Consider the following 288,358-nt stretch of genomic DNA (forward strand, 5'->3'; position numbering starts at 1 on the left):
CAATTGGAAAAAACTCTGGAAGAAAAAAGATGTGATTGTAATCATCATTGGTCATAGGATAGACCACATTAAGATCGATCATTAGTAACTAGTATATAAAAAGGCTTTAAGAGAGGCAAATGTGACTTGAGAAGTAGGACAACATATTTTCAGAGAGACAGCAGTGGCACAGTCCCACATAGGGCCATATCTGTAACATAATGGAACACCTCTGTTCAGGAATTCTGAACTCCTGCTAGAATAGGTGCAGAAAAGGGCAACTAGACACGGTAAATGAAGAAACTCAAAATCCTCGCTTGGTTCCATCCAAAAGAGAAAAGATTAAGCTGAGATATGATTTCCCTGAAGATATACTTGAGAACAAGAGTGACAGAGAGAAGCAGCTTTTGGGGCAATGCAGGCAAAATAAGCCTTGATCAGAAGTTGCCAAGTGTAAGTTCTGGCTAGTTAAATCAGAGTTTCTCCAAAGGAATGAGTTTCAAAAGCAGGCTTGAGAAAGAAGAATGGCAAAATTCCTAAGTCATTTTAATGCATATATAAGCAGGATATTATGATGTGGCTGCCTCCAGGAGTGGAGGGCAGCACTTGATGACTCAGTCCTATGTTTCTGTCTGTCTTCTATTATTCCTTGGCCTTAAAAAAGCAACAGCAAGAAAATACTGTAGCTAGAAGATGATCTGAAGCTAAATTTTTTTCTGCATCAATTATGTGAGCTATAAATGTAACAACAAAATAGCAAAAGGTTATGCTTGGCCAGGCTAAAAATGTATTTCACAGTAAAAGCAAACAGTTACTCAGTGGAAGCCATACTGTGATAATTACCAGTTTTTAATGCCCATGGGAAAAAAGAAAAGCAAGACCTGGGATACCTGTCAGCACTTCAAGACACTCCCATGTATTTTTACATGGCTGCCATCTCCACCTTTGCCACTCAAAGTGAAATTGTTTTCAGTTAGGTAATGCTAATTTCATCTTGCTTCTGAGACAAGAATTGTAGAATCAGGAGGCCATAGCAAGACATAAAGTTTTTGTTTGCTTTGGGTTTTATAAATACTATTATTCAAGTTTTCTGAATACACTAAATATATGAATAAATATAAAAATAAATATAAAGATAAATATATAACACTGAATATAAAAAATATCTGTCTGGATTGCAGTGAATGGGCTCAGCTTTAGGGGAAAGGCTGAGCACCACCAAAGGGGTTAATGCAGGCACCTCAGGCTGCAGCTGTACAAGCTGCTCAGGTGAGCAGTTCTGCATTGAGATGGCCAAAGCTGAAGCTTTTCTGTGGCTAAAGCAGCATGGTCTGCTCAGGCAGGGAGGAATGATCTACCAGAGCCCTTTTTTAGCAAGCGGCTGCCGGAGATAAACATTACTGCACCATGACAGCTCCACATCAGAAGAGAGGCTTGTCTGGAAGCTTCAGGAGAAATCTGCCTGGACACTTGCCAAAGACCTCAGCCCCATACTCTCTGATCCAGCAGAGACACTCAAGAACACGCCTAACTCTAAGCATATGAGTGGCCCTACGGACATCAGTGGGGTTGCTAATGTGCCTAAAGTTCAATATGTATCGACTGCTGTGCTGGAATGGGACCAAGGACTCAGAAACTTGCAGGATCAAGGTTTGGCCAAAGAACAGAGAGTATAACAGGAGACAAAAGCTGAGAGATACTGCGTTGCTCTCATGCCCTCTTGCGTCAGTCCTTCAAGGAAGTGAGCCCTGGAATAAATCCCTTAATATGGTAAGAGGAATACCTGCACAGAAAGCTGAAATGCTGAAAGATCCTGTAAACACTCATTTTGCAGCACACAGTGTCTTTCCTTTTTAGATGGCATTACATTTTAAAGCAGATATAGTGATGTCACTGCAGGAAAACATTGCAAAAACATTGCAACAAGAGGATTTCTTTCAACAGAGGCCTGGTTGACTCACTCTCACAGCTGCAGCAAAGTAGTCCAATGTGTTTCTGGAGAGCATTCTTGCTTGTGAAGTCTTTATTGGGACACTCTGACTGCAGGGAAATGCAGCCGCTTTTCATTTCTTGTGGCAGTCAGAAAGTTTCATTGAATATTTCTGAGCTCTCAATCTCTTCCAAAACACATGCTGAATTTCCTGGCTCTCTTCCTTAAAATCTGGTCTGGGTTTCTACCCCTGTCACCTCTCAAATTACTTTATGAGCACATATATTAAAATAATAATAACAAATTAAAGCATTCTGATTTTTTCAAAATTGATTTTTAATTATTTTTTTCAAACTTTGTGAATTTTTTTATGTGCAGACGTTTTTATATTTGAATTATCTGTATTCTGAATTTATCACTGGAATACAGCAAAGTTGAAGTAGAAAGATTTGTCCATTTGCTATTAGTAATGCAACACTGCCAACTAGAGGCACTGGTAATGATCAAATTTTTGTCATGTGGACCACATGGATAAACTTAAATGGATTGCATACCTATAAATATTAAAAGATCATATTTACACTAGAGAAATCCCACCCGAGTCCTTCAACTACAGTCATACTTACATACCATTTCCTTCAGTATGTCATTTACTGAATCCAAGCACCACATCACATCATCCAGAAACTCAAATAAAGTCAGGTCAAATAGCAAATTACTTTGGGTTCCTCAAAGAGTTATGGAGGAACTCTTTAACCCCATTTAAACAGCTTTTGGAAATACACCTCCACAAGACAGGGTGAGTATCAAAGAAAAAAATAAAATAAATAAAAAATTATAATTGTGACTTTCACAGCAAAATAAATTCTAGATATTTTCTCAACTCATGATTTCAATAAGGCTTCTTAGTTTATTATTTCTAAAGATATCATAGTCTATTCAGGTAGTCCTCAAACACAATTTTTGTATAGGTTTTAAGCTCTGTAAAGTGGCATACACTTTGAGGACAGTGTTTGTTCACAGCTGAAGGAGCAATATTGAAAATAGAGAAACGTGTCCCTGACCAGAAAGCTCAGCTACCACGGTCCAGCGTGGTTCCCTGACGTGTGTGTGGTTGTTAATTCGCTGTCTGAGAGCGGCCAGTGCGGAGCTGTCAGTGTTTGTGCCCCAACACAGCACAGGGATGCCTGTGCCCAGCAGTGCTGCCCCCCTGTTCCCTGCCATGCCTGAGATGCTCAGGCACAGCAGCCCAGAGCTGCCCAGAGCGCAGCAAGAAGGAGCTGGAAGGGAGCAGGACAGGGACCTTCTGCAGGTCCTCATGCCAGCCCAGGTCCAGCAAAGCCTTGGGGAAGACCCACGGGCACGGAGTGCGCCGTACCCCTGTTCTGGGCTGGCAGTGTGTGCTCTGGGGTGTGCCAGCAGCTTGGGAGGCCAGAGCACCTTCCCAGGCATCCTCTGGCATGGTTAGAACCACACTGTGAGAGAAAGATCTGCTGGTAGAAGGGCAGGTCCTGCCTGCCAGGGCTCTCGCAGCATTAAATAAACAGCCCAGCACAGTTTGTACTTTTGGAGTGAAGGAAGGAGCCAACAACATCTAGTGCTGGTTTCCTTTTATTTACCAAAACACATTTATTCCGTAAATCTCAGCAAAATTCATGAAAAATAATAAATTACTTTTTTCCCCCTACAGTCTTCAAAGCTTTGTATCTATAAAAAGTTCTGGGAAATCTGAGAAGCCTAGAGGGCAGGAAAATAATCTTGTTGAGAAGTGGGAGCCAATAGACGGTAGTGACTCATGGAGGCACAGAGCTGCAGAGCAGCGGAGAGTGAGGTGTCAATGAAGCCTGGAACCAAGTTTTCCAGGGGCTGCAGCACAGGGCAATTTAAGGATGGAGGGACCTGTTTCCAAAAAATGCAGAGAAAACCTTGGAGGGGTTGGAGGTGGCAGTACTGGAAGAAGTTGGAGGCATGGAAGTGAAAACATGGACATTGGCCTGAGAAGCAGAGAACACTGTTTGCAGCCAGTACAAACCACTGTAGAAACTAATTCAATAAATCCTTTTCCAGTTATATTATTGTCCTTATGTTCCATAACAATTTCTTTACAGGAATACAAAGCTAAAAAGGTGCAATGGTCAAGCAAAAGCAAACAACTGGCATGCAGATAACACTGGAGTAGTTTGTTCACTGGAGCAGTACCTAGAGCTCTGCTTTTAGGGGAGGGGGTGGGGAGAAAAGTACATCTGCTGTGAATCAGCTTGTAATACCAGTAAGAATTATTTCCACAATTATGACTGTTTCGAAAGACACACACACAGAAACAAACCACCATGTCATATCTAGATTTCCTTAAATTACTTTATTGAAATTATCCAGAAATTAATTTTTGGCTGTCAGTCAAGACCTAAGCCAAATGGATATTTGCAGGGTTTTTCCACTTATTTCTTTTACTGTTTGGCAGTGAAAGCTAATGATCAGCACCCTAAGAGTAGTTCTCTTCTCTGTTACTGTGTGCTGTGTGAATGTGCACTGAGGTCCAGACTCAGTCCACACCAAATACCTGTGTTAGGAACCAGAATTACCTCCCACCCATGAAAATACGTGTTCTGCAAAGTTTTCTCATATTGTTTAATGTAAAATTTGTTTTGGCATTTGTGGTGGTGCATCTTCCCCCTCCAGGCCACACACTGACCTCTCTTTGTGATCTCCTAATTAGTTGTGCATTGATTTGCAGAGGCACACTCATCACATGTAAAAATCTTTGGCAGAATTGCCAATAGAGGTTGCAGGAATGATGCTGAATCGCAGCTGTCACAGGAGCTGTGATCTCATCCCTTGCTCACAGAGAAGCTAAGGCAGAGTTGGAGAGAGTAAGAACTTCATCAGCAACCTCATTAGCGCAGCATTCTGTAAAGCAAAATTTACAAGTCAGTTTCACTTATCATAGATAGGCTACACATATGAATACTTACCTAGATCAGCTGCTGCATGACTCACACAAAAGCAGCAGCTTGGGATTCCGAGTGCCAGTTATACTGAAACATCATTCTCTCTCTAGAAGTCTGTCTTTTTCACAAACTTCAATGCTGCCTTATTCTGCCCTACTTTTAGATGGTTATTACATTTTCTAATTTTGACTTAGATATAACAGTGTATGCACAGTAAACCCATAGTTATATCTCCAAAACTAATCTTTAGAGCAGAGGAGAAAAATGGAAAGACTTTCCACCACCATTACCCTGGAGACTAAGCTGGCCGAGCTCAATGAGTGGGAGCACACACCAGTTCAATGAGTGAGAGCAGAAGTGTGTGCTGTACACTGCAGAGATTGAATATTTGGCTGGTAACTGCTGCTGCACAGGTCAGTGGTTTGACTGCCAGGCAGCACAGATTGTGCCTGGGATGGAGCTCTGGCTTCACACTCCGTTCGTGTGAGGATGCTGAACACATGCAGAAGAAATCAAGGACAGGCAGCTGGTAAGAACCACTTAGCAAGCAGTCACTGAATAGGAATACTGAAGGCATCCAGCTTGGTTTCATAAATTATCACGGTCATTTTCTTTCAGCATTAAACCTTAACAACATCTTTTTGACCAGGGCTGCCAACCCCTCTGGCGAAATTGACAAAGGCTGAAATTCTGACCTTCAAAAATAGAGTCAAATTGCTGAACATGATCCTGCTAAAGGGAACTTGCAGGTAGCTCAGCACTAATTTCAGTCTATTTGATTGAATGTCTACCCCTTTACACCTTACAATAATAAACCTATGCCATGAAAAGCACAATACCTCAGAGCTTCAGAACACGATATCTCAAAATTACTTCCATAACTTTGGAAAAATTCAATATTTCTAAGAAATGTAATCATACAGTCCATATAAACAAATACATGTAAGAAGAAGCAAAAGAGGATTGCTTCTAATTCCCCTGCAAAAACTATTCAAGGAGAAGGAAAAAGGTGATCCAGTTCATTCCTTCTTTGTGCAAAGGTGATGAATAAAGGACTTTGCTTGTATTCATCAAGTTTAGTAAAATTATATCAAGCATCATGTCCAAAAAAGTAGATATTTTTAAACTACAACTCCCAGGAGCAATAATCAGGTAGTTTAAACCATAGTTTTTAAATAAATAATTTTATATCCCTCTAAAAAAAAATAAAGTTTGCTTTATTTGTTAATTACACTTCTCTACACAAAGTAACCCTTGTGTCTTCCTATTAGGTTCATTCCTATCTTCAAGCACCAGTGAACTCTGCCATTCTCTGGGAACAAAAGCACCTCCAGTTCCAGCTTTCATCAGTGGTTTCTTTTTTCACTGGACATAAGCCAGACTCAAACTGTTTGAGGGGGGAAGTAGCAGACACACACAAGCCACTATTTATTTCCATTCCTCATACAAGACACCTGATACAAGCCAAGATGAAGAGAAATGCAAGGATTCAGTGTACAAGCATGGGAACTTGCAAGAGAGAAAGTTGGAGGCATGGCAGAAAAGGAAGGGGGAGGGTGGAAACACATTATTTTGGTTTTCAACTCAAAGGTTCCTCTCATTTTTTCCCAGGTGAATGTGCTGTTGTTGCTACACAGAGACCTGGGCAGCTCAGGTGTTCTGTGCTTAAATCACTGACTTTTAGCTAACAAATTCCAGAAAAAGGACCTTCAATCAGGAGAATTGGCCGCTGCTGGTGAGCATGTATTTCTCATTCTTAACTCTCCTTTAGTAAAGCAATGAGGTTTGGTTCACAAATGCCTTACAAGGCTAGTTATACAAAAAGACAAATGATAGATGCATAGAGATTAGCTAGCAAATGTTTGTTCTGGCAGGGAATTGAAGGCAATATATGTGGTGTTGGCTGTCCTTTTTTCCTCTGAATCAATTAAATAACATTGGATCATGTAGCATCAAAAATACGGAATATTAAATTTAAACTGCCTGCAGCTGCATTTCCAAAGCCCTCTTGATTTTCACTGGAATAATAATGAATTATTAAGCTTCAGATGTTTTACATGTGATTTAAAGAGATTAACACTTTGATTTATTTTTTTATGAATGCACCATGAAAGACTATTTCTTACTATAAAATGACAATTCCTTTTTTTCCTAGCTCTTGCATATTTTAATGTACAACTTTTTCTCCAGCCACCTGAATACGATGAATTTCTGTAATTCAGATTGCCAGTTATTAGAAATGGATTTTAATTTGTTCACAAGAGATTTAACTGCTAACAGTGATTCTGTGATAAGAAAAGATCTATTAAAACAGTACTTCTCATACCTCTCGGTCCTAAAAAGTATGAAGCATTTTCTTTTGCAAGTGCTCAGGGTTGCAATACCATACTAATGTAAATTATAAATACAAGTAGAGATTTTCTTTATCACTATAAATATATATATTTATATAAAATATATAAATATAATTTAATGTATTATATTGTAATAATTTAATTACTATATTAAATTATATTAAGTTATTGTTAAAATATATTATTTAATAAGTTAATTAACTATTATAACTTTAATTAATTAATTAATTCAATGACTGATTTATTTATTATTAAATTGTAATAATCTAATTTTATATTAAATTAACTAAATTATCTTTAAATTAGTAATAATTATAATATGTTGAGCCATTATGTATTAATATATTTATAATAAATATATTATGTAAAATATAAATATTGATATATAAAATATATATCTTGAAGGGTCATTGTTATTACTGTTCCTTTGGTGTGGGGTTTTTTTATTTAAGTTGAAATAATTTCTCAGTGAGGCATCCTGGTAGCTCCTAAAGCTCAGCCTCTGAAAAGTGGAATTTCCAGCAAGATGACTGGGTGGTATCCTGGCCTACATGCATTACATTTTTTAACTCAGTTGAAACTATCTGATATCCACCTGAATATCAGATCTTTAATGCCTAAAAGTGATTGTACTGGCAGCAAGTAGACTTATCAATTAAAAGCAATTTGGTTTTGTAACGCTTTTTCTCAACCCTTGCTTTTGTTCTCTGACTTTTATCAAGGTCAGCAGTTACTGAATTTCTTATAATGATCTTGGTGAGGAAGAGACTACTGAACCAGACAGAAACACAGATGAATTGTTTTATTCACTAAGAGTTGTGTTGAAATTCAGTGTAAAAGATGAAGAATGGGAAAAATTTTAATGGAGACTTAAAAAATTACTGCAATTTCAACATTTTGGATGGATTTGACATTTAAAGAATATTATACTCAGAGCAAATACTTGCCAATCTTTCTACTTAATTAAGTAGCATATTATGAGACATCTTTTGACAAAAAAACTCCAGCATAAAAAGAAGTAAAAACCCCATGCTGTTATGTTTCACTGAAATTAAAAAGCCTGGAGCAGTGTCTTGAAATTGTTGTCATCAAGTATCACAAAACTGTTCATGAGAATCACATGAGAACAGTACCCTGCAGACTAATTTTTACTGCTGAAAGTAGCATTGCACAGTAAAATTAAACACCTCCAGTTTGTATTTTCCTCACAAAGGCAAGCATGTCCAAAAATAACCAAAAGTGTCTCTGAAGTACAGATTGTTAAGATGCCACTAACATATTGATCTACTCTGAACCATGTGACAAATCCATGTGACTAAAGCTTCTGAAGTTTCTTTGTTTTCCAGTTTCCTTGCATTGGAAGGGAAATAATGCTCCATTCTACCTTGGCCTTGTCCCTCCTGCTAATTGCAGTCACTTCCAACCTTGCAATGGCAATTAAAAAGGAAAAAAGAGCACCTCAGACACTATCAAGAGGTATTGTAAGTTCACTAAATGTAGTTGCCTCCTTACCCCACCATATAGACCAGCAAATACTTTTATTTTGAATGTAGATGTATAGAATGTGTATCTGTACATATGCACACACATGTATGTTTATAAAACATACATAGAATGCATATATATACTTACTGAGGTGTGTTTTCTTTAGTGTTAAGTGATGTTCTAATTAATACATGTTCTAATTTCACATCATTTGACTCCATCAGTTTTTTCTTAAGGATACAACTGAGGGCCTCATATAACCTGCATAAATTCATATAACTCACAGTGATCTAACAGAAGCAAATAACCTAACCTGAGTCTCTCAAATCAAGATGTACATGTAGGACTATCAGTGAAAAAATATTCTTTCATTGACTGTTTGAAATCTGTTTTATTATTGCAATCTATCATAACATCAATTGCTATGGAAAAAATTTTCTACAGACTTATTTTTGTACACAGAACGGTTTGAACCACTGGTGGGGTTTTCTGCACTTTTTTTTTGCTTTTCTTCAGATGTCCACTGCAAAGCATGACTGTGTGTAATTCATTTCCCTGTGGTGCATCATTTTCAACTTGTTAAATTGTTAAATAATGTTAGAAATTAAGATCCTGTTTTAATTTATTTATATCTGATCAATCCTTAGAAATACAAGCAGAAAAATAACTTAGCAAGCTTTTTCCCTTCCCCATCTTTCTTCTCCTTTTGGGACTAATCAAGAAAAAAAAAAATAAAAAAATCTCCATTTCCCTTCCTAACCTCTTCTGTAGGCTGTACAAAGCCTGCAGATCCCACAGCTCACCTCTGAATTTTCCCTATCCTGGCAAAGTTGCACATCTCTCAGAGGTTCCATTTAGCCTAATAGCTCAGAGACAACTTGACAAAATCATGGACCACCTGGACTAGCCTAAGAGAAACTTCAGAACACTTTTTGTAAGCAGAAACCCTGGGAAAATATTATTATCAGTTCGGGATTTATTTCCCAGTTTGCCTTGATCAGGATTTATTTTATCCCAGTAAGCCTAAATGGACAAAAAAAAAGATAACAAAATCGTTTATATTATGTCTGTTTTGGGAAAAAAAACAAAACCAAAAGCAAGCTAACTACAAAGCAGTCACAGAAAACAGATGTAGCTTTTCTAATGCTGACTTCAGGCCTATTGGGATGCCAGATCCAGGGCTGGGAAGGCACTGGTCAGCATCAGCCAGACAGACCTGTGTACTGAAAGCAGACATGACCTTGGAGCATCACAAGCAATTGTCCTGTGAGAAGTCCAACAGCAAATCTGGGTTGGTCCAAGCACTGTCCAGACAGCACAGAAGAAACAGAACTATAACCTGGTCCAGGTCCAGAAATTGTTCTACAATTCCCATGAGAGTTCTCATGAATGGAGTAACACTGCCTAGGATGCAGGTTCTGCTGTGCAAGGGTTGCCTCCTTGGGACCTGAAGGCACAAAACCAAGTCAACAATCTGATTTTTGAGGTTTGCATATTCCCAGCTACAGATGAGCTATGCAGCTGATGTTTGTTAGGATTTGTTTCAGTAGAGATTTTTATTTAACAGACATTCCTTTTCTGGATTATTTAATTAAATGAGGGGCCTGCAACTTCAGGGATTGAAGTGATTTTGGAGTTATTTCGATACTCCAAGACTATTTCAATGACATTCATATTCAAGCTGATCTTATCTGAGCTGTCATATTTTATTTTTCTCTCATTATATGCCAGCTTCTCTTTAAGTCCCAGAGTCTACATGAAATACTGAGCAGACAATATGAAAATACAAAGGACTTGGGGGCTGATTTAGGGACCTCTGAGGATTTAGAAAGATAACTAACAAGTCTATCAAAGGACTTGAACTGAATATGCAACCAGCTGTGATTTTTGGGGGCATTAGGTTGTATGGTTGAGGTTTTTTAACATTTTAGTGTACCTATCAGGAGATGTGAAATTAGCATATCCACAATGTTAGAGAACCTTTGACTAAAAACTCCAAATTTATTTGTATACAGAAGCTGATAGATGTAAAGATAAAAGAAAAAAGATAAAAAACTGAATTTGTTATGAGTTTCTTGCCTGGCCAGAAGCTAGTCCTTCTATTTTATTTCTAGGGTGGGGAGATGAAATTACTTGGGTACAGACTTATGAAGAAGGGCTTTATCAGGCAAAGAAAAGGTAAGAGATTAAAAATTAGTATGAAGACAAAGTTGTTATACTGTCTTTCTGGAATATACAATAATGAGACAGAACAGAGAAACACCATGAGAGCTGATCTGCAGGCCACCCAGCTAAATAAAACAGACTCTGTCTATAAACAAAAAGACTTGTAGGACTCTTATGACTCTGAAGAAACATCATGGGCCAATAATGTAATGCTGTCATTTCTTTGCCACAAAAGAGGTGTTGTCATTTTAATTATCAGTCATAAATAGATACCATAATTTTTTTAACTACATCTATTGTGTTTTAATATCATGTACTGCTGATCACTTCCTTGAAATCTGTTACATTTACTTTTGCATGATGATCTACTGCCTTTGATGTTCCCCCCAACACTTTATTAGCTGGAATATGTTCATGGTATATTTTCTCACTATCTTGATAGAAATAGAAGTTCCAAACTCAGTCTTCTCTGAGACTCAGCTGCAAATATATTTGAGAATTCATAACAATACCTATTTAAATATCTTTTACAGGTCATTGTAGATCACAATAGTGTAGCATGAACTATTGAAGGCAAATTATTAAATTGAAGGCAAATTATTTGTAAAACACAAGGCAATTTCATGTACCCTATGTGAAAATGGTTAGAAATCAACTCCTGACATTGAAAGCAGACCAAGCATTAGTAACTGACCTGCTGAACAGTAAATATAGTTTAAAAGAATGTGGGAGAAAATGCACAGAATTTATGTTTTGACATCCAAAATATAAAATTTTAAAACTTTGTCAAACTATTTACAGGAAAGAGGTAATATACTATATACATGTTCAAGAAAGCTTAAAACACAAGTAACTTTTCATGGAAAATATTTGATGTTAAATTCAATCTTATAAAATCTATTTTATTCCAGTTCATATATATTACTTTTATTTTCTTAATCCTGGGCAAATTCACACCTAAGCAACATTAAATACCTACTTTGTCTAATTACTTACTATCTGGAAATGAAATTATGGTGGGTCTGTTGTTTCTTTCTTCTAGAATCTCTTACTATAGACAGCCTATTTAGATGTAGAAACTCTGTTTCTCTATTTCTTCCTTTATGAAGTGTTTATGCTCTTTTCCCTTGCTCAGAAATTTCTGTAATATTTTATAGAATGTCTTTCTGGTTTTACTGTGGGTTAACATAAGATTAAATACAATTTGCCATTTTCAGTCTGCTTGTAAAATCACCCATCTGAATACATGTCAAATGACTTAACTACATCTTTTATTATTATTAATAAAGTAACAAGCCGCTGATGGTAATTCATCATTTGGAAGACTGTCAATACTGCCAAGGTAATTTTGATTTTTTGTGTTAAAATCCTGTGAATATTTTTATAAGAAACTGAACCTATCTATATATTTACATTGCACTTACTGAAAATTTTTCAGAGAAAGAGGTAAATGAAAATGTAGCTGAAAATTGAAAAATTTATTACCATTATTTACAAAAACTCCATTATGAAAATATGCAATAAAGAATATGAAAAATTCTCACTGCTGCTGTACTGCTATTCCAAATGCAGCACTCAGTCTAAATTAAAGGGCACAAATTGGCTACTGACTCATTGAACAAATTTAATATTGTTTAGCCCTCCTGAAATGGTAACTGAAGAAGGAGGCAAAGACAGGACTGCTGAAATTGAACTAACAAGAATTTTCTGAGAATAATGCACTTTTGTCAAGCCAGGACATGGTATCCATTGAGACAACAGGCTTCATAAATAACTGAAGAGAGCTTCCATTTTCATAGCCAGAGGTTGTAGTGCCATAGGCCAAAAAGCCCCCAAAAGCAGTGATAGAGCCCTTAAGTGTCTCCTCAGGAATGTGACTCAGCAGACAGGAACAATGTGGCCCAGTCTCTGGCCAATGTGGTCCCAAGCACAGACAGAAGGGCAGCGTTTGAGATGGATTTCAAAGTGATCCTGTCTTTTCTAGCACTGAAGAAAGCTTTCGCAGAAAATGAAGAAATACAGGAAATGGCCCAAAATAACTTCATTATGCTGAATCTCATGGTATGAAGGGTTTGGGGATATTTTACTGGTATCATTTCATGGTCTGTGTTTTCTCTGTCCTGTTTTTTCATGTTGTTTTCAATAATATATCTGACATTTTAGTTATTTAAGTAGAGGCATTTGTGCATGTGTATTCACACACGAGTAGTACCTTTTTGGTTTTGTCTTCTAGTACCAGGTTATTCATAGGTGGTGTTATTTCAGCAAAATTTACAGAAACGTTTTAACAACTAGCCTTAATTTTTATACCAGCATGAAACCACAGATAAAAACCTGTCACCTGATGGACAATATGTGCCTCGAATCATGTTTGTAGGTATGTAAAATATTTATGTATCGTCAAAGTTGTTATACCTGAATTATGCCACTGTCATCCTGTGGGGACATCAAAAGGATTCATTTTGCCAAAAGAAAATCTCTCTGCCTCAGTTGTATACTTTGACTCTTGTAAACTTCCTCTGGTTACAGATATGTCCTGGAGGGTACTAATTTGGACTTGAAAGCAAGATGTTTAGAAGTCTGTTAATATCTGGGCTTTTGCTCTCAGTGCTAGTGCTGTTACAAGACAAAGTTCACTGAAAATGTCAAATATCTGACTGAATGTAGATGGCTATAAAGTGGACATTATCACAGAATACATCAATAGCCAGTGACATCTAGGGATTTATTCCATTGTAAAGCTGGAATGGCCAAATTAATCATGTCCTAGAGTGTCTGTTCCTTCTGGCTGGCTGTTCAGGGAGCCTGGAGTGGCTAGCTTTGTGGTGGCATTCAAAGTTCAGCCCACACTCAGACAGACAGCAGTGTAGTTACAGCTATCAGTAAATTAATAAAAAACTTGGAAGGGTAACTGAGAGAAGAGAGGTTCACAACAACTTGTTTCCACTCTGGGAACATTAGGAATCAGAAGATTTTCATTCTGAAGGGTCTAGGTAAGTCATGCTATTTATTGCCATAGATAGGCATGACCTGCGCTATGTGTGCATCTGGTCAGATTAACCTCTTCTGATGTAAACTCAGAACCTGTAAAACAGGATATTTTTCTTTAAATAAAATTAAGTTCACGTGTAACCTAGCATTTAAAAACAACTGTGTAATATAAAAATTAGCTTTTGGTGAGGATTTTTCCAAGAAAACTGCAGTTGTTTGGAGCAGAGCATAATGGCCTCATAATTGCTGTGCTGATGAAATCAGAAACAGGGCTGCCAAAGTAATGCCACCACATCACCCTCAGCTCTTGTGGGAATGGAAGGCAGTGTTTAACCCAAATACTTTTTCAGACCCATCTCTCACAGTAAGAGCTGATATCACAGGAAGATACTCCAACCGGCTTTACACTTACGAACCGCAGGACATGATGTTCCGTAAGTGCCCCTTTGCCCTGTTACACTGCATTTCACATTGCAAGCAGCCAGATACCCCCCATCCTGAGCACTTGTGCTGGAGGATCCATTAGGATCTCAAAGTAAAGAATAAATACCGTGTGAGAGCATTTGCAATAAATTATAATGGTCTAACTTGTTCTAGCAAAACAATCACACGCATTGTCCCATTGAATTTATTGGGACTAGTCAAGCAAGAAAAATTGAAAGGTCATGGGTGAGAACCCTCAGGATCATGATCTGAGCAATTTTATGGAGAATGGTGAAAGTCACTATGCTCAAAAGTATCCGACTGTACAATGTAAATAGCCAGTGGTGGGAGGGAATCTGTAAAGAAATGCAGGTGGTTGTGTCCCTACCCCTAACAGCCACATTTCAGAAAGGAATGTGATTTTTCAGGTTGAGCCAGTTCTTACTCTATGCCATCTATTTGACACCAATGCAGTATCTCACCACAAATACACACATCACATCTGATTACCGGGCTTGCTGTTGAGAAATGAGGGAGTTGAAAGGATTCTTTTCAAATCCCTTAAGTTAAACATTTTGATTCATGAAATTTCTTACTTTCTGTTTTAGTATCAATGACATAATTTTCAAAATACAGATCTCTAAAATAAAATGTGTGATAATAAATCAATTTCAGTGTGAATAATTTACTAAATAAAATTAGGTTGCTTATTTTTTTCAGTTGTACAAATGTACTTCTAATCCATTTTCACAGTTCTTATTTCTTTTTCTTTCAGTAATAGAGAACATGAAGAAAGCACTACGCCTCATTCAGACAGAATTGTAACCAGTAACAGTGAAATGACCACAACATCCACGAGGTGAAGCTGCACCTCTCTGTCTCTACTTGCAAACTGAGCTTTTATCAAGCAGATTTTGTATATCAGATTTAAGAAATGTATATGTACAACTTGGAGAACAAAGACAGAAAGACTAAAGCACCCATCTGGAAAACATGAGGAGAAATATATTAAACACTTTGAAATTAATTATCTAAATAACTAAAAATGATGGGTTTAAGTGCAGCAAATTTGAGCTGTATTTTAGCAATCCAACTATGACTCTGTTAGGTCAGCTATGACTTCTGAAGGGGAGTTACAAGCAACTTTTTTTTTTAATGTCTGTTTGCAATTTATTACATGAGTTAATATCTGCATCTTGCCTCTCCATTTTAACTTCTACTGCAAGAAGCTTATTAGTTGTTAATGTACCCCTGCTTTATACAGTCATTTCTTGTTAAAGTAAAGGAAACTTTGCTGTCAAATCAGACTGGAATGCTCATGCTATACATTTTGGAATAGCTTACATAGAAAAAAAAACCAAAAACAAACCACAAACAAACAAAAAAATCACAACAAAAACTAAGCAAAACAAAACAAAAACCATACCCCAGCATTCTGGACTTATCCCTCTTCTGTACACAATCCTTTGACTTTTGTTGTGGTTGCTTAAAACAGAGAGACTGAGCATGCAGTCCCAGTGAGGTGATAATAATCAAAGGGCAGCTGCACATTTTGCTCCAATAAAGATACAGTGAAGCAAGAGAGATGGAAGGAGATAGACCCAGAACTCCAGTCCTGAGGCTAAGTGATGTTTGTAAATTCTGGCATGGGAAAAATGAGAGGGTTATCCTAGCTCTTTGCATTTAAATGGCATTTCAGTCATGGGAAGCTCATCCCAGGTCATTCCCTCCTTTTCTGCAGCATTCCACCATGAAGGTGGCAGCTCACTGAGGGAATCTGGACATACAAAATCTCGGCAAAATTTTCACAGGATTACTGTATGTAAGGGTGGACACCTGCTTTGAATAAAAAGCTGAAGTCAATTGCAATGGTTTATTATCCCAGCAATGTGAGTTTCTGTTAGAGTAAAGTCGTCAGCAATTCACCTCCAGTAGTAGAATGTATTTTATATATAAAGCACCTGTGTCATTTGTTTGTGCCACTGTGCTTGCTGTGATTCTGCCTGTGAACACATAAGAGGTGAGAGAAAGATCTCTGCAGAAAAGCTTTGCTAATTCACAATACCTAGTATTAATATGTCATGAGTGATTTCTATTGCACACATCTGCATTTTAATAATTACATAAAATTTGAATATAAGCATATATTCCAATGGATTGGAGATAAATGACCTGTACACTAAGAGAAAAAAAAATTATTTCAGTCATTAGAAATGTACTGTCTTTACAATCAGCATGATGTTTTTAACCTATGGGGAAAATGCTAGCATTAAAATTAAACAGCAAATCCTATTCCTTTGATTTGTGCTGAACTCTACTCATTTATGTCTTTATCTGTTCCAGATTTGGCAAGATTTCCCTGTCTGGGGTCATACCCTCTTTTGAGCATTCCAGAGATATTCTGGAGAAAGGAATGCAAACTAGCTGCCAGAGATGACCCAGGGTAGTCACAACAGCTATTCATCTTCCTTTTCTCCAGGCTAAACAACCCCAGTACCCCCAGCCACTCCTCATGAAGCATTATGCTCCAGTATCATTGCCCTTCTTTGGACACACACCTGCCTTAGTGATCTTCCCCCAGCTCTTGCCCATGGACACTCAACCCTGTCATCACCATCACCAAGCTCTAGGCAATCAAAACTCCCTAACATACAGGGCCTGCCCTTCCTTGCCGGTCCCTTTTGAAGAGTTCATAGCCATCCAGTGCAGCTGTGCCAGTCATCCCACCATGTTTCCAGGATGGAATCCTACACCAGTTTTCCTGCTTCACAGGGGCTTCCAGTTCTTTTTGTTTGTTGCCCGTGCCATTTGCTCTGTGTAGATGCACTTCAGCTGGGCTCTTGATCCTCACACATTTTTGAGGTGAGATCTCAGTAAAGCTTAACTTCATAACCTGTCTCACCTCAGTGCTGTAAAAGGAAATAAATGGTAGAATTACCACTTATCGAAATTGTGGAAGAAACAAGTAATTCAAACCTTAGTCCTGGAAGGCTACTGTTGTTCTGCTTATTTTTGGCATTTGATATTGAGCCAGCAGACAGGAAACAAACTATGTGAATTAAACAGAAAAAAACCCCAAATTTCCAGAACAACACCATGATCACTGACTTAATTGTCAGACAAAAGCTAGCCTTTAAGTTTACACTGCAGTAAATGTTCTAACATTTGAAGAAAATCTGGATTAATTTCCAAAGGTATTATTGATAATGATTCCATCTGTGACCTTGAAGTATATTTGCTGCTGCAGAAGTTTGTAACAGTTTTAACAAACCACTCAAGGAGAGAGTAGCCACTTGCTAGAGATGTCACAGGCATATGAGTTATGCTGAGTCAGATGAAATATCTTTGCAAAGTAAGTAAAGGGGATTTCACTCTTGTCTTTCATTCTCAAATCCCCATAAGTACCATGCTGAAATCTGTTCCCAGCCATAGGCTTCAGAAATGGGACTAAATCTTTGAGATTCTTAGAGACAGAATGAGTCCTTTTGGTGGAGCTAGATATTCAGGTAAAAGACACCCTGTATGCACATATTTCTTTATTCACAACTTAGTTCAACACTCAGCCCTAATTTTAGAGCTGCTACTACGTTTTTGCCTTCTCTTTGAAGACTCTTTTGCCAGGCAATATTTCTGCTGATGGAACAGAAACTCAGATCTCAGATGAAAGTCTCATTACTCTGAGACAAGATAGGAAGCCTGTAACTTCTTCAATAACAGACATAATATGATTCTTTCCCCTCTTTTTCCATTAAATGAATGGCATGATAATCTGCTCCCTCTTTTATTCCCTGCTTTTCTGTTTACACACCACACAAATTTATTCACAATATTAGTGGGCAGATTTTTATTTATATTCTTTACTTTCCACTTTCTTAAGGAAAGAGTTGGAAACTTCCTTTTGTTCCTTGGTTATCTGGAACTAAACCAACCAGGCTAGAGCTGAAGGAAGAGAATAAAAGACTGAAAATGTCAATGTGAGAGCAGAAGTTGTTTTACACAGAATAAATTCAGTCATAGTATAAGGACCAGCAGATGAGAAAACCTGTCTGTGTAGACTTTGTGCTTTAATAGAATTTATAATCTTTATTCTCTGTGCTTAGACCTTAATATTCACATGGGTATAATGTAGCATCAGCTGTGGAAATCCATGTTTCATACAAAAAGATTTCTCTGAGTTTTGTCTTTGGTATGAACACAACATAATCTGGGAAGCAAAATTACTGCCACCTGTTCACATATCCGTCTCTGCTTTACTGTCTGGACTTATCTGGTGTAATCAGGCCAAGAGCAGACAAACAAACGTGGACTTAACGTCAGTGAGGTGAAGCTCAGGAATCTGAGAACTGACAGAACAGGATCCTCCCCTGTGTATCCGTCCCAGCCCAGAAAGGCGTTCCCTTTTCCAGGCAGATGGCTGATCTATTGGTCTGTGCAGCTAAAACATTTTCCCATGTGCAAATATTTGCGCCTGACCAGAACAAAAGAAAAGGCACCATACCTTTGTGTACCATGGAGGTGAGAGACTGTGGGACACATCAGCACTTAAAATGCAAAAGTAACTTGATCTTGCAGAGTAAGACTGATATAGTTAGGCTTGTTTCATGTACTACACACTTTCTTGCCAAAGGCTGACACAGAGAAATTTCCAGATGCTGAGGTGTCCTCCACAGGATCAGCCAAGTCACTGATCTGCTTCCTTTTGTTTGTTCCTTTTTTCAAATGGATGTAGAGATCTACAGTACAAGTCACAAGGAAATAAATTGTCTCCATGGCAATTAAAAAGTCCAAAACCACCAGATAGAAAGGGAGGAATATTTACTTTTCCACCAGAAAATCTACATAACTTGAAGTCTATCTATTAATTCATTTTCCTTGCTGCTTAACACGTTAATGCAATTCATCACTTCCATCTTCAGTTGCTACCGTGTATTGTAAAGTAACTGTCCCCCTAGTCACTAAAAGTCCATCTATTTCAGCTGACTGTTTTCTCTTTTGAGGTATCAGATATTTGCTGATCCCTTTAGAATCAGAAAAGACATGCAAAAACTCCTGCTTCCCCTATTTTTGTACAATTAGAAAAAAAAATCCAAATAAACAGAATCATCTTTTAGTTCATATTGCCATATCAAGAACTGCAGTTTGAAAATTCCCTATAATGCCAACTCCAGCAGACATTCATCAAGTCACCCTTGGTACAGGTCTGACATGTGAGAAGGAGAAAAGACACCATACACAGTAACTTTTCAGTCTTATAAGACTCAAAAGACAGCACTCTACACAGAGTGTGTTGGTTCTTAGACCGTGTTACTGTTTTAGTAAGAACATAAAACTGTTTCAAAACGACCTGCTGTGTCTTCTGTTACCTTTCTGAGGTATCAGTCGTTATTCCTTAGCACACCCTGGCTACAGGTCCCCAGGTGATTGTTTGTAAAAGGCTGGCACACAAGAACCCACCCTGCTATTTAGCACTCAGCCAGCTGCAGAGAGACAAGTTCACGGATGTATAAAAACCACCAGCCTCATTGCTCATGTTCACACACAGGGAAGAGAACAGTGACTGCTACACCTATGGAGAGGAATATTGCATAGGATGGAAAGAAAAGTAGCCTTGCTCTGCTAAGGGATTTTTTGCTTCAAGCCTATAAGTTGTTGGGGTTGCAATTTTACACAGCTCCTGAGCATTTTTATCAGAACATAAGAGCAGAAGGAGAGCATGCATCCTCCAGACCTCCACTGCTTCACTTGGAAGACAACTCCATAACCGATACATCAAATTATTATGTTATCAAACACTTTTGTATATACATTCCTACTGAGGAGCATTCTTGCCCCAATTGAAAAAATATTCCCTTGTGAACTCAATGACTTAGTTCTCAGTAATTCATATACTCTTGACCTTGACAATAAAAATTAAAAAAAAAAAAAAATTAAAAAAAATAATTCCTAAATCCCATAATAAATTCCCAAAAGGGATTTCAAAGACTCAGAGAAGCAGTTACCTTGGACCTGGAGATTAAACCTTTCCTTCTTTGGAAAAACACCCTTTCTTATTTACCTACCAAACAAATTAATACAGAGGGAGTCATAGTCCAGTAAAAATGTATTATGGGTTGTCCTGCATTCTTGGACTAAAGATATGAGATGCAGAACAACTCCATTAAAGAGAAATAAACCTTTAACATTTGTTTGTTTGGTTGATGCTTATAAAAGCCAAGGAACAGCTTTGTGGACATCTCATGGAGAATTTTAAATGAATAAGCATTATTTAATACATTATTTCTAGAAGGCAACAGTGCAAATGTGAACTTTTCTGAAGCCTTTATGTGGTAGCCACTTTATTAACACCAAGTATGACCACTGGGGATACCTCCAGGCTGCCTTTCCTGACCAAATGTGTTGACTGCACAGATGGTGAGCTGAGCTTGTACAGCCCCAGGTACAGCTGTAGGGCATCTCTGGAGCACAAAGGACCAAACACCTTAAGCACTGGGCAAAGCTGTATCCACAGACACCTGCCTGAAGCATTAAAGAGACTGACAGCTCCTTCGGTAATTTATCCTGAACTGAGTTGCAGGAGCTGAGGATGTTTAGTTTTCCATATATTTATACAGAAGGACCAAAAACACAAGCAGGTTAAGATCATACAAAAAGCATGTAGCAGGTCAAAGAACTGGGGGTGCCTTTATCCAGCTAATGGCAAAAATCACCAACTAATTAGCACTGCCTCTTTCTGACTGTGGAATCTGTTTTATCAGTCATTTGAAATCCTGGAATTAAGGGAGAAAATGCATTGTGCTAAGACAAATGAGAGCATCCACAATTTTGTAACAGACATGTAAACCATAAAACTTTTCCTTCCTGCACCAAAACAAATCAAAGGATACGTGTCCTTTGAGAGGATGACTCACCAAGTTAGCTAAAGAAAAGCCTTCCTGCTCTATAGTTTCATAACATGGTCTTCTGAGCCATAAACCTAGGAGTAACAATGTCTTTGAAAAAGGGTGAATTCCTAAATACTTTTGGTAAACATAATTCCACAGAACATAATCCTTACAGTGCTAGAGCGGTTTTAGTAGCTACCATGTCTCCAGGTAAGGCTGAAATTCATATAAAGAAGAAACTGTGGTTCCAAGTCTGACAATAGCAAGCACTGCCAGTGCCAGAAAACACTTTGGCATTACACTATATGTATATTTTAGTCATGGAGGCTCAATATGTTTGTGGCAGTATGCTGCTAAATGATGGAAATATTCAAACTACCTAGGGACTACAGGGGCAAGTTGCCAAAAAGTTGTCAGACTCACAGCCACATTTTGAAACAGCAAAGTTGAAAGACAAGCAAAACCTCCCATGAAAGTAATTATAATAATTTAACACAGTGCAGAGAAAAATAAAAATCTTGTAATTTTTATGCATAATTTGTGAAGGTATTGGCTATGCTTGCTAAATGGGGAATAAAGAATATACTTCTAGGGGTATTTCAGTTATGAAGCTGTAGATTGCTTTGCATGCTGATACAGGGATGGGGGAAGGACAGGTGGCAGGATTATGGCTCCCATCCCCTTTGTGGGTGACTAATACAACAGGGTGCCTCTCCATACTGCCTGTCCACAGACACACACGGCCTTGGGAACAAATGTGAGGAATTAGAGGTCTACATGCGGCTGCTGAGCTTACTGGGACTATAATGGAAGTGTTCAAGGCCATCTTGGATGGGACCCTGAGTAGCCTGGTCTACTGGAAGGTGTCCCTGACCATGGAAGGGGCTTTGGAAATAGATGGTCTTTAAGGTCCCTCCCAACCCAAACAATTCTCTGATTCCATGGAGTGAGGACAGAACTCAGAGAGCACCCTGACAGCAGCACATGTTGCTGACATGAGCACACTTCCCCTTTTTGGCCATTATGCTCTTCACATGGTACTTGAGGAGAGTGAGTGCTGCACAAGTAAATTGCACTATTCCTACTCAACCATACTGGCTCTGTCTTGATGAAGGGAAAGCTATGGCAGTTGTCAATGTTCTCCTTGGTTTATCAATAATCATAATCCCTTGACTGTTATGAGTTTATCTGAAGTCTAACTAGTAACTAAATGCTAGTAGGCCTTGTACAAATTAAGGGGAGAAGCTTATGTTTCAAGGGCAGAATATACACTGCAGCCTAAGGCCGGTGGCAGGAGAAATAAAGGCTTGGCACTGTATCTACTAAATATGAAGCTGACTTCTATTTGGAGAACAGCAACTGTCTCAGAGCAGAGCCTTGGCCTTCAGTGTGCAGCTCGTTATCAAGTCCTGAAGTTTCCTAACAAGTTCTTTCCTCTTATTTTAGGAGTATTACTTCAAAATCAGATAAGCCATTAGCACAAAGTGCTTTGGTTTGGTTTGCCTGAATTCCCTATTGATTCCTGAAGGGAAGTGTGCACAAGCACATGAGGACCTGTGATTTACCTAAACAAGTGCTTTCATGCAATGCTAATACATATTTGGAACGTGCTGTCTCTCCTGTATTGGGTGGTAGTGTTTTTAGTGGCTGATTTTATTACCTATAAGAAGGATATAAGTTTACTGTATGAAACATCAAACATATTGCCTGTGTGTTTCTGCAGTTAAATTGTGAGTGGTTATAATCTCTTGTTATAAAAAGCTTGCTATAGAAAGGCTGCCTCCTCCTGGCATATGTTGGTTCTAATCACTTCTTTATGCACCTCTTCACGCAACAAAAAACATCTCTAATTATCCTCAAAGGTACCAAGGCATTTACTGTGTGATCATCACAGAAAATTTTCAAACTCTTCTCCTATATAATCTAGACTTTGTGAAACCGAGTAGAACAGCAGATAGAAATTAGCTTGTTTAATAGAGAAAGGACAGCTTTTACACAATTGAAGTGACAATGCTAGGCAAGAGTAGATCCTGAATAAAACACAGATTTCTTTGTTAATTTTAGGTGCAAATTGATGAAGTAAGTGATAACTTATATAAGCAACTTATATAAGTGTAGCCATTCTACGCATTAAACTTGAAAAAAGTATTCTCTCTCTCTCTAGCTGTGTTATTTCCTTTTCATGTTGACAAAACCACTTATACCATATGGACCTAAAATTCATCTTTATGCGTCAAATAATTATTTGGATAAGACAGCAAAAGGGACTATAGGTGGGGATGATAATTCAGCCACCCATGCTACTAAACCATGAGTTAATTTATTGCAAAATGTTGCATACTAGGGAACATAACAGTGATACGCTTCTTTAATTTGTTTTTAAAATGTGTACATGCCTCTCAATTCTTCTGGTCATTGTTACCCTGTCTGAAAGGTAAAATATTTATCCTCCCTTGACTTAAGAGGAAAAACATTAAAAAAGCAATGTCAAGAGTAAGACTGAATTTGGAGGACAGTAGAGAGAGAAAGGATAAGCTTTCACTGAATTCTTTACTGAAAATTTCCTCTGTATATCTTAAATTATATTTTCCTAAACTCTAGCCAGGATTAAGCCAAAAACTAAAGACTTGAGGCTGGCATTCTCTAGGAAAAAAGCAGGAGTCAGCGGTCAGTGACTGCCTGGGAAAAGCAGGGTCATCACTGACAGGTACTTAAGACAAATATTGTAATATATAGTCTTGTCCTACTCAACAGAAGATGCAGTGATACAGGCTGTAAAGAACAACAGTGCAAAATATGCCTTTATAGGTTCTTTTCTCCAGGGAAGAAAAAAAAAAAAAAACCAAAAAAACCAACAAAACTGCGTCAAAGAGAGGTTGGTCTAAGCTACTTTTAACTTCCATTTCCCAGCATGGATTTCCTAGGGAAGGAGCTCTGGAATCTGGCCTCCCCATTTACAGGGATTACGTATTGCTCTCTCTCTCATATCTCCAGGCCATGCAGCTTCCTTGTGGAGGCAGTTTGTGCCTATGTCCTGGTCCTTCCTGGAATGAAGAAGGAAAGAAACTGTGGGCATGACCAAAGGAGGGCCACCTGGACTGATTGAGCTGGTAAATTAATCAAAGAAGTCAAGGATTTAGCTTCCACAACAAGGGGTATAAATTAGGAAATATTTCTCCAGTGGATTTCTCTCATAAGCAATCAGAAACTTACTATATCATCAGGGCATATAACCTAAGCAATATTCCTAAATCAAAGGAATTTTCCCTATCAGAGAAAAACTACTATAATTAAAATACATGTTTTTAGGTAAAACTTAGGTATAATAGGGTTTTCCCAACAAAATAGCATTTTGCACTTTTCTGAAATATAAACTCAATTGCACAATTAAATAGCTCAGAAATGGGCAAGTATCCATGACAGCAAACTTCCAGCTCCTGCATAGAATTTTGATTGTTGCTCAACATTTCTTTGTCATTGGTTTATTATATCACTGATTCTATTTATCTTCATTTAGAGATCCCTCTTTCTGAAACACCTAGGAGAACAGAAGTGAGCCAAGCCCTTCACAATGCAGCTATTCACTGTGGACTTTACTAAGCAGTGGCTATGGGTCAGTCATATCAGGAGTGGTTGCAATCGTTCCTTTTGGATGTGGGATTTTGGGAGGTTTTGTGGGAGACAACAGCATCCTTTCCTACACTACAGGAAGTTCACACCATAAGCATGTGTATCACCACCCTGACTTTTCATTTCCTCCTCCAGCACAAAAGTGCCTCCAGGCAGGAAGAGCTGTCAGTGACCATCACACCCTCCCTTTTTGGCAGTGAAAGCACAGGGCAGCTTTCTTTCCTTTTCACCACATGATGACTCCTGTGTTTCATCGAGGACCCTGTGCATGGCAGGCAAACCAGTCCAAGCTGCTGCCCGCCTTCTCCTCGTCTCCTGCATCCACCCAGCTAGGCAAACAGGGCAAGGCAAAGCTGTGTTCAGCTGCAGCAGCTGCCGGCCTGCACAGCAATGCCACTCCCTCTGCAGAGGCACAGCTTAAGCTTATTTTCCAGAACACATCCATCCTCCCAGGTTGGCTCACACAAAGCACTCTGTGTCCCTTAATTCTTTTCCACAGATACAAAACCTTCACTGAATGCACAGCAGGGCCTCGGCCAGAGCAATGAACTTAATGTGACCAGCTCGGGGATCAAAGGTCTTACTGCATATTTACAACACAAAAAGAGTTGTCAAACAGTATGACAAGAACGATCAAGCATTCAAGAATCATTCCCTATCACTTTATTTGATAGGATAAGCTGTTTCCTATGCTCTGTCAAGACCAGAATATTACAGAGGGCAAGAAGGCAGAATATTAATCTTCAATAATCAGGCAAGAAGGAAACAAATAGCCTGGGTCAGAATGACAGCAACGCCCCAGCGTGGGTATATTTAGGGGCTTTGTTGAGCAGGCTACCATGTGAAAAACCTCCCAATAGTCCTCCCAGCACAGCAGCTTAGTGCACTAGTTTAGCCTCTCATTTCTGAGCTCCTCGCCACGGGAGCACAATTAGAGCCAGCACGGAGGCATTCCTCAGGCTGGGCTGGCAGGGGTGACCTCCTGCCCTCCCCCTCACCAGAGAAGCAGTGATCTCAGTGAGCACCAACCACATCATTGACATCACACTAGGCACTGTAATGAGACAGCGTGTCCTTTGTCAAGGGGCAGATTCATCCAACTTGGCAGTCCCCAGTCCCAGGCATGGCTTACTGGTTCGGAAGAAATTCACACGGAGAGGAGCAGGGTTGTCTGATGACTGCAATGGAAAGACCCTCTGATGGGCAGTCTTGATATCTCTCCTCACAAAAAATCACCAGAAAAGTCCAATTTTGCAACAGTGAGAAGTGGTGTTAATAGATATCAAGTGTTTAAAATGACCACTATGAAAGAAGCTTGTTTCCTGTTCCTGAATATTAACTGAAAAAGAGGCCTTCTGCATCATTGCTCTGGCAAGGCCTTTTGCCTTTGTCCTTTCTGGAGCCTGCATGTGTATAGAGATAGATAGATAGATAGATAGATAGATAGATAGATAGATAGATAGATAGATAGATAGATAGATAGATTAGATAGATAGATAATATTTTTAGAATGTAGATTTGACAGACAGACACGGAAATTTGAAATCTATGGATCAGATTTTAATGATATATAGAGATTTGCATTTATAGAAACAGTAAACAACAGGAATAAAAGGATTAACAATATTAGCAACAGGAATAAAACACAAGATTTGGGACAGGTCTGAGATTTAGGACAAATTATTTAAGGCTAATCAACCTAGAAATAATTGCTTAATACTAAAGGAAGTTCTTTGCAACTTAAATTAGCAGCAGCTTGACAAATTGAAACCATCATTGATAAATATAGCATGGGTATATTTATTCCCTGAAACTCTTCTTGAAAACATCAAGTCAGTCAGGAATAGGCAGGCAGCCACTCATAAGCTGACACATTTTCTCTCCATCAGTAAAAGTGATTTGAAAGGGATTTGCATTACAAGAACACTCAACAGACTTGCTATTGCTTAGCACAACATGCTGCAAATAGAACATTTGCAGCAGACTTATTATCTGACCTAGGTCATCTCCTGATTAAACATATATAGATTGGAAGAGATTAGTCATTAAACAAAGCAGAAGTACAAGCCAAGCTACTGCTTACATGAAGAAACTATATCCAATTAGCTTTGCAAGTGAGCTAAATGCAGGAATTAAGAGGAAGGTAGTTCCAGGACACTTCCGCCAGCACATCCTGTTCAGGATGCCTGAACACACACCTGCTACACCCCTGTATTATATTGAGTTATACTTCCATATTCTGGGCCACAGGGACAGTATTTCAAAGATTATGAAATATTGATATCACTATAACTGGAAAAAAATTAAGGATGAATATAAAAACTTGAATCAGTAACAAAAAGTTGCACTGCCACATTGCTTTCATACCAAGAGTTATAATCACAAACACATACATCATACCCCCAGGTCATTCAGGGAGAGGGCTGAGATCTCACTCTAAGCTGATGCTTCTGTTCCAAGCCAGTCCCCAGGAACTGGACAGGAACCAGGACACAACTGAACACTAACACATGACACACAAGATGTACCTCAGGCAGCTTAACCTTAAAACCATGTCTGGCAGAAGTGAAACTCTTCATATAGATCTGACAAAGGAAGGGCTACTCAGCACTATGGCAAAGCCCAAGAAGAAAGGGAAGTACTTCAGTGACAGAAAAGGAGTTTAGGAATGAAGGCACTCAGCTAAGCACTTAACAGATTACCCGTAATGGTGAGCCCTGTGCATTTCATCTGTCAAAATGACAGTGTGATCACTGTGTCCCAAATAACCGCAGCAGTGCTTAGGCCAAGTTTTGCACATTATTATATCAGATAAGCTAAAATTTACCACTCAAAAGGAGAAGCTTTTCCAAACATTTGTGTGCCTGTGTTGTGACCTGCCAATTACTCCGCTGCTGTGTGTACTTACAACAGTCTGCTCCAGTAATTCTGGCATCAACCTCACAAACACCCTGTGCTCTGACATCTCCATTTCTATAATTTCTCTTTTTGTTATTATAATAGTAACACATTGCCAACACAATTTCATTACTGCATTGATCTATATGAGTAACTTTAGAGCTTGGTTATTTGGTTTCATCTTTGGAGACATAAATGGTAAAGCCCCAAGGAAAACCAGGATTCAAAGTGTAGATGTCATATTAAGATGCCCCACAAGAATTCTGGAATGACCCAGGTTCATGTCCAAAACAAACTCTTTCAGAATGGTAAAAGCTGTAGTCACTGTGCAGTGCTAAACACCTAAACCATATTTAACAAAGTGTTTCTAATCAACAAGAGCATCAGGGTGACTTAGTAGAAAGTCACAAGTAAATTTAGTAACAGTAGGCACAAAATGCAAATCCGGGTTGTAGATCCAAGTGTTGAGTCCAATATTGCTGAGATTTCAGTGGCATTTTGTCCTGAAGTTGCAGGTTGAATGAATATCAATTTCAAAAGTTTGAATCTCTTGCTTTAACAATTTTAAAGCCCCTCTACACTTAAAGGAGCACTTAAATTCTCCATTTTACTCTATGAGGCAAAATTCCACTCTGATTTTCTACCAGGAGTGGGAGACTCTATGGAAAATTACAAATTTCATCTGTCATGCTACATCTTACTGCACCATCTAATTATGATTTAATCAATTTCATCTAACCAATCTCCTACCAGACTGTTCAACTGGTTAAGTCTTTTAAACATAGACTTTTTAACTGACTCATGCTTTCACTTAGAGAATTATTCACACTGTGGATCTCCACAGCTAGAAATAGACAAGCAATTCTCTGTGACAGTCTCATTTTGGGAAGTGAAGCCAAAATAATTACTTTTTCTAAACGAATTTTTACTTTGAGAAATTTTGCAAAAAGTCTTATTTTTCATATCCAAATAGATTTTTTTCTTTTCTTTTGCAAAATGACAATTTGACACAGCAAAAATGCTTGTATTTGATCAAGCACCTTTTTATAAAAGTTACATTTTTTGTTTAAAATATTTAGTTGACAACAAATAAGTCTTTGGATCCCCAGTCACCCTTTATAAAAAGCCTGCCTAAATAATATTTTTCATCCTTCTGCAAAAGCCCTAGGAAAAAATATTTAAAAACAAATGAACTAAAAAAGAGTGGCCTGAATCTGACTCCACTGTTATTTTGAAGTTGCATGGTGCAGAACCTATGAATAGGCCCAAGGACAGGGATAACTTCATGGAAACAAATAACAAGTGTTATTGCTCCAGCCTCCAAATATGCATTTATTTTCCAAAATATCAACTCTGGCACCCGTAGCAAATGGGCAAAGAGATGTTGGTGGGTCTTTCATTAATATCTTTGCTAAATTCATGATTTAGCCTCAACTGGCAAATAACAATCTTAAAAACATAGAATAATATAACAAAACTCCCAAAACTGTAGGATGGAGCTTTTGTTTGCATTTAGTTTTATATCCAATTCATTTCCCCTTAGCAGAATTGCAGCAATATTTTTGGTACAACTTAGCTGCAGGCTGCTGTTCAACCAGAAGTGTAAACCCAGCATTAACTTTCATCCATCTCAGACTTCCTGACCAAGAGCTGCATTCCTGCATTAGGCTGCTGTCTCCAACACATTCAGAATGCAATACCCTCTTGCATAGAACACACAAAGAGAAAGTAAAAGGGTATCTTCCCTCATGGATAGAATAAACTCTTTGTCATTTATCTGCCATAATATTTAAACCTCATTGCTGTTATATGCCACAGGTAGGCTTGCTCTCTCTGTCTCTCTCTCTCCCAACCCCCTCCACTTCCTTAGTCAAACTAAAGGTAGCAAATAGGATATTTTGATTATGAATTAAACAAAGCCACTCCCAAATTGCTATGGTGCCACAGAGCAGAGAACCAACACCCAGGGCTACTGCTATTAGAGATTCCTGCTCGCCAGCTCTGCGAGTCATCCTGGGCGAGACTCATACACAAGGCAGGCTTCAGTGAAACCTAACAAATTGGAGAACTGCACTGTTCTGGAACTGGTTAGAAAGCTTTGCAGAATTCAGCTCCAGCACAATGTATCTTCCACTTGAACCAAAGGATTTCATCTAGTAAGGTTTCTATATAAAGTGGTTTGCAAGGAGAGCAGAATTTATCATACCATCTGATGCAGTCAGGAAAAGCAAAGGGTCTTCAGTTTAAGATTCACTTAAGGGCTGACTTTAATATTAGCATTCCTGTACAAAAAAATTTAAAATGACCTTTTCATGACTGGCCAAGAATAGAGCTTGACTTAAAATTTTTAGAAATAGCAGTAGGACAGATGCATATAGAATTTTTGAGCTAAAGAATTTGGAAGCTCTCTGCTGAGTGTGAACCAGATCACTGAATGAACTCACAAAAGGTTTGTTTGCTCACCAAACAGGCAACAGGAAAGAAACATGGCAACATGGTGCGCTCTCATGAGGGCAAAACTCTTGAGACTTTCTGGAGGGGGCTTTTCTAATAATTTCACCTTGCTAATAGAATCAGGTACCTCAGAGAAAAAGGAGTCCTTTTTCTTTACATGAGCAACGTTAGTGACAGGAAGAAAACTTTATGATTATGCAGTAAGAATAATACCCCTGGAACAATCTTGCTTTTCAATTTAAATTACCTGTAAACACAAAGCACCAGTTTCATTTTCCCCAGACCTTTGTGAATGTAACTCTTCTTCTATTAAATTAACATCTTTATTCTCTTAATCTGACCATAGAAATAAAGAATATGCTGAGTTGCAAGGGACCCACAAAGGTCATCAAAGTTAACTCCTGTCATTGAACAGGATGCCCCCAAGAATCACACCATGTACCCCTTTAAGCATCTTTAGTCTTCCAAGGCATGCATCAGTTATCTGGAAAAGATTTGTTAAATTAAACTTTTTTTTCCTCATTTCCCAAATCCAAAGGAACTAAAAAGCCTGTGAGTAATGTAGACCCAAGCTCTACTAAACAAATGCACATTCAACAACAAATGGCCCCACTACCTTTGCTGGAGTGCCTCACAATGTTAAAGCATCTCCCAGAAACTCTTACAGCCTGTAACTGAAATTGTTAAAAGGTAGAGCTACTCATAACAGGAGTTTTATATTCCTACATTTTCTGTATTTAACAGAAGAAAATGGGGTGATTTTATTTCAAAACCAATCTGACTGACTCAAGGAGACAGTGGAAAATTCTTATTATTACAGTGCATTCATGCTTAAGTTTCATTGACATAGCAGTTTCAATCATCAAAAGGATGGTCTCAAAGTTCAAGATGCAGCTTGCTGCTTCTTAAAGTAATTCCTAGGCTTTTATAATGACTCTATTTTAATTTACAAGCTAGAAGAATTTTATTTTTTGGGCTGAGCCAGGACAGTTAAGACAAAAAAGTAGGACTTGTTTCACATAACAGCTACATGAGAAACAAAGTCAAGCAAGCTAGATGCTGATCTGTTGCACACATCAACCAGGAAGTTGGCGAGGAAATACAGGTGTGACAATCTTATTGGTCAATAGAAAGAAGAAATACAAGTATAAGGAACACCTCTCAAGACTATGAAGGCATCCTTAGTTGAACTGACCATCTGATGGATTCCCTTTCTTCTAAAAGAGGAAGAAAAGAAGAAAGCTTTTATAGAATATCATACCAAAGGTCTCAGCTCCTAACCATAGAGAACAGCTCTGCACATACACAATGTGACATTTGCAATACCCAGGTGTCCACATGACACTCATCCAAAACTGAAACTAATTTTTAGCTTTTTAGGATTTTCAGTTAGAAAGTACAGGCAGCTAGAACAGATAGTGGAGCTTATAAGCTGCTTACAGTTTATTATTTAACCATCATATGAACCAGGTGAAAGTAGCACCTACCTACATATAAACCTGTAATGAAAATGATAGCAATAATTACTGACACATGCCTGTGGTCTTCTGGCATGCTGCAGCCACATGAATATAGTATTGAATAATTGCTTCTCTCCAAATAACTGACATCATTCACATGACTGACATCCATTACCTTCAGTTTGCCTTTTAGCTCTTTGATATTTGACATTTAAAACTTAGGATCACTGGAGGGATCAGCACCGAGTCCTGAACTGGCAGCTTGGATTCAGTCCTGCTAACCAGCCCACCGAAGCAACAAACAGCAGAGCTCCACAATAGCCAAGCAAAGACAGGCATTTCCTCCATTCCTCCTGTGCTGCTGATTTATATCTCCTCCACTCATTCCAGAAAGGAGGTGGGTGCTACCAGCTGGTCCCCGGTTATTTCTGCCCAGCAACACCTGCAGAGTGTAGGAGGCTGCTGGTTGCAGGCAGCTCTCCACCAGCTGCCTGTTTGCTCTGCAGCCCCAGCAGCTGCATGATATGAAATAGGAGGGCAGGAACTGAAATCCCAACCTGCTGGTGTTTGTAATGACTCCATGCATTTAGCTCTGATAACCTAGCTAGCTACAGCAGGATAGCTACAGGTCTCTCAACACAAAACAAGACTGTATTTTTTTCTTCTCATTCAGACATGTCAAAAGCAGAAATGGGTCCTAATAGATAATTGACACAGGAGCTCTAGTACGTGCATTTTTACGTATGTATGGCTCCTCATGAAGTGGTCTCCTTTTGAGTTATCTGCTTTCAGATCACACTCACATCTCCATCTTTTTCCACACAATTTTTTTGGCACACAGAAATTAGACTACCTTTGATTTGACTATGTGGGAAATTCCCTGCCTCCCAGAGAATCTCCAAGTGATACAGCTCGATATGGGGAACAGCAAAAAGACCACACTGCTTAAGCTTGCTGCTATTTCAGTCATTGTCAGCTGCTGGAATGACCTTGTGGAGGGGGAGGGCAAATGAGAGGTGGCTGCTCTGTCCCAACTCCTGTGTGTCTGTGCCAAGCACAGCTGGAACATATATCAGCCCTTTGACCACTAAGTGTTTCATAGGACTTGGGATAGCATTGCTTATGCCACCTCCAGAAAAAAAAAAAAAAATTAAAAAAGAGCAATTTAAATTAATATTTTACATTTGAATACCAAGACAGAGCCACGTTATCATCAAGCCATCAGCTGGAACTGTGCCAGCAGGAGAATGGGAACACCCATCCTCTATCAGCTCCCTGTGACTGATACTGCTTGTTTAGTGTCACCACCCGCGGGGGTGTGCTTACCACTTCCAGGCCATGACGTTTAAAAGAAAATTTAAGTACACGTTGCCTAAAGTCACTCCAATTGTCTTGAACAGCTAGCTGGCTATCCTGATAGGGACATTACAACTGTATTTGTACAGTGTATGACCCACACTGTGGGGAAACATGAGCACCTCATAGGTAAAAGTTAATAACCATTCATTACTGTTCCAGCAACAATATTCTAACCTGTGACCATAGGTTTTTTCCCATTAATTTAGCTTATATTGGGCAGGAGATCAGGCATAGCTGAGAGTAGGATATGTGTGGGTTCAGTTATAAATTCACCTTTGTACTATTTAACCTTTATTTTATACATGCTACATATGTAGATTTACCAAACGACAGAAATGTTGAATTTGGCAGGCACCTCTGGAGGACTGTCATGTTCAAGTCCCCTGCTCAAAGCAGGGTCTCACCTACAGCAGGTTGCTCAGGGCTATACCCAGCTGAGTTTTGAATATGTCCAAGGATGGGGATTCCACAACTTTTCTGGATAGCCTGTTCCCATCTTCCATCATCCTCACATTACAAAAGGATTTTATGAAATAAAATTTATGTTTGCATGCAATTTCCTGAATTTCAATTGACTCTCATCATATCACTTGATGGCAGAGAAGAGTCTGGCTTTTCCTTCTTCACTTAGAGTCAAAGGATCATAAAATGGTTTGGTTTGGAAGGGACCTTAAAGACCTTCTAGTTCCAACCCTCCTGACGTGGGCAGGGACATTCCACTAGATCAGGCTGCTTAAAGCCCCATCCAACCTGGCCTCAAACTCTCCCAGGGATGAGGCATCTACAGCTTCTCTGGACAACATGTCCCATACCTTTTCCACCCATTTAAAGGATTTCTTTCTAATATCTAATCTGAATCTACTCTCATTCAGTTTAGAGACATTATCCCTTGTCCTATTCCTACATGCTCTTGAAAGAAGACCCTGTTCAATTTTTTTGTAGCCCCCCCATTAGGTACTGGAAGATGCTGTAAGGCCTCCCCAGAGCTTTCTCCAGGCTAAAACCCCAAATCAGTCCCTTGAAGACATGGTCCAGCCTTCTGATCATCTCTGTGGCCTTCCTCTGCACAAGGAGGCCCCCACAATCAGGTATTGGTACACACTGATGAGACTGCCCTGAGCCATATCTTCTGCAGCTCAGCAGCCCTAGCTCTCTCAGCCCCTCCTCGAACGACAGATGTTCCATCTTTTCACCACCTTTGAACCTTTTTGGTGGACTTGTTCCAGTGTGTGCATATCTCCTTTACTGGGGAACTCAGAACTGGTACAAGCACTGTGGATGTGCCCTCACCTTCTTTGTCCTCTTGGTAATGCTGTGGTCTGCAACATGTCATTAAAATACTGTATAACAGAAGGATTTCAATTATGTCAATATTTGAAGACAAGGATTGTAGTGAGAAGCTTTCAGAAGTACGTTCAACATTCTGCATTAGGAACCACCTCACAGCATGAAGTAGCTGGAACTGGGTGCTCTGTTATTTCAAAGTTCATGTTACAAATAGTGTAAGGTCAGGCAGGATAAAAGTACTCTTTCCAACCCCGTCCCCATGCATGACCACTGAGTAATGGCATTAATAATCAAACAACAAGTTTGTTGAACAACACTTTGAAACCTGGCAGAAGAGTTATCCCACTACTTCTCTGGGTAACTTGTGCCAGTGGTAAACTATTCTCCTCACAAAGATGAAAAAACAATCCCCACACTCCCCTGACAAAAAAAAAAAAAAAAAATTAAAAAAAATAAAAAAGAGAGAAAAAAAAGTAAAATAGGAAGGTGAAAACATAGAGGATTTGATATCCAGTCTACATTTGGAGAGTTAGTTTTACAACTTTTTGGCTGAGACACAGATAAAAATATAATAATCAGGATCTGGAAAATCCAGCTCAGAAATGAGGCTGCTAAATCCCAGATTTAACCTTGACAAGGCAACTGGAACTGCCCAAAGACCCCCACCCAATTCAGAGTGAGGCAGAGAGAGGAAAATGGTACCATGGCATGGACACAGTGAGGAAGTGGTGGGACATCTAGGACATGGCAGCTGTGAGAGCTGCTGCAGAAAGGACTCAGCACTGGAGTCCATGAAAACTGTGAAGTCTGTGTGGCTGACTAAAACTGCACATTCTGTGATGAATACACAAGCCGAGGCAATGTCAAGAACTTGGGAGAAGATGGAGGGTTCTGTGCAGCACATCACACAGCCCAGAGAGTGTCAACACTACGAGAGCCTGCACAGCTTGGAGAAAAAGACCAACACTACCAAGAAAGAGAGAAACTTGACAGAACAAATGCGTACACCTCATTGCAGAGGTCATGCTGATTGGGATATTGCCCCCAAAGCAAAAGCAGTGTTAAAAAACAGACATTAGCACACAAGCAACAGTGGCACTAAGAAAGCAGTTGTGTCAGTGGATTCAGCTGGAATTTCACTGGGATGTGTTTACTGCTCATTGAAAAAAAAAAAAAAAGTTAAAAAGAACAGGTTGGAATCCTTCATCTTTATCTTTGCAAACTTTCAGCTAAGCTAGCAAGAATAAAGAGAATAAAGAGAATCCCACCTATTATTATTTAAGGACCGTAAATTCTGGGACATCACTGGATGTGATACGCACTGGAAGCCAAAGGTTTCTGATTTTTGAGACAAAGCATTAGGAAATCTAAGAGAATCTGGGTTACAGATAAACAGACATAAATTTGAAAAAAGACTGATGAATACAAAGGAAGCCTACAGAGAGATCACAGCAAGGTGGCAGCTCCGGGAGACTCGCTGAATTATGAACATTGTGGCTCAGCTACTTGCCTGTAATAGAGTTTAGCATCCAAGGACCAAGGCAGGCCAGAAACAGAAGGAGGCTTAATTAACAGAAAGGGGCTAGTTAAAAAATGTTCATGTGATACTAAATATAAAAATAAGCTGTTCAAAACATAACTGTTTTCCCCACTGTTCTCAAATATTACAGTATAACAAAATAGGAGACTCCTGGCTTACAGATTTCAAGTTTTACTGAAAACTGGATATCAGTTAGACAGGGAAGGAGTCATTGGCTTCGGTTTTGTAGTATAGCAAATGTTCTTGCTTTAGACAGAGCTAGTTCTTTTAATTTATTAAAATGCATTTACTTCAGTATAAGAATTTCATACATGAAGCATTGCTGGTCATAACTGACTTGCCCACTTGAGAAGATCAGATAAACAGTCTTCTTCACAAGCTGTGGTGCAACCCCCGTTTCCCAACCCCTCTCATCACAGAATTCCTCTTCACTCATTCACTGCTTCCCTGTGAGATGGAAAAAAATATTTCAAAGTTAAATCTACATTCTACCAAGATCAGGCTTTCTCTTACCAAACATAACTGAGCAATTAAGTTCCACATATGCTGAAAACCTTGAAACTCCTTGGTGTAATAGACCATGACAGTTTCCTTATTGTTCTGAAAAGGGCATTAAAGGATAAAAGAGCAAGTACATTTAATATGGATCTTCAAATGACTAAGTGATTTTGAAACATGTCATTCAACAATGCCTTCCAGACATCTCATCACATCAAGACTCAAAAAAAGTATGGGATGAGAACTGGCTACATGACAAACCCACATCTTCATCTAAAACTATGTAAGGGATGGTCCATGTTTTTCATGACAGCCTGTATCAAGTGGTGGTGATTTGTGTGATAAACATCCACATGTAAGTGGAAAAAAATGCCTCCAGAGATATCAAAATCCTCACAGATTGCTCTTTCGTTTTGCAAGCAGTAATTTAAAGAGTCAGATTATCAAATTTTAAATCCTTAGCATCTCTTCTGCTAGCCAATTTGAAAAATATTACCAATAAACTGTAGGTAGTGAAAGTTAATTGACTAATTTATTCAGCTAAATAGAGGAAAATGTTTGGCTGACATATTTTGAAGAACCATCGACCTTCAGGACAAATAATCAGATTCCTAGCAAAAATTTACCTGAGCTCCAGTTACCAGCTTTAGAGGTTCAGCAATAGAAATCTGCTGAACTTTTGTATTTCCAGCCATATATTGAAATGTGGCTTTGTAATGAAAATAAAGTAGACAAGGGATGGTTGAACCATGGTCTTCCAATTCTTAAGAGAATGACTGGACCACTTATAGGACATTAGTTTCTCCTTTAGTAATGCTTTCCATTTGCAAGTGCTAGCAAATATTTCCTGAGCCAATGAGAGAAAAATCACTTTCTTACCTAACAGATCACAGCTGAACAGGCCAGATTCAGTGCCTGCTCCAGAATAAATGCCTGTAAAACAAATAAACAGTCTTGGCATGGGTGACTGGGGACATTGATCATCATGGCATATCCCAATCCAGACAGCACCTACCTGTCATATCCATGAAAAGGATTTGAACTATTTCAGGGCAAGAAAGAAACAAAGTAGAACCTGCATCTGTCATAGGTGTAAGAAGGTGTCTCAGCTCCTAAATTTTGGAGTAAAGGCTTTCTGGAAAATTTTAGTCAAATTTCATCCAAAGAGCTTTCAGGTGATAAAAAACCTCTACAGGGTTAAAGCACTGACCATAGAAATTTGACCAGTTATAAAATATTTTTTATTTTTATTTTCAACCACTAGGTCTTACAATATACTGCTACTTTAAGAACACTGGAGGATTGATTATTTCCAGATCTGTCTCTGGCTTTGACTCAGAGCGTTGCTGTTGTGGGACTACACATCTCTTTCATTACTTCTCATTCCTCCCATATAAATTTCTGATATTAATCCTAAGCAGTAGATCACAAGACTTGAAAACATATGTTTATTATGAAATGAGGAGAAATGCCTGAATTCTAAAACTTATGTATTATAAAATACAAGAAAAAACAAAGCACACCAGAAAATGTCTTCAGAAGAGATGTAACATCAGCCACCTGAAGCTGTGCAAATTTCTGTATAGCATAATGAACAAAGGCACCTCAGAGCAGGGGAACCAAAATGATATTAAATATTTGATGACTTGCAAAGATGTTAAATATTAACACTGTCTACCAGATCTTTATAGAAAAAGAGGGAAAACATTCTGGAATAGTCCTATTTGAAGCTCTCTGGGGCAGTTCCTGCAGGATTAGTCACTGAGGCAGAGAAAGTAGCCCATTATAAAAGGCCAGAAGAAAACTTAGCAGCTGGGTACTGCTCAGTCTCAGGGCCCAAGCAGGGAGCTGTGGGAAAGACTGAGCTCCCCCCTCTCTTCATTAACAAGGCACAAAGCTGGTTTGGAGACAAGTCTAACTAGCTGCATCAAGGTCACTGGGTTTGAGCTGACAGGGAAGCCCCTGCGAGTAGCTGTATTTGAATTACTGAGACTCTTAAAGGAAACAGTTCTGTCAGAACAAAACAAGGCTATGTGGACACAGGCTAAGATAAATGCATCATCTGAAAACTGGAGAAAGCAAAGGTGCAAATGAAATTGAGATATATCTAAGGCTGGTGCCAGGAGCAGGCAGGGACTCAGCTTTGGGGATGCATTTTTAGACAAAACTCAATTTTTTTATAAGGTGTGTGAGTGAGAACCCACCTGCTTATTATCTCCTCACAGCACCAGAGAGCAATTAGAACTTCTTTTACGGCTTTAAAACTACCAAACGCTCTTAGGTGTGACCTGAGAAGAGAGTCAGCAAGAGCATGTGAAACAACAATTATGAATTGTCTAAGTTGAGACCAAAATGGGTACCCAAGGTTAACTTCTACATCTGCACTAAAGTGGATTTAGAATGTAACCTAAACTGTCCAAAGTGAGTGATCCCATGTCCAAATATGGACTCTGGAGACTTCTTTTGATGTATGTTTTGGAAGAAAAGCTGAGTGGATGTAGTTTGGATATTCAATATAGGAGCAAACAAATTACACCTCTAAATCTTCAGGAACAAGTGCTGGAGGAGACAAATCTATATGCATATTCTTTCAGGAAAACATAGTTATTTCATGAAACATTCAGAAACGGCAGTTAAAATGACTGATATGCCTGGGAGCTTGGGTTTCACCCTCCTAATACTTCGAGCAGCTAGGCAAAGCAGGTTAGAACTCAATAATTTTTTTTTTGCTTGAGCTCACCATCTTGCTTCTGCACTTTGTTTTCCTAATTTCTATTCATGAAAAAAAAAAACCCAAAAAGCAAACCAAATAAACACTAAGATCCAAAGCTCTTAATTCTCTCAAGTATATTTGTAACAAATGGGTGCTTTTAACAGCCATCAGACAGCACTGCGAATTTCAAACAGGAAAATCCATATCTGATGGATTTCATCTACCCAGCTGAATAATTTTAAGCATTCACTGCCCATGAACCTGTGATTTTAATCTCACTGAAATATATGAGGCATGCAGCAAGGAGAACATAGCATAGTTTCAGCACATATTGCTGAGGACAGACTTGCACTGACCTCTGCGGAAGGACCGTGTGCACTCAGTGCAGCAGTGGGAATGATCATCCAAGTCTCATTTTCCTGAGCATTGCACTGTATTACATGTGTATTTGAAACCCAGGATGATTTGGGGTCATGTTGTAGTTAAAAATAAATGTCCACACAACCAATTAATCATGGAATTTGAATTCACTGATGGTTTAGATCTCTGCTTATGAACACAGGTTTTATATTGTAGCTTCCAAATATATTTTTGTGGAGACCTTTACAAACCTTTTTATAAGTCTGATTACAATTCTATGTGCTATTATATGTGCATATGTGCACACATTTTTGTTTAATGTGCACAGTTATTTATCTAATTTACATCCACAGTTCTGAGTCATCAATTTAACTTCTTCTAAGGTCTTAAAGAACAGGAACCCATACTGATTTTCCAACCAATCAAAAAAAGACAAATCACTCTTCAGGCAAATCAGGAGTCTTGACTTAAGCTTACCTGTACTTGGATCTTTGCCAATATTTTAAAATCACCTTTCAAGAAATACCCCAAAAGTCTACAGAAATGTCTCTGAGCTTTAGATACAGTATGTGACAGGTTATTTAATTACAAAATTAACTCTGAATGTTTTGGTGGGGAAAAACTGGAAAGTTTAGCTCTCTGAAAGTAGTATTCAAATTCAAAACTTGTGGGTGGAGTTGGGGTGTGAAGGTGCATAAATAGGCAGTAGGAACAGCAGCATTCACACTGAAACCAGGAACACCTTGGCTTCCTGGCAGACGTCTGGGAGAGTAAACAAGGTAAGGCACTGTACACTCCCTGCTTCAGCAGGTACCCAGGGGAGCTGTGAGCCTGAGCTGGCTGGGGATGGGGAATCTGATCGGTGGAAAGACTGCAGCAAAGCAGGCATAGTCCAGCACAGCTTGTTATGAAGGAAGATGTCTACAGAAGTATTGGCTTTTCAGGTTAAAAAAAAAAGGAGAAGAGGGGTTATTTTGGAAAGCTTTTCAAAAGTGCACCTGGTGTTCCAGAGGCAAAGCTTTTAAGGAGCAGGTCTAAGGTTCCTCTGACTTTACTTTCTGCATGCTGCCCCCACAACAGCCTAGTGTGCCTGATCTTCAATTTCTTGGTTGTCCCATACTTTTTTATTTTATTATTTTTACTTTTAAAGAAGCATTACTTCTGTACCAAGAGTACAATTGAACTTCATGCAATTTTCCACCTTGCCAAAGAGACTTTCCTGGGGCAGAAATGCAGTCTGCTGCAAAAGTTGTATTTCATACTCTTGAAATAGGGAATCTTTTGGCTGATTGAGCTCTATTGGATATCCCAGTAGCAAAGAGCACTCTGCCACTCATGGAAACTCAGCTAATGTCTCCTCCTGCAGTTCCTACCTGGAAAAGCACTTCTGTTTTCCTGGAGTTTGGTTTTCATTGTCTGAACTTTAAGTACAGTCAGCCTGTTGTGGTGGGGGTTGTTTTATAGGCTTGGTTTCTCCTTTTTTTTTTTTCTTTTTATGAATCTTTTCAATGTTCTGTAATTCCTTTAGAACATCTTAAATTTTCTTTTTGTACACATTATATTGGTTCTAGTTTAGGAGGAAATGCAATGAGAAAACATAGGGTCATGTTGCTGAGATGATTTTCCCCTTCAGCTGAAATGCTGAGGAGCTTTCCAGCTTGTCTCATCTCCAAGCCTGGCCTGGCTCAGGAAAAACTCTCTGCTTTGTGCTGTTTCCACCCTCAAATGCCATTTCAGTTTTCACTGAGCCACACATCTTTTTGTTATACATTCTACTGGGTTTAAGGATTAGTTGATACTTTTAAGGGAAAAAACAGGATTGGAAGTTTCAACCACACCATTAAGCTATGTCTATGCTAATGTTCACTGTAAAACCTAGCTTAGACATTCTGACTTCTCATTTGAGTTGCTCCCACATCAAAATGGGGGAAGAGCTGAGACAAATGAACTTTCCAGCACCTGCAGCTGGGTTACTCTAGCACTGGGAGATAAAGGTAGAACTGTGAACTTATTAGGACTTGCAAGGACTTCTGGAATTGCTGTGAATTAGTTATTTTACTGATCATATTCAATATGTGTAAAAAGAAGAGAGAGAAACTGGCAAAGGCAGACATGCACATCCTGACAGGGCCACAGCCCAGCGGCAAGAGCAGGGGAGTGGGAAGCAGCCAGTTCCTTCGGGGCAGTTTGCTGAGCAAACCTCACACATCTGTGCCCCAAGGCTGGGGACCCCCAGCTCCTGCCTGGAGCTGCTCCTTCCAGCCCTGGCTCAACCTGCTGCCCCTTTGAGACCTGTTCCATTGCTTTACCTGTGCTGTCCTTATCTGCTGCGAGCCTCGCTGCCAGCTCTGACCTGGGAGGCACCACAGTGACCCAGAGTTTCTCTCACCTCCTCCAGGAGCAGCCATGGAGAAGGGTTACGTGTCCATGTTCTTGCTGCTCATTGTCATCTCCTGTGCTCTGGCAAAGGATGCAGGCAAGAAGGATTCAAAGGACACTACTGTTAAGCCAAAACTGCCTCAGACACTCTCCAGAGGTAAAACAAACAAACAACTAAAGAAAACCCCTCTACCAATTTTCTTTGAAAGTGCAATCTTGTGAATATTTCAGCTACTTTGCTGTTCTAAAAAATTAATTTTCTTGTAACTGATTCTGCAAAACGTTTTTCTAGTATTTCCTAGCGCCCTCTCCTCCTTCATTCTTGATTTTAAGCCCTCTGGCAGCGGGTTTGCCCCAAGCCCCTCCGGCAGGGGCGGGCAGGGCAGGACTCGCCTGGGGTCCCTGGCCCCACTTGTAGGGCACTGTGTGACCCCTGTGTGTGTGTCCCCTGTCCCTCCCGCAGGCTGGGGAGACCAGCTCATCTGGACACAGACCTACGAGGAGGCGCTGTTCAGGGCCAAGCACAGGTACCCCCGCTCCCCAGAGCCCCCCCTGAGCCCCCTGAGCCTCCCCTGCTCCTAACCACAGCTCTTCTTTTCCAGCCAGAAACCCCTGATGATTATCCACCACTTGGAAGACTGCCCACACAGCCAAGGTAATCCTTTTGCACTCGGGAGGGCGGGAAAAAAAAAATAAATTTTAATTTTCTGGAAAACGCTACTTTGAAGGAAAAAAAAAGAAAAAAAAATCAGCCACCGTTCTCTTTAAACCTTAGGGAAGTGCTAGCTTGAACAAGCATGGGGAGTGTTCTTCAAGTTACTGTACCACAAAGGTGTTCTCCAATGTGTAGAAATAAAATAAAAATGGTGATTCAGTATAGCATGATACAAAATGGATACAGAAATGAGCAAAGGTCAGTAGGGTTTGACCTCTGAAAAATCTGAGTTTGGTTCACAGCACACTCAGCCAAAATCAGTAGCAAGACGAGTAGCAAGAAATAACAATTGTTGGAAAGACCATATTCAGGTCTTGGTATCATCAGTGATTGAGACTGAATCTAGACAGGGACTAAATCGATCCAGGCTGAAACTGAGTTCCTCCAGGGTTTCTGGTAACTGGGACTGCTCTTTTCCCAGTGCCTTTGAATCTATCTGGGGGCCCTGCTTCCTGCAAGTCAATCCACATGGCAAGATCTTTGCATCCACCCATAGCCCCAGTAACTCCAGATGAGTCTATATACAAGTATTTAAACACTTCCAAACATTTTAGTCTGAAGCCCTACATGCTGTGTTATCATCTGCCTTAAGATCTGGGGCCAGAAACCACAATAGTAGAACAGGAGGTTTGAAGAGTCAAATCCTCAAATTCAAACCAAAGCAGACAAATTTGAGAGCCAGCTGTACTCTCTGAAGGAAGGTGGGACATTTTGCACTATTGTAATTACTCTTTAATGCAGAATGTAAATGAATGGATCATGTTCCAATGGAATGAACTGAAAATCGTTGTTTGCTGCAGTTGTAAACTGGAAATTTAAATTTAGTTTCATGTTTGTTTGAATTTCTTTTTGGAGGACAATATTATTTCAATGGCATCTTCTTAATTTTCTTTCCCATTTTTTTCTACTCTAGCCCTCAAGAAGGTCTTTGCTGAACACAAAGATATACAGAAACTGGCTGAAAAATTCATTCTCCTGAACCTTGTGGTAAGTTTCCCAGTTAGACTTAATTTAAGTGAAAGTGACAAAGTTCTGCTTTTAATTATGGCTTCTCTAGCTTGAGTTGATTAGCCATAATTAAAGTTGTGGCCATAGTAAGTATTTTTCATTTATAGTTATCATAAACTCAGAATTTGGGGCAATGTAAAGTTTAATAACAACATGAACTGTTACCAATTTGCAATTCCAGCTGCTAAAAACCTGCATCCCAAACAGTGAAGTTCTTAAACTGCAAAATGTAGTATTTGAGCTGTATTTCATAATACAAAGTATGGTGAAGGAAAAAATATGTAACATACCCTCCTTGACTAGGAACCTTCTCTGTTTTCTTTAAGTATGAAACCACAGACAAGAATCTTGCACCTGATGGCCAGTACGTCCCTCGGGTTTTATTCATAGGTGAGTACCTCAAGCATCAAAGCTGATCTCAGAACAGAGCCTCTGCTGCACTATGCATCTCAAATCCTCAGGCTGATTGACAGGAATTTATTTCCTGAGAAACACAGAGGTTTGAGTTGGTTCTGTGGATCAAATATTGACCCAATACCACCCAGCTTTACAGGTCCAGCATTCCTTCCTCAATGGGTGATGCCACACTCGCTGAAATGGGTAGCTCATCCCCTTCCTAATAAACCTGCAAACACAACACTTAAAACTGAAATGTCAGTAACCCTGATAGAACAATCTCTTAGTCAGCGGAAGCAGACATGTCTCACAGAAACATTTGGGAAGCAAACAGGAGTGCAGTGCAGAAAGCTTTATTTCCTTCTATTTCCTCTGCTTGAAGGTTAACCTCTACAAATTCTCTCAACCCTTCTTTCCCCAGATCCTTCCCTGACTGTGAGAGCAGATATTACTGGAAGATACTCAAACCGTCTCTACGCATATGAGCCCTCTGACATTTCATTGTGTAAGTAGAGTGTTCTGACACATTCTGGAAATATTCTGAAAACAGTCACATTTTTCATGCGACAAGGAATAACACCAGGCATTATAGATTCTCGCCATCAGTACTTGCTGAAAGACATTCAACCAGGATTAAAATTAAACAGGATGCTAGACTTAAATTCAGTGAGATGAAGAAAATGATGGCAGAGCCCTGGAGCCTTAAGCATCCATCTGTTTTAAAAGCAAGCATACGTCAGTAGGAACTTGCATAATTCAGCAGCGTTCACTGCAAGCAACAGTGAGAATTCACACACGAGTCCCAAGAGGCCAGGTCAGGAAACCTTCTGGGAGCAGGGAAAGATGTTTGCTACTGCCATCTTTCACTGCTGCACAGCTCCAGTCTCTGCCCATGTGTTGACGTTAATGAATGTTCTCACCAGTAAAAATTAAACCCATGACGTTCACAAACTGCTTGGAAGAGTAAGAGCATCTGAATCCCTGTAGCAATAGGCATGTGATTAAAAGCTTTAATAATAATGACATTTTCTCTGCAACATTTTTGGTTGCTGGCAGAGGAAGTTGCAGCAAAAATAACATGCATGAATATTTCATTTCTAGTGTATTCAAATATGCAGAAAGCGCTGAAGCTCCTGAAGACTGAACTGTAAGGGGAAGAAGAAAGCCCTTAAATATTATGAAGTCTTATCTTCCATCTCTTCTCCACACCTTGATACTGGTGAAGAGAATATTTAGAGTGAAATTTAGTGATGTGTAGTGATGGTTTCTATACATAAACACTACAGTTTTACATTAGCACTTTTGTACTGGGCAGCATTTTTAAAAGCTGGAGGCTTTTATTTTAAGGCGTACAGAAGAATACTGTATGATTCAACTGTAAAAATGATTTTTTAAAAAATAAATCCATTTCAAGTGTTTACATACAAAACATTGCTCTTTTCAATTTTTTTCCCTTATCTTTATCTACCATTATTAGAAATAGTAAAAGCACCACATTGCTTGAGACCATGGATTGCATTTTACATTCAAGCACTTTGGAATGAAAAAGGCTGTTGTGGATAAATCCCAGCCAGCAGCCCTGCCCCACACAGCCACTTGCTCTCTCACTCCACTCCAGTGAGATGGGAGAGAATCAGGAGATTAAAAGTGAAAAAAGTCATGGGTTCAGATGAAGACAGTTTAATAGGTAAAGCAAAAGCTGTGTGCAAGCAGAGCAGAACACAGAATTCACTGCTTCCCACAGGCAGGCCACCTCCAGGAGAGCAGAGCCCCACCAAATGTTATGGTAACTTGGGAAGAAAAACACCATCACTCCAAATATGCCCCCCTTCTTGCTTCTTCCCCCAGTTTGTATGGTGAGCATGGCACATCCCCTTACTCAGCTGGAGTCAGCTGTCTCAGCTCTGTCCCCTCCCAGGCAGCCCAGGTCTACCTCCTGGCAGGGCAGTGTGAGGGAGCAGCAAACACCTCGACTCTGTGTCAGCACTCACAGAAAACAACCTTGTGTTATCAGCACTGTTGTGACTGCAAATCCAAAGCACAGTACCACACAAGCTACTGTGAAGAGAATCAACTTCATTCAAGCCAAACCCAGCATAGGAAAGCAGCTTTTTATCTCCTGTTTCAGCAGCTAGCTGAGCTATTACTCATCCTACTTTATCTCCAATTATTTTTTTAGTAGCACCAGCTTAGGAGCCGCTTTTGGTATCAGCCCTTTCTTTACAGCTAAGATAGCAAGAAGTGAAAATCTTTTACAGAAAAGTATTTGAGACTAGAGAATGGGATTACTTGCATACAGATCTTGTTTTTCTTTTGAACTGGCTGTATTCTGAAGTGATTAAAGATCTGCTTCCCTTAAACGGTCCTGCTTACATCAGATTTTAGTAAAGCCCTGAGATGATTAATAAAGGGATATCACATTGACTATGTGGTTGGTTTGATGATTGCTTATTTCTAAGCCCAAAAGGGACAAGAGAAGTCAGAAATAAAATAAATACTGCAGATGAACACCATGATAGCACACATTACAGAAGACTTACACAAAAAGGAGACTTTCCAGCCCCAAATATCTGTTATCTCTGAACTCAACAGCAGCATCAGTGAGAACACTTTGGCCAGGACCATGCCTTCCTTATTTTCTCAGCTCTTTGGCAGTAACAGCATTCTTTCCACTTCTATAGCCATTACTGCCAGTCAAGGTGAGAACTACAAGAGGAAAATGCCTGGGAGGGCAGGACAGGTGAGAGAAGCAAGGGTTTCAGCTCAAGGGAATCTCTCAGCAAAATCAGAAGGGAGGTACTTGCTAATAGGTCTTTGGCAAGCAGTGTGAGCCCTGCCTACCAGAAAACCTCAACAGGTACCTGGAAAGGGTCCCAGACATGGAATTCAGCATTCCTTCAGCACTCCAGTAAGGTGTTATTTTCTATTGCAGCATCCAGAAGACAGAAGAAAAAGAGATGCAGTGGGGGACAGAAACAGTCTCTAGAATCATGTATCAGTCAGAAAAAGTAAAAGATGCAGTCATATCACTTAGCAGAGGGAGAGCACAGAGAGAGGCCAGAGCAGCTGGTTATCAGAATCATCGTTACCTACTAAACCCAAAGTACACTTGCTAGAGCTATGTGACATGAAACAAAGGTGGCCTGCACCATCATGTTCTACAAAGCTGTTTTTGTAACACTATGGACGTATCATCATTTTCTCAGGTAGAGGCACTGATGCTAAGAATAACATCCAGTAAATGGACGTAAGGTGCAACTACAAGGGTCTACTAGTGTACATGCCTAGATGCCAATACACAAGCTAGTCCAGCCTGCAAGTATCAAGAAATGTTTCTGAAAATAAAATTTTTCCTTTGTGCACTCAAGGCCATGCTTTTCTCATCTACTTTTCACTGTAACCAAATTCACAAGAATTGTAATAAATAAATGGTCAACTTTTAATCCTTTCCTCTAAATACAGATTTTCTTTTTAGGCTTACAGAAGCACCAAGCCAAGCTGAGATACCTAAAAAAGCCTCTTTCCATTTATTTGGAAAACCTGGGAAATCATTGCTAAAATACATATGATCATTAGATAACCCAAAGTACACAGGATGGATATGGGGGTTTTAAGAATTCCACTAGCATTCAGACAATCTTCTAATTAATTTGGTTTAAAATAATAATGCTAAGAATTAGGTCTAAAATAATAAAGAACACTAACACATTCCTATTCACTTGTCAGCTATAGCTTTTAAGGCAGGTTTTTACAGATATCACTTCAAGTTATATAAGCTTTCCCTTTTGTAACAGTTACTTCCATGGGAAAGGTGGCAAATACTGTGCAGTAGTATCAGGATGTTAGTCAATATCTGGATTCACTTTCTCAGATGGAGAATTAGATTGTTTTATAGCCAATTATTTTTGTATGATAAAATGTGTATGTGTATTGAAAGAAGACATCTTTCTACATTTTCCCAGAATAACCAACTTGAAGAAAGCATTTTAACAAACTAAGGCCAAAAGACTTCTAATGTAAGCAGTAAGAATGCTCCAAGTTAAATCACTCCATTACTTTGACACTGTGCTGCTGTAAATAGCTTCTAGAAAATCTGGTTACAATGAAGTCCAAATCTCAAGCCATGAGGTGAAAATTAAAATACATCTCAAGAAAATAAACAACAACAAAAATTTGTTTGCATGGTGAAAATGTTTTTCAAGAAGAGAAAGCAACAAAGTTCAGTGACAAAACCCACCAATAGGTATAGATAAGTGCTCTACTTTGGCATGTCAGAATAGTACAGCATTTCTTGGATACTCACATGAGTCAGACCTTCTCTGAGAGGCAACACTCTTCACTGTCCAAAAACAAAGTCAGACTTACTGTGTTTTACTGCCCCCTTCAGAACCAGGTTTGGAAAGCAAATCCACACCTTTGATTGGGAATTTCAACATTTGTGTGGGTGGATGGGTTTGTTTAACCACAATCCCAAAGAGATGATATATTTTTGATAGAAAAACTTTAATCATTCCATACAATCCACTGATCTGTCTTTTGACTACTAAAACAAATTCACATTATGAGACATGAGGATTTTGGAAGTGGTAATATTTTCAGTATTTTTGCATTGGTGCACATTTACACTCCATTATAAACTACCATATTTATGAAACCAGATCCACCCAAAATTAAACACTACAAAAACAGGAAAAAAGTCAAAATTGAAGCAGCAATATGCTATTATCTTAAGCTTCATCAACCCTCTCCATATGACAACTCCTTGGATTTATTACTGTAATGCACAAAACACAGAGCCTGTCTAAACCAGAAAAATGAACTGTTCCTAAAGGCAGCCAAGAGATCACCACTGTCCTCTTGACACGTACTGGGAATGGCTAGGGAGCAACTGGGGGAAACAGGACAACAACTGGGAAAAGTGCTGTGTACATTTTATTAGACTTCAGCAGGCATGAAGGCTCTTAAGGTGTTTCAGCACGAGTGGCCTCTTACCCTGGATCTCCAGGTATGTGTGCTTGAGCCAGACACAGCAGCAGGGCAGGCACAGCAGCAGCTCCCAGAGCAGCTCCAGGAGAAGGTGCTAACCATGGATGCTGAAAACTCAGCTACACCTGAAGAGAAGCATCTATAGCAAGTTATTGACACCCCTCTGCTCTCAGTTTCTGTTCTTCCCCTTCAAAACTTCAAGGTAATTCCTTCTTCAGGAACACTCAGCCCATGAAAGTATGAAAGTGCTTTGATTGGCATGTGTTTCTTTTTGCCTCCTCTGCAGGAGTAAGGAGGGATCTCTCCAGTAAAGGGCATCTACTTCTGTCTGCCTCCAGACTTCCTTTCCACCTTGCTCAGGTGCTGTATTCCTTGGCAGACAGCCTTAATACTCTTCCCCTTTTTTTCTAGACTTGTCTTTCAGACTACAGCAACTGCCTACCCTTCCAGCAGCAACAACTGAGTGAAGAAAGAATGAGGAAAAGGTGCAGTGCAGATCTACAATTCAGTATGATTAGAAACAAATGGAACACTGCACACCTTGGGAGTTTAGATGTCTGTTTCAGCTGATGCACCACTTCTTTTACAGGCAGCAAGAGGGACCATGCTTTCCTTCCACTCAGGCAATATTTTTCTATATGGACAACGTACCATTCTAACTTGAATTATTTGTTTTCAGAAAACAAACTACTGGAAACCATTTTTTTTTTGTTGCTGTTTTTCTTTTTTTTTTTACACATCATTCAATCTCTCATGAAATCAAGACTGTTATCTGGATGACACAGAAATATACACTGCCGTGTTATTACAACAATGACTTTACACCATCTGAAAAAAGAGCTGTACAACAACTTTCCAGACATCAAGTTTCTTACATCAGAGATGACAGACATTGATTGTGCAAATACCAAACTTCATTCACTTGTCAAGGGAAAAAAGTTTCAAGTTAATCAGCTGCTGATTACATTCTCCTGGTTTTCTTCATTCATTGTTCTCATAATGACAATATTCATTAACATTGTTTTTATTCTCAACAAAATTCTAAAGCTACCAGAAAACCAAAACAAACAGGGAAGGGGAGGGGGGGTGGGGGTGAAGACTACAGTAGTCATTAACATACACTTATGTGCACTATAGAAAATAACATCTCTAGCTTCTATTTTTACCTTAGCAGGAAAGTGGGAGACAAAAAAGTTTACTAGAGTACATCCTAAAATCTAAGTAAATCATACCCAACCATCCACCATATATTTTTATCATTTTAATGAGAATTCTTCTGAATTTTTGTAATCAACCAATACAGCAGAAAATACCTCTGGGTTTTTTTTTTTACACCAGATAACCCAGTAGTGCTTTAAAACTCATTGTACAGAGCTCACCACAACAATTAACAAAGTCTTAACCAGCAGTTCAGCTCTGCCCAGCTACTGAATGCACCCATCTACTTTAAGATAGAGATTCTTAGAAGAAAAATAGTAAAAATTAAATATGAAAACTACACATTTCTTACAGAACTTGAGTTTTATTTTGGGTACATGTAGAATATCTATTATGGAGAAATACCAAATTATGGAGAATCAGTATTTTTAAGTAGAGGGTGCAGATATAAGATTTAGTCCTTTATAAACTTATCAAATAAATGCACTAGGGTTTGCACGGGGATCCTTTTGGTTCCTGTATCTGTAAGTCAGCCAGACTCCCAGAATCTGAAAATAAAAACCAAAGATATTATTAAACAGAGTGTCTCCATCCCATCCTCTAGTTTTACAAAATTTGTTTTAAACATAAAATCATGACAATGAATTTCCAGTATACAAGTTTAGGATATTTTACTGTTGCTAAATTCCCACCTTTCTTAATTAGAAAAAAGTAATGCACCCTCTCTCTCTGAGAAAAATCATACCCTAGCAACAGAGAGAAAAGCAAAACAAAAACCACAAAACTATAAACAACAAAAGCCAAACCCATGTTCACAATGCAATAAAAAATTTCCCATTGTTATAAGTTAAATTATTTTTCTCCTCTTTCCAAATGATAAATACTCATAAAGCTGCTTTTAGCATAATGATAAAAAAGTCTTCCAAATTGTTTCATTTTACTGTTACCACTTAACTATATGGCTATTCTTGTGCATTTTCAAATCTTGCCATTCTCACAACTACCTTCCCCCATCCCAGCACCTTCACATTTTTAGCTGAGATGGCTGAGGTCAGCATGACTCTGTTTAAAGTTGCCATATCTCTCTTGCTGCCATCATGTGTACAAACCTTCTAAAAACTGCACTAAGCAGCAGGAAGAGCATTTTCACATGCTCTACTCCGGGACTAAAAAAGAACTGCTCTGAGGACTTTTATACTCCAATTAATAAAGCAAGTTATGCATCATCATGGTACTAAAGCAAAGAGCCAAAAGGCCTTTTTAATTTTAACCTACTGTTTAAAATACAGTTCACTCCTCATGGAACTCTAGCTTTGCACTACAGGTGGCACCAAAAAAAGAAACAAACCTCAAACACCGTGTGCTAGAGTGGGGAATAGGTGGGAAGAAGAGGGAACAAGGTAAAGCAACAGCACTTTCTATTACTGTTGGAGAATGGTTTATTCTGAAAAGCTTAAACTTTACAGCACCACATTTTAATGCTGACAAAGTTGCAAGAAAAAGCCTTCCTTTTTACAGACTTAAGCAAGCTCATAGCTTTGAAAAATTTGGCCTAATTAATTGACTCCTGAGACAAGACTGTGGTTTCCTATAATAAACCTGTAAAATTGTGTTTCACAAAACAAAGCTTTAGAAGTGGAAAAAAAGCACTCAATTTTCCAAACACTCACTGACCTCTGTGAAACTGAAGAAGAGCCCTATCCCTCCGACAAATCTCAGTACCATTCCAGAATATTCTTCCATTATCGGTGCACATGGTCTACAGTGGAGACTTCTAAGACAATCCTGTAGTGGATACAGAGAGTTGTTCATTTGCTGGTGACACTTTGAAAGCATCTTGTTTGCTCTAGAAGAGACTGCTACCCATGGAAAAAACTCCAGTTGTTTTAAAAACTCCAAGAGAGCAAGTAGATATAAATGACAGTGGAGTACAAACTCTGCAGGGTGCCCTGTGATTGTCTTTCCAGTAAGTTAAGAGAAGAGCCTAGTATCACTGTAACAACTACATTAAACATCTGTTAAAATGCTGCTTTCTGTAACTATGAAAACAGTTGTACATTTTTGAACAAAGCAGTGTGAAAAAGTTATGGTTTTTCACGCTTGAAGAACTTACAGCGGCGCAGGTTTCATTTGGATAGAAAACTCTGAATCCACAACAATTCAGATTTCTCTCAATATCTGTTCTTGCACTGTTGGTGTTACTCCATCCCACCTCTAGAAGTTCACTCTAGAAGCCATAAGCAAATACATGTTACATTAATTGAACTGTTTTACACCGCAAAACAATGGACAAAATCAAGTTGATAATGCCCTAACTAAAGCCTTCAGATCTTGATGCTTAACAGGAGAATATAAATATATTCCTTTCCTTCGTTTTTGCTAAACCCAACAAGATCACCAGTAAAGGGGCATGCAACTAATCTAGCTGGGTCTGCCCAGGCTATACACAAAAAACAACCTGATATGCAAAAACTGATTGTTTAGTCACTGTGCCCTTACCCACTTCTTATGCAGTAAGAACTGGTCTTCATAACACACAGAAGACTGTTTTATTTTCACACGTAACTGCCTAATGTAGTCATGACCTTTCCAGTTACACAAGAACAATTCACTGACTTTATCAAATTGACACCGTGATTACTGTATATTTCATCAGCTTATCTGAAATTGCTGAACACAAGATCTGTTCAAGATATCATGCTGCTACACCTGTAACCATAAACCTAGAAAGGAACCTTTAAAACAAATAAATTTAAGAAAAAAAAGAGTCATTTTAGGAGCCAAATGCATTTGTTTCTAGCTACCACGGCCAAGCACTGACCAAGGTCTAGTCTTTAATAAATAGGACAATGCTGATTTTCTTAAAACATGCTCTCCCCATTTTATGGATGACTACATACAAATACACATGCCAGGAAACTCTTCTTACCTGCTGTTCCTCATTTAGTGCCAAACAGGCACAGGAGACAGAAAACTGGACAATAAAGACTAGCAGAAGAATAATCATGTACTGGAAACAATCAATAGTTAAGGATAGACTCTCAAATTAATTTTGCTTTTATAACATATACACCTAATGGTATTCCTTATTTCACTGGGTAACAGTAAGTCCTTTAAAACAAAAGAACTATGGAAGCAAATTCTGACTGGATGTGGAAAAGATGACCTAAATAATGTTATCAAACCCTATCACCATGTATTATCTCTTTTTGGCTACTACTATACACAGCTGATATTTCCGGGTTAGGTATTTCTTGTCCAGCAAGAAAACATGAGCAGAGAGGTTAATAAAAGGAGCTTTGAGAGAAAAATCTCCAGCCATTTTCTCCAGCTTTAGGGACTCATGTAGTTTCAATACACTTAACTTCAATACAGCAGTAGAGGAAACATTTTTCTGGAAATCACATATTCAGATTACTTTTTTTCAGTGACAGAGTCCTGTAATTAATTACAAAAAATAACTTTAGCATAGATTAAAAATAATAAAAGGTAAGGGTTGCTCTTGGAACACAGCCTCACACACTTTTGGACTACTGCAACTGAAGATAGCATAAAACAAAAAGAATAAACTTTGATACTAAAGATCATGTTTTGAAAGTTGGAGAGTAGTTTCAAAATTTGGCTGCTGTGTTCAGAGGCAGATACTTCACACAATTCAGCTGTTTGTAAAGTGGAGGTCAGTTCTTATTCACAGACTACAGAAGTTAAACATTAATAGTTCACCTATTTTAGCTCTGTGTAGGGTTGAGCACACAGTAAGAGGCACCTGTGACACAGTGAGCTACCATAAAAAGCTCTCAAATAACTAAAATAGTCTTATTTTTAAAAAGAGATGTGAATACTTTTATCTTCAGAGCACAAACAATGGAGGGAAAAAAGGAAACTGAAATAAAGTTAAGTGGGAAGGAAGTCTAATTTAGACTGCACTTGACCAAAGTAAGAATGTGAATTTCTGTTGTTTCTGAAACACCTCCCCCAGCAGTCTCAGCTGACAAAGGAGGTTGTTTACATAGCTGGAACCAGGCTGCAATCAATGCAGTGCATCAGAAGGATACAAAGAATAGCAATACTTGATGATGTTTCACTGCACCAATCAATCCAACTAAGGCAATAAAGAAGAGGAAGACTCCTACTGCAATCACCACTCCAACAACTCTGAAACTAGAGATGAGGCCAAAGCCAATTCCCCATGCTGCAATTCCAATCAGCAGCAGGCTCACCAGCTGGAGGGAAGAGAAAACACAAAGTTAGACTGCATATTAAAATAGGCTGTAATTATAACCAGATAATTTTTTTACATTAAAGTTCTTTTTAGAAAGGTACAATTTTTCTTTCTGGTGCAAAGAGAAGAAACACAACCCTAAACAAACCAATCCTCCATATCATTGTATAGGTAATTTCAGTTCAGATGTTTTAAGGCATACATATTCTCCCACACTGTCAATATGGAACTGTTACAACTCAAGCTACCTTTAAGTCACGACATGTTGTACTGACAGTGACTGACTAAAGACACTAAACTTTAGATCATAACAAAATTGACAAATAAGCTAAAAATCATCAGCTTTAACTCAGCGTGGAAAAAGAACAATTTCAGATGTTTTGTGAAACTAGCAGTATATTTAAAAAAAACCAGAATATACAGCTGCACAGCCCTGAATGTGTAAAAAAGGGCACTTTGCCAAAATTTACTATAATCAGCTGTATTACTTCACTAAAAAAGTTTCTACATACTTGATGATGTAACACAACAGTTAACATAACACAAAAATACATTTCAGATCTGAATTTCAAGGACTTTATGCATTAAAACAATAAGGTCATCCTGTCTCTTCTGCATTTTTCTTCAAGAAAACAGCTCTACTATTAGTAAAGTGAATCCTATTTCAATACCCAAAACACTTATGCTGTTTCCTTCCTTTTAAACATGGTATTCAGGGAAGGCAGGCAGGAATCTGTCCCAGTTACTTCAGAGAAATATTGTTTATATGGGCAGGAAGCTCTAGCCTTTCCTGTTTCCACACCAAAAAAACACAAGCCCAAGAAAAAAGAAATTCCAACAGGAAAAGCTGCAGAGAAATCTGTAACAAAGTCCAGCAGGTGGGAAGCAGCAGACAAAGCCAACCCAGATGTCCAAGGCACAAGATGCCCAAGACTCTATGGCTTGAGACAGACCTATGCATAACATCACTTGTCACATTCTCTGACACCAATTGAACATGCAAGTTTTAACTTTCCAAAACTCTGATCTCACCAAAAAATGCCCAGCTTTATAGCTATTTTAAAAAAATCCCAAGCAACAATATAAAACAGTAGGCACTTAGTCTAGTCCTACTACTTGGTTTCATTTAACAACAGGTATAGAGCAAGCACTTACACTTGCTCATAATTTCCATTCAAACAACGCACACTCCCATGACATTTTACTGCTTACCCAGAGGCAAGAAGGATTAAAAAAAAGAAAAGAAAAAAAAAAAAGGTAATTCCCGATTTACCACTTTAGTATATTTACCCTACAGGTGTTAATTCTTGTTGGTTTTAATGCCAAATACATCTGTCTATTTTTTCCATTTAAGTACATTTTAGAGGAGTAATCTATGTAATGAAGCTTTTGAAACACAGAAATGTAAGGTAACATCATGAAAGCTAGTAAAACAACTAGAGATGCTCATCAAGATCAAAACAGGGCAGGTGGATCTTTTTTGTGTGTTCACACAGGAATACGACTCAGAAAACTTTTTACCAAAAGTCAGTAATCCACACAAGAAATTTAAGAGCCTGCAAGAACAAAAGCAGGATATTTGTCCTACCTACACTCGTCTCTTAACACATAAGGTAACAAAGTAAGACATAAAAAGGAATTGTTCAATACCAGCAGAGTTTTAGGATGATTTCACATTTGTCTTTGTTTCTCTTAAACAAAAAGCCTAAATTACCACATTTACTTAAAACCAAAACAACAGGCAAGGTGTCATCAATCAAAATTATAGAGAGGACCAAAGAAAAAAATAAAATAAAACACCTTAGCTCTAACACAGACAATTTTTCTGAAACCATGCTGCACAAGGCTATAAACTTCTTGGTACCAGTACATTGAAAAATAGCCTTGCTAATCAGACAGTTTATTGCAAGACCTACCTTTTCTGATCTATGCCCACCCACTTTATTTCAATGTCTTATTCCACTGGAAAGATTTATTTTTCCATGTAAGTACAAGAAGCAAGTAACAAAAGAAACCCCATAGCCCAATTTCCAATCAAAAAGTGCTGTCTGACATCCCATGCTCTGCATCAGCTTCTAAGCACTGAACTCATACTGCCACTACATAGATTTTTTTAAAAAAAATAAAAGTCTCACAAGCAATGCCAAATTTCAATTTATTTCACAAAGAAGAGCAGATAAAACTTTGTTTCTAATGACTTACACCAATACTTTCCTGTCCAAGGGCAAATCTTTCACCAATCTGCCTCCAAGATACCAAAATATGTGTTTGTTCAGCTTTGCTCATTTCATAAGAGGTCCAAAAGCATTACATGAAATTAGTTTGTTCTTAAAATACTGAAATCAAAACAAGAGTCAAAATCTCTGTCTCTAAGACCTACTGGATAAAGGTCCAAGGTGCAGGGTACAAGTTGCTTCCTGCTGCCATTACTGATCTCACCTTACATTAATCTGATGATACATGCATAAAATTAGTTGCATGATACTAGAAGTGTCCTGACACTCTGGCACAAAAAGCTTTTCTGGTAGAAGCAGCCACATGTTGAATCTAGAAAAAGGTCTGGTTTTCAATGAAGTGGGGAAAAAAGGTCTCTCTAGACTTTAAATCCATTATTGAACTCCAGCTATTCAGGAAATAACAGAAAATAGTTTCACATTCGATCACATTCAAGTTTTAGAGCTATCAATCTAATTTTCAAGTGTTACCTCCATAATATCAAGGCTCTGTTTTCTTTCACTTGACAAAGTTGTCCACTGTCCAATTCCTTAAAACATCTGGAAATTCAGTGTGATCACAGATCTGTGCTACTGGGCTCTGGCTGACAAACTATGCAAAAATGGCTGTATCCAGTCAGGCAGATCCATGATTTGGATCAAAATCATTACTGGCTACTCCTTTCTTGCCACTTGAAATCATGAAAAATTGACTGTTTGAAAACTGAAATGGAGACTACAGATTTCCTAACCACTCCAGAAAGTGATTTTAAGTATTAAGTTTCTGTCTCCTCCATATGTTTAATGAAAGATGAAATTATGGTTATTCCTTCATAATCAGGTTTGGCATAGACTATCTGAATGAGAGAAATAACTCTCTCTATATATAGTTTTTTAGTGCCGTAATGCAAAAAGAAACTAAAGTAAAAGCACACTACTACAAAAAGGAAAAATAACTTCAGCTGTTTTGAGAAGAGTTTTTACAAGTCTATAAAACAATGCAAGGCTTTGCACTGTTTTATGCAAATAGTGTTATACACTGTTTAGCTACTAGAAATGAACACTCAACAGTGTTTATTCCAGTGTTTTGAGATGAAATTATTAAAATGTAATTTTTCTAAACCTGAAGCTGCTATTAATTTACAGCATAATGTAAATTATACTATAAATTATAATTCACTTGAAACAAAATTAGTGACCCTAACCACTTCAAATGAGTAACATGTACATTTCAAACATACAAGCTTTACCTACATGCAAAAAGGCCATGTATTTCTGTCAAATAAAGGAAGAAGGACTCTCTACTGAGCTTCTGAATGTCATATTTTATTTAGCTGAGAGAACATTTCACAGCAGCAGAAGTCTCCCAAAGTAAACAGTGTCATTCTTGGAAGACTGAATTATGAGTGAAACTTCATTTTACCTATACGAATTTACTTACACAAATCTAGCTTTGGTTAATAACACTTCAAATATTTCCTCTATATATTTACCAAAAATATCTGAAACCACAGAGCAGTTTTTAGGGATTAGGGCTAATCCAGTTTCCCACAGGAGGGTTGGAGGGTTGTCCTGTTAGACTGAATGGCCACAGGCCAGACTGCTGAATTTGAAGAGCAGTAATTGATGGCTCAGCATCCAGGTAGTAGCAGGTAAGCACCATCACAAAGGCTGTAGCCAAAATCACACAGTATATTCATCAGCAACCTGAATATAACACAAAATGAATTCTCAGAAAATATGTGGATGATACTACACAAGAGGAGTGGTTGACTCTCCAAAGAGAGTTAAACTCAGATATACCTTGATAAACTTGAGGAGTAAGCCAATCTTAGGAACCTTGCAAAGTGAAAAATTGTGCTCCTGAGTGCTACAGGGGAGCCTGCGATCGGACCAGTTGAACAACAGCGTTACTGAGATAGACATGGAGCTCAAACTGTTTGTCAGCTTGAATAAAATCCAGGAGTCAGCTCTCACTGCAAACAGGGAAAGCCAAGAGGAGTGCAATCAAAGGAAACACAATGCTGGTGAGACTGAAGCTCAAACACTATGTTCCATTCCAAGTCCACCAGGTGGAAAAGGAATTTGAGAACCTGGTAAGAGCACGGAGTCTTGAGAATGAGAGGTTTGAGAAGAGGTGATGGATCTGGGTATGTTTAATATGACAAAGAGGCTGCCTGGGGATAATCACATACTAACTAAAGCTGAAGGCACATTACATAAACATGCAGTCAAGCTCTTCTGAGTATCACAAATAACAGCTTGGGAGGTTAAGACTGGAAACACATCTGCAAGGTGATGATCTTTGTTCTCACAGGTTTCCAAGAGTCTGCAGACTAAGTCACAGACAGAAAGCTGCTGTTATTCATAATCCCGCTCTGAGCAGGAGGTGCCTGGACTGATGAGCCCCAAAAATGCCTTCCAACCAACACTCCCACACACCACAGCCAGCACTTTAACCATGCCACTCTCTCCAAAGCAAAAATCTAAGTTTTAACGGGTAGATAGGAGGTGGATTTAGCACTGACCAAAGACTTATCTGCACCATCTAGCTCACTGCATAACTTCTAAACTATCTATCAGCAAAACAGCTTCTTACATGCAGTAAGAAAGTCTCTCAATAAAAGAGCAACAAATTACTCTTCAGAAGTGGAATCAAAAACACAACTCTTGTGCTTAGAAGCGATTTAAAAGGTCACACTCACTTAAGGCATGCTCACATAAAAGCCAACAAGCATTACGAGCTAAGAATTTATAATAACCTTGAACTAGAGTAATTTGTGTACAGAATGATGCTGTAAGCACACACTGTCCACAAACCAGAAAAACAATACAAAGCCAATACAATACAATGGAAAGTGTATACGTGTGGAGGGGTGACAGTATTTTGTATTTAGCATCTTCATTTACTATATATTATCTTCTCCACCAATTTAAACCCTAGCTACCTTACTTAAAAGCACACACATGCACAAATACAGGCTTAGCATAATTCAATATATAAAGTAGTAATTTTGAAATTAAGTAAATGCTTTACTAGAATAAACCTTTAGGTAGCACAAATTCTAAGTGAAGATCAGTGATTTTCCCTATGAGACAAGAGTATTTCTACTTTGAAGTAGAAAATACGGGGAAAAAAAAATCAAGCATATTGTCAGTAGACAAAACTTTACTCCAATGTCAGTATCTGTATAGGGAAAATTTTAGGGAAGATTTAAGTTCGAGATCGATGGAAGAGATCAGACTCCAGTTTAGGTGATGTCCCCTTTTTTATACACACATATGAACTTCAGGTATGTTCCAAAAAATAACAGCTTCTCTAAAAAATCTCCTAATTTGCTCTCTTCTTTAAATCAAAGTTCTCTTGTGCACATAACTGCTAATTTCCCTCTTTCCTGTACTGGAAAAAACATATTTCTCTCCACAAGTATCCCTTCTGTACTTATGTGCAAGTTTACAGTCTACATTACAAAAAAGAAACAAAGATACTGACAAACTATTTCTCTATACAATGCCATGAGAAACAATTCAAATGCTAAAACCACTTCCTCCTTTCTATAACAGCAAGCTGCCAGCAAATCTGCTGCCTCGACTAACTGGCAACTTTTTGGTATTTCAGCTAGCTGAGAATGCTGGCTAGGAAGGAAGCCATACGCTGAAGCTGGTGCTCCCACAGCTTCCTTATCACCTCTACAAACAGGAGTTGGTAAAAACTACATTTCAGAATTTAAATTTCATGAACTACTGACTCACCATTCCCAGGTAAAGAGATTATATAGCATTTATACTCATATCAGCAAGGGAAATATTGACAGAATAGCTGTCAGGGTGGATATGGAACAGGAACTAAAACCAAAGAGATTACACAAATTATGAAATACATCATCCCTAACCTCTCCCTCCGCGTATAAGTTCATATTCTACTACTTTTAAGGGTGCTTTAAAATTTAAATGCCAAATGGCATATATACTGAAGGTAGAGGTTTCTACCACTCTCTCCTTCAACTTGGGCAACCATTTTTGTACAGCCATAGATAACCTAGAAGACAATTCTGATTCCTGGCACTTCATTTAAAAACACCACATGAAAACAACAGGTGGTACACAGTGGTGTAACCATAACCTTTAGGAAGTTAAAACGAAGCTCAATTGGTTTCTATCACAGCTGTGAACTACTTAACCTGTAAGCAACTTTATTTCTTCACAGTACTACTTCTGCTTTACTGAGAGCAAAGGAAAGCTCAGGGTACCTCCAAAGGATTTCTAACAGAAAGCAAAATCTTCCAACTTTACGTGACTTCCTTAAATGAAGGGTGATCAGCAGTCTGATTACTGGACAGCCTTGAGACACATAGTGTGGAACAAACTATTTACGTGAAAGACAGCATTCCTGACTCCTGTCACAAAAGCCTGTTCTTTCACTTTCAGGCCTTGTAAAGAGTTATTCACGTTATTTGCCATGTAACAAACTACTTACACATTAAAATGTCACATTTAACCCCTGCTTAATACTCTCTGGTCTTTGGAAATGGAATCTTTCTGCTGTGCAGCAGGAACAAAAAATTATGTTCCAAAATGTTTATTTTTACTTGCATATTTATCCATTGTTTTTTAAGAGGTTATGAAATGTTTTCAAAAAGCCTGGGGAGCCCACAGATCCTTCTTCCACACATCATATCTCCTTCAACACAAAAACAAGGATACAAAACCCCACAACTAATGATGTAAGCTACAAGGCTTCTACAGGGCATTCAAAGGGGTTCTCAGTAATTGTGTTGGTTTTAAAGTGCACACCTGCACCAACAGGATGGCTGAAAAGCAGTATCAAAACACACTGTTTTCCATATACCCTCTTCCTCTGTGCCCTCTCGTTCTCCTGCTCTTTTCCTAAGGACAGGTTGCCTTCTTAGCTCCAAATGCCACTGCACACTCTGCACCAGACAATGAAAAACCAAAATCCACTCCCAGCTGGTCTATGGACCCAGCACCACAAACCTCTGTCACTTTGGCTATAAACTGACACACATCATAGTTGAGGGCCTTTCCAAGCCCTGGAAAAACATCTTTAAATATCTATCCATACTTTTGCTGCACTCTTCTGTGTTCTCAAGTGTGAGTACAGAAACCTTCCCAAAATGCCAATGAAAACAAAAAGGCCACAAGACCGGCATGAACAATATCACCTTCCTTGACTAATACCTGGGAGCTTCTGTACCAGTTTTATTTCCATGTCAAGACTAGATAGCCCAGATTATACTGCCAACTTCAAAATGTTCTTGAGAACAACAGAAATGGCTCCACCAGTCATGACAATGAGGGAGACCAACGCAGAGCAGGCTGGGGCTGGGGCAAACTCTTGATGCTGCACACCTAAATGCTACTGAAGCCTGTCAGACAGGGCAAGCAGCAGGTTATTTACTTCTTACAGCTGAAAATAAACTTAGGACAAACCAAAATGGAACCACACTCAGAGACTGCAGGTTCACTCACTGATGTGAAAGAAATTGCCAATTGTGGCTAGAATTGTGCTTCTCTAACTCCTGTATGTTCGTACCTAGCTCTGTGTAGCCACTACACCAGTCAGGAAATACCTGAGAACACAAAGACCCATTCCCTTTCTCGAGGAAAATACAGATAACCACCCTGCCTCTAACACCAGGTTTCCCCTAAGCAGCAAAAAGATGAAGCAGACAGATTTGCATGGAAGATGCAACATTCCTCTGCATCAGGAACTCTGAAAGTATGACAAACATTATTATAAAATACCTTAGTAATTAAAAACACTCTTAAAAAATCTTCAATGCCTGGATGGATGAGGCTATGAACAACCTGGTCTAGAGGTAGGTGTCCCTGTCCATGGCAGAGGGGTTGGACTATCATGATTTTGAAGGTCCCTTCCAACCCAAATAATTCCATGATACCAAGCACATACAGTCCAAATCTGAGAATTTCTGTATTTATCTTTGCATATTTCCATAATACAGGGAAAGTGAGTTTGATAAAGAGGGCAGAAAGTCCAAAAGCATTTTCAATAATTACAGCACCCAGAGAACAAGAAACAGTGATAGGAAAAACAAAACAAAACAAGTCCAAAAGACTCTTTCAAACACAATGCTTTGAAAATGGATTAGACACTTAATAGGCAATCAAAAAAACAGGTTCAGAGAACAAAGCAATATAAAAAATGAATTATTTTGATACGGTACTTTCTAGTGTTACAAGTAAATGTGGATGCTTTTATAGAATAACTTTGTGCTACTAAAAAAATACACATTTCTAATGGAAAAGGTGCTGTATGGTTTAATTGAAATCAAATGGCTGCTCTAGGTGTAAGAAAAACATAAAGCCTGCTCATCAAAATGTGAGATGTTTACATACTGCCAACAAACATTTCATGTTTTCTGCTGCAGCAATAATTAAGTAGCTGCTTAGGTGACAAAATCAGCACACACCACTCAAATGAACTGTCAGTATTTTTTTTTTATTTGAATATTTAATCTTGTGCCTCACCTACCACTTCAACCTTTCACCACTAGTTACGGACTTCTCTCTCAGAAAATCAGATATGAACAAAGGTATTGACTGTCTGCACTTCAACACAAACACTGAAGACTCCGTTGGAAGTTTAAGCTACAATCATATCTCTGAATTTGGATAAATTCTGTGGACAGGCACTTTAAACAGTTTGTATAGATTTGCTATTTGATGGGCAATGTAAATATGACTGACTAAATAAAAACGAAATAGGCCAGATACCCAAAATTAGTATTTTAAAGGTTCTTGTATTCAGTTCTTCCATGTAAGGCTTTATTCTGACAATATACATCATCACATACCCAGTCAATAAATAGTCTCAATTTTTTTTTTCTATTCTTCCTCTACCTGTAAGGAACCATACCGAAGTCAGCAAGACTCAGCATAGATGTCAGAATTACTCATACAAAATAGACTGAAAAATAGAATCAGGGCCTAAGGACACCAATTTAGTCAGGAGAAGAACCAAAAGTCATCATCAAAGTAACATCTGAAAAGAACATTAAGTGAGCAATTAGGTTACTGGTTTCTTGCCTTAAACCAGTAACTGATTTATTACTGCCAGGACATACATTTTTCTTGGTGTACTACTACAAAAACTCAAAAAAAGCAGTACTAAAAAATAAAAAAATAAATTAAGCTCCAATATAACCTCTATAGTCTCAGAGTGTTTTAATGAAAGTCAGAATATAAACTGAAACCTCCAGTTTTCAGGGTTAATTCATGTCATATAGACACATCTATACCTTCTTACCACCATTACTCCCTTCTCACCACTTACTAGCGAATCAACACTATTTTAAAGAGACAGTTATGAAGTTATTGCTCTGTCTTCTGTACTTTTTTTTCCAGCTGGGAGAAAATAAATCCATCATTCACTGTGCTGCTCCAACCCCTGTATTTCAGGTTTCTGTCTAACCAAGGAACAGAGAAGCCCACACATTTTACTAGAACAACTCTACCAGGCCAACTTAAGTGTTATTTTTCTAACTATGGATTTAAAAGCATTATGTCTTGTAACTTGTCTATAATTAATAAACAATACTAGCAATAATAATTAGATATTCTTGTGACTATAATTTAAAGACGTCACTCCTTCCCTTCAGCAAAAACATATGTTCTGTGTAGGTCAAGTGACAGAAGACCAAGTGACACCCACAAAGTAAAGTCTACTCGAGGAGACATCAGAGCAGAGATTAAGGTTGTAAATATACTGTACAGGTACCACAGACAGAACTACAGAAGTCCAAAAGTTCAACCCAGCCTTGCTGAGGCCAGATATGCACAAAAGACCTAGAAGACTCATTACACCTGGTTAACACATGGCTATATGACTGTAGAAATAAATGATGGAGTCTTTAGGAAAAAGACACCTGCTGTCCATATGACATCACAGGAAGATTTGTGCATCCACCTGAGAATGATCCATACTTTTTTCATCCTTCTGTTACCCAAGGAATGATAGTAATGATAACAAAACAAGTCTCGCATTAACTGAAAAGCAAAATTGGAAGGGGATAATGCACCCATAAGCCACCTTCTGGGACAGGAAAATCCCATGAAAAGTTGACTGCAATGATCTTCTGGGGTCTCTTTCAACCTGAGCTATTTTATGATTCTAACTTAGCTCCATCATGACACTCTACATAGAATAAACTTACCTTCCAACTACAGATATCAAACACCTATCTGCTCCCCTTTGTTCTGGCTGGACGTAGCCCAACAACAGGAGGTACCACAGCGATCCAGGCTGACTTTCGCAGTGGGTAGGCGAAATCTGGGCTGCCTAAGCATGCTCCAGATTTTTTCAGGGACATATTTCATTCCTCAAGCACCTCCAGGGACAGAGACCAAGTAATAGTGCAGCCTCTCTTATATCAAGGTTTCTCTTCTGCTCTTTTCAGAGGAAAAGGGGTGTCAGGTAACCCTGTACACCCAAGAATGTAACATCAACCAACCCTGGCTTCAGCACAGGTGCTTCCACATCCCTTTGTGCTCCATCCTGGTGAGCACCATCAGGTCCAGTTTGTTCTGATGAACAGCGTTAGACCTGCTCGTTCTCCCGTCCTGCCTTCAGCCGAGATCAGGCAGTGCTTTTGGAAAAGCACAGATACAACTACACACAAATGCTGGCTGACCCCAGTTTCAGTCTGCTCAAAGTCACTCCCAAGCACAGTTGTTAACTTGAAATATTAGAGGGCATTCTACCTCTCCAGATGTGCTGTGAGAGGAAGCCATTACACTTACTCCCGTTTCTTGCTATTTCTGAGCCCTTTAAAAATAGACGGCGAGGAAAAACATTCTTGTAGCTACACCACAATTGGAAATTTTATTCTTATCTGTAGAAAACAAGCCCTCCAACATGCTGGAAAAAAATCAGGCACCTGTCTGGAGCTCCCCAGCAAAGTAATTTATTTCAGTTTAACATCCTACTTTTTTTCCCCCCTCCTCACCTATGTTCCCAGCACCCCAGGCAGCCCGACCTGGCAACTCCCTGCTCCATCCCAGGGAACACCGGGGTGCCGGGGGCCTCGTCACTGACCGCACCGCACTTATGTGGGCGCTGATCCTCGGCTGAGGAATAACAAAACAAACCCTTTCCCTGCTTCACGCCTGGACTGGTGCAGCGCCCTTTCCAGACGCAGAAAAAGGGCACCGGCGGGCCGGGCCCCGGGGCCGCTCCTCCCCGGCGATGATCCGGCCGCCGCCGCCCCGGGCGGTCAGCGCTCCCGGGCCGCCCTGGATTTTGATCCCGAGCAGCCACGTCCGCGCGGTGACAAAGCCCGGCCTAACCGCTGTCACCTCCTCACCCCTCCCACCCCATCCTCCCCAGCCGGAAGCCGCGACCCCCCAGCGGCCGCAGCGCAGACCCCCCCCACCCCCGCGGCCACATCCCGCCGGGAGAAGCGCAGCGAACCCCGCCACCTCCCCTCCCCTCCTCAGCCCAGCCCAGCCCAGCCCAGCCGGCGGCGGGAGCGGCGGGCCGAGGCAGCGCCCGCGGGCGGGCCGAGCGCGGCGGGCACGCACCGTGTAGAGCAGGTTGAGGGCGCACAGGCAGTTCTTGGAGCAGGCGAAGCCGCCGCACGCCATGGCTCCGCCACCGCCGCCCCGCGCGGCAGCCGCTCCGCCAGGAGGCCGCGGCCCCGCCCCCGGCCGCGCGCGGGTGCGGCCGCAGCAGGTGAGCGGCGCCCGCCGATTGGTCGCCGCGGGGCGCAAAGGTACATGTATGCAAATGAGTCTGTGACGTCAGTGCCGTCACCCGCTATCCGGCGGCTCGCGCGGTGCGGGCGGGACCCGCTCAGCTCTGCGGTGACCGCACGGGTCCCGCTTCCCGCTCCCCCTGCAGTGGCCACACGAGCCCGTTCCCTATTTCCCGTTCCCCATTTCCCGTTCCCCGCTCCCTAGTCCATATTTCCCGTTCCCCGCTGCAGTGCCCGTACGAGCCCGCTCCCCGCTCCCCGGCGCGGCACCGTTCTGCTCCCCGCACGAGCGGCGGCGCCTCCCCGGTGGCGGCGCGCCCCCATAAACCATGGCCTGCGTAATCCCAAAGAGAACACCCAGGGATTTACTTGTACAGACCGTGAAAGTATTCGGAGTGTTGGTAGTTTTATCAGCGCTTCATAGAATCGTGGAGCTTGGAAGAGACCACCAAGTCCTACCGTCAGCCCAGCACTGCTGCTGTCCTCTTACTTCTATTTTGAATGTATTTATTTATTTTTACTAAGTCATCTTTCTACTGTGTCTCCATAAATACCTGTATATTTCCTTAGGTTGAGGGTTAAATATATTCAATTACAATTAATCTACTTTACAGAATCTTCCACCTGTATTGATAATTTCCTGCTATTCAGTACCTAGCTTTTATTAAATGTTCCTATTTGTCTTGAATGATGTCCTGGTTCACAACCATCCAAAATCCTGTCTTCACAGTCCCCGTGGGCTGCAGCCTGCTGAATGATCCTTTATGATAAATACAACAGATCTAATATCTGCCAGCTATTCTAGTGTGGACATGTATTGCAGGATTAGTGTCCAAGATAGTTTCTTATCTTTTTTGCTGGGCTTCACAAAGAGCCATGGAATTGCTTGTTCCTCCCTCGGGATGTCTGTAAGGGTACATGGCACAGTATTACTTTATCAGATTTTGGTGCAGGAGAACTTGTGGTGGTCAGTTCCTAGTAAGCAAAGGAAGCTGTATCTACTTTCTGATGAATTCATGACAATTCTTAATAGGAACTTGTCATCAAAACAGTTCAGGGAGGAAATTCCAAAAGCGGTTTTTTTTTCCTGTAATTTGGCTGGCCTTCATCTGCTAAGGAAGCCCCAGCAGGCAAATAATCCTTGCCAGCAGTGAGATGCTGAACAGCAGCACACTTTGTCTTTCCTAGTCTGTCGCTCAGACCTTTTCTTTCTAGTTTTAAAAATCTTTTTTTTTTTCATGCTTTTTGGTATTTTGCTAGACTTCTCCAATTAAATACAGTACACTTTTTTTTTTCTCATGCAGTAATAAAGACTTGTTGCTTTTCTATTGAAGTATATCTACCTTGCAGCTGCTAGATGGACTACAAATTCAAATTCTGCAATATTTGTGACCAACAATTAAATCTGAGTGCTCAACAGCTGCTGAAGCTTTATGTTTGTTTGTTTCTAAATCTGACATCCCTGCTGTGGAGCTTTGTGAAGTGAGAGGAAGCGTTAAAAATCTGTTGAGATTTTTTTTCTCTGATAATTAAACTGACTTAATGTAGTGGCTAATTTGGTCTATTAGGAATGCAGATTTACTGACTGGAAATACTGCCTTTACTGGGCCATGCTTCTGATCCTTTGGGCCCAGCTCTGGCAGAGCATAAACTCAGTATAAAGTCATTTGTTTCAGTGTAATTTTACTAGCAGCTTGCAATTTTATTGTAAAGACTGGTTTCAGAAATTGTCTGCTTGATATAAAAGTGTATTTTGGATGTATGCCCTTTCCTGAACACAAGCAGCCATCAGCGTATCAAATGTTTTTGTTGGATTTTGTTGCAAATGCTAACATCTAAAGTTACTGTGCCATTGTTGCTTTGGTTATAGTGCTGAATTATTCAACACGATCATCCACTACCCTTCTTTTCAGAAGATCTCTTTCACTTATTAATTATTAAAAGCTCTACCTCCACTTTCTTAATTAATGCTGGTGTTTCTTATTAAGGGACCCAGCTCCTACAGCCTGTTGTGGGTGGGAAGTACCTTTTACATGTTCACTGCTTCAGGTAGGCACCTAACCACGTGTGATGCAAGGTGGTTCATACCCAGCTCTGACCATAAACTCTGGGCATAGTTCAGCTGATGTAAGCACTCAAAGGCTCCAATTAAGTAAATAGCTCTATGACAAATGTAGTAATCCTCCATCACCTCACGAGCTATAGGAAAAACTTGGAATAATATGGTTTGGATTTAAAATAACCCTTTTGGTGATACAGCAGTTGGCTGTGCTGATGCCTGTGATTTCTGATGGTGGTCAGGAGGGTGTCTGTGCTCCCATTTCGCATCAGCACTTAGCTTGTATTCTGGCTAGAACTAAATTGTCTCAATTCTTTTAAATGGCTAATTATGACTTGCTAGTTATGAAAATACTTCCTTGCAGTTGGAGAGAAATCTGTCCTTTGTAGGGAAAATACAGATAGTGATATTTGGATATTTCTTTAAGATTGTTTAAGTACCTGGTCCAAGTGAGGATCCTATGTATTTGTCTTCTCAGCCTTTGTCTTTATAGGGGATAAACTCTGCACTCCCATGTGTTACACAAATCCAGAGCTGCCAGGCATAACCAAGAGCAAAATACGCCTTTTCCTTTTCTTTCCTCGCTTTTTTGTCTTTATGGTGCTTATTCTCCGCTTCTTTGCACAGTCTTTGTTCTCCTGCCCTTCTGTGGTGCGTTTCAATGGTACTGCTGGCAGCAGGAGGAGCTACAAACAGTGTGAATTAGTTTTTCTTTCATGGGAAACTGCACTGGGGGGAGACTACACTGGGCACTTGTAATGCTGCTGACGTGCACTTACAAGACATTTACAAAAAGTAAATGCTTCTGCAAATGGAGAGGGGAGTGGAAACACAGAGTTACTGGGCCTCAATGCTGGCACGCTTCTTACTAGTCCAAAAAGCTTAAAATGAAGCTGTTTGTGTAGTTTACTCTTCATTTCCCAGTAAAGTCACATCAGCTGGATTGTTTTCCAGAGGGTTGCTGCATTAAGCCTTTTAGTGTAACACACTAAATGAAAACTCAGCTTATAGGCAAATCTGTTCTGTTTCTGTAGGATGTGGCCTCACGTGGGCACTGCTGGTTACCTATTATCTGCCTAAAATCTAAAGGTCTGTGTCACTTCTGAGGCACAAATTTGAAAAGTGAAGGCTCAAGTATGTACAAAGTTCTCCTAAAGTGTATACTATTGTCTTAAAATTAAGGCAGTGTGACCTTTTTTGTTACTCTCTACTATTATGGAGTGTCTAAAATGTTGTAAGTGAAATATTGTTCGCAGAAATTGATTTTTATCACTTTATTTTTCCCAGGTTTACAATAAGCCATTGACAGCACTTTAGGTATTTAATTTCACTCTTTGTCTTGTAAAGTCATTTTTCTTCCCCTCATTTGTATAAAATTTCTCATGCACATCGAAATCAGGGAGGGGGATAATAGGGTTTAAGAAAGCCAGGTGTTTCTAGGAACAGTATTTATTGTGTACAGTTGACATATTAGATGTTTGTCTTGAGGTGAATAGTGTATATGCACAACAAGACACCTGGCTTTCCTTGGAGTAAATAAAGGGCTTATCCTTCCTTGGCAGTTGACCATTAAAGCGTGTTCCCATGTTAGTATTTAAGTAGTTAAGTTTGCCTGGAGTTTGGTGATGACCACAGTATCTGTCTGTGAAGTAAAATGCTGTTTATCATCGGTCGTGTTTCTCCATGGATGTAGAGTTTCCAATGTCCAGTCATTTCTTGTGTCACTGGGCTGGAAAATCTGATTCATCTCAGTCACCTGAACTGCCTCAGTTATTGAGTCACGTCAGTTAGTCACCTTAGTAACCTATGTCAGTAACCTATGACTGACCATATGGAATCAATTAAACATACACTTAGACGTTATCTGCTGTAACAATCAGGATTTCTTTTTTTTCTCAAGTTCAGTGCAAATGTCCTGTGGACATACCCTGGTTATTTCCTGATGTGTTAGCAATGAGTTGGCTGTGCAGTGGTTTTTGCTTGCAGTCATGACATTCTCCGTGCTTCCTGGAGCAAAACCAGTTCCCAGCAGTGCTATTGCACTTGTGCCATTCCATCACCAACCTCAAAGAAGCCCTTTCTGGCACTAGACAGTGAGGACTAGCATGAGTAGGCGTAGCTGTTGCATGGATCTTTGCTGTCTTACAGGTTGACACACAAGGTGTTGTGGTGCTGTTTCTTGTCAATGATCATTACGAGCCAGACACGGCGGAGAGGCGAACCTGGCATACAGAATAAATTTGTCTATGTTCGTTGGATCAGTGAATCTTCTCTGCAGAGAAAAAAAAAATGTACAAAACTGTTTGGCATTTTTATTTATTTTTTTTAGTGAAGTGGAGCACTGTAGATAGAGAAAGGGAAATTAGGACAGGAAAATAGGCCGTTTAAGTACTGTGGCTAGAGCAACCCACAGCTAGGTCAGAAACTAGCTCCTCCAAAAGCACAAAGACATAGCTCCCGTTCAGTTTAATAAATCTAAGAAGTGGTAACAAAGGAAATAATGGTTTGTTCATCTTTGCTCTTGGAGAGACAAAGAATGAGTGTATTCTTTGACAAACTTTCTGACCAAAATCCAAATGGCATAATAATAGCTCTTGGATTGAGAAGTTGAATTGCTATTAGGAAACTACCTACAAGGGAGACTTACTCAAGCAGAAGCAGCTACAAGCAAGTGCACAACTGTTGTCCAGGATGGAGTGGCTGTTTGCCCAGCCTTGCTTTTTGAGACATTCTTTATGATTCCCACCACATATACCATGCAGTGGTGGAAAATAAAATTGGAGTGTAACAATAGCATGTCTCCTTATTAACTCAGTTGATACCCATGCCTTTTGAATTGCCTCATGCATAATGCTTGCAAGTGATTATAGGCTTCGTGAAGTTTGTCCCTCTAAAGTTTGTAGACAGGTGAGGGGGTAAAAAAAAGAGAAACAACAAAACAAAGAACTAAAATAACCCCAGGACAGAGACTTTAAAAGGAAAGTGTATATCAGAGGCCAGCCTGCTAAAAATAGTAAAAGAGGCAAATACTGATAAGTTCAGAAGCTATATCTTGGGATTTCTTAAGATCTTAACTGTAAGAATCTCCTTTCATCGTATTTAAAATTCACTCTGAATTAAGCTGATAGAAGATTAGGATAAGGAGAGTTTGTTACATCTAACGTATTAAAGAAACAACTGGAAGCTGACAACAGCAGTATAATGGTATTTTGAATAGTAGTACATAAAAGGCTTGACCAAAAGCCCAGTCCTTCTATTCAGGACCAGGATTCAGAAATGTTCTGAAATTGGGCTGCTTTTAGTTAAGCCTGGAAGAGAAAAAGGCAGAATTCTAGATCCTGGAAGTGAAGTGGTCTAGGGCTTCCTTCAGACAAATCCAAACTTACTTGGCCTGTTATTTATAAGGCACTTGTGTGTCTCTCTGGAGGGGTGGATTACTAGACTGTGTGTATCATACCTTGTTTCCATGGGAAGGGGATCATGGCAACATGCTGGTACCTGACCCACCGCCATATCTCTTCCTCAGGTCTGAAATAAACTCAGCAAACTTCAACAGCAAATAGCAGTTGATAACTCTCTGATTATCAGGATATTTGAATGCTTGTGGGCTAACACTGGGGAATAAGATGTGGGAGAGTATTTACTCTTTCAGAGTAATTGCAGGTTTTATTTGGTTTATGTTATGTCTGCTGTGGGGTCTCATTACCATTGCATCCTGAAGAATTCCTATTTATCACATTCAGGTGGAAACCATCACCTCTTCAAGAGAAAATGGATACCGTCTGCTGAATGTCCTTCCAGGTGATTTCTGGAAGAGTTCTAAGAAATTCTAAGAAGCAGAAATTCTCAGTCTTTATAAGTACATAGCAGAACAGAAGAGGATGGTTTGACCAGGACCTTGTATGGTGGAAGTGTAAGGGTGGGGAGAAAAGCTGGGCATCACAAAGGAAATTTGAGCACCAAGGTTCTGATGTAAGTTGATTTGCTAAGTGATCATCACCAGGTGAGTGTGTTGGCTGTGTCACTGTTCCTCCTGTGCCTGTGAGCTGTGTGATGAGCTGTGTTGTGCCTGTCACAGAACCATTGAGAACACAGTTGGAGGGGACTGGTGGGGGTTGTCTCATCCAACATTCAGCTCAAAACCCAAAGCAGTTTTCCCAGAGAGACCTTCAGACAAATTCTGAATGTCTCTAAGGATGAAGGGCAACACCAACTTGTTCCAGTGGCTGAGTACTCTCACTGTGAAAACCTTTCCATTATCAGAATTAACCTTGTTGCAACTTGTGGCCATTGTCTTGCTCTTTTGCTTTGTCAAATGAGAAGTTTGGCTCTGTCTTCATTCTAATTCCTTTCTGGAGTTAGAAGAGTCTTCCAGTTTCTGGAGTGGAAGACTGCAGTAAAATCTACCCCCAGCCTTCTTCTATGTAGACTAAATAAACACAGTTCCATTGTCATTCCTATGTTGTTTGTCCAGGAGACAGAACAGTAATTTTTTTTCCCTGTGATATCATTACTGGTACTTTCCTTTGATATCCTGCTAAAGAAGCAGAGAGAGAAGAAGAGGGAGAAAGATAGAGATAGAGATGTTTAATCTAAATCAGCAAACCCCTGGTGAAACAAATTGACAGGGCAAACAGAAAGACAGAATGTAAAGTTATGGTGTATTTGTTATTTCTTTCTGTGGTTTCTGTAAAGCACAGTAAGTGTTCTCACACCCTGCTCCATTAGCATGGCTTAGCTGTGGTAAAGTTAGCTGCTGTACTCCTTTGGTAAGAACTTTTCAGAATAGATAGTTTGGTTATGAGCAAAATCTTCAAATCATGAACAGTAAATGGCTCAAAATTCAGAAGTTAAATTTAAAGAACCCAATTTCTTTCCTAATATCAAATCTTAAACCAGTGTCATAACTAATTTAGACACCTGACATACATTTTGAAGCAGTTGGTTCAGTGATCATGTTATATGCCTCTAGCAAGTCATCTTTCTTTAAAATATCTCATTAGAATAGCTTAGATTCTTTTCTTGCAAAGAGAAGACCTATAGCCGTGAGCTGCCAGTAATGTGAATTCATTCAGCACTTCTGAGTGTGCTTGAGGAGCGTATAGAAAAAGCAATGGCTCTTTAGTTAGGAAAACAACCTGCTGCTGCCAGCCAGCTCTGCTGCATCACCAGCATCATCTGTGCGCAAGCTGGGAAGCAATTTCATCATCTGGTCTTTTCCCTTGACGGCACTAAAAGCGTACCAGGTCCTCACATAAAAAATTTAAAGCAACAAGAGTGCTCAGGAGTATGTTCATCTATAAGAACAGCTCTTTATTTCCAGTAGTCTTCTTGCAAGCAGATGACACTAACAGCAGAATGGGTATCTAGTAACATGGAAATAGAAGAAACAAACCTTGTTTGTTACTTAAGTGTCAGATGGTAACCCAGGGTTTGACAGTGGAATACTGAAGTCTCATGCTTATTCTGAATTCTCTGCTTTGCTCTGGGCTATATAAATCCAGCTCCAGTACAGTAGCAGACATTTCACTGTGAAAATCAGCCCATTTGTATTGGTGTGGAGGGCATTTCTGGCTTTCTGTAAGCTAAGCAGCATATAGGCTTACACATTTAAACTTAGCTTCCTATTTTATCCTGCAAGTTAGCTGCTTATGGAGTCTACTGCCAGTGCTTTTTGCTATCTGTATCCAAACATCTGCATTAGGGACACTACACAAGCTGACAGTCAGATACTTGTATCCTCAATAAGTAATTAATCCACTGAGCACACAGGAATTTTCTGTCAGTCAAATTGTCTTGGTACAATTTCTCTAAAAGAAAGATAAAGCTGATAGGTCATGGCTTATCTTTCACTGAAGTTTCTTCTTGGCATCACAAGATTTGTTTCTTTTTACCATCTGGCTTCTCAGCATGCAGTGCCAGTTTAGGACTTGCCCTTTGAACCTGTGGGTTTCTGATCAAGACAGCCATCAGTTCAAAATGGTTTTATATTAATTTGCCTGGTATTAGCTCTGGTTTGCTTTTGGTTTTTTTCATATGCAGTTGTTTTTTACTATGCAGTTTACACAGACAAAGAGATGTGTTCTGCCGATGTGCTAATACAGTTTCCATTTAATAGTGTACTTCACATAGGTCAAGAACCTTTCTGCAAGAGGGTAAGAGAAACAAACAGTTAGGAATGAAGGAAGAATAAAGTGGATTTTATATTGTTCTATTTTTTATTTTTTTTTTAAGAAAGTGAAGAATCCTAAAATAGAGTATTGGCAGTTACTCTGCTTTACAGAATATACACTGAAATCTAAGCAAATCTAAACCTAATTCTGCAGACAGTTTTAAATGGTGGTGGATTTTCAGGTTTAAAATAATTAGTTTACTTCTTAGTATCAGCTGGAAAGTGTTTTTGACACCATTTTGTGTTTTATTTCCACCTTCTATGTATGAGTGAGAGGTGGCAGCTTGGGAAGCTGCCAGCCTGTTGCCACAGGGGTGGCTTTTCTCCTAGAGGTATATTGAAACTTGATGACACAGTTTTTCTAGAGCAGCCCAAGTCTCCCTTCTTGATGCCAGTGAGACAGACACAGCAGCTGACACAGCAATAACTGGGGTGCTGATGGGAAACAAGACTGCTTCAGCAGTAAGGAACCATTTTAAATATGAACCAATCTTTTTAGAAGATCTAGCCTTAAATTAATACATACTCTGAATAAAGTGCTCTTGAAGGCTGCTTTTCCCCAGGAAATATTTCTTCCCATGGTTTAGGGACAGCAAGCAGTCAGTCATGTTAGGAGTAGAGAGATCTGGAGCACTGGCACCTCTGGGTGCAGTGTGGTGCTGCCTTGCACCCATTCAGTGGGATTGCTGGCATGAGGGATAAAAGATTTGCCATCAGGTATTACAAGTGATGATAGAAACAGGCTGGCAAAAGTGGGACAGACTTTATTTTATGGCCCTCTTCTCAGCAGCAGCAGGCCAGAATTTGTTTCTAGTCTGAATTCTGGCCATGGGTACAAAGAAATTTTCTTTGAGAAAGGAAGGAATGGACCTCAGGTCCCTTACCAGCTTCGTGTTGCTATACCTATGTTAGGGCTGAGACAGCACCACTGCACCCTGCTAAGTCTCTGCTGTCAGAACTCATCCCGCATTTACAGGCGTCTTAATGTCTTCCTGAAGTGTCATCTCCATTTCTGAGTCAAAGGACAGTAAGGACACAGGTCTGACAGAACAAAGAAGATCCCTTAAAGGATTTACTCCAAATGCTGGGTAAATCCTTAACTACTAAGACAGTTCTTCATTTCATTGTTCTGTTTGACACTCTTGTATCAAAGGGATGTGCCCTTCACTAACCAAATGCTGCACTAACCAAGACACCTCTGCATTTGGGGAGTAGAGTACACTTGATATTTTTTATTCAGCAGTTAGGGTTTTTTTTCACAGTGCTTTATCACTTTATCACTTTATCACTTTATCTGTTTTATATTATTTTCCTGAGCTGATGATTTCTTGGGGTTTTTTGCCTCTGAAGAATATATTTCTGTCCATTACAAACTAGCACAGCAGTAAAAAGTGGTTCGTGAGAGGTAGCTCTATAATGATGCTGTCTCCAAACACCTTTTCCAAGCAGGAAGGTGTCTCTGGCTGTGATGAGAGAATCTTGTTCATTTTGGGGGCCTGTCTGGATTCTTCCATTTTATGGGCTGGACTAAAACCCCTTGGGAATTCAGAATATCTCTGGCTTCCTGATATTTTAAATGACTTCTGCTGAGAAAAGTTCACATGATTTTCAGTATGGAAACAAAACTCCAGCTTAAATGTCATCTACAGCATGATTCAGACCTCCCACTGTTGCAGGACTGGCAGGTTGTTGCTCTGCTGTCTGTTATGTTTGTAGAAGGCCATACTTGTGAGCTTTTCCTCTAGTTTACATTTAAGTTCCTATCTATACTATTAAAATTGTCCCCAGTGGATTCTTCCTTTGATATGGGAAGATGCTATCCTTTTGTTTCCTCTCTGAGGAATTAGTGTTCCCCACAAGACCACACTTTTCCTCTGTGCTTTTTTTGCACTAGTGCATCAGCACCACCATTTGTCTCTCTTCAGTCAGTTGCCCATACAGCTTTCAGACCTCTCCCACACCCTGCTGAAGCCATTTGGAGTTCAGGGTCATGAGAACCAGTTGCTTTAGGACTTCTTTAGTAAATATATCCATGTCTTTGATTTATCCATGCTGATTCTTCTTGCCTCAAGTAGGTGAAGTTGCACACAGGCAGAGCATAAACAAGTTTGGTTTTTTTAGTACTTGAAGGGAAGATAGTTTTATTCAGTTTAAATAAATCATACAGATGTGTGCCTTTATCATCTGAGCTGCATTTTGCCTGAAAGGATTACCATGAGTTGCTGTTTCAAAAAAGTTTCTTAAGAAACTAGTTGTTGTAACAGCCACTAAATTGTAACATAAATATGACACAAATACTACAAAAATCACTGAATTATTACTAGTTATTATAAAAATAATAAAACTCACCCCCACAAAACAAAAACATGCAAAGAGAACTGTGGATGTGATTATACACAAAATGCTGTTGAAAGTGGAAATAGAAAAGAAATAGAAATAAAGCAGTCTCTGCTCATCAGTAACATGGATATGATGTGACTGTAAGAGGGGCAACATGGGAGTGTTACATAAGTGCTCTTTGGTACAAGAAGGGACAACATATGACCTTGAATTATGCAGGTATTCTGAATTACCCTTCTGTCCTGTTTTTTGTGTCCCTTACTTCTCTTGGGACTGCTGCTTCTCTCTCTCCCTCTGTCTTAGGAGTGTTTGCTGGCATTTCCCCTACAAGCTACTGGCCTATTTGGGATCTCTAGGGACTGCATCCCTACAAATCTGGCTGCTGTGATTATTTTAGTACTCGTCGCACAATTCCCGGAGGAGCAGTGGAACTGTGCCAGATGTAGTTCATGTGCTTTGCTTCCCCTGGGCCCCGCAGGAGGCTGTGTGCCAGCTGGAGGGACACCAAGAGGGGGCTGAAACAATGGCACTGGTGCCTGCCTCAGCCCCTGGGAAAGGGGGGATCCCCTTTGCTTCCTCCAAGCGAGGGTCTGCAGGATGTGTCTCTGCACAGGCTCTTCAGCAGCGTGGGAGAGCAGACAGCTCTGACTGCAGGTCCAGAAGTTTAGCCGAGTGTGACAAAATGCTTTCCCAGTCTTTCTGGAAATCTGGGCCAACCTGTGAGGTTGAGGAAGTTGGGAAACCACAGTAAGTGAGAGGTGATCTGTCTGGGAGCAGAAGACATTTCCATGTTGGATTTATTGAATTATGTGTGATTTGTGATGAGAAAGAGAAATCAGGACTTTCTCAGCTGGGTACGGGATGAGATACCCTTTGATTAGAAATCAGCATTAATGGGTTCTTCTGGAACAGCTTTACAAGTTCAGTTTTCTGGATTCGCTAATTTCTTAAACTCAAACCAAAATGCAGAAGATACAAAGTCTGTGATAACAAGAGGAAAAAAAAAAAAAAAAAAGGTTGTTTCTATTATTCCCAGCATACTATTATCTTGATAAAATTACAGAAAACTGAGGGTATTTTTCAAAAAATGGGAAAAGTATAATCTTCCAGGTCTCCCACTGCTTCCATTTCTTGACACCAGAAAAATTTCTGGTTGTGGAAGTAGTGTCATTTCCAGGCTCTTTCAGAAGATGTCTTTGCATTGCTGTTATCCCAAAGGCCTGGATCATAGAGACTGAAAGAAACAGAGCTGATGTGGGGATGGACAGCAAGCCTCATGGTAAATTCACCTTCTCTGTCTGTCATCAGTAAAAGAAAGGGATTCTGTGACAATTTTTTACCTTTCCTTTCAGTGACTGTCCTACTTATTCCACAAATTGTACATTATCTGCCTTCTCTTTGGCTTTAGAATCTCTTTCAGTATCACATAGACCATCTATTTTCTCTTGGGTGGTCCTACTGATACAAATCTAACTAAACTTTACATCAGTTTTTCTCAGTCAGTTTTTATTTTTTCAAGGCTGCTGCTTCTATTTTGGACCTGGGGAAAGAAATGTAGTTGAAAGCTTATTGATTTTTCCCAGCTAGACTAGTGGATTTAATAATGTAGGTCTGGCTAAAAACCTTATTGTGATCACATCCTAGGATACATCAACAATACTGTTTTGTTATTTCATCTAGTGTAATTTATGGCTGTCAGTGCTATGCAAATATCCCAGCAATAAGTAGTAATGGTATGGAGAGTGCTATGTTAGCCCATTTCATCAGGGAAAAATAAACACAAAAATCTTGGGCAACTGATGCACTTGGAGAGACTGCAACACAAATGCATTTTCTTGTTATGAAGTTGCCATGATGCAGGCTTTTGCTTGCTGTGGAATGAATCAAATATTTTTTTAATTCTTGAGTGCACCTAAATCAGCGAAATTTGGTGTTCAGGATGTGCTCCTCCCTGCTGGTGACGTTCCAGAGCAGTTTGCAGTTTCCCTGCAGTCCTCTGGGGTGACAGGTGCTGAGTAGCATGGAAGCAGACACTCAAATCTTGTAGCACCGTCAGTAGAAGAGCTGTGGTGAGTGTAGGACACAGTAAGCAGTTGATAACATTGAACTCTTACATGAGATACTTGGGCTGAGGCAATTGAGTTTCTGGCAGCCATGGGAGGGACAGATCCAAGTGTTACCTGTCAGTCTGCAGCTGTGTCATGTTAGCAGCTCCAGCACTGGCCTCTTCCCTTGTGCTGACTTGGAGATAATGGATCTTGGCATACACAGCCCAGCAATGCCTCTCCCATGGATGGGGACACATCCTGTATGTCTGCAAAACAGAGCCATGTGTGGGGTGCTGATGCTGACCACTGACACCAACAAGTGCATTTCTCTCCTGCATCCGTGTGGCAGCAGGAAAACAAGCACGTACCCTTCACTCTCCTAATCCGGATCTCCTCAGATGAGTACTAAGGACACTGCTCTCCCAGCATGGCCTCTGGGGCCCCAGGGAGCAGTGGAGAGGTGAGACTCCAACCTGCACTGCTCCTGCTGAAGTTCCTGAGGTTCTGTAAGCTCAGGACTTTGGTCATCAGGGAAAAGCGTTGGTAAACTGGAAAGGAGCACCTGAACCCCCTGCTAGTGTGTGGCGAGACGTGAGCTAGCAGGCCTCCCTGGGAGGAACCCCAGGCTGTCACCGTGGTGTTAATCAGATTCCGGCCAGGAAAAAATAGCAAGTGAGCTATTTTAGTCATCCAGGACACCAGTGCAGTGGCTCTGTGACATGGACCAAATATAGGTTACATGCACTTTCTGGGAGTGCTCACCTGCCTGAATCGTGTCTTCTGCAGGTGTTGGCTTAACTTCCCCTCCTGGGATTTGTTTTCATTTACATGAACCTATAAAGGCCCACGTGGCTGGTAAGGAGCAAGAATTAACTTTTGCTTAAAATATCATAGCAAAAAACAAAAGCAAAAGCTTGGTGGATAAGTGGAAGAAGTCAAGCCTTGCTTCTTTTTCCCATTCAAAATCAAAAGATGTGGCTTTTTTTGGAAAATATACACTTATGTAATTTGTCCTAATTTTGGTTCTTAATAACCAGCACAGCTCAGTGAGAGCTGAATGGTTGCTGCAATTAACCCATGTAATGTTTTTTGTGGCTCCTTTTGAGAAAGGACCGGTTTTGTCTCAGCCCACAGGACTTATTTTAGATAATCACCATTTTTAAGTGCAAATGTGATTTTGAAGGTAGTTATTCTTGTCCATGAACATGACAGGTGCTTAAAAGCCTTTGAGATGGCAGAAGGGACCTGTTAGAATTACCAGGCAGTTTACCAGTGTCTCAGTTAAGGGCATGCTTGGGAGCAACAGATTTTATTCTACAAATGCTCTTTAGATAAACCTGGCACAACTGATTCACTATGTGTCCCCATCTGCAAGCTTAGGCTGAACCCACTGGTTCTGGTAGCTCACATTTTGAGGAAGGGGTTCAAGCAGAAATCAGAGTTCTGCAACCTTACACCCTTACATTAGCAAACTTAAGGGATTGGGCCACCTTTTCTTGCCCCCTGCTTGCCTTCAAGTGCTGGCCTGTGATTGCTGAAGTGCACAAGCTGCCCTGAAATAAAGCTGTGCTGCTCAAATAGAAGCAGCTTGTTTCTTGCTGCTAATGAAATACCAAAGCTGCTTGTCAGTGCCCTAACCTAGGCACCACCCCAGGGGAGCTGAGCTGGGAGTGAGAGCCCCATGAAGAGCTGCACCAGGCACTCTCAGCCCGAGTGTTAGCTGGGGAGGGAAGGAAGGGCCTCCAACACACCCTGGTCCATCAGTGCCTCAGTGCTACTCGCTCAGTGCACGGGCATTTCTTCTGATCAGAGCTCTGCCCTTAAACTCTGGACTATGGCAGCACTGAAGGAAAACACAACTCCCACACCCACCCGTTTATGAGGCATTGTTTAACACTACCTTGTCACTAAATGGACTGGAGAGGGAGAAGGCTTTTAAAGATTTGAGAAAATGGCTCTATATTGCTTGAAGAGACACTTTCGTGGAAAAATCTTAATTGTGCACACAGACAAGACCTCCTACATATCCCTCCCTCTTCCCAGTGTGGTCATGGAGTGGACCCTGGGATCTCATAGAGGCTCTCACCTGGCAGATGCTGGTTTGTCTGGGTGTTAAAATGCCTTACTTGCTCTGCCAGCCTGCAGCTGCCATAGAGATGAGGTTGGGAGTTTTCCACCACTTCTTTTGGCATGGGTCTGGCTGCTGGGTTTGGGATGTGCTGGCCAAACAAAAAAGGGGCAATGCTGGCACAGTAGGTCATCATCTTCTTGGGGGTATATCTCTGTCAGCCAAAGCACAGTAAGGGTGAAGCAGGACTGCTGTTGAAAACAATGCAGGGAGCGTCAGCTCGATGACGGTTCATGATCTGTGGATTACTGACTGCAGTGGGCTGGAAGCCCCCTTTGCACAGGGCTTGACGTAGTTAGACAAGCCTGCAATGTAATTAAGTAGTTGGAGCAGCAGGAAACAGGAACTGCATCAGCCTCTTTCAGATTCATAACCAGCACTTTAACCAACCTCACTGTAAATTCTCACTGTTCACTGTTGCATCCCAAGGATGATGTGGTCTCTCCCCTGGAGAACACTTTTGCACCAGAGGAATGTTTTAAAACAATACAATTGGCTTTCTTCGTTAAAACCTCAGCACGATTTTAGAAAGGAGAGGCCAGAATAGAAGAATCACCTTCAAATGCAGCAATCTCCATTTTAAAGCGCACCCTACTGCAATTTATTGTAATGTAAAAGATGCACAGTTCTGACATTAAGATTGCAGTTTCAAAATTGAATGCAATATATCATATGAAGCACATTTTCTGTGAAGTATCTTTTTATTTTTACAAGACAACTGATTTCATATTTAAAACATGTATTTGGTGCTGACTGTAGCTTTGATTTCTCTAGCAGAGAAACACTAACTCAAGAGCTGTGTTGAAGAAATGCCTTGGGTTGGGAACATTTTTAACTGAAAAGTAGATTCTCTGAAGGCTTCAATGGAAGGGCACTTTGCCTGAAGGGAGTCACATCAAAAGCTCTGTCAAGCTTCTAATCTACAGGTTTCCTGAAAAACCTTATCATTACACACTTTTGTACTGACACTCAGTCTGTTGAAACCAGATCTATTTGTATTTGTGTCCCTACCTAGTTCAGTTACCAGCATATATGTGAAATGCCGAATGAAAAAAACACATGTAAGTTCCCATCTGAACTGATCACAGACATTAAGTGGGAGAAACGCCTGAAAAGTAGATTCAGAAACTTAGTGCCTAATAATTTTCCTTGGAGGACAAGCTGAGAGGGGCTCCCAGGAGCTACACATTAGGCATGATATGAACACAGAAGATGTAGGGCTTTGGGCACTGCGTGACTGAAAAGTGAACAACTCCTGTCAGCCCAGAGTGTAACTCCTCACCCTGCTCCAAATCACAAGTCTCAACTTGGCCAGCAGCCCTGTGCTAAAAACACCCATTTCTCTCCAACACAATGTCTATAAATGGAGCTAGGACAACTGTGTCAGCAATCACAAAATATCCCAACTTGGTAGGGACCTGAAACGATCATTGGGTGCCACTCAGGTGCCTGGCTTGGAGGCACCTGAACTTGGGTGCAGTGGATCCACTTAGCTTTGCTTGTACCTGCAGTGTGCTGGGGGCAGAGACCCCAGATTTGCTGCCTTTGGCCTCACAGTGCCTCTTGCAGGCGATGATTTCTGTCTCCAGCAGATGGCCCAGCCAGCCCGCAGCCAGCCGTGCCTGGCTCTCCCTGGCAGTCTCACTGCAGGGAAATGGGACTGTGATCTCTGCACATTACTCGAGATTGGCACCTTCAAAATCAGCCAAAGTTTAAGGTTATACAGAAAAGTGGGTTTACATACATTAAATAAAATATTCATTAGTACCTCAGGAAACAGCAATTTAAGATTCAAGATGTTTTTAGCAATAGTGGCTGCGTATCAATGACTCAATACTACCACATCATAGTTGCAGAGTTTTGTGCATGTGTTTTCATGCCCAGCAAATTTATTTTCTTGTAATAACAAGGACTAAAATGGAAAGCTAATGCATCACTTCTGCTTTTTAATTTGACTGGCTCTGGTCTTCTCAAACTTACTGGAAACATCACCAGGACGTATTTCCCCTTCCAAAGATCAATACCTATTAGGAAAATAAATGCTACACTAGATGGAAAGCTGGCACTCAACACTTGATTTCCACTTGCTAACTGCTGTTTACAGTAAAACTAGATACACACTGAGATACAACACTTACACTCATATGATCTGTGGTTTATATGAACTGTTTATATGACTTTCCCTCAGAAAAATCTGTACTGTTAGCTTTCTGGTTTCTAATGACAAAATACACCACTTCATTAATTGATTATGCCCTGTCATGATTTTCCCCTGTAAGAATACAAACCTGGCTTTTCTATACCTGATGTAAATAAATTTCAGATTTCACATGTAATGACTTTTAGTGATGCATGCTTTAAAGCTAATTATTCTAAAATGAGACAATTTCTCTTTCAAAATTCAGTAATTATCAATGACTGAGTGCAGTCTGAACTGAGCACAGCATATTATTATATGTATCATTTGCATAAACTGTACCTGCAAAATTAGGACTCCATAGATTTGTTCCTGTATATTTTCTTTGAATTAAGGAGCAGAAGGAATCAACATTTGCTACGGAATATGGTTAATCTGTCCAAAGTTATACGTAAGGATGGGAATAAATATTTGACAGTGATCCCTACACCAGTTAACTACAGCTGCTGATTTTTTGGGGAAGAAGTATAAAAATGGTCTGTTAGTATTTTTGTGTAATTTTTACTTGAAGAATCATAAAAACTTTGGCAAGCCAGAACTTCACATATACACTAATACCACAAAACTAAGATATAAAAGCCATTTATTCAAAAAAATGTGGTGGTGTCAAATCACATACACAAGCCAATATTGAGCTACAAACACAGACCAAACAGTTCTATAAACAGAAATTGGAGTGTTCATATACCATAGTACCTGAAAAAGACCGTTAATAAAAAGGAGTCCATAAGTATTTAATTTCACCTTTTCTATATGGCTCCTTGCTGAATGTCTTTGCCTAAGTTAGTGTACACTGAGCCAGAGGTAGAGTCCCAAGTAAAGCATCTAATGCCTCAGGGCTCCATTAAAAACCTTTATTCTTCTAAACAAAAGGAAAGTCTAGTCTATAGTTTTCTGTATGACACTGAAGTAAAGCCTCTTTGCTTGAACAGTATGGCATTCCCAAGCGCATTTTGGCATTAACCTAGATTGAGACTGTGCTTTGTGGAACCACCTCAGTTCTCCTCCCCTTCGGACTCCGACTCTGGAAGAGAAGAGAGTAAAACACTTCATGTAGGTTGCACAAGGACACTGATGTGAGTAATTCTATAAAAATAACAAGATAACCTTCCAAAATGAAAATGAAAATTTTCACCACACCTAGTACTTCCTAGGAAAGTTTGGCAGATCAGAGGAAATAAGAAAGAAACACAGCTTCAGGAGCTGCTCCATAGTGAAGTTCTTTATTTATAGATCTGTCACTAAAATTTTCACCATGTTGCTAAGAATGATTCTGGTCCTCATCTACAGAGCAATACAATGTGTACCTGAGCTGAGTTTAACAAAGGATCACCATTATTTGCTCACTCTTCTAATCTCTATGAACTGCTCTCATCCAGGAAGCACCCTTAAAACTATTTGTTTTGCAAATATCAATCAGCATCACCATCCAGCCTATCTAGAAAGGCTAAGTGGTGTGACCCTACAGGAGGTATCAAACATGTACAAACCAAAATTTTAATGATTTTTATATCATAAGATAAAGTTCACTTTGTAATAGAAGCAGAAGAAGTAGAAGTAACCTAGAAGCAGGAATACACATACTGGTTTTGTAACCTAAAGCTACTTTGCATCATATTGTATCTGTGTGTTCACCTGACAGGAAAGGGCTCACTGCCAACAAATATTACACCATAGATCAGATTTCTGAGAGCAAACATGGTCTACGTGTTCTTACAGAAACATTTTGTCTCCATTTGTAATGGACTTTGTAATTAAGGACATCTGGCAGAGGGGACATGCAGGAAAGGATAAAAATAAAGAGCAGTTGAGGCATACAAGCAGAAAATTAAAACAGGGAAGAAAAAAAAAAAGAGCTTAATTAGACCAAGCTTGCCCATCCAAAATCTCAAGTGTGAAAGCAGCTGCCATTTTTATACTGCTACCTGAACACATGAATTGCTGCTAAGTTTTATCTGTTTGTTGTCACTAGAACATATTCCCTCCAAGTTTATAAAATTAACTATATTAAATGGATGCAAATGAAACCTAATAATTCTATCCCTATCTACTACATATGGATTTATCTTCCCAACTAAAAAGAGGGGAATTCTTTTTTCATGCAAAAAAAAGATAACTTACTTATTCAATATAAGTATTTTCCTATCAAGAACATGATGGAAAACCAAGTCAGGGACTAAAGAAACTAGTTCCCCTTCTGAATAACCATTTTAAAGCAGCAAATACAAACCACATAATGTTAACTTGACCACTCAGCTAAAGCCAGTTTCAAGAGCCAGGGTGTAGGCAAGCTCATGCTATGTGCCATTAAACATGATAAGAGCAAGAAAGCACTGAGACAGAAAACTGTTTGGCTGCAGGTGTTAGCACCAAGGTACTTGATGCTGTCATCAGAGCAGAGTTCCTCCCTGCAGAAGCTAAAAGAGTTTATCTAATGAGTACAAGTGGTACTCAATGAATAAAGGACTTCACAGGAACACCACAATCATTAAAAAAGCAGCAAGTGTTGTTAGGCTTAGGCATGCCTGGAAACAATTGAGATGGTCATGCCTGATGTTTTGTATTTCAAATCCTGAATACTTCATATCCTAGTACAACTAAAATGTGAAAAAAAAAATACTGGTTTTGCAAAGAGACTACCATAGTTCTTCAAGTGAACCCATACCTTCTTCAGCATTTTGCAGCCACTCCACAAATTTCTTCATCTGGTCGAGAAAAACACTTTTGCCTTTAGCAACATGTGCTTCTTTATACCACTTGAGGATAGCTTCTTCACTCAGAACATCAGCTGAAATACAGATCAGTGTTTGTAAAAAAAAAAAAAAAGTATTTTTTTAGAGATTAGCAGATTTCAAATACGAGAGAAGAAAGAATTTTTAAAAGCAGCATAAAGCTAATAATATGACTGCAGTGGAACAAGCTTTGCATTATCTCTATTAGACTACAAATGCAGAATATTTGATGCATATAATGGGTTCCAGATGCAATAAAATGCGTAATGTATTAGGCTTAAAATAAAGTATCAAATACTGTGCTTCTGTCAAGAAGAGTTCTTTATTCATCTGTTTTAAATATACCACATAGTATTGCTGGGTAAAAGAAATATAATAATCAGCCTTCACATCTTGGAAGTTACCACAGTAAGAATTACCACGCTTTTTCTTGCTGTGCTAAAAGTCTGAAGGGACAGATACCTCCTGACTGAACATTTAAGAGACAGCCAGCAGGGATTTTTGCAATCATTTTCCCCTAAAGGTCTTAATTGTCTTTAGCTACTAAGTTTTAAAGTCGCTATTCAGACCACCCATTTGAAGGGATTGGCTTGGATGGATATTTTTATGTCAAGCATCAGGAACAAAATAGCTGTCAGTGAGGACACGTGATGCTGAGTACAATTCAGAATAAAGAAATACTAATAAATAGCAAGGACACTTATTGTTACCAACATATGCAAATTTAGGTCTAGCAACAGACCTCTAGCCCCAGGACAAAGCTCCTGTGATCCAGCCAAGCCAAGTATCTCAGTAATTGATGGCTGTGGAGGCAAAATCTGGGATCCACAATGGCATTTTGGCAGTTATGTAATACAAGAGGCAAGAACAAACAACAACATCAACAACAAAAAAATAAAACTGTATTTGTTCTATAAAAAGACTAAAGACAGCTTTCTACACTTCATTAAAATTTCCATTCTTTTTGTCTTTGAACAAACTCCCTCCCTGCTCAAAATCAACGCATTTATGTACTTCACACTGCTTCCCTGAGCTTCTTGGTGCTGTCCCACCCAGTAGGTATTTGTTTGCCAAGGCACCGACCCTGACCATCACCTTCTGCTTCAACCTAAAGTTAGAGCAGATGTGGCAGGGAAGAAGACAAACTGAAATAAATGACACTAAAACCCCTAAGCATCTGATCAAACGAGACAGAGGAGACACGTTTCACATATGCTGTTGAATAATAAACAGATGGAAGCAACCAGGGATATGTTTGAACTTAATCAAAACTTCCAAGAGATTCAACAGTAACTGAATATGAAATCTCCCTGAAAATTAGGAATTTAGTGTGTGTGATTGGAAATTACCTTGTCTCTCAGGCACTTTTCCAAAATAAAACCTCTCCTCTACTGCAGCTGACAGTAATGCTGAGAAAATGCAGGGAAAACGGGACTGAGCTGGCTGTAGGCTTTTTTCCATACATATAAATTGTGCTTAGTGAACCTACAAGAGGCACAAAAATCCACCATCTTCCTGAAATCACAACCTCCCACAATGAACTTTTTCTCCAATGTTACAGAAACATTGGAGACAAGAAAGAGGCTTCAAACACGTCACATTAAATACTTGCTGGTAGTCCTTAGCAGCAGCTCAGAGATATTACAGTATTTAATGAATCTGGATTTTAATTTAGCAAACCTGAAAATATTTCACATGGACTCATCAACCTGTGGTTTAATGTAAAAGTGCATGTGAAAGGTTTACATTTACCTCAGAGTCCTAAAGTTCACACAACTACACCTGCAAAATTACTCAGGGTATTTATTACACATAAAGACAGGCAAAGAAAATCAGGGGAGATTTCAGAAAAATAAACAACAACCAAAAAAACTGAAGCAGAGCAACCCTGTCCCCAGCTCAAGCTCTGAGGCACTGTGGACATTCAGAAGTACGAAGCTGCTGTACAGAAGTGCTGAAGCCTGCTGCTGCATGACAGGTCACATTATGATACTGTCTGTACAAGGAAGCACCTCCAGGAAGGCACATAGTGCAAAAGCAAAAGGACTTAAATCTGTTTTTTTCATTTGAAGCCCATAAGCTCAATGGTTTTGTTGCCAAAGGGGAAAGTGCAATTTCTCCTTCCCTTCCCAAAACCCCAGTCTGATAAAAGCAACATGTAATCTTACTGTATGCCTCAAAGATTAAAACATTCTCAAGTCTGGAAGATGAAAAATTTGCCAGTATTTAACTCCATGGCAATAATCCTCCTACCCTAAAAGAGAAGAACAAAATGCCCTGAACTACAAAAAGGACAACTGCAAAGCTCCTTTAATTTCTAGGAAATATTATGTGCAATACATTCATGCCTCCAGTGCTCGTAAGGGATACCATTCTCCTGCCAGCACAAAGATGCTCAATTCAACAATCATGAAGGACAGGGTGTAGTTAATCATACCTCTAAGTTGCTTTGAAGCAGTGGGAAGGGAAAATGGAAGTAGGATGAAGGGAATGACTCATTTTGTATATATATGGTTATTCCTCATTAAAGATGATTATAGATATATTTTAATGGCTGAAGCTGAGCACTGCGGTTTGTGGGCGTGTGCACATCGTTTTCACTGCAGTCCCAGGTGATGTCAGCCCCAGAGAGCTGCTTTTCCTGCAGGTGCAGCCAACTGCCACTCAAACCACCCACGGCCAGAGCCTCCAGGGACGTCCCTCATGAAAGGGAGAAGCTGCAGAGCAGAGACTGAACAGCCCAGTCTCTTTTCTTCAGGGGTAACTGGAAAGTTACTTGAAGTTCAGGTCTCGGCTTTGCACTCAATCACCCGGTTCAAATGAATTTCTGCTTTTAACTCAAACCACATAGCCACAGGCAGTAAAGGGAAAAGCACACCCTGGCAGCTGCCAACACAGTCAATCATTCTGCAAAATTCAACTCCATTGCAGCTAACTCAGCTGGGAGAACAGAGCCTTCAGACAAGCCTTCTTTCAACGCAAGGAATGTCACCCGCAGTACAGTTAAGGCCTTTCTGGTTTGTTTTGGGTTTTTCCCAGGAAAATTTTGCATCAAGTACTGTAAAAAGTACTTGAATAATGAAGATATTTAAAGATAATTGTGATCCATCAAAAAACAAAACCCCTGTATGAAGTGGAACTTGAAGATTTCATTCTTCTAAGTGTTCCCTGCAGAGTTTGAGAATCTCTGTCAGTCTGCATCATTTGGTTGCTGTATCTCTGTACTGCAAAAGAATATCTCTGAGTCCTAATTATGTCTCAAACCAGAGCTCTACTTCACGTGTACTTGCAATCAGCTATTTCTTGTATTTTGTAAATGTTGTCTTGAATTCTAATGAAGAAGTACACAGATGGTTTGTGTTTGCCTTTCAAAGGGTGAAATTCTGATCCTCATGAAAGGAATGATCATTAATTTCAACAATGTCAAGATTTCACATTTGAAATTTCAAGGATACATCCGAATTAAAAGAAAGGGGATCAACAGGTGAATATGATATGTAGCACGTATTCCAATAACAACAGTGCTGATTTTACCAACACTTAAGGGACACACTGCAACACAGAAGGAACTAACAAACAACATACATCTTACAATGCAAGGAAACCAGCAAACTTACTGAGTGCCACTCAGAATTCAGCAATTCTTATTCTGCAACTGGCTTTTAGAGCTTGGTCAAAATGCAGCTGTCAATTTAACAATTGTACTGGCTTTAAGTGAAAACTAGAGAAGCAACATGATAGCTGGGGATCAGCAGAGAACTGCTCTCTTATATTTTTCTCTATACTGTGTCAGGAACACAAGGGTAGAATAGTAATAATAAATAATAATGTCAACAAGCTTTAACCAACTACAGAACTGCTTTTGCAAATGATACCTACAAGCTGGTAAGAAGCTGCTGCTACTTAAGGGAAAAGAGGTTTATACTGGAGAAAAAGTGGATGCTCCTTCCTGTTTAGAGACAGAATAGTAAAAAAATCAACACCACAGACATTTAAGATGTTTTAGGTGCTGACAAGCCCCAGCTGTCAATGTATTTAGGCATTTCCAGGTAGTTCACAGGAAAGTAATCTAAGGGCTATTTTATGATGGAAATTTGGAAAGCACTGAGATGCAAGATGTTGGACATGATGATGAGAGTAGTCATAGAACTAAATTAGTCAAAGCATGACTGGCATTAGGTGCCTATCATCATTGCTGACTATTTTTATGCCCAGGAAGCACTCCCTCATAATGAGTAACAAGCAACAAACTGTCCACATTCATGCTGGCACAAAGCTGTGTTTCTATATGCCCATTCAGATATCCAGACACCTTTATTTGTCACTAGATGAAGTTCGCTAGGGACCCTGAAACCTCTCCAGATCTTGTGCATGTTACACTTAAGAACAGAAAGGAGAACAAGGGTGTCTGCTGTTCCCTCACCACTGACACAGCCAGTAACAGCTTTAGGGGGCTTTTTTCCTCAGCTATTAGGAAGCAGAAGATACGCTGTCACTGGGAAATTATCTAAATAAAGTGTACGTCTCTAAAAGATTTGATGGCTTATTTTTAGTGGATAGATATGAACTGGAGAGAAGGAGAGGGTGAAATCTACCAGCACTGAAACAAAGAAGAGGCAGGCAGCACGGCACTCCACAAGCCACACCATGAGCCATTAAAGCTCAATTAGAGTCATGTAGAAGAAACAGGAATTGAAGGCCTGGTGCTCCCAGAATCTTCCATCGTTGACAAAGTAGCATGTCCTCACCTAATGGACACTGTTTAACTCCAAAGCTGCCAAAACCAGATGGAGCTGATGCTCCCGGCATCGAGCACCCAGAAGGGCCTTTGGCAGCGGCTGTAAGGTCAGGCAAGCAGCTGCCAGCAGGCAGCAGGTCTGTCAAACAGGGCAGATCCAGCTTCAGCTTAAACAGGGTCAGGAAGGGCTGGCAGCTGCGCTGCCGCATGACTGCATCAGATGGCAGAGGCAGGTGCTGCAGCACACCCGCCCCGGATATTCCAAGCAGGAATACAGGCACAGCACATATTGCATATGTTGGACAGATCATACAGTAACTCCAGACATCATGTGAGTCCTAAACAGTATCGTGGCACCTGTAGTGCTGAGGCTGAAGTCTTCCCAGCCCTCTGAACAAGCCTGCCCAAATAATCTCCAGAGTCAGAACAAGAGCACCTGGGGTTAGCTGAGTAGATGGGAACTAGGGTCTTCAAGCACGTTAAGTTTAATATACAATTCTTATTTTTAATGATTTATTTTCTTTTTAATTTTGAAATGCTTTGGAATGTCAGGGTTGCTCTTGCAGGCTAACACAGTAACGAATCTACAAAAATTCTGAAGGCAATCCTACACAAGACTATTTCTGGTTTGAGCATCAGTTATGCTTTGAGCACACTGCAATTATGCCTCTCATTCACCATGTCCGAAGCAAATGTTCTTTTCCAAAGAAAACTGAATCAAGTGATTGCTGCGGCTTGCAGCTTCAAGTTGTTCTACAGTCATTAATAGCATTTTACAAATTGTAGAATTTGAGGGCAGAAGGACAAGGTGCACTGCTTTTTCATTTATCATTGAGGCCACACTGTATTGAAAGAAGGACAGAAATAAATCCACATGACTCACTTCCTTTTACCTTCTGAAACCATGAAATTATTTTAACAGTTGGAACTCATTTGCCTTGAACATGTACCTGGACTCAACAGGGTGAACAAAGATCAACATTAGGTTTCTACTCCTGCTGATTTTTCTCCTACAACTATTTATAGCAAGAACGTCAGAACAAACAGTTTGGCACCCACCCATCACACGCGGTGCAAGACCATTAGTCTCTATGACAACCTGATCAGAATAAACTTGTGAAAAAGTCAATTTCACAATAAAAATAAAATCCATCAAAACTACAGCACCTGCAAAACACTGGCAGGAAATGAAGAATAAGAAAAGCTCCTTCTGCTAGGGAGCGAGTAAAAAAAAAAATCTCCACCTTCAAACCCCTGAAAAATCTTCCTGCTAGGAGGGTTTGCAGTTTCAAGGTTTCTTAAAGCCAAGCTCTGCTCTACTTCTGAAATCTGCCAGAAATTTATAGAAATGTCTTCCTAGAACTGGTTTTATACAAGGACTAAACTGTACTTGAAGTGACTGGACAGTACTTGATCCTACTCATCTTCTTGAATGTGGGATGAAAGCAAGAGAGGGAGAGAAGAGCTTGTTTTGGCTTTTCCTGCTGCCACACACTCCTTTGAAGTAAGCACAAAGCACAGAGTATTCCGGAGTTCAACACCAACACAGCCTTCTCATATGCACTATATGAAACATCATAGGAGAGTGGTTGACAGTGAGAATCCAAGCACAGAATACAACAGTGGATTACACACTTTTACCTTTATAAAAGAGTACCACTATCTTCTGAAAGGCTTTCATGAAGTGGATGTTGTCATAACAGTACTCCTGTACCTTCTGGAGTAGGATCAACTCTGACTGGCCTTGAGTGCTGAACACAGCAAGCAGGGGGGCATATTGCTGAAAGGAAAAGAGGGTAAAAAACAAAATACAAGTCAGTATACTTAAACTTTTTTAGAATAAACATCATGAATTTCATCCCGGCAAATGTTTCACTGAAACCTTAGATTTACTTGCACACTGCATTTTCTAAAACACATACAATGCACATACACAAATACCCATGATTTTTGTAGCATGTCCTGCATTCTGTAAACTAAAATTCAGTACCATTTAGTCACTGAATTCTGTAAAATCAATTTATAAAGCCCACAATCTGGCATTACTTCTGTCATACATTTCACAATGCAGCATTCTGTTCATTCAGGAGTGATGCTTTACAGATGTTCATAACATAAGACATCCTAAGATGAAATACATGAAAAAAAGTCTCTAGTTTCACAGGGGTTTTAGAAGTCCCAGGAAAACTGAAATAAAGTAAATAATTCCAAGTTAACTGTGATCAACTGTCTTTATTTTTTTCTCATTACCACAATCAAGAAATTCATTATACCCTTCGGTAAACAGCAATATTTTCCAAGCACAGTATTAACTGCTAATGTTACTCAAACAAGACAGTAGTTGTCTTTTCCTGGAGTTTATTAATATAATAAAAAATAAAGCAAGAATGTATTTGTTATGCAATGTCCTCCTCTTATTTCAGATCTTAAAACTAAAAATTACACTGAAGGACCATATCTTTCCTTACAAGCCAGTGTCTATATCCATATGTCTCCAATTTCCTGTCATCTTAGCCTGTGATGAGTCCAGCTAAGACTGGACTTAAATTTAAGGTAATATTAAGAGCATTTTTCAGAGATTAAGTTAAATTACATTTGATCCTCAGAGACTATAGCCAAATATACATTACTATTTCATCTGCCCTTGCACTAATCAGCTCAGCCTTTTTCCAAGTTTTCAGTAACCCTAGTTTGGTGTTCTGCAGCTGGATTTGTAATGGCCTGATAACATGGAGTTCTGGTCTGAGTGACCAGGGTTGCTGCTGGTCTTTGTCAGGTGACAAACCACCCATCACCCATAGCACTGATGGGCATGTTTAAAAGTACACTTCAGCACCTCTCTGCAAGGGGCTAAATCGTGAGGGTTTTACCCAATATGGTCCATGGAAATAATTACTAAAACACAAAAATCAACTGAAATGGAAAGGTTTGCAATGATTATCAGCTATTTGAGAGAGCACAAAATCACAATAGCAACAAGCAGCTCAGTAGGCTCATGGTATTTAGTACTTTTGGAAGAAACTCCCTTAAAATGGCTAGATATATCTAACACCAGAGGCCAAGTTTTTCTGCTCCTGGCAGGTATAGCCACATATTTAGAAGCAACATCAGTGCTTTGAAAAGAGCACTGAAAAACTCGTGCAGGCTGAGTAGCTCTTTTCCCATTTTAGCCCTTGTAGCATCGAGCTGGTATCTAGGCAAATTGCAGGGAGGCAGGGAAAATACACAAAGCAGTTGGTTTATTTCATAAAATAAACCCTCAGCAGAACTCGCCCCCATCCACATATTGTGAAGTGCTGCTGTCTATAAACATTAATAACTTCTAATAAAAATCCTATGTTTTCAGTTTGGAAGTAAATTGTCTTCATTTTGTCACATCTGACTTTATCCCCTTCACATTCCTCCCTCACTTCTCAACTGGTACAGGTTCACAGTTATGAGTTTCACAAATGTCTCACTGACTAAGAAACCTTCTTCTCATTGCTGGCTGAGCAAGTGGCATTATTTTCCATTTGCACCATATTATAGAGCAGGAGGTAAGCACCCACACTACTGTGAAGCTCACCAGAGCCTTGCCTTCAGTGAGAGTTGTCTAGAAGATTCTCCTCACCCATGGAGAACATCTCTTCTCTGTACTGGAGGAGGCCTAGGCACTAAGCCCCAGCGTCATAGTGAGGTTACTGGGACAATGAAGAGCTTATTCTGTGAGATCCATGGTTGAACAGCTTGCCCTGTCTCCTCCTGAGGTCAGCTCCTGCTGGTCCTGCCATATGGATGGCACACATGACTTTTACTGCACTGCCCGAGTATGCTGGTTGATGGCTGCCCGCCTCAACCCTGCCACCAGGTAGCCACCCATCCAGCAAGGCTTTTTAAGATCTGTAAACTAGGTCAATGCTCTCTGTTCTGACACGTCTTTTTAGGGGTACCTTGTGTACAACTTATTGAAAGAATCTGGTAAGTTAGAGACTGGTAGTCAGATGTCAAACCTCTGGCAACATTCTTTGTGAAAGTTACCTGTAAGCTAGAGCCATACAAGAATATATCCCACCTTCTGACATATTACACACCAAGTATGTGTTTATACACATCCCGATCACACCACCGGGTCAAAGCACCTCCTTGTTTCCTGGGACACTGACACACAGGAGAGGACAGAACTGAGCTCTGTATTTTTCCTAACAGTGTTAATCCATTTTCTGGAGTTGGCTCATACACTGAGGTAGCTGAGAGCCCTAAGAGAAGGATCCAAGATCTGTCTCCACCTATCCTAAGAGGAAGGATGTGAAAAATGTTGTCTCATTTTTAAAGACTGAACTGTAAAGGAGCAGCTATCAAAGTCCAAATCTCAATTGCTATTGCTTCTGTTAAAATCTTACCCCTGAGTGCAAATAGTAAATATCCCATACAAATTTTCCTGTTTTTAGAAAGTGGATGCACCTAGAAAGATGCCTATCTTATATAGGCAAGATGCCTTACCTAATTCACTGGGGATACACACATAGCTGATGGATCAGGTCAGTGAGATGCATAGGACTAGACATCCAGTCAACAGGATTTGTACAAAGCCAGCTATGTTTCTGTTTTCCCAGAGTTCAAATATTCCAGAAAGTGTTTGTTAATTTGCCCTGCAGTACTAGACAATAAATCTCAATGGATACTTTGTTACAACTCAAAGAGAGATAATAAAATTTTACATCAAAAGAGCAAGAAAAACAATGTCTCTCCTTCTTCTGGAAACCATCTTCTCTTTTGCCTGCTATTTGAGCCACTTGAAGGAACTTGAAGGCATTCAGTCTTACCATCAAAGACTACACAATATCCCAAGCGACTGCATTTCTAAGATTACTGATTGGGAAACCAAATTAAGACAAAAGGACAGCAGCAGTAGGAGCTAAACCGACATGGGAACACCCAAGTATGGAGTGACATCCAATATGAAGAAAGATCTACTTTACCATAAAGAATAAAGCCCAGATTGCTTCTGATCAAAGGCAAACCTTTGAACCCCTGGCTGTGAGGGAGTATTCTCATATCAGGTCATAGATTACCTGCTTAAAAGGGCTAAGTCTGCTGAAAAGCCTCTGCTCTCAGATTCAGTGTCTTGCACTGCACACTTACTTCAGACTTAGATGAAGAACACCAGTGATGGCAGTGATTGATGCCTCTGCATTGGTTTAGTGTTTCTTTTCTATCCCAAGGTCTTTATAGAGTTTTTGTACCAACATGCAATGATGGTACTGCAATATTGCAGCCTGTCTTTCTACGTATTCAGTTCCCTCATCCTCAAGGGCAGTAACTGGATGAGAGAGTAACCACTGTATGCACACACATACAAGCCAGCTCCTGGCTTGTCACTTGACAAATCCCTGAGTATCCAGCTACAACAGCCAGCCATCGGCAACAACCGATTCACGGATTCTGGCCTCGGCATTCCTGCCTGGATCTATCCAGCCCTCTGCACAGCCAGCACAGCCACCTCACCATGCTCCCAAAATATCTTTGCTTCTGGCATAGACATTGCAAAGGCAGTTCCTACAGGCTTACTAGTCAGGTTTACTAGCCAGCTGTGAGCAGGCTGAGTCCCAGCAGATGCTTAGCCCTGCCCCAGTGCAAGGAGCCTCTCAGGGACCTGGCACCCTGGGAAAGCACAAGGAAGAGGAGCTCAGGCTGTGACCTCCTTGGCTTGCCCTGGCACTGTGAGACTCGGGGCACTCAGTGATCTGAACTACCTCAGTTTTGCATCCACTTGACTGAAGTCAGACAATACACAACGCTTGGTATGCTCAGCATCAGCCTTCAAAAATCTAAATCTCCTGGATTTAAACAGGTAAAAACTCAACAGCCAAAGAATGTGTTCTGTGAATTCATAGCTTTCTTCTCCTCTTCACACATGCACTCACCTTTAGATGTTTGAGGGCCTGTTCTGCAACCAGCTCTTCTTTCTTGTTCCATTCCACAGCATTCATGACACAGGTCCAAAGGAGACCAATCACTGCTGGCTCTGGCAGCTCATTTCTTTTCATTTCCTCTTTTACATAAAGTACTACCTGGAGAAGGAAATAAGGGACATTTCCAATGAACCAGAAATGATGCTGACTTTCCAAATACTTGTAGTCATTTACAACACCATGGTGCAGAAGTATAAAGACACAAAATCAGAACAAGATTTTGTCCTTCCCCTCCAACCTAACAGTTAATGCAGTTAAAGGAAATACATCCTCAAGGATAAATGAAGGAAAACCTCCCCATCCCACAGACAACTACACTGGGAAATTGACAGGATATTTGGTTGCTTTAGTCTTAAGGACAGAATGAACTGATGAATAAAGTAAAATAGTTTAAATAAAAGCAGAGGAAATCTGTTCCTCTCTACCTAATGTTTATTTTAGTCTTTGATTATGATTATATAAACAGAAAGCTGTAAAAAACCACTTTTACCTCCTTAATTGGGCATTCCTGAGAGAGACGTTCTTGTAGTTCTTTTTGAAGTTCTTTACGAGTCCCCAGTGACTGCTGAACTCTGAGGAAATCTGAGAGCTCTTTTAGACCTGCTTCAGTAAAATACTTGGCAAAATGGTCCACATTCTGCCGGTTGGCTGGAAATAGTTCCTAAAAAGACAGGAATGCTCTCTGTTAAATAACCAACCATAACTCTTGGCAGAATGGAAAGAACATTTTTTAAGAATGAACAGTGAGAATAACCTGTTACCTCACTTAAAACACTGCATGTATCCACACTGGAAAAGTCAACACTTCATTCAAATTGCAGTGTTTCACTGTAGTGGAGGGAAAAAATGATGTCCAGTTATGCAAATAAGCTAACACCCACTCCATGTGAAGTGCATGTACTTATCAAAAGCCATGAGCCAAACATGTTGCTCAAAACAGCCCTAAGAGGAACCATACTTTTTCCAGATTCTAAGAGTCTTGTAAGGAAAGCACAAAGGACTAGGTGGCAAAGCCATTATAGGCAAAGCACATTTATCACACCCTCCCAGCACATCCACACACTTATCTCTTAAGAAAAATACATTCAAGAATAGATAAGTGGCCCAGGCACCGTGGCCTACCACTAATGCATAATTTAACAAAAATCACAAAATCCACTATGCACTGTCAACATTAACTCCTGTAGGCATTTCTAATTAGAAGACACTGTCAATTTATCAAAGTCCAGCTACTTAGAAAAGTTAAAATTATTCTAAAAAATCACTATAGCACATGCTCCATCTTAGAAAGCATTCGACAACATTTGCTTCCCATCCATTCTTGGAGTTTTAACAATGATCTGTGGGATGTATAGCATTCTTTTTAACAAAGAAGCTAGAGACTCTCCATCTATTTACTTACTGACTAATGAAATTCAGAAGAAACTTTCATGAAGGCATCTATGCTAGGCAACATCTGATACTTTACAATTGTTTAATAGAGCAGAGTAATGAGAGCCAACAGCTGAAAGTTTAAGTCAGTCAAGCTTGAAAATAGAAAAAAGATGCAGTTTTCTTCCCTGCCCTCCCCCTCCAATGAACAGTAAAAATAGCCCATTTGCCAGCTTAATGGCAAATTATTTATGACTTGGACACCTAAAATCAAGTACAAATTGAAGAGATGGAGGGGCATGGGGTGCTCCTTACTTTTGAAAGATGCTTGCTTAATTATATATTATTGAGGTAGAAACAGGAAATACTGCTGAATCTCCAGGCAGTGCTACCCAGGATGTATATTTGACTGCATTATCACAGCAGCAATCTTTCTGAGGATTGAAAAATCCCAAATGATCTTCAGAAAGACACTGGGAGAAAAAGGCACATGAAATTGCTACATATTCATATATTCTCTGAATAAATTGCTACAAACTCAGAATACAGGTTTTGAGCCTTAAGGCTGAAAGCCTCCTGCACTGTACCTACTAGGTCTGCTGTCAACACTGCAGGACTATTTATGCTACCTAGATGGCTACTGCTGCAAAAAATTAGCTTACTATTAATTTACTATACTATTTAAACACATTCAAATCATAACTCCTTATACTTTATATACCATTAACAAAAAGAAAACATATTTAAAGAAATAGATCTTCTCATGCCCATTTGCTGGTATGCTTTGTTAGCAGTGGTTAGAAAAAAAACAGTTTCTCAGAAGGCATCTGACTACAGGAAAAATAGAGACAGGATGTAAAAACATGTGATACTTAATATTCCTGAACCTGTATCAATGCTACAGCCATAACAATATTGCTGTGTTTCAAAACATTTTAGAAACGCTAACAGAGTCTGAGGGGGAGTTAACATGCTTACAGCAAACTACCATCTGCATTTCATTTCCTTCTTTTTCCCTGGGAGAGATAAAGATTATTGAAAATATATTGTACTTACTAGCAATCTCTTATCGAGGTTGGCTTTTCTTAAAGCAGAGGTAACAGAATTGGCATCTTTTTCTGCCATCCATGCTTTAAAAAGCTTTACAGCAAAAGAGGCTGCAATCCCTATTAGAGAAAAGCACAAAACATGTTTCAGCAATTTTCAACATAAATTAGAGTTGTCTATAAGAAGTTCAAGGTTACAAAAAAGTTACAAGACTGTGGAATTAAAATATATTTATGACAACAGAAACAAACACATAGAGCTGAAATGCCTATTTTTTTCTTTGATGCAAAATTAGTTTTCTGAATTATACTAGATTGTTTGAAAATATTTTCATTTAGTATTGCCCATCTCCATTCAGTTGTTCGAAGATTTTCTTTGCAATTATTTTTTCTACATTCCCAATTCACAGACTGAGTACAATGAAAAAGGAAAAAATATGCATTAAAAGGATAGGAAACAAAGGCATGAAACAATAAAGGATAATCAAGAACAAGAACTAAAAAAACATATCTTCAAATGTTTTTTAGCAAATCCTGGAATAGGGTTAAATAACTTCACAACTTCAAGGTGATTGATTGTACTATGTCCTCCTAGTAACCAGTTGTACCAGGCACAAACACTATTTTTAAGTGAAAAAATTCCTTCCTCAAGGCACAACTTAGTATTTTGTGTATTAAATCAAATGAACTCTACTTCCACTAGCTGTGGATTTCCCAGGGGAGCTAAACCACTGAGCCCACACCTCCTGTTTCCTAGAGCTGCACCACTACCATGACTGCTCCAGATTCTCTGCTGCAAGTGCAAGGAGCTGAAGGAAATTGAAAAGTCTCAGAGATGAAGCTCATCCTTAAGGAAGGTCGCCTGTAGGTCAGTTATGATTCTCCACACTACACTCATACCAACATCAGGGCTACTGAAGGCAGTGATAATGCTAATGCATAATGAAAAGTGCAATCCTAGGCTACAGCTGGCCACTGTACTTTTCTGTCTCACCTCCAGATAGTCCAGAAGCTCTGAGAGCTACATGGGACCTACTGGTGAGAAGGAGCTTCATCACTCTTAGGCACTATATAGATAGATATTCATTATTTTTATTTCTAGGATACTTGGACTAAATGTGTCACCAAACAAGAACAGAAGAGACTATTCCCAGACCACTGTAAAGTTCACTGACAGTCTTTACACATCTTGACTGTTATGGCAGTTTTGGCAAGCTTATTTCAGGAGCTTAGTTGTAAGACATGATCCTTAAGGAAGTACTGTACGAAAAAGGGATGCACAATGCCATGCCAGGTGATGCCTGCAAATACTGCTTTGGGCTTGTCTTACATATTGGACATGATGCAGCAATCCTAAATACTGCAAGCTGAATAATCAAGATTCACAAAGCCTCGTCAACCAGTAGGTGACTTAGGCAGAGCTTCCACTCCAAACACACTTTAGCATACCCATGTGCTCAATACCAAAATTTAATGGAATGGTCTCTGCCACCAAGCATTGTCCCAGTACACATATCGTACACATTTTTTCTACTTTTAGCTTAAAACAAAATAAGTTTTATGCCAGTATCAGTATTAGAGGGTTTGCTGTTTTCAGCTGTTTTTCACTTTTTCACAGTGGCTGTATGGAGCTTTATTTTGGATTTCTGCTGAACACAGGGTTGATAATACAGATATGTTTTAATTATTGCTGGCTTACAAAGAGCCAAGACCTTTTCTACTTTTCCAACTGCCACGCTGGCAAGGAAGCTGGGAAGAGACACAGCAGGGATAGTTAACCCCAACTGACCACAGGGATATTCCAGACCATATGACATCATGCTCTGTATATGAAGTGAGGGGAAGAAGCAAGAAGGGGGGAAACATTTTAAGTGATGGCTTTTGTCCTCCTAAGTACATGTGATGGGTTTTGGGATTAAATGCTGTCCTGGAGGTGGCTGAACCCCTGTCCGTGGGAAGCAGTGAACTAATTCCTTGTTTTGCTTTGTGTGTGCAACTTTTTCTTTCCCCATTAAACTGTCTTTATCTCAACTCATGAGTTCTCCAGATTTTACCCCTCCTATTCTCTCCTTGATCCTGCTGGTGTGGGAGTGAGCAAGAGGCTGTTCTGAGGCTTGACTGCTGGCTGGGATTACATAATGAGAGAGGCGGGCTGTTCTAGGGCTTCACTACCCACATATTTTCAAACTTCTCATTTACAGCCCAAATTTATCACTGGCTTGTTCCTATACTCCGTGCACGTGCTACCACTCCTTTCCTTTAAATAGCTCTTCTCTTTTTGTTTGCCTCATTCCTTTTCCCCCTTATTTGCTGACAGTAATTCCAGCCATTTATTTTATTGACTAACCCCATTAGCTGCTCTTTGCATTTCTACTACTTAGCCAGCACAGGAGACAAGAAGGGTACACTTAACCCTGACAAGATTCCACCACCACCTAGACCTTTCTCTCTCTCTACTACAAGTATGTCAGCAATTCACAAAAGAATATTTTATTTTCCATCTATATATAACAGTGGAATTAATGACAATGCTGAAATAAGGTAATCGAAAAATAAATTAGGTATTTGCGCTCAAACTTCACAGATCTCCTGTGCACACAATCTACCCATATCTCACTTCCAGCCATTTCTTAGCCAATGTTACAATTCCCATGCTCTACAACAACTGCCTCAGCTCACCTAATTGTTTCTTCGTGTATTTTAACTTCACCTGCCTGCAGCATTATTTTTCTGTAAATCAAAGAAATCTTTGAGTTTATTCATGTATGAGATACTTATTTTGCCTTGCTTTGTTCCCCTTTCTTAAACTGTCTGTGCATCTTCAATTATTCTTGCATAAAATATCTACCCCAAGATACTGACTGAACAATCTCTTTTCAAATGCTGTCATTAATACATTTTTAGTATATATAAACCAAGAACTTAAAGTATATGTAAGCTCTGTCAAAAGTTTAGGGCTCCTAAAAACATAACTTCATAATGCAAATAAGAACTGTATTCTTAAAATGCTAAATTGAAAATAAAAAAATTTCCATGATTTTTAAAAGTTGGGTTTTCCAATGTCTCATCTTCCTGTAACTAGGAAGACTTTCACTTAAACACATTGCAGACAATCACCCTAAAAACATGGATTAGTGCTTTTGTTTGAGATTTTTGTTAGTTTAATTCTGATTCCAAAAGCTGTGAGCGATGACAGAGCAAAGCTGCAGCTGTGGCTTTTCTTTCTGCAGCATTTAGAAAACAAATGTAATGGTTAGCATGCTGCAAATAGGAACATGAAGTCAGAATAATATTTTTTAAAATGAAAATTAGAATACATTTTAGCTAATAGGAAGTTCCTTAACAAAACCAAAAAAAGGTCATGAAAACTGCTCAACACTACCAGTACATTTGCAATCATGCCAGGTAGTCAGAACTGTCAGAGAATTAAACTGTTGAGAAAGCAGTTGCAAAATCAGGACTCTGACGTGGATGGCTAAAAATATATAACAAAAATCCTTTAAAAAAGTAATCTCAAAAGACATTGTACCTTAAGACTGAACAAACTCATGTACTCATCATATGATAAACACAAATTCATGAGAAAGTTTATCAGTCACTGATCACTACCAGCATGAAGGCAAAATGAGGGATTGATTTTTCTTCTGCAATATCCCATTGGTCTGTATGGGATCTCTGTCCCACTTCTCACTTACATGATATTAGCAACACTTGGAGAAATGCCAGCAGATCTCTTAGGAATAGATATTATGCTTCACACCTTCATAATACCACAATAATACATAAATTCTACAATTTTGCACACACAAGTATGACTTCCAAAAAACCATAAATCCTTTGGGGTTTGTTTTTTGTTTTGTGGCTTTTTTCTGTCTAATTGTTCTCTTACATGATATCACAACGTATGTTGAGCAATGCTGTCTGTATATGCTTCTGCTTTAAAATACTGATTTCTGTTGTGCAGTCAAAAGTTTCCAACTTTCATTTTACTGCAACATATATGATATGTTGTAATAAAATACATCTCCTATAAAAAAGCCAAGATAAGAAAAAAGATAGGAAAATTACCTTCTTTGACTATATTGTCAGTGAAGAGGCTTGTTAAGATTGTAGCAGGAAGAGTCCCATTGGCTAACAGGATGCCAGAAAGCATTGCCAGTTTTGTCTGCTCTGTCTCAGTAAAGGCTTTAAGAAACAACAGGAGCTGTTGGCCAGACAAGGAAAAAAGAAGTATTTATTTGAGGCATAGGCAGAAATTAATATTAACAGTTTTATTTCTTATTTCTTGAGAAATCTCAATGCAAATAGCAATCACATCAGAATCTATCCAGAAGCATGACAGTGTCATTTCACTGATCCCTTGTAATTTCACTTTTTCTAAGACAAGACAGTACCTGAAGGGAGCCTACAAAAAAGATGTAGAGAGTTTACAAGAGCAGGCACTGACAGAAAAAGGGGGAATGGCTTCAAACCAAAAGAAAGCTGGTTTAAATGAGATATTGGATAGGAATCTTTACTGTGAGGGTGGCAACACTTTGGGATAGGTTTCCCAGAAAAGTTGTGGATATCCCTCCCCTGGCAGTGTTCAAGGCCAGGTTGGATGGAGCTCTGAGAAACCTGGTCTAGTAAAACACCCCAAAAACAGGGGGTTTGGAGCTAGATGGTATTTAAGGTCCCTTCCAAGCCAAACCATTCCATGATTCTGTGATTCTCTGGGGATATGGCCTTAGTCAGGTGTAAAACACCTTTCTTCTCTAAATATATATATGTGTGTATGGGTGTGTGTGGGTGCAAGTAAAGATAAAAGTACTTGCTACAGGCTTGAGACAGACAGAAATTACAGGATCACAGAAGCCTGCCTATTCACATCTTCAGATTTCCCACTAAACCACATAGTTGCAGTTTGTTTTCTAACTTTCAAAAACTATTGCTCATGCAAACAATAAAAGGATAGGAAAGTTTCCTGTTTTTCTTTTAGGGAACACATCACAATTACAACGTATTTTTTACTGGCTAAAATAAGAAATATATTTCAAGTTCAGACATTCTTGATAAAGCTGATGAAGGGTAGACAGGAACACAGGCTGATTTATGACCTTGCCATTCCCAGTACTAATTACAAAGGAAAACAAATAGCTTGAGAAAAAAATACAAATCTCATCATCTTGGAAGATCTGAACTACATATACACTTTTTAATTCTAAAACCAGCAAATAAGTCTGTTTTTAAAATCTTAATTTCATATGTTAAAATTATTGACTTGAGAGCATATTGATGAAGTACTTTATGCCCTTTCTCCATTATATCAGAAAAAAAAAGTCATGCAGAATCAGATTTTGTCAATGGCATTACTGTTAACAATAATGTTAATGTGTCATTAGTGATCACAATATGGGTGATGGGAAAAAAGCGGTGAGACAATAAGGGACAGCTTCATTTAGTGCAAAAAGCTGCTGATTCCATCAGATGCTAGCTTACAAATTTACCACAGGAGAAAAGAAAAAAAGGTACTGCAGATATAATTTTCCACAGTTAAAAAGAATACTCATTTTTTTCTTCATAAGGAAGAACAAATTGAAACCCTCCTAAAAAATGTCCTGACCTTCTGCTGTCAGGACACCCTTTTTTCTTTTCTACATGAGCAACAAATGCAATTAAAGTAAAACAGTTTGTTTTGATAGAAAATTCTCTCCAAGCTTCCACATTAAGGGTATTTCTTTATTACCAGATTCTACCCATACGAAGGGACAGAATATTACACATGTCCCTGTCCTTGTTTGTTACCATGGACAGTGAGAGATCTTCTCCAAGATATCTAAGCAGTTTATCAACAACTGTAAAGCTTTCCGAATGCAAGAAATGATGTTTTAAAAATCCAGGTAACTAAAAAAGTTATTAAATCTCATGCAGTGTTTTATGAATAGTTCTGCTCTGCATCAGTGAGCAGAACTGAAAAAAGCCTCATTCATATGGTAGTACTTACATAATAACATCAGCTTTAAATTACAGCTCACATAGGACTGAATGACTCAGCCACAGACAAATCACTCAGAATTTTTTTCAGTGGGCTTCAGCCAAATGACTGCAACATACACTTTTAGCTTAAAAGAACAATTATGAAACTACCAAATCTCAAGGTGTAATTTTATTTCAGCAAACTGTGACTCAACCACAAAATGCATGAAAATTCAGGATGTAGAAGAATGGAGTTATTGTTTCTAAATATATGAATGAGAAAAAAAATGGTGTGCTGTATTTCCAAATGTATCAGCTAACTGGTGTGTATAATAGTGTAGGCAAAGGAACTTCAGGGCCACATTTAATGGAAAAAGAACATTTTAACAAAACTTCAGTATAACCCTATTGTAAACTGGAAGCCTGTGGATTTGAAGCTTTCTTTATATAAGCTTTATCAATAATACTGTACTAAAATGAGATCTGCACAAGAAAAAAAGATCAGAATTACACATCTTTACTGGAAGTACTGAGACTGTTAATAAAGAGGAAACAGCTTCAGATTTCTGCGTACCCCACTTCAATCTTTTTTCTTTTGCTTCTATGCAAGCAATAGGTGAATATTTTGATTAGAAAGTGGTCACACTGACAACTTTAATGTAACAGACTAGATTCTGATATACTTCTGAGCTTCATCCTTTTATCAGTAATGCGTAGATCATGAACAGTTATTTTGACCATTCATGTTGTCAACCCATTCATGTCAAATTTGAGCCAGGAAAGCAAGAACCCAACTGCAAAGCGGAAGTTACAGCTGCAGTCCAAGATGAAGACATTCTATGAGAGGGACACCCAAAAATTTATCAACTCTAATTCTGAAAAATCTGTATTTGTTCAAATGTTTTGGAAGGCCTGAAACCACATGTCTATGAAGTTTGCAGGCTCATCTTATTCCCCTTCCTCTGAAACATGCTCCTTCTAAGTCTCTCACCATTAATGTGGTTTCTGGTGTTCTTGAACTGCACCCCACTGCAGTATGTTTTAAACAAAACCCTCATCTTCTATGCATCCCTCATGACTTAAAGTACTGTTGGTGCTATTAATTTTTGTTTTACTAATATTTTTCAGAAGAAGCTCAAACCTAGACTTGTCCTTTTCTGCCATTTAAGGATACTATTCTATACTTTCCAGCAATTGTGTAACATAGTTTAGGGGGAAACCAGGTGATAGGAAAGCTCAAAACCTTTCATAAACCCTTTTTAAAAACTATGAAACAAACCTAAATTTCAGTTCAAAATTGTTACTTCAGATTTCTATTGCTGATTAATTTAAGCACTCTTTTACCATCACAATTACAAACCTCAGCAGGGAAGTCACAAAACATCCAAGGCACTTCAGAATAGTTCCCAGTCACCCACAGAACATTCTCCAAGCTGATGTTTCCCTGCTGTCAGCCAAGCACAGGCATTACTGCTTTCACTAGGTACAAACTGATTCCAGGCATAAAAAGGGCATCTCTGGCTCACAATTTTGTATTTCTATAATATCTGTAAGAACTCCGAATTATTTAAGCAGGGACTTAGAACACCTAATAAGCACAAGACCAGACCTAATGTGATGTTTCTATGTTGTTTTTGTTACTAAGGAAGAAGGTTTTTAAGCACAATTTCTAAGCATAGAAGATGCGCACAAGTAAACACAGGCATGCAATATTAAAAGGAACACAAGAAAAACAAGTGCTTCAGATCACTTCTTGTGATCTGGAAATCTTAAATGGTGAAAATTAAGGAACTGTAACCCACACAGGGAGTGTGGTGGGTGAGTTTTTATGTCTTCATTATCTGAACTGGTCTGTTGCTGACAGTTTATCACATCTGCAGACAGCACTGAATTGTCAGCAATGGAGAAGGCAGCTAATATAGCAACAGATACCTGCTGAGTTTTGCCTTTCATTTAGCTGACTTAAAGCATTTCTGCTTACTCCCTATTCAATCTCAGAATGTTATTCTCCTGTTATTTCCTAATTCCTAGCTTAATTTATGGTTCTTTCATATGGAAAATAGGAACACAAATAGCAGATGTCACAACATCTCCCAGCACTTCAGATGTCCTCTCATGACTAAGAAATATTTACAACTGTTAAGACAAAAAATAAAATTATCTGTACTTTATCCCCATTTTGATACTAAAAAGTTTATATAGAAAATTACCTAAACATGCAAATATAATAAATAGACAGACAACAACTGCATTCTTCATCCACAGAAATACATATGTAGACAAAAATGAACACAAGCTTGGAACTTAGAATTTTAGTGAAATTATTGCAAAATGTCATGGGCCTATGCCAGTACATTGGGCCATGCTCATGTGAACTTAAGCTGCCTACATCAAAATATGAGTGAGCAATGCAACTAAACATCTTTGTCTTCTGTTGAAACTGCTTGCATAAAACAATTAAGATGCAAAACTTAAGATACATGGTTTGCTTATGCCATTAGAAAAATGAGAATCTGACAATTTTGAGGAAAGAGTTAAGAAATAAAACAACTGAAAGCTAGAAGCAGAGAAAAAGGAGAAAGATGATAGAAAATAATGTCCTAATGACAAAGTTGTGATCTAGATGACATAAAGCAAATACTGCTATCTAAGATAATCTCTCTTGAAAGAGAAGTCCCATTGACACCATCTGCTTCTTTAGGGTGAAACTGCTGGTATTGCGTCGGTTTTTTTGGCATGCTTTTTTCTACAAGAAGAGCTAATTTTCCTCCAAGCGCTCTATCTGCCTCATGAGTCTGCCAGAAACATCACTTCCATTGCTGGGACAATGACCCACAAAAAAACATCAATGAGTCACTCTTTTACCTATCTAACCACTGACTAACTGTGGCAGTCTTTGGCCTAGCAGAAACACCTTCTTGGAAATACAAATGTATCTATCTTCTAGGCCCTCCATGGGTTGCTACTCCTGTACAAATTACAGGATGCAGGGATTAAAAGATTAAGTGATTAAAAACCCTGAAGTCTCATAAATGAGAAAACAGCCAAAACTTTTATGTAGGTTCACACAAGCAGGGGGAGGGAGAATGAATGCAAGCAAACAGCACCTACAAATAGTCCTCAAGGGTTTTAAGGGCAATGGCAGTGGAGGTGCAGTACACAGGCACAAACACCCTCACAACCACCTTTCTGGTTTCTAGGTCTCCTAAAACTGGATTAACTGAGGAAGAGGGTATACCCTGCATCCCCAGAAGCCACACCAAGATTCACAGCAGCACCACGTGTGGTGATGGAAGGGCAGATGGAAAGATTTCCCCACAGCCTAGGACCACTGTGTAAACCTAATCTCAGGATCTGTCATACAAGATGTAGTCTGACACTGAAAACTATCCAAAAGGCATGTACATAAAACTAAAGTTTGTGGTCTGCAAAAGCCTGCTCTGATCCCACACTGGCATGGCTAGGATGTTTCCAATGGCTCTCAAAAAGTAGCTTTGCCCTAATCTGATTGGCTAGGGCACCTCAACTGACTGCTTTCTCTCAAGCTGGCATGTGGCTCAACTGCACATCAGAGGCACTTGTTCCTTTACTAAGAGTTGAATTATTATGTGTTAACCATAGTCTCATCTTGTCACTAAGAGTGCAAAGTGAATTTTTGGAAGCTTAAGAGGATGCAAAGCCAAGCAAGTTGCAGAAATGAGCGGAGGCGGTTTGAATTGACATGGCATTTGCTTAATATGCTGAGCACTCTCTGAAACTTGAATGCTGTGAGTCAGCGCTTCTCATGTCAGTGATTACAGTAATTAACAGCAGGAACATTAGATTTGTGTGGGGATAGAGGTAAATTTAGGTCTTTAGAATGATGCACTGAGTAATCAGTATCAGTTGATAGGCATGCTGGCCACAAGTGTAAAAATAATTTCCTGTATGAGCAAGAATGTATAAATCAGAGCCAAATTAATTCAAGCACAAGAAATGCTGGTGAAGTATCAAGCTCCAAATGTGCCCTCATTTGACCCTTCCAGCGACCCTTCTAATGTTTAAATAATATGGAAACACATTTTTATGTTTAACATCATGATACTTTAGTCATGGGAGAGGTTTTGCTACTACCAGTGTACCTGTTACACAGGTACAGTACAGTACAGGACAGTACAGGACAGTAAGTCACAGGACAGTACAGTGTTAATTACTTACACAGGCTGTTAGAAACAGATATTTACATCTGTTACTAGGAACTCAAAATAGACAAAATAAAGCTGTATGTTGTTTTTCAGACGTTTTTACCCTGGCTTCTCCTGTCTCCTTAGAATTCAGTATCACAAAACAAAACAGTATCCACAAAGAACCACAACAATCTTAACAGGCAAATCCTGAACACTTTGCCACTGGTGAGGCCTTTCCCTTACACACATCTGTGGCCTCAAATACAAAAAAACTTGTGGTTAGGATTCATTTCACAGTGCAGGAGTGGTTTAATACTCATACATCAAGAGACATTCTGCATAGCAGATTTGCATTTATTTTTCGGAAAAAAAAGATGCTCTATTTGCAGAACGGTAACAGTTGTCATTAAGAGGTATATCCCTAAATGCATCAAACTTCTGCACAAAAAAAAGTCTGGAAAAAGAAAGTGAGTTTGGTCAGAGCAACCAAAGGAATCATTAATTCAGAAATACTCTATATCAAGTGCTTCCGTCAGTATTCCCACAGAGCTGAATTCGCATAGTAAAGCTGCCTCCTGTAGATTCCATCCTCTTTTCCAGCAGAGCTAAATAAAACACCTAAAAGCACCACATTCATACATATACAATTATGCCAGAAATCTAGATAAAAATATTAGCATTCCAGTAAAGACTGCCATCAACATTACCTTTTTGATTTCATCTTCAAATGCTTTCTCCAGATACTTGTATCTCCTGATAAGTTTATTGAAGACCTGAGGATAAACACAGATTAACTTAAAATGTATAACAATTACAGCCACCTTTCTTTACAAAAAAAAGTAAAGGGAAATAAGCAGCTTGCCGAATGATATTTCTCTAGTGTTGTCTGCCACATGGGGAGCACAAAACACCCTTCTCTCAATTTTATGATTCTTGCTTCATAGAGCAAAGCTTGAATCGGAGAATTTACTGCAGACTGAATCTTTCACATTTCTCAAATTTTTTTTTCTTCTCTACTTTTCGCCCTATCCATAGGTAAAAGGAAGGAAGAAGGGGTGGAGGAAGAGGGCAACTGCACCCTTCCCCCAGTAATGCAGCCCTGGGGAAGTTCTCAGCTGTAGGCTGATGGAGTGAGGCAGGCAGGATGCTGGACATCTTCAATAGATGCAATATCTTGGCAAATCAACTAACATAAATGTTTACAACAAAACACACTACTGTCAGAGAAAGAGGAAGAACATTTGCCAAAGCTCCTACAACAGTTATGTTATTGGAACCACTTGTTCTCCAGTTTTGACCATTTGTTTCCCATCATGCGACCACAGATTATGAAACCAGAAGCAGCACAGGTGCAGAGTTCATTCAAGGTGGAGAAGGAAGAGATAAGAAATGAAATAAACAAATCATTGCTTGCACTGCTGTACAAAGGCACAAAGCATATGACTCACTGTCACAGGTAAAAAGGTTTATGTGGGGAGCAAATGACATTATTGCCACACTGGATGGGGGAGGACAGAAAATTAGCTTTAGAAAGCTTCAATTCACTTTCCAGAATATAAAATACATCCAGACATCCTAACTGGTAGTATTTTGGCTCAGAAAAAGTAGAAAATCAAATGCGGTCATGCTAAGAAGTAGAGACACACAGAATCTTAATAAAATAAGATAGAAGATGAAAATGTAAGATTCTTGTTAGTATTTCCAAACAAAATTCTGCATAATTTTTTAAGTTTCTGTAAATGACAGAAGCATGACTTCATATGCAAATAATCTGCTAAAATATCAATACAAACTTCAGTCTTTTGACTTGAAAACTTTTCACCTTTAATTTATACTAACTCACATTTTCATAATACAGTAAGAGCTCTGTTTTTCATTATGCATGAAAAAATGGCAAGGTCAATAGAAGGACACATCTCTTCAGGCATTAAATACAAAATGTTTATTTATTTTGGTGGCTTTTGGTTTGAAGTGCAGAAAATCCATTGAAAATTCCACTCCTTCAAATCCTAAAGCAAATCTTTCCTTTCTATTTTTTAATATGCAATTTTTTACTTTAAATTTCTCCTTAGAGGACTGGCACTGCCAATTTTGTACAAAAGATCATTAAATTATTAAAATTCAAGAAGACAGAATCAATGCCTTTACCGATAACTGAGATTTTCCTGAGGCAGAATACCCTGTTTTTAAGAGATGATAAAGCTGATGCATAAGAAATATTGACTCCCTTTCCAAAAATAAGTATATTTCACTAATTTAGATTATTAAAAATGGTTCTTAAAGAAGCTTTCTGCTATTAAGCAAGCATTTTTTACCAATGTAGATTTTGATCCCAGCACACTTTAAATCAAACTATGCACCTTTCCAGGAACTTATCACTCTAGACACCTTAGCAGGGAGAGCAGCTTTTATGCTCTTAATCTCTGTCTCCAGCATTCCAATATCCCAGCTATTTAAAAAGATAAATATATATATTTTATTATCAATAGACTTTTGACATATGGGAGTTGCAAAGGTATTGCATTTTTATGCAATCCTACTGGTATCCAGAATTGCATGGTGGTTTTGAACTTTCCACAGAATTCTTACTGTACTTTTTCATATAATTACTATCTTCCATTAAGGAGTTATGTAAAGTTAGCTTCTTTTCAAGGGTTTAGTGTTCACTGGTTTTTTGTATTAATTTCACATAGGCCTACTTATGTAAGCCTTATTCCTGCAGGAAGAAATTATACATCACATATGTAGGAGAAATGAAAGCTCTTGGAATATATACCTAACTCCTAACTAGTTATGCAACTAAAAGTTGGAGGCGTGAGCTTTATATTTTTTGTCCTTCATGTACTTCATAGAATTGTTTAGGCTGGAAAATACCTTTAAGACCACAGAGTCTGACTGTTAACCCAGCGGTGCCAAGTGCCACTACACCACGGCCCTAGGCTACCATATCTACAGATCTCTTAAATCTGGTGACTCCACCATCTACCTGCATGTAGTACACTACAGGCAGTCTACTACAATGTTTGACAACTCTTTCAGTGAATATTTTTTTCCTAATATCCATCTACACCTCACCTGGCACAACTTGAGGCCATTTCCTCTCATCCTGTCACTTGTTACATAGAAGAGACCAACCCCCACCTGGCTACAACCTCCTTTCAGGGAATTGTAGAGAGCAATAAGGTCTCCCCTGAGCCTCCTTTCCTCCAGGATAAACACCCCCAGTTCACTCAACTGCTCTTCACAGGGCTTGTGCTCCAAACCTTCTCCAGATCCATTGTCCTTCTGTGGACACACTCAGTGTCTTTCTTGTAGTGAGGGCCTCAAAACTGAACACAGAATTTGCGGTGTGGCCTCACCAGTGCCAAGTACAGGGAGATGTACACTGCCTGGTCCTGCTGGCAATACCATTGCTTATAAAAGCTGAATTTCTGATACAGCTCATGTGTTTCTCAAAATATGGTTATATAAATATTTCAGTCTGCACACAGAAAAGGTCAACAAAATTAATAAGGGTGATGTCTAAATAAATAGACTTAACCAATGGTAGACTGTGAAGCAAGACTGATTTTTGTAAAGAAAGCATTGCTAACTGTGATCAGATTATCTTAGACATCCTATTTTCTTACCTAAAATGTGTATTTTAGGGGAGATTAATGATTAACTGGATTTTCAATTGGTCTGTAGTTAGCCTAGTGCAGCCTAGACAGTCTGCAGATGTTCCACTATAATCCCTTTTGACACATAAATGGAAAACACTAATCAGGTGTGCTTTTACTGACCTGAGCATAATTTCGGATGGCATCATGATCTTCATCTGCAAAAAATACACAGTGGTTGGTCATCTTGGTCTTGTCATTGTCATCTATGCGTGTGCCTCCAGGAGCTATAAAGAAAAGAGGAAAAAAAAAGGTAAGGAATTATTTCTTACTAAATTTTAAGAATGTAAAATTTATTACGTCTAGTAAGTCTTACGCCAATATCACTGAGGCAAAAGCCCCAGTAACAGCAGGGGAGTGGGAGAAACAGAGACAGACCAAACTTTGCTAAAATGGTGGTGGCACCTGACAGAAGGAATACCTGGCTGGTATGCTGCATCACAGGTCACACAGTCCTCACAGGACTGAGTGATTCAGGTCACCCTAAGGAATCTCAGCTGGTCTTGAGAGTACTGAGAGTGATCAAATAAGTATGGGTTGGAGCACAACCCTTACACATTATTTTAACTCTTACTTTAAACACCATAACAATGTAAATCCTTCCCCAAGAGAAAAGTATTAGCACTGTGCTAGTAATCTGAGTACTTGGAACATCCTGCTAACCCCTCTAATGCTTACCAGCCTCATATAAACATCCAAAACACTGGCTTATTTTGTTGAGAGTTTTTTTCCTAGGTATTTCCACTAGCTGTTGCTTCCTGCATTACCTCAAGTCCTACAAAAACATCTTTTCCTCTTATATACCAGAGAACAGGAAGCAGAAGTCAAAGTAGCATGACCAGTAAAAGGAGGTAACTTACTCAAAATAAAGAAGAAAGCAAAAACTATATTTTTGCCAGAAAAGGCCACTGATACCTGGCAGAAATGTCCCATATACATCCACAGAGCACACCTCATTATCCTTCACTTCCCTGAACTACCTTTTGTTGCAACATCTACAAAGCAAGATTTGCAGCAGCTCTTAACCTGGAGTGCATCTTTTTATACTAATAAAGCCTTCTGTTTCCCCTACTTAGCATCTCTCTCATTCTCTTTGCTGTTGCAGTTATATACTGGTTTAGCTCACTGAAGGCTTCCCAGAGCAGTAGCTAGAAAGCATCGAGGTGTTACTGCATGACAAACAACAAACAGTGCTATGATATGAGATGCAAGCAGTGGAATTGTAATACAGGTTATAATTTCCACTGTAGAGGAAGATAGCATCTTAAAAGAAGCAAGCAAGTGTGGTCATCAAAATTCTGTGTCAGATACTCTGCAGGTTACCTAACATGCTGCCAGCTACCAAAATATCAAAGAGTGTGTCAGCATAGCGGCGATAATCAAGTCGTGAGCCTGCTGCATCCAGAAACTTGGCTATAGCCTCCAAGTCATTCCCAGCTTCATTGAGGCCTTGGACAATTGTATCCCTGAAGACTGTGGGTTCAAATTTCTCCTTTTCATCTGAAACAGAGAAAGGAGGAGGAAAGAGAGAGAACGTCAGTTTTAAACTTGTTAAAATCCTGTATCAGTCAGCTGTTGAAAGGACCATGGAACCTATAACATACTCTACTCATTCTGATCAATACACCAGAATGTTTGGCTTGTATCATTTCTGGAAAATTCTGCAGTGTTTACCCTCGCTTCCCCTGTTCTCCTCATCTCCTAACACCAAAACACACACAAGCATATGGGAATAAATAAATAGATGAAAAGCAACTATTGAAACAGTTTTCAAACTTCATACTCTTCTCTTGCTGAGGATATTATCTCATGTGTGTAGCACTGTGCATTGCTAAATCTGCAAGCAGAATGAAGGGAATGGCAAGCTATGAGTACATAATCTCAGTGTATGAACATTTCACTTTTCATCTCTTGCTATTTTTCTTTTAATAACTATGGTAACATAACTAAAATGTTTTCAAAAAGAAGAGTCTTCAGGAAAAAAAAAAGGAGATTGAGTTACTAATAAAACTAGGTTTTGAATAAACATTTAAAGCAACACAACCAAAAATTTATTTTTTATATTCACAGACCTAGGCAGCACTAGGAACACAGCACTCACATTGCATTTTTCACAGCCATCCCTTGTTGAATTCAATTAAGGCACAGCCTGACCCCCAGACAATGTCCTTGTGTCAAGGTCATTAGTCACAACAGAAACAACTGCAACCTCCAATAACTCTTATGCAGATTTACCCATATCTTCTGCTGCATTTTTGCACATGCAGTTAACAGCTTACCATGGCCATTTGAAGCTTCTCATGAAAACTTGCCCTGCCTTTATATAAGGGCACAAATGAAAATCCTGCTACTGTTAAAGTATCTTTGAACTTGAAAAACAAAATTGCAAGCTGTTCTGGGTAGCCAAACCCAGGGTTGTTACCACCTACTGATACAAACACTGATACAAGTTCTTGAAAAACTGGAAAATATTATATCCAGAGGATCAAGACAGAGATATTTACTGATTATTAACACTGAGAGGAATGAGGATTGGTTAAATTTCTGCCTAAATATGTGCTAATGCAGTCTGAAACATGCCAGCTGCAATTCTTGCAGGCTTCTTGTGACAAGAGGTTCTGGCCTTTATACATCCTCTGGCTGCAGGCTTCTGTTCCCTGCTACTCACAGTGCTGCTTTTCATCCCAGACCTTAAACAAGAGATCTTGCTTTTTAATAGCCTCTTTTCCCTAATCTCTTCCCTCCTGCCACAATACCTTCATGTCAATTAAATAACTATTTTACAGACAATTCTTATTTTTAACAGCTTTTCTATTTCTCATACAGAAAAGTTCTCTCTCCTCTGCTACATGTACCTTCGGCGCGCTCACTCTAGACCCTTCAGTACATCACTTGCACATTCTCCTCTACTTCCAATGCATCCCCTTCTTCCATAGCAATTGTAGCTGGAAGCAGTCCCACTCAGTGTCCCAGGCCACTGGGAAGCTCAGGGGACTAGTCCACTTGTCCTTCCAAAGAGCCTGGCAGCACACAGCCAGCTGCAGTTTGAGGGCTTTCTCTCAAGCTAAGCACCGGAAAACTGTAGCATCCCCTTATTTTCCAGAAATCCCCGGCTATGCCTAGCTTTTTGTGACTTATTGAGTCTACTACCCATCCCCACATGGATTGCTCCCCCATCCCCCAAGTCTGATCTTCTCAGACCAAAACTGAGACAACTCCATGGACACCCATATATATGCTCATGTAACCATCCGCTCCCAACTCTGGATCATCCTGAAGTGATGCACGCAAACACAGGGCCAACTTAGATTCTTCACTACCATGCTCTCACCACCCAATACACTACTCGATACTCCCCTTTTCTGGACTGCAAATGACTTCCTCCCAGGCTTTTCCTTCACACCAGACCTTGGACATATTCAGGCTCTCACACATGTTACCTCGACTTTGGCTGTGATGAAAACCTGGAATCTGTGTTTTGAGGAACCACCTCTCCTAGCCGCAGGGCACGGCCATCAGGGACAAACCAGAAGGTTCAGAGGGGAATTGAAGTACTTGCCTTTGCTCCAGAGAAATGCCCACAGAGAAGCATACTACTGGAATCCCATCCAAGCCACCAGACCTGTTATCAAACACTCAGCTGCAGTTTTCCTCCAACCTGAAGTACAAAAACCAACCCAAAACAAAGAACAAACCAGCCAACCAACCCACAAACAAGACAGTCTTTTACTGAAGTAAGTACTTCAGTATGTGTACTTCAGGCAGTTTTACTTGTGCACAAGAAACATAGTTCCAGCCTTAAACAAGCATCTGAGCATAATTGTTCTCTTTTGGATTGCCGAATAAATATGCATTATTTGAAGAGTAAAAAAAAAAGCTTGATGACACCACATCAACCAGCAAGAAGACAGATTTTGTCTTGAGTTAAAAAAAATAAAAATCCTGTTTTATTTTTTCAAACATATTTTGCCTAAAAATGTAAGATGTTCCCATCTAAACTGGAAGGTATTATATGCTTGGTATCATGAGTACACAGTGTTCAGTACAAACACAAATACCATGATTAATATTTCTTAGCTATTTTAAATAGATTCTTCCCCTGCCCCAGAAGTCCTCCTCCCATCTGTAATACCCTACTATTTTCTTGTCTATCATAATCCAAAAATTTACACAGGAACAGGAGGCGAATTCACTGCATGAAAAAGGATTTATAATTTTATTGAAATATTTTCCTACCAAGCTAATGTACAGAAGAGGAATATGCTGATGTAGTACAAGAGGGTGAGTAAGAAGCCATCACCAATAAGGGGTGACAGTCTGTTGAGCTGTCAAGTGCACAATTACTAAACAAGCACAGCTCCAATCATAGGCTAGCAGAGGCAGGTGTAGCTTGCAGATGTGATGCACACAATATCTACTGCAGCAGTGCTATACACAGCTTTTCATTTTCAGCATGTTCCCAGATCCTTATTTCCTATCTTTTGCTTCCAAGAAAATCACAAAGTACATTCATAGTACTGTCCTTAACTAAGTTTATCACTTCAACAGAAGGCCCACAACTGTAATTCTGTGGAATAAAAAAGATAACACGAAGTAAGAAAAAGAGCTAAACAAGGCAACATAAAGGTGTTAATATTGACTTTTTATTAGATAATTTTCTTATCTCCAAAAACATAGCTCCATAAACACAAGTACTGGCCAGACACCAACTACTGCTGACCCTCACTGAAAAAAGGAATATTCAACAGGTACAGAGATTATACCAAGAACTAACCAAACTATTTTATTTGCCCAGATTGATGGGAACTGTGAGATGCACCTCCTTCCCTTGGAAGGTTCTTCCCTTAACAGCATCATTTTTCTTCCTGCAAATTTTTTAAAAGTGATTTGAATGTCTGCCACTGCATATGCTGCATGCAAGGCTTATTTCTTTCATTTGGTTAAACAATTCAACTAAAAAGAGTGAGATTTACAAGCTCCTCCTATTATTCTTTTTTGCTCTCTGAAAGCTCAGAAGTTGTTCACAACCCAAGATTAGATGCAGCTAGCTGACCAGTGGCAAGAGTTCACATATGCAATTAATTTTATTAGATGCCTGACTGCAGTGTCACACCTTGCTGAGATGGCAGTGCTCCAGGGATCTGCAGAAGGGAAAAAGGAGTATCATGGGACATAAATGGGTAAAAACAAGCAGCTCATTGTCACCAGCAAGTGCACGTTTCAGACGCCCTACCTGCCTGTTACACACCACAGTACAGTCTCCAAAAACTGAAATGTCATGGTCAAACCAGATCTACTGCACTCTGTCCTACCTGAATATTTCAGGATTCCCTGATATACTGAAACTCAGCATAAAAAACCCCTAATAGTACCGTTTATTTTTAAGTCAAAGACGTAACAACCTGTGACACTGCTGTGATATAAAAGTATATGGAAACCTAAGGGAATAAACATACTTGGAAGCCATTTCTCTTCCTCACTGTGCCTCTAGAAAGAATCAAGTATCTACAAATTTCTAAGTAAGATACTAAAATATTAAGGCAACCAGGATAACGCCACTTTTGAAGAAGAGATTTTATGCTTTGAGTACAGAAAGTGTTTGCATGTTAAAATTTCTATATTAAAGCCACTGAATATCCACAATCCCATAAGTAACCTCTCTCAAAAGAAAAATCCCAACCAATCTTTCAGACCACTTCCCATCTTTTCTTTCTTCCACGTAGCCAGCAAGTTACCTAGAGCTGCTTCCAATCACAGTAAGTAGAAATCCAAGTGATAGGCACAAAATTGGAAATCAAATATCTTTATTTATTCTAATTATTGCTTGCATTAAATAGGAGTCAAAGACCAAATCTGTATTAGAAAAGATTATGCCAGACTCAGTGAAAAACATAAGGTGAAAGTCTCTAAGAGAGATAGAGAGAATATTTTCTAAGACAAGTTTATCAAATAATATATTTACCATAATTAGTGGTAAGGAGTAGCGGCAGGAGTAACCTAGACTGAAAAATACATGGGATCAATCCAGCAGTGTACATGTCTGAGTGCTTCTACTGGCTGATCGAACAGATGGATTTCTTTAGGGATTGTTAATTCCACTCCTCTGGCTGTATCAATATGGTTGTGAGTTAATGCAGTGTATAGCTCCCACTGCATAATGCTCTCAACTGTGCTGATAGAAAGTTAATCCCACTAATTACTGGAGCACCATGATATTTAATTACAAACAATACTGCTTTCTTTTTTAATTAGTTATCCTTACAAATGTTGTATATGCACCACAGGAAAGACATTTTGCATTTAAGAGACTGTACTAGTGAAACCAATTGAAAAAGTGCTGGGTGCAAAGGAGGAAAGATGAGAGGAAGCTGGCATTGCTTTTTAACATGACTGAAACCAAACTATTTTGCAATTCCGACCTAAGCTTCGTGATCATCCTAGATCTCTAGACACTCATCACTCAGCTCTTCAGAGTTGTGATAGAATTTGAAGCCTTCTGAGAAAGATTACCAACTCTTTTTGTTTCTCTCACCCACACTAAGAAAATGCTCATATTTATATTTTCTGTCACAAGACATTTAGATAAGGTGCTTTTGATCAGAAACAGGAAAGTGAAGATGGAAAAAGTCTGTTTCATGACAGATAGGAACCCTGCCTGTGTCTGCTGTAATAATCGACTATTATGCCACCAAAAAATGTGATCCTTCTTTTCACAAATGAGACTTTTGGTTTTGTTTTTTGGTGGAGGAGCAGGAAGGTAATAAAATAATTAATTACATGTATGTTTTCTCTTTGCCTCAAACTGCTGGGCATTCATCCCAGCCACCTAAACTGCAACAAATGAATTCTGAGTATAGTATGAGTTAGGATAACACCTGCTGTACCAGAACACCTGGAAGGTCAGTACAATCAGCACCACTTGGCTTTCTTTAAAAATTGATACTCTACTGTACTCAATGAAACAAAGTGTTGGTCATGTTTACAGAAAATCAGTATCACAATGAGTAAATTGGGACTCACACAATTGTTTTATTTTAACAATTAAAAAAGACTACACTAACACAGGAGAAATAAATATTAGTGGAAAAGGAAGCTTCTGACCTCCTTCTGACCTGAGAGCAGAGCCAGTGAGATGACCTGACCATCTCATGGAGAAGAAAGGTGAGAAAATTCCTTTTTAGATATGAAAGGTCCACTTACAGACATGGCACTGATACAAGTCAAAGAAGTAAAAATTAAACCAAAAAAGCCCAGGTAATTTTCTTTACACCACCTTTAAATAAAAGCTTATACTTTGCTTTCTTAGTTGAAAAAGACATTTTAAGAAACACTCAAACCAGCCATCTAACAAGTTTTCTTTATCATATGTAAACATACTATAAATTCCTTCAGTATCTAATTTTTAACTGAAGCCTCAATCATAGCTAATAAACTCAAATTTTAAATAAAGTCCTAGGGTATATAGTGAAAGTGACAGAATTCATAGGGCTTAGTTAAAAGTAACATCTTTAATCTTAATATGGCTGAAAAGGGGAGAAAAATCCTTTAGCTGAACTTCCAACTATTCCACCTGCTCTGTTTCTAGTCATTTTAAAAAAGAAGAAAATAAAGCAAAAGATGTAATGCAACCTACCCCTCTTCCTAGTTTTGAACCGCTGGCCTGTTAGCACCGGCTTCTGATTCTTATTCATAAAATTTCTGGAGAAAGAAAAAAAGGGAAAAATATTTATACTCTAGCATTTACAGCAACAATTTAATCCAAAGGCAAAATAAAGACTCAGTGTAGTAAAATCCCAACATATGAAAGGTAAAGAAAGTTCCTAACACATATTCCAAGAGTAATTCACATTATCTTTAAGATGAAGAGCACTACAATCCAAGGATAGCTTCAATAAGATGTGTTTCTCTTAAAACCTGGCTGTTGGCATCCCTGTAAAAAACTGTGAAGGTCCAAAACTGAACAGGAAGGTGATGGAGTTGCTGCCCTTACTCCTGGTGCAGTTACAGCACCACTGCCAATGCAGCTCATGGGGATGCTGGCGGCACAGAAGCCACTAAGGCAGAGGATCGGGAACCATCCTGGTGAGGCTCAGCATGGCACAGGTCTCACCCTCTGGCATGGTACCAGGCAGATGGATGCCCAGGATTATGCACTGTCCAGCTCAAGACAAGATTTTGTGGTCTAACCATAAAGTGCTTCAACCACCAAATTCTAATCAAACATTTCTTACAAGCATCACTGTATCTTAGCAACATTTAATCCTGAAAAGCATGTGGGTGTTATAAAAATAATAGAAGATAAACAAATCCCTTGCCTAGTCAACTTTGAGCATGAATACAGAGTTAAGGACTTGGCACATCATACAAAAGTAAAAAATACTGGGCTTGTATTACTTCAGACCTTTACAGCAAATCTTAACACATAATGTCAAAAAAGTTGGGAAGTGATAATATATTAATGTTATTTTATCTAAAGAAAACAAACTATTTTTAAGCTTTGGATATAATCAGTTTCATGGCACCAAACACAGTTTATGCAAAGAGCAGCTAAACCAAGAGCTGAATGCAAACACCAGCAAGTAAAAGGAAGCTTTGTAGCACTTAGGACTCACCACAGGTCATTACCCTGTCCTGCCCACAGCACGTGACATCCCTTAGACTTAGAGGCCACCCACTTCACACCCTGCAGGCCATTAGGTCACTGTTACATATTAATTTCTTGTCCAAAATTAAGCGTGTTCTTCTAATGACTTTAGTTTTACAGAAATCTGTATTATTTTTGTTTCCCCATTGTGGACTCCACAGGTCAAGTTTAGAAGCACACAAATTTGCCAACATGCTTCTACCATAAATGAAAAGAAAATCTCCATGGCTGAGAAAGAAGCCATTAATCACACAGTACTATCCAATCAGTGTTTTCTCTACCTCTGAAAGTTCATTTAACTCTCTTAACAATGATCCAGCTATACAATATATTCTCATTCACCAAACTTTTAGTGGCAGCATCCCTAGCTGGCCACTTTGGCAGCTTTTCAAATGTTTTACTTGGCAAAACACTTCCAAGTCTATGTTTACCACTAACCCACAGTCAAAAACTCTGCATGCAGGCACATGAACTGGAAATAGCCAGTAAAGTTCAGAGTCAAGACTGGGTTTGCTTCCTGTAAGTCACAAAAACACAAATACACAACAAGCAGTTCAACTGAGATTCACACTCATCGCCGAGATTTAAAGGTGCATTTGTAACAGACCAAGGAGCATTTTGGAACAACTGCAGTACTTCACAGCCCTCTGGAAAAACGCTCTGCTCATGTGCAAAGAGAGTTAAACGTGGCAAACAAGGATATCATGGGATCTTTCAGAGTGCTGTAGGACCCAAGAATGCCTTCACAGCAAAGCTCAAAAGGCTCTTTCCCCTGATAAGACAGCTCGGTATCAGAAGAACAGGAGGCGCTTTACAAGTTAATTAGGCTGATAATCTAGCAGGCTACTGGGATAAGCAGCAGCCCAGCCTCTAGCCAGCCACTGGCTAGATTTGACATACTTATCTTCTTTGTCTTCCTGACCTTCAGTTATTTGTAAAGAGAATGATCTGTAACATTCACCCAAGTATTTCTGACTTATGTTTTTATGTTTTGCCTGGACACTTTCCACCTTATTCTAAAAATTTTCATTTTAAGAGATAGCAAGAGGAGCCCAAGAGGTTTGCAAAGAAAGTGTCAAGCGAGCCACACAGCAGGTAAGAATTGTAAGAATTCACTTTTCACACTTCTTCCAGAGTACAAACATGCTATCAAGCTGGGGTCAACAGGGACCACTTCCTTAAGGAACACAGAAAAGCCTTCAATCCAGCATATTGGTAGAGTTTCCCAGTTTCTACAAAAGAAAGGCATATGCTAAATTTCTAACACCAGACTTCTTTCCTTGGATGCAGAGTATTTGTAAGCTGCAAAAATACTTGCATGCACATGAAGTTTGACTATGGATTTTAACCACTGCCTGTGAACATAAAATATGCCCTTTAAGACAGCTGGGAAAAAGATTTTTTATAAATGCAGTTAAAGCAGGACTCACAACTTGTGGCAGATTTAATGACTAGAGGTTCAGTGCAACAGAACAGACTCTTGAATAGTTAATTACTAGGAACACAGGATATGCCTTCTTCTATATTTAGCTTTAAATGTACTGTGCTTTAATCTGCTCAAGTGAGGGTCTGGCTTTATAAGGCACTGCCTCAAGCACTGGCCCAGGATCCTTCATTAAGAAACAGCATCTTGAGACTGAGCAAAATCAACCCAGTGATCTATACAACAATCCAGAATGGCATCAGCTCCTGAAAGTGAGATTTCAAAGCACTGTTGCTAGCACAACAGATGTCTGGATAATAGTTTAAAATTAACAGAAGTGAATACAATGCAAAAACTTTTTCTTTTTTTTTTTTAAATCAAGAAGAAATCAACAATAGCACAAAAGTGGTGGCTGAAGGTTGCAAAGTCAGGGTGGCAGCATATAAACCTGCACAGCACATTTGACTGCATTAGAGAGTGCAGCCTGCCTCACAGGTGTCAGATAGCTTTAAAACTTTGAAATCACGTAACACCTTGAATTATTACATATGTTCTCCGTTTTGAAAGGTACAGCACCTGGGCAGCTCAAAGCCAATGACCAATTTTGAAATGGCAGCTAGAGAAGTCACAGAGGTTTCAGTGCAGCAAGGATCTTATGGATAGATATGTGTAGGAAGGGAATAGCCACCAAAAGAAAACCCAAATCACCAGTCAAACTTGTATCTTGCAGCCCAACATCCTCTAGGATTCATATCACTTGTCAGCAGGAAAGCAAGCAAGAGATATGGAAATGACAGCTCACCCCTTTCACAGAATCCACTCTTCACCAGAACATGGAAGAGGCTCAGTAATAGAAGCTTTACTCTCGATTTACTGCTCAGTACTCAAGCAGATGTCAGAGCAGCACAGAACCTGGCACTATGCTCCACAATGGGTTCATTTTCCATACAAACTACATGTCTAAGTCTGCTAATTACTAACTCGCAGCTACAAAATTCATCAGAAAAATAAAAAAAATTAATGACTTTAAAGTGTACCAAATTCCACTCCCACTCTTGTTAACAGGCTTGTATAAAATATATTCATACTTTAAAAATTCATAAACTGGTGAGTTGGCACATTCTCCTGAGACTGCTTGAAGTCCAGGACCTAAGCTTTCTCTACAGTTGTTCCTCATTTTCATGCTGAAGACCCTAAACAGTTAAAATAAAACTGAGGGATATCTACAGTTGTAGATATCCAGACATATATAATAAAACAGTTACTCTAATCAAGCAATCCTTCTCACACAATTAATAAAAATTGTAACATTTTAAATTAATAAATCCAGCATTAATTAATAAAATTAATTTTTAAAATCTGCAACAGATGAAGTGAAAGTTTTTTCACCACTTCAGCAAGTATGAACTTGCTTAATAAGTTAGAAAAATGCAGTCTTTTATCCACACCACAGGGAAATTCTTATGATGATTAACTCCTGAATTATTTAAAGCCTTGGTAAGTTTCTACCATTTGTTCTTGGAAACATTTTGCTCAAATTGAAAAAAAAAGATACTGAAAACCTTTATTCAAAGCAACATTATTTTTCTAAGCATCATTTTACACTTCTTTTGACCAAAATATCAGAATCAGCTGAGATTCTTCAAACATTAACATGCTCAGATGAATCTGGGAACAGTTGCTCTACAGTAGCGAAACTTCACTGCCCTAGTTACAGAGAGAAGGGAATCAATGCCAGACAACATAAGAAAAAGAACAACGTTCTAATAAAAACTACCAAGATTTTATGGCTCTTTATTGTGTAGGGCACAATATACAGCCCCCAGGGCAAGCAGCGAGCTTGGATGGAGGGGGTGGGTGGGTCAAGCAGCACTGCTCCACAGCATGATGCTGCTGCTGCTGCTGTGGGGACTGGCACCGATGGCATTTGACTGACAGGACGATGGAGAGAGCTGCCAGAACACCACCAACACAGCACCACCAGTTTTCACAGGAACAGATGCTTGGCAGGAACTATTTCCATCTCCTCCCCTTCCTGAGATATCATGTAAGACAGGGGTATTCATCACAAAGGCAAATAAAATAGAAGCATAGATGGGTAGAGTTGCTATGAAGGAAACATCCCAACCCACATATCAAGGGCAATCTTCTCTTTCCCCTCAAAGAATATCCAGGACATTAAAAAGGCTTTACTGGGTCTTTTTTATCCAGCAATGTTACTGGATGTCTTCATTCTCTCACAGTTACAGTTCCAGGCTTGGGGTAGAGGGGTTTCCACCCCTTTCAGCAGCAAGCCAAGAAGTGACATTAAATGCAAATTACTGAATTTGAGCAGTATAGAGGAAGAGCTGCCCTTGCACTTTTGCCAGAGAGGAAACACGTCAGCATGCAGCCAGCAGCTGTCTGTGCTCTCTGAAAAGCAGCAGTTAGATTACAAGCTAACAAAATCTGTAGGTGGAAACTTACAAATCATTACCAGTAGAGAGGAACAGAGCAATATAAGGGGACAAGAAAGAGCAGATGCAATCAACACAAAGGTTCTCAACAAATCCTCATCAGGCTTTCCACTTTCCACTGGGACACTGTGCCCTTTGTTCCTAACACATAGGGTTTTTTAAAAGAAGTGACTAATAAGCTGAAGGTTTGTAAATTCAACCATGGCACAAATCACCAGGAAGTGCAGCACTGGGCAACCAGGTATGTCTTGCAGACTTGCCACAAAGGCACCAGCACAGCTGCCATGTTTAGGAAACCTTTAACCCAAAGGTGTTGCTCATTCGAAACAATAAAGCCAGACTCTTGACACATTAAAATCCCCTCCCTGATTTTATAGCCTCAATGGCAGCCAGCATACAGGGACAAAATAGTAACATAAGAAGCTGCAGAATAAATACAATCAACACAGGGTCTTAATGTTTACATGACATACAAATATTGCTGAATGGCATGCCCTGTCTTTCCCTAAAGAGCCTTCCAGAAGCACTCAAAGCACTTAAATTTTTAAAAAATGTTTATTTTTTAATCACAGTATTGGTCTGCAGTAAGAAGTACATCTACTGCAATAAAAGTATTTGTCCCTTATTAGCATGCCTAGTGGGAGAGAGAAAACAGAGAGATGAAACAAAAGGAATTGATTTACTTCTGCAGCAAGTAGAAACGAATACCTGAAGACAATGAAACTTACCACACATTAAAGAATAAATAAAAACCTGTTTTCATGCAAGATTCTCCAGGAATGAACTGGGCATGCAGCTTGTGGAGAGTTATCCTGGAGAAGAAGGAGGGGGAAGGGAAGACTGCTCTTTGCAGCCACCTGAAAGGAGGCTGGAGCCAGGTGGGGCTGGTCTCTTCCAAGTAAGAGCAGCAAGACAAGAGAAAATTGCCTCATGTTACGTCAGGAGAGGTTTAGGTAGGGTTGGGTAGCAGGAAAATTTTCTTCACTGAAAGCACTGTGGAGCATTGGAATAGGCTGCCCAGGGAAATGGCAGAGTCACTGTCACTTTAAGTATTTAAAATGCATGTAGATGGACTTGGTAGACGTGCAGATGGCACTTCAGGACTTGATAAACCCAGAAAAAATGAGAAAGACTCAGTAAAGTCTGCACCATAAATCACATCACCTAACAGCTAAACTGGAATGCAAAGGAAGATGTTTCTTGAAAAAGAAAAACCCTACCTCCCATTGCCACCAGTGAATGTACAATCACATACTGCATCAGAGAGCCACCTCACCGCATTTATTTCAGGAGAGTGGGTATTTCTTAGGTCACTAACCAGGAATTTCTACAGAAGTGGCTCAGATGAGTGACACTACTGAAGCACTTTCAACGCACTTCACAGTGTCAAGAGAACTGTAAACTGAGTACCGAGACAATGGACTTCACTGTCGTGTCATCAGGAACCATATAAAAAATGCGTGAGTCACGGCACAGTCAGTGAAAGAAAAGACAAAAAAAAAAAAAGAAAAAAAGAGTAAAAAATTCCTAATAATTGACAGGTAAAAACACAAGAAAATTAAATCTCACACTCAGGTTGACACACAAAAAATGTCATCTTTCAGTAACAAGATTTCTTCCAGCAACTAAAGAGGAGGAATTAGGTGTAATTCCTTAAGAACAAGGTATTAGCAGGAGCTTTTCTCACTGTTGAGAGCTCTCTTAGGTGCTGTACTCTTAACTGGAACAGTTTGCGATAATGGAGATGGTGTATTGCTGCAGATCAATTCATACCAAATTAACATTCATTTTAAGGTAAAATGCCAACTCCAAGCTTGCATACCTTGCCAACAGGAAAACCACTTAGAAAAAGAAGGGGATAAAAAGGATCAGAGAGAGATCAGGGTCAGGTGAACTAAGAAAACAAATGGAAGAAAGAACTCTTCCAAAGCCAACAAAATTTTTTCTTCACACAAGACACCACTTTCAATGGACTGTGTAAATGCTAAAACAGGGTTCTTTAATTTGGAGACATTGGATGTCATGATCATCCTGAAAAATACAACTCTCTTAGCAATTGCCATAGAGATGATTTTGTTATAGGAAAAATGGTGCAGCTGAAATTCTGCAAATACGTGACTGTAAAAGTACTGCAGCAATTTAGCTCAATCCTTCATTAATGTTTGGGGGAGAACTGCAGTAGCCACTGTTCACAGTACATTTGCAAGAAATAATTCATGGAGTTACTTTACAGAATTCCCTTGAATCAGGTCTCTAATAAACCAATAAATACAGGTATTTCAAAGAAATATGTTAAAAAAATGAGAGCCTGAGAGGCTTCATTCTCAAGAATGAAGACAAGACAACACAGTAACAGTTCAATGAAGGCAGGAAGATCACCTTCCTCATGTAGAGTACCACTCCTCTGTTCAAGTCCATCCTGCTTCATTTTTTTTTAATATGTCAGCCCACTGAAAGTTTTAACAATGTTGACCCTACTCAGTCAATTTCAGTATGAACAATAAAATAAGATGTGCCTCTTCTATTCTTCTTGCTACCTCAAAGCTCTGAAAAGCAGCAAAAGCACTGGACATCTCTAGTGCCTCCAGGACACAGTACTGCAGCACTTGGAAAAGTGGTAAACTAAGGGGCTAAGGTTAAAAATAAAAACAAATAAATACAATCTGTGCACTCTCCAGAAAGCAATGCCCCCCAGATGCTAGCAGTTCATTATTCCATGAACTAAATACAGTAATGAGAGGAGGGATGTATTAATAGCCAGTACCTCCTACACACCTGCAATTGGTGAAGGCCTTGATTTTAACAGAACAACTGCTTTAAGCATTAAAGCAAGTTTCAATTCAGAAATCCCTAATTATTTCTTCAAAGCATGTGCAAGGAGTTCACCAGGATAATGTATGTTTTTTTTCCCTAGATATCTGAATTCTGATCTTTCTGGCACAAAGGGCCAGCAGTGAAAATATACAACACTTTGCACTGTATCTAGTATTCCAAACATACCAGTTAACACTGATTATGCTGTTAGCAGTATTCACTTGGACAAAAGGAGGAGTCTGTAACTGTCTTGCGTCACTCTGCAACTCCAAGGCAGTCCCATATTCCCTGTGGCTGCTTCTTCCTCCTTAGAGCAGGTGAACATTTTGACAGAACACACTAGTTTTGGTAAATAATTTTCTGGAGTGGGGAATAGAAACAGTCAATGCTCAGGCTGCTTCAACCTGCAAACAGTTATTTTCCAGGCAATGGTAAGTTCAACTCCCCTCAGATCAAGCTAAAATAATCCCATGGCAATAGATACTAATGCAAATCCAAGTTACATTTTGGGGAAAAAAAAATAGAAATGAAGGCCACCCATGGGGTGCCTACACGATCAACTGTTATGCTAGGTGAGTCAGAAAAATAGCTATTACAGACTGAGCAGACACTTGCTATCCTACCCACTGCTTGGCAGCTCCCATACCAGCACTCTCAGGCTTCAGAAAGGCATTTCTTCACTTCTACGTGGAATCCTGAAAGTTCTTAGATTAATTAATGGAAGAAGAGTATATCAATGGCTATTAAACACATTAATGGTACAACCTTCTAAGTTGGAAAATTGCTGTGAGCTTGACAGGACATGAAAGAGAAATGAAGCACTCCCATCTATCTATATTGTTGTTGTTTGGGGGTTTTTGGGGTGGTTTTTTTTTTGTTGTTCTCTTTGTTTTTCTTTTCTCTACTACCAAAACTACAGGCCACTGTCAAGAGATGAAACTATATAGATGAAACTATAGGTCCAAGGCAAATTTCTCCCAGTAAGCCAAGCTTTGGTATGAGAAGGTTGCCTCTTAAATCCACAAATACACAAGACAAGCATTACTCACCCATGACAGCATACTCCACCCACAAGTATTATGACAACAGCCCTGAGAGCTCAGTGCACCTGAGTAAGGCCAGACGAGGAGAAATAAAAAAAAAATATCCCAAGAGGACTATCCTGGGTCCTTGTTGTATTACTAATTTTGCAGGAGGACTTAAGGTGCTTTTTGTAAGATGAGGGAAAACATTCAAACCTCAAGTTTTCTTCAGAGAGTATAAATCTTTAAGACATGTTGTGATTCAAGCCACAAATTTCTTCCCAAAAAAGGGTGCTCAGGGAGTATCAAGATTGGTAATGGGAATCACACTGATACTGATTGAACTGTGTATTGCAACTGTTTTACTTTGTTATGTGTCATTTACAACTGTATGACATTTTCAGTATATTCTGTATTACTCTGCTAAATCAGAAATCCAATGCAATATCAACTATCTTCAGATGAGGAAATTAGATATTAAATATCATACCCTCTACAGGTGCAATATCTAAACTATGCTGATCACAGAGTACTGGCCTCCAACACTATTCACGTATCAGAACTGGGAAATCAGTTTTGGTTTGGTAACCCAAAGCTCAAATGCCAAGCAATCACATACGGCAAAGTTTCCCTTATTTTGGAATATCATACACAGACACAGTCCTGAAAATTCTCAAAGCACTGCATCTTCTCTCAATTTTGACAGTTTAACTTTTCTTAATCCTCTTCTATCCTGTACCTAAACATAAGTGACATTAAACACAAATATCTGAAAATATAAATGCATAAAACCAAGAATATTTCTCTGATGGTAATCTGTATTCAGGAGACTTTGAAATACACCAAACTGAACCCAAAGAATTCACAGTCTATCTATAAGCACTGCAAGCAATGGCTATTATGAATGCTTCTTAAATTCTGCTTCTCAAAAAGTGGTAATTACATGCAATTTTGATCATAATTGCAATCAGATGAAAACTCAGTTCTCAAAAATACATTTACATATACAGGTGGCCAAAATCTCAGAACTAAGAAACATTGCCACAAAAGGAAGTCAAATAAAGCAACAATATAAATCACCGGAGGTAGAAAAAAATAGAGGAACTAGCCTGTAGTGTCACTAATTTCTATCTATTTTCCAGTATTAGCATCATCTCCTAACAGCTTATTCACATTTCAAGAAGCTACTAGAAGTTATTGAGACACCTGTTTCACCCAGATCAGAACAGGTATATAATATTTTTACCCCACTCCACCAGAGGCAGAAGGTAGTGCTGAATACACCACAGTGTTTTGTGCCCACGCACTGGTAATGGAAGCACAGAGAGCTGTCAGTCAGCTCAATGCAAAACCCAGAATGTAAAAATTGACACTACTGGCTGTGAGGACCACTCCCTGTTCACTGTCAATCATTCTAGAAGGCAATCAGCTAAGCCAAAACCCCTATTGACTTTTCTTGACTAAACAGCCAACTGTCAGAACCCAAATATGGGGTACATTTGACTTGCCTTTAAAAATGAATGATGACACGTAGTCTGACCCCACAATTCTTGCCTATTTTCACCATAAGAAGAAACAGAAACATTTTCAGAAATTAGCTTATCTAAAATATTCTACTTGCCCATCTTAGAGTGAGATTGGTGAACAGCTTCACAGCTTCAGATTTAAGGCACTTTTTAGATATCTGAATCAGATCAAACTTCACACCTGCAGATTAGCCATCTGTGTGAAAGTCTATAGCTCAGTGATACCTATAAACATCTCAGGCACAGTTAGGAATTTAGCTGCCCACCCAAAATTAACTATAAGGCAATTATTATTTGTATACTATTCGGTTCTATACTTAATTCAGTAGACCTGCTTGTTTGTCTTTCTAAAATAATTCACAGAACTTTCATTGTTGGCTGAAGTTTCAAAATCCACCATACCACAAATATGTTGAGAGCATAGTCTCAGCATCAGACCACAGCCATCCACCCACTCCCAACCCAGTTTCTGAAGCCAAGCATTACTGCAGGAGTTATGGATTTCTAACCAGAATATGTTTAGTATCTTTTTTAAAGGGCATAAAGCATCATTATGCCAGACAGCCTTGCTTCCTTCAGAGAAAGCATGCATCCACTTTGTGGTTGTTTGGCCTACATCAACGTCAGCACGGCACAATGATACTTGACACTATTAATAGGGAAATCTATTTTCTTGTTTACAACATCACTGTTCATGCACTGGAAAGACCAACAGCAGCAACCTACTTCTGCACATAACCTAATAAGGGTTCCATGGAATGTGTATCTGTAGGTGTATGCATACATACGCACGTACAGGAGAACAAAAACATCAGTAAAAGCAACATTAGATTTCTACAACTCACTTCCTGTGAAAATGCAAATTATGAAGAATTTAAAAGGTTTACTAATGAGGCAGCTAAAGGATTTTTTTTTTGCCGGACGGAGAAACCACAATGAAGGGCTTGGCTGGTCCCTCTGAGGCTTCAGAAAGATATGGCAGTTAACCTAACTAAATCCTAGAATGCAGAGCTGTTCAGTCACTGGATACAGCCAAACTCTCCAAGTCAGTGAACTGACTGCTGAAGGCCATGCAAGCCAGCACATCTGTATCACACCTCAAATGATGTTCTGCATTGTTTGATACACTCTGTAGAACTGAATAACTAGAAAAGTTGGCATATGTTCTTTGCTAAGAGAGGATAAAAATGCAAAGGTAGAAGTGACAACCTAAATTATTTTTTTCCTTTTCTAAAACAGAACAGAGCAGATGTTCAACATGACTCTCAATTGGGGTCTTTGCAATAACTGGTAATTTTTTGCTTTTCTGGACAATGCTTCAAAAATAACAAAGATATTTAAAGTTGATATTTTATGTTGATATGAACCTTTACTAACCAAGTGTTAGGAACATGAATTAAGGTACTTTACTCAGTAATTTATTAGCCTAGTTTTCAATGTAAATTAAATAACTTATCTTGGGATTACAAAAAAAAAAAATTAACAAGTGTGTTGAAAACAATAAATGGGGAACATAGCCTACAGTTCCTGTCCCTATCACCAAGATCTTGCTCTCCCTCAGTTTCAAAAGACTTTATTTTGCTTCCTCATACCATAACACTGCTTTTGCAGTGCCGATACCCACTGAAAAGGTCAACAATTTAAACTGGCAGGACAAAGAAAAATAGGGAAAGAATGAGGCCTTCCCATACCTCAACAAAATACAACTTAGGGAGAGCACTAAGATGCTAAACTAATCCCAGCATCAAACAGGCTACCCATGAAACGCTTTGGCTTGACACATTTGGCTTTAGTGAGCTGGGAACTACCACTCATAGATAAAAGTTCAAGAATCACACAACTTCTTCACAGAAGAGACCTGAGAGTCTGATGCCTTGAAAATTTAGCAAGCAAATTTAGTGAATCACCAACCAACCAGTCCACTGTCATCATAAAGAATCTTGGAGGCACAACAGCAATGCAAATTGACATACTGATGGCAGAGTACATTGGGAAAAAGGCACTTTTCAGCATACACCAACAAACAATTTAACAGAAATAAAACAACTGACAAAATAAAGCCCTTCCCTTGGCTCTTCTAGATAATTATGTGCATTCTCTCCTTCCTCTAATTCAAGAAGCCTTTTAACAAGGCCCCACAAAACAAGACAACCAAAATCAAAACCTGGCAAAAGACCTCATGCATGTGCTTGAGTACAGAAGCAGGTGTTTCCTCATGCTGGGAAGGGAACTGAGACTGATGTGCAGGATGATAGATTTGAAGGACAGAGCCAAGGATTCACATGGCCCTGGGGACAGATTGACTGGGGCCACTTTTCATACAAAATGTAGAGAAAGAAACCCACAGACATCTTGGCAGAATATGGTATTCAACAGCACAACACTGGATTTCCACAGCACTGGCTGATGATTTTGGGATCCTCAGGTCACAGTCACAAGTAAACCACACCTTAAGAAAATATAGTCAAAGCAGACCTAAGACAAAAGAGACTTAACACAGGCTTCATAAAGCTGCGGAGACATGGAAAAAACCAGCAACCAGACTCAAATTAAACTCACATCAATATTGATGCATACAAAGAAGGTTGTAGATTGAAAAGAAACTCACCATCCCCTCTTCTAAAGGGCTGATTTTTCCTCAAGCGTTTAAAAGAAATAACATACTTTGTTTTTCTAATTTTCTGTTGCTCAAGACAACAATGGTAGTGAAAATAAATTACAAGCTCAGTACCTAATGCTCAGTAGTATCTTCCCAGGATTTCACCCCTGTGTTTCACCAGAAGAAAATGGCTAATGTATAACTTGAATGCACTGAATGTATCTTCCCTCTTAAAAACATTTCTAGAGAACTAGAGGATTTTATTTATGGAAACAAAACCTAAAATGAAAGGATCACTTTAGCTTTCAAATTATAAACTGTTGGAACTGCTTAGACTTCTTTTCTGCATGAAAACACATCTAAGGAAAACACATGAGACAGTAGTTATTACAAGCAAGTACAACCCCAAAGCCATACTTAATTTTTCTGCCTGCAGGAGCTGAAGGAATTGTAGAAGGGTGTAACTCGTTGAGATTCAAGACATCACAGAAGATGCTTCTTTCCAATGTCCCTGGCCAACCTCTGTCCCAGACTGTGTCTAGCATTTCCTTTGCCTGACCTGTCTGTCTTCAGTCCTAATTCTGACTAGAGGTAATCCATCATCTTACAGGCTGAATAAAAGCAGTAATCTTTGTCTGCCACTATGAGTCTGCAAAAACTGTAAGTGATCTCTACACAAAACTTCTGCATCCAATGCAAGAATAGTTGATTTTGCAGAGCAAATCCTTATACAGATTGCAAAAACATACGTACATATGAAGGACTCAGTGAATTTTAAAAGTCACTCTGTATTTTTTGTAGTAGAAAAAGACCCCACATTTCTAATTTCAAAAGCTCTTAGGCACACAGCAACTAAAAGCTCTCATAGACAAAATAAGAAATAATACTGATTTAATTCATGGAAGTATTTTCCTGACTTGCTGTAATTTAAAAACCAAAACAAGTAACTCAACATTGATTATTTGTTTTATACAGCACATGTGAGGAAGACTTTATTTTATTCAAACCAGCTTAGCCAACAGAAATGTATCTAAAGACGGAGTGAGAACAGTCCTGCAATCTGATCTATATGAGCTGCCACACTTGGACTCAACCATCCCCATCACAAACAGTGATCCAAGTTGGGAATTTTTACTAATTGTTACGAACACGAGTTCCCGGTATTGTGGTTGCACTATACAACCAGTTTACAGAAAACCAAAGCTGTTAAACCCTGAAATGCAAGTGTTTCATTCTGCTCTCATCTATACAGCATGTAAGAATGGTAAAGAGCACTATCAGTGCAGTAAAATGGCCACCTCACCACTGAATATGGGTACTGGACTTTTTAGCTTTTTATTTTGACTTTTGCAGTCTCTTACAAGATCTACAGCTGCATTTAAGAACTATAGTACAGCAAGTTCAAAAGGGTTTTCAGGCATGGCAGAGTGTTATTCCACTCCACAGACTTCTCTCTTTTTTCATTTGTCAATTTTCCTCTCACACACCAACATTACCTTTGAGTGATCCTTGAGTATTTTATCTTTGAACAGATAGTTACTACTTTAGCATGTAAGTACTGTTGCAGTTGAAGGGAAGAGTCATTTTTAATCAACACTGGATCACACAGAACAAGAAACCGTTTCAGAAATCAAATCTACAGCTTAATGGACAATCATGGCAGTTCAGAAGTGATTTATTGCTCATCAAATATCAAAACAGAATTACCTCACCTGTAAGCGCAGGCAGAGACAGATGTAGGTGACAGCCTATTGCCTTATGAGCAACACAGACATAGGAATTCTTGAATTTGCACAGGAGGAATGAGGACAGAAAATTAGATGAAAAATAAAAGACGATGTCTTTTAAAGAAATCTGAATTTAACAGTACACATCCATTCAATGCATTATCTAATTCCTCTGTCCTGAACAATAACCTTAAGCCTACTAAAAGGTATATATATCTGCACATGACTGCAAGCAGAGTTTAAATAATCCTGCCTGGAGGTTAAAAAAATTACTAGCTAATTATATCTAATTAAATCTTTAACCCAAGTGCCTCCACCATTCTTCACCAAAAAAAGGTTTGATTGACTAAATACTGATAACACTGTTTTTCCCAGAACTGCACTCATGAATCCCCAAAACCAGTACAAATTCTGTATGTGCTGTAGTTTTCAATCTCCTTCTACACACATATATATTTCCCTTGCAGCTTTATGTAATTTTATTTGCTTTATATCTCTGAAATTTTGAATTTATTTTAGGAACAGCCGTCTGGAAAACCATTGCGAACCAGCTCTTACAGAAGCTGTGCTAATGCATTACTGGGTTATTGCTACCACCTGCAAAGCTTAAATGGGAAAGAACTTAGTCTTGCAAAGTGCTCAGACATACACATACTGCTCTGCTGTCATTAAACACATCTCAGTCTTTTACAGCAAAAAGCAGCTTGCATGCCATCTCTTCCAAAAAACGCAATTACCTACCTATGTGGAATTCATAGGCATGAAACTCTTTGTTTAAAGCTGAGATTTCTTTTAATTCAATAAAACCACAGTGACTTAAAGCTACAATACAAAAAGCACAAAACATGTATTGTCTGAGCAAGCTGCTCATACTAGAACCACCTGGAACAAACAATTAAGACTGTGAATTCAACCTGCAAAAGAGCAATTTTTTTTTTTCCTATGCTGGATATATAAAAAGAGAAAGAGGTACACATATTTGATTTTGTTGTGAAAGCAATGCTGACTTTTTTAAAGGAAGCTTTTAACCAGGAAGTACAAATGAACATTCATCTAAGGCACTTTCATTGCCCATGATCATCCTCACAATACCTGAGCACCTCAAAATTTCTTCTTTGTTCTGTTAATCCTCACTCCCTGTGAGAAGACGCCTGGTTGCCCTGGCATGATTAGCAGTTAAAGATACACAAAAATAAAAGCATGTGCTCAAAAATGCACTTTGCAACATATACAAATAAACTTGTGAACAGTTTTCTTAGAAGAAAATTCTATAGGTGACCGTTATTGTGGATATATTTTAGGTGCAAAACCACCAGAGCTGGCTCTGCTCAATCAGGTCAAGTCTTGGAGCAAGCCAACAGCCAAGTTAAATCATACTAAACCCAGACAGGAATTTCTTACGATTTACAGACATACAAGCCCCAAACTGGTATTTCACACTGCTCTGACCTGTATCTCCTGCTGGAGAACACTGCTCACCTCAATTGTGCTCATCCTATAGTCTGGATCAGACAATCTTTTGGAAAATACTTAGGTGTCCCTCTGTCCCATATATATAAGAATCCTTCAAGACCAGATTCAAGAGAAGATGGAAAGAAGCATAAACCTAATCTTGTCACACTTTGGATACAGCTACAGTCAAGTCTGAGATTTGCTCCTAAAGTTCAAAGTGTAGAGAAAGCCTAACTTTGTGCAAGCTCTCACAAGGAACTGGTAGCAGGTGGGGATCTCCATTGAGGTCTCAGATTAGCATTTTAGCTACAGGAATACCTTGTGTGTAGCTATTGTGGATACACCAATTGTGTTCAAAAACATGTATCAGTGCTCGCCAGTTTCAGTTATTTTTCTGTGGTTTTATAATTATCCTCTGGTACAAAACAGAACTTAGCAACATTGACATAACAAAGACCAAGTGGCTGCCCTGAGACCCAGAACCAGATGAAAGTTGATAAAACATCCCTTACAATAAAATAAAGACACTTAAAGAAGTCAAAGAGTTATACAATGCCAATCAACTGTGCTGGGGGAGGCGGGGATGCACAGAAATAACTTATCCACAGATTACTATTGTGAGATCTGAGAGGAAAAAACAGAGGATGTTTCTAGCAATAAAAACCCCTTGAACTTGCATGAACTTGAATTGATCTAAATGAATAATCCTATTAGATCCTCTTAACTTTGGCCAGGATACAATTATAAGGATTGGAGACAGCAGGACCAAAACCCAGTGGGGGTCTGTCTGGAAGGCTCAGCTCCACTTGAAGGGGATTTCCTATTGCCCAGGGCACGCAGGAGACAGAGCTAGTTTACAAAAACACACTTGGCAACAATATGAAATGGATTTTACATAGGAATGACTCACTGCACCTACAACTTCAGCTCAGCAAAAAGGTAATGGCAGGGGACACCACAGGTCTGTCAAGACATGATTGCACATCAAGGCTGAAAGGAACCAACTCCTCATCGGCTCCCAAAACAGGAACTGGGGGCTGGGGACTAAATAAAACCATGAAGCAGCAGGCTCAAAAACAGGAAAGAAGTGGTCATCTTTCAAGCAGTCATGAAAGTTATAATCATGGGATACTGCACACACACAATTTACCTAAATTTAAAAAGCCTACTTTAGGCTACTTAGGCTACCAGCCTACTTTAGGCTGTCAAATATAAAGGTAAACACAAAGACACTTTGCTGAGGAAATCCCTAGTTGAACCAGTGAGATGGGAGCTAGGAAATAAGTCAAAGAACTATGCGTACTTGTTTGATCTATTATTTTATTTTCCCCTAGACAAAATGTAGTGGATCAGAAGGTTTCTGACCCAGCCAGACCCAGGCACTCAAAGAGACTATGGGATCCTTTGACCTCTGCAGAGTACATGCCCAGAATTCAGGCAACCCTCCAAGACAGAAATGAACGTAGGTCATTTGAGAGAAAACAGTGAAACCAGTTCAGCATTTCCTTTCCCTGTCTTCCATGTCCAAAGACTGAGAGTGTCATGGTGCACTCTCCAAGGATAGGGCAGTCACTTCTCCCCAGATTGACCCAAGAAACAATTATTGCTCTGTACATTTTCCCAAAATGAATGTTACTTAAAGAAAGCCTTGTTATCTTTTTGCATGAATCTTACTCTTGACAATTGCACATGGGCACTTAGGATTGGTACAACACATCGGTAACAACAGCTGTCACAAATCTCCATGAGCACACCTCCATGCAGTAAAACCAGCAAACCTCTGGGGAAAAATGTCACCACTGGTTCCTGCTTCTCAAATCACAAGTACCAGATGTATCACCTGATGAAGAAGTAAGGATTTTTTTAATATGTAAATATATAATTTAAAAACTAAAATATTCTGAATCATAGTGAGGTTAACATTTCCTTCTCCCCCTGTAACACCCAAAATATAAGTTATTAATTACCAAGCAATAATACACACAAATATGTGAAACAAACAGATGCAGCAGATAAAAGAAGATGCATTAAGGGGCAAGATACAAAGGCACAGAACCTACATTTTCATGTTCCAGTTTCCTGCCCTGCCGCTAACTCCCCACACTGCCTTGAAAAAAAGTCGCTTGTTTCCTCCATGCTTCAATTTATATTCATAAAATGGAGGCAATAGCACTTCATCACTACCTATTGAGAAATGTCTGCATGTTACAGGATTAAAGGTCATACAGAAGCCAGGCAAGAGTGAGAAACATGTTTTAACTAGCACTGAAAGTATTTTATTTCCCTTGCAGATGGAGCACTCCTGTAGCCTTAGTCACCAAGTGAGATCCAGTGAGGCTGCCAAGGAAAAACTGTGCCTGTTCACTCTGTGAACAAGGGTGGGATAGCAATAATGACATTCTCATATTAAAGAAAATGGATGTAATATTCATACTTTTGTGTGCTGAATGCACAACAGGTTTAAGGTGGGTTTTTTTGAATGCAAAAGGAAGCTTGAAAGCTGTTGTTATTTAATAGTGCCACAGAGATTATCAGGGCACTGTAGAATAACAAAATTTTTTCACAGCAGGTAAAATTCACACCCTGCAGTGAACCAACAAAAGACCACTTAAACCCTAATTTCAGCCCTTATGGTTGATCCAGTGACATACTTCTGTTAGCATTACATGGGGATCGTTTTCTAGATCAGAATATTAAAAGCACTTGTGAGTCAACGGCATTTCCTTCAAGACATTTTTGGTTTCCCACAGAAAAAGTCAAGGGAATCTGTTATAATCTGAAGTCCAAACCAATCTCTTTTATTTACACTTGTTGATGCAAGTAAAACTAGATGGTGCTACACCCCCGTATTTCCATTAGTTTTAAAATCATGGAAACGTACACAATTTGGCTGTTTAGTTAAAACAAAACTGTACCACATTTTTTACCCAAATAGTTACAAAGATACACTATATTCAGAGAGCATTCTCTTCTATGAGAGAGACCTCACCATTTCTGAAAGTCAGTCAACAAGTCATCTACAGGTATCAAAATAAAGAAAAAGATTAGTATTAGAAAGAGAAATTTCAATATATAAGTAAACATGAGATGAGGTGCAAGTACTAAGGAAAGGAAAAATTCGGCTAGCTGATAAAGCCATGCCTGCAAAAATTAGTTACAGGAGAAAAATGGGTTCCTTCAACGGAAGGATACAAAAAGTATACATTGAAGAGTAGAGCAAAGAAGGGTAAAAGTCAGCACCAAGTACCAGGGTCCTGCTCTTTTTCCTGGTATAAAAACGGACAAAAATCAGTGGTGTTAAACCTCAGTCTCTCTCCCTCAGAGGGAATCTGCAGGATCGTCCCTGTGCCTACCGAGCTTCCGCTGGAATAGTGGAAAGTTGGATCTGTAACAAAGATTATTTTTCCACCAACAGTTTAATTTTAGAAAGGCGCCAACAAAAGGCACCGCTCTGAACACTCCGAGCGCGTTCCTTCCCTTCCCGATCCATCAGCGCCCGTTTCCTCCTGGAGACACGATGCCGTAACACAACCACGGCTCCATTCGGCCGCTTTAGCCGAACAAAACGCTCTTCCTGCCTGGAAAAAATAAGACAACAAAAACCCCAACCACCCAACCAACCGATGCCATAAAAAGGCAGGAAAGCAGGCGCACGGAAGGAAGGGCCGGCGTGCACAAGAGCCCGCACCGCCGCCCTCCCGCAGCGGACCCGGCGCCGCCGGTGCTCCGCAAACCCGCGAACGGCGGCGCTTCCGAACCCGGGGTCCTGCACCGACACCGGGACTGTGACGCCGCCGCCCGCCCTGCCCCGCCATGGCCGCCGCGCGCGCCCGCCCTCCCGGAGCTGCCCCACAGCAGCCGCGGTCGCCTGAGCAGCGCGGCCGCGGGGCTCCGGCGAGGCTCCGGCACAGCTCCCGCCCGCTGCTCTCCCCGTCCCGGCCGCACCTGTCGGGTGGTTGCGCGGTCCGGGGCGGGGAGGGCGAGCGAGCGCGACGGCAGCAGCGACGGCGGGAGACAATGGAGGAGTGAAGGACGGACACATTGACACACGGGCGCCTCCGCCCGCCCGCACCACTCCTGGCACCTCCCCGGGGGGGAGGAACAAAGGAACCGCGGAGAAGCCAAAAAGGAGCGACAAAAGAAAAGCGGAACGCATTTCTCAACCTGAAAACAGAGGACAAGAGCGGACAGACTCCTTCTCTCCCACGGCACTGGCTGGTGAAGCTGGCGGAGGGCGAGAAGCTGGCACGTAGTGACCCCCATCCCTAGGCAGGAATGGTTTGCCCCGCAGCCGGCCCCGGCAGGGCGGGGCTGCGGGCGGAAGGCTCCATGAGGAGCGGGGCGGGGGTGGCGCCGCGGGCGGGGGAGCAGCGGGCGCCGTCCCGGGCTGATCCCGCCTTACCGTGCGCGGGGACCGCGATGGCTCCCCCCAGGAAAGGCGACCTGAGCGCGGAGGAGAAGGACTTGCTGGCAGTGATCGCCACAGGTGAGCCCTCCCGGCCCTCGCCGCTGGCGGCCCCGGGCCGCAGCTGCCACGGGCCCCGCTGGCCGTGCCCCGGGAGGGGTTTCGTGTTCCCGCACGTTGGGGGTGGCGGGTGAGGCGCCGTTACCGGCCGCTCGCCGCGGGCTCCCCGCGCCCCCGGCCGCGCTCCTCAGGTCACGGCGCTGAGGGCCGCCGGCCTTCCCGCCCCGCCTTGGCGCCGTCACCCTTCTCCCTGCCATGTTCCCATGGTTTATTGCCCTCTCGGGCAGGCCCGCGTCAGCCAGGGAGTGCAGTGGGGGGCGCGTTGTGGTGCAGTCGGGCTGGAGAACCTTGACTGGACGGGTCCAACTCTGCCAAGGAAAGCTTGCATCTTATTAGCAATGCGTGTTGACATTTGCCTAATTGTTGGTGTTCATGTCCACTGCCGGAAAAAAAAAGTTTTCTTGGGGTTAATCCAATCTTGAAAGCTTCTAGCTTTCCCCGCGTGCTGTAAGGCTTTCCCCATGTGCGGTTGCCGGACCAAGACGTCTTGGCAGACACGTTATTCTCACGTTTCCAGAACTTGAGCTTTTTTGGGGTGTTATGCACCTTTTATCCCGTATAATGTTCTATTTTACTATCCATTATACTGTCATACTGTCCTCTTAAGAGAGAGGAGAGGGGATCAATGTCTGTCTGACGAAAGGGTGTCAAGATGATGAAGCCAGGCTCTTCCCGGTTGATGTCAAGCAACAGGGCATGAGGCAGTGGGCAGAAACTGATACACAGAAAATTCCACCTGAATAAGAGGAGGGACTTGTTTACTGTGCAGTTGACCACGCACTGGAACAGATTAACCAGAAAAGTTGTGGAGTCTCCCTCACTGGAGATACTCAAGAACTGTCTGGATACAATTCTGTGCCATGTGCTCCAGGATGAGCCTGCTTGAACAACGAGGTTGGACCAGATAACCAGACTACTGTGGTGGTTCCTTCTAACCTGACCCATTCTGTGATTTTGCATTTCATGTGAGTGTCACATTTTCATTGCACTGTCTGGCAGACATGCTTGTTGCCAGAGGAACTTTCTGTCATTTGGGTTTCTTGGTCCAGCAACATGAATTTTGTAATCCAGACTAAATAGTTACCCTCCAACTGGTATTTTGAAAATCATGAGTAACATCCATTTGTTGGAGGCAAACTAAAACCACTTTGTGTTTGCATTTCTATATGTAGTTTCCAGGCAATTTGAACCCACAGTTTTGGTGCTTCACTCTCAGTTGTATTAAAATGTTCCTCTGTGTCAGAGACACAAGCGTAGGACAGTCAGCAGTGAATTTATTGTGGACCAGAACCAGTTTGACTAACTCACTTTAATAATAAGAGTTTCAGACCTTGGTCTTGCAGACACCTCTGTCCAACTTACCTGATGCTTCTGATCAGGGTCATGGGATAATTCAGGTTGGAAGAGGCCTCAGGAGGTCTCTAGGCCAACCTCCTGCTCCAAACACATCCGCTGTGAGGTAGATGTGATTTCTCAGGGCTTTATCCTGTCAGGTCTTGAAAACTTGCAAGGAGGAAGGCTGCACAGTGTCTCTGGGCAACCTCTTTGCCTTACTAATTTCATAGTGAAGATGTTTTTCCTTGTATCCAGTCTGAAGCTTCCTTTTATTTCAGCTTCTGCCTGTTACCTCTTTGCTTCCTACCATGCCACTGCTATGAGGAGCCTGGCTCCAACTTTTAGATCTGCCCAATTCTACAAGTCTGACTTCCATAGTTTAGTGTCTTGTTTGAAAATCCTTCAATGTTTTGTCATACAGAACTCTGAGTTTGTAAATGCAACTTTGTTTTGCTTGTATTAAAATTTGCTTGAAGATCACCTCTTGAAGATTTTCTCTTACTGATGTGTTTTCTTTGGCTGGGATATTCTTCTGAAAACTGGTCTAGTTCTTAAGATGCTTCTAACATGTTTAGAATATATGTATGTCTGGGGGAATAAGTTAGTTGATGGTTCCCTGACTGTCAGTCAGGGGTCTTTATCAAGTGTGTGAGATGACTCGGGTGATGGTCTTTTTTTCCTTAAATTAGTGAATTAAAAGAAAAATGATAAAAGCCTCTGTAGTCTAGTTAAACCACATCAAAAAGCCTTATGAAAAGAAATTTGTTTTAGTATTTTAATGAGATTTTTAGCCAAAATTGAAGATGCAAAATCTGTTTTGCTGAAAAATTGCTGGATGACCATCTCCTTCTGAAAGGGTGAAGATAAACATGGAAATCATTAAAATAAGGGAGGCAGTGCTTATTTTTAAGAAGCACATGCTGAAAGAGCTTTGCTTATGATTGAATCAGAAATTAGAAGTTTATGTTAATTTGCAATAAGTATTCTCCAAACTCAGACTCTTAGAATGTTCTTTTATTTCTATATCTGCCTGTAGAAGCTGCATTGGCAATATCTGAATAGTCCTCCAGTGGGTTTTAAATCAGGTTCTTAGACCTGTGGCTTAGCCAAAAAGATTTTGATAAGGAATTGAAAAATAGTAGGACAATAGAATTGAAAACCAGATGTAGCCTGTATTTCCTGGCTCATTAGTTTTTCAGACTTCAGTCTACTTATGTGTTTGGCAATTTTTAGAAATGTCAATGATCAAGCTACCTGGGTCTTTGTCCTTTCTGTCTCTATTCTCTGTTACCAAAAGCAAATTCATTCCACCCCTGTGAATGCCATATATTGCAAATTTCAAATTGAAACAGGAAAAATGATGTGAGTAAATGATAAAGCATGCTTCATTCAACCCAAAAAGTCTTTAAAGTGGGATAATTTCCTTTTTTGAGAATATAGTCAGCTCTTTAAGACTAATGATGCTCCAAAAGAGATGAAAGTACAAAATGTGTTGAAATGCTCAGTATCATTACACTCATTTGGAGCTGTTCATGCAGTGTTTATGATGAGACATGTGAGTGTCCCATTCTTGTGTGTGTAGGTCAGTTATTCACAAAAAATGGATGTTTACTTGTAGTTCATGATTTCCAACTGTTCTTTGATGTTGTGAGTTCTTGGCTTTTAGTTTCTAGAACATAATGCTGTTCGTTCCTAAGCTTCTTCACTAAGTGTAATTAATTTATTGGTGGTTAATCTACATCCCAGGCAATTAACATACAAAGATTTTGATTCTAATGAGAAATGGAAATGACCATTTTCCTCCAGATTCTCAGTTTATTATTATTATTATTCTCACCCCCTTTTCTCTCTGTGTCTTTTTATTTTTAATCAAAGGAAACACTGAGGAGGCTGGAAGGCTACTGGGGAGCAAGAATGTCCGTGTCAATTGCCTGGATGAGGTACTGCAAAACTGCAAGCATTATGCTGAGTTTAATAAGGAAAATGCTAGGTCTGAAGATCTTGCTGTTAAATAACATTTCTCTAACAGCCATTGCTATAGCCCTGAGAATCAGAGTTAGTCTCAAGATATTTTCAGCCTGTAGCTGAATAATGAACCTTTGAAGAGTTCTTAGTGGTTTTTTAAGAAAGTTCAAAGACTAATGTTACTTAAAGTACTACACTGTATTTTGTCTCAAGTTCCAGCATGAGCTTTGTCTGTAAGGTAAGATAAACACTGCAGCAAATTATGTGGGGGTGCTCCCTGACTTCTTGTCACCTTCACAAGCAGTAGTCCCTGTACTTAGTCACTCTGTGGCAGACACAGTACCTGTCCCCATCCCATGGGTCTCATTGCCCAAAGCCCTGTCTTTGCCAAACCATAAACATACTTGGAGGGTGAGTAGCTCGATCAGAAATGGAACCACAGCCTTTTATACAGGTGGGTGTGGTAAACATGTAGATTAAATCCTGAAGTGCTACCTGAAGATGGAAATAAGTTTGTGGAGAAAGGAACTTTGTGATGTGTATGTTTCCTCTTCTTTTTCTTTTTACAATGTTTTTCTAAAGCATGCAACATTAATATGAAATGTAATGTGCAAGCAAAACTAATTCCCTATCATTCATGTTAAATCCATGTGTAATTTATCGATTTAAAATGTTAATTTGTGGGTTTTTTCATAGCTTTATAATTTCACAAGAATCACTGGGAAATACTGGGAATGTGTCTAGTTTGGCCTCTAGATCAAAGCAGCTTCAGCTCCTGGGTCAGATGAGATTGTTCTGAGTTTCGACCTGTTTGGCCTTGTAAATCTCTAAAGATGGAGACTGTACAATATTTCTGGGCAACTTGTTCTACTCTTTCACTGTGATTTTGTTGAAAAAGTATTTCATTTATGTCTGAACCTTAGATTAGACTCAGTGTCTCTTATCCTTCTACCACAAGAAGTGAAGAGTTTGTCTTCTCAATGATCTCTCAGCTCTGGCAGGCTGCTGTTGGGTCCCACCAAAGCCATTTCTCCTCCAGGCTGAGCAAGCCCAGCTCCTGCAGCCTCTCTTCACTGCACAAGTGCTCAGGTTCCTACCGTGTCGTGGTGGTACTCCATTGATTTTGTTGCAGTTTATCCATGTCTTTGTTGCATTGGAAGGCTCAAAATGGGACAGGGTATATTGTAGATGTGGTCTCATGAATGCTGAATGGAGAAAAATTGCCTCTTCTTCTATCAGATATCTTCATGGAATATTGTTAGCCTTTTTTTCTGCCACCAGATCCATTTTCTGATTGTTCTTAAGTTAAATACTAAACCTGAATTTATATTGTATTAATTTCAACAAGTTTTAGTAAAACTAGTCAAACTGAGTTTTACAGTGAACTTTAGGAACCCAAGACACAATATAAGTATGCTTGCAAGTGTGCTTTATTGTATGCACATCAAAAGGTTTTCCTTAAGTGTAATTGCTGAAGTCATGCTGACTTGTCATGCTGACTTGCTGACAATGATGGTAGCCTTGCTGCAGTATCATCCAGGATTAGTGTTGAGAGGATATGGCTTATTCAGAGAAACCATATCCAAGTTATGCCTCAGGCTATTGATGTAGAAGAAATAGTATTAACAGTATTTGCCTAAGGCTCACGTCTGACTAAAGGCACATAACACACGTAAAACTTTAAAAGTTTATGCAATGGACTTCTTGCAGACTCGGTTTTATCCCCAAGAATGGCGTGTAATCATGCATATTAAACAGGTGAGGGTTCACATATTTCACATATGGATTTCTTTAATCCATCAGCCATGTCAGCTTTACAATTTTTCTTTTATTACCCATTTTTCCTCCAATATCTATACATAAGTAAGAGTGTGTGAAATCCCAGTTAAACATCAGCTTCATCTGTTACTCATTGTTTCCACAACTGGTGACTGCTCTCAGTGCATCAGGTCTTATTTTTTTTTCTCTGTTGCCTTAGTTGTTATCCCGAAATTCACATTTATATTACTACTGCTACTTATTTAATTAATGTTAAGAAGTAAGGAAGCCCTGAAGATGGAATGCTTAGGTATTGAAGTGTGAACTCAATTCAGTTAGGAACTCCTTTCCATCCTTAAAGACTTTTTTACGTGTGAGACTCCACAGAATGAGCACAGGTTTAATGTAATTGTCTTCTAGCTGTGGTACAGCAAGCATGGAACCACAGTTTAATAATTTCAGGCTTTTTCACAGCATCCAGAAGCAGGCTGTTATATAGTACACTTCCTAATTTACAAAAAAACCCCACAAATAATCTGTTCTTTTCATTTTTGGTTTTACCATAAATTCTAACTGCTTGGGTCTGCTTTCTTGTAGATTTAAAACTAACAGTCAGCTGTCTTTTCTCTATGTACCTTTAAACAAGGACCAAGTCAACATCTTCCAGATGTAGTGTATCTGGCTGCATCTTTTAAATAGCTTGCCTAAAGTTATGTTTCTGCAGCAAGTGAGCTATAACAGTGGCTCTTTTTCAAATCCTTTCCAGTTTTTTCAGCTTCTTATTTTGAAAACATACATATGAGCTGGATGCAGTATTTCAGCATTGCTTCTGCTGTTGGTACATGTATTTAAAAATAAAAAATTACTCCTCTAAGTTTGCTTGCTTTTCCTGCCCTTGTTCTAAGACTCCCTCACATCCTTCACCTCCTGCTGTCTGGTAAGCTCTGCTGGGAGTGTCAGCACAGAGTAAGATCCCTTCACTCAAATGAGTTTTCCAGATGCCCATCTTCCAGAAGATTAGAGATATCCAGCAGATACAGTCCTGTTTTTTTTTTTAGCACCCTTTCTGACCAAATAAATTGTGTTGTTGTTTCTTTGTGGATTTGGGTAGATGAAGAAATGAAGGTTATTTAGGCTTAATCACTGTCTTTCTGAAAACAAAGAAATTCAATAGCTTTTCTGCAAAACTGGTCTTTAACAGTTTGGCAACTTTAAAACATCAGGGACATTTAAGTTCGGGTGTCCTGATGGGCTGTAGAAATGTATGTAAAATAAACACAAATATATTTAACTTAAATGCACACTAATTAGTCATTTTTTGTCCCATTTTAAATGGATTGGTTGCTAATTTGGAAATTTAGTATGAGAGAAAGTTTTCAGGACTTTTTTTTCCCGTGAGAGTGCTGAGCTTGTAAATATTTTGACTTTTTGTCAGCACTTTGCTGACTTGAACTCCATCTGCATCATGTGGCTAAAACATTTCAGATTGTTATCGAAAGGCAGGCTCAAGGAAGCACACGGGCTTTCCAGCTCTGAGCGTTTCCTCTGGTTGTGTTGGTAGTTAAGGTTGCAAAGGAGGACTGTGGTACTACATCTTCTATTTGCTGGAGATCAAACCAACAGACTTGACCTGAAAAGTTAATAATTTTTCTCTATTTAAGATAACTGTAAAGTTGTTCATAATCTTCTTACATAGAGAACTATCATCTGGCATTGTCAGCATTACTTTCTTCCTCTAATTCAGCTGTTCAATAATGCATCACTTAGGAACAGTCCCCTTCTCTTTGCCACAGAACTAAACACTTCCTAGGAATTACAGCAGCAGCCTGATTATTCATGGCTGAGATATGTAGCTTAATACTGAGTATGTTCAATTGAGGGTTCTTCAGGTAATCTATTTTGCTATTCTAATGTGAACATCTTATGCTAGCAGAAAAGGCCCAGATCCTTGGTCTTTGAGGAGGAGGTTTGTCTCTTAATGTTTTTTTACATAGTACTTCAAAATACATAAACCAAAGAAAATTCCACTGCTAGTAAGAATTATCTGGTTTCAGTTCAGGTTGCTGATTGATATAGGCTTTAACTTTTCACCACTACAGATGAACTGAAAGATCATTGGAGGAATCTAATGTGTTATATATGTGAAACCAACAGCTGAGCAGGATGACTATAAAGGAGAGCTATAGCTGTGATCGACACTTATTGAACAGTATTTCATATTCTAATTAGTCCATACTTAGTTACTGCTAAAATTATTTGTGCATGTAACTGTTGACCTCCTTCCAAATCCTGCCTTTAGGGAGTTGAATATGTGTAATGGAAATCTTATTCAGCAGTTTGAAGGGTGAAATTTCTAAAGGCTTTTATTGAGTGAAGAGTCAAGTTGCATTTCTAGATTAGCAGCATTCAGTACCAGAGAGTTGATTTTGAAGATATACATCATCAAGTGTTTCTGCCTTGTAGCACCTGTTCTTTTTACGTCATTTCTAGTAATGTACAAAATACTGTCTCAAGTAAAAGCCAAACCTAGAGTTATGTGTTTTGTTTATAATTTGAACTATTTTCTGAATCTAAAGAGTAAAATAAGACACTCTGTGTTAATGTGGGGCTGGGTTCCTCGTTGGAAAATGAGCTGGGAAAGGGAGAGGTGAATGTGTTAATATTGCTGGCATGCAAGTATCTACAGCAGTTTTTCAGTTAGGGTTTTGACAGCCCTTTCCCTCTTTTTTTTTACTTTTCCTGCTCTATTTAAATAGCTGGTAATCACATGTGCAGTAGTGTACCCCAATAGCTGCTGAGGGACTGCTCCAGTGTGATCCAACCTGTATGCCACATCTTGACAAGGTTCCATGGTAGAGAAGGATGAAGTGAGTGTGGGAATGTTGGGAGCAATTGGATTGTGCTTTTCCTTTGAGTAACATAGGTTTATGTGGCTATTTCAGTGGTAAATTTTTACCATTTTATCCACAAAACAATACACACAGGATGTCTCTGTTCCTACACAGTCAGCATGAGTGCTTAAATGTTCACAAAATGGAGAAGTTTTTTGACAAATATGCATGTCACTGGAGTGGGAGGTAGTTTGTGTATTTTTTGTTTGTCCTACTTCATGTTCCTTTGCTGACCTGTGTTTCCCCATTCCTCTGCTTGATGTAGGTTGAGCAGGAGTTTTGTTGGAAACTTCCTTTGTAGTTCTTAGGAGGCAGAAGGTTGCTTTCCCAGTTTATTACTTTATAAACTTGTTTTTATTCATCCCGTTGAAGCACACCTCTGTCACCCTGAAAACTGAAGCCTTCTGATAATGTTTGCATAGTTTTTGTTACTTTCCCGTGAAAGTTCTATAAACATAAGTTGTTTATCACATTCCTTCTAAGAAACGTCTTTTGATGGACGTTTCGCATGACCAGTGCGATTGGGAAGTTGGTAACTTAATTATCCAATCCCATCATTGTTGAGAATCTATAAATACTGGAGTCAGAGAATAAAAGTTAGTTCTGTCCTGTTCTAATGCTGAAAGGTGTTCGTGTGAATCATTTTGTGTCCTTTAGCAACACACCTCAGCTGGATGCTGAAGAGAGATTGACCTGCTTTCTTCTTCCTCTGTGTCTGGTGGTGGAGTCCAGCCCCTCCCTGGTTTTGGTACTCATCTGCCTGCCCCTCTACTGACCCCAAAGTTCATTGTTTGGGGTTTTTGTTCATCACTTGACTTCCCCACCATGGCAGCAGTTCTTGGAATCCCATTCCTCAGTCTGCTTTTTGGGTTATTTTCACATGAGGAAGTGGGAAGGATGGTCTGTAATGGCTGGATTGGCTGTGCCAAGAGCCCTGTTGTGCCAGTGAGACCTTGTTGTTTGGTGAGCTGGAGAACCCAGTGAACCCAGAAGTGGCAGGTAATTTTTAAAGGCACTGCAAACTCTATTCTTCTTGTATGGTGAGACATACAGGGAATACTTACAGCCCTGCAGAAGAGATGTTACAATGTCACATACCTGCAAAAAAAGAAAACTGGGAAGAATTAATTTTTGTCCTGGGGAACAAGGTTAAAAAGCTCAATTTTTTTTGGTAAGTAGAATGTTGCATTGTAACAGCTAGGAAATGGATCCTTCTTCTTATGTTTAGTGGTGGAACAAAACTTTGTTTCATTTGTATGCTTAATAAACCATCTGCAAGTTTTGTCTTTTAAGTACGTTGTATTGACAGTCCAAACATCATCTGTGACAAAACAGACTGTTGCTGGACCTGTCTTTGACATTCAGGCTGAGAAAAGTATTTGCAGTCAAGCCAGCTTCAGTGTAGAGACATAACAGAGGATACCAACCATTTCCAGATAAACTTGTGTCTAGCCTGACCCTCTTTTGTTTCCTGTGAATGTGAAAAACTGATATTAATGTGACTTTAAATCAAATTTTATATCAACTGTGCACATATTTTCTGCCTGATATGTTTTTTTGATCCACAACACAGCCTGACACTTCCAAAATTTAATCAAAGGATTTTAAAAACAGTTTTCTGGGAGGAGAGGATAAAACAAACCAAATTCTTTACTTTGTCATATAATCTTCAGATCTTAATTGGAACAACTGGCTTTCAACCAAACTTAAAAGTCATTGTTTTCTAAAAATTGTTTCTCTCATCTTTCCTCCGGTGCTGTGTTTATATTACATTACTGCAATACCTTTCTGTGCTGCTAAAGGAGACAAATCTGTACTATGACTCCAGACTGGGATTGGCCTGTAAAATAGCTTTTGATGTAACATTATGAAATGTAATATAATAAAATATATTCTACATAGTAGGACAGAAAGTCTTTACTCAACATTTGTGACGTCTCAAATGAAATCTAGCAAAAGAAGTCTGTTTCATATTCATGACGTGATCTCTTTAGGTATTTTGTTTCTTCAGTGGCAGTTTATATTGTTGTTTACCAAAATATGTGGATTACTGGAATATAATGCATCAAGTAAGCACTTTTTATTATTTTCAGTTAGGATGGAGAGCAATGAAACTGTAATACCTTAAAATTATTATACTTTTAACTTTTCCAATTTCCCTCACCTGTAGAAATTTTTTGAAAATTATGCTGGTAAATTATACTTTTTATACTTTTTAACTGGGTTTCACTCAGTCATGAACTGAAACAAGAAATATGTTAAGGCTCAAACTGACAATTACATTATTTCAGAGTATCACATTACTAGACATTTACAGAGCTGTAGTAATGGTGTACATGAATGTACTCAAGCACACAGCCTTGTCTGGCAAAGAAAGGAACAGAATGCCGTTTCGATTTTCTTCAAGGACAAACTGAAGCATTCTCCCTAGTATGCAGTGTTGGAGCATGTTCTTGGTCAATTACAGTGTCTTGGCTGATAATGTGAATCCTGACCTGATGTTAACTGAAAATAAACAGCATATTGGAAAAAGCATACATACTGTATTCTGAAAATGGAGTGTCATGCAATTTTCTCAAGCAGCAGCATGCTTCTTCCTGTCCTTGAAGAGGGAGAGAGCCTGCACTAGCAGTTCACCCTAGTTCTGAGAATTTCCTCTGGGGTTTGCCCAGCTTTACATTTATAATCACACCTCAGTCCTCCCATGCTGAAGCAAATCCTTTTGTACTGGGGCAGTTGATGAAACCAGCCAGGTTTGTTAAAGTCTGACGAGAGCTGTATGTCTTTAAAAGGGCTTTCAGAGCTCTGGCTGATCATGAATATAATGCCAAAAGGGTGGAGAAGTGGGAGAGAGGTGGATGGCAAAATTATCAGTAATCATGAGTAAAAATGAGCAAGATGGGTTTCAGAGACTGCAAATCTTCATAATGTTTAAAACAACAACAGCCTATTTCTAATTTTTTTGCTGTTTATCATATAACATACAGCCGGGGAGAAAAGAATAACATAGGAAGCTAAAAAATTTTCTAATTCATGCTTTTCCAGCTAGCAAAAACCTTAGTTGTTCTTCAACACTAATGTCTTATAAAAAGGACAATGATTGACTGTAAATGGTTTTCATTTGTTCAACACTGCTCTGTTTTCAAATCTATAGAACAACATAATCAGAAAACTAACAGGGAAATCTGCTGCATGTTAGTAACCATGTTTTTTCATGAAGATTTTGTGAGGTTTTTTGTAAATAAAATACTATGTGAGGCTTTGGTAGTTATATTGAATATGTATGGCCAAGTAAAAATGATCAGTGGTATGAAGATCAAGAGATGTAACATTCTTTTTTGTATGCTACTTGTTTCTTCTTTCTTTTGCCAGCATGGCATGACCCCTCTGATGCACGCAGCTTACAAGGGGAAGGTGGACATGTGCAGATTGCTCTTGAGACACGGAGCTGATGTAAACTGCAATGAACATGAGCATGGATACACTGCCTTGATGTTTGCTGGACTTTCAGGTAACTTCTTACTAAACTCAGATCACTGATTTTTATGACATCAATGGGTACATTTTGCCATAAGTTAATAATTTAAAAGTAAGTGTTGACATGCTTTTATTATTCAGGTTTGCTGTTATTTATGTGAACCATGTAACTACATCATGACCAGTAGAATCCTGTGGGCAGTGCAACAGGAGAGCCTCCGTTCAGGCTCATATAAAAATTGATTTTGTTCAGCATTTTGAGGCATGCAGTCTACTTGTCCTGTTTGTTAGAGATCTCAGTATTAACTTTCCTGGGATAGTTTTCTTGTGCAGTGGGATACATTCTGTTTACTTAAACTGTGTTACACTGAAAATGATGCTGCACCAGTAGCTTTTGGTAGTATTTGAGACTTCTCAATCTAGTATTTTTGAAATTCTGTCTTTATCCTACATTATTTTTCCAACTATCATGTGGGCTTTTAAAAATGTATTTAGTGAGTTTTATAAACATGTTTTCCCACAATAATTTTCACTCTCCTCTTACATTATTTTTTTTATGAGAGTTCTTATAGCTGTATATATCTTCTCCTGTCTCAAGTGGTGGTTTGCAGCTTTCCTCTTGCTAGTCTTTGTCCCTGGTGGCAGGAACAGTAATTTCCTTGGGTGAGAAAAAGATACTGCATTTCTGGAGAAAAGATTCAATTTGGGAATATTAGGTTATTTTAAGTATCTTTTTACTAGGCCACTTATATCTTCCCAAAAATGAGATTTTAGGGGAGTCAAGTTTCTTAGCAGGTAGCATTTAAACTGCTTTCTTTCATCATAAGTACAAAAAAAAGGCTTAAGTGTGTATATGAACCTTAACTAGATAATCAGATTGTTTTTCAGCTACAATCTTTTTAGTAAAAGATTTGGGAAATTCCAGTGTTTTGTGGTATTGAGCAATATCACAGCTGCAGCAGATAGATGAGAACAAACTCTTGGAGGCTGTTAAATGACTGCAGCTTTATGGGAAATGCAGGATTTTTACCATTTTCTCGCAGCTGAGCTTTTACCCTGTCATCCTGGGTGTGAAAGCTTCTGAGCGTTGACTGTAGGGTCTGTTATCTGTGAGCACAAAAGGTATGTGAGCACTACTGACGCAATGACTTTGTTTTTAGACATTGATTTTCATCCACCATCTGCTTTTTATATTCACTTTTCTGTACTTAGCATCTGCACAAAAACTTATAAACTAAGAATACCTTTGATGCAGAACCAGCAGAAGTGGTGACAAATGTCCTTTTTTAGTCTCTGAAGGGCACCAATTAAGTCATCTAATCTTCCCATCAAATTTTAGCTTCATTTTACTTGGTATTTAGCCCAGTCTGAACACCCAATTCCTACTGTGGAAAAAGGAACAATCTGTTCTGTTCACTGTGTTCCTGCTACAGCATAGTCCTGAATGTGTTTTTCTTCTTAGAATAGCAAATGTAGTTAAACTGTTAAATTAGGTTAGTAGAATTTCTCTCTATACTGCTTTCCAGAGGGACCATGCTCAAGTGTAGCTACATGAGTATGACTCCTATAAGCTCCATGGGATGCTAAATGTGCATTAGAGAGCAGAGTTACACCTGCTGGAACTCTAAATAAGCACATGCCTTTCTCTTAATCCCTGCTTAAAGTAACAGCATTAAGAACATTCATTTTCCTCAGTGTTGTTCCTGGCCTTTAAGAAATTCAGTACATCTTTTTCTGAAGCACAGAGAATTACAAGTTCTTATTTGTCCTTGCTCATTCCCCATATCTTTCCTGCAAATTCAGGAAATAAAGAAATCACCTGGATGATGTTAGAGGCTGGAGCAGAAACTGATGTTGTCAACTCTGTGGGAAGGACAGCAGCTCAGATGGCTGCTTTTGTGGGTAAGATGAAAATTACTATCCTTTCCTAAACTCCTAAAGAAGTAAAGTGTTAGATTCTGATGTTTTTTGTTGGAGAAACATTATTTAATAACTTGTTCTGAACTGACATGTTGTTGAGCTTTGTTTTCCACACCTCATCATGTAAGAGTCGATTTGTGTTCTATTCCCTTGTTTGATTTCCTGAAAACAGAGATGATATTACCTGTGAGAGCAGGTGCTACTGTTCAAGTGTGTAAGTTTTTGCAGTGTCACCACTTTGGAAATAGTAAGAGGAAGCTGGTTACATTGGAGGGGTCTGAAGTGCAGCACCAAGTGCTAATTGGAGCTTCTCTTGTGGGAAAGGATGACCATAGTGCCAGGAGTCAGGAACTCAGCTGAGCTTTGCAGCTGTGTGCTGGCAGCGAGCCACCTCCTGCCCTTCTCCCCTGCTTCTGGGAGAGGGAGAAGTCTTGGAGCCTCTCCTGAGGTAGTCACTCCTTACTGACCTGAGCTTCACTAGAATGAGAGAAAGATTCTTCATTCCAGCATGTGGAATTATCCCTGGCAAAACATGCAACAAGTTTTTTTGCTGGGGGGGGGGTGGGGGGGTGGGGTGGTTTGTTTGTTTTTATAAGCCCTTTTAAAATTTTTTACCCTCCTTGACATTACTAGGTTCCTGGCTTAATGTTCCACTTTTTCTCTAGCAAGGAGAAAAAATATTATGAGGTTAAATGGAGTATTTTTCAATGGCACAGCTATTGCTTCCCAAAAACCAAAAATTAGGACCTGTATTTTCTTTCAAGCACAGCCCTCTCATGGTGTTTAAATGACTGAGGATTCCCTTTCAAGTCCCTTTGGTGTTCTGAATTCAAGCCTACCTTGCCATTTAGATTCACTTCCTTGAATAGGAATTTAGTGCTAAGTTTCAGTTTCCATTTTATCTCATTCTGCTATTTCAAAGAAGGTTGACATTGCTCATTGAGGTTCGAGCAGCAAAACCTTAACTATTCACTAACGTATCAGATAATTTCTACTCCTATTAATTATCCTTTGGATATGAAGAGTCTTTTCCAAAGTGATGTTGTATGGAGTGAATGGAGAATATTATCTCCAACATAATTTTTGAGAATTCTTGTTTAAAATCTCATCACATCACCAAGGTAGCATAAATATTTTCAGGCATACTGAGATACACTACTCTGTAAGAGTCTGCACATTGGAATCTATTCCTGTTCCTTTTTATTCTTTGTCCAATGAACATTAATTCATCTGCCTGTGTGTGGGAAGTGAGGATACTTCTTCCCCTGTCATTTGTCTTACACTGTGCTCTATTAGCTCAGAACTGTCTCTTCTATAACAGTGGAGGATTTTAAATGCTGGAATTTGGTTGGCTGTGTCTTCTACTGCTTAGAGGATTAGTGCCAAGACATATCAATCAATTTAAAGAATGTGGTCCTGACCTGGAAAAGATAAGTTTTACTTTCCCTTTAGTCAAGTAATCCATTGTATTGTCAGATGTAGAAAACAAGAAGAGGGTGTAACTTTTCTCATCTTGTTATTTTCATTACAGTCCATTAATTTTTGTTAAACTTTAAGCATGTTCTGTTTTTATAACTTCTCCCACCTTAGGTTTATACAGTAATACCTGCTTCAGTCTGAAAACTTAAAAGTCTCAATGCAAATGTCATAAATTTTAAAAGTTCTTATCTTGAGAATAACACCACTATAAGACTACTAGTATAGTATAATTTGGGGGAGAAACAACAATTCTCTTAGTTTTGCCTTACCAGGGAGAGAGGATACAGGAAGGGGACAGGATATTCAAAATGAATTTTCATGAGGGTATTCCCTGCTGGGAGTCAGTAAGTTAATAACACTTACTGAAGATTAAAGCTACACACAAGAGAATGACAAGAGTTGCCTCTTTGCAGTGCAGAATATATCATACAAAGCTCCTTTGCATGTGGGTAATTCTCACTTGTATTACTTGTATTAGATTTGGGTTTAGGTTTTTTTTTGGTTATTGTTTCACTGGTAATTTTTTTCTTGTGTGCCTTTAGGTCAACATGACTGTGTGACTGTCATCAACAACTTCTTTCCACGTGAAAGGCTGGACTACTATACTAAACCACAAGGCTTAGACAAAGAACCAAAACTTCCAGTAAAATTAGCTGGGCCTCTGCATAAAATTATTACTACTACCAACATGCATCCTGTTAAGGTGGAGTAATATGTAAATTGTATGTGTTTGTTGGTGTGGGAGCTGTTTCTTTGTGTCAGAAAGCATTTGGCTCTTCTGCATGTTCAAATGAGATCAAAGCATTATCTGCTAATTCAGCTACTTCTGAAAATGAGGAAGAATCAGGCTCAACATTTAGATGTGATAAAAAAATTATTTCAGTGTTTGTATGCACCAGAATCTTCAACCAATGCCTTCAAGTGGAGAGATTCTTACTTCTTATTACCATAAATAGCTGTCTTTTTTGCCTTTATTTCTCAGCCCCACTTGAATTGGAAACAGAACAATTTCCTGTCTTAACAAAATCTCATTGTTCTCTCAATGCTTTTCTCAGCATGTAGCTTCTCACCTTCATGACTGGTTCACCACAGTAACATCTACCACTGCTGCTGTTTCTGAAAGTATGTGCAAGAGAATGTTTATTTTACTTCCCAGGATATTGCTGACAATAATATCTTTTATGGTTTGCTCCTCCAGTGTAGTTCAGAGAAATTAATACACCTTAATTCAAATACAAATTCCTTGGGCTTGCCAATCAAAGTCCAGAGTTTGTTAACAGTTTTCAGCCAGGTATCTGCAGTACACAGAGACACTAGTGCACCAGTGGCAGCTAATTGTGTGAGTAGAACATACAGTTTCCTCTTGGAACATTTTATTCAGTGCTTTACTAGACTACAAGAAGTACTCCATGATTATGTGAGGCTGATGTGTTCTGTGAAACTGCTTAAATCATACAATGTTTATTTTAGTGTTGAGATTTTAAGATAGTATATGGTAGTTTTCCTTAACTGCCTTTAGAAGTAGTTTTGATTATTCAGGTTCTTATTCTAAAAGCAAACGAACAAACTCACTATTTTTAATATCAGTCTTAGTTTTAAATGGTTTCTTGCATGGGAACTGTGAATTACAGTATACTGAATAATAATGCTAAATAATCACTGGAAAAAGAAAGGGAAGGCTACATAAGGACGTAGAAAACTATTAGAAACTCCACTGAAATTTAGCTGCAATGAGCTATACAAGCTTTAATTCCAATGCACAAGTCTTAAGTTGATTACATTTTCTTCAATCTTTTTCCTAGATTGTGTTGCTGGTGAAAGAGAACCCTCTGTTGGCCGAAGTAGAAGCACTGCAGAAATGTTACAGGGTTCTGGATCTCATTTGTGAGAAATGCATGAAGCAGAAAGACATGAATGAAGTTCTTGCTATGAAAATGCACTATATCAGTTGCATCTTCCAGAAATGCATTACATTTTTAAAAGAGCGAGAGGATAAACTAGATGGGTTTATCAAAAGGTGAGTTTTTCTTCAGAGAGATCTGAAAGCACATGCATGCCCTGGCATTAGATATACCAGGAAAAAGACAACGGAAGGAATTGATTGGGTTGGCTTGGATAAAGGCTACAACAAATAACTTGTTAAATAATCCCAGCTGCATTTACTTCAGGATGGCACTGACTCCCATTTTTCTGTATCTGAAGTGGCACTGTCCTTTCCTGGGTACAAAGGAAACATTCCTAGAATTTCAGCTCTACTGGAACTGGTTAGAACCTGGTATTTACATATACACCATGAAGCATCAGACAGGAATGTGTGATGGAAAAAAAGGGGAGTGATAGGCTTGAAAAAATAATTTCTCAGTGTCCAATGTGGTTCATCTGGGAACATTTCTTGTTTTGCTCTCCAGCAGTCATGCAGGTTGAGATTTTTTTTTTCATAAACACTTAAGCAAGTGAGAACTGCAAATCCCTCAGACTCTGGATGAGACTTAGACTCCTAAATCACTTAGTCAGATCTTCAAAATCTACTGAGTTACAAACCAGCTGCCTGATCTTACGTATCAAAGTAAGTGACCTGGCTTTGGCTGTAGGATCACATTCCCTATACACCTTTCTGGATTTTTACTTAAATCCTCTGTAAGACTGAAAATAAATTATGAAGTTACATGAATTAAACATAATAAAGTGGAACTTGTGTTTTAAGGTATTGTTCATTATTATAATGATAATTTTTAAACAGCACAAAGTCTTGATGTAGATAATAGATAGTTTACCTATAGATCTTTTTTTTTCTCTGTGGCTGAATTACTAAGTTCTGGTTTCAGAGCATACACTTATGTACTATGTATTTTGTAATGATTGTGTATTAGAATAAAAACACTTTCATTTTCATTTTAACATACAAACTTAAATATGAAGTTGCCAAATTATTATGAATTCTTCTCTATAATCTGAAAGGGGACAGAGTATAGCATAACTGTATGTGTTTGCTCTTGAATATTTACTATGCAATTTCTTATTTTACATGCATTTAAAAAAATTTAGCCTCTTGAAAGGGAGAGATAAAGATGGTTTCCCTGTGTATCAAGAGAAGCTAATTCGAGAAAGTATCCGGAAGTTTCCTTACTGTGAAGCTACATTGCTCCAGCAGCTTGTGAGAAGTATTGCTCCTGTTGAAATAGTAAGTTTTTCCTGTCAAGAAAATCCTTTCTCATGAAGTTGCATAGCAAATCCAGACTGAGACATCTTTCTGTCTTCAGCTTCTGCAACGTATTATATTGAGCAAAGGGTTTTGATGTCCCTGAGCTCTCAGGAGCTGGATTTTACATATTGTAGGAAAATGCTCTAAGATACTTCAACTAGTATTTTGTCATGTGCCCATAATGAATTCTTAAACACCTCAGCTTTTAAAGAAAACTGATGCCATTTTTTTCTTGTGTCTGAGCTTTCTTTTCCTCCTCTGGGATGTCTGTTCAGTTTTTCTATGCCAGTTCACTTATTGAAATGTTAGATTCAGACAAAAATGAAGCTTAATTTGCGCTGTTTTCACAGTGTGAATTCAGTTTAAGACTGAATAATTTCCTAGATTTAATGCATTCATTTGTTCTATTGTACACAAGAAGTTGGTAATATATGATGGTAGAAAAAGGAGAAATATTCTGTGAGTTTCCTTTTATGACAGAGAGGGAGAGGCAAGACGATGCAATGTGCAGCATTATAGCTAAATTAGGAAATCAAAATTACAAGTTAAAAATCTAACTTCAGTTGTGCTCTTATGTCTTTGCTAACACACTCTTCATTTTAGGACTATTGCTTCATAATAAATTTTACACGAGAGTGGCTGTTCTTTTTTAAGCATGTTCTCTCTGGTCTCTGAGAGCGAAATGTTGTACGCACAAACACTGGGGAATTGGAACAATCTTGTGACGTGTTTGGATTATTCAGAGCCAATTAAAAATAGCCTCCATCTTAAGTGGCTCCAGGTCTGCTAAAATGTCCTGAGGCTTAGTGAAATCTCTGTTTGTCTAAGAAAGGAAGATAAACACAGTGTGAAAACATAAGCCATTGTGATGCATTACAACTTGCTTTAGAGTAAACATTTTCCTTCCTGTTGCTTTTTTCTTAGGAGAGCCTGCAGTCTTTTCTGCCTTTAAAGCAATGATGGCTTATTCCATTGAATTTCTGTCCATTATGCAGAACTGGAAAAGAGGAGATGCTATAATTTTTATTTATGTTGAAGCCTTTCACCTTTGTCATTGCACAATTACTTGGATTCAATCTGAGCATGTCAGTGTTGTCATAATAGTTATGATTGTACATACTTCATGGTAGTCTAACAGTTTAAGGAATTACTTACAGCCAGAACAGCTTGGTGTTTTTTTCTTCAAATATTTACATCATTGCCCAAAAAAATAGTTGTAGTATATGGTTAGCTAAACCTTACTGCTTGCATTGCATAGGAAGGATGCTGCAAATAACATCTAAATAGTAGTATGCAAATAATGGAAAATTTCAAGTTCTGACTATTTGGCCTGTAGGACCTGCATGCACTGAGCACAACAGTGACAAATGAAACATATTTTTGTGTGTGCCAGCACAGAGACTGAGCTGCAAAAATCTGCTGCATAGGATCTACAGATGTAAAGAACATGCAGTTTATTAATAACTCACAGAGGAAATACTGCAGAAACTCAGGGCTTAAGTTGACTTCATATACAAAAGCGTAGATAACGATAAATCTTAAGTTGTGTACGTTAGTTTCAGTTCTGTTAGCTGAAGTTCTGTTGGTTTTATGTTTTTGCTGCTGCAGCAGCTTCAGTGAGACTGACACTTGTGTTAATCATTTCTGGTCTTCTGTTGCACGTCCCTCTCTGCAACAGTGCTGGGTTTTAATCTCATTACCACCTCTTACCTTTCAGGGCTCTGACCCCACAGCTTTTTCTGTGCTTACACAAGCGATTACTGGCCAAGTGGGTTTTGTGGATGCTGAATTCTGTACAACTTGTGGGGGAAAGGGAGCAGACAAAAGATGCTCAGTATGTAAAATGGTAAGAATAAAAAAAAAATAGTTCCACTGAGGTGCTGAAGATTTTTGAATGCTTCCCTATTTACTGCGTAGACTTAGGAGGAATGGCATGCATGCCTGCACTGAATATGTTCAAGCCATCTATTTCTGGAAAAGATGCCTGAAATTCACAAGTAGGAAAGAGTATTTGGATATTCAAGTATGTATGCTTAAGAATGAAAAAACAGTAAAATTTCTGTATGTTCAAAGTTAATAAAAAACTGCTCTTTATAGATTCTTATATAGGTTAGACTCATTCCATATGACCTTACAAATTGCTTAAAAATACCATGAAATGCTATACATAGACATTTAACTTGATGCACTAAGAAATACAAAGAAATTGTCTATTCTTTTAGTACATGAAAATGAATTGGTAACTCTGGTAACTTTCAGGTGATCTACTGTGACCAGAACTGCCAGAAAATACACTGGTTTACCCACAAAAAAGTCTGCAAGATCCTGAAGGAAATTCATGAGAAACAAGAACTAGAAGCTGCCAAAGAGAAAAGGAAGCAAGAAAAGAAGCAAAAGAAAGGTTAGGATCTGTTGTTGCCTTGCTGAAACTAATGCTGTGTTAACTACATCACAAAGAGCAGTTTTACAGGTCTTAAAGCTGTAACAGCTGAGGTTAGGAGAAAAATCTGTGATGAAACTTAACAGTAAAGCTGAGTTTGTTGGGATTCTGGCCTTTCAATTTACAAATGCTGTTTACTTTCCAAATGCGGTTTTTAATGACGCAATTACACAGATTTCTACAATGAAAGCACTCTGATTTACACTGCACTGTTTCAAAATCCTGATCTTTAATCAAGCTGATGCAGGACTTTAATGCTGCTCTATGTTTCGTTGGAGGTGTTAGGACGAGTTGGATAATAAGCAAGCAGCCTGCTCCTTCCAGTTGCAAAGGTTAATGTAGATGTTAAATCTCCCCATAATACTTCTCTTCATAATCACAGTATCAAGTTAATTGTGTTGTGTGCTTAGAATGTGAGGAAATCAAGCACTGGTCTTTAAACTGCTCATGGTGGTTTTCTCCCTTCAAGACACAAGTAATTAATAGATAATAACTGAATAAACACTGTATTGCCCCTTCCCATGTTTCTTCAAGTGAAATAATAGAAAAGTAGGGGATGAAATCACTTTTTCTCTTCTACGACTTACTGGATTTTTCTTCCTTTGTTTTAAGGATTGTAGAAGTGCAGTGCACAAATCATGGTTGCCTTACAATGGTGATGTTCACTTCAGCTGTACTCAATATAGCAGGATATAAATCAGTAATAATTGAAGTTTTCAACAGTTTCCTCTGTTGATCCTGTTACAAGAACTGCTTTTGAATGGGATCAGGATAATATGGAAGTTGGAGGCAAGGATATTAGAAATCCCTGGATATATTGCATACCAGTACAACAAAACTTAATGAGCTGTGAGCAGTGATGCCTCACACTGGTGCCAAACACACACCCTTGCAGGTTCATATTTTCTGAAGGAGTCAGTGGCCAGATGCTGTCGTTTTCAGAGGGAGAGGCAAGGTGGATGGCTCTTCTCCCTCCCTGCCTGAAAAGGAAAGCTAACATTTTTTGTTACGTTTCTACTCCACTATCTACATCTTAATCTTCATTAACTGATTCAGGTACACAGCCAGCACACTATAGACCTTATCAGATTATGCACTGTTAGCAACACACTGAAATCATCTGAGGTCACCCTGTGAATGGTGGTGTATCAGAGCATTTCATATCAACAGCAGTTTTATTTCAGAAAGTTAGTAATACCCCTACAAATCCTGTACATCAGGAAAGTAATAATTAAAAAACAAATGCAACAGCTGCAACTACAAGCAAACCCAAGAGTTCCAGTGTTTCCACTGTACAGGGGTGAGTATCAGCCAAGTCCACGCTTCAGCCTGTGCTGAAGGCTGTTAGCTCACGTAAGATCTTGGCAGGGCTTTGGCAGGGTTGTGGCTAGCTAGCTGTGACTGGTTTTGGCTGGCTATCAATCACAACAGAGAACAAGAAATTAAGATTTAACTACTGCTCCCAATTAGGGAGTACTGCTCCCCATTAGGCTTTCTCCTCCTTTTCGGAATTCCTAGCATGCAGGCCCTACTTAGTAGAATCAGGGGGAAAAAGTTCTTTAACAACTTTCTTTTCTCAGAAAACATTGCTTGAAGAGGAAAGGTGCAATAGCTGGTTCTGTTTCATGCCGTCAAGTTAAAAATTTTAGGATGACTTATTTCAACCAAAGTTCATTGTTTGTAAGAACATAATTTCTTCAGTGTGCTTCATGCAGAAATGCTTCCTTATGTAGTTGTGTCAGTGCCTTTTTGATTTAAAACAAACCCCACCTGTACTTGGTGTTTAACTGGCATGCAGCCATGCTTTGAAAAGCTGGTGATAAGAATAGTGTCAATAAAGCATGTTTGAATTGGAAGTTAAAATAACTGTATTGTCCTACTCTGCTCCTTTCTGTAATAAAAAAAAAAGAAAAAGTCTGGCAAAATGGAGGATAAGTTAATGAGAGCTTTGTATAGGGTTAGTTCCAGAGTAACCTTATACCAACTTAAGCAAAGCTTTTGTGCTTTGGGTTTTTTCAATTAAGATTTTCTAAATTAATCACTTCTGTAATTGATGCAAAGTATCCTAGTGTTGTTGTTCTTCAACAATAAAAATGTTTGCTTGCAGAGTTCATTGTTTATTAATTGTGTGATTTCTCTTTTGTTTAGATGAAATGCAACTAGTAGAGGGTAGTTCTACAAGTGAACAACAGTCAGATTCCGATCCAGATCCTACAAAAGAAATGGATCCAAATCATCCTACTGAAGGAACAGAAGAACCTGAATTTACCAAAGAGATGGAGGCATTAGCCCTACAACCTGAAAGTCCACTGGAAAGTGAAACTGCCTTAGATGACATTGATCTTCAAAAAATTCAAGATTCTGAGGAGTAAGAAGAGGTTAGGAAGGGACTGAGAGTTCTCAAGGGTACTAAAGAATTTTTTGTGCTGACCATGTCTGAGTTCTTGGAGCATGGTTTATGCAAGACTTCCTTTAAAAGACATCTCTGTTCATCAAGAGATAGAATACTGGCTACTTTGTCTATAAATACTCCAGGTTTTGTTATAAATTGTCAAGATAGGTATTTATTATCTGCTAAAAATTAGTGGCATAGATCCATCTGTATGTATACCAACAATAAGGCTAGTGAAGCTGGAGTTTCTGTGGCTAATGAACCACTTAGTGAAAAATGAACAGCATTTGATTTGGATTCATGTTTTCCAAATTTATTTTAACAATAATTTAATTTTTTTTTCCTGCAAGTACATAGACCTGTAATTAAAAGCACCAGAAGGCCAAATGTTAAATTGGGGTGTTTTTTTCAGCACTTTATGAAGCTTTATCTGAAGGAATTCAATAGCAATTAGGTTTCTGAAGATTCTCATCTGAACTCTCAACTTTTCATGACATTACTGTAAATATTTTTGACTAGTGAAAGCACAACAATAATGTCTATTTTGTGGCAATTGTAGTAAATGAAACTGCTGTTTCAGGTGTCTGAAGCTGATGGTGAAATGTGTATTTCACTATTGGTTTGGTCAGAAATATTCCAAAGTCTAATGAAGGGAAGACCTGAATGAGTCAAAATATTTTGACTGACAAGAGTAATGCATTCTAAATATTTTTTCTGGTAAAGATGCCTTAGAGCACAGTGGGATGTTTGTTGCTTATGAATTATTTCATAAACAAAAAATGCTTAATATTTTTCATGCTGAACTGGTCACAGTGAATTAGATGAGAAAATTCATGTGTGCATTGATACAACTGGGATTTCACTTGGGCTTTCAGCTGAATATCAGATCTAGAAAATAGCTTCCCTCAACTTTGTTTTTCACTCAGATTTATTTCTGTGTCTCATGAAATCAGTAGGAATGCCACAATTGAAAATACCACTTGCTGCCTAAGGATGGCAAAATCAGAGACTGTCTTATTGTCAGCTGAATCACTGGTGTTCTAAACATGGCAGTGTTCTTCTAATTAGAGGAGTAAGAACCATCCTCAAAACAGAGGGAAAATGCTATTATTTTTTTTTACTATTTAATATGTTGAAAGTTTTTGTTTAGTATTCTGAAAACTGTAAGAGTGAGGATACATAAATGCACCTGTGCAGGGAATGTACCTGTGTTTGAATTTCAAGGATTAGTAGCTTGTGAAGAATAAAGAGAAATTTTTTAAAAGAAGGGGGCTATGTGGCCATTCTGTTTCCTGTGTCTGTAACACATTCTCATGTGACATGCAGGGGCCTCCTGTAGCTTGAGTGTACAAGTTTAACTTCATGACAATTGGCAAGCAAGAGATGCCTGCCTGGAACTCAGATCTGTAGTCATGCTGTAGTCACCCTCCACTCTGAGGTTTGGGAATGCAGCAGTGCTGTTGCCTCCCACTCATAGCACTGGGGAGCTCACAGAACTTGCTGTTGTTCAAGGATCTTCTGAAAATGCAATCCCTTCAGGGAAAAAGAGTCAGGGTTTTGGAAGTGTGCTAAAATCCCTAGCACCAATCCTGCTTTCATTCTCCCAGTGGTGGTACCCTGCTCATTGGAGATCTTTGAATTCTCCCTGACAGGCCACTGGAAAACCTCATCTCTGACCTGCTTCCAGCAGGAAGGTCGGACTAGATAAGCTCCAGAGATCCCTGCCAACATAGACTGTCCTGTGGTTCTATGCTAACTTAGGAGACAAGGAACTCAGAAGACAAACTACAACCTGAAAGAAAAGCTTTGATATGTTTAGAAAGCATCACTGACTTTAAGCCTTGACAGAAGGGAAGGAGAAATATGTGAGGAAATCTATTTTAAGAAATAAAAGTATTTATCCTTAGTTTCATAAAAATTAGTGTGCAGTTCAGTACTTTCAGGTAACAAAAGTATGGTAAGAATTGCATCTCAAGCAACTTTTATTATAACATTGCCAGTACTTATTATATGTTAATTTCTTCACTCTCCATACTACATATGATAAAAGAAATCTTATACTAACTTAATTAGATGTATGTTGTTATGTACTTGTTTTTTTGAGCTGTTAACCTACTTGTGGGGTTAACATTAGAGAGAGAAATTGTTTTTTTTCTCATCTAAACTGGACTGTCAGCTTCTCAAGGGGCTCCTCTGCTTTGTTTTTAAGCCGCCTTTCTTGACAAGTGGCTACTTTGTTCCAGTCCACAGAGGAAAATTCCATTAGAGATCTTGTCACTGCCCGAACTAAAACTGCATCTTCAGGGTCCTCAAATGGTACTCTGCAAAAAGAACAAAGCAAGTCCATTACCTGAACGTTTCCAAACCACTTCAGAATTAATTTACAACGTGCACTCTCTGGAAAGTGAAAGTGGCAGTCATGATGACACTAAGAGGGAGGATTTAAAAATTTTAAATTTTAGGAAGGTTTTGTTCTACCAAATTTAAGAAAGCAAAACAAAATAAGAAAAGATCAGAGTCATGGGAATTTATTTCCAAAAAAATCATACTATGAATCATTTTAGAAACTTTTATAGTAGACTTAAAAATGGTCCTTTGTTTTCAATTTTTGTCCTCCAATAAAGGTTATAATTGCATGCTTTTAATGCTCTGATTCAATGGACATGATTCAAATGATTTGATACCTATTCATGAAAATGCACATTTACTTCACTGTGGATTCCATTCTCAAGCTCTGAATCCAGATCACTGTGAGCTTGTGTTCATGTATCCTGCCACAGCTGCAGTCTGGGAGAGCAAAGCAGCGCTGACAAGGACCCAAAAACCTTCCAACTCATACAGTATTAAAACTTTATCTTGAAAGACCTTATTTCTTAAAGATGTCCCTGTAGTAACACACCTCATAAAAACCACAGGACTGTCTCCTCTGAGTACCATGCACTTTATCATGAAAAGGCACCTTGCAAAGCCTCAGCATTTCCATAAATGAGACTTGAGGCAGCTGCACATCTATTCTATCAATGAGGACTACTAACTGCACTGAAGGCAGGTAAGATTTAATTTTTCCACAGAAATGAGCTTGATTTTTAAAGAGCTATGCTCAGAGTACTATAAGAGGTAGGTTCGTATTACTTTCTTTAATGCATTTTTCAAATCTTTTTGTTTGTAAAGCTACAAAGTAAATCCAGATCTGATACCTTAAGTTTGTAAATCTACTCTTAAAAAGTTTGCATCTAAAACGTCATCACATTAAAATGCAACCTTTCTCCTGTCTCAGTTGAGATACAGAGATAAGTTTTACATTTATTTCTGTGATTTTGAAACTGAACAGAATAAAAATAACATCACGTACACACTAAAAAAGTTTCATTCTACATGTCATAATATTTTCCAGAGAGTGTATTTTTGAACAGCCAGCCAGGAGAACATTTTCTGGGACATAATATGGAACAGCTATTCTGATGCTCTAATACTTTGAGCATGCTTTTTCTAGTGATCAGTGTTTGATCTTACAAATAAATGGCATTTTTATGTACCCATTTCCAAATGTGGAATACCTTTCAATACTAAATTTTAGACAACAAACCTAGTGTAGAGTTGCAGCTATATTGAATACAAACACCTGAAACTGTTTCAAAAGCTCATTTTTATGAACATTTTCTCTAGTTTGGGTATTTTTTAGGCATGGGAAGAGGAACTTAAATGCTTCAGAGATGCAAAAGTAAGAAGACACTGAAATGAAAACATTACTTACTTATTTGTGCTATTTCCGAATTCATGACCTATAACAGAAAGTTCAAATTATGACGTTAATGGCTGTACAGCAATTTGAGTAGCTGAGAATTGATTGCTATCGTGATCCTAAATTGCTTGTTCAAATTAATTAAAAATTAGCACATGATTTGAAATGTTTTAGATATTATTTTATTCAATTACTATGGAAGGAAGTATTTCCTGGGATTTAAGTGTATGTAGTTTTAAGTTTCTTGTGTTCTATTTCCTATAGAAATAGATATCCAGGCTCTTTTTCTTTCACAGAAAATGATGTCACTGTGTACGTGTATGATTGCAGGATAAAGACAGCTGTCTGCCTGCCTTGATAATCATCAGCAAAATAAATTATTAAATGTGCTTAAACTATCCTCCTTTTCGCAACCTTTTCAAAATCATTGTTAAATGCAGTGCGTTCAGTTTTACTATTGTGGTATATACATTTAAATAAACTTGCTGCTACTTGATTACTTTCCAAACTTCCATCTACACTGTTTAAAATGCTACAATTTCAGTTACCTATGCACAGTGGTGGTTTTTTTAAAACATCAAAGAAGCTGATGATATTATATGGGATTTCAAAGTTGGTTCTGGATTGTGATATAAGTCCAGGCGGTATTCACCTGCTTTCTTGTGCCAGGATCGTGCTGTCTTCCAGATGTGAATGTTTTAAGAACTCTAAAAATTGTGTTATATGGTGTTACAAGACATTATTAAATATTCTCAGCTTGGAAAGCATAAAGAGGAATCTGCTTACAAAACCAGGCAAGATACATAAAATTTAGAACACTAGAAGACAATATTTTCAAGAGATTATTTTGTAAAAGCACTAGAGGGCATCAAAACTCCATGATGCTGAGCACTGAGAGTCAGAAGTGTTTTGAAATGCTTTGAATAAAACTAAACACAAGACTCATATTGACAAAAAATTTGCCAGTTATCTTTAAGGACAATTCTGTAACTACAGGGTGTGATTAGAATTTATCTGCCACAATACTGTCAGTAGAAGGATTCATTTGTTGTCTGCTGCTGCTACAACTACTTACTTTATGTAGCAAACCAGCTGAGTTCTTGATGCATTTATATTTAATTACTAAAACCAATAATGTTTTATTAGATGAATGAAAAAAACGGTTTCTAATTCAAATGATCTAAAAATGTATGTCTTCCTTTGAGTATTATGAATACCTGAGGGAATTATTGGTCTTCTGGCTGGTTGAGTGCATCTGCTAGATCCCACTGTTGTCCCCAGGGATGTATCTGCTCTCTTCCCAAAAGCTATTGACTGCATGACCCAAGCCCTTTTAGGGTTATAGAGGTGAAGCGCTGACTCCCTTTCTCTTTGTGTAACCACTGTTAAAAAGGGATATAAAAAAAATTAACTTCATTTCTATCAGTTGAAAAGGCAGCATACAAAAGGTGATTCATATATTTTCCGTGCAGTTTTTTAATACTTAAATGTTAATTACACAATTTCATGGCAATTCAAAATGGGAACATGGACTGATATTTCCTAAGGTTTTAGGGTGAATCCCTGTACAATAAAGTATTTTCTTCTGAGTGCCGTAGGATCAGAAGTTTTAAATGAAGATACGAAGAAAGCAAGACTTTTTGTGTTGCTTAAATGAGCTCTCCTGCAGAAGTCAGTAACGATTTGGAAGTGTCTATGAATTGCAAAAACAAGTCCTGGATTAAGGCCAGTTTAATTCCCATTGGTCAATTACAGAGAAAACCCTAGGAGTGAAATCAAAACAAAAGTTTAAATTTTTTCTGTTTTGCACTTTAAAAGAAATAACTTTAATTTTTAAACAAATAGTTTGAGGCTCTTAAATCAAATCGGGGATAGTAGCTTAAATTTTATGAACCTTATACTAATCTAGTACTTCAGCTATGGAACAGAAGTCAGCTAAACTTTTAGAACAAGCAACTGGCAATAGCATTTTCAGTTCAGAGAAATTTTGGAGTCATGGTGTCTAGGGGACCAATTAGGAAGGAACTGCAGTAGTCATGCCTGAAGGTAACAGAACATGAGCACATGTCTTGTGTGGAGACAGCCAGGGCTATGCTGGTAATGTTCTACAGATGGTGAAGAAACTTTGTAATTTTTCAGAGAAATAGTTCACTAAATAGAAAGTCCAGGATACAGCTTGATAACAAATTACTGCCTCAAGTCTTAATCCAGGACTGACTACAGTAGAACTGTATTTAGGAGATGAAGTCCAGGAAGTTTTATGGAAGTGTTTCTAGACATGTAAATGCAACACATATTTTTCAGCACATTAAGCTTCAGTCATCACTCCCCAGTTAAAAAGTGATATTTAGTAATAGCCTGACAGATGTGTTAAGCACAAGTGTAACACAAGAGCAAGTGCTCAGGAGAGTGGAGTACCTGTGCAAAATGACTGTGAGCAAGTGGGCACATGGTCAGATCCAGCAACTCCTCATCAAGCCCTGGCACCTGCTGGGGCCCGTCCAGCAGCTTTCCTTCAGGACAGCTGCACAGCTTCCCAGCACCTGTCTTGCTCAGTTCCCCTTTCATGAAGGTGCTGGTTTTTCCTTGCTACTTTCTTACAGAGTGAGGTAGGACTCAGCTACTTTTTCAGTGCTCTCAGTAGTTTTCAGTCACAGTTCACCAAACACCAGAGACAGAAATCACCAAAGGCTATTTTCTGGGTACATTGTGGCATGTTTATAGATTTACTGGTGTAAAATCTGGCTATTCTTAAGACAGTTTTTGTTTTGTTTTGTTTTTTTCTGTAGAATTTACAGCAGATAAGCTGTGAAATATCTCTTGATAATTTGTGAATATTTATTATATTTGAAAGCTTGATCTGTGTTTATCAAAAAATGTGTATATACATACTTAAACTGTACAGAAATGAGTAGATAGCTCAGGATATCATCCAAACCTAAGTAAGCACACTCACCCATGTGAATATACCAGTCTGAGTGCACACAGGTAGGTACACATTTTTAAGCACAAGCTTTTAGCTTTACCCATATAGACCAAGATACAAGAAAAAAACAACACAATTTAAAAAGAAAAATAAAAACATTTGACTAAGTGTTGATGCCATGCAAACTCTTTTTGCTTGGCAAATCGTACAAAAGCCAGGTATCTTGTTAAATTAGTTCTCTTTTTTCTATCAACAAACACATGTAAAAGAACAGATAGGATAATTTGACTTATTTGTCCAAACTGGTTAGTACCAAAAGCAACTGTCAATGCATTGTGAGAGAGGAAAGCAATCCTTACACTTCCTGTCAAGGAGCTGAACTGAAGGAAGGAAGTATATCACATAAAGCCGGTAGTCTGGATCATATGCCAGAGGGTTTTGGAATAGGTCTGCAAAATGTGTACAGAAAAAAAACAACGTCACAAAAAACAAACTCAGCAAAACAACAACTTTGCAAGGCAGGAAAATTAAAGGTCACTAGGAGTCAAAGACTTTGTACAAAATATCAAATTCAAATTTTTCTTAGGCTGGGTAAACAAAGTAGTCTCTTCACACATGTGAAATTACTCGTCTAAACAGGTCTGCAGGAAGTGATTTACTGCAGAATATACAAAATAGCACAGGCAAGAACTGAGTAAAGGTGTCATCATGCATTCCAAACCTTTAGAGTTTTTTTTCTATTTTTTAAGATCTACAGAAAAAAAGATCCCTTTGATTTTCTTACGTATTGTTAGGTAATGCCTATTTTAAATAGCAATGGTCTTTTATGTGACAACTTAAATGTAAGACACAAAATCGGTAGGAGGATGGAGTTACTAATATCGAATGAGACACCTAAGACATTACCAGAACTGATAAAAGGCTGTATCCCACAGATACAATATAAAATGCAAATACACAGCCTTCTGATGTTTTGACAGATGATGCGTTTGAAAAGAAACATAAAAGAAAAATGTTTCAGAGGGCCTAAACTCCTGAGAACTTGGGTGCCAGTTGCTTTTCTTGAGACTGGAGATACCAAGCTCCAAAAGCCCATTAGCAACTTGGCTAAAATGTTCAGGTTCACATTACCCCTTTGCAGCACAGAGACAGGTATCAACTCTGTGCTGCTGCTTTGCCAGGTGTGGAACATTAGCCTCACATGCCAAATCAGTTTGTTTAGTGACAGTGATAACTGAGGCTGATTAAAACAGAAACTGGCTCATTTACAGATGTGCTAATAAACAAGCAAGTATTGTGGGGTAGGGCCTCTTCTCTCAATAAAAAATATAATGCTTTGAATCTCCTTATACAAATTCTTCTAAGAAAGTGAAAATAATCAGGAGGCTGTCACAATGAGACCAGAGCAGGGGGGAAAAATGTAAATCAATAATCTTTACAACTACTGCTACAGTCTACAGTCATTTGTTTTTCTGAGGTGAGGCTGTGGCTAATACTTGCTCTAGGGTAAAAAAATGATGTCATTTTAGCAGCTAGGGAGAGGAAGATGGTATTACAGAAGCAAGTAAGAGATGTTAGAAGAAAAATGTCTGAAAATATTCCATAGAGATTTGTAAACCACAAGATGCAATTTCATGTTCTTCAGGACAAATACAACTGCTGAGAGGGTTCAGTGCTCGATGGGATTTAGCAGGTATTTTGAAGATGCAACAAGGCTGGAATGAGCAATTGTTCTCTTCTTCATAGAAAACACCTTTTCATGTATTCAGAGGAGAAATTTTATTTTAACTCTAACAAATTTTTAAAAATCGCTGTACTTAAAATTAGTAAAACAACCACAAGGTGGCAGCAAAAGAAAGTTCTATTTTAACTGGACGACTTCTTTCCTAGAAGGTGTTAATCAGAAAGAATATTATGTATGTATCTGATAAGTCTGTTCTTGAGTCAAGAAAATATGCTATAGCACTCCAAAGAGGAAAACATTTCAGAAAGATCTCTAAAATCAGGTATGTTCGGAAGTGGAACAGAATAAAGATTCAAGAGAGATTTTTCCAAGGCACAAACCAGGTCTGCTATTAAACACTTGTGAATCTGGATGTTGCTTGGACAATGTGTCTCTACTCAACAACACTGATTTGTAGGTTTGTTTTAGATAATGTGAATTTTTCTACTACTCATTTTTACAGTAAATTCAACCATTGTACAGATCAAGATGGTTTTGTTTTACAAAACATCTGGGATCAATTCCTGGCTGAGCTATCGACTTTCTTGTCAAGGTCATGCAATTTTAGTTCTACAAATTAGGATAATGCTTTCTTCCTCCACAGTTTTGTCTGTTTTCTCTATTTGGAGTGTAGGAAAACAGTGTGCCTCTGCCACATGGGGCAGAAACATAGTGAACAAGAGAGTTTTCTGAGGTCTAGCAGCAGGATGTTATCAGCTGAGGACAATAAATCAGTTGAGGCAATTTACAGAGTACATAACAAAAATCTTGGATTCTAAAAAGGAGATGTGAGCACAAGGTGAGCCCATAAAGAAACACTCTGAATCTCCCAAAAGGCTGCAGTTGTAAGCAGCATGTGCAGTAAATCTTTTGAAGCCGAATGTCTTCCCTAGACACCTGATGAAGAATGGTTGTTATGCTACACATCCAGTGAGGGCAGTGGCTAAAATCACAAAAGAGCCTTCAGGAAGAAAAATGCAACATTTTGGCAGCTGGATGCTGCTCCTGAAGCGAACAATAATAGTGTGTTTTAATAGTTCTATTGTCCCCAAGAGTTACAAAATAATAAAACATTGTTAAGTATCCAGGAGCTCTATTGAAGGCTAGCAAGTGATTTTTTTATTTTTTTTTTTTAAATCAGATTAGCAATAAAAAATATCTACCTCATAACAGTGAGAAGTCTCACTGGTTTTGTTTTACAAAAGTGAGTTATGGGCACAGCCCTTTTCAAAGCTACACAGTGCAAATTCTGCACCCATTTAATTTTAAATTTAATATTTATTAATATTGCAAGAAGGCAAATAAATTATATAGTAATACAATATATAGGATAATACTTTTAAATTTTATTTTGTTCATTTACTGATTTTATTTACTTCAAATATGACAGGCCATTTTATTAAACCAATAGAGACCTATTAATTCAAGAATTCATTGTTATGAAAGCCCCTTGAAGCAAACACATAGACTATTTTTTTCATGACTGCAAAGGTCAAGAAGGAATGACTTTAAAGTTATGGTTATTAAGGTTGTTAAGCTTCTTCCACTGATTACTGTTTACTCTTGTACAATTCTTTGAACAACAACTATTTTTTTAATTAGGGTAGATCAGTATATTATATATTGTTTGATTGTTCTTTCAAACACTTCCTTTTCTATGGTGGTGGCCAGTCCAATTTGCATCCAATTTTCACTGTGCCTTTGTAACTGCCATTTATAATAACTCAGCAGCACTTTAACTATCTGCTATGTATTTCCCACAGATGGTTGCAACAAGTACAACAAACTTCCTGTGCTTGTTGAAGCTCCTTATTATTTTGTAGAGATAACATTAATTCAAGTGACTGCACCATTCATACACAGGATGTCTCTCCAGACACTGCCTAATCACTTCAAACAACTACATTCTTAAATGGACTAATTTTTCTATCTTGCATATAATGAAAAGAATTTCAATAGTCTGGTTGCCATGTTGTCTTCCTAAACACTTGATTTGTTTTTCTTAGTTTTGGTCCAGGGTCAAGTTCAATTAAAAGTTTAATTTTTCATTCTTATTTTCCTTTCCCACAATCAGACATTCTGTTTTCTGAATGCTTAAGGAGGTGACATTCTGATATTCACCTCCTTAACCATGTCACCAAGGCACAAAACTTGTTTAATGTCTTCTCCAAGTACTAAGCATCTGGCATGACCTATGTTGACATTCCTTAAGGAATCATGGAAAAATACTGCTTATATTTTCACTTTCAATAGCTTTATAGCATATAATCCTACCTTCCCTGGAGGCTACTTCTTACATTATAATTTGGTGGTGCCAACACTGTCTTGTATAACTTCATTTGAAATTTTAGACATGGTGCTATTTTAATTTTCAGCCAGTGTATCAGAAAGTATGCTCCTTAACAGACATTGTTACAAGAAATACCTAAAGCACATTTATTCTTAGACTCTAGAAATCCACAGTCTGCCAAAAAGATGCAGAAAGGAAGTTCTATAAGCAAGAGAATCAATGAGGCAGGAATTTGGGTTCTATAACCTATCACTCACACTCTCAACAGAAATGACACCCATTTTTCAACTCTTTTCACCTCTGTGATAATCTCACCGTACTCCTGTGTTCTATTACAAAGAGGCAGCTGTAAACTGCTTAGATACTTTCCAAGCTACTCATCCAAGCTACTGGCAGCCAGCAGCCAAAAAGTTAACTTCTGAACTCAGCAGTTTCTCCTCAGTTGAGGTACTCTTCATGGAATTTGCATGTTTTAGAGATCTCTTTCTTCTGTCAAATTTGGCCGAAATGGCTAATTAGATTCAAAAGCTATTGGCAAATGATGTGGAAATAGACAAGAAATGTGATGAGAAACTAAAATCTACTACTTGCTGTTCTGCAAAATAAAAACAAGGTATTACTTAGAGTTTGCAAGCTTATCATTTCTTTCAATTCCTTCACTGTTTTGCCAAGTTTTCTTAACTCATTGTTGTGAAGAAACAGAATCTGTAATGAGCATAAGTGTTTCAGAGCACCTGAAATAAAATGAAAAACAATTAATCGCTCTCATCATAGCTGCCTTTATTAGAACATTATTTTGCTATGCTGTATACTTTTGGTATTTTAGTTCTCTATCTATGCCTGTGTTTTTGTAATATGTTGTATGAGATATTAATTAAAACTATAAATTAAAGATATTTCAATATCCTTTTCACCTTCCTAATTTCTAGTCACATCCTTTAAGCACATGCCTATCTTTTTTACATTCCAATTTTTTCCATTTGTCCACATCACCCTTGCATTAACAAATCTGCCTCAACTGCAACCTCTCTTCATTCCTCCTCTATCCCTGTAATCTTGGTTAATTCACTTCCTTTTACCTTGACCTAATATTACCTTTGCCTCACAAACAATAGTATATCCCTAATACTACCTTTGCCTCACAAATAATAAATAGTGAATTCCTTAGAAAATATTTCTGTTTCAAGTAATTACTGATGTATTAAAAAGCTATTACAAAATGTTGTTTTGACCCAAACTGTGTTCACACCACATCAAGATTAGACATCTCATTTTCCAAATTATATACAGTATTTTATCCACATTTCTCTAGTAATAATACCCTTCTGCTTACCCACATTTTTTTATCATCTGTATTGTCTCTTGTATCCATGCTAATGTCTTTCAAATATAAAGTTTGTTTGAAATCTCACAGAAACTAAACACCATTTCTCATTCCAGCATTTTACAGGGACAGAAAAAAACCCCACATTTAAAATGTCTAAAATATTTAGAAGTGCATTATGCTTTGGCCTGTTCATTCACAAATTCACAAGTCGGGTAAAGCCATTTTAATCTACAAGGGCAAGCAAAACTAAAATAGAAGTAAAAGACAGATGCATTTTTAAACTAAACCAAGGTTGGCAGTAACTTTGCAAAAATATTCTGGTTATAAATTCTCAATATTAAATATGGTCATGTAAGATCAAAAATATTTCACATTTGCCTGACATAAAGAAAATGACATTTCATCCCTTAGACCAGAATAAACACACCACCTTAATTTCACCCAAGTATGCTGAAAAAATTAAATATCTAATAATTAACATGTATTAATTATGAAGACATAGGAGTGTTCAACATATTAGTTACTTGCTGTCATCCAGTTTTATAAATTTGAATGCAAATACATTCAAATTATATTTTCAATACGGAAAAAAGAAAGTACAGCACTCTCCTCAACAACCTAAAAAGGGAAGATTGGTACCTGATATATCTGTCAGCTCATTATTGTTGAGATAGAGTTCAGTCAAGTAATAGTTTTTGGTCAAGAAGGTTAAATCTTGGATCTGAAATTAGAGTTAAGCAAATTGTTATATGTCACTGTGAATGTAGTGTTGGAGAATTATAAATGTAGCGTCTTGAAAAGTGTTTAACCACAGGTAGTTTCTTATATTTCTGTTTAAGACTCTTGGTTTAAGGATTCTCTTGACAACTGAACCTTCATTGAAAATACTAATTACAAATTAAACAGTACACCCTTAGCTAATTTTTTTAAGTACAGATTTAATGTTTGTATTTGGAAACAGATTTCCTTGAATGACTGGTCTCCACGTTTTCTCTTCCTTCTATTCATATTTGAAACCATTTTTATTGTGAAAAGATCCTTGTAGAGCATAATAATTCTATGTTGATTTAAGAATATTCCTGAAATATATAATTGGAATAAACCCAGCATCTTCTTTTTAAGTTTTTTTTTTTCACCAGCAGGTTCAAAGAGCACAAATTTGTTCTAATGTACCAGAAATACCACCTAATCATTTTTAGAGAATCAATTAGAGTTACAGAAAAAAAGTCAGTATGTGTATGGGTGTATTCCCAATAAAGAGTTGTCTTCAGTGTATGGGTGTATTCCCAATAAAGAGTTATCTTCAGTCCCTACAGAATCACACCCCCTTGTTTGGAGAAGCTCAATTCCAATAAACTTTTGACTCCAGTGCAAGGTAAAGTATCCGCAGTGGGATAGCAAGCCAACCTTTATAAACACTGAGAACTGGGAGTACTAATAGTGCTGAAGTTTCCATCCTACAGTTTAAATGCAAGAACAGCAAACAGAATTTTATTCCTGACTCTTTGAATTCTGTGATAAAATGTAATTTCTTAGGAAAGGAATTATTTCAGTCCTTTCATTTTGCCACTAACTCTGAAATAAATGTGCTTTGCTCTGTGCATTAACAGTATCTGAAAGCTGGATGGAAAAGCATTAAGTCAACTTTTCCACTCCTTTGTACAGTGGTCTTCCCTATATTTGGCAAGTTTTGTTTTTAGAATCATCCAAAGTTTGCTTTTTTATGATAAAATTATTGAGTACAGAAAAATATGCTCCTCCTATTCAGGCATTTAAATGAGACTTTTCCTATGAAAGGCCACTGAGTGACTTCTCCACACAAGTTATATAGAAAACAGAAGAATGTTCTTTGTTACTGCTTAGGTAGGAAAGCGAGAATTGTGCAAAATTCCAATTTATTTATTTATTTTTGATCAGCATGATCAGTTCTGCTTAGTCATCAGGCAATTTCTTCTTTTTCTTTAGTGTCCTTTAGCTATATAAGGAAAAGCCTTATTATACCTGTGATTTTAGTTCAACATTTTAATATATCTATACATTGGCTTTTTTCAAAAATAGCTAGTAAAGTACAGATCTTCTGATGAATTGGACATAAGATGCCATATTACTTATGCTAGCCTGGGGCAGAAGATATACATGTGCTCTGAAGTGACATGGAATGTAAATTTATTTTTTCTGCTGCTCACAGATCTACTTACTTACCTGAGGAAGCAGTTCTGGAGATTTAAGAATTTGGGCTCACTATGAGAGTCATGTAAACTACTGTACCTGTGCACAGGGAGAAGCTCATTTCACAGAGTTTTATGTCACTCTTGTGTGCATGACATCAAAAAGGAGCCTCACCTCGACCACCAGCCTGCCAGAAAATAAACTATGCATGTCTGCAAGAATACAAATGAAGAGCCATGCACTTCTTGCAATCCACTCCTGTCCTACAGCCATATCACCCCTCAGTCTGTTCCTAAAACTGCCCACTCTAGCTACACTGGGAACTCAGGAATTAGCACAAAACCTCAGCTTCTTAAATTTACAAAATTTATTAATCTGATGTGAATCTAAAGGAAAACAGATTAGCTTATACTTTATAATGTAAAAGAAAAAAAAAGTTTTCTCCAAATCTGTTATATCTGACAGTTAAGTTAGCCTGGAAATTAAAAGTAATTTATTAGTTTGACAATTATATAATACTTTATGTTAGAAAAAACCAAAAAATAATAATCAGGGAGTACAGATGCATTGTTCTGCTCTTCAGAGGAATATCTTATTACCTTATTGTTGTTAATCCACAAATACCTTAATCTGCGAAACTGTGCTAGACTTGGGATACTTCTTAGTCCTCTGGTGAACGAAAAAAAGAGAGTAACAAATTTCTTAACATTAATAGTGCTTACTAATTTTATAAATATTTAATTTTTCCAGAAATAATGTTACACAAGAACTAGAAAGGCACACTTCCTTATAGTTTATAGAAGAGAAAGACACAAAGAAAAGATGGCAGAGACAGTGTAAGCACTCTGCACACCTGCAAACATAGCAAGGCAGCAGGTGGTAAAGAAACAGGAACAGAATAAGCGATACATTAATTGCTTTTCCATAACAGCCTGAGTTATGAGTCTGAATCACATGTACTTTGCAGTTTGTAGAAACCCTGTTCAGAACACAGAAGGAGAAATTTGACACCCTGGGGACATGAAGCTAAAAGGAAAACTGCTTTGAAGATGCAGCAGGGATGTCCATCCACAGTGCCAGAGAAGCCAACAGAGGACAGACATCAAGCACGTCAATGTGCATTTTTTATTATTTCTCATATTAGTGTATATTGTGAAATATTTTGCCTTTTTTCCACTCATGCCCTATTCTCACAGACATTAGTACATCCACTGAGACTGAAATGATCTCCCACGTGCTAGTATGGTTTATGTTTATTGTGTATTTGTGTAATTGTGTATCTAGCACTTTGAGCTTGCTAGTGTACCATAAATAAAAAATTACCTACTGACCAGAAAATATTAGTGAGCTGCCAAGTGATTTTAACTAATTGCTCTTCTTTATTTTCATTGCTATAAATAAATGTTCTTAATTTCCACTAGAAAAATTATAGATGACTTTTACCTGACAATTTTGAATCACCTTAATAAAAATTTCCTTGTGGATTTTAATGTGTTGCAAGATGAAGGCCAGTGTTTCAGAAAGTAACAGGACTGAAAAAAAAATAACCTCATATCATCAAGCTAAAGGTGTGTTTGTTTTCCAACTGTGAAGTCTGGTCTCTATCTTTCCAGGTTGACTTTTTATTTGTTGGGTTGTTTTTTTTCCAACACACCCTCCAGGTACAGACAAAGGGAGGGTGGATGCCTTTTCTCATCTTGCTTTTATAAATGAAAAGTCTGTCAAAAGCAAACCCTACAAAGTTGAGGTGGTGTACTTTTAGTCCCTTAGATTACTGAAAATCAGATTATCCTCTCATGTTGTTACTGTAAACTGTTTATTTGGCTTCCTCAGATAAGCCATAAAAACTAACCCTGCAAATACATACTTAATGCATCTACTGTCACAAGTAACAAAAAAAGACATTGCTGCAAGTAACAGGGACAAGCAGATGGCTGTTGACAGGACATAAAGAGCTCCTACTAAGTTCCTATCAAATTCTCCTGTGCATCACTGAACTACATTTCAGGTAGCAAAGCCAAAATTTCTTATATTCTTGTCACTGCTACTCTATAACTAGTTTGCAGTTTTACATTTAATTTGCTTTATTCCCTCTCTAGTAATAGGCTAATCTTGACTATCTCCAAACCTCAGTCTGTTGCATTTTTGGTTTTGGTTTTTTTGTTGGTTTTTTTTTTTTTTTTTTTCATATTAAGGCATTTAATTTGCCCCAGGTAGAGCTTAATTCCTCTAACATTTTAAAAGAGCCTGTCCTTTTCTAGATGCCTTCCAGACTTTGTACATCTTTTATAAACTGATCCTTTTTGGCCTGCAGCACTCCTTTTCTACCTACTGCTAAGTTAATCAGTTTTCCTGGGATGACAGCTTTCAGTGTCCAAAATACATTGTTACATGTCCCTTTAATAGTGGTTTAAAAATATTAACTCATTCCCTCTTATTTGATTGACTTTGGTTCTTTTTTTTCCATTTTCTTATTTCAGCTAGCAGAAAAATATGTCAAACAACAGTAAAGGAGGCATGATCTGATACAGAGCTTGGCTGGGGTTCAAGTTTATATAGACTGATACAGAATAAAAGGAATTCACTTCTACCCAATTATGAAAGAATCCTTCTTGAACCATCTTTACCAAAATGGTTTCATGGGAAGACAGATCACTTCTGTATCTGCCATGTGAACATTTCTTTTTATTCTATACCAAAAAAAAAAAAAAATACTTGAAAGCCAGTGAGAGCACACATTTAAGCATTTAAAACCAGAAAATACACCAATTAAGACTGTATACACAGTCTTAATTCTTTACATGTGTGGTATAATAATTGTATTGTTTAGAAAATATGTATATATGCACCTTGTAATTTTCTCATTATTTAAACTTCTCCCTTAAATTTTACCTTTTTTTTTCTTTCCAAAATGCACGTTTGAAAAAATTTGGCAGTAACTACATGTTTTATCTCACAAAGCATCAGATGCTTTCTCAATGTAAATCAGGAGATGTGATAAGGAATTTAAACATATCAGTGAGCACATTTAGATTTTCAAGACCATATGATTTCCACTAAAAACAGACTAGACCACACTGAAATCCCTTAATCCCTTAACACCTCTTTAATTTTTTTTCACTCATTGGACCAGGAGACCTTGAAAACCTTGTCCCTGAATTATTAAACTACATTAGTTTTCCTGTATGCTATCAACACTGTGAGCAGTGGATGCAGTTGTGAGGCTGCAGACAGGTATGCAACACTTGGAATTGTGCCCTGGCCAGAAATTCAAAGTACGCTTTCCCAAAACTTTGAAGTATGTCCTGTCATGTATCCATCCCTCTATGGCAGCCTCTCAGCATGTTCATACTACAACATACACCTATATCAGCCTAGATCACCCACAGGTTCATGAAAGCTTTGCCTTCCTTTACTTAGCACGTCGTCTTCTCCTCATCTGCCCTACATCTCAAGCTGTTTCATAAAGGTCTCAGAGGAGATCAGCTCTCTCATCAGTACTGCCTGACCAAAATAAGTGTTCTTGTGCTTGTGTTCACTTCATGTTGCCCTGCCCTCCCTTCAGCTCTTAACAGTACAGATGCAGGTAATTTGAAAGGTAGTACCACTGAGTTTTGCCATTGCAGTAACGCATTTCTTCAGGGAGGTCAGAAATTCAGCAGTTCTTAGACTGGGCAGGTCCCATGTTCTTTCATTTGCCTTCCTGTTATTCCTTCCACCCAGCCTTACAAGCCTGTTAGAACAGGCAGAGATCAGCCCATCAAGTCTCATTCCTCTGCTCCCCATGGCAGAAATTCATGTACAACTCTGTGAACTCACAGACCCTCAAGCAACTCTAGGTTGCTGGAGAGAGATTGTATATCTAGAGATGAGGCTGTTAGTTGTGAGCACAGTGCTGCTGTGTGTTGGTGCACCTTCACCATTTCTTCATTCACAACATGTATGGACTATGTAACAATATGATTTACTGGTATTTCACACATAAATGATGTTCAGGGAGTTCCTGATACAGAAAGCACTATGAAAGATTACCATTTACTGCATGCTCTACTTTTACTAAAAGTCAAAACAATAAACATTTTACTTACTGTCTAGCCAGATACAGTGCTACGACATCCACATTGTTCTTATAGCCACAGATCTTCAGCTGGTTTTCTATTGCCTGACAGTATACAGCACATTTGTCAGTATAATATGTTGCATCACTATGGATTCATTACATTGTAACATATGTGAACTCAGTGTTTAAAGTAATGTGCAGACCAGAATTAATACATGTATCACAGCACCTTGCAAACTGTAACATAGTCTAAGAGAGATAAAGAGATATTAAATTTCCAGTTTCTATTTTAAATTGATAAAAATACTCTGGTGATTAGGCTACACATACACGAATCTTCTTTTCCTGTGGGGAATCATAGTTGATAGACATGAAGTGAGAAATTAATGTATGTTAACTGGAGAATGGGCTTCTCATTCACGTCAGCTAACCCAGTCCTTGTGATGAACAAGGAAACTTACTTTGCATTACAGTTGCAACTTCATTTTATGAAGCTTTAGTTTAAAACCGCACGACCTTCTAAAACTCTGAAAACTCTGCTTGTACATTTAACACTGAAAAATGCAGACATGATTTTTTATTTTCAGAGTATATTACTGGTGTGTCATAACTTGCAAAAGGAAGAAAACCCATTAACATAAGAATTATGGATCTCTCTTACTAGTGACTGATAAAAACTAAAATGTGTATTAGAAAAAATGAGTTTAATACATGAGCTATTGTGCCCAGCATCATTATGATCATTATTGTTTAAAACACAAAATTGATACAAGCACAAAATGGCTTGGAAGCACTGACAGGCATGTCTAGAATGGCCTGTATTGGCTGCAAAACCACTCCAGCGTGTTCTGGGTGTACTAAACCTACACAAAATAACTTGCAAATGTGTGGGACCCGTGGCACTCTGACCAAGGCAGGCAGGCACTCGCAGGCCGCTCGTTCCACACAGACTGTGCGGGACCTTGCCTTCTTCTCAGAACTCGGCACGGCCAGCTATCAACTGCAGCCGTAGGGTAGAGGAAAGATCTGGCATAAATGGCCATAGTTTTGTTTCTACAGGTGCAAAATCCGTCACAGAACACCAAGTGATCCCTGGAGAAACGCAGCCGTGCGACACCCCAAGCGTGCGGATGCCAGGCCCCGGCACGGCGGGACACACCGCTGGGGAGCGCCGAGTGACAACGGCGAAGGCACACCCACGGCAGAGAGCACCAGCCCCGCGTGTCGCGTTCCACAGGAGCGCTGTGCTCAAACATTCCTATTTCGCATACTCCGTTATGCGAGATCTCATCCCCTCCCCACCCTGGAGCCCCGTCCCTGTCAGCGCCGGCTCTCCGGCGGGGCCCGCAGGGCTCAGGCGTGCTCAGCCGCCGCCCAGGAAGGCCAGGAAGGACCGCTCCGGCTCCCTCGGAGGATCCGAACCGTTCGCTACCGCCCCGGGGCCGGGCGGGGGAGCGGAGCGCCTGCCGCCACCGCGGGAGGACGGAGCGCGCCTCGCCTCGGGGTGGGGTGGCGGTGCCGAGCAGAGCGAGAGGAGGAAGCCCGGCCCGCTGGGGCCGCTGCTGCTCCGGGCCGGGCCGGGCCGGGGCGGGCCGAGGGGAGAGGAGGGGCCGCCCCCGCTCACCTGCCCGCCGGCCGTGGCGGACGCCGCCATCTTAGAGCCCCGCTGTGGGCGGCCGCAGGGCGGGATCGCGAGACGCGGGCTGAGCCGGGCCCGGCCGGACTCGGCTTTCAGGGCCGCGACCCCGAGCGCGCCCCTAGAATCACGGAATCAGCTTAAGAAAGTACCTCTGAGATCATCAAGTCCAACCCATGACTGATCACCACCGCCTCAACTAGATCATGCCACTGCGTGCTACATCTAGTCTTTCCTTAAACATCTCCGGTGACTCCACCACCTCCCCGGGCAGCCCATTCTAATATCTAAGCGCCCTTTTTGCGAAGAAATTATTTCTTCCTCTGGCACAGTTTGACACTATGTCCTCTGGTCCTGTCGGTGGTTGCCTGGGAGAAGACTGACCTCCGCTGACTGGTACAGCCTCCTTGCTGGCAGTGTGGAGGGCAATAAGGTCTGCCCTGAGCCTCCTTTCCTCCAGGCTAAACAACCCCAGCTCCTTCAGCCACTTCTCATCAGATTTGTGCTCCAGAGCCTTCACCATCCCACTTCCCTTCTCTGGACACGCTCCAGCACCTCCATGTCCTTCCTGAACTGACGGTCCCAGAGCTGGACACAGTAGAAATGGTGCAACACTGCAATAGGAGCCCCAGCCTGGGCGTGAATCAAGACAGGCCTTTGTGCCGGGGAAGGAGCTGGATGGCGAGTGAGGGGTACCCACACCGGGAGCCAGGACTCGGGGAGGGCCAGCAAGGGACCCCAGTGGGCAATAGCTAAGGGGAATTGGGAGAGGCCTCTGAAACCTCTGGGCTGTCTCCTGGATCATATTCGCTCACAGCTCAGAAAAAAATGTGGGTTTTTTTTTTTAAATTTTATTATTTTTTTTAAATTTAACTATATTTGTATAGTTTCTTTATTTTTAAGCACAGATCCTATGTCAATGTATGTATATCACAGAATCACAAAATTAAATCGGTTGGAAGAGATCTCTGAGATCACTGAGTCCAATCTTTGACCAAAGCCCACCATGCCCACTAGACCACGGCACTAATTGCCACACCCTGTCTTTCGTTAAAAACTTTTCAGGGACTGAGGTTCCACCACCTCCCTGGGCAGTCCATTCCAATGTCTAATCACCCTTTGTGTAAAGAAATTCCTCCGAAATACTGTCACTTTTAAAGAAAACACTTGTGCATTTAATTTACAGCTAATTCACACCGCATGTATTACTCCCTTGCAACTTGCAAATCACCTTGGTGCCTGAGAGCCCCTCTCCCGTGCCGGCTCCTGGAGTGAGCCCACTGCTGCGACAGTGCTTTGGATTGAGTTTGGCTGTAAAGGAACACAAAATGTTTATGACATCCACATGTGCAAGCAACTGTTGCCATGTTGCTATTTTTATAACCATTTTACTGCATAGCACAAGCTGAAGAATAGAAAAAGCCATTTTCAGTGTGTGTGTGTGCACGCACTCATGTGCAAGTAGGACAATAGAAAATGTTTGATCAAGCTACAACAAAAATATATCTGAAAACTTGGAGCTTTATTTAGAATTTAATTTATGCCGAGTACTCAAGTTAGCAGAAATAGTCACTGTAAATTATGTGTAACTGATATACAAAGAACAAGAGTTGTGTGTGCAAATATATGAATAAGCTGTCCCTCATGGAATTAATTATGTGCATGCCTTTGCTTGTTCAGACCACTGAAGCTAGATGTAGTGTGTATGATGGAAGAATGGAACTACAGTACAAGTATTATATTGCAAATATCTAATTTTCAAGGAAAAAATTCTGTGGGTGGCTTCCATTTCAGCGAGGTAGCTTTAAACAAATAGAAACCTCAAATAAGAAAACTAGACATGTTAAAGGTATAAAACTGACAAGAGAAATGCCTTTAATCCCTTATTTTAGCTTCTGAAAATACCTCTAGGGTATTTAAAATCATGAAAAGAGGAACTGTAATGGGGAAGAAGAAACTGGTACAGAGTCCTGTATTTTTTTTCATTTGACATTCAAGTTCAGTGTTTTCAATGAACAAGATAGAGCTACCAGTTTAGAATTGTGAAAGGCAAGGTAGTTATTAAAGTCATGTTTAATAATAAAAGTAATTTATCAGCTAATCCAATTAACATGATAGGACAATAAAAATTAGTAATTGAGCATGGGGAAAGAGAGAAAGAGAGAAAGAAAGAGAGAAAGAAAGAGAGAAAGAGAGAGAGAAAGAGAGAGAGAAAGAGAGAGAGAAAGAGAGAGAGAAAGAGAGAGAGAAAGAGAGAGAGAAAGAGAGAGAGAAAGAGAGAGAGGAGAGAGAGAGAGAGAGAGAGAGAGAGAGAGAAAGAGAGAGAGAAGAGAGAGAGAAAGAGAGAGAGGAGAGAGAAAGAGAGAAAGAGAGAAAGAGAGAAAGAGAGAAAGAGAGAGAGAGAAGAGAGAGAGAAAGAGAGAAAGAGAGAAAGAGAGAAAGAGAGAGAGAAAGAGAGAAAGAGAGAGAGAAAGAGAGAAAGAGAGAAAGAGAGAAGAGAGAAGAGAGAAAGAGAGAAAGAGAGAAAGAGAGAAAGAGAGAAAGAGAGAAAGAGAGAAAGAGAGAAAGAGAGAAAGAGAGAAAGGGAGAAAGGGAGAAAGGGAGAAAGGGAGGAAGGGAGGAAGGGAAGGAAGGAAGGAAGGAAGGAAGGAAGGAAGGAAGGAAGGAAGGAAGGAAGGAAGGAAGGAAGGAAGGAAGGAAGGAAGGAAGGAAGGAAGGAAGGAAGGAAGGAAGGAAGGAAGGAAGGAAGGAAGGAAGGAAGGAAGGAAGGAAGGAAGGAAGGAAGGAAGGAAGGAAGGAAGGAAGGAAGGAAGGAAGGAAGGAAGGAAGGAAGGAAGGAAGGAAGGAAGGAAGGAAGGAAGGAAGGAAGGAAGGAAGGAAGGAAGGAAGGAAGGAAGGAAGGAAGGAAGGAAGGAAGGAAGGAAGGAAGGAAGGAAGGAAGGAAGGAAGGAAGGAAGGAAGGAAGGAAGGAAGGAAGGAAGGAAGGAAGGAAGGAAGGAAGGAAGGAAGGAAGGAAGGTATTTTCTTGTATTCCCTCATAGAGATGTGATGTACGTGGGGTGAGGGATTTTTTGGATATGTTTTGGGGTTTTGAGGTGCTTGTCTGTATTAGCAACTGGTAGCTACAGACTTAATCTGGATGATTAAATAGACTGTCTCAGACTCAGTAAAGTTAATATCTATATCTTTCTGCATTTGCAAATTGGCTTTTAAAATCTTCTGTGAGTTTAAAGGAACTTGGACAGAAAATGAATATTTTTTTATTCAGACTGAACTGTCACCATATTTTATGCTGGCTTGGTATTGTTTGGTTTTTTTCCAAAATACATAGCCTATCACTTGTTTATTACTATTCCTGAATTGCTGTCCATAAGTGAACAAATGATCATTTTTCCTTTGGGTTACTAAGAAAAATGACTGACTTGCTATACATTTTTTTAAAAAAAAAATTCTCATATGTAGTAAAAATACTTAATGTGCTTATGCATGGATAAGCAGTTGCAACAGGACAATGTGACCTTATAGTATATGATAACAGAACATAGAAACAGAGGAAAGCACAGACAGATCTGCTTTTACTGACAAAGGTGATAGGGCAGAACAGGAGGTTACTGATTTTGTAAATCATCATGGTACAGGTGCCTTGGGAAGTGACACATTTTGTTCTCTACAGAAGCCTCCTGGTATGTCCATGCTTCAGCCACTCACCAAGGTTATAGGAGATTGTCATCATATTGCTTTAGAGAACATATTATAGATGGATTTTCTAGGGACAATAAAATTCAGATTAAACCTGATTTAAAATGTAACATGTCTGTTGGATGCTTTTTCCGCTGCCCACGTTCTTTCCCATCTCTGGGGGAAACTCTTCTGTGGAAGAGTCCTATCACAGTCTAGCAACTGAGACTTGGGCAATAATGATTTGATGTGCTAAATCATTCTGCCATTTTTTTTACTTCCCAATGATTTTGACAGTACTTTACTGAAAAGCCAATAGCACAATAGCTCTTTGTAACTTAACCTGTTGTTCAATGGCTGTGAAAGATGAAACATACTAAAACCAATGCCTAATATGTGATATTTTTAATCACCAAAGTTTGCAATCTTCAGAATTCAGCTATTCTTTGTCTATGATATTAGAAAAGATACTGTGCTGTATGGCTTTTCTACAAGGGTATTTTTAAAAACTGCATCTACATTTTATAGACTCACTTAATTTACATTGGAAGGGATTTCTGGAGGCCATCTACTCCAACTCCCCAAAGAAAGTAGATTCAACTACAGAATTATTTTCCATCTCACATGTTTGTGTACTTCTGCTACTGATAGATCATCCATCAAAGAACAAAAGCACTATCTGGGAGAAATTTAAAATTGCCTGTGTTATACTAAAGATACATAAAAATTAGTACAATTAACTTGTTTTTGAGGTTATTAAGTACATTTCACCTGGAAAGTGAAATGCAAAATATTCCAGATAAATGCGTATTTCCTTTTTTTCTTCTTGTAACCGGAAATATGTTATCAGTGTTTATCAGGTGAAAGCCAGAAGCCTGAGGAAAGATGAGTAGGATATCCCACCTGCATTCCAGCTATTGCTCCAGAAGAGTGCAATTCTTTCGTAGGTCCAGTAGCTGCAAGCCCTGTGCAGATGTTTCAAATACTCAGCTCTGTCTAAAGCATTCAGGAATTTGAATCACTTTTCTCACTCATGCTATTAATCTTGCTGATGGCACTGATAACATCCCAGCGACCCTTTAGCATGTTCAGGAGCAGAATTTGGGGAGGTGTTTTTTTTGGTGTGTGTGGATTTTTTCTTTGTTTGTTCTTGTTTGTTTTTCAATAAATAATATAAAGTTGATCCTATATCTAAACAGTTCAGACTATTTTCAGTTTGAAGGTAATGATTAACTGGAATGGTTAGACTGCTGCCTTGGAAACATTATTTAATTTTTCTAGTACTATGTGTAATATAAATTAATATATTATACACAATGGTGAGTGTAAGGAAAGAAGATAAAGCAGTCCAGCTGCAACCTATAGCAAAATTGTCCCAGCAGACTGCATCATATGGATGAACCACCTTGTTTGAATCCAGCTTCATTCTGACTTGACAACTGAATACTACCTTGGAGAATAAAGACCATTACTACTAATGTGGCAAGCCTGCTGGAGAGGAGGTCCAACAGGTTTATAAATACTCTATCTTATTTTTCTATCATCACAATTTGGACATATCTTCCATTTCAAAATAACCAACTCTTAACTTTGTCTCCTAGCCATTCTGCATGGTGGAGTGTTGCTGCAGTTTGGCTTCCAAGTCTCATCAACAGTCAGGAAAGAAGTAACTGTCTGCTCCAGCTCTTTTATGGGTATGTAAACAACATTCTGCAAACAACATCCTTATGGCAAATTATCCTACTACACTGGTCTCAGAAACGTACATCCTAATCTTTCAAAATGTTGTATGTGCACTTCCATGATGGTTTGTAGCTATTCTAATATATATATGAATATATATATGCATATATGTGTATATATATATATGCTAATGTTGATGGGTTTTTTCATAAAAACATATGTCATGTATGCTTAAAATTTTTAATATTGCTTCCTAACAAAGTTGACTACCTTACTACCTTAACCTTTAAGTAGTAAGAGTTTTCTAGAAGAATATCTGCAGAGCTAGTAGAAGTCAATACTGTTCTTACTGATGACTGATCCCGTGTCCCTATTAATTCAGACAATTCTCTGTCAGTGAGCTGTTTTGTAATCTGCAGATACTGATAAAAGCCCCTGCAGATACTGATAAAAGCCCTTAACTTTTAATTTTCAAATAATATTTAATAGTGATATCTGCCAATATAATTATCAGATGTAAACTTCTGGTGTTCTGTCTTTTTAATATGTTGACAATGAGATTGTGCTTATATGGTGCAAGACTGAACCACACAGAGATGCACAAAAGCAGTTCTGACTCAATTTCCTTGGGTGTTGGAGGGTCCATATCCAGTGCTTACCCTAAACACACTGTGTGGAGCCAGGAGGGTTTAAAGAAAGTGCTCAGAGAGCATAAGCAAGCATTCCCAATAACAAGTGTTATCATTTAATTGGTCACTTAATTCCATGAAGACACTGTGTGTCCTGTGCCAGATTCATACATAATATTAAATAGATATAAATTATTATATGCAATACAAAATAAAACTAAAGTCTGGAGAAGAGTTTGAGTTTATACATGTAAAAACTTGCATGTACATTCATTCAAGGGAAAAGGAGTGCAATCTTAATACTAGCACTCTTAAAATTATTATCTGAATTATAAAAAAAATCTTTATTTATATAGTACTGATCATACATAGAAATCTAAATATGGGATACATTATGTCTCTTGACTACCTGGCACTGAAATTGGTTCTTCATGCATTCTGCCTTGGGAGAAACTGACTTATCTGTCTCACTGATTTGATATTTTGATATCCTGTAACTGTTGTTTAGTCTATCAAAGCTCTACTGACCTTAACTCTGTGGATGAATTACTTGCACACTGTGTTACTACTACTGTTCTAATTCTACAACCATATACTCAGTACTGTACCTAGGCTAAAGCTAAAAACCAGAGGCTAAATCTAGTAAAACAGGGCCAAATGACTTCTGGACACCATAGCAGTGCTTCAAAGGCAAGTAATGGATTAATTCTCAGTTGTCTCTTAAATTTTTGTACATGGCAAAAGCCACCATTGCAGTACTGTCCTGCACAGAAAATAGGGCCTAGACTTGGAACAAATCTTCTAGATCAAGTCCACTGTTTTCCTCTTAGGTTCATGTAATCACATCCATCAATTTGTCATACTTTCATCAGTTAGCAGCAGAATGAAAATACCATAATTATGTTTCACAACTGTTTCTGATTTTGTCTTCTTTCTTGCACTCATGTTGGAGAAGAAGGGAGCAGTTAATATTGAATGGTGAAAAGCTGGAAAAGATACTTGAAGAGCAGCTTCACAGACTTCAAGATTTTCATGAACTACATAATTTGTTACTGTTTTCAGAGGTTTTTCTACAGCTGGTAGGAATGATGATTTCCCTGTCACGGAGAACAGTTTAATAAATTTAGATTAAAATTTTCTTTTGCCCATGTTCTCATTTTTCTTTTGTGCAATGTAGGGGTATATTATATATATTGATATGTATTGGCATTATTTGGGCCCATGACTAACAAAGATCCATGTTCAAGTACACAGAACTGCACTGGGGAGAAAAGTATTGAGAGTATTTCTGTAAAAGGGGTAGGAAACTTGAGAAAGTAACAGTCTGTGTAGCAGAACACAATTTGAATACAATATGAACCCTTTGGAAATTTGTTAAACATAGAGGAATTGCTGAAAAAACATGAATTATAAAGAAGATTTAAACAATTAGAATTCTAAGTACACTGGTACCTTTGAGAATTTTCCTTTTTATCTGTCAGCATGAATTTGTGATTTCTTTTTAAAAAGACTGGCACAAGCTATAAAATCACATATGGATAGAGCCTATTTCCACTTCTACAGAAAAATCTGGTTTTTTAAAAAAATGTGCAAGATGTGTTCTGTAAAGTATGCCAGCAGATCTTAAAAGGAATTGTCATCTTAGATGTTTGTTCTACCTTCAAATAGTTGGGTGTATGAACATGGCTTTAATTCATATTATACCTCCTCTCCTAAATGTATCAAATAATTGCTCCACAGTAGGTTAACTTTTAAACCCCTGAGTTCTAGGGGTTTGTTTTATTGGAAAAAAGTAGTACTTCATGATTGTGCAATCTCTAAGCAGCTGAAGTATTTTTAATGGATTTACTGTATTTATATTTCCCTGGGCTCTCGCTGGTTTGATTCCTTCTTAGGTGAATGTTTACAGTACCTGCAGGTGTCATATCTACCTGAGTGTTTGCTTGAGGGAAGAGAAGATTTGCTATTAGTTAAAGGTTATTGATACAAGGGAGCTTCTTGTTTTGTGTGGATTGAGGATTAGGAATATTTTTCCATTAAAAAGTATATGTCTCATGGAATAAAAAGAATTGTGGTCACACACACACACACAAACACACACACACAGCATTGGCTTTTGTTATTTTAGCTCATTCAAGGTGTTAAGATTTTTACCTAAAAAAATGCTACCCAAATATATTGATTTGTTAAAACAGAACATTTTTAGAAAGCCCTGCAGATCCAGAAAATATGTAACTTCAGAATGGAAAGGAGAATTATAATAGCAGAACTTTGAGATTTCAAAAATGCTCCTTTGAAAAGAAGCATTTCACATGTTTAAAATACTTGGTACGACAAGGGCAAGAATAAAATACTGCCTAGTCTGTACTGTAATAGTTTTCTACGAGATTTCCTGTGTCTGTCAGTGCTTTGCTGGGAACTTGCTTGAGATGGATATATATCTGCAAGCTTTTTACACAGTATCATTTTAGCTTTCAGAACAGGCTAAACCATATACTGTTAGAAAATTAATAACTGCCAGTTTTTAATAATTAAAAACACTTATGCTTTTTTGTGCTAATGTTAGGTCACTACTAAGCAGTGCTGAATATTTAACACCACAGTAGATGGAATTGTAGTTAAAGACTGGGTTTTTTCCAAAATAATTACCAGCAAAAAAATCCACCACAAATAAGAACAAGCTGAACTGCCATTCATTGCAACTGACTTTTTGGTTTTGGGTTTTTGGTCTTTTTTTCCCCCTCTCTATTGCTGTGCTAACCACATACATAAACAACTCTGGCATACAATGTGTGTGCTAAAATTAAACAGTACATCCTGAACAATTTTCTGTGATCTTTTCCCATACCGCCTAAAAGAACCAAAGGAGCCCCAATTAATATTTTGGAAACAAAGTGTCAACAAAGGTAGAAAGCAGAATTCTCGCAGAATTTCAAAAGTAATACAAATTAATACTTTGAACTGGCACCTGAGACTTCCCACAGTAAAACAAATGGGTGTTCCACAACCTCAAACATCCTTACCCCCCTCATCAAGGCAGCATGGACAAGTGCCTTTGCATCCTTCCTGATAGCACCAGGGTGTGACACCTCTATCTTCAGAGATGTCAGCCTTCTGAAGGCTCTGATGGCTTTCAGAACTTCACTGTTAGGCTTTAAAGTCCTTAATTGTGCAGCTTCTCTTTATACCCTGACTACCAGCAATACATTTTCATCAGCAATCCATTATCCCTTATGTGATATGACCCATGTAATTTTGTATCATGAGGATATTGGAGAAACAGTAGACAAGAAGAAAGGAAAAAAATTAAGCAACAGAGATAAAAGATAGGATCAAACCTACCAGAAATAAGTGTCCCTAGCTTAATAATCCCATTATGAAATGTAATTTTGTGAAAATTTTATTCAATACTCACAAGCCAAAGACTTTTATAAAAGGGAAACATAGGAGTTATAAAACTTAGTATTGCTATGCCTGACTCGTGAAAACCCTCTCACTAACAGAAATTCATAATTTTGAGTGAACTTTCCATGCTGTAAAAATTAGCTGTCCAGAAGGGAATTAATTGAAATCAGTTCACAGTGCATTGTACAATGAGCTAGCCAACAGAAAGATGCAATTTGCAGCTCTGACATCTGCTAGGTGACCAAAGCACCCCAGCACTCTCTCCCTCTGCCTGTAAAGAATGAGGAGAACATTCAGAGGTAATTTTTGGGCAGTGGCACCAGTACCCAGTGGGATTCCCCATGTCTCAGAGGCTCTCCAGCATCACCACAACATGCCAGTTCCATCAGTTCTTCTGTATGTACTTTCCTCTGAGTGGGACTCATTTATGCCCCAAGTTCAATGAGTATAAAGGACTCCAAATTGCTCCTCTGTCAGATTTGTGGCAGGAATTTCAGTTCAAGGCTTCCATGAACAAAATGTAATTGCTTGTTCACTGGATATACTGCAACCATGAACCTATGCCACTTATGGCTTTAGGTCTCAAATTTCTTGTAGGATATCTAGATAACTTAGAGCTTTTCTTGGGAGCCAGCAACCAAAATTAGTCTCATTGGGTTCTGTGAATAGATATTTCCATCAATAAATCCTAAAGCTTTATACTAAATAATTTATTTTATCAGTGCAAAATTCAAAGCACAAAATATTAATGATGGAAACAAAACTAACATCTACTGCCTCTCATCTTGATACCCAAATAGCAGAGCTCTCCGCATTTAGAAGGGGGGAAAAAAGGAAGTGGTTTGAAAGATATTTTAATAAAATAGTTTTAAGAACTTTTTAAATACTTGAATGCATACAGTGAAGTTTGAGCCTGAGAATAATTCTTTGAAGTGCCTGACAATGGGTATGTTATAAGCGATTTAGCATTCTTGCTTGACTGGGATGTTCACAGGTTATAGTGATAGTTCCCATGTTCCCTCAGAAATGTTTAAATAGCTTTTTACTCCAAATTTTGACTGAGAAGCAGGACATTTTTCAGAGAAAGAACATATTCTTCCCTCACCCTGTGCTATGGCAAAGTGGATGTGGTCACTCTTGAAAGGTGTCTCCATATTTAAGGCTAACTTTTGAGAAAGAATTTTTAAATGAGAACATTGGTTTTTCCCTCTCAGTTTCACAAACTAAGAACTTCCTTTGTATCTCATTTTGTAAGGGCAGACAGCTTACTCTAAGAACATTTAAGAAAAACTGGAAATCGAATTGAATCCAAGTCCATACTGTGAGAATGTATTTTCATATTTATATGACAAAGGCACAACTTACACAAATAAGCAATTTTAATTAAAAAATGCTGTCAAAATCCTAACTATTTGGACTGGTTTTGATTTCATACATAAAAGAGTCTTAATTTTATAGAAAAGATGATGAGACCATGTATTATTCAAAGTTCTCCATTTTCAATATAAATATTGTGATCTTGTCCAACAGTGAGGGGATTGTATTCATTTTAGCAATATTCAAAATGCAATCAACCATAGATTATGAATGCCTTTAGACAGTGTGCAATGGTGCATAAAACCAATCAATTATCTTTTTTGACTAGGCTTATCTGGCACTGAGACTGGAAACCTGTCTTATTGTGAATTGTATGCACCTCAAAAATACATAGAAACCATTTTCTTGTTTCTGTTTGCTTAATTAGTATACATGACATTCCTAGTTGATCTGGGCATGGGAATCTTTACCATCCAATTTTCACATGTGTCCTAATCCTGTGAAATTTATCCAGGAATTAAATAAACCCAGTTTATCACCCCTTAGAACCTTGTTGTATGTATCTCCTTGTCTCAATCTCATGAGATACCTCACCATATTATTAATCTATGCGTGCAGCATGGAACTCATGATTGTGTAGCATGCCTAACATGAGATTTTTGCAGTATTTTGAACCCCTCAGGGAAATAAACAACTAAATGTGTTTGCATTACAGTTTCCCGAATAATTACTTGAATTATTCCACCAGTATAGGTCAGTTTGGATCTTTGCCACCACTGCTATTTGTAATTCAGATTAGAAATAGGCAATTGTGCCAAACTGTGCATCCTGTCAATGTGCTCACATGAAACTCAGCAGCACCATCAGGGCATTTCCTTGAATGCTATAAAGTGGCCTCCCACAGAGGAATAAAGGAGCCAAAGAAAGATACTATATTCTTCGGCTTCCCACACATCACTCTGCTTTATCCAAAATGCAACCCAGCTCTCTTCTTGCTTAAATAAGCCGTTTGTTTAAGACTTGATTCCAATCAATATTCCAGTTCACAGTTATATTAAAAATGGCACTTGCCATTTTATCACAACTGTAAGGCATGGAAGTTTTCTCCACATTCCTTTCTATGTGTTGCATTTAGAGGTTGCTCTCTTCAATCATGCTATTACTGCTTTGACAGTTTAGTCATTGTTATTCATGAGGACTTCTTGATGCTTATCTGCAAGTTGTTCAAAGAAGATCACACAGCGATGACCCTGAAATGAGAATGAATGAGGCCTTTGTGTTCTATAAATCTGTAACAGTCAGCACAATGCTTGTATTTTTCTCCTGAGAGAAAAAAAAGATAGCTACCTGTGGCCATAAGCCTCTGTGCTTGTACATAATACCTGTTACTAATGTAAAATTAAATCTCTAGCAGATGAGGTGGAGAAAGCCACCCTCAAATGAAAGTGGAAAGTATTCAGTCGAAGTTGCTAGAGCAGAAGAAATACTGAGTGTCAGAGAAGGAAACGAATATACATTATTCAGAGTCTTTGAGCAACACTTTAAAGACATTCCAGGAGAGCCGTAGATAATTTAAAGAGCTGTAGATATAGATAAATGATAGTTAAAGGTAACTAAAGAAATAAGCAAATAGCACACTGGAGGAAAGTGTAAGTATTACTGAAGCACAGCTAAATATATCAGCCTGCTATATAAATAATAGAGCCTGTTTAAATACTAAATCTTAATTTAATGAAAGCATTACATATAAAATAGTTGTTGGAAATTAGTTAGGAGGAAAGTCAAACTGTATTCTCCAGAAGTAATTTTAGGACCTCTATGAATAAACAATAGGGAAAATTACCTGTCTGGCTAGAAAAGCAACTATCAGGTTGATAATATGAAAAGCTTCAGTTTTCTTTTTGTCAATATAGCAGTTGAATTACAAAGTTGATGAGAAACTCTCAGAAAATTAAAAAAGGTCTTGTCATTCTGTATAAAACATATAGCTTTAAGAGGAACTTAAGACGGAATTCAGCGGCTACCTTTTGTGGAGAGACTAAAAAGATTGGGAGTCTTCAGCAGTGAAAAGAGAAGGTGGGGAAGAGAAGTGATGACATCATGAAAATTCTGGATAAGGTAGGAGCAAAATTTCTGTTCATTCTATCCTATAATATGAGAATTTGAAAATAATAGAAATCAGCCTAAAACAAAATTTTAAAAGCATTTATTTAAACAGAAAGTAGTGGACTTTTGGCAGTTGCTATCACATGGGATTTCAGGACATCAAGAGGTTTCAGAAGGAATTAGACAAATGGATGGACAATATTACAATAGGATGAGGATGTACCTCTGACAGCCCTGACAACACAACAGTGTGTGTCACGGAAAGAGAAAGAGGGGTGGACCTCTGAGAACAACTGAGTTTGTTAATCTCTGAACAGCTTTTCCTATTGACACTGCTGAAGACAGAAAAGTTGGCTGGATACACCATTGATCTGAACCAGTAAAACCTTTCTTATATTCTTAAAATTAAATTAAGAGCTTTAGATAAATGTAAGGATTAATCTGTTAGGCATTATTAATCCTAAAAGTGAATGTCAAGCTTGAATAGTTCAGCTTGCTGTTAAAATAACTTAAGAAATCCATGTTACTTATCTTGGCCTCATAAAAGTCAAAATTTGGCTTGCCTAATAAAAATAATTTCAGTAAATTATGTCCTCCCTTTACAGGAGTACTGCTGCTTTCTGAATAGTAAGAATTTGTGGTTACTTTGTTTTACAAATTTATACAACTATCTTTATTGTATCATATAATGGGAAAGTACTACATGGTTGCATATGCTTACAAATTTACAACCAAACTTAACCTAGAAACCAGCATACAGAAATGTATTATAGCTCTTTAGAACTATAGTAGTGTTGATAATATTTCCCAACACTGCTGCAATGTGGAAAAGTCCAGGCTATTTAACTTATTTGTTGGCACAAAAAGGGGTGATTGTGTGAGGTTTTGCTGAGGATGAGCTCACAATAGATCTGCAAATTTTCAGCACATCAGCTATAATTATACACAGATGCAATCCTGTCTCCAATTTTTTATATATATATATTAAGAAAGACACCCTATCTCCCTTTGCTTGCTTCATGAGAAATATAAACATAGCAGACAAAATGCATTTTTCAGACAAATGTATAACATACATTGTCAACAATGCTGTCTTCAAAATTCTTCAGAATTCTTTTTTTTTTTTTTTTTTTTTTTTTTTGCTACTGGTAAGTTCAGTAGAATACCCTGCTTCTAAGGAAATCTCTCAAAACATTCATCCTATGACACCAAGGGTCAAAAAAAAGCGCATATTCTAGAAATTAATTGTTCTGAACTATGGCTAAAGAGAAAAGTTTTGATTCAGGGCTTATTCCTATCTACTACATTACACACATTAGGTACATGCAATGAATCCTTGAGCATAGAAGAGCCTGTCCCAGTTCTGTTTCCATTTTATAGTTCACTTTGCGGGATGGGCTGAAATTTTCAGTCAGATTCACAAAGCCCATCTGGGTAATATCTGCTCTGCAGGTAGGCTGAGGTGAGTCACATGAATGATGTGTGCTTTTTTGAGCAGTGCAGGCTAATGGGAAATGTATGGCATGAGTTGGTGCTGAGAACTTATCAGCCACATCACACATTTCAGGAAGGTATTTCTGGGACAGGTAGATAGGTAGATAGGTAGATAGATAGATAGATAGATAGATAGATAGATAGATAGACAGACAGACAGTCAGTCTGGATCTGTGGCTGGAGAATATTAGGTGTGTTTTTGGAACATATCTTGTGGATCAATCTTATCTGTAAGCTACCTGGTTTCTATGCTTTGAGATTGCTTTGTGATATGAATAAAATCGTGATAAATACTGCAGAAGCACAGGTTAAAATGTCAGTCATTGCTGCTGTGGGTATCATCAACACTTGAAATTAGTTTCATTTCAATACTTTAAGCACAAAGGTCTTTGATTGTCTGAGTTACTTAAAGGCCATGCTTGTACAGGATTTTCATCAGAATACTGCTCCTCACAATTAGCATGAGACTGATGATGGCTACAAAACTGTAAGATATCTGAGCAAAACCAGCTTTTATAGTACAAAAATATGTATTTGCTTGCAAATATAAACATTCATTTTAAATACATTTATCCACCTCCTGGATGACCCACAACATCCTTTAGGACCCACCTGAAGGAATGAGGAACAGTTGTGTGCATATTTCACATACACCAAGCAGATTCTTGAAATTCACAAACATTTTTTGATACTTGAATGTTTAAGGACAAATTTTACAAGTTTATTGAATTGCCATATCTGGAAAAAAAAACCCCATGGTAAACAGTGTTCTTTATTGCTGCATTATATTTTCCCCATTTTCACCTTTCAACAAGCAATGGAGACAGGAAGATCTCAAGTGTCCATATTTTATTAGAACTGAAGAAATTCTGCATGTTTTAGAGAATATTGACACTGAATTAATCAATTCAAACTGGTTTAGGAAAAGACCAGGCTTATATAAATATAAAATATTTTACAGTCTACTAAATGACAAAATTTTGAAAAAGTGAGGCCACTAGAAAGTGGAATAATAGATCCTTTTAAATAACAACTCAGTAGTGGAAGAATGTTGCCCATACCCATCTGTGTCCCAGACAGAGTGAAGGAGATGGTTTATCTCCTGCCAGGACAAAGCCAGCACAAAAGGAAGATCTTACAATAGAGCATTCTGGTGAATCTTCACTTATGGTACCCCATGGAGTGTGTAGTAACAATAGAGAAAGGAAATGTGACAGACTGAAAAAATTTCACAAAAAACCACAAGATGAGAATTGAAGGTTTTGTGCTGAATGGAGCTGTAGGTGTGTATTTGAGTGCAATCTGGTTGTGTTTATGAAAGAATACCAGATCACTTTAAATTCCCTACTAGCAAAACCGTAAGTCAGTAAAAACCAAATAGAAAATAAAAATAGAATCTATGGTTCCTGTAGTGTGTCCTTCATTATGTATATGTCAGCTAAACTAAACTGTTGCCAAAGGCAATTTCTTTGTTGGACAAGTAGATTCATAGTCATGGGTAAAAAAAGGTTGCCTCCATACCACGTAGATCCCACACTCCCTGTTGTGATTGATTTCGTTAATTTCGAAGAGCATCAATGTTTCTTTTCTTGGTGTACTCTCCAGCATCTGCTCTGGATGAGGAGGTAGGTTCTGAAGCTATCATGGTTCAGGAAGTGGATTTACTGTTTCATGGCCTCACTCTGCCCCTGCCCTGTGCAATCTTCCCAACAGACATTCCCTGAGCACAGCTCTATGCCTTGGCCTCATCCATCTTTTAGCCACTTCTCAAGCATCATGATTTGTGGGGAGTGACCTCCTATGTAGAGAACTGGCCCAGAATGACAAATAAATAACAGTTGCACAAAAAGAAAAAAACCCAAAACTACCCAACCAAACTACCAAGGGAAAAACAAATAAAAAGGAAACCCCCAAAAACTCAGGCTTCTTTTGGCTTTAAGTCATAGATTTCTATGAAATGGTTGAGGTAGAACTCATAATTTGGTATAAAGTGCTTAGTGATGGTGTGCAGCTACTTGGCACTCTATGTAATATTAAGCTCCATCCTTTTTTTCCACTATGTTCTACCTTTGATTTTCTAATTAATTTCCAATCCTTTTGTTAAATCCTTGTTTATTAGCAGAAATTTTGTTTTTTTTTATCTTCCAGTGATTTCTGTAGCACTTATGAAACATGAGAAGCAGTTACATGTACCCTTAGATGGTTTAAAATGTAAAATGGTTTAAAATGTTCACTGCCTTTATTCATTGGTATGCACCTGGACTGTCATACTCTGGTATGTGGGGCATCAGTATAATTGCTAAGGCCTTCTGCAGATTCATGTGTTTGCCTGGTGAAATGAAGAAGAAATATAAAAATATACCTCTAGGGGATGGAAATTTTGGTCAGAAACCACAGTGCTCGCCTAAACATGTAACCTTGGTCCCAGTTCACATCAAATGACACCAACCTTCATCCCACAAGTTCTAGGAAGGCATTTGTTTCATGTCTGTGAAAGCACCAACTTCTCAATTTGTGCATAGCTTTAGAATTGAAGACAAAGTCTGTATAACTTATTCATAAACTAGTACAGTTCAGTGCGATCAGTCTAATGAATCTGGAATTTATACTGCAAGATGATTTGAGAGAGAATGCAAAATTGGACTGTGCAGGTACAAATTACCAGCATCCAGTGAAAAATCACAACCAGCTTGAAACAGGCCTAGTTCTTGTTATAAGATCTTTTAGAAAACCCAAAAAAACAGAGGCAAGGGTTGTCCACCTCAACTAATTAATTTTCTAGAAGTACTTATCTGCAGGATGAATCAAAGCTTGTGAAAGGTCAAGACAGATATAACTATTTTTATCAAGGTATTCTTTACCACTGCTCGGAATTTGACAGCACTGTTCTTATATGAGGTTTTTGTCATGAATACCTTGATGTTTTGTACTCTGTGTATAGCAGGCCTCATACCATATTCTTAGAGACAAAAATAACTCCTTTGTGTTCAGCTGATTGAGCTTGGCATTGTCTGAGAGACTGAACAGTGATAAATGAGAGAAATAAAAGAAGACTTAGAGATCTCTGAAACCTAATGTGCCTATACCTTTACAAGGGAAAGTTCTAAATAGTATTATAGCTGAGAAGTCTTTGTAGTCAAAAAAAGAAATCCCAAACCTTCAGGCTACAGATAAGATATGTATTCTTAAAAACAAGGGAGAAGGTCCAGATTAGCAGAAGGGATGGATTCCACATCTCTGAAGAAGTCTTCCTTTGCATTTCAGTGTCTTTCTGAAACACATGATTTAGTCAAATACAGATAATGAAGTTCAGTAGAAAAGAACCTGGATGTATTGCATAAAATCACCTGGCAATATTCTCAGCCCTCCAATCTTAACAAACCCTTGAGAAATGAAGTAAAATTGGATCTATGCTCTGTTTACTCTTCCATTTAAGAAAGAATAACAAATAACATTTGAATACTTTTTATGTGTAGGCCAAGTATTTTGCCATATCTTTAGCCTTTAGAATTAATAATTTACATATATTTTTGTGGCTTTCATAATCTCAGATTCTTGGGCTATAATGAAAAATGGTGCTTTGCTTTAGTGACTGTCTTTTTCAGATAAATGTCCAGCTGATAGAAAATAAACCATCCTCATGAACCAACTGAAGTGGACAGCTGATTTCTTTGGCTCTTTTAAAGATTTCATCCGAAATCAATTTTCCATTTTTTATGTTTCTCCTACAAACACAAAATCAGAAACAAGAAAAATTTGCATTCCATAGACTTACAGAAAATAATACTTCTCTTATGTTTTTCTAAAGAGTTATCCCTGAAACAAAGGTATAATATTAAAGACTTAATAATTTGTGACAGAGACCAACATACACAACTTTGCCAGTAGACCATGTATGGAAAGCTAAAAATGTTTTAATGAATAATAGGTCCCAAAAAGCAACATCACTTGTAATCATTACTTTCTTTTAAAATTAAGTTGGTCCAATTTTAAGAGAATTGTTCCAAAAACAAGATAAGAAAGAAAGAAAGAAAGAAAGAAAGAAAGAAAGAAAGAAAGAAAGAAAGAAAGAAAGAAAGAAAGAAAGAAAGAAAGAAAGAAAGAAAGAAAGAAAGAAAGAAAGAAAGAAAGAAAGAAAGAAAGAAAGAAAGAAAGAAAGAAAGAAAGAAAGAAAGAAAGAAAGAAAGAAAGAAAGAAAGAAAGAAAGAAAGAAAGAAAGAAAGAAAGAAAGAAAGAAAGAAAGAAAGAAAGAAAGAAAGAAGATTACAGTTTACTTTTTGAAAGGGAAGAAGAAAATGTGTATTTTCAAGTGTTTTCTATACATGTTTATTATCTGTACCATATGAGTTGTGGTTTGTCCCTAAGTGTTCTATTGATAATTTACATGAAATGCTTGGAGGAGGATGGGCCCTTTGGCAGGAGTAAGCTAGCATGGAGTACACAAACCAAAAATCTCATTGGATGAAATACATTTTTAGTTTCTTGAGACTTTTGCCTCAATACACAAAAGTGCAGTTTCAATTTGATTTATTGTTTCTAGTGGCATGTATTAAACCTTTATTTTTCGAGTTTTAACTAACAGCATTTCAGCATTTCAAGCTACTCTTCAGCAAGCTAGATCCTGCCTTACTTATGCACAATTGCAGTTGAACTGTGTGAGAGTTCCTTCTTCTAAAGAAGCACACATTTCAGTCCTGACTTGTGTCGAGCATTTTTGGATCTTCCAACATACTTGATGCCAAAATACAATGGCTACATGACAGTTCTGCAAGCAAACAAAAAAAGCACTCACTACATCCTCCATTTTAATTCCACTCTCACAAAGAAGCCTGTGATTTTAATATATACATTCACCCAATATTATTACTTGTATTAGTTGCTTGCATGAAGTACTTATTTTCTTTCAAAGTTACTGCTATGTTTAGAATTTTTTTTTTAGCAGAGCATACCAATCAGGCAAATGAATGCTAGTGACATTCAGTTCACTCCTCTGTAGGAAAGGACTTGTGCTTGTCTGCAGCCTCACTAAGGCTTTGTACCTGACAACTGTCTAATCTGCATGCAAAACATAGGAACTATTATCCAAATATATCTGTCAAGGAAAACCTAACACTCAAAGCAATAGCTTTAAGACATGCAGACTTTTACTGTTCCAATCCCAACCAAATCATTTCACTGCTTCTACCTTCCCAGGTACTTAGTGGATCATTAAAATATACAATCAGTTCAGTATTTTGAAAAATCCAGGATCCTGACCATTTCATGTAAATAAAAAATGTAGTATTCATTCAATAGTGGTAGAATTTTAGTCTAGTGTCCATAGCGAAAACTTCTGTAGTCCAAGGTATATGTTGTGCCTCCATGTCTGGTTGTTGCTCCCCATGCAGTTTAGTCATATTTAGGTGATTTTGATTGAATGCAGTTTTCAAAATCTGTTGGGACTTTTCAGGATGAAAAGCACTTTATAAATGCAAAATATTTTATTATTACAGATGTCTCCAAGAGAGAAGCTGTGTTTAGCTGAACACTCAGAGAGAAAATTTACAGAAATTTATTAGAAACTTTAATTTAATTTCCAAACCACACTCACTAGAGATTCAAACTATTTGTCTTGAATTGTACCTTCCAAATTTTGATGACATGAAATTCCCCCTCCCCATTTAAAAGAGAGAGATTGACCACAGTCATACTGCAGACATTAAAGCAACCTGCATTATTAGGTTTTCTCCACATTCCAATCTATCTGCCTTAGGGTATTAAACCCTACTTTCATCTCCGTGAGGTTCAGTATTGCCAAATCCAAGCCATAAGGGCCATGTCTAGACTACAAACTGAAGAGTGGGTTTGACTGCACATATGGGCACCCTAAGCCACATGTCCCACAATTTTTCCATCTCTACTTTCGTACATAGCCCACTCACAGCTTGGTTTTAAATAATTTACACTGTTACAAAGAAAACCAACCTCCCAGTGCTAGCTGATGAACATTACTATGATTGATTTTGCCTGGGTGCAGGCCAGGCAGGCTGCCTGAACAAAAGCTTGGCCCACACAAAGCCACTGAATATAATCAACGTTTCTGAGAGTAGTGAGAGTTTTTCCACCTCCTGGCACTCATCTAAATAACGCCTCTGTATTAGTTAAAGGGTTTGTGGTGTAAATTATGGGAGAGTTAGATCTTGAGAATATTCTGAGATCCACACATGCCTGACAGTAGAGATGCAAATCCTAGACATAAAAAGCATTGTAATGGTCCCAAAATCACAAGATTAGATTGAGGAGATATTTTCAAGTACACCGCCATCTTTTGATGCTGGAGCCCAAACCAATTAAGGTTCAGGATACAGTCCGAACTTTGACCATGCAAAGATTATGTGTGCCACAAAGCTGAAGGCTAGATTTGGAGAGCAAACTCAGTGTTTCTGCTCCTCAGATGGTAATGAGGTAATAAGGCAAACAATAACTGACTTCAATCCTCTGCAACACCCCTAGCCAAAAAGGACCTTAATAGCCAAGAGTAATCCTAAAGTATGATTACATTAAGCACCCTCTGTATTCCTGGGACTGTCTTCCTTCCTTTAATCTTTCTGTGTGGGATAATTAAGATATTTTCAAGTTCTTTCAGGTATTGTAGTTTCACAAAGTGCACTAAGTCTTATGTGGTGATGTGGTAATAAGTCACTGCTGCATTACCTATTGTATCAAAATAAAGAACAGTTAGTGACACAAAAAGGACCAAATGGGAATGAGAGAATTCCTAAGCCTCTCTTTCAAGGACAGTCCCAGATTTTTTTATAGTGGCATTACTGCATGTGGCATGAGGTTGAAATTGGAGCCTCAGTGTTGAATGTCCATAGCAAGCAATGCATACTGGGGGGAAGGATATGATACAGTCACTAATGACCTCAAAATAGACTACACTTCTCACAGGAAGAATGAATGAAGTCCTCCCTCAAATGTTTGGAATGAATACTTGGGAAGGACTGCTGTCACATAATTAGCACAAGTGTGCTGACATTAGTTATAAACATTAATTAATGGAAACAATAAAAATATGTAAACTATTTTAATAAGCTGGATAAATCAAAATTTTTATAACCATGCTATTCGTATATATGATATTTATTTTTAAGATGGAAATATGAATCTAATGTTAATTGATCAAAAGCTAGTAAAAAGACCATTCTGATTGCTGCACACAAAGCGTTAAAGTTCACATTGGTCTTTAAGTACAAACTGGTTACCTAAGAGCTTTCTGGGCTGGTGGTGATGTGCCATTGCTGTATTTATATTTTAGACACTGAAATTTCATGTGGCACCTACTGGAAAGATGTCTTGGGTTATTTTAAATATTTTTGTATTTTTTATACACAGATCATCAGAACACGGCCAGCTACTCCCTTGGTGCGTGTTTTACTGCATGGAGGCTCTAAACACCTCACCCTGTGAGGTGATTGAAGGATTTCCATTGACTTCAGCAAGGTTCAGACTGGATCCCAAATGCTGAAGCAAAAAGCATGCATGGATCTTCCTGGTGACAATTTAGAAAACAAATTATCTAACTTTAACAGTTTGGGGGTTTTTTAAAGTGTTTTCTGGAGTTCACAATAAAATGTATTTCATGGCCATACATTCCTCTGTCCTTAGTAGACATCATATCCTTTTGGCTTTGTTTATACTTGTTGATTGAATTAATCATAATAAAATAACAAGCTTCCTCACTTTATAACAGAGAAAGTCATTAATGAATAAATTCACTCCAGCACTTCAGTTGTAGTTCTTTTCTTAACAGATCTTATACTATGTCTACAAGAATTATGGATTGGGTTGACCAGAACAAAAGAGTTTGTTCTGCGTAAGAGATCATCTTTTCTGTTCTCTATATTACTAGTTAGACAGAGCAAAAGATATTTATTCTATGCACAATTTATAAGAGGATTTCTCCATGTAAATGTGGTACAGTCCAAGTAAGAAGCAGCCATGAAACTTTATATCAGCTAGAAAAACTTTTAGAAAACGTGAAACTTTATATCAGCTAGAGAGGGCAAAACCTCAAAGCTCAGGTAGGCATTGAGCTATAATATTTACTGACATTTTCTACACCTAAAAAATACAATAACTGTGCTGTAACTTCTTTTACTTATAGAAGTAATTTTAAACTAGCTTTCCGTTATGTGATTTGCATAAAGAGAGAAAGTCGTCATCAATGTGTTTCTTCACTGTTGTAAGGAGCTCGACAGCAACAAGTACTTTCATAGAATCATAGAAACTTGTAAAATTCTTTTTCACAAATTATTTTATATAAATAGGTGCAAAATGCATTGCCATCTACTAGTCAACAGAACCTCCTCAGAATATGAAATTTATAAAATATGTCCCCAAATTGCCTCCTGGACCTGCCTGATTTACTGGCTCTCTATCTGACATTGGGCAAGCATGCAGCTTTTATATAAAAATATATAAAAATGCTTTTACTTCCTTGAAAATTCAATTGGTGCAAAAAATTCTCTAGAGAGACATGCTCCTCTCCTGGTTGCTAAATGTGCTTCCCACACAAAGGAACCAGGTGGACAGACATGGGAATGCCAGGCAGTTGTTATCACACCTCTAACGCTCCAACTCTTGCCGGAGTTTGCAATGGAAAAAGAAAAGGATGGAGTCGGCATGAGGCGCTAATTCCATTCAGCTGTGCAAGAAGTGGATGGAAATGAGCATCTGTGAGGCAAAACTCTGAAGGGAGACTGGAAGACAAGATTTCATGATCCTACGCTCCTAAGAGGTAGCAAAGAGAGCATGCAATGAGAAAAACAGAAATTAAACAAAATATCATCTCTTATTGGATGTTTATACCAAGGTGGCTTGATACATCCAGCCCTACAAAGGAAATGGGCATCTCCAAGACTTACAGGAGGCGAGTCTGGTTACCATCAGGGAAGAATCAGACCAGGAATTTTCACCTGCAGAATTTTTCTTTTACAGTAAAAATTGTTTTGTTGTTCTAATCAGGCAGGCATGAATATGTGGGGTGAGAGCTACATTTTAGATGAAAACTCCAAGAAGGAAGGACACTACTCTGGTTTTCTTCAGAGTGAAAATCCATTGGAAATATTCCTCCTGAAAAACAAACTCAGATGTTGACAGTTATGAAAGCTTTATTTTTCTAGCATTTCCATGCTAGGATACATTTTAGAAAAGCTACCCTTTGAAAAGCTCTGAAGAATTGCAGAAGGGCCAAGTGAACAAACAGAATGTTCTGACATTTCCTTTCTTGAATACTGTTTATAAGTCATCTAAACCAGTTTGTCATTCCAAAGACTAAAGACTGAAGTCCCAAAATAAATGTCGCTCACAACAACCATGCTTTGCATTGGAAAAAGAATGTCTTCATTGCCTGAAGGTTACTGACATAAATAGAGTCAAGGTTTTGAATATTGTGTAACATGCATTTGTTGTTGAGCCTGTTTAGTTCCTGGACAGCGATGTGAGGTGCAACAGTGACAAGAGCTACTGTTATGCCCAGTTTTGAGCAGTATAGACAAAGTTTAATCTTTGGAGATGTAGTAATTTTAAAATAATAATTGCTGATTATCTCTGCTGAGAGCGGCTTCATTGTTTTGTAACCATATAACTTTAACTACATTTTAATTCAAAGTGCTAATCTGTTTTTATCATATTGATACATAGAGAATTAGATGAAAACTGAAATCCCACTGCACTTCAGGCTAGGGGATTATTTTGCTTAAAACTCTGTGATTAAGCAAGTACAGCTAATAATTATTTATTACCATGAAGGCATACTAAGTGTCTTCTAGATGAGATAAATAATCCTTTAAAACCTAAGGCAGGGATTATCCTATTGCTGGTGAACTGCCACTATTAAAAGTCAAGATTAATCAAAGAAAAAATAAAATTAGTAACATCTGGCTAGATTTTCTCTCCTTACTCTTCTGTAAGGAGTCTCAGCATGTGAAGATTTTTTTTCTGACTTGAAGAAAAGATTTTGAAATCTTGACATTTATGGCTGCAAAGAATTGCCATTCTTGTTCTTCCCTGAAGTGTTTTGATATTAAATTTTACATAGAACCTGGAGAATGGGTGGAACGTACTGAATATTCATTCCCACCTCTCAACTTCATGTCAATAACTTTTTTCACACTCTTCACCAAACAGACTGCGCATGTGTTTCTATGTGTTATATTTGTGAGTGACATGACTCAACTGCAACAACAAAATGTTCTCACTATAAAAATGCCTAAAAAAAATATTAGGCACTTTGCCGTAGAATTTTGGAAACTTGACTCCCAGTGTGCATTTTGCCACTCTATTAGTTAAGGTTTTGTAGTCAAGATAAGTTTTACTAAGATTTAGTTCAGTAAAAATATAGTTTTAAAAGAGATTCTAGAGCATTCCACTGACGTCTCAATCAGCTCTTCCTGTTATGTTTTCTTTTTACTTGTGAATTCAAGGTAATGAAAATTGCCAGAAAGGAAGTCTGGAATGGGCTGTAGTGTCTGTGTAGTCATATGATACTTGGTTTTGTGTCTTAATTTCATTCAGACTGATTCATTCATTTATTGCATGAAACAATTTGGGACTTAAAAAAAACCCAAGATGACTGAAACTAACTTTTGATCAGAAGGAAATACTCTCAGTAGCTGAGAGTAAAAACCAACACATCAAGATAGATCCTTTAAGACAGAGAGATTTCTATTTTAATTAAGGTTCCCAGTGTTTAAAATTGTGTCCGGGGTGATAATGTGAAAACATTTGTTGGATTATAGCAGATCCCACATCTGCAAATAAGAAATTCTCAGTAGTGTACAAATGCACCATCATATTGGATGGATTAATTTTAATAAAATAGGCTCTATACACTTTGATCAACCACACTGTGGTTCACGGGTGAAACCCTGATACTGAGTGTGTGGTAAACCTGTGAATTTTTTGTGCAGGATGGGCCATTTCTGTTTCTTGGCAGGGAAAAGGATTACACAGTATTACAATTATTAAAATTCTAATTTGGGGCCAGGTTTTGCCCTCAGGAACTTCCTTAATTTCAGCAGGGAGTTCTGCATGTTTATCTGATTGAAGAATTTGGACACTATCATTCTTGGTGAAGAATGATAGTTTTTTTCTTTAACAAGAATGTGCACTAGTCAAATCTAAAATCTGAACGTAGCAGGGATAAGTTTCCTACCAGGAGACGAATGTCAGTAACTGTTCTGTTTTGATAACGCAAAGCTATTTCCTTGTAAAGGGAGTGGGAGATGGAGCAGAAGGAAGGAAAGAGGGATCTTCTTCCAGATAGCTTGTAGGCTTGTTTTTAAATTATGACTTTGGATCTAACAACAGGTTTGGCAAGTGTTTGCCTAGGAAATCCTGACACTGTGCCAGATTTTCTTAGCTGGTTTGTAGTAGAGTGTGCATTTTTTAAATACACTGTAATCATTTCAGACCACATAATTAGAAACACAAAGCAGTTTACTGAAACATAGTGATATATTAAGAGTTCGGTTAATTACACATAAAGAAACAAGTCAGACTTCAAAACCTTTACTCAGTTTCTGCTTTATTTGCAATGGGGCATGCTGATGGGACTTTGCCTGCTTAACATTGAGTAGGAGTTCCAGAATTTTAACCTGAGGGTAAAATTTTCAAAGCATTTAAGTGACTGGCTCACTGAAATCAATAGGACTTTCACTCCTTAGGGCAACACTTCACAAAATATGTAGATACCAAAGTCCAGTTCACTTCAGTGTCTATGTGTAGTAAAAAAAAATTTAAAAAATCCATCTTTCCTGTACTAAATTTCCTTAAAATAGAAATGTTACATTTCAGTGTCATCTAAGAGTTTCTGAAAATATTATCACAAATGGACAGGCTGTTATTCTCTTTTTTTTTTTTTCATTTATAAAATGTTTTGGTACTCTTTCTTCTTCAATACGTGCAGAAATCATAAATGTGTTTTGTATGATAAGCCACATTGTCTTCAAACTTGTCTTAAAATCTTACTGCAAATGTTCAAGAAGAGTTCTTCACTTAACTGTAATTTTTCCTAGAATTTAAAACCAAAAAAAAAATTCCCCCTTTTCAGTCTATTCAATGTCTTTTTTGATAAAAGTGATAATTTACCTCCTTTGAAGCCACAGCCTGACCTAAATTATTTTGTTTACATTATGTATAAGAGCAAGCAGAAAAAAATAAAATTGTAATATGGCATCTTAGGGAGATGAAGAAGATACAAATCAGAACTGATTAGTAATTCTTATGAATGAGAATATATGTTGTATTTTCCATTGAATCTCTCAAATGTAATTTACTGAGAAAATTAAGAAGTGTCAGTATAGAAAACCTCAGTATTCAAAAAATCTTTGGTTTTAGAATTTGCAGCATGGGTATCTTGGTTCTCTAACATGTTTTCTGTATGAGCTTTAGAACTATGCTAACTTGTTGCACAACAGATTACACGTTCTCAACAGTTGCATTTATTACAATTTTACCTCACTTTCAGACAAGTTCTCTTATCAAGCTCCAAATCACATTTTAGGCAGCTTTGAAGTACATTACTAATATACTTATTGCTTAACAGAAAATAGCCTGACAGTCCTTTCTGTTTTAAGGTGCAAAGTAATGAATGTCAGTTTATGTTTTTGCAATCATTTATCTGAGCCTGTGCTTACTCTCAAAGTATCTGGCTTTGAAACAAGTCAGAAGTGCAGTGCTCTAATGGTCTTCTTCTTGGAACTAACAATAAAAATACAAATTTTCAAACTTTCTTTCCATGATACCTTCATTCTAATTCTGGACATTTTCTGTCATTGTTAAAACTGGGCAGGTCTAAGCTTTATGAAAAATTGAGGGTTCCTTTTTTTTTTTTTTTCTTTGTGCATGTTCAGTGATTGTGTGGTTTTCAAGGCTCTCTGGCAGTCATTTGTACTTGTCAGTGCATACTCTTCTATTCCCTGTGGCTGTTTTGTGCTGCTAGACAGGTGTGTGCACTCTGCACAAAACTTTGCCCTTTGGACATCATTAGAGTGTCTAAGAAACATGGAGAAATGGGATCCTGACAGACTTATAAATGACCATGAAGAAGGGAATTCTCTTTTGGGATCTTTATGGAACGTATGCCTTATATTATTCCACATCCACTGAGAGAGCGTGATTTTTCCATCACAGAAAATGCAAAAAAGCAAGATTTAAGGTGCAGATAACTCTGAATACCATTCTCTCTGAAGAGTGATGGATGTCTTTACCACTATGTTTAGGTTCACTCAGAAGCAAGGCTGTTAAGATAGGAAGAGCAGTTAAGTTGAAAAAATGTGTAGTTAAATGTAGCACTTTATCCCTGGGTACAGATACAAACATTTAAATTAATCTGGTTAATGGGTTTCTGCCCTGTGTCTTCCCCACAGTCACCTTTCAAGCATCTGAATAAACAAGGGCCTTTGTACCATGCCAAGCAGCAGAACGAAGCTCTCTTCTATCTTTGGGAGCAGTGAAATCCAGACTCCTGGACCCTTCACACTGAGCACTCAACCTCTCCAGACACTCAGGTATAGTCAGTATGCCCTGGCTAATCTTAAGTATCATAATGGAAGATAAAGGAGAGAGAATTTACTGCCTAGGACTCAAAGCACATAGAGTTTTATAGATCAATAAGAACATCCTGAGTTATGCCCCGGGGCAAAAAGGAAGCCAGTGCAGACTTCAAAGACCTTGTGTAATATATTCCTTATGGCCAATATTACAGATTAAGCAGAGCAATGTTCGACACAAGCCATCAAATCTGACTAGAATGAGAGCAGACTATACACTGTATAAGTCTGCTTTGGAGGCTAAGAGGATAACTTAGAGTCTTCACCTTTGAGAACTTATCACAACAACTAACTAATGATAGCAAAATATATTTTAAGTCTGGGAACTTATTCTGAGTTAAGCAACAAGAAACACCTTCTGATTCTAAAGTTCACTGAGGAAGAATAACCAAATTTATCAGATCAGAATTCCTTCAAGCAACTTCTAATCTCTTTCAGGGAGACTCAGAAAAAGTGAAAGACTGCAAGCTCTAGGTTTGATAAAGAAAGTAAAAAGCAAATTAGCTGACAGAAGCTTCAGAAGCCTGCTTGCCTTTCAAAGTAGCGAGGCTGACAGTACTGCCCAAGAAACTGATATCACAGTACTTTAGTAAAATATTTGTAACAAGTGGAAAACACAAATAAAATTAAAACAATGTCTACTCTGTATCTAGTGCACCGAAAAATGAGGTAATCTGTATTATCTTTCCTGTGGCAAAATCAGGGCCAAAATTTTCCTTACAAAAGCTGTAAGAGGCTTTCCTTGAGGTTTTCCTTCTCTAAGTGACAAGACCAAGAGATGTACGTGACAAACCTAATGGTTTCACCTAGACTAAATTTGAAAGGATGATCATTAGCTTTCATTGAAAGCTGAAAAGGTTGAGGCCTAGCAAGCTCCTTGTAGATCCAGCCCTATAATGACTCCAAAGTCCCATTAATTTTCCCTGTGAGAAGATTATATGCCTTATTTCACAGAAAACAGCTTTCAAGGAAACCTCTGTCTTTCTTAAGACTTGTCTAATGTGGGAAAATCTCTCTCCTAGGAAGAAGTCCCCTGACTGATATACACAGGTACTGCAGATAACTGGAAAACTGATTCCATGCTTTTAATTACAGTGCCTCAGTTCAGCACAGAGACTATCCTGCAGGGAAGGTGAGATGTGTAAAGATCTGTGAATATGAAAAAAAGATGAAGTAGGACTTGAACGTCAACAAGGTTCACTGCCGTTGAAAAAAAACCGCTCAAATATTAATGATCTGTAAAGTTCATATCTTTTTTTATTATTTGTCTAAGAAAATATTTTTTTAAGGGAATGTAAAATGCACATCTTTGCTTTTGGGGTTAGATTAGATGCTCCATGAGAGTGGAACTTGGAGCTTTGTAAAGAGTTAGCAGTGATCCCACTCCTCCGTACATTACCTTGCTGAAAGATCTCACTCTGCCTTGCAACATTCTTGTTATTCCAGAACTGGGTTGGGCTAGTCATAATAGATGCAGGCAATCAACTCAACTTCCCCACACACAGCTCTGCCAGTAAAACTCACTTCACCTTGCAACACTCCTGTTTTTCCTGTGTCCTTTAAGCAAAAGTTATCAGTTTGGCACTCACTGTGGAGGTGTCCTTACTCCTGCTGAAATCCAGGATAACTTTCTTAGTGATGCAAGAGGAAAGTGTTGCTGACATAGACAAAAGTCTGCTTGTGACTAGGGTGAAACAAAGTTGTCTTCTGTAAATGACAGATTTTGATCCTGGCAATAGATGTAACTAACCTGAGTTCCACTTATGATTTTATTACAGCAATAAAATTCAGTGTGACTTTAGATATCAACTTCGTTACAGAGAGTGTGAGATTACAGTCTAACCTTTACATAATATGGCCTTCTGCAAGGCTGTGCTTTTTCCCAAGAAAAAGGTTTCCTTTCTAGTTAGAACACCAGAATTTTCAATGTTGATCACTGTTTTTTTATCTATTTTGAAAATCTATAGAGCATTCACCATGATGGAGACAAGCATTGGCCTACTGGAAACATCTCAGTTTACACTGGTGTGTGTATCTGGAGCATGCAATTTTATGTAAAATCAAGTAAGTGCATAACACAACAAAAAAGTATACCAAAGTAAGGATTATTCTTCCAAAATTTTGAAAAAAGATTTGCATGTTTTCTCTTTGTTTCCTTTACCACATGAAATAACACATTAAAATATAAGAATGCTCTAGGCAATGTACAAAACTAAAAAAGACTAGTTTGGTGAATGAGCATGGTGAGAGGCTATGAATATGGATACGTTTGTACTAAGCAGCCTAGAGGAGATACTTTTTATGTGTGGTGATACAGAAATACATACTTATAACTCTGCACATCAGGGAGAGAATATTCCCCTAAACGAAGTAATTTCCCTTGCAGTACTCCCTGTTGATCAAAGCTGCATAATTTAAAGCATCTAGAGGCAGCTTTAAATTATTCACAATATTTTTTTTAAAATAGTTTTGGTATATTGCAGACAGTATTTGTGTAACTAGCAGTCTTCTGTAAGTCCTATAAATTTTTGCATCTTTACAGAGCTCATCTCAGTTTGAGATGGAGGTGCATAACTTTGCATAAATTGGGCAGGAGAGATTCATTCTGACACCGTGTTGGTCGCATCATGAGGAAGTGTCAGGCACACGGGACCATAGGGAATGGCAGGGCAGAACCGGCAGTCTCTAGGTCTCAGCCTGAATGCTGCTGTGTGCTGGTTCCTAAGAGTTTTCTGATACCCTCAAAAGCCCCAAATAGGAATCCTGCAATTAGTGCATCTAACTCCTCCTTTACTGCAGTCTTCTCTCCTATTGGTGAAAGGTCTTCGCAGCTCATGTAGGGACCCCACCCCTTTTGTGGGTTTTCATTCTGAAGCTATCCACAACTTTACACCTGAATGAATGCCAAACCTCTCTGAATATATAAAGGAAACCTCCAAGAGCAATTTCAGTTACACAGAAGAAGCAGAAGGAAAAGATTTCATCCAGCTCTGTCAGACAGAGACTGAACCAGCCATGCTTCTCCCTGCCATTCACTTCTATGGCTTTCTCCTGGCTTGCATCTTCACGAGAAGCTACTTGGCTTTCAAGAACGATGCCACAGAGATACTTTATTCTCACGTCGTTAAACCTGCTGCGGCGAGCCCAAGCAGCAACAGCACGTTGAATCAAGCTCGGAACGGAGGCAGGCACTACACCAGCACTGGATCCGACCGTAACAGTGAGTATCCCATCGGCGGCACTTCCACCGCAGCCGTGGGCGGCAGCCCCGCCTGGCCCGGCCCCGGGAGCCGGGAGAGGGAGCGGAGCCCGGCCGGAGCCGCGCGTCCCGTGGCAGCACCTCGGCCCCCCCGCCCGAGCGCGGCGCTCCAGGGAAGCGGCGCCTGGGGGAAGCCGCGCCACGGGAAGATGCTGCTGGTTCCGGGCCGGGATCTGCCTCGCCGGGCGGCCCCCGGGCCAGCCGCCCTCCCACCCCCGTGCTGGGAAGTCCTGTAGGACCGGCTCTCTCGGGCAGGTTACTTCCTGAGGGAGGTTCATCCAGGAATGTCGGGTTCTATGGGATCTATCCGGCAGGGAAGCGAGATTAAAAAAAATGAGAGAGGCATTTCCAAAGAGCTCGCTTTTTTGACTCACCTCCCAGTGCTGGCAGGGGAGGTGTCTGGGCTAATTTTCAACTGCAATAAAAAACTCTGAATTTTGTTCCCGCTGTTTAGTTTTACTTCCTGCTGTAGCATTTACCCGCTTAACACCTCCAGCAAAAGTAAACAAATCAGTTCGTAATTTACCTATGATCTCTGCTCTAACTTGCCTTTTATATATCCAGTCTTCCTTCTGAGTTGTATGTATATATGTCAGATACATGGGGATCTGGAAACCTGCTGACTTTATCTGTTCCCTCCCCTGCACACCGCCTTAAAATGAAAGAAATCCAGATACAGAAACACACACACACCAACCCGCCCACAGCAACTTGATAAAAATAGAGTTATCCCTGGAAAGTGAAGGCAACAAGTGACACCGATACCTTTCAGCTAAGCCAGGTGTGTCAGCTTCTGTGAATGCTAAGGGTTTAAATGCACAGGAAACATCTCATCATTATGAGATTACTGGAACAGCCCAGTAGGTATTCATTGTCACAGAGCTGTCACTGGTGAAAAGCTGAGCCGGGGAAGACAGAAAAACAGAAGGAAAGACAAACTCAGATCTGTTACCAGCTGCTTCCAGGTACATTCCTGAGTGCAGCTGCAGGAAGGCAAGCTTGAATCTTTTCTGCAAAGCAGGCAGTAGAGCAGCCCTGTCATTTGGCCCTGAGATCAGCCTGCAGATTTACGGTCCCTCTGCCTGCCCACCTGACACACAGAGGACAGGGTGAAGTAATCTTAATGCAGTGCCTTAATTCAGAGCTTGGTCCCAAAAATCCAAGTAGAAACAGAAGGAGCCTGTAGCTGTAATATGTAGATGTACCTTCAAAGCCTTTTATGATTCACTCTAAAATGTTTCTAGTAATTACTTCTATTTTAAAAGCGTTAGTTAATTGCATTGTGTGTAGAATCTGTGCCGTAATTGTCCTTCGGAAAGAGGGAGAGCACAGCCAGTAAAGATTGCTTATTAAAATTAAGCACACTGTGGGCGTTTATTTCAAAGTGTAATTACTGAAATAAACAGTTGTGTTTATTGCAGTGTGCAGAGCTGCACATACAGACAGGTACAAACATGCCTGTATGAGCAGCTTTGCATGTTGATGCTGTCAGCTGCCTGAGAGAATTTGCAGGATCCTCTATGTTACACATAATATATAGACTACTACAGTTACAAAGACGGTGTTCTCTTGAGGGCAAAATGACCCCTCTGAAATTGTAACTGCTAGTCATTCTAACTTCTTTGGCAGTTCCTATGTACCACCATTCTGTGGTAACTTCAGATGTTACCACTTCTTCAGTGTCTGCTTGGAGCCACAGAGTTCATGGGGAACTGTAACCGTGTAATGAGAAGAGACACACTATTTGAAATTAATTTAAAAGCATTTCAACTGTTTCCAAAGCAGTGTTTTCCCCCTTACTAATGATCCAACATAATTGTTGTAAACATCACAGAGCAGATTCCCTAGACTGAGAACAAGCAGGAAACATTTCTTCCCTTGGGGCATTTTTTCCTCTTCTAAAAGGTATGTCCCTGAGAAGAAGGATAGAGAATAAAATTGCTGCTTCTACCACAATTGCTGAAGTGCATGTCATTAGGATTTCTTTATGCTGTGGTATTATCCAGCGATACCATCAGCACTTGAGGCCCTTGTGTTGAGGGACACAACAGCAAAGAGATGTCCTGTAAAGATTACAGCCTACTTTAACTTCTTCAAAACATACCTGGTTAATGTGAAAATGACTGATTAAGGAAATCACTCCATTCTGAATCTCAGTGTTTCTTGTTCTGTGCATTCTGCAGATCGAGTTCAAGTTGGTTGTCGAGAACTGAGATCCACCAAGTACATCTCAGATGGCCAGTGCACCAGCATTAATCCCCTCAAAGAACTGGTGTGTGCTGGTGAATGCCTCCCTTTGCCACTGCTCCCCAACTGGATTGGAGGAGGTTATGGAACCAAGTACTGGAGCAGGCGGAGCTCGCAGGAGTGGAGATGTGTCAATGACAAAACTCGCACTCAGAGGATTCAGCTTCAGTGCCAGGATGGAAGTATAAGAACCTACAAAATAACTGTGGTCACAGCCTGCAAGTGCAAGCGATACACCAGGCAGCACAATGAGTCCAGCCACAACTTTGAGGGAACCTCTCAAGCAAAACCCATCCAACACCACAAAGAAAGGAAAAGAGCCAGTAAATCCAGCAAGCATAGTACAAGTTAGAAGTCAGACATTCTCTGTTCTCTCATCTCCCTTTCCTTGTGCCAAAATTGAACTCACCTGTAACCATTTGCTTTACCATTCTGACTGCTTAAAGACAAGTCTGCCATTGCTGTGTTCTCAGTTGACACTACATGATTATTGCTTTGACCAAAATCAAAAAGGGCATTCTCAGCATATGGACCTTTTGGGTGATTTTCCAAATGCTCAAGATGGGGAATAATGCAAGCCTTCCAAATCCACACTATAAACTTTTACAATTTCTCCAGCTATGGAAGCAAAGAAAATTTGCCAAGAGTATTCATTGAAGTCAATTTTGAAAATGATGCTTTTTTGTGTGTTTTTCTGAGAACAGTTATCACATCTATTGCCTTTTATATCATGTTTTATGATCTCCTCACAACAGCTTAAAAATACAACACCTTGTATCTGCTTTCAGATTAATTCTAAGAAAAAGTGCTTTGCATGCTCACCTTTCTCTTATCTCAGTATACCAAAAATTAAAATATGCATGGCAGCAATCAAAAAGTAAAGCTGAACAAACTATTTATTTGTTGTTGTAATTATTTAATGAGCTTTTATGTGTGTTATTTCCCTTCAAAATTTCCTTATGTTTATAGCTTTTCATATGTATCAAAGTATTTTCCTATGATTTGGGGCTGGATTACAACATACATTTTGTAGATAATGTAAAATAGACATTTTAGCATTTAGGTATATATATTTTAATTTTGAACATTCATAGACTTAGGTGTTATTTTGACATAGCATCATAAAAACTGTATTTTTCATTCTTCATCTTGTATTATTTTTTGTTTAAAAAGTGTGCAATCAAAGGACAGATATGACTTCCTTTCAAATTCATTGGTTTTTCTTTTTTTTTTTACAAAAATAAACACTGCTAAAAAATGGTATTGTCTGGCTCTCTGAATGAATATGCACACATGTCAACCAGTCACAACACTTAAACTTAAAAAAGGGAAAGTATTATTTGGTTTAAAAGAGTCTATCCATGAAATTTAACATTGAAACAATCTTTGTCAATGTAAAAATCTTATATGACCGTTTAACAGATGGTGATTATTAATGGTCCAAGTCAGGTTCTTATTTAACAGTTCTCAAGTTCTACATTTCAGAAAAAGTGTATATTTGAGAAATTTTACAAGCTAGTGAGACACTGCCATTTTTTTTTTCTTTTCATTAGTAATGATCATGTCAGAATAATGGTATAAATTACATATGGTTTCATTTATTTATAGAACCAATAAAGTCCTGCACATATACTCACAATTTCATACAGAATGTATCAGAAAATTAGTAATTAATCTACTTTTCAACACATAGTGCATAAATCAGGTGTTCTTAATCTTTCAAGCTATATTTAAACACTGAGCAAGATTTCTTCATGAGATTCTGCTGTTCTTAAATCATTAACTTTTACAATCCATTTGCACCCAAAGTAAAAATTACACAAGAGGAGAGTAATGAAAAATCTTGCCTGATAAGGGCTCACCCAAGTTCTCTTTGACCTTCTTTTTATCTCATCCTATTTTGCATTTTAATTCCAAAAGACTAATCATGAAGTTCTTGGCAGAGATCTTGGTCATTTATGTAGAACTGTTTGAAAATCACTGCTACTGCCTGCCTTGACTTAGTGAATCCTAAATTTTATTGACAAAAAGTAGTGATTTTTCCTCAAAGTTACTTTCAAGAATTCACTTTAAAATTTGCCATAGGTAAAAGAGAGATGCACTTTTAATTCAATTTTAAGTGATCCATATGGTAGTACAGCTAAAAGCCCCCATTAATGAACTAGTTGTTTCAAGTTTAGTTTTGACTGTGAGTATATCAAAATGATGAGAACAGAGACCATTTATACTTAAATTCTCTGAACTCAAAGGTGCTTCTTTTAAGCATAAAAAGAGAGATGATGAATAAAGGAGTCGGCAGGGAGAGAACTGAAATGACATTGCTGCTAGGCATATCAGTTCAGCAGACTTAGAGTTTGACTATTTTTTGTTGTTGTTGTTTTAACACAGTATAGTTTTGCTCACTCATTTCATGACATAAAAATTTTTCCCAAATGCCAAACATCTATCTGTCTATCTTTAAATTGCTATCCAGATACTTATTCAAGATGATAAAACACAAAATACTGAGATAATGGACCAAAATATATCTAATTTCAATCCAAATAATCACTAAAAATCAGTAAATTTGCTCTATATGTTCTGTGTTTAACTTCCAGAAATAAGAGGGGTGAAAAAACTGCACATCTTGCTTGTAACTCTTCTTCAGTGAAGTTGGACTGCAGGAACAAAATATCTGCTTAATATCAGTTTACATTTACAAATAGGGATAATAACTTCTAGATTGTCTTTTTATGCATAAATACCCAAAGGGGAATAATCTGATACATTTCTGCTAAAATAATTTTGTGAAATTTTGCTGGACATGCTATAGAAAAACCATGGGACTCATTTCTAAGTGTGGCATATTTGAGGGAACATGAGAGAAGCCAGTGGGAGCTGTGTCCATCAGCAGCAACTTAACTTTGACATGCCACCTGAGTTAGCTGAGGTCTCTTCTTTGGCCATGACTGGCCTTTTGTGGGAGAGGTCTGCAGGAAAGCAGCACAAGAAATATGTTAATGTAGAATTTTCTGAAGGAATAATGTTATTCCTTCATATTCTTTGATGCAACTTGTAACTCTGAATGCTTCAGTGGCCTATACAATCTGCCTTCTGTTTCATCCTGTTACATGTGAACTCACAGGGGTCTATCCAAGGATCAAGACAAAAGGCATCACACAAGTACATCTAACTAGTTTCTTGTGGAGAATCTCCAGCATGTAAAGTTGCAGTGGGTAGGATATGGGCCATTGCTTTTGTGGAAGTCAGTGGTCAAAGTTTGTCAAAGACTCAGTGAAATAGTATTACTTAAACTGAAATAATTTTAGATATGATACACCTCAAGTTTGCTTCTGAGTTAAATGGAAAGACAAACATGTCAAAATTTTATCTAAAATATTAAGTCAAATAGATACAAGAAGTATGTAAATGTATTGAAAAACTACAGTGTAGAGGCAGATTAGGTATTTTTTCATTCATTAGACTATAAATAGTCTAGATTTAGTACACTAAAATTATATAAAAGTTGACTTTCTCAAAAATGTTCAATCATATAGGCAGATAAGAATGACAAATGCTTTCTTAAAAAGTGTTGCAAACATCTAAAAAAGAGCCTAATAATTTTACAATTTCTTTTACTTGCTTCTAAGAGCCTAATAATTTTACAATTTCTTTTACTTGCTTCTTTAGAAAACTAAAAGTGAATAAATTAGAAATAATCTGTTAATCTGCCATCACTATTTCATTACTTTTGAGCTGATGAAATGTGCTCCCAGCTAAGGGGTAAATTGTTTTATAATGAGTGGAAATCAATTTTCCTTAGACATCACTAGAAACAAACTTAGCCAGATGCTGATTGTTTTGATAGCATGGAGGCACTCAGAGGCACACTTCTTAGAGGCAGTGGTAGATAGTATGTGTCATTAAGACATTTATCAACTGTGGAAGTCATAGGGGCCTGACATTTGCAAGCTAGACTAGAAAGGCCCTTGCGAAGTTTATTTATTCAGTTGTTTAATAATAGTAACAAATCTGGTGCTCTCGCCTCTCCAACAGCCTTGGAATCAAAACTACCCAATCCATGCTCAGTCATTTGTTTGGAAATAAACCAGACATTTGAATAACACCCTTCAAAATACCTAACAGATTTCTGCTAGTAAATCACTTCAGTCCTTCTAACCTTGACCTTTATATCCTTCCTGAAGAAGTACAACATTAATCAAGAAAGGACTGTTCAATACATTCCACTGTGAGAGTCTTGTTGCTACAGTATTAACCTGGAGGTCTTCAGTTGAAAATTATAAGGAATCCTTAGAGTTGGAAGGTATCCTATTCTCATGATGTATTTCCTTTCCTGGAGGCCAGGCAAGGGGCTTTGATTTTAAGTTCATTGACATACATATAAACATCACTCCAGGCTAAACCTGAAAATTCTCTAGAGATTTATGAGCTAAGCAGACATTCTGTCACTGGATTTGTTGAATTTGCCTGAACGTCGCCCCCATGACAAAAAGCCTGCCCATGCATCTTTCTGAAAGACATCCAGTCTTTCAGCTCACTCCTTCTATCAGTTACATGGACTGACATGCTCGAAAACTGTGATTTACAAGAGATATTGCCTACCAGTGAGTTAATAACGAAACATCTACCTCACTCAGTACTTCCATGACAATACTCTTATTTTTAATTAATGTTTATTGAACAACATGCCATGAAAATAAGTAGTCTCTACTAATTGCTGAGAGAAATCTTTAGGAATGTTGGACTGTAATCTCATTTTGGGAGTTTGCATTTTCTTACATCGCTTTGGTTTGACCTGATAGTGAAAGAGGTGGTGTTATATTACCTGAAGTTCAGGCCTTCTTAATGCTTCTTTACAACCACAAAGAAATACAGAGGATATCTTAATAGAAATGAAAATACGGGCAACTTCTTTAATAGGGATGTTTGTGGAATATGGTATGTCTTGAATGTAATGGAAAATAAAATAAAATAAAGGAAGAGAAGAGAAGAGAAGAGAAGAGAAGAGAAGAGAAGAGAAGAGAAGAGAAGAGAAGAGAAGAAAAGAAAAGAAAAGAAAAGAAAAGAAAAGAAAAGAAAAGAAAAGAAAAGAAAAGAAAAGAAAAGAAAAGAAAAGAAAAGAAAAGAAAAGAAAAGAAAAGAAAAGAAAAGAAAAGAAAAGGTCAGCTATCAGAAAAGATATTTTCTGATAGCTGGCCTAAATTGAAAGGCCTAAATTGAAATCCCCTGAAATGATAATATAGATAATATATTATCATTATAGTTTACTAAACTGCAGTGGTAACTCCTGTCAAAAAGTGATTTTTACTGCCATCTGCTTAAGATAAAAATAGTAAATCACCAAAAAATGTTTTGAACACTGTCTATTCCTTGTCCCCTGCTCTATTTTACTAGTTGTACAATAGTGTATAATTGTCTTATTGTTTAAATTCTTAGCTGTTCTGAATTATATTACTACATCACACTTGCTTTTTGATACATAAATATTTAAAATCTCTTTTAGAATGTCTGGATGCATTACTTTTTAATTTTGACTACTAAGAAGAAAAGTAATTCTCTGACTTGGCTTAGGAATTCCACATTTGATTTGTTTTGTTAGTCCCAGTGAGAAGTGACTTAGTGAAGAAGCTGTGAAGCAACTTAGTAAAAGCATAAACCATTCTGTGAAGTCTGATGTTTGGCTGGCTAAAGGAGAGCTATCCAGGCACAGTCATTAAAGTTCTTTTATATAAAACAGTGGAGAGTTTTAGAGAGAGAGGGCCTAACGAGAAAAGAACTTGCCTAGCCCTACCACAAGAACAGCCACTGAGAAATGCAGTGACTATTCAAAGCTTTAAAACACTGCAGCACAAACACTTTGTTTTAATTGGAACTGAAGCAAGATTAAACATCTGTTGCTTGTTAGATTATTATTTTATTTATTTGCTTATTTATTTATTCATTTACTTTGGGATGGGTTGGAGAAAGCCCTTTTAGTTTCCCTATGGCCATTAAGTTGGGATGGAGAACAGAGGTCTGAGTATTTCTAAAATGTAAAGCTGCAAAAACTTTGATTTTAGCAAGGAACACTTGCTTTTGGTGGCTTTTCTTTTTCTTCATTGAAAAAGCCTGCTGAAACTTTTGCTTTTGTGCATCTTTATTGCAATTTTTAGGACAGTAGCCAGAACAGCTTACAGCACCTGGGAACTGGTTGTATCACTGCACTGCATCTTTTGTTTTCAGATATTGAAATGCCTGAACATGAGTACGTCTAGAAGAGAAGATGGATTAAAATAAGGGAACAAAATGGCATGTGGAGGACAGCATGTGCTGTGTGCTCACTTTCTTCTGATCCTCACAACTTTTCATGAGACTTCAAAAGACTTGCTCTGTCTGCAGATTTCCAAGCCCAACAGCCCATGAACATTGCTACCCCTGGGATATAGCAGACAGTAAGGTCTAAATACACATGGTAGAAAACGATTTCTGACTGCCTCTGTGCCTTCACTTCCCATGCAAAGGGAAGAATGCACAGCACAGTGTCTGTTCCACACTTGAATCATCACTAAAGTCAGTGAGACTTCAGAACCTGCCACCATCACAGAAATGCACATTTCACTGCAGGGTTCATATCTTCTGGTGGGTGACCACAGCCTCCTGTTTCTGAGGAGGAGGATGAATACTGCCTAAGCTGACAATATCAATGTACAGGTTTCTTAGAAAGCTATCAGTCTGCCACACACCTGGACTTCCTTGTTGAAGAATTTCTCAAAATCCTGCTAACCACCTACATAAAATATATCAAATATCATATACATGTATAAAATTGCAGTAATCTGATTTTGTGAACAAGACCATCAAGAATACACTAGTAAGTTATACATAAAACCTCTTCTAGGTGTTATGCAACTACTGTCCCCATATTTTCTTTTGATCTTTTTTGTAATCAGTTATGAATCTTGACATCTCTCCCAGAAGAAAATGTTTGCAACATCTTTTGCCAAGAATAAAGTAAATATTAAGGATTTACATTTTTATTTGCTTAATTTAATACTCCTAGGCATATGTCCTCCATAAAAGCCTGTATTATACAGACCATTCAAGCCACTGTCTGAATCTTAATAACATAGTACTTTGTGGTACTCTTTATCTACTCAGATTCTGTGGTCCCTTGCAAATCTGTTTGTTTCTGCCCTTCCCTTTGAAACTTCTGGCTCTAGCAAAATCAAATCCTTTTTCCCATGGTGTTTCAATGACCAGGCTCATTTCTTTCCAGTATTTACATTACTTGTCCCACAATTCTTTTCTGTACACCAACCTCCCACCCCGCCACACACACAGAAGGATGCATTACTTAATCCATTTTCTGAAGCATTCAGTACTGAAGAAAACAACATATGAAAAAAAACCAATCAACAGTATTGGAACAGGTAAGTTCCAGTAAGAATTTTTAAAGTAAAATGAGCTGGACTGCAGAAAAATAGTAGCAGGATACAGAGCATTTTTCATAAGGTAGTTGGTTTGCATCCAGCTACATTAGTATGTTTAACCTTTGATGCTCATGAGTGTATGCTAAACAAGCCGAGTGTCTGTGTAATTGTTGCATGACAGGTAGCCACATTGCTGCAGTTGGGAAAAATCTTGATCTTTCTAAAAATTGAACAGGATCAAAGGATTGACCCTTTCCAATCTGACATTTTCATGCTAGAACTGCGTAAGTCAGCAAAGGATGAGGCAAAGTATTAGGACAAGACAACCGTTTTTAGGGGCTACCATCCTGCATGTTTTGCTCACTATAAATCAACGGTTTGGAAAGAGAAAAAATGTTCACAAACCCTACCACAAGGCAGACTGCATTTTAAGGCACTTCCCATTACCACCTACCAAAAGGGTTAGAAAATAACACTAAAAAATCAAAAGAAGAGGAGAAAAATAACTACTTGCACACAATTATTTTGTCTAATGTATACCATATAAATACACAAGAAAGACTAAGTCTAGTTTTTGTGTTGGATAGTACCTTGTCTTGCCCATTAGAATTTCAGTCCCCAATGGAATAGTTAGGACCAGTCTTCATTTAATGAGTAAAAACTGATGGAATACTTCCTGTATGAACTCTGGCAAATTGACTTCATCTATATTCCTTAGACATCAGGCCAATGAATAACATTCCTGGTATTCTTAAAGTAAGGACCATTATTAACATGACAAACGATGCAGAAACAATGCTTTCAGTGCAGCAATAAATAGTAAAACCTATATACCTGTACATATCAAATCTGCCAATTTTCATTTGTTATTTGATTATCTCTATAACTTGAAGTTTGGTGAAATGTTTCATATTCCTTCACAAACATTCCATGGAAATAACACAGAAGATGGTAAAGGATAAGCATGATAATATGCACACACTAAAATGAAAAGAAATTTTCAGTGCCATGAAAATCCCAACTTTATTCCAAATCTAACTTCAACTCTTATATATTTTCTAATGTTTCATTACATCATTCTTTATCACTGGCATCTTGACATCTGTGGCTCAACAGCACTTACTTAACCAGTTCATAGATTATCTCTGCTTTGAATCATCTTGGGAAAAGGAAACTACCATTAGTCTTTTCTCAAAGGTAACCGTTTCTTCAGTCATGACTGGACATCTGTCAAAATCAAACATTTCTCTTTTTACTAACATGATAGGGCACTATCCTAATGGCTAGTGCCGGCTCTTATGTCACAGTGACAGTGGAAAACAGCCATAGGGATTTCCATCCTTCAACTTGCACGTCTTCATTAGTGTCACCATCCAGTGCACTCCAACAGCCAAAGACCCTAAACCACAGTTCCTATACACAGCACTAACCATGGTGATGTTAAAGCTGAGCAGATAGGCCTACGCAAACCTGGCATTACTGAACATCTGACCAACACACCTAGAATCTACGAAGACCCTTCCAGAACCAAGTGTCTAAGACTAGTCAAACATTTCTAATGAAAAATTACAAGGCCTCCATCTCATTGCCTACTTGCCAAAGCACTCCCCAAAGCATTAGCAGTCTTTTTATAAGTCTTTAACATTTCTGGATCTCACAAATTCTCCTGGAGTCAGGGATTTTCACTCTCATGAATTATTGGATTACATACTATAGGGTAATTATCTTATCTTTAAATTCTTTTACTTTGTGTACACAAAATACTAATTAGTTCCTGAAATAACCTTCGATATCCCAGAAGCCTAGAGAATTATCAGGTAGAGAGTGGATAAAGCTTCAGGGGAAATATAACATTTTAGGGTGAAGCTTTAAAGTGTGTGCCAAACACCAAAATCAATGTTTGTCGATTTTTTCTAGCACTTGCATACTCACTTGTGAGCATACATAGCTCACAAGGAAGATGCTTCCTCTATGTATCAAGTATTCATAGAAGAAATTTGTCTACAAAAAACATGTAAAACAATGTCAAAGGGGTTTGCACATGTAAAGCACACAGGATACAACAGGTGAAATACAATGCATGTTTTTCAACCTATCTACAATAACATGCAAGCATGAAAACGCTCCTGTGTGTTCAAAGACCACATTCCCTTTACAGTTCTAGCACTAATATTCTCTATTTACACTTCAACTATTAAAAAGATCATATAATTTGCAGAATTGCCTGTGAAGGAAACAGCATTTAGAATTCCCCTTAGGGATCTGATCTATAGGTGGATCTATGCACACTGTATATAAGGCACGTAAGCAGTCTTTGATATTTGATAGTCAACATTCACATCATTTAGGTTATGCATGTGTATAACTCCCTTGCTGTACATGCTGTTTTGATCTCAGTTCCACAAACCAATAGGAGCAAATCAATAGCACAACACTTTATCTAAGTATTCCACACATCTATAGCATCTTTCATCAAAGAATCTCAGACCAAGAAATAAACCTTTGCAGTCATATTTCTAGAAATACAAATATAAATAAATACTAATGTGAAATAAGATAAGATTTCTCTGAAGGTGCTAAAAATGCTTTGGAGGGAAAATATTTTTGCTCTTTTCAACACTGCCCCATCTATTATACTGCCTTAAGCTCTGTGTTTCCTATGACAATATATTGACTTGGAAACCACTGTCACCACAGAGCAAATACTTCAAGGCAGCTGCTGTGCAACAAAAATTGAAATAGTGAACATGTAAGTCAGTCTAAAAGGAACATGTGGATGGCTGATCAGCCCTCAGACTCAGGCAACAGCTAGAAAATTGTGAAGAGCATAAAATAAAGTTGGCACATGATTATTTTTTCTAATGATCATTCAGATCTGAAATAAAATATCTGGAAAAAAATAAGCATGCTTTCCATGAAGCCTAAGGCTTCGAGATCATGTGCAAAGTGCTACAAATAGCAACAGACATGTCAGATAAAGAGTGAAATTCTATCCTTTGGGGGACTTCCTAATCTCTTTAGATAGGCAAGGAACCTGTGTCTATTTCTGTAAACCGTGACTTCTATGATTTGAGACAGTTATTGGCGACTTCAGGAGAGGGAGAGGCAAGATTGCTATCCAACTTGAACACAAAAACTGTCTGAAGAGAACTGAAATTCCACTTCCTTCCTTACAGTTCTGGATGTTCATTTTATGGCTTGCCACCACTGAAGCAATAATTTATATATCTGGATAAAATTAGTGAAATACAATCCTGCAAACACAAGGTTCTGGTTAAAAGCCGGCACAACTGCTCAGAATGCTACAGATACCATGTTAGCTTCAAGAAGGGCTCTCAGATTTGTAATATTTTTATCTTTATGTTAGCTTTCAGACATCTTGCATCTCCACAATATATTGTGGGGTTTTTGTAATTTTGCTTTTACAATTTACTTTAACTTGCAAAAAAGTCCCCATTACATCTCTTTAAAACATGCATTAGTGAACCTTGCTGCTGGTCAGGAAAAGGCAAATTCATCATATTTTGCCTGCATTAAAAATAAAATGCTTCAAGAGTTTTGAAAAAAGGACAACTTCTCAGCTATACCACATCTACAGAAGACTCAACTGCAATTTTAAATTAAGAAATTTTATTATTTTCTAATTTTTGCACAAAAACCTTTCAGAATGTTATCTACCACTCCCATAACTTAATGTTCTCTGAAAACCCTATTGTGAGTTTCAGTCATAGAAACAGATGATTTTTTCCTCCAACAGTCAAATTGTCAGGTGAATTTCACTACTGTAATTTGATTGCAATTTGAACATATCTTCTTTCTCCAATAAAAAAAAAGGAAAAAACTCCCACTTTTCAAACATATGATTGGCATATTTACTGCATAATTGCAAACTGCAACTGTGGTTTCAGATGTTATACCCATGCACAGAAATGAGAGATTTGCCTGCTCTTTACTTGCTTTGAGTAAATGCTGCCTGTCCCTTTTTATCTAGCCAAAAACTGTGCAAAATTGTTCTTCCAATATGTGTGAATTTACATTTTACCCACTTCTAATATATGAGCATGCATATATATGCACAGCAACTAAAATATTAGATTGATTCAATACAAGATGTATAATGGAAAGGGACTGAAGACAAATTATGTATTCACAAAGCATCGCTGCATTCACAAAGTGCCTCACTACATGTTACTAACAAATGAGTATTAAAAAAATGTAAACCCCCAAATCCCAGTTTTCTTAACTCATGGTAAAACATAATATAAATAGATAAAAATGTTAAATATGCTCTTCCTTCCATATAATTGTCTAAGAAAACAAGGAAAAAAAAAAAAAAGAAACAGCAGTAACAAGTTCAGTATAACCAAAAACCCAAAAATCTGATGGGCTTCTGGAAAAATTACCAGGTGCTATCAACACAAGACAAGAATCTTTTGACTCCATAGGGACTGTGGAAAGCATGAAAACTGCTGAAACATTTGATGTTCAAGTGCAGCTAAAAGCAGCTTCAAAGTGTTTTTTTGGCTGGGTTGTAAAATCTCACCATAATATACAACAGATTTGATGACCCTGAAGTCTGCATCCACCAAAGTCCATCCATCAAACATCATTTATTCCGGATTGATCAAGTGTAATATCCCTAGCATAGTAAGAAAAATGAACTTTGGAGCAAGAACAGAACCAAATTGGCATATGTTCCTTCACAGAAGTTAATACTGATGAGTGAAATGAAGTGAGATAACACTGGACAAGAAAGAAGGTACTGGGCACAACGTATTGTGGGTGTAGGTGAAGACATGTAAAACTACAACGTCAAGAAGGAAGAGGAAAATTGTTCTGAAGGCTGTTTTGGTGTTGGGAATGTCTTACTTACCTACTCCTCAGAACTCATGTACAGTGTGAGAAGCCATGGAACTAAAATGAACTTATTTTGTTCCTTATAGAAAGGCAAACAAGAGGTGTGGTTTTTATGAATGAATGCATGAAGACCTGAGACAGGAATTCAGAATATGTTACACTGAAAAAAACGGAAAAAGGGAATGCTGCAGAATAAGTTGCCATGAACTCATTTGTATAGAACTGCAGGAATAAAAATCAGAATCCAAGATGATTGTGGATACTGGAGGTGCCTAGCAAAAGAAGAAAAACTACTTTTGGGCATCTAATAATAATGAAGTGATGCTGACTCTCAGTACAAACTTGGAAGTCCCTAAAAAAGACAACAGACAAATATATGACATCAGTCAGGAATTAGGTAGTGAAATACTTTTCAAGAAAACAAAATAAAAGATCTGCTAAAAAAAGAACATAAACAGTTTAATATAGTTGCTGAGGCAATGGATTTTTTTTAAAAAATCCCACATGCTAAACTGTCCTGAAGACAGTAAGACCAACACCTGTTGGGAGGAAGGCAGTTCAATTTCTAGATAATTCCTTATCTAGTGAAAAGTCTCCATTTCAAAAGTATGACACCTCTACATGTAAAGTACTGGTGCTGTGCATGACTTTCCTGCTACTGCAGGTATCAAGAATACCTGTGAAGTCCTGCCTTTGCTAGGAGGGATCACTTCACTCCTATTGTATGACTCCTACTTATAATACCTCTGCAAGCCTATATGATCATTTTACTCCAGCCCACAGCTGGCACTGGCAAAGCAGCCCAGCTGGCACATAAACTTTCATGCTTATTCCTCAGAAAGGCCTCTGTATGTGCTTTTCTTAGCTTCTTAACAGAACTGAGAGAAACCTGAATATCTGTAAATAAGCTATCTTCTTAAAGATATAAAGAAATTTTGCAGACTCTAAACACTTTGATCATTTTATGTGGTAACTGACAATGGTCAAATAAGAGATTTTTAAGCTTCAAGCATTAGCTTGAGCCTGTGTGAAACTAAGTCACACAACTTTCTCACTCTGGCCTGAGAAATCATGAGGAATCCAAACAGTCCTTAGAAAAGAAAAGCAACCTTTGCAGGTTTTGTTTGTCACCTTGTTGTTTACTTGCAAAAAATGGTCAAGAGATAGTATTCCTAACTGTCCAGTGATGGTGAAGTGTTAGTTTCATAACCAATGAGAGTTTTACCTTTTCGGACCTTCTTGGAACTGTCTATAAAAGAAAATCTGAAAGAATAAAACTTGCTCTCTTTTGAAACCAAAGCTAGAAAGTCTGTGTTGTCACTTCACAGTTCCTAATACAGTGTGACAATTTTAGGATAGCCTGCATATAAGACACTGAATTTTTCCTAAACATAATGTCAAAGAGGCAAGGGCCAGGGCCCTGAGTGCACCCACCTTCAAGCTTGGATGACTGAGTTAAGGAGTCTAACTTGTCAAGTACAAATACAGCTCTTCCACTGGTAAGAGCTGTTATGAAAAAGCTAGAATCAACCCTCTTCTCAACCCTCCTTTCCTTGTTTTGCTTTGGGAGCTAATTTTAAGTATTCTTTACTGTTGGTCTCCTATGTCTGTACCTGGTCTGATTCCTCCCTGATCTTGACCTGCACCCACTGGCTCAACTTCCTGGCTTGCCCTGGCACCTGCCACCTCACTAAGGTCTTGACAGGTGATCACCAGACTGTGCCTCCAGACCCTCAAAGTGAGTCGACCACTATTGAGCTTTACCTGTGGGTGCTGGTTCATAGTGAACATGAGCCAGGTGCCCAAGAAGGCAAATGGTATGTTGGCTTATACCAGAAATAGGGTAGCCAGCAGGACCAGAAGAGTGGTAGGCTTGCTACACTTGGCACTGGTGAGGCCACATCTAGAGTACTGTGCCTTGTTTTGGACCCTTCACTTCAAAAAAGACATTGAGGCGCTGGAGAGAGCAGCAAAGGGGTGAGGAAGGGTTTGAAGTCCTGTGAGGAGTGGCTGAGGGAGCTGAGGCTGCTTAGCCTGGAGAAAAGGAGGCTCAGGGGAAACATCACTCTACACTGCCCAAAGGAGGCTGGAGTCAGGTGGGAATCGGCCTCTTCTCCCAGGTGGCAAGGAACTGAAAAGAAAATAGCCTCAAGTTGCACTAGGGGAGGTTTATGTCGGATATTAGGAAAAAAATCTTCACCGAAAGGGTTGACATTAAATAGGATGCCCAAGTAAGTAGTGGAGTCGTGATCCCTGGAAGTGTTCCAAAGGTGTATGGATGTAGCATTTAGGAAATGTAGTTTAACAGTGAATACGGCCATGCTGGGTTAACGATTGGACTCAATTACTTAAGATGTCTTCCAATCTTAATAATTCCAGTACGATCCTATTCCAATCTCCCCCTCCTAGGATGAAGAGAAACAATCACCACATTTCAGCAGGTGTCCCCAGCCAGACTGCTGGACTCTCACGAAGACGCAGGGCCCACGGTTCGAGCTGCTCTTCCCCCGGCGCCACTCGAGCTGTGCTTATTTTCCCACAGGGACAGGATCCCCTGTCTCGTTCCGCAGCTCCCCCGCTCCCGGCGGGACAGGGCGGGACGCGCCCCGCCCGCCCCTCAGCGCGGCCCCGCCCCGCCCGCCCCGAGCCACCCGCGTGCCGGGCATTTAAAGGGCCCATGGCCGCCGTGCCCGGGTGGTGTTGCTGCGTGCCCGCTCCCGCCGTGCCGCGCTGCCGTGGGCGCTCCCTGCCGCGGTCCGGTCATTCCCTCGGGGCCGCCGGGACCCGGGGGAGCTTCTGCGGGGGCTCGCGTAGCGCGGGGGGGGGAGAGCGGTAGGGCCCGGTGCGCGCCGGGGGCAGGCGAGCGGGCGGGCGCTGGATTCTTTGGATCGCGGACGTCGTGGGCGAATAAAACAGGCGGGCGGGCGGTTGCGCTGTTCCTGCCGCGGGGGGCGCGGAGCGGAGCCGCCGCCGGGCCCGGCGCAAATGGAGCCCTGCAGCAGCGGCGTCGCGCCCGGCGGAGTGTCGGTGTCGGCCGTGCTGCCGGCGGGCGGGAGTGGGGAGCGCCTGGGCGGTGCCACCCCCAAGCAGTTCTGCGCCGTGCAGGGGAGGCCTCTCGTCAGCTACGCGGTGCGGGCCATGGAGAGGTAACGAGCCCGGCGCCGCTCGGCTCCCGACCGCGCCCCACGGGCTCCTGCCGGCCCTCGCCGGGCCCTGGAGAGCCGCAGGCAGCCCCCGCTGCCCTCGCCTCAGGCCCTGGGTACTAGGGCGGGTCTAGTTTACATTGTGGTGTCTCTCCGTCCCTCCCCGCCCGGTCAAACCGGGAAGGGAATGAGGTGTGTCTCATGGGCCCCCTCACCTGGGAAGAAGTTCTGGGCGGGAGTTGGGCACTTCCCCCAGCCCAGCCTGGCTCTCGTACCGCCATCTCGGCTGGCTCTCCGCCCTCCTTCCCCAGCCCTGTCCATGCTTCGAGGCTGTGCCTTATTCCTTGGCTACTGGAGAGCATCTGTTCGAGGCCCCTCAGCCTCGAAGCTCGAGGGTTTGTGTAGCTGCAGTGGCCGCTTTGGTGAGCTGTGAGCCCACCGCAGCTATTGGAGACAGTCACAGGACTACCCATCAGCCCTGAAAAGGGAGCTGTTCTGCCATTGCCATTGGAGATGGTCTTTATAATGTCCAAAGGCTTTGAAAAGTGATCTACTCCTCATAACAGGATGAGTCAACTCACTGATGTACAGCATTGCATTATGCTCCGCTCTTGCCCATCGTAAAACACCTTGCATCAGCAGGAAATTTGGAGGAAAAAATGTTTTAGTTATAGTTGCTGGACTAGAAGCTGATGGCTTATGTAGTGTAAAAGTTCACATGTAACTTTCCCACGTTTATGTTGTAGTGATACCACAACGAGAAATGGGTATAAATTGAAAGTTGAGACATTTAGGTTAGGTATTAGGAAGAAATTCTTTACTGTTGGGGTGGTGAGGAACTGGAACAGGTTTCTCAGGGAGGTTGTGGATGCCCCAGCCCAAGGGCCCAGGTAGCATTCAAGGCCAGGCTGGACAAGGCCTTGAACAATCTGGTCTTGTGCGAAGTGTCCCTGCCCATGGCAGGAGGTTGGGGCTAAATGATCTTTAGGGCGCCTTCTAACCCTTAACATTCTATGATTCTATGTTGGAGGAAAGGATTAAAGTAATGGGATTTCTTAGCAGCCAGGCTTTTCCTTTCCATAAGGCTCTTGAGTTCTAGGCATGTGACTGACAGTTAATATATTACTGTCAATTGTTAACATAATGTAAGTCTTGCTTCTAGTGCCACTTGAAACACCTCAGGTAGGAACAGAGTGTCAAGGGAATTCTGGATGTGTTTCATTAACTTTTAGATTTTTAGAGAGAATAAATGGGGAAGAGTGGAGATTGGTGAAAGAAATTGCCAGAATCTCCTGAAGTTCTTAACACATGGAAATCTGTACAACTGCAAAACTGTGACTCTTTTTCCATTCCCACCCAGAGAGGCTTCCCTCAGGTCACTTGTTACTTCATGAAAGAAATACTGCTTGTTTTCTTTATTTAATTTTCATTAATTCAGCCATTTCATTAAAGCAGCCAGTTGCAAAGCTATACACATCAGTAAGCAAAGCATCCAATCCAAAGCTTGCCACAGCTGTAATTTCTGCCAAAATGTCATGGGAATCTACAGAGAATAATTATATCCTCACTCAGACCTGGAAAATATTGGAGACCTGGAAAAGAGAACAGAGTGAGGTTTGGGAAGGAAATGTTATGCGTCTAAAAAAAATAAAATAAAATTAATCTTTATTTTTACTGCCAGTAAGCATTGAAAAAATAGACATACTTTGAGCAACAGTATTATACTTGTCCTAAAGCTTCAGAAAATTAGGTTGATTCTGAGTTGTACAGTTCAACCAAGTTGATTGTGAGAGTAACAACTTGGTGCATTCGCTTTGGAGCGCAATAACCTCTGCCAGTGCTCTGTCAAGCAGAACTTCCTGCCACCTCTGCTGAATTGGAGTGTTGATTGGTATAGATGTGTATGAGGAGCTGGGAACAGACTCCAAAGCTTGGGATGGCTTTCATTTTCATCTCAACACTTATTTTTGGCTCTGAAACTGCGAAGTATGTACCTTGTTCTTACTTTGTGTGTATGCAGGCACAAGCATGTAATATTGAGGAACTGCAGTTTATCATGCAATCTACCCATAAATGGCCGATTTTGTGTGTAGCTTGATACTATCCTCTCATATTGTTTAGCTGATGTAATTGAATGGGTCATTGAATCATTAGCCTGTAATAACTTCTGTTGAACTGGACATCTTGACTGGTATGGCTATTTTGGAACTTTTCTAACTCTAGAAAAGAAGTAGCAGTCTACAGACAAATACATGAGCAATTCAAGGATGTGCAGCTGCTCTGCATGTGCTTTTCAAAGATCAGTAGCAAAAGATTTTTATGCTGTTCAGCTGAAAGTAGTGAGACTCTTAAATATCAATGTGGAAAAACCAGCAGATGAGACAAGAACAGACTTGAATGAATAAGCAATTGCATCCTGTTGTATAGGATAATAGCATGTAGAACACTGGCCTGCCAGTAATAATCACAGATGATACCCCAAGGAAGAAGAGATGAACAAAACTGGGGTAAGGAGAAATCGTTGGTTTTAATTGCCAATGCAGTGGCACTGATAGGAAGGTCAGGCCCTACCTTCAGGCTAAAAGTGTGTTAGAAAACTTAAATGTCTCTTTTTCCCATTGGATTTGTTCCTGCTTTTGTTGAACTATGCAAGGCTTTCGCAACAAGTTCAACTGACTTAGAATGGCATTCCTTGTTTTTGCTTCTGTAACAACTAGCAGAGTTTTTCTGTCATTTTATTTTTTTTTTCTGTGTATGCATGTTTGTTAGAATAAAACCTTTTCAGTTCTTTTTCTGAGACAGGGAAGATTCTTAGTTCTGTATGCACATGTGCATGCATATTTTACTAAATCTGTAGAGAGGAGAACAAACTAAGGTAAAGATTGATTTTAAAATTGTTGTGGAACAAATATGCTGCTGGTATTCTTGCTGTGCTCATATTTCACCAGTTGTTGCAAGTATTGTGAGTAGTTATAAAAGAGGAAAGAAGAGTTTATATCTTCACTGGCAGGATTAAAATTTTCCATAACGGCTTCAGACAGCTTTGTTTTCTTTATTGTAGTATCTCTAAACAGGGGGAGGTCTCTTAAAATTCCCTGGGGAAGCTCCCAAAGGAGCACCTCTTTGGAAGTGTCTTGCACAGTTATTTGCGAAATATTTTTCTCCATTGACCAATGCATATTCACTGGCTCTATAAGTCACAAAGTTACAGTTTTGTTAAATGGGTCAACTCTGATACTTCTTTTTGTCCAGTAGTCATTAGCTTTTTTTAAAAAAAAAAAAAAATTTTTATTTGCTTTAACAGTTTATGAGCAAAAAATAGTTACAGCAAATTTTATGGAGGTATCTTTTTTTATCATGTCTGACTCATAAGGAGCATTTTATTTCTGGAAAACATTGAATGGTTTCTGTACATGAGGTCCTCCAAACTTTCTTAATATACCATAAAAGCTTCCTTTTTCCATTTTTGTACTGTAAGAGATAATTTGTATTAATATATTTTTACATATATCAGTAAATTAATAACAATGCTTTTATGGAGCAAAAAGTTATGCTTGCATTCTGCAACTGGATTTTGTCCTTGTTGCCTATTTTTCTCATTTGGTTTTTCATAATGTTAGCAAAAGTAATATAATATGATTTATCTTACACCTCTGAAAGTTTCTGTGACAGTGAAAGATCCTGTCTGAAACTGCTAAAGCCATCTCAGCAGTGACTGTCTGGTTCTGGCCTTGTTTTGCTGGTCTCAGTAGGTTATATTGAATAGGTTTTTCTTAGTGGCAAAGTGAGAGTTGCAAGAGATTGATTAAGCCTTATATCATATTTCAGCACTGGTTTCTGTGTGAGTGAACTGGTAGAGGGTTAAATCTGGGTCACATTTGTACCTCAGCATGCCATTTAGGTGATACAGTTTCAAAGTGGGTTTGTTTCATTTCCTCTGCAGCCTGTGTTTTGAAGAAACAGCTTAATCTGTTGCTGAGGTAATGAGCTCCCCTACTTTCAGTTCTTGCTCAGCTAGTAAAAGTGTTTGTACTTCTGAAATTTACTGGAACAATACTATTTTTTACTAGGCAGTAAGTCTATATGTAGGTGATGACGAGAAGTATAGCTACAGGAAACAAACATATAGTCCTTTTCTGCCTCATTGTTTGCTTTCTGCTAGTATTGGGCTCCTCCCAAGGCAGTTGTAAAGTGATTGTAACTGGGCTTGTCTTTTTATTTCATTGAGTCAGACTTGATTTTCCACTTTAGAACCTCAGCCTGTGTTGTATGGAAGCACTAGAGTTTTGTGCTGTTAAAGCACATTGGGGTTCAGCACTGTGATCTTCTTCATGCATTGTGCTGATTCTTTCTGAAGGTTGATCCAATATTACAGTTATAAAATTGGTGTTTGAAATGGTGTTTTAAAACTGAATTTGAGCATGTCCTGAATAGATTACTATTTTAGTATGAAATCTTTCTGAAGGAAAGGATGTGGGAAATCCTTTCTGAAGGAAAGGAAGTTGAAGGAGGGGAAAAAAGATTAATTTACTACCAGATTGGGTGTATACTGATATCCTTCTACTTCTTTAAAACACTTTGCAACATTTCCATAATCAGATCTTCAGAAGAGCTAGTGAATTTTCATGGTGCGCAGCTTTCATTCATTAAATTTGTAGCACACTTTACTGGATTAGTACTTTTCATGAGTTTTAGTGGTACAAAACCTAAGCTGTTCTGTATGTAATCTAGACAATACCTTTATGCTCTTACATGAATATGTTACATCCCTAAATTCCAGCTCTAATTATAGAATGTGGGTCCAGAATGAGTTTAAGGAGGACACACTCAAGTTTACAAATGTGTTTATGCAGACACAGGGTGGAGCTGTGACCGCATCCTGTCACTTTTTGGTGTATTGTACCACTGGAGGCCTTGAGCCATTCCACCCCCTCTGTGCAGAGATTTATCACAGGCTGGCCAGTACTTGTGTTCTCTTCTCTGCTTCTCAGAAGATGCTGTGTACTATCCAGTTGCCTCATAATCTGTTTCATTTGACTCCAGAAATGGCAATGTCAATGCTCTTCTTACACAGTCACAGTGACTGTGCAGACTGTCCAGTTTCTGGGTACTGTGTAAGGCTACAGTCTTTCTGCAAATTGAAATGCAGAGCTCTTGTTATCATTTAGTGTGAAACAGCTCTTCCTGAATTTTGCTTTCTTAAGTGACTGACTCTCAGCATTTAGTGAGTGACAAGTTGAAATGAAACTTGAAACCACATGACTTCAGACTTTACATTTGAGCAACTTCAATACTAAAAGAATGCTGAGGATATGTTGGTTTGGCTGTGTTTTCCTCCTTTGCTAATAGTAAAATGAGCATAAGGACAAGTATTTTTCTTTTGAAGATGCTAATAGCACTTTATTTTAAATAGTTGTTTTCCAATTCTTTGAAATAGTTTTCCACAGATTATTATTAATTACAACCCCCCCATGACCTCCATACATAAATTAGAAGATGCTCTGTTATTTCACGTAGTTCTACTTTATAACACAGATTAATTTGCTTTTGAAGTAAGAATAGTTTCCAGGCAATGCCTTCTAATGTGTCATTGCAGAAAAGCAGTATCTCTTGAGCCTGTGTATTTCTGAACTGTAAATTTTGTACTTTTATTTTCAAACTGGAAACATTTAGTTCTTAGTACCTTTGCTGTTCTTCTGTCTGAGATATTAGTTTCAGCAGCTTTACTAGTTTTAGTTGAGACAGTGTATCATACTTGTCTCTCTTTCTCCCTAGTTGGATGTATAAGCTACACATGGGTCATTTTAACATAGTAGGTTTTTTTTTAATCATTGCTCATCTGATGAGTTCCTTGTCTGGCATGCTAAAACGCTCTTCTGACATCTGTGGAGACACAGAAAGGGAACACAATTCTTTTTTTAATGTTCTCTACATAGGCATGTAGAAAATAGGACACTACAATGGATTTCAATCATGGTGTTTCTGTTGTTTTGAAGTACAGTATGCCACATATGAGTAGAATTTGTATTCTTAGATACTGTGACAGAAGTATGATTTCAACCTGGCTTCAGTTGTGATTGGTTTTAATTCTTGTGGTCTGTGGGTCATTCACTTCCCCCCCACAACCCATCAGTTCTAGAGCTAGACTGATACCAACAGTAAAATCTTGGAGATCTCTAAAAGTGTATTTTTGATATGGTATTCTTTGCTAGCACAGCTATGTTTTTATATTTTTCTAGCTTCCTACAGCAGAAACCTTTGTGTTTGTAAATATGTATATATTTTTTTAATTACAGTTATAATGTTTCCCGTCAATATTAAAGTGTTACAGTTTTCATTCATTAGCATTCTGTCAATTACTGCTCATGCCTGTCTTGATAGTAATGTTTGTTTCAGACTTTTTCTTGATTGTCTTGTTCCCTTGTACACTGTGTGCTTCACTGGAACATGGAGTGTTCCAGGCCACAGGATTTACCAAGTTATTAGAAACTGATTAGCAAACTGTCACTGTTTGATTTAGAAGTTCTGTTTGAAGTTAGGAATAATGCTGGAGTAAGAAATGTTTTCAAGGCTTTTGAAGAGTTATCAGAATGTGCCCCTCTGCAAAGTGGTTGTTGGAAGTAAGTCCCTTCCAAGAACTCCAGTGTTATTGGTCTAAATATTCTGTTATAGCTCTCCCTTAAGGAGTAGAGTACAAAAACATGGACTTGGGTTTATTGAGGGGTGCTTTATTTAGCCATCTTGAATTTTTGTTATGAATTTCTCTTTTTTTTGTTATGAATTTCTCCACTTTTATTTAGTCATTCATGTCTACTTTCTTTGGTTTTGTACTGATTTTTCTAGGATAAATTGGATATCTGACATTATTGTGGTGGTCTCTCCTGAAAATATCGAAACAATGAAGACTATCATTGAAAAATATGGCCACAAAAGAGTTACAGTAGTAAAAGGTGGAATAACTCGTCACCGGTCAATATTCAATGGACTGAAAGTATTTGCAGAGGATGAATTTTCCTGCCATTTGCTCCAGAAGCCAGAAGTAGTGATTATCCATGATGCTGTGAGGCCTTTTGTCGAAGAAGATATTGTTTCAAAAGTGGTTATGGCTGCTAAAGAACATGGGGTATGTACTATACAGCAATGTAACTCTTTATACTGTACAGCTTAAAATAGTGATTGATAAATTGGAATTTTCTAGCAATTTTATTAATGTGTGATGAGGTTTTTTTTTAAGTAGAACAGATCCAGATTCCCTATTATGCAGAGATGTCAGGTGGGGGAGGTTGACATTAAAATGCTGCAGGTATTATTTCCTAAGAGAATAATTGTTTCCATAGAGACTGTCAGTAAGAAATTGAAGCAATCAGCAATTTGTTAGTTGAAAGGTAGGTTATGTAATGATAGTTTACCTTTTTTTTCCATGCAGAATTATCACTTAATGCTGGAGCAGTTCTGTTAGTGATTACTAATACTAGCCAAAGAGTCTATGTACTGCATTGGTTGACTTGCAGACTTTGTGCTTTCGTCTCGAATTTACATGCAAATCCTGAATAAGCAGCAAAGGAGCTGTATCTGTATTAATACTAAATTGTTTTAGAAACTGCAAGCATTGCAAACTGCTGGGAAACAGGGTTAGGGGGAAGCCTCCAGCTGTAGGTTGGATAGTCTCCTGTTTTATCACTGCATCTGATGACTGATCACAGAAACCAAAAGGATTTCTGAGAAAGTAAGTGGTACATGAAGGGGAAGAGTTGGTGGAAGTTGTGTTATGCAAGTAGAAGGATAGAAGAGGCGTGCACTGGCAATAAGAGGAACTGATAGATGAACTGCCTAAGTCAGAGATATACGGAATCTTGACTTAGCCACAGTCTTGTTTGCAAAATGTGTTATCTTTAATTTGTTCTTGAATTCTCCATGAATAGTATTCATAATGCTTCCCTGCTTCAAGAACATGGTTTGTTTGCTATCATTAGTGATAGCAGATTGTTTGGATTCTAGAAAACTAGGAAAATGTACCACTGTTTTTCTTTACCAGAAAAAGTGGTAGAAGGTAATTGACAGGTGGTTCACAACTTTGACAATGGAACAATGAGTCTGAAGAATGAACCGTGGTGTTTCCCTAGTGCTCCTACATCTTCATAGTGTAGAAGGGGAATAAATAGCTTGTTAAAATATTTATTATGAAAATCAAATTATGTCAAGTTTCTCAGAACATTATGTTGCAAATCTTAATATTTTGTACCTCTTCTTAGTAGGCCTGTAGTTTTGTAGATAGGCATAATAAGAAATGGCAATAAAATAGAAACTCTGCACAATAGTTTTCAGTGATTTAGAACATAGGTTTCCAGGTATTGAGACTTAACTTCTGTAAGGTCAGAAACTTGTTAAAATTATTTCTCATATAATACAAAATAACACTTCAGAATTGATTCTCTGCCAAAGACTTTAAAATAAATCCTCTTTGTAAATCAGTTTCAAATGTGCTTCTTTGAGAGTGGTAGAAAAATAGAGTTAACTGTACTGGTTTTGGGTTGAAATGGGAATAACTTTTCTGAATGTGCTTGTGTTGTCTTTGCACGTATATCTTGTTTGAATTTAACTTGTTCGCTTTTTCTTGAAAGTTTTGTGATTTTAGTATAATATTTTTCTCCTGATTTTCTTTTTAATTTGATGTAAGGTATTTAAAGTAAAAAATTAGGGGGAACCAAGGCAATCTCCATGGACCTTCTCAAATCAGTGTATTTCAGTTCACCTGAACTTCTGACCAGTAAATATTTTGTAACCTGGATCACTGAAGTGTCATTTGATCTCAAAAAGTTGTATACATGTATAATAGTCTATTCCATTGCATAACATTTGTCTGAAATGTGTGATCATTTGCTCTGTGGTGGCTTTCTTCGTTGGCTGAGATGCACTGACTTCATCAAGTCTGGGCCAACAGAGAGATGTGTGCTCAAAGGCTTTAAGAGCTTGGTGCTATTGAAATTACCTGACAAAGTAATTGAATTAAGGAACATGAGAAGAATTTTGTTTTATGTAATAAATTGGAAAACTACCAAGAGACAGGTGGCTGTTTCCAGAGAACTACAGAATTCTGAAGAACTAAATGGAAAGCTATGACTTTTTCAAAACTGGTATGCATGGTTTTGAATATCGGAAAAAAATTGATCGAGAGCAGCTATGATGTTTAGTTCTTCCTATGGTCAAATTATTTGCGTATCTAAAAGGATGTCAGTTCTTCAATCTTTCAGTACAAAAAGTATTTATTTCCTCTTGCATTATGTAGAAAGGTACAAAACCTAGCAGAAACATTATATTAAATGACTTGTGATAGTGGGGGTAATGCTGTATTGTTATATGTCTGCATACCATATAGGTAACATAATTATGAGATGCTTTAATGTTCTTTAAAATGGCAATTGATCAAATAAGTTATTTCACTTCTAGCTGCCAATTGTCAGACAAATAAACTGCTTTATTACACTTACTAATCAGTTTGTTATTTGCCTGTGGAAATAAAAATGTGTACCTTTACCAGAACTAATAAATTATGCCCTAAACCCCCCAAATAACTCCTTGATTATGTCAAAATATTACTTTGTAACCAATTAAATTCCATTTATGTTTTTGGGGTAATTTTGCAATTAAAATTATATGTTTCTAGAAACAAATTCTTTACAGCTAGTAAAAATTGGGAAATGTGGAAGTTTCAAGAGGCATCAGTCCAAAGCCTCTAGCAATATATTCTTGCCAACATTGCATTTTAAACAACATAACTAAAATGAAAAATGCTTACATGAAAAAGAAATCAGGAAGGTGGGAGGGAACTTGTCAGTTCTGCTATTGAAAGTTTACAAAAAGAAGACACATCCAAAGACTTTTTTTTTTCTCTAGTTAACATAAACTAGATTTGAAAGTACAGTATGTTATGTTGAAAGGACTAAGTCAAAATGGCATTCTTAAAAGTTGGTTTCTGGAAACTGTCTAACATCATTACTTTATTCTGAGCTTTAGCAAGGACCTGAACAAAGCTTACATGCCAATACAGCTGTACAGTGCTACACAGACTCGGACTCCTAGTCACAGAGGCAGTCGGTCAAAATAATAACCCCAGACAGAAAACACTATGTGTTGTGCTCAGTCTGTTCCTCTCATCCTGCCATTATTGCTTGTACTGTAGTGGAAGGCTGGAGCAGAAGGCATGGACCCCTGTGGATCCTGTTCTTTCACCCACTTATTTTGCTATCTATGCTTGCTGAGTTACATTAGCAAAACTTGGTGGGTGGCAAACCACAAACCACCTCTTTTTCTTCACTGACAGTAAAGGGAGACTTGGTGGATAAATAAGATGATCTGGTGTGGTGTACTTGAATGAGGACAGAATGCTGGAGTGGTTCTGCCCCCTCTGACCTTTCTTTACATTTTTTCTCTTGGAACAATTATATTTTTGTTTTCTTATCCTCCTATGGTTTTGCCATATATAGAATATTTTACACATAGTCTTTGTCCTCTTTGTTATATTCAAAGACTGATTTTAGCCAGCTGCAAAGGCTGCATCTGTGACAAGACTGTTTTTGATTCATATTTATACACTGGGTCATCGGAAGTTATCCTCTGTCTGTATTCTCAGAAGTTTTGCTTTCATTGTATGCTTGGTGCTTTGTAGGGCTCTCACTGTCCTGTCAGACCCCTGTGCAAAAACAGAATCGAGAACCGATGGCGTATTACTATTACCATCTTGACATGAATGGAATAAGTTTTGTACTTTAGGAGAGTGATTAATGTAAATGTAAAAATAATTATTAATGAATTGTAAGGGTGTTATTCATCAATTTGAGAACAAAATAACATTTTAAGACCTACATGCTCTTAGCCTATTAAGTCACATAGAGGATAGGGAGGGGATTAGAGAGCACTATTATGGCTTTACCGAGGGCAAGTCCTGCTCAACCAACCTAGTGGCCTTCTATGATGGAGTCACTTCATCAGTGGCACAAGGAAGAGCTATTAATATTGCCTTTCTGGTCTTCTCTAAGGCCTTTGACACAGTCATCCGAAATCTCCTTCTGTCTAAACTGGAGAAAGAAGGATGTGATGGGTAGACTGGTCAGTGGGGTAGGAATTGGTTGGGACGGCTGTGTTGAGAGGGTAATGGTTAAAACTTCAATACTCAGCTGGAGATCGGTGCCAAGTGGTGTCCCTCAGGAGTTCATACTGGGACCAATAATCTTTAATTCCTCACTGATGCAGACACATAGGGATCAGGTGCACCCTGAGCAAATATATAGATGGCACCAAGGTGAGTGGTGTGGTTGATATGCCTGAGGGGTGGGTGCCATGCACAGGGACCTGGACGAACTCAAGCTGTGGTCCTGTGTGAACACAGGTTCAACATGGCCAAGTGCAAGCTCCTGTATCAATTAAGGCTAGGGGATGAAAGGATTGAGAGGATACTTCAGAAAAGGACTTCGGGTACTTGTGTATTAAAAGCTGGTCATGAGCTGACCATATGCACTTACTGCCAGAAAGCCAGCTGTGTTCTGGGCCAGGAGAGCTGTGGCCAGCAGTCCAGAGAGAGGTTTATGCTCCTCTACTCCACTTTGTGAGAATCCACCTGGAATACTGCATCTGGCACTGGGGCCCTCAGCCCAGAGAGGATGAAAGAAATATGTGGACCTATTGGAGCAGGTCCAGCGGAGGGCCACAGAAATAATCAGTTGTATTGAACATCTGTGATGAAAGGCTGAGAGAGTTAGGGTTGATTAGCCTGGACAAGAGAGCTCCAGAGGGACCTTCTTGTGGCCTCTCAGTAATTTGAAGGGGTCTTACATGAAAGATAGGGACGAACTTTCTAGCAGGGTCTGTTGAAATAGGACAAGTGGCGATGTTTTTAAACTAAAAAATAGTAGATTCAGACTAGATAGAGATAAATATTTTTTTTACAGTGGGGGTGGTAAAGCACAGGAAGAGTTTTCCCAAAGAGATGATAGATGCCCCATCCCTTCAACAGTCAAGGTCTGATTGAACAAGGCTGAGCAACCTGATTTTACTCAGAGTTTAAGACATCCATGTTCATTGCAGCAGGGTTGGACTACATGACCCTTAAAGGTTCCATGCAACCCAAACTATTTTATGATTCTACATTATTGTAAAGATTGGGGTGCCTCAGAAAGCCTGAATGTGAGAAGAAATAAAGTGTGGTTTTGCTGTTGTACAAAAAACAGTTATACAATGCATTTTTCCTTTTTAATGGATAACTATCGAAAGCACAGTGATGTTTCCATAGCTTATGGCATTTTTGGTCCCATAGAAATTAAAATCTTCTTAGCCAAGTTGTTAATTGTTTTCTGTGTTGAATGGAGAACTAATGCATTGTTAGTAAATACTTGTAGTCTAAGTCCTAACGAGATGTAATGTTTGATGGTGGGAGGGCATGGTAAGTGGAAAAACAGCTCTGTCATTTCCCAGTCTCAATTTAAGTACTTTAGACGATTCACCACCTTTATTATGAAGGATGCTCCTCACCCAACTGAAATACATAAATCATAGACAGAAACTTAATCTCCCTGTTTTCTTGGCAGCATCTGTGTGTTGTACGAACAGAACCAGCCCAGTACTAATACAACTAGTATTTTTAAAAGGTGGCTTAATCTACCACTTTTTAGTTTCTGGAAGTCTACACACATTATTTTTTACTTTCCTTTTTTTTTTTAATCAATAGGGTTAGTTTCTTCTGAAAATAAAGTCTGAACATAATTTGCTGTACTTAAATGGTTGTTGGGGTCATTTTTATGTAATGTCTATAAAATGTTCCCCTTTAAATTTAGAAAAGCTACATATATGTTACTGCTGTTTACTTGAGGCTAGTTAAAATCTCTATGCCTTATCTGAGAAAACAATATTACATTTGGGAAATGAAGCAGCCTTTAGCAAAGATAAGTCTATTTAGCACTCAAATTTCTTCTTCCTGTAGTAGATAAAAGGTTTAAAGAGTAGTTCCTTAAAATAAGGGAAATCTTGTCCAGCATGTGTGAGAAGCTGAATAAAGGCCTTGGATCATTCTAGCAACTTCTACATGGCAAGATCTGGAAGAGGTTCTTGGCCATACCTCTCTGATTAAGCATTAGGCATGCAAATTTTACTCCTTTTCACCAAATGTTGCATTGAAAAGGAAGATAGAGTTTTCAAGCAGAAATGTTCCCAGCTGTATTTTGACTGAGTTTGTAATCTGGGTGGTTGTGGCACGGACCACACCAGCCCTGCAGGTTAGGTGAAGCTTCTGAAAGCCAACTTGGCCTGTTTCATATGCTGTAATTGTTTGCTGGACTGGTTCTGTGCTTATCCTCCTATTTCCAAGAAGTAAGTGGCCTGTAGTACAGAAAGAACTAAAACAACTTTGAGGAGCCCTGGAGTGTGTAGGAGAGAATTTGTGAGGTATCAAATCCACACATACATGTATTAAAGTCACTATTTGAGCCAAACTGACATGGTAAGGTGAAACGATCCATTTTACAAGGCCCTTGATAACAGAAAGTGTTAGATGAAGCCTGTATAAAGAGGTGACTTGAAATTTTGAATTCAATGGCCTGTAAGGGAAAGAAACTTGAGACCAAGGTTTCCTGTAAGGAGAGGCATAGGCAGTTCTGAGAGGAGCAGCTGAGCAAGCTCATGAGGCAAAGACATTTGATAAGCAAGTGCAGAGTTGCTTAGGGCACTGTGTGACCACAAACTGTAGTGCCTGTGGGGTTTGGTTCCTCAGGACTGTATGCGTGGGAAAGGAGTTATTAATTAAACATTGCAGTTTTGCATTTGGTTGATTAAATTGTGCAAGAGTCTTCCTACAAAACATTGTGATTTTTTTCTTCTTCATAAAATGATGCAAATCATGTGTTAAATGGTATGCAGTGGATCAGTAACCTTCACATCATGATACTGATTTTGTAATGATCTGTTGCTGCATGCTGTCTGGAGGTAAAATATTCTTCTTTAAGTATAAACCCCCTAAAAACAATTTTAACTCCTGTGGCAGTTGCATCAAGATTTCTGCTCCACTGAATTCAAGTGCTAACTCATCCTTATATTGATTTACTATAATATGCAAAATCCATTATGGCAGAGTGCATGCTCACTGGTAGCTTTTTGCAATGGAAAATTTTTGGGGGTATGAAAGATGTCTTGCTGACTGTAAATTTGGCTTAATTACTTGTTAATTCAATGTAATACTATGCAGTCAAAGTAAAGCAAACAGTCTTGTTAATTTTAGTGGCAAAATTTATTTTGTTTTTTGTGTTTCATTAATTTCTTAGAGCAAATGTTTTGTTTAAATTTTGCCACCTAGGTTTGCAGTATAGCACGAGGTAGAACAAGAAAGTGCTGGTAGCTCATCTTATTGTCAGTTATGTTGAATAAATTCCAGAATGTAAAGTTGTAAGTATGATTTAAAATGCTTCAAAAAATATTGAAAACTGATGGTGGGTTACTGGCCATATGATTTGCTTTGAAATATTTGAATTGCTTAGACCAAATTATACATGTTATAGAATCCACTGTAATTGTGTATAATGTACAGTTATTGCTGACAACTGAAAAGAATAAGTAGGTAGTAAAAAAGTCTTGAAACTCTGCACCAGCAAGTGCTGCTCTTTAGGTGAGGGATGCCAAGTGTGGTATGTATCATATACTTAATATAGATCTTTAGTAGCATTATACAGACTCTATGCCAAACTTTAAAATATTTTTTAAAACTTATCTAGAAGGGAAAAAACCCCAAAAAACCTTGGTAAATGAGAGCATGTTGTTAAACATTTCCAGTTATTGCACTGTGACAAAAAAAAAAAAATATATGTTTAATATGTTGAATAAGGTGGTAAGAACTTTTTTTGGCTAATAATATGACAAAACATATTTTATGTAATGTACTGTGCTATGGTGTCTATGGAAAACACTAACTTTCTTGACCATTCTTGAATTCTCACAAGGAATGAACAGATAAAGAATGCATTAGAAGAAATTGTATCTAATTTGTATGACACATTATAATGTATATGTTGGTTTAATCTTGTGAACTTTTGCAATTTTATGCTTTATTGTTTTAAAAATTTAAGTCAGTAATTCATGATACAAGAACAACATAAATGGCATTCTCATGACTTATTTTGTCTGCTTTTTTTAAAAAATACAATTTTAATATGAAATCAAATGTTCACATAAATGTTGTGTCATTGTTTGCACTCTTCTCTTTCCCTTAGTGCATTTGTATTTGGTTTTGCTTCTTATGGTGCATTTTTGAGCTTGTTTTCAGTGCTGTGTGTTGAAAAATTGCAACCTGTGATACATCTCTTTCAGCTTCTTTCCTGTACTTTAAAAGCAAACATATATATATATATATACATATATTTCGTTTATGTATTCTTATTGTTCTGTCTTTTTGAGGGGAATATTTTCTATTTTCTCTGAGAATTCTTATTTGTCCCACAGAATAGCATTTGGAATTTAGCATGTGGTTGGTAAGACTGAAACAATATTTACAGATACTAGAAGTAAATGCTTGAAATACAAAAGAACAGAAATTATGTAAACTAAAAAAGAACATGTGCCATCTTAATTTTTGAGCAACAGTTGCTGTTATCTTCCTTAGTTTGTTCTTGCTAATTTGGGCTCTGACATGTCTTGATGTACATGTGCTATCCCCAGTTACTCAGATAGTATATTCTGATAAAGGTGACCTCATTAGAAGAAATGTTTTCTTTTTCTTAAACAGTGTCATAAATATACATTACATTTGTTTAAGGCATCCTTTGTCTTTGAAGTCATTTCAATGTACAACATAGTGTCAGCTCATTAACATTGGATCAAAGACTATATTAAATTTCTGATTAAACATCCCCTCTCTTTCAGCTAGGAATAAACACAATTATAACTTCTTCCTTCCTGGTGTTGGTTTAAGATTAACATGTGCCCAATTTTAGTGAGTTTGACTGTTGCTTCCAGCCAGCTGGGTAAACAGACTTTTAAGGAAATTAGGTGAAGTTTAGCATACAAGCCTTTTTTCCTAGTGTTCAAAACTCCTTACATGTGTTCTAATTAACCTTCTTTTTGTCTAGCTGTTGATTTGGTTTAATATCTGTGTAAGAGTAGGCCTGTTTAACATTTTAACCAGTTCTGTCCTTGGGCAATTAAAAGCTGCCAGTGAAATGTGTCAAGATAGCTGAAATTGCATTGGCTGGTGATACTGCCTATGTAAAAGAAATTCAAGTGCTCACTAATGAGAATCAAACATGCCATAGCCATAAGGATTATGAATTTTGTTGGATTTTTTTTTCCCAAAAAAATTCAGAATAAGGGAATTTAGGATTTATTCTTTTTGTTAAAGAATATTCAGGCAGAAGATGCCCTTGCAGAAAGAAGGTAATCCTTTTTCTTCAGACTTAGTTTCTAATGGATGCACAGCCCAGGTTGTAGATTGTGCTTGTTTGTCAGTAGAAGGAATAGGTAGAAGGAATCCTGGCCCCACCACAGCACAGTCATGTAAGTTATGTCTATGCTACATGGGAGAGTCTGGGTGTGAGTGTGGGTGAAAGTATGTGATGCCCTGCACTCAAATTTATGTTTCTGCATGCTAATGAGAGTATCTATACCTTTATTGTGGTGTGCTGCTCTTCACTGAGTCATCTTGCTTGTCCTGTAGTCCTGACTGACTCCATGCTGTATCTGGTCCTTCAAGAGAAGTGTGCAGCTGGTTTGGGGAGTCTTTTGGACACAGCACTTACAGAATGAGTTACGGGGGCAGAGGGTGACAGGTTTGAGTTGAAACCATGTAACCAAGCTGCTGCCTTGCCTTGCTATCCAGAAAGTAGGTGGTTTCTGGGTGAAGAATGAGGTTATGAACTCTGAGGACTATGTGCAGGCTTGTATTAGTTCAGTTTGGAAGCTTGGCTAGTTTGGGCTTGAACAAGTGTTCACACCTAAGTTTAGAAAACTTTTCTCGCATAGCTGAATAGTTGTTTTCAACTGCACTTCTGTATAGGCATGATGGTTTATGGTTTATGTCATGACTTTGTTTCTGCCTCCATCTTGTCCATTGAAATAGAGTTGTTTTGCTAGGATTTCTGTAGATTGAAGAAGGAAATACCCTAAATCTTCCACCTCTGCACTGGAATCATAAAACTTCTCATAGATTAAGACTTTTGGTTATAGTAGTCCTAGATAAGAGCTGGATACAAAATACAGAAAATTAAAAGAAAAAAAAAATAATCATAAGATAAATTTATATGGTATTTTAATGCTATACCTTAAATGTGCATTAGAAGTAATTCTCTAATTGCTTTATTTTTCAAAAATGGTTATATGCCTTTCTTTTATTAGATATAGAAGAAATCTGAAAAGAACATCCTCTTAAATATATGAAATATTTTAATCCTATAATTAAGTTTTTGAATTTTGCTTTGAAGGTTCTGTTTGATAAATTTGAAATAAGAGATCTTTCAGTAGAGACAGTTCTTCTAACTTAATGGTAATTATTGAGTGTGGCTGAAGTATGTTGATTACTGTAGATACAATTAGTTTGAATGCAAATGTCTGAACAGAAATACAGGTTTTTACCTGTTTCATGCATCAGAGATACTATGTTTATTTCTGTTTTGTTTCTTCTTTTACTGTAGATGGCTGTGAATGCCCTTCCTGGAAAGTAGTTTGATCCATATAAAAGAGTACTTTCCCTGTAGTAACATGTGGAAACAGTTTGATGGAATAAAATGAGAAGAAATTAATCATAGTTATTCTGAGCTTCTTCTGCTGGTTCATAGCCAGACCTAATTTAGACTGAAATTCTTATGAGATGGTAGTGTTTGAAAACATATAAATAGTCTTTCACCCAACAAAAAACATTCCAGGACATATTTGTAAACTGTTAGATACCTAGCTTGTCTAAATTGACATTGATTGTTATTGTTATGTAGTTCACCAGCGACCTAATGCAATCCTTGCCTTCTTGGAAAAGCAAGATAAAATTGCTTGTAGGTTTACCAAGTTCACAGTTATAAAACTGACTTTAATGGTGTTCCAGGATGGATATAGTTGTCCTACTAAGTGTGACAAGCTCCACCATCTCCAGCATACAGTTTCAAAGAAGTTACCTACTTTGAAATTATGAAAATGTGTTTCTAATGTACTTCTGTTTTCAGTGTATATATGCAAGCCAAATTTATTTTTTCTAAGGCAAGGTGGCTAAATTATTTGTGAGTCTTGCTTTAGTTATATTTTACTTGTCAGAGTTGAAAACAAGTCTGAATAAAGAATTAAAATTTATAAATATGAATACTGAGCAAACAGATTAAAGCTTAAGAATAGGAATGTTCTTTTAAACTTAGCATTCAAAGGCTTGCTTTGCTATGTCTCATATCAGGCCTATTCCTAAGTAATATTCAAACATTGAATTGTTATTTGGATGATTAAAATATTAAATAAATGAAATACAAAATATACACTTAATGCTACAAGACAGCTGAGAAGACGGCATAGGGAAAATGAATTTCAGGGGAGACAGAGGCTATGAATGGAGAAGAAAAGTATTGCTGGTGTAATTGAAATGTGAAAAGAGGTCATGTTAGAGAGTTGGAAGGCTTTGCTCATTTATGACTTGATTCTGTAAAGTTTTAGGCTGTCATTCCCACTGACTTGATTTTGAGGGTTCCAGACTGGCTGTGTGAGTGGACTTTGTGGGTCTGCATTAGTACTTAATGTACTACAGGGGCTTATTTGGGACAAGGTAAGTATGGCAAAGATATAGCATACTTTTATTTTAGTATGCCAGCCTGGAGGATCTGTGGTGGTCTGAGCTTGTTACCACACTGTTCTAAAACAAAAGGTATTGTAGCTCTGACATTTTTTGTAAGGATTTTGTAGCACTACAACTTTTTTTTCTTCCTAGTCCGTGTCATTCAACTTGTTGAGACTTGCAGCTATTTAGCATTGTTCTGTTTCAATATTGGCTACCCAAAATGACCAAATCAGTGATGTGTGCTGGTTTTTCATGCTCTTTTGGAGGTTTTGGCTCTTGGATAACTTGTTCTTTGTGTGTTGTGCTGTAGGTGGGGAGTGTTGGTCTTGGCTGAATGCTGCACTGCATTTTGGATATCTCTAAGCTGGATAATTTGTTGCTTGCGATAAAAGCTTCATCTCCCTCCCTAATCCTTATAAAAAATTTAATGGTTCTGTTTGGATTTTACTACCTAATATTACCTTGTTATAAATAGAATTATAGTTTCAATTATTTATGAATATTCAGAAAAAAGTAAATTATGTTATGTTAGCCAAGTTGTTATGTTGTGTGTTAGCTTCTGTGATCTAAAAATTCATATTTAATTTTGTAATAAAAGATGTCATTAAAACTGTTTGAATTCAGCAGTCCTTGAACTGATTGTATTGTCTGATATTAAAGCTCACCCTGGTTAAGGATTCACTGAATACACATTTAAACTTCTTGTTAGAGTGGAAGTATGATAAACTGAGAAGAATATGTTACTATTTAGTGAAAAGGTGGGTTAGTACACCTTAGATCCACTGAAAACACTTGTGATGCCTTGTCATACTGACCTTCCTCATGCACTTCATTCTCTACCTTTTTTCAGTCACCATTGAATCTTTAATTCTTGAATTCGTGTTGTGGTCTAGGCACTTATGCAAAAAAATGAACACAAGACTTAGAATCTTTTTGTAAATATTTTTGATTTGTGCAGTTTAAAATGGGTCATAAAAGACGCCTGTTGTTTATAAAAGCATCTGGAGGTGGATTCAGTTTCATCATATCAATAGATGAGCTTGCTTCTGAGTGACAGGAGTCTGTCACTTGCCCTGAAGTTGATAGAATTCTGCGTTCTTAGGACATTTTTGGCATTGTTTTAAGGAAGTCATAGATTAGAAGGTTGTTTTTTCTTCCAATATCTTGTCTGCCAAAGAAAACTAACCAGTTAGTGGTATTTGTTTCAATGTCTGTTATGCTATGAAGCAGTATTTTAAGAGCTTGATCACTCATATTTGGATGCTTAAACTGATTTATTTAACAAAATATGCAAAAATGGGGGAAAGAAATGTATTTCCTGGACATGCGAAGGTTGGTGCTTGACTGTGTTTGAAGGAGAGCAGCTTGAAGGCTGTAAAGTGGACATTTAAAGAAATTAAATTTAATTATCTGTTGAGTATCCACTTTACATTCAGGAAGGGTGTATGGTACATTTTCTGTATGACTTTGAAGGCAAACCTACTTGAGGTCTGGCTCAAAATTATTCGAAATTGGAAGACAAATTCTCTTGAGTAGGAAAATGTCAGTATAAGACCCATGAACTTGCTGTAGACTCACAGGATTTGTATTTTGTGCTGTGGTAATTCAAAGTGCAAAAAAGATTTTTAGAACTACAGTGACATTAGCAGGTACTTGTAATTTTAAATGAGGATAGGTTTTCTTTGTTTTATTAATTTTTAAGTTCATGCCTGAACCTCGCCTGAGAGCTGGGCCAGATACTTGTGCATTCCTGACATAAAGAGCAAGTCAATGCTTCTCAAATTAGAACAAATAAAATTCAAATACCTGAAACTCAGTAGATACTCTCTTTTCCTAATATGGAAATATTTTTTTTGTTACTGATTTTTAATCACACAAACCAACATGGAAATCCCTTGCAAAGATTAAAATGCTTGCTGTTGTAACTGAATAGATGTGGTCTAGCTAAATGATTGTGTTCTTCACTTACACCCCACAATTACCAGGGAAAAAAGTCCCTTTAGTTACAATAATGCCTTATTGTATTATTGTCCCTACTGTGCCCTAATATTTAAGTTTCTGAGTAAAAAAATATAGTCTATAGTCCTGTCTTAAATTCCAAAATTCCCCATTCAAGTAATTGCAAGGCTGCTAGGTGGAATTCAGAAAGCCTTTGTGCTTTTCAGGGTGGAGGTTTGTGCTAACCAGAAAGAAGTACTGCAGAATGAGCCATACGTCTTAAAAGTGTGCCCGTCTTTGGCCTGTATATAAGACAAAACTCACACTGCAATTATTTTGATTTTACATGCCAGATGTTATGCCTAGGCCATGAATGAAGATACAATGAGCCAGTTTTGGAAGCAGAAGCATGTGTGGTGGGGTCTGTGTAAGCCAGCATGGGTTTGGCAGCTCTGTTGGCTTATACCAGCTCGGGGATGTTGCCAGCAGTACTGCAGATGCAAAGTTTCCTGTGTTTGGGACTGAGCTCTCTTTTGCCATATGAAAACAGTGCAGGGCCACAGGCCAGTGTTTTTCCTTGCTTGGTCCCAATTTCACACAGTCTGAAAGTGACCTTAGGAATTAATGTAGTTCATGCATCACTGGGTTGGTAAATGCAGCCCTGTGTTGGATCACATCATCTGGTTGAGAGAGCCCATGTGTGTTTGTGAGACAGAGAAAAGTCCTGTTGGAAGTGAGCCAAACAGACAATCAGTTTCTGTATCTTGTCTCAAGATTTTAAGGTATTTACTCAGTGCTGCACCTTAGCAAGCATGCTCAAGTTCAGCTTTTGGGGCTTTTGGACTGCAGCTCTTTATCATATGAAGGTTTTCTGAGCAGTTGAAACTTCTTGGCTTTGCTAAGTACCAGAGCTCTCCATTCTGCTTTCAGTCACAGACTGAGTTGTCCTTTTCTGGAGTAAAAGCTGAGGCTTTCTTTTGAAACCAAATGACTTATTATCCTGTTTCTGCACACACAGAATTTCTCTACTTTGCATGATTGGAAGTCAGCCATGACTCTCATTCTTTGTATTAAGTTTCATATTTTCAATCAGTGTCAGGTATCGTTTGAGTGGACCTGCTGCAGAAAAAAAATCTTATTGTGCCCAGCTTGTGATTTCTTATTGAAGTGGTAGGAAAGAGAGGGAAATCTCAGCCTGCCATGCGGGACTGTTATGGGGTATTGTAAAAGAAAACTGAATTTGTTTCAAATATGCACTTGTTAAATGTTAAGTGCTGTGAAGCTTTCAATTACATGAGAAGTTAATTGCAGAGTTAAAAAAAATATTGCATTTGGGTTTAGTAGAAATTAGGTCTTTCTGAATTGTTTGGAAGAGCTAGGCCTCGTCAGAGCAGGAGTTGTGGTTCAGTATTGTCACAAAGATACCAATACAGATATTCATAATTTTTTATTGTGCAATAAACCAGATGGCAAGAAAACAATGTGTTTCAGAGTTCTTTTAATTCTGAGTATTCAATTTTATTTAGAATTGCAGTTTGGTTTTTTGTTCCTCAGAGTGCATGTTTCACTCGTGAGATTTGGTTACGCAAGTCACATTGTATTCTTCCAGCCTGTTTTATGCTGAAAATGTAACATGACAGGATTGTTAAAAACTGTAATAAAATAATGGATCAGCCTAAGGAATCCTCTTTTGCTAAATGGCTTTCTGGAATGGTAACTGTTCCAGAAAAAAAAAAATTCAAATATATAGTTAATTGGAGAAAAACTGTGGGTAGCATGCTGCTCTCTCTCTCTCTTTTCCCATGACCTTCTAATTTTACAATTTTGTGTGTGAGTGTGTGTGTGTGACCAATTAAGTCACACTTAAAGACCCAATTAAAATATGATGGCAGAGCAAAGTAACATAGTCCAAATGCCCAGCAGCTGGGATATAGATGTAATAATCCATGTCCTTGAATCACAGGAAATAGAGAGGGGACAAATTGCAGATAATTTAGTCTCTCTACTTCTGCTATGCACAGCTTTTACTCTAAGTACATCTGTTAAATTTACACCTCATTTAATACACTGACATATTACTAAAATTGTAGTGGTGTTTAGTTTTCTCAGTTTGTCTTTTCTATTACAGAAGTAAAATTGATTCTGCCTAGGACAGAAAGGTGGCCTAGATGACTTCTTGAGATTCTTTACAGATAATTCTTATGTGATTACATAAATTTTACTGATCTTTCTGTACCACATTTTGCCTTTGAATGATAGTGTTTTGCTCCATGGAGTTTTTATATAGGTATCTCTTTCCATGTATTAGTAAGAAAAAGTGCTTTTCAGGTTTTTAGAAGGTAGTTCAGATATTTCTTTTCTCACATGTATCTTTTCAATCTCTTCCTTCACCCTGCCCTAGTTGGTCATGCATATCAGAACTCTTTGGGCATGAGAAATTGGTTCACATCTTTGTATTCATTCTGTAAAAAAATGAGCTGAGAAACTGTAGTTTAGAGCTCATAAAGTGCTCAACACCCTGACTGCATTCACCTTTGTTTTATTGCTTAGTAGTGTAAATGGGGGAGGGAAGAGAGCTTGTTCTCTCTCTTCTGAGAGGGAGAAACTTTTCATCTTTTTCTGCCATTTTATGATTATCTGAGGTCAGAAATCTAAGAATGGACAGGACTTGTGTATTAGGGCAGGATTTGTCAACAGATAAGTAAAATCTCTCATATGTTATAAGGGACCTATTTTTTTCTGTGTCAAAATTCACTAAACCTCAGAAAATCTGTAGCTGCAGTAAAAAGTGTCAGAATTCACCACTGGGAATGATTTTCTAGGTACACTGTTTTGAGATATTGGATAATTCCACATATTTTCAAACAGCATCAATTATTCTTTTTTTATTATTCTTAAAAATTGATAATTAGCAGTATAGTGTGAAGATGCTGTTCTCAGTGGTTAGTATTGATGGGGAGCATGCTTTTTCTCTGTGACTTGGTAAGTATTCTGCCACTATTCTTTTCTTTATTCTTGTATGGACCACTCTTGTCCCAGTTCTCTTAAGCTACATCCAAAGCACATGAGTGTTTGATAAGTTACTGATGAAGTGTGGGTAACTTTCTGGTATCAAAATGCCTAAAGCCACATGGGAGAGTTCTGTTTCAGAGATGCCACAGATCCTTAATACTATATATTGATTAAAAAAATCAAAAGTATATGTTTAATTGGTTTCAAGTCTAAGCAAAACTAAAACTGAAATATAAGCTTTTAAATATCTGTTCTGCAGCACAGTGCTGCTGGATATTAAGTACTTTCAGATGTATGTGCTGTGGTCCCTCTGATTCCATTGGTGTGATTACGTGGTAGTTTACTGGGTGAATTCAACACAGAGGAACAGGCTCAATTTTATGAAACTTTTCTGGTAGCTTAGTTCTGATGAGTTTAGATCTGTTTAGATCAAGTTGAGATCTGTGAAAACAATAGGTGATGTGGATTGTCAAGACTTCTCAGGTGTGTCTGCTGCTGTTTGCTCTCTGAATAGGCCTAGAACTGTCCTTATAGAAACTGCTGACTATGTATAGAGAAGAAAGTCTGAAGAATGAATGTCTCAGATCTGTGCATGTATTTGCAGTAGATGTCTATGAAGGGCTTAAGATTTCTTTATTTTTTTAAATCAATTGTCCCTCCAGGTATTATACAATCTTCCATTGCTACATTGATCTTCAAAGTCTCATGCAGACTAAGTAGTATAACTTATGGATTATGAGAAATAGAAAAGAAAGAAGGAAAAAAAATAAATTTCAAGCTTTTTCAACTAAAGCTTTGTGATATAAATCAATATTGATAACATTTATGTCTCTCGTGTTTTGTTCCACAGGCAGCAGGAGCAATCCGTCCTTTAGTTTCTACTGTTATTGCCTCTGCTGCTGATGGCTGCTTGGACCACTCACTGGAACGTGCCAGGTACAGAGCAAGTGAAATGCCTCAGGCTTTCTTGTTTGATATAATCTATGAAGCATACCAACAGGTGAGATATTAAGACCTTCTTTCCATTTGCTTCAGTTAAAAAGAAAAAAAGATAACTTTATTTCTCTTCTTTCAAGAAGAGAGCTTCAACATCTATTTCAGATCACATCAAACTGTATGCATACTACTTCTGAGTCTTTAAAAAAATCTTATCATTCTAATTTATTCAGATTTTTGATTAGTTAACTTTCAAATACAAGAGGAGGTGATGGGTATAAATGGCTGGAAAGAAAATTTTGCTTTAATTTTTATTGTGCATTAAATAAATTACTTGAATGAGTGGGTTTATATGTTTGTTAGGTATCTATATAAACTGTGTGTGTTGTTGACTGAGAATATCAAAGGGTTTTGGATGCACAGTGTAATAATGATGTTTTGTAGTAATTTCGTGGGATACAGGCTGTTCTAAAATACTGAGATAATATTACTTGCTGCATCTAGGCAAATGTTTCTTTTGTTTCTTGTTGCATGTGTATTATACATACTTTGACTAGTGACTGAAAATAATATTTACTTGTGTCTATTGTAATTTTTCATTTTTTTCCTGATATAGTGCTTTGAAATAAACTTTATTCAAGAAAATTAAAACTGTGGGTAATGTATTAAACCCTGACTCTTTTGCTTTAATTTGCCCTGAAGACTGCTTTCATTTGCCCCACCCTGCATTCACAGTTTGCTGGAAACATTCCAGCCTTTCCTCTTAACACTACTTCCTTTTCATTCATCACCTTGTGGAAATTGCCTGTCCTCCAGGTATCTTCCAGACTGACTGGAAGCAGAGCATTTCTTCATTTGTCACTTGGAAGGAATTATTTTTCATGTTAATGCTGACAGTCATGCTTCCCCATCAGTGTTTCAATTCTAAACAAGCCCAAGTTTCTGATACTCACTTTCAGAGAGTACAAAGCTTAGAAGTCACTAACAACAGAAAAATGTGAGGACAGGCAATAAAGAAGCTGTTATTTAATTGTTCAGTAATTGTTTTCCTTAGAAATGTTGGCACAAATTCCATGTCATATCCTTTATGCTTGATACTTGAAGATATTACATGCTGATGATGAAGAACTATCCAAAATTAAGAGCTACTCGAGTGATTTGACTGGCTTCAACCTTTTTGTTTCTGATAGGAAGCAGGGGATTGTTCTTAGTATATGACACACAGCTGATACTTCTGAGATTCTACCTTGAATGCAGTGGGTATACTCCTAAGAAATGCAGCCTCTATGTGCATAAGAACACATCTCAAGAGACAACTGCTACTGTTGGTTATACAGTCCTTTTCGATGTGTATCTTGAATCTTTTGGGAAATTGCATGTTTATGTGCTGTTTCTTGCAACCACCTCATCCCCCATCCCCTGAAGAACCCAGTACTTTTCCTACTGTGTTTGCTTATAATTTTCAAATACGGTAGAGCTGTCAAATACATAAGAAGCTTTTGCTTTAAATGCCTCCCTCAAAAGACAACTATATTTACAATTCCTACTCTACTCTGAATAGAGTTTTTTCTCACATATGTGTTCCATCAGTCTTCCTTTTTGTATTTCTGCTCTTTCAAGAACAAGCCACCAAAGTTGTTAGAAGCAACCAAGGCTATGGTTTCTTGTCCCCAGTTTCCTTTGCTTTGGCTAAATTCTGGTCATTTTAATACTCTGTGCCTGGACCCTTGGGAAGTATAACACTTTGCTAAAATCTCTCAACTCATATTGTTTCCTAATTATTTATGTTTCAATGGTGTCTAGCTGTCCAAGTCAAGGATTAAGACCCTATTGTTCTGGGAACTGTACAAACAAATAAAAAAAGACAGATAATCGTTGTCCTGAAAAACCTAGTCAAGCTACTGTAGGACAGATTTTTGTAGGAATGGATGCAGCTTATGGTACGTTCTAAATATTAACATATTCATAATCAATTCCCACAGCCTGGTGATGGTAAGTATCATTGTACAAATGAACAAGGAAGAGAAAATAATTTTGTTACTCATGTTGCAAGCCATTCATGAAGCTGGAAATGGAATTCATTTTGGCTGACCCTGCCTGGGATCATGATCCCATGCCTGGATATTTTATACAGTTGTGACCTTTATGTAACAGTAGTGTGGGGAAAAACAGCAGTCAAACATGCATTCCTTGGAAAGAAACTCTCCATTTGAATTAGTGCTTCGAGTAACACAGGCTTTTCAGCTACACTGTGGGTAATGTGGAATAGTGCTTTTAAACTCCATCTCTATTTAAATGCACTGTCTGATGTGAGTAGATAGGTTTAGAGTATTTACTTCCAGATGTGTTTGTGAGTGTAAGATCTCTAAATATATTGACCACAAAGTTGCAAAATTCAGTTAAAGGTCAGTTATCTGACCCATACAGGCTTGCTATCTGCAGTCTTTTTTCTCTTCTTGTCTGGTTGCAGTCTGGGCAGAGCTGACTAGAGGTCCTTTTCCTTTTATTGCTATTTTAAATTTATCTAGAATTAGAATGGTGTAAGGTATTAACACTATTAAAATATGAAAAAATATATTAGTATGATCTTTACCAAGTAAAAGTAATTTTCCATTTCTTGCTCAAATGAAAAAAGACAGTAATGATTTGGGGAAAAATACATGCCCTGTTGAATCTCCTCTAATTAATTTTATGTACAAATACCAAAATTGATTTACAATAATATAGCAAAATGTGTGTGTACTACAGGGAATCCCCTTTACAAAAATCAAAAATCCAGGACAGATTTTGAGGAATTCAGCCAGATTGTTCACCTGCATTTAATTGTGATGCATTTAATTTAGTTTTCAGTCTTACATCTTCCCTGTTGCCTAAAACATGTATTCCAAACAGATCTTTGTTCAGATATATGTTACTTTCTGATTTAACTGTTATGGTGTCAAGACTTTTGACTTCATAACTATTAACTTTCAAATTTGTATAATTTATGTGATTTATAAAATCTTTAAGAGTTACAACTTTTGTTTGTATGGTGTGTATCTGGCTCAGGGTGGACAAGTGACCAGTGTAAATAACTGCAATGTGACATGGAGCTGTACTTGTAGTGTGTGTCTGGATCTTGCAGGTGGGAGGTTTTATGTTAGCCAGGGGTTTTCCTTGGGATTTTAGGTAAAAGGATGTATAAATTTGGTAAGGGGATAAATGTGATGTTGCATCACTGCTCTTAGATCTGTTACATTATAATTTTTTGACTTCTCAGTTCCTGCACAATGTAATGAACAACAGTAAATGGACAAATTAAAAAAAAATTAAAATCAAAAATGCAACTAGCAAAACCACTGGAAAAGTTGTGAAAAAATGGCAGAATCCATGACTTCAATTCTGAACTACCTGGGACAAAATCAGCCAATGTAATTTTTAAAAAAATATTATTTATTTTGTTATGTAATAACAAATTTCTTATCTTTAAAAATGTCTGTTGCTTTTCTGTTTTTATCAATCCCAAGGAAAATTAGCAAAGTTTAAGTGTTAATTGAAAATTCACCCTTTCCAAAGATAGCAAATAATGGACAGATTCCTTAGACCAGACTTGTTCATTTTTGCTTAAGGTAGTTTTATGTTTCTGTTCCACTTCTTAATTTAAATAGGAACAAATGTGAAGTATGATCCTGCAAGCCTGGGAGGAGGTGGGTGGGGGAGACTTCACTTACCAGAAGTCAAGTGTTCCCTGGAGCAGTACCTTTTAAAAGAATTAGAGTATCAGGAAGTCAGGTAGACTACAATTTTCCTTTAATCAGAATAGGCTGAGACTGATTTCTGTAATACTTGTTTTTGATATATTGTAAAATGCACAAAGATCTCTAAGATTTTTTTTTTTTTGTCTTTAACACAAAGCATCTTGTTGTGTCACGTCGTGTTCTGTACAAAGTAACACAACCACAGTATATAAATGCTGAAATACTCAAAACATTGGACACTTTAAATATATCTGCTAAAGCAAGAAAGGTAGCAGGAACATTTAAAAAGCTTTACCTTTTCATGATCAGGAAGAGAAACAACCAGAAATGGAAGCAGAAGAGGAGTGGTAGGTGGAGGATGCTGACCAGCTTCTATGTCAAATATGCAAACAGACGGCCCTGGTAAGATGATGCAGTGGTTAAGGAGTTGTCAGCCTGAATGTGGGGAATACCAGAGTTGCTCACAAGTGCCACCAGGCCAGGGAAGCTGAGAACCTTGAGAGAGGTAATAGTTATAAACACCTGAAAAAAGAGCAGGACATGTTAGGATGCTATTCTGCAGGAATCCTTCATACTTAGGAAGTATTGCAAAGTCTGGTCACTAATTCAGAATTAAGGGATAGCTTTTTAAGAATCTTATTAAAAAAATACACTTTTTTTCTGATGATCATTTATGCATTATCCTACAATTTTCCTCAAGATTTGTACTTGTGGAAATTTGCTGTAAGAACTGCACACTTTTTGGGGAGGGTAGGGTGTTTGTATTACTTATATAGTTATTTCAATCATCTATTGATAGTAGACCTTTTGCAGAGTATAGAAGTTTATATTTAGCTAATGAGAACAATGAAGCTGAAGTAAAAAAAAAAAAAAATAGGAACAGGAAGCAGGAATACTCATTGAAGAATGAGCTTCAACATGTTTAGAGATATTTCTCTGATTCATGTCTATAACCTCCTTACAGATATCCACCCAGATCAGACTGATCTTAGGGATTCTGTCTAATCTGTGTAGAAAATATATAGAAATTAGTACATTTTAGGACTACACTATATTAGTGTATCTGTTCATAGCCAACATTAACCACTCCTTGAGTATAACGTTTATTTATGGGCCATTACAGCATCAGCCTGCATAGGAGGGAATGGCTATATATAAACTTAGTAATGACAAGATACAAAACAATAGTGTGTCAAAGAGAATCATGCAAATACTTTGATGCTGAATTCTGGGAGGCAGATGTTCTTCCACTCCCCAAAAAAATCATTGCAAGATGTCCACAGATTGGGTGGAGATGGGGAGAAGATAAAGTCTGTGAACTGTCTAACCTGGTCATTAGTAGAAGAAAAGGAAATCCCAAAATGGTTCTCCTCTAACAAACCTCTGGAAATGTCCAGGGAAGATTTTTCCAGAGTGAGAAAGGAAGTTGGCTATTGTTAGGGCCATTGTAAAAGTATTTGCTCAAAGTATTGTCTTTTCTGTATGTAAATAATAGGGACTGTATTCCATGTGGATTTTGTAAACTTCTAAAGTACTTTTTGAAAGGGCACAACATTACTGGGATTCTTTTTCAAACATGTGTGAAGCATTTTAATATCCTCTGTAGCAGAGGAGTGGAGTCAGCTGTAGGAATTTAGCAATATGTTGGCATAGGTCAGGCAAAGTCCTTCGAGGCAAAATGTCTAGACTGATTTGGGGATTTTCCTGTGGCTTCATTCTTTGTTAAAAACATCAATGTCTGTCAAATGATTATTACCAGGAGCAACAAGTGATTAGATGAACGGTAGTAGACAAATTGTTGACTAAAACCTTGGCAACTTTGGGAGAAAGGGTCAGATTCTGAAAAAGGACTGAAGGATCAAGATATAAGTGATTTAATTCTAGTGCTGGAATCCTGAAAAAAACATTGCTCATGCCCTTGCCAAGACAAGATATCTGAATCTTCAAGGCACCTCAACCTTTATTTTAACATTCATCAAACAAGAAACTTTGTGTATTTCAAGGCATGTAAGTTGTCACTAAGGTTGACCAACTTAATATTTTATCTCCTCTAAGCATTCACTTGGGGGTAATTTTTTTTTCTGATTCTATTCCATCATGAATTAGTTATGTAGGCCAGAGTTGTTCATTTTTGTAGTATAAAAGCACTGAAAAAGAGATCACCATTGTTTTAAACATATGACAAATAGCATATAGAATATATGGGTTTTATCATAAGTTGTACTGGGTTGTTTCTTGACCTTTGTCTTTTTAAAAAAGCGTCAGGAGTCTTATTATTAAGTATATTGTTGTAAGGATGATCATTTAACCTCATTCTTATTCAAATGGATTTTGCAGTTTCTGTATGCTCTGTATGTGCATATGTAGGTCCACTTCCTTTTCCAGACCCCCATGCTCTGGTCGCCCACTTTACTTTTGTAGTTTCTAGTTATATATTCTGGTCTTATAAATATATGCCATGTAACATCATTATTGTATTTGTCCTAATTCTGCATTCCAGTTTGTGTCTATATGTTTTCTTCCTTCTCATTAAAGGTATTCTGAAATACTGAATCAAGAAGTGATTAATGAATTAGGCAAGAGCTGGCTAGACTAATATTAATGTTGTAGTATGATTTGTATGAAGATAGTACTACAAACCAATGTTCTTTGTATGGAGTCCTAAAGGCAGCATTCTTCCATCTGCCTATATAACAGTTAATTAGTGTAACCACCTACTTGGTTGGTCCAAGTAAGCTGGATACTCAGCTGAATAGTTTTTTGAAATTCCTAGCCCTAATTTTAGTAATCTGTGTAGTACTTGTATGAACATGGCAAATATCTGTGACTTTTTCCATGTACAACCTAAGCACATGAAATAACAAAAGGAAGCCTTTCTGATTTGTTCGTAGGTCATTAGGATTTTAGATATGATGATTTGGCAAGGAAAACTGTGTACTCCTAAATGTCAGAAAAAAATCTATTTCTTCTTAAATGAGAAATTTCACATTATTAATAATAACCCTTTCATTGTTGTGGTCTGTTTCAGCTATAATTTTATGACTTGTTTTAGTTACGTTTAAAAGACTTGGAACTTCAATAGAACCTGAATTCTGTTACATTTAATGCACATTGAAAGCTGGTAATTTTTTCTTGTTTTGATGCAAAATTGCTACGGCGCTTATTTTTTAATAATGCAGTTTTGCAGAGGTTCTGCCTTTCTCCATTCATTGTCAGGCTGATGCATGCAGACTGTTGTTTAACTACAGGGTTGTCAGCCTCACCTAAATGAATATCCTAATTTATATAGTCTGCAGGTTGTAGCTCTGAGACATTTTCCAAAGAGATCTTATTTCATTGGCATCTTTTTACCCTGATAACTTTGCCCTGAGGAGCAGAGAGGAATGAATAATTTTTCCTATCCTTAAAGCCTACCCAATTCTAAAGAATACTTTTCAGGGTAAATATGCTAAAAGAAATTTTGTCAGTAGTGCTTTCTTTTATTCAAAAAGTGAAGCTAGATTGGTGGTCTGGAGAAAACTGCGCTAGTTTAGATAGCTCTGTACTTGATTAGTTCATTGGCACAATGGTAGAGCCAGGATATTGTCTGAATCCCCACCTTGCCCTAATTAAATTCTGCCACAAGAATGTTTGGAGAAATTCAAATGCCTTGCACAAGAAAAAAAGGCTTTTTGCTAATGGGATAATTACTTCCATTTTATGTCACTCCTCATCATGTAGCATCTCAAAGAACTTTGCAAATTCACATATTAGCTCTTGGAACTGTTTGCTGCAGTGGTGCAAAGCTTCCACTCCATGGATGAAGTTTGGCATCTCTATGGCAGTGAAAAGGCATTTTGTCATCAGATATAATTTGGAAGGTGTATGTTAAGGAGACACAGTGCAAATATTCAAGTTGGAAGTTAGATTGGATTATGAGAATACTGTTGTGTTACTGGATTTACCCTGGTAAGTGTCCTGTATCCATGAGAATCACCTGTTCAGCACAGGCTCAGAAAATGCTGAATACCGAGTGAGGGTCCGGGTATCCTGCATATGGGAGACCACCCACCTAAATTGTCATCTGTTGCTTGTTCTGAGTAACAAAGAAGACAAGGTAGTGAAGCTAGAGGTTTTAATCTCTTGTTATTGGCAGTTTGGTTTATTGAAAGGCAAGGAAAAGGGCAATTTATATTCTTGCATAATTCAAGAGGTGATTTTTCTGAAGTAAATTGTTTCAAGAGTGAATAATCTTACGTGTTAAAAAAAAAATAATTAAAAATTCATTTTAGCTTGGCCTGAATTTGGCTCACCTCTGCTTACAAACTCGATTAAATTGTCTCTTGGTTTCTTAATTTTATGTTGCAATGTATTTAGAAATCTTTATTGGGAGAATGTGAACAATTACTTCTTCAGATTTTCTTAGAATAACCTAAATAATCTTTATTTTCTACATTAGGGCAAAATTTTTCTACATTAGGGCAAAATGTCTCTGTCTTGTCCAAATAACTCTTTCCCAAGCATTTTTCCAATTTGCATGATAATTTAAAAAGTGCAAACAATGAGTCCTAACACAGTGTTTTGACTACTACTCTTGTCACATAGAATATTATCATTTTCTTATTTCTTCATGTTGTAACTAAAATATGAGTATTTAGTGTACTTGGAAGCAACATGAACCAAAATATTCAAATGACAAATCAGGAAGTGTTCAGGGGTCTAATGATAGATTGCCAGGAGATCATGGCATATAAGGAAGAGGCACTTGCAGTTACTGCATTGAAAGGTGTTGGGATATGGATACAGATCTGTATAAAAACAGGCTTGCTTAATTCTGTTAGGGATTAAAATGCTCTTCTCTTCACTACTGCTGCATCTGGATATATGTCACAGCAGTCTTAATAATTAACTACAGTAAAAATAGTTTCAGAGATGAGATAAGCTGGTTTTACGTTATCTCAGTGTTTCCTCATTCACGTTTCCTCCTTCTATTTGCTGCTTCTGCTGTCTCTCATTTAGTTGTGGCATATTGATGTAGGCTGAGTGCTTGCTGCAAATCCACTGTTGGATTCAGCATTTTTTTTGTTTCAGTGTTAATGAGTGTAGCAAAAAATCTTTATAAAATATGATAAAAATAGGCCAATTCAGGTTCAGTGAGAGCTTGTGTCTACTTCTTTTCTTAAGTCAATAAAATGTTCCTGATGATGAATGTTCATGATACACTCTGGCACTTCAGCAGTGGAAACTTGGTTTTCCAGGATCTGGAAAAGCCCTAAAGCTCTGCTATTGTTGATTAGTTATGCATTTTAAGTACAAGTGTTCTGATATTGTTACTGAGTGGATTTACATGGGAGAACAAAATGGAGACACTGCTGACACTGGAAAAAGTGCTGAAGATTACCCATTCAAGGGTTAGAGAAGTGTAAATGTTGGCTCTCCACACAGGCTTTAAAGGTACATGTGTAAAGGAGCATCTCTGAAAATTTTCTTTCAGTTAATGCATAAAAGAATATTATTTTGTATCATTATAAACTGAGGAATGATGAAAAAATAAGAAAATAACAGTATTGAACCTTTTTTTATCTGTGCTGGTTCTGTTGTATGGTTACCAGTTCCCATGTATAGGTACAGTAAATTAGTGTTCAAAGTATTGTACTGGAAATAAGTAAACATATGGACTATTAGTAAATACCAGGAAGACACAGGCTGCATAGGTGCTCTTTTCTCTAACCTCTTATTCTATGTTTACGTACAAGGAACCTTACATTTTAGGAAGTAGTACTATTTTTCAATATGTTTTCAGACTAATTTGGGGGAAAGAGGAGGAAGACTTTGTGTAATGCTAAAATCTGTACCTCATTCCACTCTTTATTCAAGCACTTTATTCAAACATCCACTCTTGGAGAACAAGCAAAAAAAGACACCCACAGAAAAGAGTCCCCAAAACTACCTATTAGAATGCCTTTGAATATTCAGCAGTACAGAAGCATTTTTAAGTAACATATTCACTTCTGTGTCATTTAAAGAGCTAAACTATTATGTTTTCCTTCTTTTGTGGATATGTTTTGTGCCAGTATTTCCAGCTGTTTCCATCATTTCAAATCTGTGGTCTGAAACTTAAACTATGTCTATTGTTTCACAAAGCTATGTGTGTATGTCAAGTTCAGTTAACTGTACACTGTCAAACTTATGTTAAAAAGGCTTTCAGTAATAAAGGGGCTTTAGAAAGAGTAGGAATTTTAAACATATTTTTGTATTGTAAATTTAATCTAGATGTACACTGAATTACATACAGAAGACTTAGGATGAGAATGGTTGTATACCTGGGTCAGTAAGAATTTTCTTCACAAATATTCTGGAATTTTTGTAGAATCATAGAATATCCTGAGTTGGAAGGGACCATAAGGATCACTGAATCCAACTCCTTGTCCTGCAGAGGACATCCCCAGTAGTCCCACCACCTAAGAGCATTGTCCAAATGTTTCTTGAACTCTGCGAGGCTTGGTGCTCGATCACTTCCTTGGGGAGCCTGCTCCTTCCCTCTGGATGGAGAACTGCTTCCTAATATCCAAGCTAAACCTCCACTGATACAATATTAGGCCATTCCCTCAGGTCCTGTCATGGACCACCAAAGAGAAGAGATCAGTCTGCCCCTCTGCTTCCTCATGTAAGGAAGTTGTAATTGCAATGAGATCTCCCTTCAGTCTCCTCCAGGCTGAACAGACCAAGTGACCTCAGACATTGTGTATATGGCTTCCCCTCAAGGCTCTTTAGCATCTTTGTTGCCCACTTTTGGACACTCTAATAGTTTAGTGTCTTTTTTATATTGAGGCTCCCTAACACTGCCCCCAGAACTTGACGTGGGGCCACCCCAGCACAGAGCAGAGAGGGACAATCCCTGCCCTTGACCTTGGCTGGCGATGCTGTGCCTGATGCAGGACCTTTTTTATACGTGCTCTCTAATAATGCTTAATTTGTTAACTGGATTTCTTAGGGCAATATATATAGAAGCTGTTGAATTCTGTACTTTAAATACAGATTTAAAATTTCACATGTGAAGATGTTTAGCATGAGATGGTATATAAACAGCTGGCCTTGTGCTGCTACTTCATTTCATTGTTCTCCTCTGACATCAGTGTATCAGACTTGGAGAACAGTACACTCTGACAATATGTTTAGGTTGAAACAATTATGGATAATTAGAGTGGTAAATGTCATGATATACAAGTGTTAGTGAAATATGGTTTTAATTATTACTTTGCTTTGTGTCATATTTCATCCCTTGCAACAAGCAATATGCTCAAGATGCCTTAGCTCATTTATGGAACTTCTCCACTCCCTACTGATCATCTGTGATTAATACCTTGCTAAAAAGTTGGAATTGCTTAGTTTTGTACTAGTTGTATTAATTATTCTCTACTTTAAAATGTTACCTAATTTTATTTCAAAGTAAATTCTTTCATAGCTTAATTTATTTCTGAAATTCTCTCTTCCATTCTGAAGCAAAAAACCCAACAAAACCCAACCAAAAACAACAACAAAAACAACACTATTTTTTTTTAAATTTGTATGTTATTCACATTAGTGGAAAATAATTTGTGTTTTACCAGAAAATTTTCCTGAAAAACAAAGTGAAAGAAGGAAACATTTTGGTAATAAATATTGGGAATCGAAAGTTACTAGGCCATTTCTGGTTTTACTGGCACTTTATCTCTGTACTTCTTTACTTCTGAGACTGCTGCATTTTTATGTATTTTGGAGATAAGAGTTCCCTATTCCTTTATCTTTTCTATTGACCTTTTTTTGTATCCTGTTTATTTAAATTTCTGCCTAATTTGAAAATGTTCTAAAGTGTTATTTTGAAATCCCTTTAAGTTCTTGTATCCATTTTGTTTTGTAACACAAACTAAAAAACTGTAAAGGACAATAACATTTAAACTGCTTTTCTAAGTTGGCTGACAAACTATTATGGCAGAATTTACCAATTTAAATAATATAAATTATGCTTTTTTTCTAGGATGTCTGTGCTTATGAGTATTGCAGTTCAGGAGTGTAATGCGAATGGATTCCTTGAATTTCAGTGACATATTATAAAACAAGAATAGAAGCTAAAAATTTTCTTTATCTGTTTTAATCAACTTCCTCAGGAACTTAATAAAAAGAAAGGCAGGTTGTATTGCAGTACTCTCTTTTGGTTCTTTAATCCACTAAAATTTTTACATGCTTGACAATTTTGATTTCTCAAATTGGAGGGGACTGGAAATTACTGAGCTAATATAATTATCTTTGAAACATGAATTTGTAGACACATGGTTAAATTTGACACCAAATAGTAGAGTTGTTTGTAAAGGAAAGCTTATGTATTGCAGAGCTAATTGTCATTCTTTAAGGATTTCATTGGCATCTTGTTTGAGGTTGATTGAGGTGATAACAACTTAAGTACATTAATAAGATGTTCTACAAAAGCTTTTGCTGAAGACCCTTGAAGGAAACTTAAAGATTTGGGAAAAGAGAAAGGACTTACCAGAGTAGATTATTTGTTAGAAGATAAACAAGGTCAAGTGCATGACCAATTTTCATTGCAGTAAATTACCACTGGAGTTTCATGATAGTTTGTACTGAGACCTGTGCAGTTATCTTGTTCATAAAAAGTTTGGAACAGAAAGTGGAGGTACCCATTATTTTTCTGTGTAGTAAAGATGAGTGCTAACAGAGAAGGTTTGTAGAAAAATATGATAAAATTCCTAGATAAGTGTAGATAAATGGAGGGCAAAAGGGTTGATCAAAGTTTTTAAGTAGTTTCCACACATGAAATGACTGAATAGATATTGATCTCTTTATCTGTGGAAAGATGTAAGAAGAGATGTGGTGGAGCAATTTTGAAGGATTGAGAAGGTGTTTTTTGTGTCAGAATAACAGAGCATGAGATGAAAAGAGTGATGGATGAGATACTCCCTGCTGCAGTTGTTAAAAAAATACTGCTAGTCAAAAAAATAATTGGGTGAATTTAGGATTCCTGTAATTCACTGAGTGCTGTTAAGGCAGTTACTTCTGGTTGAGTATGTCCCTCAGGGACTTTTTATTATAGGGATTTCTGAAGCCAGAATAATAGCTTTATATGAGGCAAAGGGAGCATTCTGGGAAAGTAAGAACATACCATTGCCTTGTTCTTTCTTACTTATTGTTGATAATTCACTCTGAAATAGAGACTGGATAGTGTGGTAGCCAGCCTGTAATCTTCTCAAATGCCTCTTTTTTAAATAAAAGATGCTATCTTAAGTTATCCTTGTTACATGGAATTTATGTTTCTGGATGGACTGTTAATTTAGCAATATGAAAATAGAACAGAGCTTTCTTATCTTAGGTAGGCTAATTCATCTTGAGGATGTCCTGACTGATAAGCTCCCAGTTACTGCTTTGCTAACTATGTTTTGGCTCAGAAGATTCTTCTCCTTACTCAGTTTTTCATTAATGAGGTTCTTACAATCAGTATCAATAGGAAGTCAAACTGCTTGGAAAGGGTGTGTCCAGAGAATATATCTTTTCTAGATGACTAAAAGGTAGATAAACCTTTGTTTGTTGTGGGGTTTTTTTTGGTTTTGTTATTTTTTTAAATCTGTAAGGATCATGGAACAGCATGAGACGGCTATTTTCTGTGCAGATAAGTGAAGAAAAAGATGGAGGGAATCAAGAGGGATACTGAGGTTCCTAGTTACTACCATCTGCTTTTTGATTCTGCAATAACCAAAACAGCATTTGAAAAGTCATGTTTCCACATCTGTTAAATTGTTCTGGTACTCTGAAGGTTGGTCACTGGAAAGTCAGTGGTGTCTATTGGTGAGGCATGTCAACTCCATCAAGAATTTTTTATACATGTAACTTCTCACTAATGCATTTAACAGTGTAAAAGTTTAGCAAGATTCTTGCAGCATCTAACTTAATTCATCTGTGCTTATAAAGTTTTTATTTACTTCTATAGGACTTTGCTGAATAGCCACAATTTGGCATAAGCTGCTTGGAACTGTTTTATTTCTGATCCATGCTGAACCTATGTGCATAATACAGATGTATTAGTGTGGATAGGACTGTTGAGATGTAAGGTTTAATTAATGAAAGGAAATGTGCTATTGCTTAGAAGTACCTAAGACTAATTTAGGATATTTTTTTCTTTTTTAATTACTACAGTGTACTGACTATGACCTGGATTATGGAACAGAATGTTTGCATCTGGCTCTGAAATACTGTAAAACAAATGCCAAACTTGTTGAAGGAACAGCTGACCTTTGGAAGGTAAAGACAATAATAATACCTAGTTTTATATATATATATATATATATAATTTAAAATTAATAAAATTTGTGTATTACCATAAAAATTCAGATATATTTTCAATTGTAATTTATGCTTTTCTATTTCATTTTTCAGAATTGGTTTTGTCTGAGCTCTTTCTAGAGCTCGTTGTAGAGAGACTTGGGCAGATAATACTTGAGGTAATCAATAAAGACAAAATTTTCCTGTAAATAGGAAAAACATGTAGGTATTTGAATGTCCTCAGAATCTGGAAAACTATAAATGTGTAATCTGCAAAATGAAGAATTCTCTTTTATGATATGACCTTTCTCCTACTATTTCTATCTCTTTTGTCTGTTTTCTTCCTCTTTTCCTATAAGGACATCACTTATTTTTTCTGATGCCAAATACCTGGCTATCAACAAGTTGATTTTTAGAGTAGTTCATTACATTCAGTAACACTGTAATATTTAAGACCTCTTAAAATAATATTTTAATTTTTTTAAAACGTAATTTATCTTGTCTGGTAATCTAGTAGGTTCCTGATGACTTGCAAAGCAGCTGTGTGTACAGGGGCCAAAGTATATGTCCCTTCTACTTCAAAGTACCACATATAACTTTTTTGGATGGTGAGACATTATTTGTTTTTAGTAGCTGTTGTGTCAAACACTTTAGATTTTTTTTTATATTTTATTTTATTTACCATATTGAAGGATCTGGATGCAGCTCAAATCACTGCATCTGTCTTTGACAGTAAATTTCCTGCAATGAGACATTATTTCTATTGGAATAATTATAAATATCACAAAGAAAGGCAATTTCCTTAACTTGTGCCAATTTAACAGCAAAATTTACTTGTGCATTGGTTGCATACAGAACTTCTTTTGATATCTTGTTGGGAACATACAGTTTTTCTGAAACAGTCTATGGTCTGTTTTCCTATTTAGTCTTCTGAGGCACAGATAATGTCATACATATTTCATATTGTATGCCAAGAACTGATGTTGTCTCAATGGCTCCAGTCTTATTTTTCAGCATAAAGCAAAAAGATATTCCATCCAGATAAATAAGAACTGAAATAAATAATTGTTGTTCAGTTGAGGTTTCAGAGGATTTGTAAAAGAAGGACTGCAGTAAATTTACATTTTCTAAAGTTTGAGTATTAAAAACCAGTTTCATCCTATGTGGACCTTGAATCTTTAAAGAACAGATAAGATACTCGTAAGAATTCAGCTTATGCATGAGGTGCACAACCTACATAACATTAAATGACTCAGAGCTGTGGGAAAAGGTTGTGTGTGTTTATATATTATGTTCTTGAATTAACACTAATTATTATACCTGAGCACTTGTACATTAGGAAAAGTAACATTTCAAAGTTGTTGTTGGAGCTAAAGCAGGAGATATTTTGTTTATTTTCTGGAAACAAATGACAAAGTTAAAATCATTCTTTGTAGTGAAAATAACCAAGTAATTCAAATTACTTCAGTGTTATAAATATTTATAAGTTCTGTTCTAAAGATAGTTCTTATATAGCTATTTGTAGGATATTTGGGATCAGGATGACACTAAAAAGAAAAAAATTCTCTGGCAACACCAGATTTTCAGTTTCTCTGTATTTGATACCTTGGTAGTAAAATTTTCTTAAATATTCTGGGGCAATATTCTCTTGAAATGTAAAATCAACTAACAGAATGTATTTGTTGTACTCTGATATATGTGTGTGTATTGTAGTTAAAAAATTCAGTATAATAACACTTTTTAAAAATCAGGACAGATTTATAGACAATGTTGAAAGAGTACAAAATCCTCATTGTTTCTAAAAAGCAACAGATTATTTTCTAATCCTACAAAAGTATCCCATACAAAGGAGATCTGTACAATGTCTTAGTGTAAAGGGGAAAAACTTAATTAAACTGAAATGCAGTACATTTGTGTACGTGTGTGATCATAACTTTGTTGTATTTATTTTGTAATAAGTTGTATTTTTGAATTTAATGCACATTTTTATAAGTACTTTGTTGTATTTATTTTGTAATAAGTTGTATTTTTGAATTTAATGTACATTTTTATAAGTCTGAACCATTCATCAAGCTAAATCAGTTTTTAAACATCACATGGAAGTAATTTTGGGGTATAATTTTTAAAACAACATCTTCCTAGGTACTGAAAACTTTTAGTCTGACAATTAACAAAAAAGGCACACGGGAAAACAAACTCATCTGATGATTTTTGGGGCTTTATTAAGAAGTACAATAGATTGTTTATTATACAGAAAAGTAGAGGTGTTTAGTAAGTAAGACTGTTCTGCCTCTGCTATAAGCAGGTCATGTTTTCATGTTCTGTGACTGTGAGGTATTTATGTTGAGTTATATTTGGCCTAGTGATATTCTGGATTGCAGCAATAACATTCTGAAAATCTTGGGCTATCAGATGTTCAAGAGAACAAAATGGAAATTAATATTGTTACATGAAAAATGAGAATTTGAGTCATTGGGAGCCTGTGAGTTTGATATTGATCAACAAAACAAAAGGGTGCGCTGCTACAGGCAAAATTTGATCAATAAAGAGTCATATGATTAAAACAATTAATGTCAACCAACATGGAATTTACTTATTTTGTGAAATTGACTTCAAGACTTTATTACAACACTATAATCTTGGCTGATAAAGATGGTAGTGCTGACACAACATTAAACTGGAAAAAGTTTGACTTGTTACTACATGACATCTTAATTAAAAATAGGATGACTGTAATTGTACTAGTTCTTATTAAATAGATGAAAAATTAGATAATTGATATATTTCAAAAGATTATTCTCCCCATGTCCCACCAGTTTCTGCAGAAACTCTTACTGTCTCTAAGGTATTTAATAGTTATCTGATAAAGTTTGCAGACAAAGATAATCTTTTTTTTTATTAAAAAAATATAATTGATCAGAAGCAACTTATAAATAAGGATTACTTAGCAAATATTTTAAACTAAGCGTATGCTTTTCATTGCAGCCAAATATGTAATAATAAGCACACTGATTTTAGAAACAAATGAAGTATAGGTTATATTTCATGGATTGTTCCTGGGAGGCAGTGACTTTGAATGTGGTGTAGGAATCACAGAGGATAGGAAGTTTCCACTGTGTGGGCAAAATACCATTTGTCAGCATGGGCAGAGAAACAAGAATATGAAATTAGGAAAGAGATGTTCTGATAGAAGTGCAGCTAGAATGCTATGAAGAACTCTGAGCTCGAGGTCTGTGCAATTCTTATAAATAAATTCCCTATAAATAGGGAACATCCAGGGAATCAAATTTTGCATCTTAGTGAAATTGAAAGAGGTGTAGAGAAACTCTCCCTCCTTAACTGGTAAGGGGTGGTCACAGATGGTATCTGGAAGGGTTTTTCAGTGAGCTCTGCAATTTTCATGACACTTACAGGAGCTTGTATGTGAAATTAAGTTATAGGAACAAAGATTATGAAGAAGTGCATATGAAGCATGTGATATGGTCTTCAATGATTTATTTCTCTAGGAAACAAAGCATTTGCTGATGTCTGTCTCAGAATTTCAGAAGAGATTTTTTTAAAGGTTCATTCTTACCTTTTTATTCTCCTGTGCTGTTTTCTTAAAGACTGCACCTACCATATTTTAGATCAGGCTGTTAAAAAATACTTCTGTGCCCCAGAGACTGTAAATGTTAGAGTGTGAGAGTCTAGTCTTGTTTCTTGAAAGGTTTTGGGATTATAATCTGTTATACTTTACTGAAAGTTCAGTATAAAGGCCCTCTAGAATCTGGTGAATAGAAAGAAATTTTGCAGCAAAGTCAGTTGCTCAACTGGTCACTCTATCCTTAAATCTAATTTCAGGACAATGGTTCTTCCCAAGAGTAAGCACAAATGTAAATGTCTGTATGTAAACTCAGACTCCTAAGATTTATCAGGATAGATTCATTCTCTGGCTACATCTCCTCTGGGACAAACTGTAGTTTTTATTTGTAAAATAATATAATGCATTGGGGAAATCATACAAAGTTATTCATCTGTGTCTGGCTATAATACAGAGTTTAGTTTATGACATTTAAAGGAAAGTGTTTACAAGAATCCTTCTCTTGAAATCAAATAATCACTTACTTGGAGACTAAGATGTTGATACTGTTACTGGTGTCCTGCTGGAAGACTTACCTTGTAGCACTAAAGCTTTTGGAATCCTGTTCAGTTCATTTAAAAAAAAAAAAAAAAAGAAAAAAAGAAAATATTTATTCAGACTTTAGAAAAAAAATTCAGAAAGTCCAGTAGAATTTTATTTGGCATAAAATGAATTTGCAGTAAAAGCAAATATAAATATTTAAGAATCATGTCAGTTCAAGTCACTGCTGATCATTGTGAAGATATTGCAACCAAAGACTGTTAATGTCTTGTGTAGATGCTGTTATTTGTAAAGCCTATTATTGTGAATGTCAGCCACTATGAGGGTACAAAGACAGATATGAAGGGTGTTTTTACAAGTACCAAGTAAATATTCAGCATCTTATTGTTCATCTAACTTGATCTGATTAATGTCTTCAAGAAGAATTTGATGTTAATTAATTCTCTGAAAGCTCACACAGTCTACTTGTAGTCTCACTGACTCCCACTGGTTAATTGGGCTCTCATTAACAGTAATAGTCTTGCACTACTGAAAAATTGCACCTGTATTAGTAAAAGCAAGAGCAAGGTTTCTCCCTGGCTGTCATTTTTATGATCCCAAGTTCTGTTAAAAATTAATCTATTAGCAATAAGATTAGAGTAGAATGGATGTGTAAAAAAATAGATGCATTATCATGTTTTCATGATTTTTCAAAGGATTTAAAATACTTTTAGGTTTCAAATGAGTTCTAGGCAGATCTAAGTGTATGGAAAAGGGGTTTTCTCAAGTCTCCAGTAGTTTCTGCAACCTCTGTTCTCATAAATTGCCAGTGATACTTTACCAAAATTAAGAAATTGACAATATCACTTGTTTATGGTGTTTAAAATGTAAAGAATTGCCTTTAGGGCATTGTTTTATTGGTTTTACATTCCTTCCTGCTGTGTTAAATCTAATGAGGATTGTCTGTCCTTTAGGTGACCTACAAGCGGGATCTGTATGCAGCTGAATCAATCATTAAGGGTACGTGTTTGTCCTTGTGACTTCAGTTTGCATATTCCCCATTGTAATTAAGTATTTTGTGTGTGATTGTTCAAAATGTCTTTAAGAAAAGTTATATGATGGATAAAATGTGCTTAGGCAAGTTGTTTTAGCTTGTTTACAAGAATCTTTATATGAGACATATTTATCTTTATTTACTTCTCTCAGAATACAAAACCTTATAAAAAGCTGTGTATATTACAGACAAATAGAGATTAATTTTGAGGGACCTTATAATGAACAAAAAATTAATTTTTTTCTTTAATTTGCAGGTCAGTTCTGAATATCTTCCGTCTTTCTATTCTATGTAGTAGAGTGAAAATTAAATATTAACTCCTGAGGGCTCTTCACTGTTTTACATATGGGCAGTTGTTGCCTAAATTGATATAGCAGTTACATGATATTAAGGTATTTCATTCATTTATAAATATTTTCTTGAACAGTTGGTTAACCTCTTTTTTCTGGTAGCAGTGGTTTCATACCAGTATAGGACTGGATTTAGCCTTTCTCTAGGTGGACTTCCTCTAAAAACAATGTAGGAAAGGAAGAATTCTCAAAGACTATATAATGAGATGGTTATTGTAAAGTGATAGGCAGTGATTGCCCGACTCCTTGTTGAGAACTGAGGGATAAAACCCCAGAAACAGATGAAGAGAAAGGGACTTCCCTTTGGATTAAAAACTCCTTTCCAGAGAAAAGAATGCAGTTTCTATGCAAGGAAATCAGAGCAAAGTCTGTGTGCTATTGTGGCATGGTGGGTGACTGGCTAGTTGCTCACTCTCATTATTACAGTGGGCAAATATTTAATATTGGATGCATTGTTAGAACTACCTAACTGAATTCTTCAGATACAAATCAAAAAGATAGATCTGGGAAGTCTGGAAATTTCTGGTTCTGACAGGTGATAGGCTGTCATTTTCATAGCTAGAAGCCTGGGATTTTTGAAAATCCTACTCTTTGTAGGATTCTTAGAAGTTCCACATTCATAGCTTTTGAACTTAGGATTTTCAAACATTTTGAAGAAAAGAAGGTGGCAGGGAGTAGTTGACATGAATTTACAAACCAGAAATTATGCTTGACCAACACAATAGCCTTCTAAAATGAAATGTGTAGTTTGGTGGATGAGAGGAGGGCAATGGGATATGGTTGACTTGATTTCAGCATGGCTTTTTTCACTAACTCCCATGACATTCTCATTGACAGTCTGATGAACCAGAGACTAGAAAAGTGGATGTGGATTGAAACTGGTTGAACTGTCAGGCTCAAAAGAGTAAAGTCCAGTTGGAGCCCAGTCATTAGTGCTCTACCCTCAGGGTCTATGACAAAAATCTTCACTAATGGTCTGAATGAGAGGACAGAGCACCCTCAGCAGACAACAGATAATGTAGTATTAGGAGGAGTAGTTGATAGTCTGGGTGGTTGTGCTGCCATTCAGAAGGCCTTGACAGACTGCCGAAATGGGTATACAGGAGTCTCATGGATTCAGCAAGGGGAAATGCAGCTCCTGCCCTTGGGGAGCGTCAATACAGGCTGGGGACTGACCAGCTGGAAGGCAGCTCTGCAGAAAAGGCCCTGGGAGGTCTTGGTGGACAAGAAATTGAACAGGAGCTGGCAACACACCCCTAAATTGAACAGGGTCTGTCAACATGACCTTATGGCAAAGAAGGCCAGCAGCTCCCAGGGCTACAGTAGGCACAGCATTTACCAGCAGCAGGCTGAGGACAGCGGTCCTTCCTCTATGTTCAGCACTGGTGAGCTCACATCTGGAGTGTTGGGTCCACTTCTGGGTTTCCACATCAGGGGACAGATGGTCACACTGAAGAGAATCATGCAAAGAGCCATGACAATGATTAAGTAGTGGAACATCTTTCAATTGAGGATTTGCTGTGAGAGCACGGACTGTTGTGTCTGGAGAAGAGAAGGCTCACAGGGACCTTAGCAGTGTGTATAAATGCCAGATGGGGCACAGTGAAGAAGATGGAGCCGGACTCTTCCTCAGTGGTCAAAAAATTATAAACTTGAAACAAAACTAACCTTGATCCAAATGAATTTCCATACTTCTGTGTATACAAAGGCTTCTAATCTCCCATGTCTTTAAAGGAGATTACTTGTTATATTAGTTTTATGTATATATATGTGTGTGTGTAATGTTACCACTTTTTTTTTTCCTTAAAGCCAGTACAAGATTTTTCAGCCGTTGCTTATTAAAAAAAGCCTGTGTAGTTTAAAGTAAAAATGAAGACCATCATGATGGTCAATCAGGTTAATCCCTTTTCTTATCTAATGTCCTCTTGTCGTGGTAGCATGCAGTATATCTGCTTCAGTAGCAGCAGTAGTCTTATTTTGGTGGTCTCTATGAAATCTGTACTTTAAGATTGTTGAAGTTTAGATTTGCTTCTTGCTGCATTGCATGAGTTCAGGAAGCAGAAGCTGTATGTGTTCTTTGCTCATTATGGAAGTAGCATAATGAATCCTTCATAGCAAATTAGGACACTGCATAACAGAGTTATCTTACATAATTATCTTTAATGGGGTTTTGAATTGGCACTGTTAGTCCTCCAAGACAGCAGTTTGAAAGTTGTGCCTTATCTATTTTGTGCCCTTCAAAAAGCTGAAAATCTCAGCTCTTCAGGTGGCTATAGCATGAATTATTTTGGTAGTGGACAGTTGAACCATGTAAATTAATATTAGGCAGATGATTTATACACAGTTCATTCCACACTTAAAGCATATTTGAGGGGAGAATATATTTTTGTCCTTTGGAGCATCATTTTGATGTACCCCTGTACGGCATCATTTTGTTTTATGGTTGTTAGTTTTACAGAATAAATCTTATTAGCTGTGTTCTGCTGTGCTGTGCTGCACCTGTGGGAAACCTTCAAGGACAGGTCACCTTAGAGAATGGCAACCATCCTGCAAGCCAAGGCATGCTCAGTTAGGCCTTTCCTACAAGCTGGGTAATTGACTGTATCACAGCATCTGCTTTTCTGAGTTCAGAACCCACTCTGTGGTGCTATATTGTAGAATCATGGAATCATAGAATGACCTAAGGTTGGAAAGGACCTTAAAGACCATCTAGTTCCAAGCCCATGGCTACCAGCAGGGGCACCTTTCACTAGATCGGGTTGCTCAGAGCCCCATCCAACCTGGCCTTGAACACTTTCAGGGATGAGACATCCACAACTTCCCTGAGCAACCTGTTCCAGTGCCTCACCACCCTCACAGTAAAGAATTTCTTCCTAATATCTAATCTGAATCTAATCTACTCTCAGTTTGAAGCCATTCCCACTTGTCCTATCACTACATCCTCTTGTAAGTGATGTGCTCCTGCTTATCACTTTTTGTGCCATATAGAGTGCCTAAGGGGGAAGTCCTACATGACTGTCGAGTTGCAAGATACCAGCTCTCTAAATGCCACCTTGCATGCTGTCAAGATTCTCTGGAGATATCCCAGAAGCCGAAAGTATGGGCTAGGAGGGTGCTGGGTGCTAAGGGCTCTGGCCTCACAGTACTCCCCACTGCTGTTTCAGTCTTCACAGCTGATTTGTTTATTATCAAGTTACCCATTTACTGTGCTGGATGCACATTTTGTCTCTGGATGAATTCAGTAGTGATGAAGAACTATTGAGTGTACATGTTTAATTTTGTGACTACAGTTCCAAATTTTATGTCATCTGCAGTTTATATTTATTAGTGATCAAAATTTTTGCTTTTCTTCAGGAATTCAACAGATTTCAGCTTGCTAAACTTGACTCAGGTGGAAGTAAGAAAAACATATATCCCTACATGCATTTGTTTTACCTTAGATATTTATATGCTTGCATTTCATTCTTATTCAAGGCAACACAAAGAAACATTTCACTGATGTAAATAGACTGAGGTATTTTTCTTTTGAGACTCTTTTCTTAAAACATTTCTTTTTAGTTTCCTAACTTCCTCAATTCTCTTTTATAAAAAGCAAATTTAATGCTTTTCTTTAGTTAAGCAGGTATAAACTTGTAGAGTATGCAGACAAGGTGGCACACGCCTATTTTTAATTGTCTTGAAGTAAGAAAACATTGTCTTACAGTAAGGGTGACTCATCTAGAAATGTAGTTAAGCTCAGGCTAATACAAAACATCCTAAAAAAATTCCATTAGGATTACTGCCCTCGAGGTAGATAACTTTGAACTCCAGTTGCAACATGTAAACTTTAAACGGTGCTTCTCAGAAGAAGTTTGTAACTTACAGTTTGACTCTCTGTCCTCCTCCTCCTCCTTCTTGTTTTTCTTTTCTCAAGAGCCTTCCTTTATAAATTACTTTTTCACAAGAGCATGCATTTTCAGATTGGATAATTTGCCTTCACATTTGGCTAAAGAAGTATCTGTTGATGTAGATAAAATGATGATTTTTGTGAGTGCCAAGAAAAATACTGTAATGCCTTCAAACTGTTTATAGCTTTTGGGAGCTATGTATTATGAGTTGTGTTCTGTGAAAAAACCATGCGACTTTTTATAAAAATAAAAATAGAGATAAGCCTTGTTTAGCAAAGGATGAAGATCTTATGCGAGGTAGGCTGGGCATGCTTATGAACCAATGGCTGTTCTCAGCTCTGAGCCAAAGAAATAGACTGGCAGGTGGAGAACACTCCTTGGAATTGCTACTGCCAGGTGAAAACAACCCTCTTTGCTTGTCTTCTACTACAAAATGTTCCTTTCTTTCCTGTGTACTAATATTGGTAGAGTGAGTGTCAAGTTTGATTTTTAGTTTTTGTGGCTGTAGAGACATGAGGAATGGGTAAACAACAACAAAAAATTGTTTGACATTTTTGGTTACCTATATTATTAAAATAACAATTTCAACTCATTCTGTTGAGCGTGAATGAGTGCTTGGCAGTAGTTACTTAATTTTTCTTCTATTTACAGTAGTAGCATCTCATAACAAAGATATTTCTAAAGATGCCAGAGGAAACCATACTGAATTTCTAGACCAGTCAAACCATTGCTATGTAGAAAGCGCTAATAGAATTCTGATAAATTAATTTACTAGGAATTAATTGCAAACTTCAAAAGCATTTTGATGATTAGGATGTGCTTCCAAAATAATAGGAAATGTAATAGCAGACTAAGAATGGTGTGGTATGCACATGTCTCCAAAAACAAGAGTATGTACACACATATATGTGCAATTAAGAGAAAAAATTCATGTCTGTAGGCTAAAACTTATTTGCCATTCAGATGCATTTTTTTTTCTTATGGTATTAGTTCTCTAGGATATGATATTTATTATCTGTAGACAAACAAAGTATTACTTTAATTGCTGCTTGTTTGTGGCATGCTCTTCAAGGTAAACTTCTAAGTCTTCCATTAGAGTACACTTAATACATCATCTAACTATAGTAGTTCCATAAACATGCACATGTTTTAATTTATAATTGGGTATGATCCTAGGATAAAGACTGTGGCAGGTGTTGCTGAATAATAATGTGATCTAAAGCTTTCAGGATATCAAAGGAGGGTGTGGAAAAATTTAAAATTAAGTTTTCTGATGTAGAAAAAAATAGGTTTAATGGAATAAATTCTGAAATCTTGTATCAAATTTAGCTTTAATGAAAAAAAAACCTGATAGGGAAATTTAATGTTTAAATTTGACAGTGTAAAGTTGTAACTATTTTTTATTTCATGCAAAAAATATGTTCTGAGTGTATGTTAAAAGTGTTGGAAGGGATCAAATGTGATGCATGTGAAAAAGGAACACTACATTATCAAGTACAGCTGAAATGAAGCTGGTAGTAAATGGGTGATAGGTGTAGGGGAGAGGAAATTTCCAGGGAAATAATATATTTAAATAAGAGAAGCCAAAGCAAGGTACAGAGTTTGATATGTAATGTAATAGTGAGAAAACAACTTAAAAAAGAATTGGGCAGATGAAAAGGAACTTATGGCAGAAAGAAGTTAAGTAGAACTTAAGTAGTTAAGTAATAGTGGTTCATTGTGGGAGGACAGGAGGAAACATGAAAACCCAGCCAAGGGAAGTTCCAACTCACAGACAACCAAGAAGTGAATAGGTTGGCTGGATTGATTGTATGCCAAAGCAATAAGGGGTTGAGTGACCAGGCCTGAGCTTTTGGGTGATCCTGCTTTGGGGAGTTTGAACAAGAGACCTCCTGAGGTCCCTTCCAGCCTCAATTATCCAGTGGTCCAATAGAAAACAAAATGTTTTTAGCTGAATATTAAAATTCTTTGTGACGTGGCCATGCTGTGGCTTTCCAGAATGACTATTTTGTTCACCCAAACATAATTCTGAAAGCCAGGAATGAAATGCTGCACACAGTTTTACTGTCAGGCAGCAAAGCTCATGAAATCTGTGGAGTTATGAGCCAGCACTCCAGCTGTGCTCATTGGGTTCAGCGTGACTATGCTGAGTGACAGCTCCATCAGCTTAGCAGAAATGGGACACGGGCAGTCTTGAGGAGGAAGGCTCCACTCAGTCTTCCTTCCCACAATGCAGAAAAGGTGCAGTCTAAATTAACATATTGATGTTTTTTGACCACTTGAAATAGTTTGAATTTAAATGGAAGTTGAGTTTCAACTCAGCTAGAAGAGAACTGTTGCTTTACTATGATGATTTTAGAAATGATTGCTTCCTAGACTTCCTTTACTCATTCTCTTGATCATTTAAAGGCATGCAGAATGTTTTCAATGTGTGTATTATCATTATTTTAAGGTTCTCCTACTTTTTAAACATACTTTCCCCTTATAAAATTATGTTTATTCTCCGGATAAAAAATACAGTTTTCCACACTTCATTGGTTTTTCTCTCTTCTTTATTAAACTTTCCTGCAAATCTTAGTTGCTTTTTTTGTAATTGCCTCTCCTTTCTCATTTATATTACAGGAAATTAGAGATCTAAGAGGGCTGGAGAGAGTAGTGAGATGGGTTTTTATAGCTGCAGTCTTTGAACGATCTTTTGTGAGAATATTTCTGACACTTGCTGTTGATTACAGTCTTCTTTTTAAAAATAACTGTTTGAGCCTAAGTTATGGTGCCTTTTTGGATTCCACAGCCTTCTTCCACATGTGAATTTTCATAATAGCTCCAATCTGACCTTCTTCATTAAATTACGTAGTTCAATAGAGTCTGAGTTCTTGAAATCTGATATGCTAGTCTGGTTTATTATGTATATCTATTTTGTATCTGCACTTTGTGTACAGTACTAAATTCAAGTGGCTCTTGCTCTGATTTCAATCTACCCATTAGTTTCTTTCTGCTGATAAGAAATGAATTCAATATGGTTTTCCATTTTTTCAGACTGCAAAGTTATTCTCTATTAAGTAGAAGCCAACTGTGATGCATGTTCAGTATACTTCTTTGCCCAGTGAATCTATGGGAAGATAATTTCTCCCACAATTGTGGTATCCTCTCATTTCTAGTCTTGTGAGAACTGGCCATGCATTTTTTTAATTCTCACTTCCATCTGGTTGAGATGGTTTATAAGCAGATGTTTATTGTTCTCTCTCTTTCTTCCTCCCTCCCCATACTTGCTAACTAAATACAAAGTCAGTTGCTACCACTATTTTTGTTGTCACATTATAAAAATTGGACATAATAAATATCCATGATTCAAAAAATCATTCTAATTATCTTTTGGAATTCTCAGTGGTTAATTCACTTTTCCTGCTCACAGAAAATTGCCTAAAAATCACAAGTCACTTTCCAATAATTTTAACTCAGCAGGTTTAAAATTAATTTTCATGTCTTTATGTCTATTTTTATAAAGAAGTCTGTGAGTTTACAATAGAAAGTGAGATGTTTCTGCACTACTGAAGTTATGCATCTGATTGAACTTATTGTATGGTATGTAATTATAGAAATAGTTTTCCACATGCAACAAATATGTATTGTTTATATCCAGATTTGTTTGAAGACCAGTTAGCCCATATTTTTATAATTTTTCTTGCCTTGCACTCCTAATTTATTTTGTGGAGTTGTTTGGTATATTTCTGTCTCTGGATTTTCATTGAGTTTGCATTAAAAATAATTAGACTTTACATGTGTGAAGTTCCTAGCTGCTTATGGAACGGCTATTCCAAAAACATTGGAAATCTTACGTTTTGTTCTGCACGTTAATTCAGCATCCAAAGGATAAAGTCCTGAGTTAGACTTGAGAGTTTCAAACTTGAATTTCAATTTGTTGGCTTAAAGAAAGGAAAAAGATTCACTAAATCTAAAACCTGAAATCAGTAACAAGAGAAATTACTAATTTTCTGAAATACTGGCTTTGTGGAACAGATTAGGCAATAACTTTAAACTGTTGTTCCTGGTAGCAACAAAATACTGTATTTTGCCCCACCAGTAAAAGATCTTGGAAGTTTCCCAGGCCAAGATCTTTGTCATGACTTTGCAACTTCTTTGCTATTGAGGGGAATAGTTACATCTTCCATCTCCTTAAATGGTATCATAATTTTTTTGGCAATTTTTTAGTTTGTATTGTTGGGAATAGGATTTATGTTACCTCCTGGTTTTTTGGTTTTTTTTTTTCTTTTTTCCCTTTTATTTACTCAATATTATTACATTGCATCTAGCTATCTGTTGAAGTGAAAAGAGGGATGAAATTTTCAAAAAGTTTTCGTGATTGTCATCTAGTGAACCTGTACAAATATATTTTAATAGATTTAAATGGGCTTTGGGGACAGGCCTTATGTAATGATTTCAAATTGTACAAAATAATATAAAATATAATTTGAATTTTGAGATGCATATTATATAAATTACATAGTTGCATTAACTGTACATTGTAGCCTTTAAATTTAAAGCTGTTGAAAATGTTCTGTCAAAAAACAACAATATGTGGATTGAAGACAATGTTTAGCAGATTAGTAATTTGGATTTATTTTTTTTGCATGAAATACTAAGTTTTTTTCTTGATCAACAGACAACCTATCGCAACAAGTTTGTGTTATCACCAACGTGAAGGAAACTCTCGGACAAGTAGGTTTTCTCCTTCCTGAATCTCTAAAAAGCCAAATAAAAGTAAGTAAAACTCTATGGCGCTCAACTGACTGATTAATTTAATGTTTCTAGTTGCTACTACTCCTAAGAAATGGTCTAAATAATGTGAAAACAGAAGCTGAGACTTCCTGTGTCATTGTAGTATTTATTACAAGGGATTAACACCAGGTGTGGAAGTTACCAAGAAGGAAGCATCTTTTGCCCAGTTGTGCCGTAGAGGGGGATCTTACAGATCTACTTAAAATGTCCATATTAGATTAGAGGAGAAATTGATTCCAGACAACAGAGAGGCAATTTTACTTAGATTTTGTGGATTCAGTAAGCCCAAATTGCTACAAATATGATTTAGAGGAAATGCTTTTGTTACTTTGAAGTCTGACTTGGAGTTTGAACCAATTAAAGAGTAGGTTGTTTTTTCTTCAGAGCTGTGAATGCAAAATTGAATTCATCAGCCTTTTTGTAGAGCGATAGGAGTACATTTCCTTCACAGTGAGTGCTCATAGGAGCCTGTGCTTTAGGATATTGATGGAATGTTCCACTGGCATTTAACTACCTTTTCCTTTTTCATTATTCTTTCTAATAGAGCTATTATATTTCCATTTTCCCAAAGATGATTAACATTTGGCAATTGCTTAAATTTAGACTGGTATTGGGGTGATTCTTAATTATATCTTACATGATGATATCACAAGTTCCTTTTACCTAGAAAGATAGGGAATAACTGTTAAAAAAATACAGATTTTCTGATTTGCATCATGTTACTTCTGCAATGGTTTTATTAATGTCTGTTGATCTTCTGCATGGTGTGTTAATTAGTAGAAGGATATGTTTCTCTACCAACCCGTATTGCTGTTTTATATCTGGAAATGTCATTTGACATTGCACTTGAAGTTTTTGTTCTTAAAGAATTGTATTTAGCATAGAATCATACTTTATTAAGTGTCTACATCTAAAAGTGAAAAAAATTATCAGACTTGAATAAGATCTTTCCTTGTCTGAATTGATGTATGATGGGGCAGAAGTATATTTCCATTTCACTGACACCAGATGCATTATTATTTCTCTTTTTTATCTCTGTGTAAACTATTCTGCTATTAGTAGGAAGACATAATTTATCCATATATGTTTAAACAGTAAAATCTCTGAGTTGATTCTAAGCTTAGAAAGAATATATGCGTGAGCCTATTTGTTCTCAAATGAAGCACAGTACCTTGTTGAGGGAGATTTGATTTTGTGCAAAATAACTATTTTAAGCAATATAGATGTACCACACTGAAAGCTGGGCCTTTTCAGAGGGGATGATTGGAAGGTAATTGATCTAAATAAGAGACCAACTGGGAACAATTCAGTACATATTATCTGGGACTAGTATTTTAACATTTTAGGTACTTTAACACTCCAGTTCTTAGTAGCAGCCATATTTATTTGCAGGGTATTTGTTAACTTCTACATAATGTCCTTAAAGAAGAATTAAAAAGCAATTTTCTTAGAAGGATTTCTGAAAGAGGCTCTGGTTACTTGATAATATCAGTAACAGGGGGAAAAAAGACGTAGAATTGAACTAACAAGATAAAGAAAATGAAAATATTTTCTAAAAAATTTTAAAGACTACAGCTGTTGCTTGTGAAGTATTTTAACAGTACTTTAGTCAGTGTTACTTTAAACAGTATGACTAATGAATGAATGTTTTCATAAAGATATCATACTGTGAAAGACAAAACTTGAGTTTTTCCTTAAATCTGTTGCTTAGCCATTTATTGTGAAGCAAAAAACCTAAATGGGAGCTGACAGTGTTTTCTTCTGTGACTGGAAATCATGTACTCCTGTTTCTTTAGTGACAAAGTGCTGCTGTCACATGAAATGGAATCAACTGGATGACATTCTGTGTCATTTTTGTGACTGGATAACTATCCATGATCAGGATAAAAAAGTATTTGGTTGTTTTCAAATAGAAAAAGAACTAGCAGTTCACTAGTAGAAAATCACCAATTTTTTAATGATTGTATTGTCCATCTGCTGCATTGCTGTTGTGATTTTAAATTCTGATATATATAGATATGTATATTCTAATATAATATAATATAATATAATATAATATAATATAATATAATATAATATAATATAATATAATATAATATAATATATATTATATAATTTAAATAAATTTTCAGGTTCCAAATGTCCTGGTATTAATTTCTATTTTTATGGAAGTGGATCTTGAATAAACTTAAAAATTCAGTACAGGGCAGCTGATAACTATAAAACATTAAAGAATATCAGTTATTACAAGGATCAGAGGTAATTAAGCAAATTCATATACTCTTTTTTATTTAAACACTGAAACATTATGTAAGAATCACTTTCTACCAAGGTGGTATTTTTAGGTAATTTTTTTCTCTCTAAAGTATTTGATAACATTGATTAATATTAATTTTAATTTTAAAGAAAGTACTATTGCATAGGATATTAAATGGGAAATAGAATAAGTATTAATTTAGTTAATTGAGGATTTGTTGAGGCTTCTACTTAGGCAGTTGTGCTTACTTTTCCAATAGAAATTTTGATTTCATCTTTGCTGGGTAATATGGTGGTCAAAAAATGCTAGTGTGCTACTTAATAAAATGGTTGAAGTTAAATCAAAATTCTCATACACTAAAGAAATTTTTAAATGTTCAGCAATGCTTAAGCCTCACGTATTGTAATACCTCAAAGGAAAAAATAGAGGTGGGCCTTCTGCCTTGGAGCATGTTCCAAATACCTTCTGGGGTGTCAGTGTCAAAAGACACTGGCTTGCAATAGGCTATTGTTCATTATAAGATTGTATGCAAGATTGTAAAGGTACCAGGGGTTTCTGATTTTACATCTTCGGAGGTTCAAGCTAGGTGAGCCCTGGAGTATTGCATTTTCCAAGTGTTTTTAAGTAATTCATCTCTTCTGTGATTTTTTTTTTTTAATCTTAAAATATTAAATGTCAGCTATTTGTGCTTATGCTATCAAATTTTGAGCCCAAAATGTTTCTAAAATCTTTAGAGCAAAACTATCAACTTCTTGGTTTCAAACCACCTTCCT

At 38.1% G+C, this 288,358-nt stretch overlaps 8 protein-coding genes and 2 long non-coding RNA genes across 34 annotated transcripts in view; 6 read left to right on the plus strand and 4 right to left on the minus strand.

The window, feature by feature from the left end:
- The first annotated feature begins 6,468 nt into the window (after positions 1–6,468).
- On the plus strand, positions 6,469–16,568 carry AGR3 (anterior gradient 3, protein disulphide isomerase family member). Its single transcript, XM_023920603.2, has 8 exons — positions 6,469–6,592; positions 8,558–8,687; positions 10,811–10,874; positions 12,152–12,204; positions 12,847–12,923; positions 13,176–13,239; positions 14,204–14,287; positions 15,052–16,568. Exons 2-8 carry the CDS (start codon positions 8,582–8,584, stop codon positions 15,099–15,101), a joined length of 498 nt encoding a protein of 165 aa, XP_023776371.1. The 5' UTR covers positions 6,469–6,592; positions 8,558–8,581; the 3' UTR covers positions 15,102–16,568.
- A 4,751-nt stretch (positions 16,569–21,319) lies between these two features.
- On the minus strand, positions 21,320–31,945 carry LOC147655876 (uncharacterized). The gene is made up of 2 exons (XR_015277590.1): positions 31,775–31,945; positions 21,320–24,201 (listed from the first exon to the last, which is right to left on the minus strand). It is a non-coding gene; the product is annotated as an uncharacterized LOC147655876 (long non-coding RNA).
- Positions 31,946–40,079: 8,134 nt separating this feature from the next.
- On the plus strand, positions 40,080–45,283 carry AGR2 (anterior gradient 2, protein disulphide isomerase family member). The gene is made up of 8 exons (XM_023920434.2): positions 40,080–40,135; positions 41,755–41,892; positions 42,199–42,262; positions 42,338–42,390; positions 43,364–43,437; positions 43,785–43,848; positions 44,276–44,359; positions 44,956–45,283. Exons 2-8 carry the CDS (start codon positions 41,763–41,765, stop codon positions 45,003–45,005), a joined length of 519 nt encoding a protein of 172 aa, XP_023776202.1. The 5' UTR covers positions 40,080–40,135; positions 41,755–41,762; the 3' UTR covers positions 45,006–45,283.
- A 3,055-nt stretch (positions 45,284–48,338) lies between these two features.
- Positions 48,339–66,191, minus strand: TSPAN13 (tetraspanin 13). The gene is made up of 6 exons (XM_086855183.1): positions 65,995–66,191; positions 54,054–54,221; positions 52,928–53,008; positions 52,112–52,225; positions 51,673–51,783; positions 48,339–50,546 (listed from the first exon to the last, which is right to left on the minus strand). Exons 1-6 carry the CDS (start codon positions 66,055–66,057, stop codon positions 50,472–50,474), a joined length of 612 nt encoding a protein of 203 aa, XP_086711309.1. The 5' UTR covers positions 66,058–66,191; the 3' UTR covers positions 48,339–50,471.
- A 17,486-nt stretch (positions 66,192–83,677) lies between these two features.
- On the minus strand, positions 83,678–140,976 carry BZW2 (basic leucine zipper and W2 domains 2). Of its 5 annotated transcripts, none has more exons than XM_086855196.1 (12): positions 140,795–140,976; positions 120,363–120,427; positions 114,053–114,229; positions 112,853–112,956; positions 109,778–109,843; positions 103,018–103,153; positions 98,960–99,069; positions 97,023–97,193; positions 96,485–96,631; positions 92,223–92,361; positions 85,777–85,899; positions 83,678–84,135 (listed from the first exon to the last, which is right to left on the minus strand). In XM_086855196.1, the coding sequence occupies exons 2-12, from the start codon at positions 120,418–120,420 to the stop codon at positions 84,107–84,109; spliced, it is 1,260 nt and encodes a 419-aa protein (XP_086711322.1). In that variant the 5' UTR covers positions 120,421–120,427; positions 140,795–140,976; the 3' UTR covers positions 83,678–84,106. The 5 variants fall into 5 exon arrangements, with proteins under 5 accessions (XP_086711322.1, XP_086711330.1, XP_086711346.1 ...); XM_086855204.1 differs by lacking the exon at positions 140,795–140,976 and adding an exon at positions 140,557–140,781; XM_086855220.1 differs by lacking the exon at positions 140,795–140,976 and adding an exon at positions 140,338–140,559.
- Positions 140,685–165,043, plus strand: ANKMY2 (ankyrin repeat and MYND domain containing 2). Of its 2 annotated transcripts, none has more exons than XM_086855244.1 (10): positions 140,685–140,878; positions 144,128–144,192; positions 152,239–152,377; positions 154,147–154,245; positions 156,285–156,445; positions 157,545–157,759; positions 158,788–158,923; positions 160,662–160,790; positions 161,204–161,345; positions 163,533–165,043. In XM_086855244.1, exons 1-10 carry the CDS (start codon positions 140,722–140,724, stop codon positions 163,754–163,756), a joined length of 1,467 nt encoding a protein of 488 aa, XP_086711370.1. In that variant the 5' UTR covers positions 140,685–140,721; the 3' UTR covers positions 163,757–165,043. The 2 variants fall into 2 exon arrangements, with proteins under 2 accessions (XP_086711370.1, XP_023776199.1); XM_023920431.2 differs by lacking the exon at positions 140,685–140,878 and adding an exon at positions 140,986–141,882.
- A 713-nt stretch (positions 165,044–165,756) lies between these two features.
- On the minus strand, positions 165,757–183,868 carry LRRC72 (leucine rich repeat containing 72). Of its 3 annotated transcripts, none has more exons than XM_086855264.1 (9): positions 183,802–183,868; positions 182,042–182,115; positions 178,553–178,622; positions 176,424–176,505; positions 175,078–175,191; positions 170,804–170,893; positions 168,736–168,900; positions 167,531–167,558; positions 165,757–166,097 (listed from the first exon to the last, which is right to left on the minus strand). In XM_086855264.1, the coding sequence occupies exons 1-9, from the start codon at positions 183,811–183,813 to the stop codon at positions 165,932–165,934; spliced, it is 801 nt and encodes a 266-aa protein (XP_086711390.1). In that variant the 5' UTR covers positions 183,814–183,868; the 3' UTR covers positions 165,757–165,931. The 3 variants fall into 3 exon arrangements, with proteins under 3 accessions (XP_086711390.1, XP_086711409.1, XP_086711398.1); XM_086855283.1 differs by lacking the exon at positions 183,802–183,868 and adding an exon at positions 183,638–183,712; XM_086855272.1 differs by lacking the exons at positions 175,078–175,191; positions 183,802–183,868 and adding an exon at positions 183,638–183,725.
- On the plus strand, positions 183,666–218,096 carry SOSTDC1 (sclerostin domain containing 1). The gene is made up of 7 exons (XM_023920429.2): positions 183,666–184,479; positions 188,929–189,021; positions 211,374–211,514; positions 212,579–212,688; positions 213,524–213,620; positions 214,099–214,776; positions 216,999–218,096. The coding sequence occupies exons 6-7, from the start codon at positions 214,458–214,460 to the stop codon at positions 217,412–217,414; spliced, it is 735 nt and encodes a 244-aa protein (XP_023776197.1). The 5' UTR covers positions 183,666–184,479; positions 188,929–189,021; positions 211,374–211,514; positions 212,579–212,688; positions 213,524–213,620; positions 214,099–214,457; the 3' UTR covers positions 217,415–218,096.
- A 13,882-nt stretch (positions 218,097–231,978) lies between these two features.
- Positions 231,979–288,358, plus strand: part of CRPPA (CDP-L-ribitol pyrophosphorylase A) — a 156,132-nt gene continuing 99,752 nt past the window's right edge. For 9 of the 18 annotated variants that reach the window (XR_015277626.1, XR_015277623.1, XR_015277625.1 and 6 more), the window contains exons 1-6: positions 231,979–232,160; positions 239,315–239,594; positions 257,050–257,199; positions 271,037–271,141; positions 276,236–276,281; positions 285,213–285,310. Coding sequence is in view for 6 of the 18 variants with exons in the window: in XM_086855329.1 (XP_086711455.1) it covers positions 232,006–232,160; positions 239,315–239,594; positions 257,050–257,199; positions 271,037–271,141; positions 276,236–276,281; positions 285,213–285,310 (834 nt within the window). In the remaining 12 variants the exon portion in view is untranslated. Of the gene's footprint in view, positions 232,475–239,314; positions 239,595–257,049; positions 257,200–271,036; positions 271,142–276,235; positions 276,282–285,212; positions 285,311–288,358 lie in introns of all 18 variants that reach the window. The other 9 variants (XR_015277618.1, XR_015277612.1, XR_015277619.1 and 6 more) reach the window with 2 other exon arrangements.
- Positions 276,572–281,144, plus strand: LOC147655877 (uncharacterized). Its single transcript, XR_015277627.1, has 2 exons — positions 276,572–276,707; positions 277,503–281,144. It is a non-coding gene; the product is annotated as an uncharacterized LOC147655877 (long non-coding RNA).

Source organism: Cyanistes caeruleus, chromosome 1 (genome assembly GCF_971803275.1).
Source record: "Cyanistes caeruleus chromosome 1, bCyaCae1.hap1.1, whole genome shotgun sequence".
In the NCBI taxonomy this organism is placed as follows: domain Eukaryota; kingdom Metazoa; phylum Chordata; class Aves; order Passeriformes; family Paridae; genus Cyanistes; species Cyanistes caeruleus.

What these genes read in the sequence shown, in the direction of transcription:
- TSPAN13 (XM_086855183.1), bottom strand. Translation starts at nt 66,057, where the DNA reads ATGGCGTGCGGCGGCTTCGCCTGCTCCAAGAACTGCCTGTGCGCCCTC. An exon ending in CCCTCAACCTGCTCTACACG is followed by an intron (nt 54,222 to 65,994) that starts GTGCGTGCCCGC and finishes TCTTCCCTCCAG; the next exon opens with CTGGTGAGCCTGCTGCTGAT. An exon ending in CACTAAATGAGGAACAGCAG is followed by an intron (nt 52,226 to 52,927) that starts GTAAGAAGAGTT and finishes TATGGCTTCTAG; the next exon opens with AGTGAACTTCTAGAGGTGGG.
- SOSTDC1 (XM_023920429.2), top strand. Translation starts at nt 214,458, where the DNA reads ATGCCAAACCTCTCTGAATATATAAAGGAAACCTCCAAGAGCAATTTC. An exon ending in CACTGGATCCGACCGTAACA is followed by an intron (nt 214,777 to 216,998) that starts GTGAGTATCCCA and finishes TGCATTCTGCAG; the next exon opens with ATCGAGTTCAAGTTGGTTGT.
- ANKMY2 (XM_086855244.1), top strand. Translation starts at nt 140,722, where the DNA reads ATGAGGAGCGGGGCGGGGGTGGCGCCGCGGGCGGGGGAGCAGCGGGCG. An exon ending in GTGTCAATTGCCTGGATGAG is followed by an intron (nt 144,193 to 152,238) that starts GTACTGCAAAAC and finishes TTCTTTTGCCAG; the next exon opens with CATGGCATGACCCCTCTGAT. An exon ending in CCAACATGCATCCTGTTAAG is followed by an intron (nt 156,446 to 157,544) that starts GTGGAGTAATAT and finishes TCTTTTTCCTAG; the next exon opens with ATTGTGTTGCTGGTGAAAGA.
- BZW2 (XM_086855231.1), bottom strand. Translation starts at nt 140,548, where the DNA reads ATGCGTTCCGCTTTTCTTTTGTCGCTCCTTTTTGGCTTCTCCGCGGTT. An exon ending in TTGAAGATGAAATCAAAAAG is followed by an intron (nt 103,154 to 109,777) that starts GTAATGTTGATG and finishes TCTGGCCAACAG; the next exon opens with CTCCTGTTGTTTCTTAAAGC. An exon ending in ACCTCGATAAGAGATTGCTA is followed by an intron (nt 97,194 to 98,959) that starts GTAAGTACAATA and finishes CTGTCTTTTTAG; the next exon opens with GAACTATTTCCAGCCAACCG.
- AGR2 (XM_023920434.2), top strand. Translation starts at nt 41,763, where the DNA reads ATGGAGAAGGGTTACGTGTCCATGTTCTTGCTGCTCATTGTCATCTCC. An exon ending in TCATTCTCCTGAACCTTGTG is followed by an intron (nt 43,438 to 43,784) that starts GTAAGTTTCCCA and finishes GTTTTCTTTAAG; the next exon opens with TATGAAACCACAGACAAGAA. An exon ending in GCCCTCTGACATTTCATTGT is followed by an intron (nt 44,360 to 44,955) that starts GTAAGTAGAGTG and finishes TTTCATTTCTAG; the next exon opens with TGTATTCAAATATGCAGAAA.
- AGR3 (XM_023920603.2), top strand. Translation starts at nt 8,582, where the DNA reads ATGCTCCATTCTACCTTGGCCTTGTCCCTCCTGCTAATTGCAGTCACT. An exon ending in TCATTATGCTGAATCTCATG is followed by an intron (nt 12,924 to 13,175) that starts GTATGAAGGGTT and finishes TTTTTATACCAG; the next exon opens with CATGAAACCACAGATAAAAA. An exon ending in ACCGCAGGACATGATGTTCC is followed by an intron (nt 14,288 to 15,051) that starts GTAAGTGCCCCT and finishes TTTTTCTTTCAG; the next exon opens with TAATAGAGAACATGAAGAAA.
- LRRC72 (XM_086855283.1), bottom strand. Translation starts at nt 183,667, where the DNA reads ATGGCGGCGTCCGCCACGGCCGGCGGGCAG. An exon ending in TCAGCTCCTTGACAGGAAGT is followed by an intron (nt 168,901 to 170,803) that starts GTAAGGATTGCT and finishes CCTTTTTAACAG; the next exon opens with TGGTTACACAAAGAGAAAGG. An exon ending in AAGACCAATAATTCCCTCAG is followed by an intron (nt 167,559 to 168,735) that starts GTATTCATAATA and finishes TTTCTGTTATAG; the next exon opens with GTCATGAATTCGGAAATAGC.